Here is a 243,793-nt window from a genome sequence, read left to right on the forward strand (position 1 = left end):
TTCGATATCCGCGTTGAGAGTGATCCGCGTTTTCAAGCCGATACTCTCGTCACTTAGTTCGAAATCTGCCACGAAAATTCGATTTCGATGAAAAATGTAGCTTTTCGATGCTAAAAACGCTCCTACCGCGTATTCTGAATCGGAAATGTTCAGAAGTTGTTTCATCCAGCACAACCTCGCCCATTTAAGTAAAATTTTGGAACGAAAAATTGATTTGGTTAAGTTATGTTGCTTTTCGCCACGAAAATCGCAGTTTCGGAGAATTCTGTTTCGATATTCACGTTTTCAAGCTGAGTTACTTTGAATTCTGCCACGAAAATTCGATTTTGATCAAAAATGTGGCTTTTCGATGCTAAAAACGCTGATACCGTGTATTCTGCATCGAATACAAACAGAAATACGACATCCGACAGAATCTCGCCAAATTATGTCAAATTCAGTCTTGAAATATTGATATTGATCAAAATTGTAACTTTTCGAAACGAAAATCGGTGTTACGGTGTTTCGGACATCGAAAATGATCAGAGTGATGTTATTATTACATATGGGCACAAACTCGAATTGTTATGACAAATTCTGGAAGAAAAAACTGATTTCGAACAGTTATGTAGCTTTTCGGCACGAAAATCGCAGTTTCGGCGAATTCCGCTTCGATATCCGCGTTGAGAGTGATCCGCGTTTTCAAGCCGATACTCTCGTCACTTAGTTCGAAATCTGCCACGAAAATTCGATTTCGATGAAAAATGTAGCTTTTCGATGCTAAAAACGCTCCTACCGCGTATTCTGAATCGGAAATGTTCAGAGAGTTGTTTCATCCAGCACAACCTCGCCCATTTAAGTAAAATTTTGGAACGAAAAATTGATTTGGTTAAGTTATGTTGCTTTTCGCCACGAAAATCGCAGTTTCGGAGAATTCTGTTTCGATATTCACGTTTTCAAGCTGAGTTACTTTGAATTCTGCCACGAAAATTCGATTTTGATCAAAAATGTGGCTTTTCGATGCTAAAAACGCTGATACCGTGTATTCTGCATCGAATACAAACAGAAATACGACATCCGACAGAATCTCGCCAAATTATGTCAAATTCAGTCTTGAAATATTGATATTGATCAAAATTGTAACTTTTCGAAACGAAAATCGGTGTTACGGTGTTTCGGACATCGAAAATGATCAGAGTGATGTTATTATTACATATGGGCACAAACTCGAATTGTTATGACAAATTCTGGAAGAAAAAAACTGATTTCGAACAGTTATGTAGCTTTTCGGCACGAAAATCGCAGTTTCGGCGAATTCCGCTTCGATATCCGCGTTGAGAGTGATCCGCGTTTTCAAGCCGATACTCTCGTCACTTAGTTCGAAATCTGCCACGAAAATTCGATTTCGATGAAAAATGTAGCTTTTCGATGCTAAAAACGCTCCTACCGCGTATTCTGAATCGGAAATGTTCAGAGAGTTGTTTCATCCAGCACAACCTCGCCCATTTAAGTAAAATTTTGGAACGAAAAATTGATTTGGTTAAGTTATGTTGCTTTTCGCCACGAAAATCGCAGTTTCGGAGAATTCTGTTTCGATATTCACGTTTTCAAGCTGAGTTACTTTGAATTCTGCCACGAAAATTCGATTTTGATCAAAAATGTGGCTTTTCGATGCTAAAAACGCTGATACCGTGTATTCTGCATCGAATACAAACAGAAATACGACATCCGACAGAATCTCGCCAAATTATGTCAAATTCAGTCTTGAAATATTGATATTGATCAAAATTGTAACTTTTCGAAACGAAAATCGGTGTTACGGTGTTTCGGACATCGAAAATGATCAGAGTGATGTTATTATTACATATGGGCACAAACTCGAATTGTTATGACAAATTCTGGAAGAAAAAACTGATTTCGAACAGTTATGTAGCTTTTCGGCACGAAAATCGCAGTTTCGGCGAATTCCGCTTCGATATCCGCGTTGAGAGTGATCCGCGTTTTCAAGCCGATACTCTCGTCACTTAGTTCGAAATCTGCCACGAAAATTCGATTTCGATGAAAAATGTAGCTTTTCGATGCTAAAAACGCTCCTACCGCGTATTCTGAATCGGAAATGTTCAGAGAGTTGTTTCATCCAGCACAACCTCGCCCATTTAAGTAAAATTTTGGAACGAAAAATTGATTTGGTTAAGTTATGTTGCTTTTCGCCACGAAAATCGCAGTTTCGGAGAATTCTGTTTCGATATTCACGTTTTCAAGCTGAGTTACTTTGAATTCTGCCACGAAAATTCGATTTTGATCAAAAATGTGGCTTTTCGATGCTAAAAACGCTGATACCGTGTATTCTGCATCGAATACAAACAGAAATACGACATCCGACAGAATCTCGCCAAATTATGTCAAATTCAGTCTTGAAATATTGATATTGATCAAAATTGTAACTTTTCGAAACGAAAATCGGTGTTACGGTGTTTCGGACATCGAAAATGATCAGAGTGATGTTATTATTACATATGGGCACAAACTCGAATTGTTATGACAAATTCTGGAAGAAAAAAACTGATTTCGAACAGTTATGTAGCTTTTCGGCACGAAAATCGCAGTTTCGGCGAATTCCGCTTCGATATCCGCGTTGAGAGTGATCCGCGTTTTCAAGCCGATACTCTCGTCACTTAGTTCGAAATCTGCCACGAAAATTCGATTTCGATGAAAAATGTAGCTTTTCGATGCTAAAAACGCTCCTACCGCGTATTCTGAATCGGAAATGTTCAGAGAGTTGTTTCATCCAGCACAACCTCGCCCATTTAAGTAAAATTTTGGAACGAAAAATTGATTTGGTTAAGTTATGTTGCTTTTCGCCACGAAAATCGCAGTTTCGGAGAATTCTGTTTCGATATTCACGTTTTCAAGCTGAGTTACTTTGAATTCTGCCACGAAAATTCGATTTTGATCAAAAATGTGGCTTTTCGATGCTAAAAACGCTGATACCGTGTATTCTGCATCGAATACAAACAGAAATACGACATCCGACAGAATCTCGCCAAATTATGTCAAATTCAGTCTTGAAATATTGATATTGATCAAAATTGTAACTTTTCGAAACGAAAATCGGTGTTACGGTGTTTCGGACATCGAAAATGATCAGAGTGATGTTATTATTACATATGGGCACAAACTCGAATTGTTATGACAAATTCTGGAAGAAAAAAACTGATTTCGAACAGTTATGTAGCTTTTCGGCACGAAAATCGCAGTTTCGGCGAATTCCGCTTCGATATCCGCGTTGAGAGTGATCCGCGTTTTCAAGCCGATACTCTCGTCACTTAGTTCGAAATCTGCCACGAAAATTCGATTTCGATGAAAAATGTAGCTTTTCGATGCTAAAAACGCTCCTACCGCGTATTCTGAATCGGAAATGTTCAGAGAGTTGTTTCATCCAGCACAACCTCGCCCATTTAAGTAAAATTTTGGAACGAAAAATTGATTTGGTTAAGTTATGTTGCTTTTCGCCACGAAAATCGCAGTTTCGGAGAATTCTGTTTCGATATTCACGTTTTCAAGCTGAGTTACTTTGAATTCTGCCACGAAAATTCGATTTTGATCAAAAATGTGGCTTTTCGATGCTAAAAACGCTGATACCGTGTATTCTGCATCGAATACAAACAGAAATACGACATCCGACAGAATCTCGCCAAATTATGTCAAATTCAGTCTTGAAATATTGATATTGATCAAAATTGTAACTTTTCGAAACGAAAATCGGTGTTACGGTGTTTCGGACATCGAAAATGATCAGAGTGATGTTATTATTACATATGGGCACAAACTCGAATTGTTATGACAAATTCTGGAAGAAAAAACTGATTTCGAACAGTTATGTAGCTTTTCGGCACGAAAATCGCAGTTTCGGCGAATTCCGCTTCGATATCCGCGTTGAGAGTGATCCGCGTTTTCAAGCCGATACTCTCGTCACTTAGTTCGAAATCTGCCACGAAAATTCGATTTCGATGAAAAATGTAGCTTTTCGATGCTAAAAACGCTCCTACCGCGTATTCTGAATCGGAAATGTTCAGAGAGTTGTTTCATCCAGCACAACCTCGCCCATTTAAGTAAAATTTTGGAACGAAAAATTGATTTGGTTAAGTTATGTTGCTTTTCGCCACGAAAATCGCAGTTTCGGAGAATTCTGTTTCGATATTCACGTTTTCAAGCTGAGTTACTTTGAATTCTGCCACGAAAATTCGATTTTGATCAAAAATGTGGCTTTTCGATGCTAAAAACGCTGATACCGTGTATTCTGCATCGAATACAAACAGAAATACGACATCCGACAGAATCTCGCCAAATTATGTCAAATTCAGTCTTGAAATATTGATATTGATCAAAATTGTAACTTTTCGAAACGAAAATCGGTGTTACGGTGTTTCGGACATCGAAAATGATCAGAGTGATGTTATTATTACATATGGGCACAAACTCGAATTGTTATGACAAATTCTGGAAGAAAAAAACTGATTTCGAACAGTTATGTAGCTTTTCGGCACGAAAATCGCAGTTTCGGCGAATTCCGCTTCGATATCCGCGTTGAGAGTGATCCGCGTTTTCAAGCCGATACTCTCGTCACTTAGTTCGAAATCTGCCACGAAAATTCGATTTCGATGAAAAATGTAGCTTTTCGATGCTAAAAACGCTCCTACCGCGTATTCTGAATCGGAAATGTTCAGAGAGTTGTTTCATCCAGCACAACCTCGCCCATTTAAGTAAAATTTTGGAACGAAAAATTGATTTGGTTAAGTTATGTTGCTTTTCGCCACGAAAATCGCAGTTTCGGAGAATTCTGTTTCGATATTCACGTTTTCAAGCTGAGTTACTTTGAATTCTGCCACGAAAATTCGATTTTGATCAAAAATGTGGCTTTTCGATGCTAAAAACGCTGATACCGTGTATTCTGCATCGAATACAAACAGAAATACGACATCCGACAGAATCTCGCCAAATTATGTCAAATTCAGTCTTGAAATATTGATATTGATCAAAATTGTAACTTTTCGAAACGAAAATCGGTGTTACGGTGTTTCGGACATCGAAAATGATCAGAGTGATGTTATTATTACATATGGGCACAAACTCGAATTGTTATGACAAATTCTGGAAGAAAAAACTGATTTCGAACAGTTATGTAGCTTTTCGGCACGAAAATCGCAGTTTCGGCGAATTCCGCTTCGATATCCGCGTTGAGAGTGATCCGCGTTTTCAAGCCGATACTCTCGTCACTTAGTTCGAAATCTGCCACGAAAATTCGATTTCGATGAAAAATGTAGCTTTTCGATGCTAAAAACGCTCCTACCGCGTATTCTGAATCGGAAATGTTCAGAGAGTTGTTTCATCCAGCACAACCTCGCCCATTTAAGTAAAATTTTGGAACGAAAAATTGATTTGGTTAAGTTATGTTGCTTTTCGCCACGAAAATCGCAGTTTCGGAGAATTCTGTTTCGATATTCACGTTTTCAAGCTGAGTTACTTTGAATTCTGCCACGAAAATTCGATTTTGATCAAAAATGTGGCTTTTCGATGCTAAAAACGCTGATACCGTGTATTCTGCATCGAATACAAACAGAAATACGACATCCGACAGAATCTCGCCAAATTATGTCAAATTCAGTCTTGAAATATTGATATTGATCAAAATTGTAACTTTTCGAAACGAAAATCGGTGTTACGGTGTTTCGGACATCGAAAATGATCAGAGTGATGTTATTATTACATATGGGCACAAACTCGAATTGTTATGACAAATTCTGGAAGAAAAAACTGATTTCGAACAGTTATGTAGCTTTTCGGCACGAAAATCGCAGTTTCGGCGAATTCCGCTTCGATATCCGCGTTGAGAGTGATCCGCGTTTTCAAGCCGATACTCTCGTCACTTAGTTCGAAATCTGCCACGAAAATTCGATTTCGATGAAAATGTAGCTTTTCGATGCTAAAAACGCTCCTACCGCGTATTCTGAATCGGAAATGTTCAGAGAGTTGTTTCATCCAGCACAACCTCGCCCATTTAAGTAAAATTTTGGAACGAAAAATTGATTTGGTTAAGTTATGTTGCTTTTCGCCACGAAAATCGCAGTTTCGGAGAATTCTGTTTCGATATTCACGTTTTCAAGCTGAGTTACTTTGAATTCTGCCACGAAAATTCGATTTTGATCAAAAATGTGGCTTTTCGATGCTAAAAACGCTGATACCGTGTATTCTGCATCGAATACAAACAGAAATACGACATCCGACAGAATCTCGCCAAATTATGTCAAATTCAGTCTTGAAATATTGATATTGATCAAAATTGTAACTTTTCGAAACGAAAATCGGTGTTACGGTGTTTCGGACATCGAAAATGATCAGAGTGATGTTATTATTACATATGGGCACAAACTCGAATTGTTATGACAAATTCTGGAAGAAAAAAACTGATTTCGAACAGTTATGTAGCTTTTCGGCACGAAAATCGCAGTTTCGGCGAATTCCGCTTCGATATCCGCGTTGAGAGTGATCCGCGTTTTCAAGCCGATACTCTCGTCACTTAGTTCGAAATCTGCCACGAAAATTCGATTTCGATGAAAAATGTAGCTTTTCGATGCTAAAAACGCTCCTACCGCGTATTCTGAATCGGAAATGTTCAGAGAGTTGTTTCATCCAGCACAACCTCGCCCATTTAAGTAAAATTTTGGAACGAAAAATTGATTTGGTTAAGTTATGTTGCTTTTCGCCACGAAAATCGCAGTTTCGGAGAATTCTGTTTCGATATTCACGTTTTCAAGCTGAGTTACTTTGAATTCTGCCACGAAAATTCGATTTTGATCAAAAATGTGGCTTTTCGATGCTAAAAACGCTGATACCGTGTATTCTGCATCGAATACAAACAGAAATACGACATCCGACAGAATCTCGCCAAATTATGTCAAATTCAGTCTTGAAATATTGATATTGATCAAAATTGTAACTTTTCGAAACGAAAATCGGTGTTACGGTGTTTCGGACATCGAAAATGATCAGAGTGATGTTATTATTACATATGGGCACAAACTCGAATTGTTATGACAAATTCTGGAAGAAAAAAACTGATTTCGAACAGTTATGTAGCTTTTCGGCACGAAAATCGCAGTTTCGGCGAATTCCGCTTCGATATCCGCGTTGAGAGTGATCCGCGTTTTCAAGCCGATACTCTCGTCACTTAGTTCGAAATCTGCCACGAAAATTCGATTTCGATGAAAAATGTAGCTTTTCGATGCTAAAAACGCTCCTACCGCGTATTCTGAATCGGAAATGTTCAGAGAGTTGTTTCATCCAGCACAACCTCGCCCATTTAAGTAAAATTTTGGAACGAAAAATTGATTTGGTTAAGTTATGTTGCTTTTCGCCACGAAAATCGCAGTTTCGGAGAATTCTGTTTCGATATTCACGTTTTCAAGCTGAGTTACTTTGAATTCTGCCACGAAAATTCGATTTTGATCAAAAATGTGGCTTTTCGATGCTAAAAACGCTGATACCGTGTATTCTGCATCGAATACAAACAGAAATACGACATCCGACAGAATCTCGCCAAATTATGTCAAATTCAGTCTTGAAATATTGATATTGATCAAAATTGTAACTTTTCGAAACGAAAATCGGTGTTACGGTGTTTCGGACATCGAAAATGATCAGAGTGATGTTATTATTACATATGGGCACAAACTCGAATTGTTATGACAAATTCTGGAAGAAAAAACTGATTTCGAACAGTTATGTAGCTTTTCGGCACGAAAATCGCAGTTTCGGCGAATTCCGCTTCGATATCCGCGTTGAGAGTGATCCGCGTTTTCAAGCCGATACTCTCGTCACTTAGTTCGAAATCTGCCACGAAAATTCGATTTCGATGAAAAATGTAGCTTTTCGATGCTAAAAACGCTCCTACCGCGTATTCTGAATCGGAAATGTTCAGAGAGTTGTTTCATCCAGCACAACCTCGCCCATTTAAGTAAAATTTTGGAACGAAAAATTGATTTGGTTAAGTTATGTTGCTTTTCGCCACGAAAATCGCAGTTTCGGAGAATTCTGTTTCGATATTCACGTTTTCAAGCTGAGTTACTTTGAATTCTGCCACGAAAATTCGATTTTGATCAAAAATGTGGCTTTTCGATGCTAAAAACGCTGATACCGTGTATTCTGCATCGAATACAAACAGAAATACGACATCCGACAGAATCTCGCCAAATTATGTCAAATTCAGTCTTGAAATATTGATATTGATCAAAATTGTAACTTTTCGAAACGAAAATCGGTGTTACGGTGTTTCGGACATCGAAAATGATCAGAGTGATGTTATTATTACATATGGGCACAAACTCGAATTGTTATGACAAATTCTGGAAGAAAAACTGATTTCGAACAGTTATGTAGCTTTTCGGCACGAAAATCGCAGTTTCGGCGAATTCCGCTTCGATATCCGCGTTGAGAGTGATCCGCGTTTTCAAGCCGATACTCTCGTCACTTAGTTCGAAATCTGCCACGAAAATTCGATTTCGATGAAAAATGTAGCTTTTCGATGCTAAAAACGCTCCTACCGCGTATTCTGAATCGGAAATGTTCAGAGAGTTGTTTCATCCAGCACAACCTCGCCCATTTAAGTAAAATTTTGGAACGAAAAATTGATTTGGTTAAGTTATGTTGCTTTTCGCCACGAAAATCGCAGTTTCGGAGAATTCTGTTTCGATATTCACGTTTTCAAGCTGAGTTACTTTGAATTCTGCCACGAAAATTCGATTTTGATCAAAAATGTGGCTTTTCGATGCTAAAAACGCTGATACCGTGTATTCTGCATCGAATACAAACAGAAATACGACATCCGACAGAATCTCGCCAAATTATGTCAAATTCAGTCTTGAAATATTGATATTGATCAAAATTGTAACTTTTCGAAACGAAAATCGGTGTTACGGTGTTTCGGACATCGAAAATGATCAGAGTGATGTTATTATTACATATGGGCACAAACTCGAATTGTTATGACAAATTCTGGAAGAAAAAACTGATTTCGAACAGTTATGTAGCTTTTCGGCACGAAAATCGCAGTTTCGGCGAATTCCGCTTCGATATCCGCGTTGAGAGTGATCCGCGTTTTCAAGCCGATACTCTCGTCACTTAGTTCGAAATCTGCCACGAAAATTCGATTTCGATGAAAAATGTAGCTTTTCGATGCTAAAAACGCTCCTACCGCGTATTCTGAATCGGAAATGTTCAGAGAGTTGTTTCATCCAGCACAACCTCGCCCATTTAAGTAAAATTTTGGAACGAAAAATTGATTTGGTTAAGTTATGTTGCTTTTCGCCACGAAAATCGCAGTTTCGGAGAATTCTGTTTCGATATTCACGTTTTCAAGCTGAGTTACTTTGAATTCTGCCACGAAAATTCGATTTTGATCAAAAATGTGGCTTTTCGATGCTAAAAACGCTGATACCGTGTATTCTGCATCGAATACAAACAGAAATACGACATCCGACAGAATCTCGCCAAATTATGTCAAATTCAGTCTTGAAATATTGATATTGATCAAAATTGTAACTTTTCGAAACGAAAATCGGTGTTACGGTGTTTCGGACATCGAAAATGATCAGAGTGATGTTATTATTACATATGGGCACAAACTCGAATTGTTATGACAAATTCTGGAAGAAAAAACTGATTTCGAACAGTTATGTAGCTTTTCGGCACGAAAATCGCAGTTTCGGCGAATTCCGCTTCGATATCCGCGTTGAGAGTGATCCGCGTTTTCAAGCCGATACTCTCGTCACTTAGTTCGAAATCTGCCACGAAAATTCGATTTCGATGAAAAATGTAGCTTTTCGATGCTAAAAACGCTCCTACCGCGTATTCTGAATCGGAAATGTTCAGAGAGTTGTTTCATCCAGCACAACCTCGCCCATTTAAGTAAAATTTTGGAACGAAAAATTGATTTGGTTAAGTTATGTTGCTTTTCGCCACGAAAATCGCAGTTTCGGAGAATTCTGTTTCGATATTCACGTTTTCAAGCTGAGTTACTTTGAATTCTGCCACGAAAATTCGATTTTGATCAAAAATGTGGCTTTTCGATGCTAAAAACGCTGATACCGTGTATTCTGCATCGAATACAAACAGAAATACGACATCCGACAGAATCTCGCCAAATTATGTCAAATTCAGTCTTGAAATATTGATATTGATCAAAATTGTAACTTTTCGAAACGAAAATCGGTGTTACGGTGTTTCGGACATCGAAAATGATCAGAGTGATGTTATTATTACATATGGGCACAAACTCGAATTGTTATGACAAATTCTGGAAGAAAAAACTGATTTCGAACAGTTATGTAGCTTTTCGGCACGAAAATCGCAGTTTCGGCGAATTCCGCTTCGATATCCGCGTTGAGAGTGATCCGCGTTTTCAAGCCGATACTCTCGTCACTTAGTTCGAAATCTGCCACGAAAATTCGATTTCGATGAAAAATGTAGCTTTTCGATGCTAAAAACGCTCCTACCGCGTATTCTGAATCGGAAATGTTCAGAGAGTTGTTTCATCCAGCACAACCTCGCCCATTTAAGTAAAATTTTGGAACGAAAAATTGATTTGGTTAAGTTATGTTGCTTTTCGCCACGAAAATCGCAGTTTCGGAGAATTCTGTTTCGATATTCACGTTTTCAAGCTGAGTTACTTTGAATTCTGCCACGAAAATTCGATTTTGATCAAAAATGTGGCTTTTCGATGCTAAAAACGCTGATACCGTGTATTCTGCATCGAATACAAACAGAAATACGACATCCGACAGAATCTCGCCAAATTATGTCAAATTCAGTCTTGAAATATTGATATTGATCAAAATTGTAACTTTTCGAAACGAAAATCGGTGTTACGGTGTTTCGGACATCGAAAATGATCAGAGTGATGTTATTATTACATATGGGCACAAACTCGAATTGTTATGACAAATTCTGGAAGAAAAAAACTGATTTCGAACAGTTATGTAGCTTTTCGGCACGAAAATCGCAGTTTCGGCGAATTCCGCTTCGATATCCGCGTTGAGAGTGATCCGCGTTTTCAAGCCGATACTCTCGTCACTTAGTTCGAAATCTGCCACGAAAATTCGATTTCGATGAAAAATGTAGCTTTTCGATGCTAAAAACGCTCCTACCGCGTATTCTGAATCGGAAATGTTCAGAGAGTTGTTTCATCCAGCACAACCTCGCCCATTTAAGTAAAATTTTGGAACGAAAAATTGATTTGGTTAAGTTATGTTGCTTTTCGCCACGAAAATCGCAGTTTCGGAGAATTCTGTTTCGATATTCACGTTTTCAAGCTGAGTTACTTTGAATTCTGCCACGAAAATTCGATTTTGATCAAAAATGTGGCTTTTCGATGCTAAAAACGCTGATACCGTGTATTCTGCATCGAATACAAACAGAAATACGACATCCGACAGAATCTCGCCAAATTATGTCAAATTCAGTCTTGAAATATTGATATTGATCAAAATTGTAACTTTTCGAAACGAAAATCGGTGTTACGGTGTTTCGGACATCGAAAATGATCAGAGTGATGTTATTATTACATATGGGCACAAACTCGAATTGTTATGACAAATTCTGGAAGAAAAAACTGATTTCGAACAGTTATGTAGCTTTTCGGCACGAAAATCGCAGTTTCGGCGAATTCCGCTTCGATATCCGCGTTGAGAGTGATCCGCGTTTTCAAGCCGATACTCTCGTCACTTAGTTCGAAATCTGCCACGAAAATTCGATTTCGATGAAAAATGTAGCTTTTCGATGCTAAAAACGCTCCTACCGCGTATTCTGAATCGGAAATGTTCAGAGAGTTGTTTCATCAGCACAACCTCGCCCATTTAAGTAAAATTTTGGAACGAAAAATTGATTTGGTTAAGTTATGTTGCTTTTCGCCACGAAAATCGCAGTTTCGGAGAATTCTGTTTCGATATTCACGTTTTCAAGCTGAGTTACTTTGAATTCTGCCACGAAAATTCGATTTTGATCAAAAATGTGGCTTTTCGATGCTAAAAACGCTGATACCGTGTATTCTGCATCGAATACAAACAGAAATACGACATCCGACAGAATCTCGCCAAATTATGTCAAATTCAGTCTTGAAATATTGATATTGATCAAAATTGTAACTTTTCGAAACGAAAATCGGTGTTACGGTGTTTCGGACATCGAAAATGATCAGAGTGATGTTATTATTACATATGGGCACAAACTCGAATTGTTATGACAAATTCTGGAAGAAAAAAACTGATTTCGAACAGTTATGTAGCTTTTCGGCACGAAAATCGCAGTTTCGGCGAATTCCGCTTCGATATCCGCGTTGAGAGTGATCCGCGTTTTCAAGCCGATACTCTCGTCACTTAGTTCGAAATCTGCCACGAAAATTCGATTTCGATGAAAATGTAGCTTTTCGATGCTAAAAACGCTCCTACCGCGTATTCTGAATCGGAAATGTTCAGAGAGTTGTTTCATCCAGCACAACCTCGCCCATTTAAGTAAAATTTTGGAACGAAAAATTGATTTGGTTAAGTTATGTTGCTTTTCGCCACGAAAATCGCAGTTTCGGAGAATTCTGTTTCGATATTCACGTTTTCAAGCTGAGTTACTTTGAATTCTGCCACGAAAATTCGATTTTGATCAAAAATGTGGCTTTTCGATGCTAAAAACGCTGATACCGTGTATTCTGCATCGAATACAAACAGAAATACGACATCCGACAGAATCTCGCCAAATTATGTCAAATTCAGTCTTGAAATATTGATATTGATCAAAATTGTAACTTTTCGAAACGAAAATCGGTGTTACGGTGTTTCGGACATCGAAAATGATCAGAGTGATGTTATTATTACATATGGGCACAAACTCGAATTGTTATGACAAATTCTGGAAGAAAAAACTGATTTCGAACAGTTATGTAGCTTTTCGGCACGAAAATCGCAGTTTCGGCGAATTCCGCTTCGATATCCGCGTTGAGAGTGATCCGCGTTTTCAAGCCGATACTCTCGTCACTTAGTTCGAAATCTGCCACGAAAATTCGATTTCGATGAAAAATGTAGCTTTTCGATGCTAAAAACGCTCCTACCGCGTATTCTGAATCGGAAATGTTCAGAGAGTTGTTTCATCCAGCACAACCTCGCCCATTTAAGTAAAATTTTGGAACGAAAAATTGATTTGGTTAAGTTATGTTGCTTTTCGCCACGAAAATCGCAGTTTCGGAGAATTCTGTTTCGATATTCACGTTTTCAAGCTGAGTTACTTTGAATTCTGCCACGAAAATTCGATTTTGATCAAAAATGTGGCTTTTCGATGCTAAAAACGCTGATACCGTGTATTCTGCATCGAATACAAACAGAAATACGACATCCGACAGAATCTCGCCAAATTATGTCAAATTCAGTCTTGAAATATTGATATTGATCAAAATTGTAACTTTTCGAAACGAAAATCGGTGTTACGGTGTTTCGGACATCGAAAATGATCAGAGTGATGTTATTATTACATATGGGCACAAACTCGAATTGTTATGACAAATTCTGGAAGAAAAAACTGATTTCGAACAGTTATGTAGCTTTTCGGCACGAAAATCGCAGTTTCGGCGAATTCCGCTTCGATATCCGCGTTGAGAGTGATCCGCGTTTTCAAGCCGATACTCTCGTCACTCAGTTCGAAATCTGCCACGAAAATTCGATTTCGATGAAAAATGTAGCTTTTCGATGCTAAAAACGCTCCTACCGCGTATTCTGAATCGGAAATGTTCAGAGAGTTGTTTCATCCAGCACAACCTCGCCCATTTAAGTAAAATTTTGGAACGAAAAATTGATTTGGTTAAGTTATGTTGCTTTTCGCCACGAAAATCGCAGTTTCGGAGAATTCTGTTTCGATATTCACGTTTTCAAGCTGAGTTACTTTGAATTCTGCCACGAAAATTCGATTTTGATCAAAAATGTGGCTTTTCGATGCTAAAAACGCTGATACCGTGTATTCTGCATCGAATACAAACAGAAATACGACATCCGACAGAATCTCGCCAAATTATGTCAAATTCAGTCTTGAAATATTGATATTGATCAAAATTGTAACTTTTCGAAACGAAAATCGGTGTTACGGTGTTTCGGACATCGAAAATGATCAGAGTGATGTTATTATTACATATGGGCACAAACTCGAATTGTTATGACAAATTCTGGAAGAAAAAAACTGATTTCGAACAGTTATGTAGCTTTTCGGCACGAAAATCGCAGTTTCGGCGAATTCCGCTTCGATATCCGCGTTGAGAGTGATCCGCGTTTTCAAGCCGATACTCTCGTCACTTAGTTCGAAATCTGCCACGAAAATTCGATTTCGATGAAAATGTAGCTTTTCGATGCTAAAAACGCTCCTACCGCGTATTCTGAATCGGAAATGTTCAGAGAGTTGTTTCATCCAGCACAACCTCGCCCATTTAAGTAAAATTTTGGAACGAAAAATTGATTTGGTTAAGTTATGTTGCTTTTCGCCACGAAAATCGCAGTTTCGGAGAATTCTGTTTCGATATTCACGTTTTCAAGCTGAGTTACTTTGAATTCTGCCACGAAAATTCGATTTTGATCAAAAATGTGGCTTTTCGATGCTAAAAACGCAGATACCGTGTATTCTGCATCGAATACAAACAGAAATACGACATCCGACAGAATCTCGCCAAATTATGTCAAATTCAGTCTTGAAATATTGATATTGATCAAAATTGTAACTTTTCGAAACGAAAATCGGTGTTACGGTGTTTCGGACATCGAAAATGATCAGAGTGATGTTATTATTACATATGGGCACAAACTCGAATTGTTATGACAAATTCTGGAAGAAAAAACTGATTTCGAACAGTTATGTAGCTTTTCGGCACGAAAATCGCAGTTTCGGCGAATTCCGCTTCGATATCCGCGTTGAGAGTGATCCGCGTTTTCAAGCCGATACTCTCGTCACTTAGTTCGAAATCTGCCACGAAAATTCGATTTCGATGAAAAATGTAGCTTTTCGATGCTAAAAACGCTCCTACCGCGTATTCTGAATCGGAAATGTTCAGAGAGTTGTTTCATCCAGCACAACCTCGCCCATTTAAGTAAAATTTTGGAACGAAAAATTGATTTGGTTAAGTTATGTTGCTTTTCGCCACGAAAATCGCAGTTTCGGAGAATTCTGTTTCGATATTCACGTTTTCAAGCTGAGTTACTTTGAATTCTGCCACGAAAATTCGATTTTGATCAAAAATGTGGCTTTTCGATGCTAAAAACGCTGATACTGTGTATTCTGCATCGAATACAAACAGAAATACGACATCCGACAGAATCTCGCCAAATTATGTCAAATTCAGTCTTGAAATATTGATATTGATCAAAATTGTAACTTTTCGAAACGAAAATCGGTGTTACGGTGTTTCGGACATCGAAAATGATCAGAGTGATGTTATTATTACATATGGGCACAAACTCGAATTGTTATGACAAATTCTGGAAGAAAAAACTGATTTCGAACAGTTATGTAGCTTTTCGGCACGAAAATCGCAGTTTCGGCGAATTCCGCTTCGATATCCGCGTTGAGAGTGATCCGCGTTTTCAAGCCGATACTCTCGTCACTTAGTTCGAAATCTGCGACGAAAATTCGATTTCGATGAAAAATGTAGCTTTTCGATGCTAAAAACGCTCCTACCGCGTATTCTGAATCGGAAATGTTCAGAGAGTTGTTTCATCCAGCACAATCTCGCCCATTTAAGTAAAATTTTGGAACGAAAAATTGATTTGGTTAAGTTATGTTGCTTTTCGCCACGAAAATCGCAGTTTCGGAGAATTCTGTTTCGATATTCACGTTTTCAAGCTGAGTTACTTTGAATTCTGCCACGAAAATTCGATTTTGATCAAAAATGTGGCTTTTCGATGCTAAAAACGCTGATACCGTGTATTCTGCATCGAATACAAACAGAAATACGACATCCGACAGAATCTCGCCAAATTATGTCAAATTCAGTCTTGAAATATTGATATTGATCAAAATTGTAACTTTTCGAAACGAAAATCGGCGTTACGGTGTTTCGGACATCGAAAATGATCAATGATGAAAAATGTAGCGAAAAGCAACATAACTTAACCAAATCAATTTTTCGTTCCAAAATTTTACTTAAATGGGCGAGATTGTGCTGGATGAAACAACTCTCTGAACATTTTCGATTCGCGGAGAATACGCGGTAGGAGCGTGTTTAGCATCGAAAAGCTACATTTTTCATCGAAATCGAATTTTCGTGGCAGATTTCGAACTAAGTGACGAGAGTATCGGCTTGAAAACGCGGATCACTCTCAACGCGGATATCGAAGCGGAATTCGCCGAAACTGCGATTTTCGTGCCGAGAAGCTACATAACTGTTCGAAATCAGTTTTTTTCTTCCAGTATTTGTCATAACAATTCGAGTTTGTGCCCATATGTAATAATAACATCACTCTGATCATTTTCGATGTCCGAAACACCGTAACACCGATTTTCGTTTCGAAAAGTTACAATTTTGATCAATATCAATATTTCAAGACTGAATTTGACATAATTTGGCGAGATTCTGTCGGATGTCGTATTTCTGTTTGTATTCGATGCAGAATACACGGTATCAGCGTTTTTAGCATCGAAAAGCCACATTTTTGATCAAAGTCGAATTTTCGTGGCAGAATTCAAAGTAACTCAGCTCGAAAACGTGAATATCAAAACAGAATTCTCCGAAACTGCGATTTTCGTGGCGAAAAGCAACATAACTTAACCAAATCAATTTTTCGTTCCAAAATTTTACTTAAATGGGCGAGATTGTGCTGGATGAAACAACTCTCTGAACATTTTCGATTCGCGGAGAATACGCGGTAGGAGCGTGTTTAGCATCGAAAAGCTACATTTTTCATCGAAATCGAATTTTCGTGGCAGATTTCGAACTAAGTGACGAGAGTATCGGCTTGAAAACGCGGATCACTCTCAACGCGGATATCGAAGCGGAATTCGCCGAAACTGCGATTTTCGTGCCGAGAAGCTACATAACTGTTCGAAATCAGTTTTTTCTTCCAGAATTTGTCATAGCAATTCGAGTTTGTGCCCATATGTAATAATAACATCACTCTGATCATTTTCGATGTCCGAAACACCGTAACACCGATTTTCGTTTCGAAAAGTTACAATTTTGATCAATATCAATATTTCAAGACTGAATTTGACATAATTTGGCGAGATTCTGTCGGATGTCGTATTTCTGTTTGTATTCGATGCAGAATACACGGTATCAGCGTTTTTAGCATCGAAAAGCCACATTTTTGATCAAAGTCGAATTTTCGTGGCAGAATTCAAAGTAACTCAGCTCGAAAACGTGAATATCAAAACAGAATTCTCCGAAACTGCGATTTTCGTGGCGAAAAGCAACATAACTTAACCAAATCAATTTTTCGTTCCAAAATTTTACTTAAATGGGCGAGATTGTGCTGGATGAAACAACTCTCTGAACATTTTCGATTCGCGGAGAATACGCGGTAGGAGCGTGTTTAGCATCGAAAAGCTACATTTTTCATCGAAATCGAATTTTCGTGGCAGATTTCGAACTAAGTGACGAGAGTATCGGCTTGAAAACGCGGATCACTCTCAACGCGGATATCGAAGCGGAATTCGCCGAAACTGCGATTTTCGTGCCGAGAAGCTACATAACTGTTCGAAATCAGTTTTTTCTTCCAGAATTTGTCATAGCAATTCGAGTTTGTGCCCATATGTAATAATAACATCACTCTGATCATTTTCGATGTCCGAAACACCGTAACACCGATTTTCGTTTCGAAAAGTTACAATTTTGATCAATATCAATATTTCAAGACTGAATTTGACATAATTTGGCGAGATTCTGTCGGATGTCGTATTTCTGTTTGTATTCGATGCAGAATACACGGTATCAGCGTTTTTAGCATCGAAAAGCCACATTTTTGATCAAAGTCGAATTTTCGTGGCAGAATTCAAAGTAACTCAGCTCGAAAACGTGAATATCAAAACAGAATTCTCCGAAACTGCGATTTTCGTGGCGAAAAGCAACATAACTTAACCAAATCAATTTTTCGTTCCAAAATTTTACTTAAATGGGCGAGATTGTGCTGGATGAAACAACTCTCTGAACATTTTCGATTCGCGGAGAATACGCGGTAGGAGCGTGTTTAGCATCGAAAAGCTACATTTTTCATCGAAATCGAATTTTCGTGGCAGATTTCGAACTAAGTGACGAGAGTATCGGCTTGAAAACGCGGATCACTCTCAACGCGGATATCGAAGCGGAATTCGCCGAAACTGCGATTTTCGTGCCGAGAAGCTACATAACTGTTCGAAATCAGTTTGTTTCTTCCAGAATTTGTCATAGCAATTCGAGTTTGTGCCCATATGTAATAATAACATCACTCTGATCATTTTCGATGTCCGAAACACCGTAACACCGATTTTCGTTTCGAAAAGTTACAATTTTGATCAATATCAATATTTCAAGACTGAATTTGACATAATTTGGCGAGATTCTGTCGGATGTCGTATTTCTGTTTGTATTCGATGCAGAATACACGGTATCAGCGTTTTTAGCATCGAAAGCCACATTTTTGATCAAAGTCGAATTTTCGTGGCAGAATTCAAAGTAACTCAGCTCGAAAAAGTGAATATAAAAACAGAATTCTCCGAAACTGCGATTTTCGTGGCGAAAAGCAACATAACTTAACCAAATCAATTTTTCGTTCCAAAATTTTACTTAAATGGGCGAGATTGTGCTGGATGAAACAACTCTCTGAACATTTTCGATTCGCGGAGAATACGCGGTAGGAGCGTGTTTAGCATCGAAAAGCTACATTTTTCATCGAAATCGAATTTTCGTGGCAGATTTCGAACTAAGTGACGAGAGTATCGGCTTGAAAACGCGGATCACTCTCAACGCGGATATCGAAGCGGAATTCGCCGAAACTGCGATTTTCGTGCCGAGAAGCTACATAACTGTTCGAAATCAGTTCTTTTCTTCCAGAATTTGTCATAACAATTCGAGTTTGTGCCCATATGTAATAATAACATCACTCTGATCATTTTCGATGTCGGAAACACCGTAACACCGATTTTCGTTTCGAAAAGTTACAATTTTGATCAATATCAATATTTCAAGACTGAATTTGACATAATTTGGCGAGATTCTGTCGGATGTCGTATTTCTGTTTGTATTCGATGCAGAATACACGGTATCAGCGTTTTTAGCATCGAAAAGCCACATTTTTGATCAAAGTCGAATTTTCGTGGCAGAATTCAAAGTAACTCAGCTCGAAAACGTGAATATCAAAACAGAATTCTCCGAAACTGCGATTTTCGTAGCGAAAAGCAACATAACTTAACCAAATCAATTTTTCGTTCCAAAATTTTACTTAAATGGGCGAGATTGTGCTGGATGAAACAACTCTCTGAACATTTTCGATTCGCGGAGAATACGCGGTAGGAGCGTGTTTAGCATCGAAAAGCTACATTTTTCATCGAAATCGAATTTTCGTGGCAGATTTCGAACTAAGTGACGAGAGTATCGGCTTGAAAACGCGGATCACTCTCAACGCGGATATCGAAGCGGAATTCGCCGAAACTGCGATTTTCGTGCCGAGAAGCTACATAACTGTTCGAAATCAGTTTTTCTTCCAGAATTTGTCATAGCAATTCGAGTTTGTGCCCATATGTAATAATAACATCACTCTGATCATTTTCGATGTCCGAAACACCGTAACACCGATTTTCGTTTCGAAAAGTTACAATTTTGATCAATATCAATATTTCAAGACTGAATTTGACATAATTTGGCGAGATTCTGTCGGATGTCGTATTTCTGTTTGTATTCGATGCAGAATACACGGTATCAGCGTTTTTAGCATCGAAAAGCCACATTTTTGATCAAAGTCGAATTTTCGTGGCAGAATTCAAAGTAACTCAGCTCGAAAACGTGAATATCAAAACAGAATTCTCCGAAACTGCGATTTTCGTGGCGAAAAGCAACATAACTTAACCAAATCAATTTTTCGTTCCAAAATTTTACTTAAATGGGCGAGATTGTGCTGGATGAAACAACTCTCTGAACATTTTCGATTCGCGGAGAATACGCGGTAGGAGCGTGTTTAGCATCGAAAAGCTACATTTTCATCGAAATCGAATTTTCGTGGCAGATTTCGAACTAAGTGACGAGAGTATCGGCTTGAAAACGCGGATCACTCTCAACGCGGATATCGAAGCGGAATTCGCCGAAACTGCGATTTTCGTGCCGAGAAGCTACATAACTGTTCGAAATCAGTTTTTTCTTCCAGAATTTGTCATAACAATTCGAGTTTGTGCCCATATGTAATAATAACATCACTCTGATCATTTTCGATGTCCGAAACACCGTAACACCGATTTTCGTTTCGAAAAGTTACAATTTTGATCAATATCAATATTTCAAGACTGAATTTGACATAATTTGGCGAGATTCTGTCGGATGTCGTATTTCTGTTTGTATTCGATGCAGAATACACGGTATCAGCGTTTTTAGCATCGAAAAGCCACATTTTTGATCAAAGTCGAATTTTCGTGGCAGAATTCAAAGTAACTCAGCTCGAAAACGTGAATATCAAAACAGAATTCTCCGAAACTGCGATTTTCGTGGCGAAAAGCAACATAACTTAACCAAATCAATTTTTCGTTCCAAAATTTTACTTAAATGGGCGAGATTGTGCTGGATGAAACAACTCTCTGAACATTTTCGATTCGCGGAGAATACGCGGTAGGAGCGTGTTTAGCATCGAAAAGCTACATTTTTCATCGAAATCGAATTTTCGTGGCAGATTTCGAACTAAGTGACGAGAGTATCGGCTTGAAAACGCGGATCACTCTCAACGCGGATATCGAAGCGGAATTCGCCGAAACTGCGATTTTCGTGCCGAGAAGCTACATAACTGTTCGAAATCAGTTTTTCTTCCAGAATTTGTCATAGCAATTCGAGTTTGTGCCCATATGTAATAATAACATCACTCTGATCATTTTCGATGTCCGAAACACCGTAACACCGATTTTCGTTTCGAAAAGTTACAATTTTGATCAATATCAATATTTCAAGACTGAATTTGACATAATTTGGCGAGATTCTGTCGGATGTCGTATTTCTGTTTGTATTCGATGCAGAATACACGGTATCAGCGTTTTTAGCATCGAAAAGCCACATTTTTGATCAAAGTCGAATTTTCGTGGCAGAATTCAAAGTAACTCAGCTCGAAAACGTGAATATCAAAACAGAATTCTCCGAAACTGCGATTTTCGTGGCGAAAAGCAACATAACTTAACCAAATCAATTTTTCGTTCCAAATTTTACTTAAATGGGCGAGATTGTGCTGGATGAAACAACTCTCTGAACATTTTCGATTCGCGGAGAATACGCGGTAGGAGCGTGTTTAGCATCGAAAAGCTACATTTTCATCGAAATCGAATTTTCGTGGCAGATTTCGAACTAAGTGACGAGAGTATCGGCTTGAAAACGCGGATCACTCTCAACGCGGATATCGAAGCGGAATTCGCCGAAACTGCGATTTTCGTGCCGAGAAGCTACATAACTGTTCGAAATCAGTTTTTTCTTCCAGAATTTGTCATAACAATTCGAGTTTGTGCCCATATGTAATAATAACATCACTCTGATCATTTTCGATGTCCGAAACACCGTAACACCGATTTTCGTTTCGAAAAGTTACAATTTTGATCAATATCAATATTTCAAGACTGAATTTGACATAATTTGGCGAGATTCTGTCGGATGTCGTATTTCTGTTTGTATTCGATGCAGAATACACGGTATCAGCGTTTTTAGCATCGAAAAGCCACATTTTTGATCAAAGTCGAATTTTCGTGGCAGAATTCAAAGTAACTCAGCTCGAAAACGTGAATATCAAAACAGAATTCTCCGAAACTGCGATTTTCGTTGCGAAAAGCAACATAACTTAACCAAATCAATTTTTCGTTCCAAAATTTTACTTAAATGGGCGAGATTGTGCTGGATGAAACAACTCTCTGAACATTTTCGATTCGCGGAGAATACGCGGTAGGAGCGTGTTTAGCATCGAAAAGCTACATTTTTCATCGAAATCGAATTTTCGTGGCAGATTTCGAACTAAGTGACGAGTATCGGCGAAAACGCGGATCACTCTCAACGCGGATATCGAAGCGGAATTCGCCGAAACTGCGATTTTCGTGCCGAGAAGCTACATAACTGTTCGAAATCAGTTTTTTCTTCCAGAATTTGTCATAGCAATTCGAGTTTGTGCCCATATGTAATAATAACATCACTCTGATCATTTTCGATGTCCGAAACACCGTAACACCGATTTTCGTTTCGAAAAGTTACAATTTTGATCAATATCAATATTTCAAGACTGAATTTGACATAATTTGGCGAGATTCTGTCGGATGTCGTATTTCTGTTTGTATTCGATGCAGAATACACGGTATCAGCGTTTTTAGCATCGAAAAGCCACATTTTTGATCAAAGTCGAATTTTCGTGGCAGAATTCAAAGTAACTCAGCTCGAAAACGTGAATATCAAAACAGAATTCTCCGAAACTGCGATTTTCGTGGCGAAAAGCAACATAACTTAACCAAATCAATTTTTCGTTCCAAAATTTTACTTAAATGGGCGAGATTGTGCTGGATGAAACAACTCTCTGAACATTTTCGATTCGCGGAGAATACGCGGTAGGAGCGTGTTTAGCATCGAAAAGCTACATTTTCATCGAAATCGAATTTTCGTGGCAGATTTCGAACTAAGTGACGAGAGTATCGGCTTGAAAACGCGGATCACTCTCAACGCGGATATCGAAGCGGAATTCGCCGAAACTGCGATTTTCGTGCCGAGAAGCTACATAACTGTTCGAAATCAGTTTTTTCTTCCAGAATTTGTCATAACAATTCGAGTTTGTGCCCATATGTAATAATAACATCACTCTGATCATTTTCGATGTCCGAAACACCGTAACACCGATTTTCGTTTCGAAAAGTTACAATTTTGATCAATATCAATATTTCAAGACTGAATTTGACATAATTTGGCGAGATTCTGTCGGATGTCGTATTTCTGTTTGTATTCGATGCAGAATACACGGTATCAGCGTTTTTAGCATCGAAAAGCCACATTTTTGATCAAAGTCGAATTTTCGTGGCAGAATTCAAAGTAACTCAGCTCGAAAACGTGAATATCAAAACAGAATTCTCCGAAACTGCGATTTTCGTGGCGAAAAGCAACATAACTTAACCAAATCAATTTTTCGTTCCAAAATTTTACTTAAATGGGCGAGATTGTGCTGGATGAAACAACTCTCTGAACATTTTCGATTCGCGGAGAATACGCGGTAGGAGCGTGTTTAGCATCGAAAAGCTACATTTTTCATCGAAATCGAATTTTCGTGGCAGATTTCGAACTAAGTGACGAGAGTATCGGCTTGAAAACGCGGATCACTCTCAACGCGGATATCGAAGCGGAATTCGCCGAAACTGCGATTTTCGTGCCGAGAAGCTACATAACTGTTCGAAATCAGTTTTTCTTCCAGAATTTGTCATAGCAATTCGAGTTTGTGCCCATATGTAATAATAACATCACTCTGATCATTTTCGATGTCCGAAACACCGTAACACCGATTTTCGTTTCGAAAAGTTACAATTTTGATCAATATCAATATTTCAAGACTGAATTTGACATAATTTGGCGAGATTCTGTCGGATGTCGTATTTCTGTTTGTATTCGATGCAGAATACACGGTATCAGCGTTTTTAGCATCGAAAAGCCACATTTTTGATCAAAGTCGAATTTTCGTGGCAGAATTCAAAGTAACTCAGCTCGAAAACGTGAATATCAAAACAGAATTCTCCGAAACTGCGATTTTCGTGGCGAAAAGCAACATAACTTAACCAAATCAATTTTTCGTTCCAAAATTTTACTTAAATGGGCGAGATTGTGCTGGATGAAACAACTCTCTGAACATTTTCGATTCGCGGAGAATACGCGGTAGGAGCGTGTTTAGCATCGAAAAGCTACATTTTTCATCGAAATCGAATTTTCGTGGCAGATTTCGAACTAAGTGACGAGTATCGGCTTGAAAACGCGGATCACTCTCAACGCGGATATCGAAGCGGAATTCGCCGAAACTGCGATTTTCGTGCCGAGAAGCTACATAACTGTTCGAAATCAGTTTTTTCTTCCAGAATTTGTCATAGCAATTCGAGTTTGTGCCCATATGTAATAATAACATCACTCTGATCATTTTCGATGTCCGAAACACCGTAACACCGATTTTCGTTTCGAAAAGTTACAATTTTGATCAATATCAATATTTCAAGACTGAATTTGACATAATTTGGCGAGATTCTGTCGGATGTCGTATTTCTGTTTGTATTCGATGCAGAATACACGGTATCAGCGTTTTTAGCATCGAAAAGCCACATTTTTGATCAAAGTCGAATTTTCGTGGCAGAATTCAAAGTAACTCAGCTCGAAAACGTGAATATCAAAACAGAATTCTCCGAAACTGCGATTTTCGTGGCGAAAAGCAACATAACTTAACCAAATCAATTTTTCGTTCCAAAATTTTACTTAAATGGGCGAGATTGTGCTGGATGAAACAACTCTCTGAACATTTTCGATTCGCGGAGAATACGCGGTAGGAGCGTGTTTAGCATCGAAAAGCTACATTTTCATCGAAATCGAATTTTCGTGGCAGATTTCGAACTAAGTGACGAGTATCGGCTTGAAAACGCGGATCACTCTCAACGCGGATATCGAAGCGGAATTCGCCGAAACTGCGATTTTCGTGCCGAGAAGCTACATAACTGTTCGAAATCAGTTTTTCTTCCAGAATTTGTCATAGCAATTCGAGTTTGTGCCCATATGTAATAATAACATCACTCTGATCATTTTCGATGTCCGAAACACCGTAACACCGATTTTCGTTTCGAAAAGTTACAATTTTGATCAATATCAATATTTCAAGACTGAATTTGACATAATTTGGCGAGATTCTGTCGGATGTCGTATTTCTGTTTGTATTCGATGCAGAATACACGGTATCAGCGTTTTTAGCATCGAAAAGCCACATTTTTGATCAAAGTCGAATTTTCGTGGCAGAATTCAAAGTAACTCAGCTCGAAAACGTGAATATCAAAACAGAATTCTCCGAAACTGCGATTTTCGTGGCGAAAAGCAACATAACTTAACCAAATCAATTTTTCGTTCCAAAATTTTACTTAAATGGGCGAGATTGTGCTGGATGAAACAACTCTCTGAACATTTTCGATTCGCGGAGAATACGCGGTAGGAGCGTGTTTAGCATCGAAAAGCTACATTTTTCATCGAAATCGAATTTTCGTGGCAGATTTCGAACTAAGTGACGAGAGTATCGGCTTGAAAACGCGGATCACTCTCAACGCGGATATCGAAGCGGAATTCGCCGAAACTGCGATTTTCGTGCCGAGAAGCTACATAACTGTTCGAAATCAGTTTTTTTCTTCCAGAATTTGTCACAGCAATTCGAGTTTGTGCCCATATGTAATAATAACATCACTCTGATCATTTTCGATGTCCGAAACACCGTAACACCGATTTTCGTTTCGAAAAGTTACAATTTTGATCAATATCAATATTTCAAGACTGAATTTGACATAATTTGGCGAGATTCTGTCGGATGTCGTATTTCTGTTTGTATTCGATGCAGAATACACGGTATCAGCGTTTTTAGCATCGAAAAGCCACATTTTTGATCAAAGTCGAATTTTCGTGGCAGAATTCAAAGTAACTCAGCTCGAAAACGTGAATATCAAAACAGAATTCTCCGAAACTGCGATTTTCGTTGCGAAAAGCAACATAACTTAACCAAATCAATTTTTCGTTCCAAAATTTTACTTAAATGGGCGAGATTGTGCTGGATGAAACAACTCTCTGAACATTTTCGATTCGCGGAGAATACGCGGTAGGAGCGTGTTTAGCATCGAAAAGCTACATTTTTCATCGAAATCGAATTTTCGTGGCAGATTTCGAACTAAGTGACGAGTATCGGCTTGAAAACGCGGATCACTCTCAACGCGGATATCGAAGCGGAATTCGCCGAAACTGCGATTTTCGTGCCGAGAAGCTACATAACTGTTCGAAATCAGTTTTTTCTTCCAGAATTTGTCATAGCAATTCGAGTTTGTGCCCATATGTAATAATAACATCACTCTGATCATTTTCGATGTCCGAAACACCGTAACACCGATTTTCGTTTCGAAAAGTTACAATTTTGATCAATATCAATATTTCAAGACTGAATTTGACATAATTTGGCGAGATTCTGTCGGATGTCGTATTTCTGTTTGTATTCGATGCAGAATACACGGTATCAGCGTTTTTAGCATCGAAAAGCCACATTTTTGATCAAAGTCGAATTTTCGTGGCAGAATTCAAAGTAACTCAGCTCGAAAACGTGAATATCAAAACAGAATTCTCCGAAACTGCGATTTTCGTGGCGAAAAGCAACATAACTTAACCAAATCAATTTTTCGTTCCAAAATTTTACTTAAATGGGCGAGATTGTGCTGGATGAAACAACTCTCTGAACATTTTCGATTCGCGGAGAATACGCGGTAGGAGCGTGTTTAGCATCGAAAAGCTACATTTTTCATCGAAATCGAATTTTCGTGGCAGATTTCGAACTAAGTGACGAGAGTATCGGCTTGAAAACGCGGATCACTCTCAACGCGGATATCGAAGCGGAATTCGCCGAAACTGCGATTTTCGTGCCGAGAAGCTACATAACTGTTCGAAATCAGTTTTTCTTCCAGAATTTGTCATAGCAATTCGAGTTTGTGCCCATATGTAATAATAACATCACTCTGATCATTTTCGATGTCCGAAACACCGTAACACCGATTTTCGTTTCGAAAAGTTACAATTTTGATCAATATCAATATTTCAAGACTGAATTTGACATAATTTGGCGAGATTCTGTCGGATGTCGTATTTCTGTTTGTATTCGATGCAGAATACACGGTATCAGCGTTTTTAGCATCGAAAAGCCACATTTTTGATCAAAGTCGAATTTTCGTGGCAGAATTCAAAGTAACTCAGCTCGAAAACGTGAATATCAAAACAGAATTCTCCGAAACTGCGATTTTCGTTGCGAAAAGCAACATAACTTAACCAAATCAATTTTTCGTTCCAAAATTTTACTTAAATGGGCGAGATTGTGCTGGATGAAACAACTCTCTGAACATTTTCGATTCGCGGAGAATACGCGGTAGGAGCGTGTTTAGCATCGAAAAGCTACATTTTTCATCGAAATCGAATTTTCGTGGCAGATTTCGAACTAAGTGACGAGAGTATCGGCTTGAAAACGCGGATCACTCTCAACGCGGATATCGAAGCGGAATTCGCCGAAACTGCGATTTTCGTGCCGAGAAGCTACATAACTGTTCGAAATCAGTTTTTCGTTCCAGAATTTGTCATAACAATTCGAGTTTGTGCCCATATGTAATAATAACATCACTCTGATCATTTTCGATGTCCGAAACACCGTAACACCGATTTTCGTTTCGAAAAGTTACAATTTTGATCAATATCAATATTTCAAGACTGAATTTGACATAATTTGGCGAGATTCTGTCGGATGTCGTATTTCTGTTTGTATTCGATGCAGAATACACGGTATCAGCGTTTTTAGCATCGAAAAGCCACATTTTTGATCAAAGTCGAATTTTCGTGGCAGAATTCAAAGTAACTCAGCTCGAAAACGTGAATATCAAAACAGAATTCTCCGAAACTGCGATTTTCGTGGCGAAAAGCAACATAACTTAACCAAATCAATTTTTCGTTCCAAAATTTTACTTAAATGGGCGAGATTGTGCTGGATGAAACAACTCTCTGAACATTTTCGATTCGCGGAGAATACGCGGTAGGAGCGTGTTTAGCATCGAAAAGCTACATTTTCATCGAAATCGAATTTTCGTGGCAGATTTCGAACTAAGTGACGAGTATCGGCTTGAAAACGCGGATCACTCTCAACGCGGATATCGAAGCGGAATTCGCCGAAACTGCGATTTTCGTGCCGAGAAGCTACATAACTGTTCGAAATCAGTTTTTTCTTCCAGAATTTGTCATAGCAATTCGAGTTTGTGCCCATATGTAATAATAACATCACTCTGATCATTTTCGATGTCCGAAACACCGTAACACCGATTTTCGTTTCGAAAAGTTACAATTTTGATCAATATCAATATTTCAAGACTGAATTTGACATAATTTGGCGAGATTCTGTCGGATGTCGTATTTCTGTTTGTATTCGATGCAGAATACACGGTATCAGCGTTTTTAGCATCGAAAAGCCACATTTTTGATCAAAGTCGAATTTTCGTGGCAGAATTCAAAGTAACTCAGCTCGAAAACGTGAATATCAAAACAGAATTCTCCGAAACTGCGATTTTCGTGGCGAAAAGCAACATAACTTAACCAAATCAATTTTTCGTTCCAAAATTTTACTTAAATGGGCGAGATTGTGCTGGATGAAACAACTCTCTGAACATTTTCGATTCGCGGAGAATACGCGGTAGGAGCGTGTTTAGCATCGAAAAGCTACATTTTTCATCGAAATCGAATTTTCGTGGCAGATTTCGAACTAAGTGACGAGAGTATCGGCTTGAAAACGCGGATCACTCTCAACGCGGATATCGAAGCGGAATTCGCCGAAACTGCGATTTTCGTGCCGAGAAGCTACATAACTGTTCGAAATCAGTTTTTTCTTCCAGAATTTGTCACAACAATTCGAGTTTGTGCCCATATGTAATAATAACATCACTCTGATCATTTTCGATGTCCGAAACACCGTAACACCGATTTTCGTTTCGAAAAGTTACAATTTTGATCAATATCAATATTTCAAGACTGAATTTGACATAATTTGGCGAGATTCTGTCGGATGTCGTATTTCTGTTTGTATTCGATGCAGAATACACGGTATCAGCGTTTTTAGCATCGAAAAGCCACATTTTTGATCAAAGTCGAATTTTCGTGGCAGAATTCAAAGTAACTCAGCTCGAAAACGTGAATATCAAAACAGAATTCTCCGAAACTGCGATTTTCGTGGCGAAAAGCAACATAACTTAACCAAATCAATTTTTCGTTCCAAAATTTTACTTAAATGGGCGAGATTGTGCTGGATGAAACAACTCTCTGAACATTTTCGATTCGCGGAGAATACGCGGTAGGAGCGTGTTTAGCATCGAAAAGCTACATTTTCATCGAAATCGAATTTTCGTGGCAGATTTCGAACTAAGTGACGAGAGTATCGGCTTGAAAACGCGGATCACTCTCAACGCGGATATCGAAGCGGAATTCGCCGAAACTGCGATTTTCGTGCCGAGAAGCTACATAACTGTTCGAAATCAGTTTTTTCTTCCAGAATTTGTCATAGCAATTCGAGTTTGTGCCCATATGTAATAATAACATCACTCTGATCATTTTCGATGTCCGAAACACCGTAACACCGATTTTCGTTTCGAAAAGTTACAATTTTGATCAATATCAATATTTCAAGACTGAATTTGACATAATTTGGCGAGATTCTGTCGGATGTCGTATTTCTGTTTGTATTCGATGCAGAATACACGGTATCAGCGTTTTTAGCATCGAAAAGCCACATTTTTGATCAAAGTCGAATTTTCGTGGCAGAATTCAAAGTAACTCAGCTCGAAAACGTGAATATCAAAACAGAATTCTCCGAAACTGCGATTTTCGTGGCGAAAAGCAACATAACTTAACCAAATCAATTTTTCGTTCCAAAATTTTACTTAAATGGGCGAGATTGTGCTGGATGAAACAACTCTCTGAACATTTTCGATTCGCGGAGAATACGCGGTAGGAGCGTGTTTAGCATCGAAAAGCTACATTTTTCATCGAAATCGAATTTTCGTGGCAGATTTCGAACTAAGTGACGAGAGTATCGGCTTGAAAACGCGGATCACTCTCAACGCGGATATCGAAGCGGAATTCGCCGAAACTGCGATTTTCGTGCCGAGAAGCTACATAACTGTTCGAAATCAGTTTTTTTCTTCCAGAATTTGTCATAGCAATTCGAGTTTGTGCCCATATGTAATAATAACATCACTCTGATCATTTTCGATGTCCGAAACACCGTAACACCGATTTTCGTTTCGAAAAGTTACAATTTTGATCAATATCAATATTTCAAGACTGAATTTGACATAATTTGGCGAGATTCTGTCGGATGTCGTATTTCTGTTTGTATTCGATGCAGAATACACGGTATCAGCGTTTTTAGCATCGAAAAGCCACATTTTTGATCAAAGTCGAATTTTCGTGGCAGAATTCAAAGTAACTCAGCTCGAAAACGTGAATATCAAAACAGAATTCTCCGAAACTGCGATTTTCGTGGCGAAAAGCAACATAACTTAACCAAATCAATTTTTCGTTCCAAAATTTTACTTAAATGGGCGAGATTGTGCTGGATGAAACAACTCTCTGAACATTTTCGATTCGCGGAGAATACGCGGTAGGAGCGTGTTTAGCATCGAAAAGCTACATTTTTCATCGAAATCGAATTTTCGTGGCAGATTTCGAACTAAGTGACGAGAGTATCGGCTTGAAAACGCGGATCACTCTCAACGCGGATATCGAAGCGGAATTCGCCGAAACTGCGATTTTCGTGCCGAGAAGCTACATAACTGTTCGAAATCAGTTTTTTCTTCCAGAATTTGTCATAGCAATTCGAGTTTGTGCCCATATGTAATAATAACATCACTCTGATCATTTTCGATGTCCGAAACACCGTAACACCGATTTTCGTTTCGAAAAGTTACAATTTTGATCAATATCAATATTTCAAGACTGAATTTGACATAATTTGGCGAGATTCTGTCGGATGTCGTATTTCTGTTTGTATTCGATGCAGAATACACGGTATCAGCGTTTTTAGCATCGAAAAGCCACATTTTTGATCAAAGTCGAATTTTCGTGGCAGAATTCAAAGTAACTCAGCTCGAAAACGTGAATATCAAAACAGAATTCTCCGAAACTGCGATTTTCGTGGCGAAAAGCAACATAACTTAACCAAATCAATTTTTCGTTCCAAAATTTTACTTAAATGGGCGAGATTGTGCTGGATGAAACAACTCTCTGAACATTTTCGATTCGCGGAGAATACGCGGTAGGAGCGTGTTTAGCATCGAAAAGCTACATTTTTCATCGAAATCGAATTTTCGTGGCAGATTTCGAACTAAGTGACGAGAGTATCGGCTTGAAAACGCGGATCACTCTCAACGCGGATATCGAAGCGGAATTCGCCGAAACTGCGATTTTCGTGCCGAGAAGCTACATAACTGTTCGAAATCAGTTTTTTTCTTCCAGAATTTGTCATAGCAATTCGAGTTTGTGCCCATATGTAATAATAACATCACTCTGATCATTTTCGATGTCCGAAACACCGTAACACCGATTTTCGTTTCGAAAAGTTACAATTTTGATCAATATCAATATTTCAAGACTGAATTTGACATAATTTGGCGAGATTCTGTCGGATGTCGTATTTCTGTTTGTATTCGATGCAGAATACACGGTATCAGCGTTTTTAGCATCGAAAAGCCACATTTTTGATCAAAGTCGAATTTTCGTGGCAGAATTCAAAGTAACTCAGCTCGAAAACGTGAATATCAAAACAGAATTCTCCGAAACTGCGATTTTCGTGGCGAAAAGCAACATAACTTAACCAAATCAATTTTTCGTTCCAAAATTTTACTTAAATGGGCGAGATTGTGCTGGATGAAACAACTCTCTGAACATTTTCGATTCGCGGAGAATACGCGGTAGGAGCGTGTTTAGCATCGAAAAGCTACATTTTTCATCGAAATCGAATTTTCGTGGCAGATTTCGAACTAAGTGACGAGAGTATCGGCTTGAAAACGCGGATCACTCTCAACGCGGATATCGAAGCGGAATTCGCCGAAACTGCGATTTTCGTGCCGAGAAGCTACATAACTGTTCGAAATCAGTTTTTTCTTCCAGAATTTGTCATAGCAATTCGAGTTTGTGCCCATATGTAATAATAACATCACTCTGATCATTTTCGATGTCCGAAACACCGTAACACCGATTTTCGTTTCGAAAAGTTACAATTTTGATCAATATCAATATTTCAAGACTGAATTTGACATAATTTGGCGAGATTCTGTCGGATGTCGTATTTCTGTTTGTATTCGATGCAGAATACACGGTATCAGCGTTTTTAGCATCGAAAAGCCACATTTTTGATCAAAGTCGAATTTTCGTGGCAGAATTCAAAGTAACTCAGCTCGAAAACGTGAATATCAAAACAGAATTCTCCGAAACTGCGATTTTCGTGGCGAAAAGCAACATAACTTAACCAAATCAATTTTTCGTTCCAAAATTTTACTTAAATGGGCGAGATTGTGCTGGATGAAACAACTCTCTGAACATTTTCGATTCGCGGAGAATACGCGGTAGGAGCGTGTTTAGCATCGAAAAGCTACATTTTTCATCGAAATCGAATTTTCGTGGCAGATTTCGAACTAAGTGACGAGAGTATCGGCTTGAAAACGCGGATCACTCTCAACGCGGATATCGAAGCGGAATTCGCCGAAACTGCGATTTTCGTGCCGAGAAGCTACATAACTGTTCGAAATCAGTTTTTTCTTCCAGAATTTGTCATAGCAATTCGAGTTTGTGCCCATATGTAATAATAACATCACTCTGATCATTTTCGATGTCCGAAACACCGTAACACCGATTTTCGTTTCGAAAAGTTACAATTTTGATCAATATCAATATTTCAAGACTGAATTTGACATAATTTGGCGAGATTCTGTCGGATGTCGTATTTCTGTTTGTATTCGATGCAGAATACACGGTATCAGCGTTTTTAGCATCGAAAAGCCACATTTTTGATCAAAGTCGAATTTTCGTGGCAGAATTCAAAGTAACTCAGCTCGAAAACGTGAATATCAAAACAGAATTCTCCGAAACTGCGATTTTCGTGGCGAAAAGCAACATAACTTAACCAAATCAATTTTTCGTTCCAAAATTTTACTTAAATGGGCGAGATTGTGCTGGATGAAACAACTCTCTGAACATTTTCGATTCGCGGAGAATACGCGGTAGGAGCGTGTTTAGCATCGAAAAGCTACATTTTTCATCGAAATCGAATTTTCGTGGCAGATTTCGAACTAAGTGACGAGAGTATCGGCTTGAAAACGCGGATCACTCTCAACGCGGATATCGAAGCGGAATTCGCCGAAACTGCGATTTTCGTGCCGAGAAGCTACATAACTGTTCGAAATCAGTTTTTTTCTTCCAGAATTTGTCATAGCAATTCGAGTTTGTGCCCATATGTAATAATAACATCACTCTGATCATTTTCGATGTCCGAAACACCGTAACACCGATTTTCGTTTCGAAAAGTTACAATTTTGATCAATATCAATATTTCAAGACTGAATTTGACATAATTTGGCGAGATTCTGTCGGATGTCGTATTTCTGTTTGTATTCGATGCAGAATACACGGTATCAGCGTTTTTAGCATCGAAAAGCCACATTTTTGATCAAAGTCGAATTTTCGTGGCAGAATTCAAAGTAACTCAGCTCGAAAACGTGAATATCAAAACAGAATTCTCCGAAACTGCGATTTTCGTTGCGAAAAGCAACATAACTTAACCAAATCAATTTTTCGTTCCAAAATTTTACTTAAATGGGCGAGATTGTGCTGGATGAAACAACTCTCTGAACATTTTCGATTCGCGGAGAATACGCGGTAGGAGCGTGTTTAGCATCGAAAAGCTACATTTTTCATCGAAATCGAATTTTCGTGGCAGATTTCGAACTAAGTGACGAGAGTATCGGCTTGAAAACGCGGATCACTCTCAACGCGGATATCGAAGCGGAATTCGCCGAAACTGCGATTTTCGTGCCGAGAAGCTACATAACTGTTCGAAATCAGTTTTTTCTTCCAGAATTTGTCATAGCAATTCGAGTTTGTGCCCATATGTAATAATAACATCACTCTGATCATTTTCGATGTCCGAAACACCGTAACACCGATTTTCGTTTCGAAAAGTTACAATTTTGATCAATATCAATATTTCAAGACTGAATTTGACATAATTTGGCGAGATTCTGTCGGATGTCGTATTTCTGTTTGTATTCGATGCAGAATACACGGTATCAGCGTTTTTAGCATCGAAAAGCCACATTTTTGATCAAAGTCGAATTTTCGTGGCAGAATTCAAAGTAACTCAGCTCGAAAACGTGAATATCAAAACAGAATTCTCCGAAACTGCGATTTTCGTGGCGAAAAGCAACATAACTTAACCAAATCAATTTTTCGTTCCAAAATTTTACTTAAATGGGCGAGATTGTGCTGGATGAAACAACTCTCTGAACATTTTCGATTCGCGGAGAATACGCGGTAGGAGCGTGTTTAGCATCGAAAAGCTACATTTTTCATCGAAATCGAATTTTCGTGGCAGATTTCGAACTAAGTGACGAGAGTATCGGCTTGAAAACGCGGATCACTCTCAACGCGGATATCGAAGCGGAATTCGCCGAAACTGCGATTTTCGTGCCGAGAAGCTACATAACTGTTCGAAATCAGTTTTTCTTCCAGAATTTGTCATAGCAATTCGAGTTTGTGCCCATATGTAATAATAACATCACTCTGATCATTTTCGATGTCCGAAACACCGTAACACCGATTTTCGTTTCGAAAAGTTACAATTTTGATCAATATCAATATTTCAAGACTGAATTTGACATAATTTGGCGAGATTCTGTCGGATGTCGTATTTCTGTTTGTATTCGATGCAGAATACACGGTATCAACGTTTTTAGCATCGAAAAGCCACATTTTTGATCAAAGTCGAATTTTCGTGGCAGAATTCAAAGTAACTCAGCTCGAAAACGTGAATATCAAAACAGAATTCTCCGAAACTGCGATTTTCGTTGCGAAAAGCAACATAACTTAACCAAATCAATTTTTCGTTCCAAAATTTTACTTAAATGGGCGAGATTGTGCTGGATGAAACAACTCTCTGAACATTTTCGATTCGCGGAGAATACGCGGTAGGAGCGTGTTTAGCATCGAAAAGCTACATTTTTCATCGAAATCGAATTTTCGTGGCAGATTTCGAACTAAGTGACGAGAGTATCGGCTTGAAAACGCGGATCACTCTCAACGCGGATATCGAAGCGGAATTCGCCGAAACTGCGATTTTCGTGCCGAGAAGCTACATAACTGTTCGAAATCAGTTTTTCTTCCAGAATTTGTCATAGCAATTCGAGTTTGTGCCCATATGTAATAATAACATCACTCTGATCATTTTCGATGTCCGAAACACCGTAACACCGATTTTCGTTTCGAAAAGTTACAATTTTGATCAATATCAATATTTCAAGACTGAATTTGACATAATTTGGCGAGATTCTGTCGGATGTCGTATTTCTGTTTGTATTCGATGCAGAATACACGGTATCAGCGTTTTTAGCATCGAAAAGCCACATTTTTGATCAAAGTCGAATTTTCGTGGCAGAATTCAAAGTAACTCAGCTCGAAAACGTGAATATCAAAACAGAATTCTCCGAAACTGCGATTTTCGTTGCGAAAAGCAACATAACTTAACCAAATCAATTTTTCGTTCCAAAATTTTACTTAAATGGGCGAGATTGTGCTGGATGAAACAACTCTCTGAACATTTTCGATTCGCGGAGAATACGCGGTAGGAGCGTGTTTAGCATCGAAAAGCTACATTTTTCATCGAAATCGAATTTTCGTGGCAGATTTCGAACTAAGTGACGAGAGTATCGGCTTGAAAACGCGGATCACTCTCAACGCGGATATCGAAGCGGAATTCGCCGAAACTGCGATTTTCGTGCCGAGAAGCTACATAACTGTTCGAAATCAGTTTTTTCTTCCAGAATTTGTCATAACAATTCGAGTTTGTGCCCATATGTAATAATAACATCACTCTGATCATTTTCGATGTCCGAAACACCGTAACACCGATTTTCGTTTCGAAAAGTTACAATTTTGATCAATATCAATATTTCAAGACTGAATTTGACATAATTTGGCGAGATTCTGTCGGATGTCGTATTTCTGTTTGTATTCGATGCAGAATACACGGTATCAGCGTTTTTAGCATCGAAAAGCCACATTTTTGATCAAAGTCGAATTTTCGTGGCAGAATTCAAAGTAACTCAGCTCGAAAACGTGAATATCAAAACAGAATTCTCCGAAACTGCGATTTTCGTGGCGAAAAGCAACATAACTTAACCAAATCAATTTTTCGTTCCAAAATTTTACTTAAATGGGCGAGATTGTGCTGGATGAAACAACTCTCTGAACATTTTCGATTCGCGGAGAATACGCGGTAGGAGCGTGTTTAGCATCGAAAAGCTACATTTTTCATCGAAATCGAATTTTCGTGGCAGATTTCGAACTAAGTGACGAGAGTATCGGCTTGAAAACGCGGATCACTCTCAACGCGGATATCGAAGCGGAATTCGCCGAAACTGCGATTTTCGTGCCGAGAAGCTACATAACTGTTCGAAATCAGTTTTTTTCTTCCAGAATTTGTCATAGCAATTCGAGTTTGTGCCCATATGTAATAATAACATCACTCTGATCATTTTCGATGTCCGAAACACCGTAACACCGATTTTCGTTTCGAAAAGTTACAATTTTGATCAATATCAATATTTCAAGACTGAATTTGACATAATTTGGCGAGATTCTGTCGGATGTCGTATTTCTGTTTGTATTCGATGCAGAATACACGGTATCAGCGTTTTTAGCATCGAAAAGCCACATTTTTGATCAAAGTCGAATTTTCGTGGCAGAATTCAAAGTAACTCAGCTCGAAAACGTGAATATCAAAACAGAATTCTCCGAAACTGCGATTTTCGTGGCGAAAAGCAACATAACTTAACCAAATCAATTTTTCGTTCCAAAATTTTACTTAAATGGGCGAGATTGTGCTGGATGAAACAACTCTCTGAACATTTTCGATTCGCGGAGAATACGCGGTAGGAGCGTGTTTAGCATCGAAAAGCTACATTTTTCATCGAAATCGAATTTTCGTGGCAGATTTCGAACTAAGTGACGAGAGTATCGGCTTGAAAACGCGGATCACTCTCAACGCGGATATCGAAGCGGAATTCGCCGAAACTGCGATTTTCGTGCCGAGAAGCTACATAACTGTTCGAAATCAGTTTTTTTCTTCCAGAATTTGTCATAGCAATTCGAGTTTGTGCCCATATGTAATAATAACATCACTCTGATCATTTTCGATGTCCGAAACACCGTAACACCGATTTTCGTTTCGAAAAGTTACAATTTTGATCAATATCAATATTTCAAGACTGAATTTGACATAATTTGGCGAGATTCTGTCGGATGTCGTATTTCTGTTTGTATTCGATGCAGAATACACGGTATCAGCGTTTTTAGCATCGAAAAGCCACATTTTTGATCAAAGTCGAATTTTCGTGGCAGAATTCAAAGTAACTCAGCTCGAAAACGTGAATATCAAAACAGAATTCTCCGAAACTGCGATTTTCGTTGCGAAAAGCAACATAACTTAACCAAATCAATTTTTCGTTCCAAAATTTTACTTAAATGGGCGAGATTGTGCTGGATGAAACAACTCTCTGAACATTTTCGATTCGCGGAGAATACGCGGTAGGAGCGTGTTTAGCATCGAAAAGCTACATTTTCATCGAAATCGAATTTTCGTGGCAGATTTCGAACTAAGTGACGAGAGTATCGGCTTGAAAACGCGGATCACTCTCAACGCGGATATCGAAGCGGAATTCGCCGAAACTGCGATTTTCGTGCCGAGAAGCTACATAACTGTTCGAAATCAGTTTTTTCTTCCAGAATTTGTCATAGCAATTCGAGTTTGTGCCCATATGTAATAATAACATCACTCTGATCATTTTCGATGTCCGAAACACCGTAACACCGATTTTCGTTTCGAAAAGTTACAATTTTGATCAATATCAATATTTCAAGACTGAATTTGACATAATTTGGCGAGATTCTGTCGGATGTCGTATTTCTGTTTGTATTCGATGCAGAATACACGGTATCAGCGTTTTTAGCATCGAAAAGCCACATTTTTGATCAAAGTCGAATTTTCGTGGCAGAATTCAAAGTAACTCAGCTCGAAAACGTGAATATCAAAACAGAATTCTCCGAAACTGCGATTTTCGTGGCGAAAAGCAACATAACTTAACCAAATCAATTTTTCGTTCCAAAATTTTACTTAAATGGGCGAGATTGTGCTGGATGAAACAATTCTCTGAACATTTTCGATTCGCGGAGAATACGCGGTAGGAGCGTGTTTAGCATCGAAAAGCTACATTTTTCATCGAAATCGAATTTTCGTGGCAGATTTCGAACTAAGTGACGAGAGTATCGGCTTGAAAACGCGGATCACTCTCAACGCGGATATCGAAGCGGAATTCGCCGAAACTGCGATTTTCGTGCCGAGAAGCTACATAACTGTTCGAAATCAGTTTTTTTCTTCCAGAATTTGTCATAACAATTCGAGTTTGTGCCCATATGTAATAATAACATCACTCTGATCATTTTCGATGTCCGAAACACCGTAACACCGATTTTCGTTTCGAAAAGTTACAATTTTGATCAATATCAATATTTCAAGACTGAATTTGACATAATTTGGCGAGATTCTGTCGGATGTCGTATTTCTGTTTGTATTCGATGCAGAATACACGGTATCAGCGTTTTTAGCATCGAAAAGCCACATTTTTGATCAAAGTCGAATTTTCGTGGCAGAATTCAAAGTAACTCAGCTCGAAAACATGAATATCAAAACAGAATTCTCCGAAACTGCGATTTTCGTGGCGAAAAGCAACATAACTTAACCAAATCAATTTTTCGTTCCAAAATTTTACTTAAATGGGCGAGATTGTGCTGGATGAAACAACTCTCTGAACATTTTCGATTCGCGGAGAATACGCGGTAGGAGCGTGTTTAGCATCGAAAAGCTACATTTTTCATCGAAATCGAATTTTCGTGGCAGATTTCGAACTAAGTGACGAGAGTATCGGCTTGAAAACGCGGATCACTCTCAACGCGGATATCGAAGCGGAATTCGCCGAAACTGCGATTTTCGTGCCGAGAAGCTACATAACTGTTCGAAATCAGTTTTTTTCTTCCAGAATTTGTCATAGCAATTCGAGTTTGTGCCCATATGTAATAATAACATCACTCTGATCATTTTCGATGTCCGAAACACCGTAACACCGATTTTCGTTTCGAAAAGTTACAATTTTGATCAATATCAATATTTCAAGACTGAATTTGACATAATTTGGCGAGATTCTGTCGGATGTCGTATTTCTGTTTGTATTCGATGCAGAATACACGGTATCAGCGTTTTTAGCATCGAAAAGCCACATTTTTGATCAAAGTCGAATTTTCGTGGCAGAATTCAAAGTAACTCAGCTCGAAAACGTGAATATCAAAACAGAATTCTCCGAAACTGCGATTTTCGTTGCGAAAAGCAACATAACTTAACCAAATCAATTTTTCGTTCCAAAATTTTACTTAAATGGGCGAGATTGTGCTGGATGAAACAACTCTCTGAACATTTTCGATTCGCGGAGAATACGCGGTAGGAGCGTGTTTAGCATCGAAAAGCTACATTTTTCATCGAAATCGAATTTTCGTGGCAGATTTCGAACTAAGTGACGAGAGTATCGGCTTGAAAACGCGGATCACTCTCAACGCGGATATCGAAGCGGAATTCGCCGAAACTGCGATTTTCGTGCCGAGAAGCTACATAACTGTTCGAAATCAGTTTTTTCTTCCAGAATTTGTCATAGCAATTCGAGTTTGTGCCCATATGTAATAATAACATCACTCTGATCATTTTCGATGTCCGAAACACCGTAACACCGATTTTCGTTTCGAAAAGTTACAATTTTGATCAATATCAATATTTCAAGACTGAATTTGACATAATTTGGCGAGATTCTGTCGGATGTCGTATTTCTGTTTGTATTCGATGCAGAATACACGGTATCAGCGTTTTTAGCATCGAAAAGCCACATTTTTGATCAAAGTCGAATTTTCGTGGCAGAATTCAAAGTAACTCAGCTCGAAAACGTGAATATCAAAACAGAATTCTCCGAAACTGCGATTTTCGTGGCGAAAAGCAACATAACTTAACCAAATCAATTTTTCGTTCCAAAATTTTACTTAAATGGGCGAGGTTGTGCTGGATGAAACAATTCTCTGAACATTTTCGATTCGCGGAGAATACGCGGTAGGAGCGTGTTTAGCATCGAAAAGCTACATTTTTCATCGAAATCGAATTTTCGTGGCAGATTTCGAACTAAGTGACGAGAGTATCGGCTTGAAAACGCGGATCACTCTCAACGCGGATATCGAAGCGGAATTCGCCGAAACTGCGATTTTCGTGCCGAGAAGCTACATAACTGTTCGAAATCAGTTTTTCTTCCAGAATTTGTCATAACAATTCGAGTTTGTGCCCATATGTAATAATAACATCACTCTGATCATTTTCGATGTCCGAAACACCGTAACACCGATTTTCGTTTCGAAAAGTTACAATTTTGATCAATATCAATATTTCAAGACTGAATTTGACATAATTTGGCGAGATTCTGTCGGATGTCGTATTTCTGTTTGTATTCGATGCAGAATACACGGTATCAGCGTTTTTAGCATCGAAAAGCCACATTTTTGATCAAAGTCGAATTTTCGTGGCAGAATTCAAAGTAACTCAGCTCGAAAACGTGAATATCAAAACAGAATTCTCCGAAACTGCGATTTTCGTGGCGAAAAGCAACATAACTTAACCAAATCAATTTTTCGTTCCAAAATTTTACTTAAATGGGCGAGATTGTGCTGGATGAAACAACTCTCTGAACATTTTCGATTCGCGGAGAATACGCGGTAGGAGCGTGTTTAGCATCGAAAAGCTACATTTTTCATCGAAATCGAATTTTCGTGGCAGATTTCGAACTAAGTGACGAGAGTATCGGCTTGAAAACGCGGATCACTCTCAACGCGGATATCGAAGCGGAATTCGCCGAAACTGCGATTTTCGTGCCGAGAAGCTACATAACTGTTCGAAATCAGTTTTTTCTTCCAGAATTTGTCATAACAATTCGAGTTTGTGCCCATATGTAATAATAACATCACTCTGATCATTTTCGATGTCCGAAACACCGTAACACCGATTTTCGTTTCGAAAAGTTACAATTTTGATCAATATCAATATTTCAAGACTGAATTTGACATAATTTGGCGAGATTCTGTCGGATGTCGTATTTCTGTTTGTATTCGATGCAGAATACACGGTATCAGCGTTTTTAGCATCGAAAAGCCACATTTTTGATCAAAGTCGAATTTTCGTGGCAGAATTCAAAGTAACTCAGCTCGAAAACGTGAATATCAAAACAGAATTCTCCGAAACTGCGATTTTCGTTGCGAAAAGCAACATAACTTAACCAAATCAATTTTTCGTTCCAAAATTTTACTTAAATGGGCGAGATTGTGCTGGATGAAACAACTCTCTGAACATTTTCGATTCGCGGAGAATACGCGGTAGGAGCGTGTTTAGCATCGAAAAGCTACATTTTTCATCGAAATCGAATTTTCGTGGCAGATTTCGAACTAAGTGACGAGAGTATCGGCTTGAAAACGCGGATCACTCTCAACGCGGATATCGAAGCGGAATTCGCCGAAACTGCGATTTTCGTGCCGAGAAGCTACATAACTGTTCGAAATCAGTTTTTTTCTTCCAGAATTTGTCATAGCAATTCGAGTTTGTGCCCATATGTAATAATAACATCACTCTGATCATTTTCGATGTCCGAAACACCGTAACACCGATTTTCGTTTCGAAAAGTTACAATTTTGATCAATATCAATATTTCAAGACTGAATTTGACATAATTTGGCGAGATTCTGTCGGATGTCGTATTTCTGTTTGTATTCGATGCAGAATACACGGTATCAGCGTTTTTAGCATCGAAAAGCCACATTTTTGATCAAAGTCGAATTTTCGTGGCAGAATTCAAAGTAACTCAGCTCGAAAACGTGAATATCAAAACAGAATTCTCCGAAACTGCGATTTTCGTGGCGAAAAGCAACATAACTTAACCAAATCAATTTTTCGTTCCAAAATTTTACTTAAATGGGCGAGATTGTGCTGGATGAAACAACTCTGAACATTTTCGATTCGCGGAGAATACGCGGTAGGAGCGTGTTTAGCATCGAAAAGCTACATTTTCATCGAAATCGAATTTTCGTGGCAGATTTCGAACTAAGTGACGAGAGTATCGGCTTGAAAACGCGGATCACTCTCAACGCGGATATCGAAGCGGAATTCGCCGAAACTGCGATTTTCGTGCCGAGAAGCTACATAACTGTTCGAAATCAGTTTTTTTCTTCCAGAATTTGTCATAACAATTCGAGTTTGTGCCCATATGTAATAATAACATCACTCTGATCATTTTCGATGTCCGAAACACCGTAACACCGATTTTCGTTTCGAAAAGTTACAATTTTGATCAATATCAATATTTCAAGACTGAATTTGACATAATTTGGCGAGATTCTGTCGGATGTCGTATTTCTGTTTGTATTCGATGCAGAATACACGGTATCAGCGTTTTTAGCATCGAAAAGCCACATTTTTGATCAAAGTCGAATTTTCGTGGCAGAATTCAAAGTAACTCAGCTCGAAAACGTGAATATCAAAACAGAATTCTCCGAAACTGCGATTTTCGTGGCGAAAAGCAACATAACTTAACCAAATCAATTTTTCGTTCCAAAATTTTACTTAAATGGGCGAGATTGTGCTGGATGAAACAACTCTCTGAACATTTTCGATTCGCGGAGAATACGCGGTAGGAGCGTGTTTAGCATCGAAAAGCTACATTTTTCATCGAAATCGAATTTTCGTGGCAGATTTCGAACTAAGTGACGAGAGTATCGGCTTGAAAACGCGGATCACTCTCAACGCGGATATCGAAGCGGAATTCGCCGAAACTGCGATTTTCGTGCCGAGAAGCTACATAACTGTTCGAAATCAATTTTTTCTTCCAGAATTTGTCATAGCAATTCGAGTTTGTGCCCATATGTAATAATAACATCACTCTGATCATTTTCGATGTCCGAAACACCGTAACACCGATTTTCGTTTCGAAAAGTTACAATTTTGATCAATATCAATATTTCAAGACTGAATTTGACATAATTTGGCGAGATTCTGTCGGATGTCGTATTTCTGTTTGTATTCGATGCAGAATACACGGTATCAGCGTTTTTAGCATTGAAAAGCCACATTTTTGATCAAAGTCGAATTTTCGTGGCAGAATTCAAAGTAACTCAGCTCGAAAACGTGAATATCAAAACAGAATTCTCCGAAACTGCGATTTTCGTGGCGAAAAGCAACATAACTTAACCAAATCAATTTTTCGTTCCAAAATTTTACTTAAATGGGCGAGATTGTGCTGGATGAAACAACTCTCTGAACATTTTCGATTCGCGGAGAATACGCGGTAGGAGCGTGTTTAGCATCGAAAAGCTACATTTTTCATCGAAATCGAATTTTCGTGGCAGATTTCGAACTAAGTGACGAGAGTATCGGCTTGAAAACGCGGATCACTCTCAACGCGGATATCGAAGCGGAATTCGCCGAAACTGCGATTTTCGTGCCGAGAAGCTACATAACTGTTCGAAATCAGTTTTTTCTTCCAGAATTTGTCATAACAATTCGAGTTTGTGCCCATATGTAATAATAACATCACTCTGATCATTTTCGATGTCCGAAACACCGTAACACCGATTTTCGTTTCGAAAAGTTACAATTTTGATCAATATCAATATTTCAAGACTGAATTTGACATAATTTGGCGAGATTCTGTCGGATGTCGTATTTCTGTTTGTATTCGATGCAGAATACACGGTATCAGCGTTTTTAGCATCGAAAAGCCACATTTTTGATCAAAGTCGAATTTTCGTGGCAGAATTCAAAGTAACTCAGCTCGAAAACGTGAATATCAAAACAGAATTCTCCGAAACTGCGATTTTCGTGGCGAAAAGCAACATAACTTAACCAAATCAATTTTTCGTTCCAAAATTTTACTTAAATGGGCGAGATTGTGCTGGATGAAACAACTCTCTGAACATTTTCGATTCGCGGAGAATACGCGGTAGGAGCGTGTTTAGCATCGAAAAGCTACATTTTTCATCGAAATCGAATTTTCGTGGCAGATTTCGAACTAAGTGACGAGAGTATCGGCTTGAAAACGCGGATCACTCTCAACGCGGATATCGAAGCGGAATTCGCCGAAACTGCGATTTTCGTGCCGAGAAGCTACATAACTGTTCGAAATCAGTTTTTTCTTCCAGAATTTGTCATAGCAATTCGAGTTTGTGCCCATATGTAATAATAACATCACTCTGATCATTTTCGATGTCCGAAACACCGTAACACCGATTTTCGTTTCGAAAAGTTACAATTTTGATCAATATCAATATTTCAAGACTGAATTTGACATAATTTGGCGAGATTCTGTCGGATGTCGTATTTCTGTTTGTATTCGATGCAGAATACACGGTATCAGCGTTTTTAGCATCGAAAAGCCACATTTTTGATCAAAGTCGAATTTTCGTGGCAGAATTCAAAGTAACTCAGCTCGAAAACGTGAATATCAAAACAGAATTCTCCGAAACTGCGATTTTCGTGGCGAAAAGCAACATAACTTAACCAAATCAATTTTTCGTTCCAAAATTTTACTTAAATGGGCGAGGTTGTGCTGGATGAAACAACTCGCTGAACATTTTCGATTCGCGGAGAATACGCGGTAGGAGCGTGTTTAGCATCGAAAAGCTACATTTTTCATCGAAATCGAATTTTCGTGGCAGATTTCGAACTAAGTGACGAGAGTATCGGCTTGAAAACGCGGATCACTCTCAACGCGGATATCGAAGCGGAATTCGCCGAAACTGCGATTTTCGTGCCGAGAAGCTACATAACTGTTCGAAATCAGTTTTTTTCTTCCAGAATTTGTCATAACAATTCGAGTTTGTGCCCATATGTAATAATAACATCACTCTGATCATTTTCGATGTCCGAAACACCGTAACACCGATTTTCGTTTCGAAAAGTTACAATTTTGATCAATATCAATATTTCAAGACTGAATTTGACATAATTTGGCGAGATTCTGTCGGATGTCGTATTTCTGTTTGTATTCGATGCAGAATACACGGTATCAGCGTTTTTAGCATCGAAAAGCCACATTTTTGATCAAAGTCGAATTTTCGTGGCAGGATTCAAAGTAACTCAGCTCGAAAACGTGAATATCAAAACAGAATTCTCCGAAACTGCGATTTTCGTTGCGAAAAGCAACATAACTTAACCAAATCAATTTTTCGTTCCAAAATTTTACTTAAATGGGCGAGATTGTGCTGGATGAAACAACTCTCTGAACATTTTCGATTCGCGGAGAATACGCGGTAGGAGCGTGTTTAGCATCGAAAAGCTACATTTTTCATCGAAATCGAATTTTCGTGGCAGATTTCGAACTAAGTGACGAGAGTATCGGCTTGAAAACGCGGATCACTCTCAACGCGGATATCGAAGCGGAATTCGCCGAAACTGCGATTTTCGTGCCGAGAAGCTACATAACTGTTCGAAATCAGTTTTTTCTTCCAGAATTTGTCATAGCAATTCGAGTTTGTGCCCATATGTAATAATAACATCACTCTGATCATTTTCGATGTCCGAAACACCGTAACACCGATTTTCGTTTCGAAAAGTTACAATTTTGATCAATATCAATATTTCAAGACTGAATTTGACATAATTTGGCGAGATTCTGTCGGATGTCGTATTTCTGTTTGTATTCGATGCAGAATACACGGTATCAGCGTTTTTAGCATCGAAAAGCCACATTTTTGATCAAAGTCGAATTTTCGTGGCAGAATTCAAAGTAACTCAGCTCGAAAACGTGAATATCAAAACAGAATTCTCCGAAACTGCGATTTTCGTGGCGAAAAGCAACATAACTTAACCAAATCAATTTTTCGTTCCAAAATTTTACTTAAATGGGCGAGATTGTGCTGGATGAAACAACTCTCTGAACATTTTCGATTCGCGGAGAATACGCGGTAGGAGCGTGTTTAGCATCGAAAAGCTACATTTTTCATCGAAATCGAATTTTCGTGGCAGATTTCGAACTAAGTGACGAGTGACGAGTATCGGCTTGAAAACGCGGATCACTCTCAACGCGGATATCGAAGCGGAATTCGCCGAAACTGCGATTTTCGTGCCGAGAAGCTACATAACTGTTCGAAATCAGTTTTTTTCTTCCAGAATTTGTCACAACAATTCGAGTTTGTGCCCATATGTAATAATAACATCACTCTGATCATTTTCGATGTCCGAAACACCGTAACACCGATTTTCGTTTCGAAAAGTTACAATTTTGATCAATATCAATATTTCAAGACTGAATTTGACATAATTTGGCGAGATTCTGTCGGATGTCGTATTTCTGTTTGTATTCGATGCAGAATACACGGTATCAGCGTTTTTAGCATCGAAAAGCCACATTTTTGATCAAAGTCGAATTTTCGTGGCAGAATTCAAAGTAACTCAGCTCGAAAACGTGAATATCAAAACAGAATTCTCCGAAACTGCGATTTTCGTTGCGAAAAGCAACACATAACTTAACCAAATCAATTTTTCGTTCCAAAATTTTACTTAAATGGGCGAGATTGTGCTGGATGAAACAACTCTCTGAACATTTTCGATTCGCGGAGAATACGCGGTAGGAGCGTGTTTAGCATCGAAAAGCTACATTTTTCATCGAAATCGAATTTTCGTGGCAGATTTCGAACTAAGTGACGAGAGTATCGGCTTGAAAACGCGGATCACTCTCAACGCGGATATCGAAGCGGAATTCGCCGAAACTGCGATTTTCGTGCCGAGAAGCTACATAACTGTTCGAAATCAGTTTTTTCTTCCAGAATTTGTCATAGCAATTCGAGTTTGTGCCCATATGTAATAATAACATCACTCTGATCATTTTCGATGTCCGAAACACCGTAACACCGATTTTCGTTTCGAAAAGTTACAATTTTGATCAATATCAATATTTCAAGACTGAATTTGACATAATTTGGCGAGATTCTGTCGGATGTCGTATTTCTGTTTGTATTCGATGCAGAATACACGGTATCAGCGTTTTTAGCATCGAAAAGCCACATTTTTGATCAAAGTCGAATTTTCGTGGCAGAATTCAAAGTAACTCAGCTCGAAAACGTGAATATCAAAACAGAATTCTCCGAAACTGCGATTTTCGTGGCGAAAAGCAACATAACTTAACCAAATCAATTTTTCGTTCCAAAATTTTACTTAAATGGGCGAGATTGTGCTGGATGAAACAACTCTCTGAACATTTTCGATTCGCGGAGAATACGCGGTAGGAGCGTGTTTAGCATCGAAAAGCTACATTTTTCATCGAAATCGAATTTTCGTGGCAGATTTCGAACTAAGTGACGAGAGTATCGGCTTGAAAACGCGGATCACTCTCAACGCGGATATCGAAGCGGAATTCGCCGAAACTGCGATTTTCGTGCCGAGAAGCTACATAACTGTTCGAAATCAGTTTTTTCTTCCAGAATTTGTCATAGCAATTCGAGTTTGTGCCCATATGTAATAATAACATCACTCTGATCATTTTCGATGTCCGAAACACCGTAACACCGATTTTCGTTTCGAAAAGTTACAATTTTGATCAATATCAATATTTCAAGACTGAATTTGACATAATTTGGCGAGATTCTGTCGGATGTCGTATTTCTGTTTGTATTCGATGCAGAATACACGGTATCAGCGTTTTTAGCATCGAAAAGCCACATTTTTGATCAAAGTCGAATTTTCGTGGCAGAATTCAAAGTAACTCAGCTCGAAAACGTGAATATCAAAACAGAATTCTCCGAAACTGCGATTTTCGTGGCGAAAAGCAACATAACTTAACCAAATCAATTTTTCGTTCCAAAATTTTACTTAAATGGGCGAGATTGTGCTGGATGAAACAACTCTCTGAACATTTTCGATTCGCGGAGAATACGCGGTAGGAGCGTGTTTAGCATCGAAAAGCTACATTTTTCATCGAAATCGAATTTTCGTGGCAGATTTCGAACTAAGTGACGAGAGTATCGGCTTGAAAACGCGGATCACTCTCAACGCGGATATCGAAGCGGAATTCGCCGAAACTGCGATTTTCGTGCCGAGAAGCTACATAACTGTTCGAAATCAGTTTTTTCTTCCAGAATTTGTCATAGCAATTCGAGTTTGTGCCCATATGTAATAATAACATCACTCTGATCATTTTCGATGTCCGAAACACCGTAACACCGATTTTCGTTTCGAAAAGTTACAATTTTGATCAATATCAATATTTCAAGACTGAATTTGACATAATTTGGCGAGATTCTGTCGGATGTCGTATTTCTGTTTGTATTCGATGCAGAATACACGGTATCAGCGTTTTTAGCATCGAAAAGCCACATTTTTGATCAAAGTCGAATTTCGTGGCAGAATTCAAAGTAACTCAGCTCGAAAACGTGAATATCAAAACAGAATTCTCCGAAACTGCGATTTTCGTGGCGAAAAGCAACATAACTTAACCAAATCAATTTTTCGTTCCAAAATTTTACTTAAATGGGCGAGATTGTGCTGGATGAAACAACTCTCTGAACATTTTCGATTCGCGGAGAATACGCGGTAGGAGCGTGTTTAGCATCGAAAAGCTACATTTTTCATCGAAATCGAATTTTCGTGGCAGATTTCGAACTAAGTGACGAGAGTATCGGCTTGAAAACGCGGATCACTCTCAACGCGGATATCGAAGCGGAATTCGCCGAAACTGCGATTTTCGTGCCGAGAAGCTACATAACTGTTCGAAATCAGTTTTTTTCTTCCAGAATTTGTCATAGCAATTCGAGTTTGTGCCCATATGTAATAATAACATCACTCTGATCATTTTCGATGTCCGAAACACCGTAACACCGATTTTCGTTTCGAAAAGTTACAATTTTGATCAATATCAATATTTCAAGACTGAATTTGACATAATTTGGCGAGATTCTGTCGGATGTCGTATTTCTGTTTGTATTCGATGCAGAATACACGGTATCAGCGTTTTTAGCATCGAAAAGCCACATTTTTGATCAAAGTCGAATTTTCGTGGCAGAATTCAAAGTAACTCAGCTCGAAAACGTGAATATCAAAACAGAATTCTCCGAAACTGCGATTTTCGTGGCGAAAAGCAACATAACTTAACCAAATCAATTTTTCGTTCCAAAATTTTACTTAAGTGGGCGAGATTGTGCTGGATGAAACAACTCGCTGAACATTTTCGATTCGCGGAGAATACGCGGTAGGAGCGTGTTTAGCATCGAAAAGCTACATTTTTCATCGAAATCGAATTTTCGTGGCAGATTTCGAACTAAGTGACGAGAGTATCGGCTTGAAAACGCGGATCACTCTCAACGCGGATATCGAAGCGGAATTCGCCGAAACTGCGATTTTCGTGCCGAGAAGCTACATAACTGTTCGAAATCAGTTTTTTCTTCCAGAATTTGTCATAACAATTCGAGTTTGTGCCCATATGTAATAATAACATCACTCTGATCATTTTCGATGTCCGAAACACCGTAACACCGATTTTCGTTTCGAAAAGTTACAATTTTGATCAATATCAATATTTCAAGACTGAATTTGACATAATTTGGCGAGATTCTGTCGGATGTCGTATTTCTGTTTGTATTCGATGCAGAATACACGGTATCAGCGTTTTTAGCATCGAAAAGCCACATTTTTGATCAAAGTCGAATTTTCGTGGCAGGATTCAAAGTAACTCAGCTCGAAAACGTGAATATCAAAACAGAATTCTCCGAAACTGCGATTTTCGTTGCGAAAAGCAACATAACTTAACCAAATCAATTTTTCGTTCCAAAATTTTACTTAAATGGGCGAGATTGTGCTGGATGAAACAACTCTCTGAACATTTTCGATTCGCGGAGAATACGCGGTAGGAGCGTGTTTAGCATCGAAAAGCTACATTTTTCATCGAAATCGAATTTTCGTGGCAGATTTCGAACTAAGTGACGAGAGTATCGGCTTGAAAACGCGGATCACTCTCAACGCGGATATCGAAGCGGAATTCGCCGAAACTGCGATTTTCGTGCCGAGAAGCTACATAACTGTTCGAAATCAGTTTTTTCTTCCAGAATTTGTCATAGCAATTCGAGTTTGTGCCCATATGTAATAATAACATCACTCTGATCATTTTCGATGTCCGAAACACCGTAACACCGATTTTCGTTTCGAAAAGTTACAATTTTGATCAATATCAATATTTCAAGACTGAATTTGACATAATTTGGCGAGATTCTGTCGGATGTCGTATTTCTGTTTGTATTCGATGCAGAATACACGGTATCAGCGTTTTTAGCATCGAAAAGCCACATTTTTGATCAAAGTCGAATTTTCGTGGCAGAATTCAAAGTAACTCAGCTCGAAAACGTGAATATCATAACAGAATTCTCCGAAACTGCGATTTTCGTGGCGAAAAGCAACATAACTTAACCAAATCAATTTTTCGTTCCAAAATTTTACTTAAATGGGCGAGATTGTGCTGGATGAAACAACTCTCTGAACATTTTCGATTCGCGGAGAATACGCGGTAGGAGCGTGTTTAGCATCGAAAAGCTACATTTTTCATCGAAATCGAATTTTCGTGGCAGATTTCGAACTAAGTGACGAGAGTATCGGCTTGAAAACGCGGATCACTCTCAACGCGGATATCGAAGCGGAATTCGCCGAAACTGCGATTTTCGTGCCGAGAAGCTACATAACTGTTCGAAATCAGTTTTTTCTTCCAGAATTTGTCATAGCAATTCGAGTTTGTGCCCATATGTAATAATAACATCACTCTGATCATTTTCGATGTCCGAAACACCGTAACACCGATTTTCGTTTCGAAAAGTTACAATTTTGATCAATATCAATATTTCAAGACTGAATTTGACATAATTTGGCGAGAATCTGTCGGATGTCGTATTTCTGTTTGTATTCGATGCAGAATACACGGTATCAGCGTTTTTAGCATCGAAAAGCCACATTTTTGATCAAAGTCGAATTTTCGTGGCAGAATTCAAAGTAACTCAGCTCGAAAACGTGAATATCAAAACAGAATTCTCCGAAACTGCGATTTTCGTGGCGAAAAGCAACATAACTTAACCAAATCAATTTTTCGTTCCAAAATTTTACTTAAATGGGCGAGATTGTGCTGGATGAAACAACTCTCTGAACATTTTCGATTCGCGGAGAATACGCGGTAGGAGCGTGTTTAGCATCGAAAAGCTACATTTTTCATCGAAATCGAATTTTCGTGGCAGATTTCGAACTAAGTGACGAGAGTATCGGCTTGAAAACGCGGATCACTCTCAACGCGGATATCGAAGCGGAATTCGCCGAAACTGCGATTTTCGTGCCGAGAAGCTACATAACTGTTCGAAATCAGTTTTTTCTTCCAGAATTTGTCATAGCAATTCGAGTTTGTGCCCATATGTAATAATAACATCACTCTGATCATTTTCGATGTCCGAAACACCGTAACACCGATTTTCGTTTCGAAAAGTTACAATTTTGATCAATATCAATATTTCAAGACTGAATTTGACATAATTTGGCGAGATTCTGTCGGATGTCGTATTTCTGTTTGTATTCGATGCAGAATACACGGTATCAGCGTTTTTAGCATCGAAAAGCCACATTTTTGATCAAAGTCGAATTTTCGTGGCAGAATTCAAAATAACTCAGCTCGAAAACGTGAATATCAAAACAGAATTCTCCGAAACTGCGATTTTCGTGGCGAAAAGCAACATAACTTAACCAAATCAATTTTTCGTTCCAAAATTTTACTTAAATGGGCGAGATTGTGCTGGATGAAACAACTCTCTGAACATTTTCGATTCGCGGAGAATACGCGGTAGGAGCGTGTTTAGCATCGAAAAGCTACATTTTTCATCGAAATCGAATTTTCGTGGCAGATTTCGAACTAAGTGACGAGAGTATCGGCTTGAAAACGCGGATCACTCTCAACGCGGATATCGAAGCGGAATTCGCCGAAACTGCGATTTTCGTGCCGAGAAGCTACATAACTGTTCGAAATCAGTTTTTTCTTCCAGAATTTGTCATAACAATTCGAGTTTGTGCCCATATGTAATAATAACATCACTCTGATCATTTTCGATGTCCGAAACACCGTAACACCGATTTTCGTTTCGAAAAGTTACAATTTTGATCAATATCAATATTTCAAGACTGAATTTGACATAATTTGGCGAGATTCTGTCGGATGTCGTATTTCTGTTTGTATTCGATGCAGAATACACGGTATCAGCGTTTTTAGCATCGAAAAGCCACATTTTTGATCAAAGTCGAATTTTCGTGGCAGAATTCAAAGTAACTCAGCTCGAAAACGTGAATATCAAAACAGAATTCTCCGAAACTGCGATTTTCGTGGCGAAAAGCAACATAACTTAACCAAATCAATTTTTCGTTCCAAAATTTTACTTAAATGGGCGAGATTGTGCTGGATGAAACAACTCTCTGAACATTTTCGATTCGCGGAGAATACGCGGTAGGAGCGTGTTTAGCATCGAAAAGCTACATTTTTCATCGAAATCGAATTTTCGTGGCAGATTTCGAACTAAGTGACGAGAGTATCGGCTTGAAAACGCGGATCACTCTCAACGCGGATATCGAAGCGGAATTCGCCGAAACTGCGATTTTCGTGCCGAGAAGCTACATAACTGTTCGAAATCAGTTTTTTCTTCCAGAATTTGTCATAGCAATTCGAGTTTGTGCCCATATGTAATAATAACATCACTCTGATCATTTTCGATGTCCGAAACACCGTAACACCGATTTTCGTTTCGAAAAGTTACAATTTTGATCAATATCAATATTTCAAGACTGAATTTGACATAATTTGGCGAGATTCTGTCGGATGTCGTATTTCTGTTTGTATTCGATGCAGAATACACGGTATCAGCGTTTTTAGCATCGAAAAGCCACATTTTTGATCAAAGTCGAATTTTCGTGGCAGAATTCAAAGTAACTCAGCTCGAAAACGTGAATATCAAAACAGAATTCTCCGAAACTGCGATTTTCGTGGCGAAAAGCAACATAACTTAACCAAATCAATTTTTCGTTCCAAAATTTTACTTAAATGGGCGAGATTGTGCTGGATGAAACAACTCTCTGAACATTTTCGATTCGCGGAGAATACGCGGTAGGAGCGTGTTTAGCATCGAAAAGCTACATTTTTCATCGAAATCGAATTTTCGTGGCAGATTTCGAACTAAGTGACGAGAGTATCGGCTTGAAAACGCGGATCACTCTCAACGCGGATATCGAAGCGGAATTCGCCGAAACTGCGATTTTCGTGCCGAGAAGCTACATAACTGTTCGAAATCAGTTTTTTCTTCCAGAATTTGTCATAACAATTCGAGTTTGTGCCCATATGTAATAATAACATCACTCTGATCATTTTCGATGTCCGAAACACCGTAACACCGATTTTCGTTTCGAAAAGTTACAATTTTGATCAATATCAATATTTCAAGACTGAATTTGACATAATTTGGCGAGATTCTGTCGGATGTCGTATTTCTGTTTGTATTCGATGCAGAATACACGGTATCAGCGTTTTTAGCATCGAAAAGCCACATTTTTGATCAAAGTCGAATTTTCGTGGCAGGATTCAAAGTAACTCAGCTCGAAAACGTGAATATCAAAACAGAATTCTCCGAAACTGCGATTTTCGTTGCGAAAAGCAACATAACTTAACCAAATCAATTTTTCGTTCCAAAATTTTACTTAAATGGGCGAGATTGTGCTGGATGAAACAACTCTCTGAACATTTTCGATTCGCGGAGAATACGCGGTAGGAGCGTGTTTAGCATCGAAAAGCTACATTTTTCATCGAAATCGAATTTTCGTGGCAGATTTCGATCTAAGTGACGAGAGTATCGGCTTGAAAACGCGGATCACTCTCAACGCGGATATCGAAGCGGAATTCGCCGAAACTGCGATTTTCGTGCCGAGAAGCTACATAACTGTTCGAAATCAGTTTTTTCTTCCAGAATTTGTCATAGCAATTCGAGTTTGTGCCCATATGTAATAATAACATCACTCTGATCATTTTCGATGTCCGAAACACCGTAACACCGATTTTCGTTTCGAAAAGTTACAATTTTGATCAATATCAATATTTCAAGACTGAATTTGACATAATTTGGCGAGATTCTGTCGGATGTCGTATTTCTGTTTGTATTCGATGCAGAATACACGGTATCAGCGTTTTTAGCATCGAAAAGCCACATTTTTGATCAAAGTCGAATTTTCGTGGCAGAATTCAAAGTAACTCAGCTCGAAAACGTGAATATCAAAACAGAATTCTCCGAAACTGCGATTTTCGTTGCGAAAAGCAACATAACTTAACCAAATCAATTTTTCGTTCCAAAATTTTACTTAAATGGGCGAGATTGTGCTGGATGAAACAACTCTCTGAACATTTTCGATTCGCGGAGAATACGCGGTAGGAGCGTGTTTAGCATCGAAAAGCTACATTTTTCATCGAAATCGAATTTTCGTGGCAGATTTCGAACTAAGTGACGAGAGTATCGGCTTGAAAACGCGGATCACTCTCAACGCGGATATCGAAGCGGAATTCGCCGAAACTGCGATTTTCGTGCCGAGAAGCTACATAACTATTTGAATTCATTAATAAGCATATATATATATTGATTACATTGAGTAAATTTTATAAATATATAATATGTGTAGTAACGTTACAATATATTTGATAATTGTTATCAATAAATTATATCACTAGTTGTACGAATGCTGTTTACGTAAAAGTTGTGTTACTTTAAAAGATGTTAACGATAGTTACAGACACACACGTGCACATACACATTTACGATATATAAAGATAGAATTTTATTCGTTTTTCCATTTCAAGGCGATTTTGATTGTATAAATGAGAGGAAATTTATATTTTCTAGGATTGTTGCTATTAAAACGACGTATTTCTCTAAGAGAAGAGATATTTGTGCTATGTACGATATTTTGTGCTCCTTGTAGGTGGTAAACGTGAATTTTTACACTTTATTTTGTTTGGTTACTCTACTAGAAGCGGTTTACACATTATTGTCGTGTAAACGAGAGGAAATTTTTAAAGTCCTTAGAATTAGGGTATTATTGTAACGGATGTAAATAGATGATATGCATACGATTTTCTGAGCTCATTGCGAGTAGAAAATTTTGCATTTTACACTCAATTTTATCTTTCTACAAGCGGTTTATATACTTTGGTCATTTAAAGAATAGGAAATTTCAGATTTTTATGAATAATGCATTATTAATACGATTTTATCTCTGAACATAATAGAGATATATATTGGTTTCCTGCGCCCATTTCAAGTGGGAAGCATTGTTCTTTAAGCGTATCAAAACAATTTTAACATTAACAGGATGAACAAAAAATACATAGGATGAAAATACAACAGGTTGAATAAAATAGTAAGCATTGGTAAGAAGACTAGTTTGCGATATGAAATAATTATTTTACTTAAATAAAATTTTAGATCTCAATAATCTAATTATGGATGATGCAGATACACATGTTTCGAAATGATATTTTATTAATTAAAAGTTTAGATGGAAATACATTATATTTGGATTTGACAATTCAATTTAGAATCTACCATATCTAGAATTTTACCATAGTATCGTTGAAAATTTTGAAATTAGATGTTATCGTTTCTTATTAGAGGATAATATCTATTTAATATATTTTTATACATTTAATATATATTCATATAACATATATATTAACATATATTCAATGATAGACAATAGAGATTGGTATCGTGAAATTAGATAAAAGTTTGAAAATGATAAAAGTTTGATATGAATGAAAAGTTTGATATGATAAGTAATATGTAATTGAATAAATATGTCATAGAAAAAAATTGAAGATAAATCTATGAGTACAATAAAAATAAGTCAGATGATGTTTTGATAATAGTGGGCATTCAAAAAAAAAAAAAAAAAGGAAAAAGGTAATGCAATATAATACTAGTAATTTGAAAAATAATTTGATAGGTAAAAAGGAAAAGAGATTAAAAAATTGAAAAAATTGAATGAAACAAGTAAATATATAAACGAAATATAAATATATATATTCGTATATAAACGAGTAATATATAATAAAATTGTCATAATTCACATAAAACGCAATAATAACATAAATTATTGGATTATATAAAAAATTATATTACACACTTAGTGATATTGCTATTATTAGTTTGATTAATCGAGGTCTTATTATTTAATATATATTCATCAAAATTTTTTTATACTATCTTGTAAAGAAATTAAATTATTATGAAAGATTTGATTTCTATGAAAACTTATGTATAATAATATATTAAAATGTTATATATAGAATAATTTAGTTTCGACAAAAAAATTCTTTAAATTTGTGAAATCAACTTCCTTTTTTTCACGTTTTGTATACAAATTCTTCTGGAAATATATATTTTTCTATTTCTAATGATAGAGATAGAATTAAATATTTTATAATTTAATATTTTATTTTATCTTATGAAATTAAATTATGTAAAAAAGAAAAATAATATTGAAACTTGAAAAATTGCTTTGAAATGATGTTTCATAATAAAAAGTGGTTTCATATTATTATACTTGCAATATTTCATCAATAAAACAAAATTATCGTTGATTTTGATAACACAAATTTAATTGAATTTATGTAAAGTCTATGAAAACTTCTGTAACTAATTTCATATATAGAGTTCTTATTAACAAGTTAATAAGGAAAAAATATATAAATTTTACATAAAGTGGATTATATTTAAATTAAAAGAAGTATTTCGTTCTGACATATTATCTAAATTAATTTAAAAAAATTAAAGACTGATCTTATTTTATGTGTTTTGTGTGCGTATGTGTGTGTGTATGCATAAAAGAATACAATATATATATATATATATAAATATATTTTTTGATAATATAAATAATTTATATTTTTATGAAAAACAGTCATATATATTGTCTGATAATATTAGTATTAGTTTATTCGATAAATATATTCATGATACAATATATTTTAATTAATTAATTTACTAGAACTAAATATATATCAAAATTATGTTAAAATAATATTTTTAACATTATTAATTTATAACAATAGAATTGATATATATATATATATATATATATATGTAATACTTTAAATCGAATGCTATTATAGGAGAGCTAAAATATGTTTAGATTATTTAATTTAGTTTTCTACTACTACTAAATGTAGTACTACTAAATGTAGTTTTCTACCGTCATGTTTAATTAATTTATAATAAATATTCTGTAAATTTATATTTTATAAATAATATTCATATAATAATAATATACATACATATATTAATAATATACTTAAAAATACAATATAAAATATCTTAATGATTATAATCAATATGAAAGTTGGAAATTTGACAATGAAAAGAAATAAAAAAAGAAAATAAATGGTTTGAAATAATAAATATTTTAATAAGTGCTTAGTGAAATATTTTAGTTTTTTTAATTTTCTTTATTTGTTTAATTTGAAAGTGTGAAAGTATAGATAATTTAACTATTTTTCTGTGGAATATTTTTAGTAATTTATATTATAAAATTAACAATTATTTATATAATAGACTTTAATTTAGAACATAAGTAAATATAAATCTTACATATAGTTTCTTTCCATATCAATTTTCATAATTTTGTTATTTTGAAGAATATTCTTTTTAAAATTATATGATATAATTAGAAGAAATATAATAATATAGAAATATTTAAATTCATTTTTATGTTTGTAATTTGTATATTTAAATATATTGATAAACATTCGTAATAATAATAATCCATTTTAAATATATTTTGTTCTATAATAAGATTTAATTGTCTATATTACTAATTAAGAATTTTAAGAATGTTATTTAACTATATTACGTAGAAATTGACAATGTGTAAATATTCGATAATGAGGAATTTATAATGGTCTAATCTCGTAGTTTATATTGTAAAAATAAATATTGTAATGCAGTATTTAAAGAATCTGATAAAAAAAAAATTCATTAACCGAAGCACATGTAAACAGGCACAATTGCTCAATTTTTTTATATAAAAGATAAGTCGAAATGAAGCTCCAATTAATATCGTGTGAATTTATTTAATTGCCATTAATAAATGCAACAATTTGTAATGAAATGATACACACAATGAACAATACTTGTTTCATTGCAGAATTCAATGCAAAATCCACTGCATTATATTTTCTTGTGAAAGTGGTGAAAGACTGTAGTTTTCTTAAATGTCATGTAAGTTTCTCTAAAATCATAAAATTAAAAATTAAACTCCATATATATTATTGGAATAAGAAAATATTACATATAATAATATATAATAATATTACATATAATAATATTACATATATATTACAAATATTAATATCAGTGACTTTTAATATATCAATATTTTGTTTTCTTTTTTAAAAGAAAAAAATTCATCCAATATGCCGTTATGCATCGTACACAGATAGCCTTAAGATGTTATGAAGAAGCACGACCATTAATTTTAAGGCTATTCCATTCTATTATCTTTAAATGTAAGTAATGAAACGAAGCAAGAAATTTGGTTACTAAGTATAGGAACCTTTGGTCCTTCGTGTATCTAAGAACGTGTATCTAAAAATATAATGGCATAAAATACTAAGCTTGGACTAAACATCCATCAGTTTAAATACTCATTTTTCTCCTTCTGTTGTTAAATTTAAAAAAATTTAGACAGAATCTAACATTATTATTTTCATGTTGACTAACAGAGGGTTATGACACCGACATTGTAGTCGAATGCATGATGTCCACGATGACCATAGGAAAGAACTAGAAATCGTTACAAGATTAGCAAAGTCGGATTACCAAAATATTGTCCCAACATGCAGGAAGGAACTGGAAATCATCCTAGAATTACCGAGGCCGATTTACAGAAGACCATACGTATCATATACATTGACGTACAGAACCTATCTCAGATCAATTGGTATCTAAAGATACCGATCGATAAGAGCGCGGAGCTTCAACGGCCATCGGAAATAGAACATTAGACTGATGAATTCTTTCAATTGTTGCGTGAGGAGTTATAAAAGTTAAATATATTAAGAACACATAAATAAAGTACAAAACATTAAAATTAATAATTAATAATAAAATTAATAATTAATAATTAATAAAATAATTAATAAATGAATTAGAAAAATGTAAAATATAAATAATTAATAATCGAAATGAATTATGATTAATAATTTGAATTATGAAAAGAATAAGAAAAGAAAAAATAAGAAATAAAAATTAAATAAATCTGAAAAGAAAAATTAATTTGGAATGAAATGATTATTTAAATTAATGTTTTACAATAGCAATTTATCGCTCGCAATTAATCTCACATTGTGTCAACAACGAGACTTAATATAAATTAAGGTATAAATTAAAGGTATAAACCTTAATATTACCTATCTTAATTTATTTATTATAATTAATAGTAACGTAAATTTATAACGCGTAATAAAAATACTCTCATTTCGCACTTCAGGAAATTATATAATTAATTTATATCAAGAATTGTAATGCTTAGAAAGAGAAAGCTCAAAATATTACAAATTTTACAGAAAAATAATTAATCATACAAGGTTTAGATTGGAGTGCATATATGCTTAATTCTTGGCTTGTCATCGATTTTCATCATAATAAGTGATAAAATATTTTTAAGTTTCAAATATTTTAGAAACTTTTTAATGAAATTTTCTTTTTACGGGGACAAAATTTTAAAGAAAAGAATTGGAAACCAGGCCTCACCAGATCTCACCAGCAAAGAGGTAACTGTTTCGAGATCCACATTCAACTATAAATTAAAAAATAAATCAAAAAATAAATGTAGAATAAATGAAAGAATAAATAAATGTTAAATATAAATAAATGTTAAATACATGTTAAAGAATAAATCAAGAAACAAATTTAGAAATTAATAAATAAAAGAATAAATGAATAAATAAATGAGTGAAAATTATATATTAAGAAATATGTTATAAAATAAATGTTTAAATAAATGAATGTGCAAATGATTAAATAAACGAAGCGATAAATAAATATTAATTAAAAAATAAAATAATATACGATAATTATATAAATATACGATAATGTCAAAATAATGTCAAATAAATTTTTTTTCCTTATTCACAATGATTGAAAAATGTTTTCGATATTATAAAAATTTAAATTTAAATTTATCTTCCGATCTTCGTTTCTTTTGTTTTATTTATTATATTTTTATATTATTTTTATATTATTATATTTTTATTTGTATTATTTTATTTTCGATTTACATATTTTTTCTTTTTCTTTCATATTTCGAGTATTAAGATATCAAAAATTAAAATTAAAGTATTTAATCGTATTAATCATGTTAATCAATATATATAGAGCATATATTATAAGATAAAAATTTCATTTTAAATAGAAATTTAAAAAGAAACGAATAAAATTTAAATAAGAAATATTTCTATAATGTATAAATATATTTATAAAGTAAAGAGAATACAATAACGAAGAACGATAAATAAAAAAGAAAAATAAAAAAGTTGATTGCATTTATCTCGTATATTTGTTTTCCTTTCGTTTCCTTTTGTCTGAGTAAAAAAAAAATATAATTTCGATTTCTATAATATATATATATAGAAATCGAAATTATATTTTATATATATATATATATATATATATATATATATATATAATATATATATAGATAATATAATTAATATAATTAGATATGTAGATAGATAATATATATATGAAATTAGAATTTAAAATTTTTCAAGAAATTAAATCTGCGATTTTAAATATCATAGATTATATTTAATATGATAACTATCAAATAGGATAAATTGTTTACGAGATTTATAAACAGCTTATTTGGAGAAATTTCTTATAAAAATCTTTTTTTATTATTATTGTCACTTGCAGATGATAAAAGTTATCTAAAATATTATGTCATTTTTGAGAATTCCATATTTTTATGGAGTCAACACTTCCATATTTTTGACATATTTCAATGCAGCTCGGCTGATCCTTTTTTTTTTATCGTGAGAAAAATTTTCATTGGACACCCCAGCTCTATGTGGAGGAGAGATGATCCGGATAGTGCCGGAATTTTATCCGTCAAAACCTCTGGCACCTCCGAGGAGAACTAGGCATTCTTAGTAAATATTTATAGTGTTTCCCGAGCGTTGTCTATTTCAGTTAGGCCGCTCCGTAACTTCTCTTTCGATGCAACACAAAAACCGAAGCAATCGTGATCAGTTAGCACATATATCACATGGAAACTGAGTCTCATATAATCGAGGTCGACATATCCATTCAGGACGAGTAATCCCGATGAGTTGAAAGTAGCAGTTGCAGACTTCGCTACCCAATATTGCTCTCGCTACGCATCACCAAACTGATAACCTCTACCGGCAGGTTGCCACCATACCTTGGCATAATACTTTCCCAAGAGATGCGAAGGTAATAGTTCGACCAATATCATCATATGGTATAACTCGCAACTCCGACGGCGAAGCACTTACCGAAGATTGTCAACTCTTTGACGATTTGCTATCAGATCGACCAACATGGAATATTTAGAGGTCGTGTAAGGTTAGGTTTTACAAATAGAGAAAGGGAACACTTTTCTCAGATTCTATATATTTAAAATTATATTATATTATAAAATTGTACAATTATTTTTCTTTACCAAAGATAATAATAAATTCAAAGATTTACAATAATGATTGAAATTTCATTTCAAAAAGGAATGTTTCTAATTTGCAATTATCTCAGAAAATCATATGCATCCCTTCTATGTTCGAGGATTGATAAAAAAACGTTTGATAAAAATGTTGATAAAAAAAACGGTTCAAAAATTCCACGATCTTAAAAATAATAATGGATGTGAGCTCGATTTAAAAAAAAATGTTTCCTGATTGCAATCACCATAGAAAATCGTTCAAATATTCCATAATTTAAAAAATTACAAATTTACGTTTTCTTTCTTCTAATATAATCCGGGAAGTCATAAATAGACTAGAGATAGGATTGAAAGTCTGTTGCAAAATGTTAAATAATATTATTCCTAATTAATAATATAGAGAATTAAATCATGCTTGAAAAAATATATTTAACATAAAATATTATGATTAAGAATATTTACTAAAATTTATAATTATAAAAATTATTATGAGTTATTTACATTTTTATAATTAATTTAAAATTGTAATTATAATGTTTAATTTTAATAAATCAAATCAACAAAATTGTATTTATTGATATGAATTGAGACTCTATGTGATTTATATTTTTTTATATATTATAATTTTATTATATAAACTATTGTTATCTTTATAATATAAACTTGTAAAAATATTGATAAGAAAAATATTTAAATTATTTAAATTATCTTTAAATTATAATTATTAATTATCTTTTAAATTTTCAAATTAAATACGTAAGAAAATTAAAAATACTTCATAATGATTTGTTAAAATATTTATTTCATCGATTGATATTTGCTTTATATTTTTTTTAATGTCAAATACTTTCATATAGGTTATGATTATTGATGTCACATATTATATATTCATTGCAATGTTTTAAAATTATGCAATAAATATGCTTATATTTTATATTTTATATTATATATTTTACATATATTATTGTATATGAATATAAATTACATTATATATATGAAGAAGTTATATTAGAAAATAAATAAACGTGATGGCCGAATACAATATTATTAATTTAAATTTGTATAATAATTTAAATAATGTTAATTCTTAAAATAACATTCGATATCAAATTGTTGTAGTTTAAAAATTAAACATGTTGATAATATTATTTTAACATAATTTATTATATATACAATTTTAATAAATTAAGTAGCAAATATAATAATAAGTAAGTGTCATGAATTTGTTTACTGAATAAAAAATACCGATAGTAACAGAGGACATATATGAAAATTTTTCATAAAGATAAAAATTATTTATTTTATCAAAAATTGTATTTATCATAATTTTTCAGATATAAAAGGATACAATATATACATATATATATATATTTCTTTAGATAATTACATTTCATAATTATTCAAGATAAAACAAAATTTTAAATTATAAAATATGTAATTGTATTTCTATTATCGAAAATAGAAAGAAATATATTTCCTAAAGAAATTGTATACAAAATATGAAAAAATGAAAGTTGATTTCACGTACTCGTACGTAAAAGAAAGTTTTTGTCCAAAATTAAATTATTCTATATAATATTTTAATATATTGTTATATATAAGTTATATATAAGTTTTCATTGAAAACAAATCTTTCATAATAATTCAATTTCTTTATAAGATAGTATAAAAAAATTTTTGTAACTATTGATTGAATTACAAGATCTTGATTAATCAAACTAATGATAATAATATCAGTAATATCTTATAGTATATAATAATAGTAATATCTTAGAGTATAATATAGTTTTAGATAATCCAATAATTTATATTATTGCGTTTTATGTGAAATATGATAGTTTTAACTATTATTCATTATTTGTTTTAATCAATTTTTTTTCAGATTTTTCATCTCTTTTATTCTGAGCTATTAAATTATTCTTAAAATTGCTAGTATTAATTTTCTTTTTTTTTTTTTTTTGAAAAAAAAGCTTCTAAATATCAAAACATCATCTGACTTATTTTTATTGTGCTCATAGATTAATTTCAATTTTTTCTATAACATATTTTTACAATTACATATCATATCATTTTCGAACTTCTAATATCATCTTTTCTATCCAATTTCTATAGACTATCTTTGGTATAGATATAATATATTACAATATATTAGATAGATATTATATTATCCTCTAATAAGAAAAGATTACATTTTACATCAAAATTTTCGAAGAAAATAAGTGGAAAAATTGTAATAGAGATACAAATAAAAGAAAAATTTATACTATTACATTTCATGAGAAATATTGACTATATATTATTCATTTTTATATAACTTTTAACAGTTCCTTAAACCTGTTAGTCTATTTTTCTTCTAAACTATTAAATTACTTTACAAATTGCTTGTACTAAAACGCATATCTTTTTTAAGCAAACATTAACATTTCAAGATTCCTATTGTTTTTAAGCATAAAAAATGAAAATCAACATGATGTTTTCAATCAGCAAGCTCAAACTCGTCGAGTTACAGTGAATTTAGGCTTTAAAAATAAATTTTAATAAAAATTATAGTTTTTCTGACGAAAATTTGCTTCGCTGCTTAGAATTCGATCAGAAAATTCCTAGGATAAATTCATATTAAATCGAATTCTATCCTGAAAAAATTATCATTATTTATTATCAAAATGGTTAACATTTAGACAAAAAAATCGCTGTTAAGGCCAAATAATAATTGGAAATCGTTCAGAGTAACATTTTAAAGCATCACTTTAAAGCATCTACTCACGTTACGTCGAATTATGGAATAAAAAAACAAATTTGTTAACAATTTTATCTTTTGAACAAGAAAATTTGTTATGGACATACTCTGCTTTGAAATTTTATTCCTTGAGGATGAATGTTTTCTAGTTGAAACTTAAGTTAAGTTGAATTCCATCATAAACATTTGAATATCATCAAAATTATAGCCTCTCGACACCAGAAACGCTATTATGGCAAATTCGGCTATGAAAACTCTCAGAAACACATTATCTCATATAAACTTGCTCAGTTATGTCAAATTCTGAAAAATTAATTCTAATCAAAATTATATAGCTTAGTGATTCGAAAATCATAATTTCAGCGAATTTTGCTTTGAAATAATTGAGAGTGACGTTTTGTAGCTGATATTCTAGTTACGTTGAATTCTGCACGAAATTTCGATTTTGATAAAAATTGTAGCTCTTATACACCAAAAATGCTGTTACATCGAATATGGCATTAAAAACAGTCAGAAACAAGTTATCTAACACAAACTCGAGTTATGTCAAATTCTGCCATGAAAAATTGATTTTGATAAAAATTAGTTTTTCGACATTTTTGACGAATTCTGCATTGCAATTGTTGAAAATGTTTTTTAGCTGATAATCGAGTTATGTTGAATTTTGTCACGAAAGTTCGATTTTGACAAAAATTGTAACTTTTCGACACTCGAGACGCTGTTACAAAAATCTCCTTGCATGATGTAATCTATAACAAACGCGTCGATTTATGTCCTATTCTGCTGTGAATAATCAATTTTTATCGCAATTGAAACACTTCATAAAACATAAAAATCGCTGTTACGATGTTATTTAGGACAAACTCGACATGTTATGGTAAATTCAGCTATGAATAATCAATCAATCTTACTGCGAAATATTCGAAAATGGTCAAAGAAATATGATTTAGCATAAAAGCGTCGCGTTATGTCAAATTTTGCTATGAATTAATGGTTATTATCAATATTGTAAAAATACTTAGGAAAATCGCTATTAAATAACGTCACTCTAGTGATTTTCGATGCAGAATTCGTCATAATAGTGATTTTCTATTGAAATTGAAAAGTTATTGAAAAGTTATAATTTTAATCAAAATCAATATTTCAAGACAGAATTTGACATAATTTGGCGAGTTTTTGTTGGATATCGTATTTCTATTTATTTTCGAAGCCGAATTCGGGGTAGCAGCGTTTTTCGCATCGAAAAAGTACAATTTTGATCAAAATCGAATTTTTGTGGCAGTATTCAACGTAACTCGAGTATCAGCTTGAAAATGTCACTCTCTACGATATCAAAACAAAATTCGCTAAAACTGCGATTTTCGTGTCGAACATAACTTAACGAAATTTTTCTTTTCAGAATTTGACGCACAGAACGAATTTGTATTGGAACGTCTCTCTAAACTAATTTGATAATTAAAAATGTTAAATCTTTACTTTTACAATATTTTTTTATTTTTCTTTTATTGAAATATATTCAACAAATTTTTTCTCAGAAAACAATGCATTTAAATAATTTTAGAAAAAGAAAAATATATTTTAAGTAACGACTTAATAATATTAATTAAAAATATTGTTTTTTTTTGTTTATTTCATTTATAAATACGGCATCAATTATAAACATTAATGAAATTAATTTTTGTTTTGATTTTTTAAAAATATAAAAAAAACGTATTAAAAAAAATTTTAAATAATTATAATTTTTCATTTATCAAGCACCAATTACTGATCTCCTTTATTCAAAGCTTATTTGTGTAAATTTAAAAAAAAAAGTTGATTTAGAAATGATTTAGAAAAAAAAAAAAAAGAAAAAAAAATATTGTAAACAAATTGCCATTATTTAACAATTAATATTTCATCATTTTATCAATAGTAATTTAATTAATTTGAAAAATACCTGACTTATGTGTTTTTTTAAATCATTTATTTATGCTTTATTCAAAATCCTGTTGTATTAAATCAAAGAATGAAAACTTTATAAATTTCGATGCAAGAAATAATTCTAGTTTTAGTTGTTCATATATTCTTTAAACAAAAATAAAATATTAAATTTCATTAAAATTAAATACACTAATTTATTTTGTTCAATTGCATTTTATGATTGTATATCTAATTTTATCTTAAAAGATTTATAGATTTTTATCTTTAAAGATTTATATATAAGAATAATGATAACATATGTTATAAGATATAGTACTGGAAAAAATTGCAACAACTTTATAACAAATTTATTAAATTTTTTTTTATTTTTTAATTAATTATATTACATTATTATATTATATATCATAATATCAGAAAAATTAGATATTGATATTTGAAAATTGAAATAAAAATTACAGGTACAAAAATTAAAATTTCCAATAATAATGTTATATTACTTATCAATAAAATAGATGAAAATGTATTTTTAATTAATACAAAGTTGTTATAATTATTATCCAGTATTGTATTAAACGTGAATTTATTTATTTAAAATTTAAAAACAATTGAACCAATATTATCTATTGTGTTATGAGAGAAATCGAACTAATAATTAATTCATTTTGTACTTTCTTACTTTAACATTGAAGATTCAAATAATTATGTACAATTAAAACAAGAAATGTTTCGATGAATCTCATATTTTGAAAAATAATTTAGTACGCACATATATGCAACAAAGAATAATGATATTTACTATAGTTTCAATAGTGAATTTTAATTATTGGAAAGTGAAAGCAGGGACTAGTCTTATAAGTACGCGGATGAATCTAACGATTAAATGATTCTAATTGTTAGAATCATCGTTGAAAATTGATATAATACAGTATAGTTTGAGCATTCTGCTCTTGAGGATTTATATTGGAGGATTGAAAATAGATTATCTATAGAAAGAAAATATATTATCTTTTCACGGATAAAAATCTTTTACTACTTATAGTCGAACTCGAGACAAAGTTTCGATTTGTTTCAAGCAGCATTTAAATATTATTTTAAATATTTCAAAATTTTTTAATCGATATTTTGTATGAAATTTTAATATACATATAATAATTATATATATATTTTAATTTTAATTTAATCAAAATATTTTTGTAATATTGAATATTATTTTGAAAAATAATAAATTGCTTATTTGTTGTTAAATATAATATAGATATATTATAACTTAAAAATCATTTTAGAAAAAACGACTTTAACATTGATTGCTGACATACTAATGCGAGTATACTTGTATCTGACACATATATGTTTAAAATCTCTTATAACACTGCGTAAAAATTTCGCAAAAAAAAATTTAAAAAAATAAAATATAAAAAAAAATAAAAAAAATTTTTTTCAAATTGAAAATAAATTGAAAACATGCAAGATTCTACGAATAAAGAAAAATATCATAATAAATATAATAATCAAAAGTTGCATTATTGCAGCATATAATTAGAAATATTAAAATTATTAATTATAATTAACATATTAAATATATTTTTATTTTAAATATTTAGAAAAAAATTTCTATTTATAAATTACTATGAATGCTATGAAACTTAAATTTTTTCTTTTCAAATGGAAATCACAGTTTCTAATGTATTAATATTTTTAATGAATTGTAATTATTATTTATATTAATAATATATTATAATATATATTTATATTATATTAATAATATAAATAATAATACGATATATATTTAATAAGAAGTAATATTCTTAGTAAAAAATATTTTTTGATTAAATATAATAATACTGAAATAAAGTGAAGCATACAAATATATTAATAGATAATAAAATTAATTCATATCTTTTTTGAAAATTATATCGAATATTTTGTTGAACGCAAAGAATAAATAAAGAATGAAAAATTGATCGAGCAAATTCCCAAATGTAAATTATTTTATTTTTAAAAGTTAATCGAATTTCTTGACTCAAGTTTCGACTATTCGTAAATTATTTATATTAATAAATATAAATATAATTCTCAGCATAAACAAGACAAGTTGATGGTTCAACAACATATCAAAGTACTTTTGAATCTCATCCTTTGTCATTTGTTATAAATAAATCAATTTAAGTAAAGTATATCTCCTAATGTCTATTTTCTTATTTATCAAAATTTTAACGAAAAAGTTTCAAACTTTAATATTTATAAAAAAAATGCAAGAAAATTAAATTTTTTTCTAATTTTACAGTATAAGTTGTATATATATATATATAAAAGTTGTATATATATAAATATATATTACTATAGTATATTATTTTTATAAAAGGAAGACATAGATTTAATATATCTTCAATACTGAATTTAAATGTGCTTATACTTATACATTAAATGTTTTTCATTTTTGTTTCCTTTTTTTTTTAATTAATTAAAACTATATCTTTTAAAATTTAATGATTCTTGTCTCTTCCACTTTGTTGTTATTAATTCAAGTAGAAAAAGTTGACATTTTTTTCTACATCTCTAAACAATTTTTCAACACATGCATAGTATCTTAATATCTAACATCACACTCGCACATTTAATAACTATATTTACAAAAGATTTGGCAAATTTCATATAATTCAATCAGTCGCTATAATCTAGTGCAGTCGATCTTTTGAACACTACTAGTGAAGGCTGGATTCGAGAGACCTTTCTTCTTTCTGTAAGATTTCTTCAACATCTTACTTCTGTAAAAATTTAAGAAAATTTAAAAAATTTACAATTGATATTTCTTGGAATTATATATTAGTCATAATAATATAGTACTAATATAGATCACAATAATATATATATATATATATATTTTTATATATATATATATATATATATATATATATATATATATTTTTATAAAAGGAAGACATAGATTTATTAATATATGTTATTAATATATGTTCAATATTGAATTTAAATGTGTCTTATACATAAATTATTGTGAAACACGTTTGAAGAATCCATTTAAGAAGTCAAAATAAAAATATAAAAATTTTAGTATACAATATAATACACAAAAATGTATGCTTATTATTAAGCTCAGGTTTATTTATAAATTATAAGCAATTTGCATTAAATGAAGCAAGAGAAAATATGTGATGATCATTCTACTTTATTTGCGTTTTATTTTATTTAATGCAAATTTAGAATGCTTATAATTTAATAAGTAAATCTTAATTGATATTTTTATACATCAATTTTTATATTTGCTTTGAATCGATTCTCTATATCCATCCAAGAAATATATTAATATTCTATAATTGATCAAAAGAAATTTATTATAAAATATTTTATATAAAATTACGTATCATAAGAAGACAATAAAAGGAAAATATTTGTTTATTATTCCTTTTTAATCAATATTTGTTATTCTAATTTTATAATATTGTTGAAAATAAAATAAAAGTAGATTATAAAAAATTATATTAAAACTAATTAAAAATATTTAAACAAATGAATAATTTTAATAAATTACATTTATATCATTATATAACACATATATATTTTTATATCATTCAATATTAAAATAACAAAATATACAAATAATATAACTTACGAGGATATACAGGGAATCCACCAGAAGCTTTGTTCTTTTCCAAAATCATTACCTTCCTGAAGAGTTTCCGGAAGTTCCTGATTCAGAGTTTCCGGCAAGCCAAGGGTCAGAAATGAGTGTATAAAGGATAATAGACCAAGAGCAATGAGGGGTAAAGCAGCATCGATGTCAGCCTAAATAGAGTAAAAAGAAATATTTTCCATATTTTTATATAATTCAAAACTAATTCAAAATGGATCTTATAAAATATTTTTTTTTATACTTGTCTATATTCTTAATAATACATATTACTTCATTAAAAGAATACTAATTTTAATTATTAATTTAAAATTATAAATTTATATAATTATTAATTATAAATTTAATTACAATTAACAATTAATTTTATTAAATTAATAAGAATTACTTAATTACTTATTTTTTTTCATTAAATCAATATTAATTAGAACAATATTAATTAGAAAATTAATTGACTTTTATATTTTTTTATATAAATTACAAATATAAAACAAATTAAAAGATATTTGAATTCACTTACCAGATAAATAATGTACGGTCCTAAAATATGAGCGACATAACCGATAATATGGATCAAAGACACACCCTGGGCTCGTACTACGGTAGGCAGCATTTCAGCTGCATATTGAAAACCAATATTCGCTGCGACATTCACTCCAAGACGTGCTATGATCGCCATAGCGACCGTTGGTGGGCCTTGAACAAGTTAAGAAATATGTAAATTCCACATTCTACACATGATATATGACCGATCCATGCTTGATCCACCGGTCCAATTAAAAATGAAATGCTATCTCTTTGAATGCATATTGTTGTGTAATAACACTATTAATAGGCGGAGTTTTGATTAAATTTAAACAATTGAAGAAATGAAGAAATGAAAGAAAGAAAAAGAACTTGAATAGAAAGGTTTTTTTTATATTCAATGATCTGTTTCATATGCAATAATGATGAATGATGTAAGTTTTAAAATCTTAATATATTTTGCAACGATTATTAAAATGGATCTTATAAATAGAATTCTCGGATTATCAAAAATGACAATTATTGAAAAAATCCCGATTTTAGAATTTAATTTAAAAAATTTTTATTTTTAAATATAATATTTTTGAATATAATAATAATATGTTAAGATATTATAATTATTTATAATAAGAAAATAATTTTTTCATCAGAAAGTTTTAATTTTTTAAATATTTTAAATCGACATTGATAAATCATATTCTATTTTTCTTAATTAACTTATATTTTTTATATTTTATTGAATAATTTCACTGATAAATTATTTATAAAAAAAGAAGAAGAAAAAGAAAAAAAGGAGTGGAACTTACCAGTAGGAGTGGAAAGGGCAACAAAGGAGAAAACGCCACAGAGGAACATTGATGCGAAACCCATCCATCGTCTACCCCATCTATCGAGGAAAAGGGCAAGTAGTATGGCCGCCGGAAGTTCCGTGAGGGAAGCCAAAGAGAAGGACATGAAAACGTCAGGATCTAGAAGTTTCATGTTCCAAACGTGACCATCGAACACCCATACCATCAATAGCCTAGAAAAGAGCCAATCCTGTCATAGATAAATCACAAGTTTCGCGATCGTTTATAAATCCTTCACAAACTTTGTTTACACTTTGTCTATATTAATTATATATATTTAGATACAACATGAACGATACTTAATGATCCATATAAAATACTCATAATATCTAGTCTTATAATTTATGACTATTTTATGATAATTTATTTTAATGTTGTTTTTATAGCAATATTATGAAGAATAGATACGATGATTTAAAATAACGTAATTTTTTAATTTATATACTTAACTATAATATACTTATAATTCATCGTAATATAAATTTTAACGTCTAATTATTAATTATTAATCTTTAATTAACATTATGAGTCTTTTTTAATTCAACATACATTAATAAAATAAGTTTATTATATTTTAAATTTACTATATTTTTTTGTACATACGGTTACTTAACATTTATTTTATAATTTTATTTTCAAAAATATTATTTCCTCATTTTTTTTGCTACTTTTTGATATGATTTCAAAAAGTTTTTTTCTTGTAAAAATAAAGAATTAAATAAATAAAAATAAATAAAAAATTTAAGAATTAAAATTAATTGAAATTAAAAATAAAAATAAAAATTATTATTAATATATATTAAAAATTATATTAAAATTATTATTATTAATATATGTATAATATAATTTATATATATATTTATAATTTATAATTTCAATTAATTTTTTTCTAAAATGATATTAAAAATTAATAAATGAAAATTTATAATTCTTTAATATTTATTACTGATTTTAATATCAAAAACTTACCACTAAACTTACCAATAAACAATAAGCATGATAGTGATACGACCGAGTCGTGGCAGTTTAAAGAGATGCAGGACGGTATATTGATTATGCGATTGATCCTTCTCGTTAGACATTCTGCAACTTTTTTCAAATTCATCGAATATTTCCTGTTTCACCTCCTTGCCATTCACTTTTGCAAATTTCTTTAGCATCTCAATCGCTTTGTCAATTCTTCCACTGGTTATATACCAACTGTGAATATATATATATGAGATATGCAAATAAAACTGGTATAAAACTTGTATAAAAATAATCTTAAAAATCTAAATTTTAAAAATTATCTTTTTCGAGTGTTAAATACTTATTGATTTTCTTAAATGTCTTCTTTTTTATAGATTTGAATAGCATTACATCGGAGGTTACATCGAGGTACATCGAACTTGTTTCAGATGTGATTAATCATTCGTTTAAAATACAGTAAAAAATGTGTCTTATCGAGAAAAAGAAGTTAATCTTGAAATATTTTTTCTTTTCTTATAAAATCAAATAACCGGTCATGTGAATAATTATCGAATAGATTTATTTATGGATAATTTAAAATTTTTAAATTATTAAATTTTTTAAATTTTATTAAAATCTTCAAATTTTAGTATCTCTTTCATAAAGAAGCAGAATTTATTAAAAGAATCATGAAATATCGAAAAAAATATTAAAGATAAAAATGAAAGAAATGAAATAAAATGAAATATATTAAATTTATATACATTATTATTGCATATTTTAATAGTTTCTTAATTTAAATATTTCATAATTTTTGAGATAAAAAAAATAAATCATGAAAAATAAATCATAAAATTATTAAAATTTATTAAGAAAAAATTAAAAATATAACATTTATATATTTTCTTATTTAAAAAAACTAAGATAATAAAAAAATAATTATTTTTTCATTCTGAATTTCTAATTTTTGAAATATCTATTGAATTCTATTATTTTTTGAAAATTAAACACATTTCTAAACTAAATTCAATTTTATGTATTCATATTCGAGTAATATTCATATTCTAATATTCATGTATAATAAATATTATGATGTAATATAATTTCAAATTTATATATCTATATATAAAATTTTGATAATTTAGAATGGATATTAATTGAATTACCGTGCACTTTCAGGAACAATCCATGGTCCTATAAATGCGACCACCATGGGACACGCGGTGACCATGCTTAAAATTCTCCAATTTGAGATCCAATAGGCGATCCAAGGTAAAAGACTCGCAGCTGCCGCAAAATAAAGCCCAAAAGACATATTTGCCACAAGAGTTCGATATTTCGGGCCGACATACTCTATCACTGAAAGGACATTTACTTTGTTTGTCAAAAATATATCTACTACATATCTGAATGCAAAAAGGGATGTTATTTTTGTCAAATACTCTAGCAATATATTTTCTTTATTTGATAAAGCAATATTATTCTGTTATTTCAATAGTATCCTTGATTTTATTACTTTTTTACTTTTATGTATAAATATTCATATTTCAAATTAAAATCTTTTTTATTTTATTTTTTGATATGATTATTCTCAATTTTAATTGAAAAATCATATATTATATCGATTTTTATTTTTATTTATTTTAAATATTGTAATATATATTAATCCACACAAATAGAATATTTATATTGTTAATTTGTTAGTTTTTATGTAGTATAACATTCAATAAAATATGAGGAAATAAATATTTGTTAATAATAGTTCGATAAATTTTAACAGTTTTTCGACTTTATAACTTTTAATAGGCATTTCTTATGATTTTAATGTGTTAAATATGAAAGTTATTTCTTTTTTATAACTTATTAGTTATAGTTATATTTATTGTATAACTTATTACTTATAGTTTTTGAAAAAAAATGCAATTTTTCAATTTTGGAAATATTTTGTGCTTTTATAATAATAGTTATTTTTGACGAAAAATGATTCTATAGATCCTCTTGAATAAAATAATAATATTTATTAAATTAATAAAAAATCTAATATAGTATTTATAATAATGATCAAAGTTAAAAAAAATACAATATAATATAATACAATATAAATAATTATAATATAAATTGTAATATAATATAAATGGTATATATTTTTGTTAATATTTTTCTTATTTAAAAAATTAAGAGTAATTTAAAAAAAAATCTAATCATACTAAAATCTAATCATATGCAAATTTATTAAGAAAAACAACAAAAAAAGTTATAAAATCATTTTTAATATAGAAACATAATTATTTTAATAGATGATGACAATGATATTTAATAATAATTTTTTCTACTGTACAGCATATCGTGATAAAATCATTGAATATCATTACGTCGTATATTAAAAATAAAAATAATTTGTAATTTTTCTTGATGTTTTCCATAATAAAAAAAAACACTTGATGCATTCCATTATGCTAATAAAATGAATTTCTTCTGAGAATAAGTCTATTTAATTATTCTCTAACATTTTAATCTTTTTATATTAATTTCATTATAACTCTTTAATTACATAAAATAACGAAAAATGTTTCAAGTAAATGTTATTCAATGTAGCAGTTATCTCAATAAATAGAAATCAATATTTCATTAAAAAAAACGGAAGATCTTATATTCCTTCTATATGTTATCACAAAAAAATTTTTTGTATCATAAATAATTAATCTGAAATGAAAAAAAAATTCAATATTTACTATACTCACTAAAAAAAAGCTTGTAATTTTTTAAACAGAATATGTTATATATATAATAAACACATTTTATTTCAAAAATAGAAAAAAAATTAAAGAATAATTCTAGACGCTAAAATGAATACAAAAGTTGGTATACAGAAATATCTATTGCAATTTATTTTTTAAAATGGAGGAAATATTCTATGACAAAAAACATTACGATTTTATAATAAATAAGATTTTAGAACAAATTAGTTCGCTGTAGTAATTTAATTTTGTATTGAATGAAGAGAAACGAAGATGAAGCTATTTTATCGCTATCTTTACTTTACCTATAAAATTAAATTGCTTACAACTTAATAAGTAAGTCTCGATCGATATTTTTGCACATAAACTTTTTTATTTATTTTAATTCTTGAAATCAAATTAATTTAATTAAATTTTCTTCTTCTGAATATGTTATATATAAAATATAATGATTAATAAATTTACATTAGTATTCATTATAATTTTTCCAATGACTTACCAATAATAAAAAGTACATTGAAGCAATTATCAAATGATGATCCAACGACTAATCTTGCGAGACAAAAACTCCAGAAACTGTCGCAAAACGCAGTGCCAACAGAGGCGATGAAACCGACCGCGTTGCAAGCGACCAACGCCGGAATTCTGCCATAATGGTCTGCTATGTAACCAAATATTAAACCTCCAAGCATGCTACCCACGAAAAAGGCCGATTGTGCTGCCGAGCTAAGGAATGCATGGTCACAGACCCATTCCAACTGAAAACAAATGAGAAGATACTTTATGGTTCAAACTAGTTATGCATGAAAAATATAAAAAAGTTTTGAGAACAATGGGAGATCAAAAAAATAGAAATTTGCATTTATTTCTTGGAATGTAATTGAGAAGTTTAATTCATAGAAACTATGTTGTTTTTTTTATAATAAAAATGATATGTAATAAAATAATAAGGATAGAAAATAAAAATAACAGTTAACAGCAAGAATTGCAAAATTAAATAATTTTTTGATTAAAATAGAAGAATTTGTATATTTCTTAGATTACAGTAAAAGTACATTAAAAGTAATTAGTATATAATAATAGTATATATTATTTATACTTTAATAATATAAACATAGGAATAAAAATAGAAATAAAAATTAAAATAATAATAATAAAACTTATTATGTAATTTTTATTTTTATTAAAATTTTATTTACTTTTTAAAAAAGTTATTTGTTTTGTTTAAGGAAGATTTATAAAATTGAATAATTTCCCTATATATTATTATTATAATTTATAAATTTATTTATTATTTTACTTCAAATTATAAAATTTTTTTAAGTTATCATTATTGCAAATTATCATTATGTCTAAATATATTTTTGTCAATAATTTATTAGAGAGATAACTATATTGATATATAAATAATAAATATATTGCATTTAACTTCAATTTTTTGTTAAAAAACATTAAATATTAGTAAAACATTATGTAAACATAATATCTATGAAAACTCGATTATATTAATAAATAATTTTGAGATTGAATGATTATTCAAATCATTTCAATTTATATCTCAATAAATTTCAATTGTATTTACATTTATTCAAATTTGTGTTTAAAATATCTAGTTTAAATAATTGTCTTTTTATATTAATTTTTTTCTAATTTTTTTTATAAGTCATATATTATAGAAATTATCTCATATATTACACATTAATAATTTGAAAGATATAATAAATAAAATAAAATATGAAGTAATATAAAGATAATATAAAATTTTAAAATTGAAATTTTATATTATATACTATATATTATATATTATATATAATATATTATACTATATATTATATATTATATTTTATATACATATATCATATATATATCATACATATTACTATGCATATATTTTTTATATATTTATTTATAAAAATTTCAAATTTAAAATTTTATATTATCTTTATATTATATATTAATATATATATATTATATGTATATATTTTTATATACTATGGGATTTTAATATTATGCTTATATTATATATGAAAATTATAATTGTTTTTCAAAAACTTACCTCAACAGCAATAGATCTATATGGAATCATCGTATGATTGAACGTCCATCCATTTTGACAGGATTTGATTGGCCACGATGGATCTGCTTTTCTAATACCTTTTTCCATTATTTCAGTATAGTTCACATTATACATATTGCATCGCGAAAAGGAAGTTGCGCCTTCCTGCTTTAACTCTTCTGTTGATGCTGTAGGTATCGATATCGCAATTCTGAATGAAGAAATACAATTTCAATTGAAGAAATGAGAATTGTAATATATAATATGTTTTAAAGAATATTAGTTTTGTGTGCTAATAATTATGTTATATATTTCATTTCTTTTTTCTTTTGTACATATATATTACATAGAATTAGAAATAAAAATAAAAAAAATGAGATGAAAGAATTTAATAAAGTGATATTAAGAAAATAAACGAAAAATTAAATTTTATTATTCTATCTATTTAAACAAAATTCAAATAATAAAAATAAAAAATAAAAATAAAAATAAAAAATATTAAAAAATATTAATAAATTAAAAATATTAAAAAATATTAAAAAATAATAAAAAAATATATAAAAAAAATAGAAAAAACTAGCATTATAATAATTCTCTTAAATTTAAATTTAAGTCACATTCAAATTTATCTTTTTAAAAAAATCCCCTGTCTCCTCAAAAAAGAGAAAAAATCCAAATCTAATCACATTTAAATATATTTTTCTATAAAAAAAATAAAGACGAGATAGAATAAAATAAAAGAAAAATAAAAATAGAAAAAAGAGATAACAATTTTAAAAATAATAAATAATAATAGAAAGAAATCCGAAGATTATTCGTCTAAGAATTCCAATTGTGTTCAAATTCATTTATTAATCTTAGCATGTTCAATGTATAATCTTAATAATCTTTTTACAGGCAAATAAAGAAAAAAAAGAGGGAAGATATAAAAAAAATAATTGATTAAAATATGTGAACGCCTAGAATTTGCAAGAGATTTTCGACCAAACTAGTTTCTGGCGAGCCCTCAAATGCTACGATATCGATCTATTATTACAAGCATAATTCTGTGGGAAACACGCAGTGTGAAACATTTTCTTTGTTGATATATACCAGAAAACAAAATTTCGCGTGCGTTGAGAACGTGATTTCTTTCTAAGTTGATCGTTGTTTCCTAGCTTCTAGCCAGATAGAAATAGAATAGAATAGAAATTCCAAATTTTGAAGAGATAATTCGTAGAATGATTGAGTAATTAACTACTTTTGAATTTACGCTCGGATATTTTATCGTGATATAGATTAGATTATATTAGACTGATATCTAGACTACTATATAGACTGATTGTTTATAATAATGTAAACTAATTTGATGTTTTTTTTAAAATAATATTAAAATTTTTTTTTCGAACAGAAATGAGTCAACATCTGATTTCTTAATTTAGAAAATTCAAATTTAAAAAATTGCAAATTCTTGAAATTTTCAAAACTTTTAAATTTAAATTTTATTTTATTTTGAATAGAGATAGATTCAAAATCTAATTTTTAGATTTGTAAAATTCAAGTTTGGAACATTACAAATTCTCGAAACTTTCAAAATTTTTTAAATTTAAATTTTACTTTTTTTCGAATAAAAATGAGTTAAAATCTGATATTTAGATTTGTAAAATTCAAATTTTGGAAAATACTAAATTCTTGAAATTTTCAAAATTTATAATTTTTAAAATATAATATAATAAATCTAAAGTTTAATTCAATACAAATTCAATAGAATTATTAATAATTAATTAAAAAAAATTATATCGTAATATTCTTTTAAATTATTTATACAAATTATTCTTACAATTATATTCAATTATATATACAATTATATTATTATTCTAACAATTTCGAATCAAAATAACAAAAAGTTTCGAAGTTTAAGAATTCGAATTTTTTAAAGATTTTGAAAAATTCTAATATTCCATCTCTAATTTAAAATAAAATACATCTTTTATTTTTATTTTGGGTAAAATTTGAATTTTATCTCATTTTAAATAAAATTTGAATTTCATTTTATTTGAAATAAAATTTGAAGTCTTTAAATTTCTGTTATGATTTTTGAAACGAAACATGAAAATGATTAATCTTTGTATAAATATAAATAAATATTGATTTTTGTTATTAATCTTTGATAAATATAGTTTAAATTCGTAGTTTCATATAAATTTTGTAACTTGAATAAAAATATTATCGTAATATAATTATGATTCCATTATTGGGAAAATGATAATTTCCCTGTAACTAGAAGATTTTGTCCTCGATATATATCTATCTATTTGAAAAACAAAAGAAGCTTTTGGGAAACTTGATATAATTCATATATAATTTTATAGAATGTATATGTAAATGATAATTAATTGTAAGAATTTTCAATGATAAAATTTATATATCATCGGATATGATTCAAATAAATTATATCTAAAAGTGAAGTGTTTGTTACATAATAAAAAATTCGATAATATAAGTTGTGTTGATTTTTAAAAAAACCTATTTCATATTGAATAAAATTTTTTAATTTATAATTTTATCAATTTTTGGATGTTTTGAATTTATAAATATTTAAATTGGTAGATTTTTAAATTTTCAATTTTTTGAATCATTGAATTTACAAAACACATTTTAGAATTTAAAAAATTTTTAAATTCTCTTAATTCTTTAAATATTTATAATCAAAATTTCAAATTTTGAATTTTTAAGAAAAATTTAAAAATTTTTTTGATTTTCCGTTTTTTATACATATATATAAGCTCCGAATTTTTAATTTTTTAATTTTCAATTTTTTAAAAATATATTATCTTACATATTTTCAATATTTTGAAATATTTTTTTTATTCTCTAATTCTCTTATATTCCAAACTTTAAAATATCACTTTGAAACAATTTTACATTCTTTCACTCGAAATTATTAAACTTCATAATCCTTCGAATTTTTAAATTTTCATATATTGAAACTTTTAAATCTTCAATGCTTCAAACTCAATGTTTGAAATTATTATAATATTTTTCTACCATACCCTTTTCTTTCAAATACGTGAAAAAACTATGATCTTTCTACTGTTTCATAATTCAACGATCTAGACAATACGAACTCTGCATGAAATTTCACTTACTTTTCTTCATCCGTGAGGTTCCATCGTTCAAGTTCTGGCACGGTGCACCAATGTTCGTTTGGTAGTAACGTGATGAAGAATTGCGTGAAATAAAGAAACGCATATACAAAAGTGAAAGGTAAAAGGACAATAAAGAGGAACCATTGATAACGGCCTGCCTCGCCAACGTAAGGTAGAATATCATCGAAAGTTTCGATTTTCGGACGTTCGCCCTCTTCGGCTTTCACGCTCTCCACCATGACTGTCATTATCTTGATCTCTGCAAATAAACACCTCGATTACTTAATTTGAATTATATGCAACGAAAAAACTTAAGTGAATTATATTATTAACTTGGTGAAAAAGTTCTGTTTCTCTTAAAATAATTCACTGAAATAATTCTTTTTTCTTGACGGATTATGAGTCATATAATTATTATGATTATTAGCAATTATATATTATTGTATGCTATTTTATGATTATTTTGAATCTTCTTTTCAAATAATAAATTTTGAATTATTTTAACTAAATTGATTATTTTAATTAGATTGTTTTGATTAAAATTTTTATAATTTAAATTATAATAATAAATAAATAATAAATATAATAATTTTTATAATTTAAATTATAATAATAAATAAATAAAAATTATAATAATTATTTTATAATATAAATTATATGTATATTTTTCAAAAAATTTGAAAATTCAAGGCGAATTAAGGCGTTAATAAATTGATGAAAAATTTTGTTTTTTTTTTTCTCTTAAAATAATTATTTTGATTAATTAAATATATTGATTAAATAATCACTTATCTTGATTTATGGGTTACAAAGATACTCAAGTTTAAAATAAACCATATTATTAACTTAGTGAGAAATTCTGTTTTTTCTCTTAAAATTGTTTTTGTTGCATTAATTATTTTGATTATAATTAATATTTTATTAATTTTCAAATAGCTGATTTTGAATAATTAAAAAATAATTAAATAGTTATATTTTTAAATTAAACTTTCTTTTTTCTTGTATTTTACTTTAATATAAATTTTTTTAACATATTATTTATGTATAAATTATTTTATTGTAATTTGTGTCCAAGGATTAATTGAGAAAATTAGTTAAAATTAGATTATATTGTAATTCTATTGTAAAAATTTACTAAAAATTGGAAATTTTTATGAATAAAATCATTAATATTTACTTAATTCTTTAAGAAAAATATATTTATATTGAACTCTTCGATTATTGTACAATATAATTCATTATTATTTCTATTTTCATAATTTATTTATTAGTTCATTAATATAGAATAAATATCTAGTTCTTATTAAAGTATAATTTCAATATAAAATATCAATATAAAATTTCAATATAAAATATTTTGTAAAAAAATTTTATGAACTATAAATTTTCTATAATGTAGAATTTTTCATAATTACTATAAAAAACTATAAAAAATATTTGTTATCAAATTCTTAATAATAAATAATTTTTTTATATGTATTAATATATATTATATATAATTAATCTTCTATAATAATTTTCTTATTATTATAATATTTTCTTATTATGAAATGAGATTATACATATATATATATATATAATATATATATATATATATAAGCTTTTATTAAATAATTTTTCGTATTTATTAGTATTTTTTTTTAAGAAAGAGTTTGAAATTGAAATGAATTAAATAAATTATTGGCGAAATCGAGATGAAAAACATGAAATTTTTTTTAAAACAATTATTATAACTGATATCATTGGTTAAAGTTCCTGTATATTTTATTTTAATTTTTTTATTGTATCATTTAATATAATTGTAACAATATGTAATATTGTATTGTAATTGTAATAATTGTATTAATTGTTGAAAGCAAAATGAAAAATATAAAGTTGGAAATAGACTTTTCTTTATTTGAATTCTTTAGTTTGTTAGAGAGGTGAAAAAAGAAGTAAAAAGATCCTTGATCATTTTTGCAAGGTTATATTGCAAAATAAAGGATACTATTGAAGGTTTAGTACAGTCACTTGTACATTCTAATTGAAGTGTCCTTTAAATTGTTTCTTATTTTTCTTTTTACTAATGAAGAGAGGATATGAAGATAATTATAATTAAAAATGAATAAATTATAAATTATTAATTGATATTTATTAGAAAAAATTGTAATAATTTCCTAAAAACAAATATTTAAATAATAAAATATATTTCAAGTTTTATATATTATATTTTGCAAAATATTAATATGTATTTATTCTTCTTTAAGAGTTAATTAAAGAAATTAGTTAATAAACATAATAATAGATAATTTTAATTAATTTTTTAAAAGAAGTTCATATTATAAGAATATTATAGAATATTATTCAATTAAAATTAAAAAAAATTAAACTATTAATGATTATTATTATAATTAAATAGGTGAAATTGATATAAAAATATCATATAATATAACTTTATATTTTAGTTTAAATCTTCACTAATATCAAAATAATATTGTCGAAAAAAAATTATTGACTAAAAATTATGATTTATAAAAAAATTAATTATAATTGCAATTATACAAAATTTTTAGTTTATCTCATTAAAATTATAATATTATATATTATTATATTATTATAATATTAATTAAATAATAATAATAAAACACAAAATAAGTAATTGATATTCTTAATACATTCTTAATACATTAAAATTTGAATATTAATCATATAATTCCACGAAATAAAATATTTTTCATTATTTTAACAAATAATAAATTATAGCGTTAAAGATTTTTTACTTTTATTCGACGAAGGCTAAAATTGTAAAGGAATCTGAATCACAACCAACTACTTAAGATAACATATATATGAAAGTTACGCTTCCTGTCATAATGGAACTCCTAATTCGTACTAATTAAATACTTTTTCCTATTATCTTCATTCTCTTTTTACAAAAGAAAAATCCCATTTTACATATAATCGTTTTTTCAAATTTGAAATACAATATGATATTAAACACTTATGAAATGATTAATTTATTACAATTAAAAATTTAAATTATTATTTTTCGATATTAGATATTGTGACTTTAAAAATTATTAGTATATCCTTCGAATTTTTTTAAAATTAAACTTAAGATTTGAAATTATTTTAAAAAGTTAGAAAGATAAATTTACTATGATATATAAAGAAAATTTCGAAAATTTTTAATTCTAAAGAAAATAGTAAAGTATTATTTTTTATTTAAATTATTAATAAAAATTTAAAAATTTAAAAATACATTTTATAGATTTGCATCATTTAAATATGTGCTAAAAATTAAAAAAAAATCAAAATGTTTTTCAAAATTTTCGGTTATCTATAGATTTTTATGTATTTTATCCGTTGTTTGGTTTTTGGTTTAGTTTATATTTTAACTGATTTCAATGAAATATTTTAATATATAGAAATAATTCATAATTCATGTACAAGATAGATTTTATGGTTCGAAATAAGATAAAAATTACATGCAAAATTTCATTTACGAAAATTTTAAAAAATTTTTTAAATATAAGTTAAATTAGCAAATCTTTCATAGGAATATTATATGATTAATGAATATAATATTAATATAATATTAATATAATTTATATAATGAATATAATATTATAAATGAATCATTGATTTGAGAAGGTTATTATTCTAAATATAAAAATAAGCAAAAAAATGTAGTATAAAATTTAAAAAAAAAACGAATTTGAAAATTTATCGATATATATATATTTTTATATATAATTATATATAATCGTATATATATATATTTTTCTTATAAATTCTATGTATTAAAAACAAGAATTTAAGCAATAAAATTTTATTTATTTTCATTTATAAAATATAACATCGATATTGTATTCACTAAGTAACAAATTCATTGATAATATTTTCAACCAAAAATTGAAATTTCATCTGTATTTAAAAAATTGTCAAATTTGATTTGTTCGAAAATAAAGTCTTATAAAAAATTTTACTTTATATTTTTATTTTCTTTTCAATTATAAAATTTGCTTCACTTCATTTACAATTCAAAACATTAAGTCCAATTTTAACAAAAGTTATCATATTTTAAAAAAATGTGTTAATATTTTTTGAAATATCAATGAATATAAATATGTTTTCATTTGAGCTCAAAATTATTTTTATATAAATTAGAAAAAAATTATAAACATCTATTATTCTGAACATTATTATATTTTATAATAATATTTTGTAAAATATTATATATAAAATTTATAATGTATATTATATATTATATTATATTATACATATATATTATATTTGAATATAATATATATAATTATATTATATTATATTTGAATATATTTAATAATTTAATATAGTATAAATAATTTTTTTATTTACGAAATATTATAAATAAATAAAACTTTAAAATATATTAAAAAGAAATTTTTTGTATATCATTTAACGCTATATAATACGAAAATAATTATCGTATTTTCATTTAGAAAAAGTAAAAATTACATATATTATTTCTTAAAAATATGAAATTTAAATATTTTATTTTGTAAAATCGGCGAAAATATAAATATAAGATATTTTAAAACTGAATAAAATTTTCTTATTTGAAACTAAAAGAAATTTCATTTTTGAAAAATAAATTCAAAAAATTTTCAACTTCAAGTGAAATTGATTATTGATAATTGAAATTGATAATTGATTTCTATTAAATATAAGTAATTAAATATAATAATAAAACAATATAATAATGAAATAAAATAATAAAAATATAAAATAAAGTTTTATTGTTTAAGTTTTTGTTTTTGAGAATATTAAATACATATAATTCAAATCTGTGATCGATAATTTTTAAAATTCAATTTTTTAAAAAATAAATTCTTTTAAAATTAAATGAAAAAAATCTATTTTACATTTTTTGCTTATTTTCATACGTAAAACAATTACTTATCGATAATTTATTCGTATCTAATCAGCGAAATAATTTTGTTTGTATTTGAACATTTTTCAAATTTATTTTATTCGCAAATAGTCTTAAATGAAAAAATTTTATTTTATATTTTTAATTTATTTTTTTTATGTAGAATCACTTACACCATTAATTATAAAATATTTTGTATAATAAATTTTTTTGGTGCATCATAAAATTTTAATCATTCAATTGTGTATATCGTGAAATAAAAAAATTTGAAAATTGCTGTGTTATTTATTTAAATACAAAATATTATTTTTTATTATTTTTGTTACTAATTTTCCAGAATTTTTATTATAATTAAAATATTATCAAACTAAAATGGCTGAAAAAAAGTTTTTAATACAATTAAAAATTAAATTAAATAATTAAACAATTAAATTAAATAAAATAATAAAATAATTAAAAATAAATATATAAATTAATAAAATAATTAAAAATAATTATAATCAAAATATTAATAATTAAGTATATAAATATTTTATAAGTCAAGACCATTATTATGTGTAATTGATGTAATTCATTAATAAGAAACTTAAATAAAAAAAAAGTATTAATAGCAAGAGAATCGGAAACGATTATTTTGTGATATTATTATTTTCTATAGATTTAGAGAAATTTACATAAAATATATATTTTATGGGTAGTATCGACGCGTTTGCGTCGAAAAAGTATATGAATATTATATCATGGTATGTATGAACATTAATTTCATAAAAGAATCTTTATGGAATGAATTAAACGAAACAATTTTTGAATAAAATTTTTCATTTTTGATTTTTATTTTTTCATTTTTGAGTAAAATAATTGATTTAATTATGAGAGGAAAAAAATTTTAAAATTCAAAATTTGTATTTTTAAATTATGAATTAAGAAAATGAGAGAATTATTCATGAGATTATGATTATTATATGCAATAAAGCGTAATTGTTTTATAGAAATAATAAAATGATATAATCTTTGAGTTCATAATATTTTAAATTTTCGAAAATTGTTGAAATTTTTTAATTTAAATATTTTTGAAATATATCAAATTTTTCTTACTTCTCTTTTTTTTTCACAAATGTTAAAATTTTCAAATTTTATAAAATATTAATAATTGTAATAATTGTAATAAAATATTAATAAGTATAATAAAATAAAAATAATTTTTATAAAATTTGCAGATATAAACAGAAAAACTAAAAAAATGTGTAATATGCTTAAAATAAAAATTTAATATATTTATTATATTTATTATATTTATTATAATCATGAAAAAGAAAAAAATGTATATATAAAGTAAATGAATTTTAAACGTTTATTTAGTCATAATATATACATTATTTATCACGATATAATAATTGCTAGTATCAAAACCTACGTATACGTATGTAAATGATATGACAATGAAAATATATGTTTGCATAAAAAATACCGACTAAATACGTTTCAGTATAATAACGAGTTATTTGTAATAAATTGTTTACATTGAATAATAATTAACTAAATTAAGAATCATTTCCTTATCGTGTGCAAAGTGCAAATGTAATTTTAAATGTAACCTCATTAAACAAGAATTAATTATTTATTTTTTATCAAATATATTTCTTATTCTTAAAAAAAAGAAATATTTCCAAAAATATATATTTTTTGAAAATATAAAATAATTTATCTCCAATATAATTTTTTAATTTTTGTTGCCAAATATGAAATATTTTTATTTGAAATTCTAAAAATTCATAATAAATTTTAATTTTTTATCAAATTCTTAATTAAATGTTATATTATTTCTTATATATCATAAATATATATTCTTATATATTATATTATAATTATACATTCTTAATTATACATTGAATATTAAAATTTCTGAAACCAAATGAAAATCAGTACTTTGAATTTTCAAAATAAAATTCATTAAATCAGAAAAATATTAAAAATCAAGATCTTGAGATAAAAAATATAAACAATTACAAAATTATTAAATAATAGATGATGAAAAACTCTTTAATCTCAGGATAGTGAATTGAAAAACATAAATGCTTGAAGTGCATAAACTGCGATTAAATATATATCAGATATGTAATGATTTAACCGACCAGTAAAAATCAACGCTTACAACAATTATTATTAAAAATGATTCATTATGTATAGTTTTATTGTTATTGAACCAATTATTTCTGTTCTCTGGATCGATGTTAAAAATGAGAATATACGTGTGTCCACTATATTCTTATATAAAAGTGGAAATCTTGATTAATCATTCGAGATTAATTAATTAATTATTAATATATTATTATAATTAAAATAATAATTAAAATTATAAAAATACGATCATGACATAAATACATACGCTTTGTAAATGATTTTTCTTTACCTTCAAACTGATCATAGGGAAAGCGTGTACAATCTCTATCCATTGAAATTCACCGATGAACGCAAGATATCCGCATAAACGACGCGTGTAATAACGCGAAGTGGAACAATTGTTCAATTTCACTTCGAACTATTAAATTTTTTTTGTGATTGAAACTCTTTCTTTTTTTTTTTTTTTTGGAAGAAAAAATTAAATAAAAAAATGGGAAAGAGGATAAAAGTATTCTCTTATAATTTTTTTATGTTGCTTAATAATCTCATTATTAAAAAAGAGAGATCAAATATTTAATTTTTACAATTTTTATTAAAAATAAAAGATTTTAAGAAAATTATTTATAACAATTCTTATTCAAACATATTTTTCTGTTTTATCTTTTTGTTATTTTTTTCAATTTGGATGCAATCTCGAAATTAGATATTTTAATATCTTTATAGATATTTTTATAGATATTTATACAATATTCATTTCACATTATAAACAATGAATTATATTTTAAATATTAATAATAAAATTGTATTAAAAATTATTTGATTATATTATAAACTATAGACAGAGATTTTTGAATTTTAATGTTTAATTCTATTTGAGAATCATTTTTAACTCATGATTTTGATAATATGAATAACATTTAATATGTATAAAATCTATCAAAAATGATTTGTGTCAACCAGTTTTTCAATTGATTATTCAATAAAATTATAAAATATTCACTTAAATTATTTATTTGATGGATTTCTTGGTGTTCAGTTTAATTGGATTAACTAATTACTTAAAAAAATATAATTTTGTAATAAATATCGAATGATTATTTTATTATTTTATTATTTTACTGATCAGAGATAAAAAATATTTGAAAAATTACAAAAATTTTTAAAAGTTTTAGTTAAGCTTTAATTAAAGAAAGCGTTAAAAATTGTTTGAAAAAAATTCAGTTTATAATATGTTTTTGATTATTAAGTGTAAATAAACAAAAAAATATGAATATTTGTTATTTTATTTTTATATTTGTTATATTATATTATTATTTATATTTATATTAATTATATTTATATTATTATATTTATTATTATTTACTAATATTTTAATATACAAGATTCTAAGAATTAATTCTAAGAATTCTCAATTCAAAAGAAGTTTCTGCTAAATTGCAATAAAGTATATCGTAAATTTAACTCTACAAGATAGATTCTACAAGATAGATAGATTTTAGATTTTAAAACATTCTCTATATTATTCTTATTAATAGTAATTTTTATTAATAAAGATAAAGATATTCTTCATTTTTTTTATTTTTTTGCTACTTTGAATTATTTATATATAATGTATTTAAGTCTAGAAGATATATAATATATTAGAAATACATATTTAGAAATATATTTAGAAATATTTAGAAATATATTTTAAAAATATATTTAGAAATTCATTGTTTTATGATAAGTTTGATTTAAAATTAAATTACCAGAATTTGATTCAATTTCATCATAATTTTTTTTTAATTTTTATAATTTTTTGAAATTAATTTTTATATAATATTAAAATAAATTTAATCTTTATTTTGATTTTTATTTTTATTTGACTTCAAATATAGTTTTAGACAAATCAATATTTTCTAATTTTTACTTGTCATCAATGACTTTTACTGAAATATAGATACATATAATGCTCCTTTTTTTCTTTTTCTAGTTTGACTATTATTGATTATTGTTATTGTATTAAGTACTTAACTTTAAATATAACTTTAAATATATATAAATTAATAGTATAAATTAATAGTATAATTAAATTAATCGAAAATTATCAAAATTTTCTTTTTACTTAGTTAATTGAAAATTTTATTAATTTTATTAAATATTATTTTATTAAATAATAAATAATATTATTATGAAATTAAACGTGTTAATACTAAAATTTCATATTTTGTAATTTATATTATATTTTATACAATTTATATTACATTAGACTATTACATTAGTAATAATGAATATTTAAATATATTAAAAATAATTATATTAATTACAATATTACCGATGAAAACTTATAACTAAACATACATAATTTATTATATTGATTTGAAGAAAAACTATTAACAATTTTTTTTTAGTTAATAAAAAATGAAAGAAAATTAAATGAAATAATAAATTTGTACACATAAAAAAATTCCTTGAATTCAAATCGTTTGAATTCAAATAATTAATTTAAATATAAAATTTAATATGAATTTTTTATTATTTTTTAAATTAAATATTTTTCAAATTTCAAATTTAATATTGATATTCTTTTAATTATTTTTCAATTTGAAAGAAACAATTGTTATTAAATATAATGTAATATTAATTCTAATTCTATACTTAATAACTCAATAATGACTTTTTAAAAGAGATCTACTTTTTCTAAATTTCCTGTTAAACATATAAAATTATCAAATTTTTTAAAGGAAATGATTATTTTGAAGCGATTTTTATATCTTTTATCGTCTATAATACACAATGTTTCCAATGTAGTCTCAAAAATCAAATTGTCTTTTTAGTAAACTTTTATGAATTCATTTACTTTTTTATCTTTATCATAGATATTCCAAGTAAAATTGTTTCGACATTATTTTAAATATTTTATATTCTTTAGTTTAAATTTATTTGAATTCAAATAAGATCAAATAATTTAGACAGATATATTATGAACATAAAATTGAAATCAAATTACTTGATTAATTCAAATGAAGTTTAAATTTCAACATTTAATCTGCTAAAATAGTAAATTTTTTATTAATGCAATTTCATACTAGCATCGAGTTTTAATGAGTTTTTTTTTCATTATTTTTTTTATTGACATTGAAATTTTAATTAAATACTTATCATAGAGAATTTAAAGAAAAGAAGAGAAATAAATGGAATACAACTTCTTGTAAAGAAAGAAGCAAATTCTTTGTTTGTTTTGTTTCTTTTAACGAGTTTGTCTTTATAAACATTTTGATATTTATAATATGTGAAATTCATCCTAAATATTGTATTCTAGTCAAGGAAAAAAGTCATTCTTCTCTAACAGATATAAAAAAAATATCAATAAAAAAGGAAATTGCTTCTTCTCGTAAATGTACGAAAACTACAAGGTACGAGGAGCATCGATCACTATATAAATTATTTACCTTATTTACGATCCAACTCGAAACTTTATTTTTTCCAACTTCGTAAAACTTGGAACTTTACTCGACATATGATATCACAGATCCTCTATCCAGTTTTCTTGAAAAAAAATCTCCAAGTTGAAACACAAAAATCAAGCTTTTTCACTTTGTCTCTCTTTTCGTTCAACTTGATGGAAATCAACTTCGAACGAATTTCACGAATTTTTACTTTTTCACATTAAAATAATAAATAAAAAGAAAAAAAATTAAACAAATAACCGCGGATCGCAACAACTTCCGTGATCCAGTAAGAAACTAGGACACGTGCTCGATCTCGATCGTGATAGTGAACTTATGAGTGCACGAGATATCCGATTTTTCGGGCGCTGCGCTACATCGTCATTTAAAAAGGGGCACGCACGGACTGTTCTCCTCGTGTACAATTAGTGGGGCTTTATACCGCGTGCAGCGAAAGCCGAAGCCCCACCAACCGTATTGTGTGTGTATGGCTATTGGACGATGCCAACGAGTTCGTCGATTGTCTGAGAAGAGTACACACGAATGCATACGTCACTGGAGAACTCGTAGACGGGGAATTTTACGATTCCAACAAAGTTACTTCTGTTTCACCGTTTCATGATGTTCGACTTGTTAGATTTTCTCATGACTCGTTGCTCCTTTTTTTTCTTTTTTTTTTCTCGCCGTTGTACATATACAATTCACATGTTTGTACGACACGAAAGTGAGACATGATGCGGGTATATAATAATACTATAGATAAGTGTACTCACAAAGAATAGTATGTTTATGATTTGTCATGAGATTAATTCGTTGCATGAATATTAAATTTCATGCACGATAGACTCATTATCGGAGAAAAATAGATTTTTGAAATTTGAGATAAATAAAAATAAATAGAAGTAAATAAAATAAATGGTTTTATTTCTTTGATTAATATGAAATTTTCTAAATAAACTTTTCTTTAAAATGTATTAGCTACGTTTATAATGAAATAATATATTATATTAATTCATATAATTACTATTTTGAAATGGATATAGATAATATTTTGTCATGAGTATAATATTTCATTATAATAATACTTTAAAACATTAGTATTTTAATATTTTTATATAAAACATTATTTATTTATATTGAAGTAATATCTATATTCATTTCAAAATAGTAGTTATATGAATTATTAAAATATAAATCTGAAATATTATTTTTTTTTATATATTATTACATATGTATTATATATAGTTATTATTTTAAAGGAAAGTTTATCTGTAAAAATGCTTATTTATATACTCAAATAAAAATATTTATATCTATCTATCAATTAAAAGAATTTATTATATTTATTCTAAGAATCTCAATAATTTAACATTATTACGACATATTAAAATTATATAGTATATTATATGGTAACATATAAAAAACGTAATCTATTCAATGACTAAGAAATAGGTACAAAAAAATATATCTTCGATGCTTATTGTTTTTTTTTTGCATTAAGCGGAAAAGAGATATTTCATCAATATTGAATTCGAGTTTAAAAATATTTAATATTTTCCTATAATTTAAAAATTAAATAAAATAATATTTAAAAATTTTATTTGCTTACAGAATTATTATTTATTTATTATTCAACTTTAGCTAAAAAGAAATTTCGAAAATAATGCTTTAAAAAAATTTTAGAGCTAAGTTTTGAAAATAACTTTGTTCGATAAAATTTTTTCAAAAGTTTTTCTAAAATATTTCTAAAATTTTAGAATTTTAAAGAATTCTTTTTTTTAGAATTTTTATAAAATCCTCTTTGGAATTATTTTTATTTGAAAAAAGTAATTTATTTCTTTGTCAAGTCAAAATTTTTTATATCTTAATTTTTTATACTGTTGATTAAAAAATTTGAAAAAATTTTTTTGTAAAAAATTGCAAAATATTAATTTATTGTTTAATCTACTTAATGTAAGATAATAACTTTATTATATTATGTGTCATCATATGAATCATCTTTAATAAAAATAAGTAATTTCCTTAAGAACTATAAAAAAAAATTGAAGTAGAAAGATAGAAATCCTGCAATTGAACTCATCATGCTAAATATACAATAGATTATCGTTGAAGATCATAAACCAAGTGTTGATTGTTAAGTTGAAGTTGATTGTGAATTCAGGAATTGAGTGACTGATCGTTTTTTGAACAGTTTTAGAAGTCAAGCATAATGATTTTAGATATGAAACAATCTAAAATAATTGTTCCTTTATTAACAATAATGACAACATATATTAACAACAAGACTTTGATTTCTAATGGAATCAAATGATTGGATTATTATTAATATTAAATTGATCGATAGTAAAATAAATATTTATTAATATAATAAAGAATAATAAAAGAAATGAGAAGATCTAATTAATATTTATCAATATAATATTTATATATTTATATAAATTTGATAATCATTAAATCTTGATCTATAATTAATTTTATCAAAGTTAATTTAAAAAATTTATCTGAATTTTTAATTAAATTCGATCAATTAAATAAGTGATACATATTTCATATTATTTCATATTCGGTTAATTTTACAAAGCATGAGAAATTTATCTGTCACATGCGAATCATATTTAAGCAGTTTTAATCTATGCGGAACAATCGTTGTAATCATCCAATTGGCAATTTTATTGTTTGAAAATCATATAATTTGTTTATCTTTGGCTTATACAATTCTTTTTGTATTGCACAATTTTTTTTGTTCTTTTCATTTATTTTATTTTATTTTTTTTTACATTTCTTTCGAGTAATAGAAAATCAATGATATTCTATTTTATTATTATATTTTTTGATTTGGTAAATGTTCGCCAATATACATATTTCATAATAGTAATAAAATAAATGAAGATAAGATTCAAATTTTATCTGTTCTTATTTTTCTACATCTTATATAACGAATATAAACGGATTCCTATTCTTTTATTATATGTATATCTAGTTCATACAAAAATCATCATATCTATCTTAAGCTTATATAAGTATTAAATATAATAAGATATAATATCGCATAATATCTCTTAATAACTTATTAATAAATGTAAAAATAAATATAAATGATGAATAATTGTATAATGAATTAATAAATATATAAAATTTTTTAATTTTACTTTATAAATAGTTATAAAAATAATAATAAATTAAGTTAAATTTCTTTTTTTAAATATTTGAAAATTCATAAAAAGAAAAAATTATAATAAATAATGTAAATAAATTATTTTTTAATAATTATAAATTTTCATTTTCTTCTAATAATAAGTAAACTATTTTTTATTTAATTATTTTTAGTAAGTTATAACATTCTAAGAAAAAAAAATATAAGAATGATCCAATGATTTAAATTGCTTAATTTTCTACAATAGATAATTTTTATTTAAATTTCATTATTTTACATTATATATGTATGTTTTATTTTACTATGATTTTATTATGATTTTATTATGATAAGATTAAAAATGATTTCATTCCTAAAATTAATTGTGTCAAAAATAAATTTCATTGTATAAATTATATAAATTATATAAATAATTTCTAATTCTTTTGATTAAAAAAAAAATAATTTAATGTTTCCGATTCTTGAAACAAAGCAACCCCCCGAAGCGAACTCGTGCTCAGTAATGGAATCAACTCACAAAATTCCGGATACGGATACGAGAACTCTACTAACAAAAACATGTATACTTGAGAAACTTGATACCCTTGAAGAAAAGAGAATTACCATCGGTATACGCAAGATCGCTTTGTCCATGTTGATTATTCTTATGTAACGGAACAATGCGAAACATGTCTCGAATTTTTTGCGAATTTACAGAATTTCTTATTCAAAAAATCAAGAATTTCTTATTGAGAAAATTTAATCAAAAAAGTCAACGAAGTTTATTCAAATTGTTTCTTGATAGAATTAGCGAACAAAATATTAATTATATTTTATAAATAAAAGATTTTATGTTTATATAAATAAATTTATAAACAAAGACAAAAATTTATTGATTTAATTCTGAAATTCAAAGTTTCGTATATTTTAATAAAAAAAAAAAATTGAAGATTCCAAAGAAGAAATTTATTCTCGGTAGAAATGATAGATACAATGTTAATTCTATAATAAAAAATGAATTATTATAGAATAAAGATTTCATAATGAATTTTTAAATGAAGCTGTTTCATCGATTTCTTAAACATATTCTGATCGATATAAAAAAAAAATATTTTTGGAAGCGATTTGAATCAGAAATTATGTGATTAATACATAAGATAAAACTATAATTTTTTTATAAATTTGAAGGTTCCTTGATATTTTTAAGATTTTTTAAAATCATTTTTAAATCAAGAAATATTATCGCTGGTTTTTTAAATTTATTTTTGCAATATTTTTGAGATATTGATTATGAGATTATTGATTATGAATAAGTTTTATTTTTTATTTATTTCTTTTGTAAATTTACGCATAAAGAAATATTTCTTTCTTACTAATTGTTTTTTTGAATTGATTCTTTTAGTTTTTTCATTTAATTTTAAAGGATTAATTAAATAATATATAAATAATATATATAAATAAATACGACATTTTTATTTAGCAGCAATTTGTTTTTGTAGAATTATATAAAAATATTTTGAAAGTATGTATCGTAATTTTCACGAAAAACAATAATGTTCTTTTAATTATTTGATAGATGAAATGATTACTGACATTCAAGGTCGCAAATTCTATGTTGCAAATTTATTAATTTTGCAATACTTATTTCTTATATCGATTATTAATATATTTTCTATAATTTCTATTGGATTTTAAACTTTATTATTTTGCTTATTATATGTTTTTAAAATTTTTTTAAAATTATTTTTAAAATTAGTTTTTTAAAATTATTGGTTATATATATTATATAATATATATAATATAATATATATAATATATAATATAATATAATATAATAATATTATATGTATATATATAATATATACATAATAAATTATTTGAACAATTTTAAATATTTTATTTATATTTAAATTAATGAAGCTCGAAATATTAATAGAAATAAATAAATTTTTATGGAAATAAATAAAAAAAGAAAACGAAAAAAAAATTAACAAAATAGATAATAGAAATCATTTCGTCTTTAATAAAAAAATTTATTACTTTAAAAAAGAGATATTTTAAAGAAATAAGATGATATTTAATTTTTTTAAGGAATCATTTTTTATTTTTTTAAAGCAATATATATAATTCTGTTTTAAAAGAATAATTTGTATTTTTATACTCTGATTTTTGATGATAGTAGAAGAAATATCAAAGTTAGTTTAGAGATTAGACAATAACCGATAAAGCAAAGAATCTTCGAATTAATACAATAAATTCCAAGATTACGGAAAAATACTTAAGCAATGATTGAATGACAAAATTCAAAAATTGTAATAAATGTTATAAATGATAATGCAATACTTGCAAAGATTTGTTTGCATTTTGAACAGAAATAAATCAATACTATAATATCGTTATCATGTTCCTTTCCGTTCACGTAGAGAGACGAAAACATTTGCATTTCTTAATTCTTTCGTTGTAAATAATTGTTCCGTTTATCACGAATTATATTTATCATTTTAATAAATATAATATTTCCATATGTAGATAAGGATCATAGAAATTATTCCATTATATTCCAAGAATTGGAGTATATTAATTTCAAACAAATATCATCTTATATACCACACATATAAGATGATGACGATAATAAAATATGTATATTATATTTTTATTACTTTTAATATTTTTTATATTTTTTATTTGCCCTCTTTTTTTATTGAATATTAAAAATTTATTTATTATTCCGTAAATTTATTTTTTAAAACTATTTCTATAACTCTATTTATTTAATGCTGATTACAACTTGATACATAGTAAATTTAAAAAATTGATAGTTTCAAAATTTGAAATGAGAAACATCGAATTTGATATATTAATTTTTTAATATTTATTATTAATATTACATATTAATATTATTAATATCATTATTATTAATATTAAATTATTTATGATATCAATGATAAATTATAATTTATATATAAAATATTATTATTACATGATATATAGAAAGTTAATATATTCGTGAGATATCTTTGGAAATGATGAAATCAATTCTAAAAAAATTAATTAAAGTAAATACAAATGAATTAATTATTAATTGAAAACTTACATAAAAGTTACTTATTAAATAGAATTAATAATAAGTTATAAGTTATTTAAGTGAGTTTATAATTTAATTTAAATAAAGCGAGATGTGACAGAAAAAATTACTATACTAATTTTATCTTGCTTCATGTAATCCAAAAACTTATAACTTAATAAATAAACTTCATTCGATATTTTTGTATGTTAATTTTTAACATAGTTTTTATATTTTATATTTTAACTTCTAGAATTGATTCTCAAAAATGCTCCATGTATTATTCATTGTATTATATAATATTATATAAAATTATATATATATTATAATAATATATAAATCATATACTATTTATATTACTACTAATACTAATTGTATTATAATAATGCTTCATTAACTAATCTTTTATGTGTAATGATTGTGTAATATTGTATCAAAAATAATCATACAATTTTTATCGCAATGAAATTACAACAAAAAAATTGCTCCTTATATGTATATATAATATAGCTGATTATATTTTTTTCTGATTAAAATTTGTGAATAGATTCAATAAATACGAATAAACACTGCGGTCTCTAAAAATTATGATATCCTTTATTCCTATTTAAATATCCTATTCAAATAGAAATTTTTTCAAATAATAACAGTAATGATTCAATGATTAAATAATAAAATAATCAAACAGAATTTGTATCTTATATGTACTTATATTTATTGTTTCAAAATTTATTTATTTCAAGTTTATTTTTCTAACTTCGTTTTATGTAAAATTACTAATTATTTTTTCATAATTTAAACTTGCATACAACTCACATTTAATAGATAATATTTTTTTTATCCTTAAATATATACATATATACATACGTTATACTAACATAAAAAATTCGAAATAATTGGTTAGAAAATATTACTATAAATAAATATATGATAATACAGTTATGTATAAATGAATAAATAACAAAAATTATGTATAAATAAATAAATAACAAATAACATGTAAAGTTACAAAAGTAAATCAGCGAGATCATTTAGATAGGTAACAGTCTAATGCGCGGTAATAGCTTAAATGTCTTTTAATAAAGCATAAAATAGACTTATAATAGCACATGTCTATGAAAAAATGTAAAATAATATACATGCGTTTTATAATATTAAATAGATTTCTTTTCAAAGATGGCGATTTTCGAATGAACAAATTAATTTATGAATAAAAGAAATAAAACGGAACGAAGTATATGAAATATTCCCACAAATTAATGCAATATAAAAGAAATCAATAACATGTATTTCTATCTTATATTTTTAAATTGTATTTTATTACATTTGTTTTAATTAGATAATCAAAAGATCGTGGAAAAAATGATTCCTTATGTAAGATTCATATCTAAATTCGTTTTATTGTTTCTTATTACAGTCTAGCGACATAAAGTATTGTGCTTTTATTTCAATAGAAGAACAGTAGAAGTCTTTATTGAATATACATTCATGTTAAAAGTAGAAGATAAAAAAAATAATGAATTAAGATAAAATTAAAAATAGATGTCAGAAATAGAAATAGAAATAAGATAAAGAAACATAATCTTTTAAATGAACTTAGAAATAGAAAGAAAAATTAAAGAAAATTAAAAGAATGAAACAAAAGTCAAAAAAGTTAAATGATTAATCAATTTAATTTGGAACTACTACTTTTCTATTTTTCACAATAATTCTTAATATTTGAAATAAATTTATATATATATGAATGAATTGTTAATTATATAAATCTTTTGATTTAATTAAAAGTTTCATGAAACTATTTATTATAAGTGTAAAAGTATAAAGTATAAAAATAAATTATTATTCCAATAAATTTCAAATTCCCTGTCCTGAAATTTAATACTATCAAAAAATTCATTTTTTCTAATTCTTTAATCAGAATTTTGTTTCATATTGTCTATGATTGTAAAGCCGGAACGATTTCTATTGTCACTTCTTTTATTCAAGAAACTGATGACCTTGAAAATAATGGACGCCTAGAGGAAGCTCGTGATTCCCAGTGGATCGAAGAGCAACTTGCGAGTAGCAACCAGAATAACCAGAGAAGATTGGTCAAGTGATTACTAGAAGCAATGAAGACGAGTTTGAAACCGGTTCATGAAAGAACGAATGAAGATGAAAGAGCGACAAAAGGATGGGACTAGATATAATGCGATGGATATGAGAAAAAAACCAGGTAAAATTTCTTCCAGGTAAGACGATATCTCTTGTAAACGCGAATTCTTTTTCGTTCAATTTTTTTTAATATGATCAAATTTTTTTTTTCTTTTCGTTTTCTGTTATATTGTGTACATATTTCTATTATATTTCTATAATATTTTACTTTTAAACATGCAGAAATACAATATTCTAAATTATAATTATCATAAAAATTATAATTATTATAGAATTCTATAATTTATATTTATTATAGAACGTTATTTTAACTTAATCTTTTAATAATTTTAAAATCATTATAAATTATTATTGAATAAAAATAAATTTTTGACACTATAAATAATAACTAATAAAAACTGACACTATAAATATAACTAATATATAATATTATGTGGTAGGATACGAAAGAGAATAAATTTTATTATAGAATAAATATTATAATAAAAATTTTATTATAATAAATATTGTAATAAACAATTTATTAAAATTTTTATAGATTTTATAGATTATTGCTATGAATCATAATAATCTCTATCATCACTTTTATTATCAACTTTGAATTTTGAAGATGAAACAAGATTCAAAGTTTTAAAGATTTATTATTTATAGAAAATTAATACAAAACATTTTAGAACAAAATTCAATAATTAAAAATTAGAGAAAATAGTATCTTTGTTATTATTATTATTATAATATACTATCATTATTTTTATTTATTTCTCATTTCATTTTCGTGGAATTTTCTTAAACTTTGTATTATTATCAATGTTTCAAAGTTCATATTAATTTCAAGTTGTGTTAGAATTTTTTTTTTAGAATGATCCATCATGGTGTTTCAAATAAAAGATTAAGTCTATATGAAGTTCAATTTGAACGACCTTTTTTTAAAACACTTGCGTTCAATAAAGACAAATCTTTTCATTTAGAAATTTAATTGATGAATTTAAGTTTTAATATTTCATAAGAATAACAAATGTCAAATTATCGTTCAATGTACGTAACACTATAAATAATTTTAAATATAAAAAAAAAGAAAAATTGTTTTTTCATATCATTGACCATGTATTGTGAATTATTGCTTAATGAAAATAAAAGTTTACAACTCATTTAATATAGTGAATCATTTTAAATCACAAATATATACAGTCGAATAAAAAAGCATCGACACACCATATTAACTTAAAATATAATTATATAAATATTAATATAAATTGTAATTATAAAATACAATTTATAAAATACTTTTTTAAAATACTTTAAAACGATAATTTTTTAAAAATTATATTTAATGACTTAAGTTTTTTGAGAAATTAGAATTAGTTTAATTTACCACTAATTCTAATAACGTGTAAAAAAAAATTCTGAAAAAATTGTAATTTGTTAGAATAAAAAATAATGAAAGACATTTTTTTAACAATTTTATGAGTTTTCAATTTTTAACTAAAAATTACATTGATGCAGAAACAAGAAAACAAGTATCGAAAGATGTAAAAATTTTTACATCGAAAAATTCATTATTTTTATTCATTATTTATAACTCATAGCAATTAATTGATTTCAATGAAATTTTTAACATGTATCTAACTAACATAAATCCATAAAATGGTTTTTAAATTTTTATTAAAGACTCAGATAAAAAAATTAAGAATTATTTTTTTCTGATTCTGACAAATTGTAATTTTTCAAAATTTTTTTACACATCGTTTATTAAATTAATCCTTCAAAGTTTTCAAAAAGCTCAAATTATTAAGTACAATTTTAAAAATATTATTATATTATAAAAAGTTTATTAATAGCTGTTAATACTTTTTTGACTAATTGTTAAAAAATTATTTAAATTACACGTAAATAATGTTTAAAGTTAAATAATGTTAATTTACTTTATGAAATTTCATTTTATAACAAAATCTAATAATATATGATCAATATAAATACAATTTATAATAATTAAAACTTATAATATATATATAATACTTATATAAAACTTATAATATATAATATATAATACTATATAATAAATTATATTTAAAGTATTATATATTATATTTTTTATATATTATATAATAAAAATTAATATAAATTAAATTTTACATATAAATATTATCTGTAATTGAATTATTAATTAAATTATATTAAAAAATGTAATATGATTTAAAAATAATGACATGATTAAATGTCATCATTAAAACAATCAATATATTAAATTTGTAAAAAATTTTTGTCAACATTATTATTTTATGTTTTTATTTTATTTATGTTATTATTTTATGTTATTATTTTATTTTATTTAAAAAAGTAATTCTTAATCTAAATTTTTAAAGTAATATCTTATTTAAGTTATTTTTAAAGATAATTTTACAATATTGTAAAAAATTTATTTATGCAAATTACAAATTATTAATATAATTTAAACTGTCATTCTCATTATGGTAAGCACGTATTATATATTATTCAGAAGTTAAGAGACAGGTATCACAGATATAATATAAGAATATTAAATATAAGAAAATCATAAAATTATATTTTAAAAAATTTTTATATTTCGGAAAAATTTAATAATAAATATAATCTAGAAAAAAATTTGAGGAGTTTGAATAAAGTTAACATTTATGCTTATTATTTTTCGTTTATATATATGTGTAAATATTCATATTATATATTTGTTTTTCTATTGATATCATATAAACATTAGAAAACTCTAAATAAATTAGATTTTATGTGTAGTTTTTATCTGTGGTGTTATATACTTATTTTCTGAATAAAGTACATTTGTAACTAAATGAATTTTTAATTATAAATATTATAGAATAATTAATTATAAAATTTTTCTCATTTCATAGATATATAATATGTACATATTAATTTACAGATTATAAGTATATTAGTATACAATAATGCGAAAAAAATGTCAATTGAAGTTAACTTTTTTAGGATTAAATATTTTTTATTTACTAAATTTATATAAATTTTATATATATAATGTTATATAAATTTTATATAAATCTTAAATAAATATATTTATTTATAATGTATCTACAATATATTTATTTTTTATAATAGAAATTACATGTTTTTTAAATGAATATATAGATATAATATATTTAAATTTAAAAAAATATATATTTATTATTATATTTTTATTCTATGTTATATAAACATAAAAAGATCAAATTTAAATGTTAGTGAACAAATTTTAATTTTAATTTTTCTGAAACATGTTTAGATATATAAAATTAGAGATGTTATGGTTATTACACTTTTGCAGATATATATTTTTTCAGATTCTGATGTTTAAACATATTGATCTTTAATTTTTATTTTTTTAATTTCAAAAATTTCAATAAATGTTAAATACTACACCAAAATTATTTATTTTTTATGTTTTATTTATACAAAGTTTTTCAATTATTAAAAAATGAATCAATACAAAAGAACTTATGTCTATTTATTTATTTTAATAGTTAAATAGTTAAATAAATTTTAATTATTAAAAAACATTATTTCAAAAAACATCAATTTTTTTTATTTATAAATTTCAAATATCAAAAATTATTGATATTGTTATTATTATTATTTTTTTGGATTTAATCCGAAAAAATATACTTGTGAAACATAAAGGAAAACAAGCATAAGTGTAAATTACATTTCTATAAACAAGTTAAAAAAGATTTCCTATTAATATAAGGAAAATTTGACTTCTGAGAAATATAATGTTCAAATTGTGTTTGTGTTTTCAAATATCATTAATGAACTAATAAATCACTTATGTAAGTATATTTTTTTCGAATTAAATCCAGTAAAAAATAATATTAATAATTTTTGATATTTGAAATTTATAAATAAAAAAAATTGATATGTTCTTTGAAAATTATATTAAATTAATGTTTTTTAATTTTAATAATTAAAATTTATTTAATTATTTAATTATTAAAATAAATATATAGATATAAGTTCTTTTGTATTAATTCATTTTTTTAATAATTGAAAAACTTTGCATAAATAAAATATGAAAAATAAATAATTTTGAAATAATATTTAACATTTTCGAAATTAAAAAAATAAAAATTAAAGATCAATATGTAAAAATTATAAAATTAAGAGGGAAAGTTTTTCTTTCGATCAAAAATCATTTCAAAGAATATCAATATTTAAACATATTTAAACATAATATATTTAAATATAATATCAAAGAGAAAATAAAGAAAAAAGAGATAATACTTAAATAATAAAAAAAGAACAATATTAAAATGTTTTTGCAGAATTAAAATTAATTTTAATAAGATTTTGAATTATCGATAGGAAATTAAGTATACAATCCAGTTACTTTTTCTAGTTAAAAAATTTCAGCATCGCGTCATTCACCCTTCTCTCGTGACGCAAATTAAGTACTAATACATATTACTCATGATTTCAAGTTTCTGATTAAAAGATTAGAGAAAAAATGATGATGATCATTTATAAACATTACATAATAAGCGAATATATAAGTAGTATCAACTATATTTATGCAATGATAACTTTATTAATATATTATATATGTTACACTGAAGAAATGTAAAAATTTCTTTATAAGTTTTTTTAAGGTACTTATACATCATAAAACATCATATTATTGAAATAAATTATAATTTTGTTTAATATATATATATATCTTTATCTTATTTATATTTATATTATATATATATATATATATATCTTATTTATATTTATATTTTAATAATATCTTCATATTTTTATATATTTATATCAGATATAATTTTTAATATAATTTTATAAATACAAGAAAATACAAATTTGTTCCATTTTCTAAATATAGTAAATATTTTATTTTATACATATTTACAATCTTATGTAATATAATAAATAATAAATAATAACTTATTTCTTTATTTTTCAAATAATAACTTATTTCTTTATTTTTAAAAATATTTTTTAAGATATTTTCATCATTTATTTCTATTTTACATATTATAAATTTGGAAACATATTTTATATATTTTTGCATATAAATTTTTCACATAATGATAAGTATTCAAATATTTAAACCTAATTGTAATTTAAAATGTTTCAAAATGTTTCAAAAATTTTAATTTTATTATATAATTAAAATTAATTTTAATTAAAGTAAAGATTTTTTAAAATTTACATTCAAAATTACATTATCAAATATAATTTTTATTTTATTATATATAATTATAATAATTAATTAATCATTACGTAATTTTTATAATAAATTTATATAAAAATAGAAATATAGTGTAAATTTTTCATGCAAAATAAATTTAAAATTTTTTAAATTGTGCCACTATCAATAACCATATAGCAATTCTTAATTTTTTTTTAAATTTTTACAAAAATGAAGATTTAAAATAAAAAAAATTATTTTATGAAACTTTTACTTATTTTCATTTTATAAAATAACGATTTATCGATATATAATCGTATTTAATCAATATTAGCTAATTTTATTGGTATTTGAAAAATTTCTTATTTGATTTATTTGAAAATGAAAACTTAATTAAAAAAGTTTATTTTATATATTTATTTTTTTATCACTCTTTCCATTATTTATTAATTCATATATTCATATATTTATATATTCATTATACCATTCATTTATGAGACATTCTATACATATAATTTTATTAATAGTTATTAAAATCTAATTATATTTTAATAATTAATGATTATTAATACAATAATAATAATTATAATTTATTTTTCCATTCTTACAAATAATTTTAGAATATTCTAATAAAAATTTAATATATATATATATTATATTTTTAATATATATATAATCATTAATATATATATATATATATTAATACTTTATTACATATTTCTTTATTTCAAAAACAATAATTTTTTTATATTTTATAATATAAAATTTTATTTTTAATATTTTATTTTAATAAAAATTGCTTTTTTATAGAAGATATAAAAATAAATGCATGATTAAGTACAAGAACACTATTTCTAAATTGAAAGCTGTTTCACAATTTAAAATGGTTAAAAAAAAAGAAAATATATATGAAACAGTGTTCAACAGTTTCGTAATCTGTCATTAACGTTAGAGATAACGTTTATGCTGGTCGTTATCGAATTGTTCGGTTCTGTAACAGACCTAACTGTTATTATGAGACTCTCTGATTAGGTTATATAATATGTATCATATCTGATAACTATGCGTAATTATTTGCTTATGAAGGCATTTTTCTTTCCCAAATTTCATATTCTGTTTTATGTCTATTTTTTAATTATTAAAGAAATAATTTAATTTTATAAAAAAATAATTAAAACTTCTAAATGCTGGAAATCGCATAAAAAAGAATTCATTTTTTTATCATAAGATATTAAAATATTTTTTAACAAAATTATTACATTTAATTAAAAAATCTAATAAATCTTTGCAATAATAAATTTACCTATAATTTAATTATTAATAATTATTAATAATTAAAAGTAATATAAATTAAAAAATTACAATATGTTATTGCACATGGAATTTTATAAATATAAATAATAAAATTTAATAACTAAATATGCTATTAATTATATATTTATTGCATCTCAATTTTATTTTTGAATTAATTAAATATAAATAATTTAAACAATTTTATCTGTTGCATTATTATAAAAGAAAGAAAATTATTATTATTATTATGTATGTTTAAATATTTCAATTCAAGTATCTTTCTTGTATAAAATTCAATGAAATGCATTTCTAGTAATATTAATAAAATTTTATAAAAAAATCAAACATTAAAAAAACAATTTATAAAAATCAAATTTGATATGAAAAATTTAAATTAGCAAATATATAAAACATAAAAAATGATATCAAATATTACATACTAAATATTTACTAATAATTGAATAAAAAATTGAATTGTAATATATATATATAAAATGTAGTATAATTTAAATTCACTTATTCTTTGATAAATAATATATATTTGATATAATAATAGTAGATAATATAGATAGATAATAAGTTCAATATATTGAATCAATGTGAACTTATATGAACTTATAAGTTCAATATGAACTTATTGAATCAATTTCGTTTAATATAAGGCACAATTTTTTTCTATATTAAATTATTTTCTAAAATTACTTTTTAATTATATTATTTATTATATATATATATTAAAAATTTATTAATTTATTAAAATAATATATAATCTAATATTAAATTATTAACAATATATTTATTAAATTTCTGTTATATATTTTATTATATTATTATATTTCTATTATATTTATATGTATATATTAATAAATATATATTATGTAAATTAATATTATAAATATGAGATAATTGTATTTATTTTAATAGATCTTCAATGAAAGAATTTTTTAAATAACAAAACTTTTATTTAATTTTTTAAATATTTGAATATTTTATTATGTAAATTTTGTTATATATATACAAATATCTTTTGATTTTTTTCACTAATAGTATAATTTAATTAATATATAATACATAATTATAATTTAAAAGATATATTACATTTATTTTTATTTACATTTTGTTATAATTTTATATTTAAGAAAATATTTTTTGTTTAAATTTAACAAAAAAATTAGTATTAAAAAGTTAAAAATTTCAATTTGAAAGTAAAATAACGAACATTAAAAAGAAACATTTGTATGAAAATTTAAATAGTGAAAGACTAAATAATAGTATATCAAGATAAAAAAAAATTTATATCATTATTCTTTGACATAGAACCATTCGATATTGCTTCTATGAATGAATGAAACCGCGAAGAAGGTCACGTGACTTTGGTCTCTTGGTTTAATTTGTTTTTTTATGAATTCATCTTAAGTTCAAGTTCTTTTGACGCAAACGATTTTGAATGAATTGAAAGAAAATGTACACATAAATCTTATCTATGTCCTTCAATTTCTTTGTGATTCCTATTACATAATTTTCTTAGATAGTTTCATTCTAATAAATTTATGCTTGGTTAAGTTTTTTTAATAATTTTTTTTTATTTTGAACTAACAATTTTTATATTACATATACTGTTTATCTTTCATTTTTTCCTGTCAATTTTTGCTATTTAACAATTTTTGTTCATAATTATAGATTTCAACATATTTTAATTCTTCCACTCTTTTTCCAGAATTTTAAATTTTTAAATATTAAAAATAATAATAATTTTTGCTGTTTTAGAAATTTGTTTTATTTAATATAAAAAATTTTTATTTATTTTTTATTATTTCACATTAGTTTTGTTTATTTTTTGTGTTCTTTTGTATCATATATTCTTTTTTATATATATATTCTCATTTTTTTTATCAATATTTTTTAATAAATTCTCAAAAGACATACAGAATTTTCTTTTCAAGTAGTATTCACTTCGAGATTCTATTTATTCTAATTAGCAAAATTTTTCAACTCGAGATTTTTAACGAAGAACATATCATTGTAAAAAAAGCGTTCTTGAAGAGATATATCTTTGATATTTCAATTTTATCGTTTATAAATTATTCACCAAATCAATTTTTCTTAGATTGTTCCAATCTTATTAAAAATTATTAAGAATTTATGAAAAAAGATTCCTTAACTAATAGTTTCCTTTTAACGATGTTTCTTATATTTTCTGAGATATTGTATTTTTTTTTTTCAACTAAATTATAGTATATTCTTTTTCGATTTACTGTATGGAACTAAGAATTTTTTTTTCTAATTTGAGTTTCAATTTAGTTCTTCATAGGGAGTTTAATGGTTTGAATGAAGGCTTCTATATTATGAAAAAATGATCTCACGTGATTGTGTTTTGGTAGAAACTGCCATCCTGTTTTTACCAAATTTCCTTTAATGTCATCACCTTTTCATTATGGAAACCTTACTAAGTAACCTTTTAATCAAACTGCCAAGAGGCATCTTTTAAAGGTAAATATACTTTCGTAAAATTTTAATATTTTTGTATTTTAATATTATAATTTTCATATTAAGATATAATTTTAATATTATATCGTAATATTAATTTTTTACTTTTAATTATTTAATTTTTAATACTATCTTATATGATTTTCAGAAAAAATTTCTATACTAGAAAAAATATTGCACATTTTTAAAATTTTAATATTGAATTTATTATAATTTTTGTTATTATTTTTACGATATTTTCTTGTAATATATTTTATGAGAAAAATATCATATTTTCTTATGAAAATATAATATTTTCTAATATAATATTACAATTTTAATATTAATCTTAATATTACAATCTTAATATTTTAATATTTTCTTAATAATCTCCAATTTTTTATTTTAATATTAATATTCATTTATTTTCATTTTTATATATATATATTTTTATATAATTTCATTTTTATATATATATATTTTTATATAATTAATATATTTTTTAATATTTTATATATATATATTGTAATATTTTTTCTTATTATAACTTAATGTTTTCCTAATATATATATTATAAAGGTTTTAATATTTTTTTATTATAATGTTAATATTTAAAATATTATATTATAAAATATTATTATTAAAATTTTATTATTATTATTATTAAAATTATTATTATTACTAGAATTATATTATTATATTAAATTATACTAAAATTATATTATATATTATTATTATTTTAAAAATTTAAATAATTTAATTAGTTTTTGGAAAATAATTTTATTCTACTGTCTAGAATATGATCATGTAAATAGTTAATTCTTATGATGTTAATAAATTAGCTTCGAACAATACAATTTTTAATTTGCATGATTAATAATGTACATGTTACACGTTATATACAATATGATCTTTATCATAATTTTATTAATTGATTTCTTCATTTTAATAAAAAAAGATTTTTAATCTTTATTTCTTGAATAGAAATAAGAAATTCACTTTTTTTTATTTTTTAATTATAAATAGTCTTTTGAGAAAATCAATCTTTTGGAAAAAAATATATAATAATAATACATAAAATATAATAATAATATATAATATAATAATAATATATAAAATAATAAAATAAAATAATAAAATAAAATAATAAAATAAATATAATATAAAAAAAATAAATTATAAAATAAAATATATTTCATTAGAATAAATTTATTGTATTTTTTTTTTTTTTTGCATTCGTGCGATTATTACATTATCAATCATTGATAATGTTTTTTTAATTTTTATGTTTCGCTGAAGCTTTGATATTCAAAAAATAAAAAAATAAAAATTTTTACTTTATATAAAATTACTATTGAACAAACAGTAAAAATATTTACAAAAAATATTAAATTAAAATTTACGAACGAAAGAAATAATTAAATAAAATTCAATTAACTCTTTCAGAAAAAATTTTTATATTTTATTTTTTATTATTACAATAATTTTTCTCTTATCAATTATTGATAATAAAAATGATAAATAAATTTTTTCTGGTATTTCTATTAAAAAAGAAGATAAAATGGACAAATATTAAGTTGGAATTTTCGTTAATAATTTAAAATTTTTTTATTTAAATTTTGGATCCAAAATATATAAATTTCATCTTCTGATAATTGTGCTATTTATAATGTACTTAAAAAAACTTCGAAATTTGATTCGAAAAACAATTTTATGTTTATTATATTTTATATTTATTTTCTTAAGAGTAATCGAAAATCTAATCTAAAATTTAATTTTGAAAAAATAAATTCTGAATAATAAATTTAAAAATTTAAAAATATTATACAACTTTATACTTTATATTATTAGGAAGGATTAAGTAATATGACATTAGAATAGATAACATCAAACACATCCTGTTTAAAATAGATGCATAAAATGGAAAATAAAGAATCAGAGAATATTTAAATTTTCAAATATTATATTGCATAAAAAATTAGAATTATTCGATTACGTAAGATTATTCGATAACATAAAAATAATTTTAAATATATGTATCTCATTTGATTGAATCAAAGCATTCATACATTTGTCTATATTAAATTGCATTATTAATTTTTAACATATAATTAATTCAAAATTCAAAATTCTTTATGCAAAATAATTACATTTTTTTTAATAATTACTCAAAAAATATATTTATAGTTTATTTATAAATTTATTATAAATAAATTATTTATAAATTTATTATAAAATTTATAAATTTATTATAAATAAACTGTTATTTATAAAATTTATTTATAGTTTTTAAGGAAATAAAAAATCTAATACATTAAATCCCACAAATAAAATATCAAAACAACATAAAAGTATTCGATTTGTAATAAGCTCGTAAAATATTTATCATCTTCAATATTTCAATACAATTAACGTACACGCACAATTAACGTAATTGATACAGGATAATAAGGAATAATATTCTTGCAAGTATCCTTCATATCTATATATTTATATAGGATTTTTTCTTCAATGAAGTTTTATTTCAGCCAAGAACATGGAATCAAGGAAATTGTGAAGCTTTCAAAATAAAATTAATTAATTAAATGATTGTTAATACAGAATAAAATTTTGAAATATATCGATATGAAATGATTTGTCGATTTATATCATTGATTGGAGAGATTGAAAGATGTTCAGAATATTGTGCAGGAAAATTATTGGAGATTGAAATAGTTGAAGAAAGAGCATGATTCCTTCATTTCTTAAGCATTTCTATGTAATCAAGTATATGTACGGTTGAAATGTCAACATTTTATAACTACTTTAAATTGTTCTGAACAAATTGTTACAATCTTGAAGATGAATAGTGATTTGTATTGCATTAATCACTTATATCTAGGATACAAAAAAATTGAATAGAAAAGTTTGCATTAATCACTTATATCTAGGATACAAAAAAATTGAATAGAAAAGTTTGCATTCTTTGAAAGAAAATGATGCTTTTTACATAATTAAAATAAATTTTAAATTTAAAATTTAAATTTAATAAAATTTGATAATTGTATTTTAAAATAGAAGATTTTGATTCTTAAACAAAATTTTGAAAATTTTTGTTTTTTACAAATTGTTAAACTAATTTTTCTTTTATTATATATCAATTTTTTTGATTTTGATACATTTTTTTAAAAATTAATCTGTATTTCTCTATTTTTATATTACTTTGAATTGATTCTAAAGAACACAAAAAATTCAAAACAAACAAAAAAATTGATGGCATATTTATTAAGTTGTAAAAAATTAAAGTTTACGTTAGAAAAATAAAACAGAGATAGAGTGAAAATAGAAACAGAAAAATAGAGAAAAACAGTATGATAGAATAGAGCGATATTTCTATTTTTATTTCATCTTATCAATTTAAATTATTTATAACTAAATTATTTATAAATAAATTCTTAATTTTTAATTTTTGTTTACTAAATTTTATATTTGTTTAGATTTATTTGTCTAGAATCTTTCCAATAATGTTCCATATATCATTTTGTCTATATATCTTGAAAATTATATTGATTATAAAGAAATTATACATTATAACAAGGATATAATTATTTCTATTTTAAAATATTATATTAACGTCATATCAGTTGAATATTAAATAGCATAGATTAATATCTATTTATATTAATTTATGAATCAATTTTTAAAACATGCTATTTTAAAATTAAATTAAACATTTTATTATTATCAATCAAGTTATAGTTTCCTTATTGAATTCCAAAGATACTCGATCGTTTTCCGAACTTCTACAGCGATGCCAGAAAATTCCTTGGAGCTGTTTTCTATGATTTCTGGTGGTCGTAATTCAATTTATTCCAAACCGTTATGCGTTTTCAACTAGGTATCCTTGGAAATATCGACTTGGTTACGCTTTGCTGGCTGTCGATCGATATTATACGAAAAAAGAAAAAAGAATTCACTATTTGTAGTAACAACGATTCTATCTAGATACACTGAGAAAAAACAATCGCGCGTGAAGAAACGCATTGTAAGAGAGAGAAAGACATACCATTTTCTCTTTGTAATCGTTGGCAATCATCATAATAGACTTTGTGAGAGACTTGGATGGAAACATTTTTATTAATTCCTACTTTGAAAAGCATGAATTAAAATTTTCTTGGAATTGAAACGAATAATTTGTATCCATTTATGATTTCAAGTTTAAGTCTATGAAAAACCTTAACTAGTACTAATATATCTTGTTAAATTATTTGATTTCAATAAATAATGAATTATGATGAAATTAGAACGTTAAAAATATCTTTTTTGAATAAAATTTTGTATACATTAAAAATGAAGAATTATTATTATTCCACTAATTAAGAATTATACATTTCCTATTATTTTTATTTTTTGAGATATTTTAGAAATAAAGAATTATAAATATTTTTGATTCTGAATATCAAAATTACAAAAAATATTTAATTGGATATGAATTTTTATAATTTAACGACTCCTTTAGAGGAAGATTTTATCTTTTAATTATCGGTTTAAATAAAATAATCAAAAATATTATTATAATCAATAAAAGATTTAATCTTTTATTTGCATTTTTATAATAAATTTGGATGAATATTGAAACATTGAAATTTGACAATTTCTTTTAATCTACAAGAAGTATAAAAATTTTTTTTAACTAACTAAATAATAAAAAAAGAAGAATCTTTAATAAGGACATTGAGTTTTCTTCATGCATTTAATTTCAAAAGCTTGGCATTATTTATTTGAAGTAATTAAGGCAATTGTAAGATCTTTTTCATTAATGATATACGTAAATTGAATAATTTTCTGTCAATATATATTCATATCATATTTAATGATTCTAAAGATTTCTTTATACTTTACTATTTCTTTTTTAGCTTTAATATTATCTCTTTTTCAAATTATCTTTAAATTATAGATATTTATAGATATTTATAGATAATTATAAATATTTTCTTTAAAAAAATAAAGAGATTTTCAAATTAATTTTAAATTAGTTCAATTTGTAGAAATTGAAAACGTAAACAAAATGTAAACGTAAACAAGATGTGGCGAAGAATATCATTTTTTAAGAATTGTTAAAATTATTCAAAACCTCTATTAAAAAACTTATATTTATAACTATTAAATAATTAAGAAATTTTATCATTTCTTTTTATATATATATGATGAAAATATTGATATTTTAAAATAATGATAAATGGTTAATTTTACGTATAGAATATTTTATGATAAAAAATAATATAATTGTTTCAATCATCTAATAATTAAAGAATTCAAAAATCAAGCTACATAAATTCGAAAATGAGTTTATATGAGTAAAAACTTCTTTATTATTTAAATTTTCAGATAAATCAATTAAGCAAGCAAATTATATATTTTCATAGTTTAGTAATAACTCAATTGGTATATTAATTGAAAATTTTAATAATATATAAAGATTCTTGAATTACATAAATTATTTTTAGAAAAATAAGACTTTTATTGGTTAATTTTTGAATTCTTCAAATAAATCCAAAAAAAAGTAAGAAAATAAAAAAAAAGTTATCCATGAGTCAATATACGGCGAAGAATATTGATCTTGCCAAAGTTCCAATGGCACAATCCTGCGAAAAATAAGAATAAAATGAAGGGTTGTAAGTTCACGAATCACATGGGTGACGATAGGGTCAGGCGATCATATCTATTCTCGTTGATACTCGTGGATTTCTTCGTGCTGCACCATTCAAATGAATTCAAATGATCTCATCAATAATTCATCAGATCGGTTATCAAGGCTACAAGTCGTGATCAGGCCCCGTGCATCATGATGATTCATGATACTTAGACGATCCCGCGTAGACGTCATATAAATAATAATAATAATAATAATAATAATAATAATAATAATAATCAATCTCGATCTATCTACGCGAGCCATCATCGTCAACAGTGGGGAGTCCTGTATGATGATTAAATGCGAGATGTTACGAAGCGGAAATGCGTCTCCAATGACACGACTGGAAGGTAATGTGATTTACCTTCTTACGAGAGGAAAATATTTTATCTCGAACTCTGCTCTTCGTAGAAAAACTTTATAGATTATTTATAGGGAAAAAAATTTTTTTTTATTCTAGATTTAATTTTCAAGATTGATGAGTTTATAATCGATTGGATTTCAATAAGAACTTATCTTTTATCAGATCTTGTACTATTGTAGAAATTATTACATATTTTTTATAATATATTATACTATATTATTATACTATATTATACTATATTATACAATATATTGTATATATAGTATATATCACATACTATATTATAAATTTTAATAATTTTAATAATTTTAATAATATATTATAAATTTTAATAATTTTATAATTTTTGAGGAAAATTCTTGTTTTCTTTTTTTGACAGATTATAACAAATTGATATAAATATTTTTCCTTTTTTTAAAAAGGGCGAAAATTAAAAAATTTTTACGAAATTAATATGGATATTTTTTTCTTTTTTAAGGACGAAATTGAAAAAATTTAATCAATTGTAAAAATATAGATATAGATATAAATATATAGATATAGTATAAATTTTATTTTCTATTAAAAACTTTCAAAAAAAAATATCAAGTTATCAAGTTATTTCGAATTATTGGACTTTGAACATTAAGATTAGTGTGAAAAGTATATTAATATACTTGAAATGAAATGTATATTGATATATACAATGAAAAGTATATTAATATATTAATATTATATAAAAAGTATATATATTATATAAGAAAAATATTAAATTTTCTTTTTCTATTCAAGTTCAATAATAAAAAAATTATATAAGTTTTGAATTATTATAAAAGCAAGATTTTTAATTTTCAAATAAATTGTAGTTTTTGTTAAAAAAATTTTCCAGTATTTCTAAATAAAAAAAAAATCTTAAGTCTTCAAACTAAGATTAATAATTACAGATATAATATAGATTAATAATTCTTCATCGAATATTGATTCACTTATGTTGCTCACTTATGTTATATATATATATCACATTAATGAAAAATTTTCATGAAACAAAACAAATTACATTTATCTTGAATCGATATTTAGTTTTCTAATACTTGTGTAAAAAATCAGTATTATCTAATATTTATGCAAAAAAAAAACAAAAAGAAATAACTGCATATGGAAATGCAAACATTAAATCAATTATAAATTTTCATTTCAAAACAGATTATACCTATCGATACAATTTATCTTGGAATAATATTTGTTATGTAAAAGCTACACTAATGTTAAAAAAATATCAATGGTTACGTGGTTACAATTTATGATTACGTGAATATTATATTAATTACAAATTTTTATTTCAAAACAAATTATAGCTATCGATATAATTTATCTTAAAATGAACTTTGTTATGTAAAATAACTCTCTGTCACACTAATATACACAATATATTGTAAAGAGAATCTTATATATTATTATATTATATTTTTATGAATATATTATAGAATAATATTGATTAACAATTTTCTTAATCATTAATATCGCTTATCGCGGAATAATATTAATTCATTAATAAATATAATATCAAGATCTTCAAAAACATAGATCTTTTTCAAATCACTTTTATTATATAAATCTTATAAATATATATTATAAAATTAATTTATCAATAATTTAAGTCTTAAAGTCATTTTTATTATAATTTTATAAACATTAAATTTTAATAAATAAAGAAAATTAATTTATTAATAATATAAATCTCAAAATATTAAAAGAATTTGCATACCGTTGTATAATTTATATATTAATTAATTAGATCTAAAAATATTATTATTTTAGTATTTTCATATAATTAAAAAAGTAAATGAAAAATGTAAAATAAAGAATCTAATAAATTAAAAATATAAAATATAGAATCTGTTAAAAAATAGTTAATCAAATTAATAAAATAAAACAATATAACAAATTTATTTTTGAGTATACTTTCTTTCACTTTTTAATAAAAAGAAATAAAATAAATAAAAAGAAAATTTAATATAAGAATTATTATTTAATAAATACTTTTCTTTAATTATAGCATAGAAAAGCTTTCGTAGAAATAGCTGTGTAGAATCACTAATCATACCATCGAACAGTCATATTATTATCTTTAATTATATCAAACTATGGATAAATAAGAAACTATATATTGCACGAATAACGTCACGAATAACGATTATAAGTACCTCAACATAAATTTCTTTGGATTTCCGAAAATATCGCGAAGTGTTCTACGATCGGTTCGACAAAGGAATATTTCCTTAATGAGTGTATCGGCGATAAATGGCCCAGATTCGAGGAAATAGTAGAACGATGAGGTAAATGCGATTTCAATAGTAATAAATCGTATTTTATGTGAAGTCATCGTCAGAAAAGTCCCAGCTGAATGTTATATTTAGATATATTGATTTATATATTCATCAAATTATTAACTCTTTGCCTTATAATGACGTTTTTAAAATATATATAGATTCTTTATTTACATATATATCATAGAGATTTGAAAATTATTTGTCATAAATTTTATTATATTTTATAAAATATTGACGATGCTGAATACTTTCATCTTTACAATTTTATTTTGAATATATATATATATATATTAAAATACTGATAAATTTTTATATATTAAAAAATATACATTTATTTTAATACTTATATTTTATTTATATATTCATATTTTATTTCTTCTCAAATTGTATTCATTTAATACAAAATTTCAAAATTTGATGAATTTTTACAATCATAAATTGTAGAAAAATTTTATGTCATCTTTATAGAGTTCATATTTTTTTGATATAAAATCACAAAATTAATTGAAATTCTTGCTGATGGATTAAAAATTGTATGTTCAAAATTATACAAGAAATTTTTGTTTAAAATTATGATAGTGTAATAGAACAATACAAATAAAAATAAAATTTTCTCGAATTTTTAAGTGTAAATGAATTTTATGATTTTATATTAAAACAATAATCATTATATAATATGTTATATTAAAACAAATAATCTAAAAAAAAAAAAAATATTATTTAAATTTTGTTAAAATATAAAATTTTTTAATTCATCAATTATTTTTTATAAATATTAATTTTCACAATGTTTTGATTAGTTTGTTTTTTCTTCAATACTATGATTAATTTTTATTAATAAAATATAATTTATTATCTTATCTAAATCTAAAATTATTTTATTTAAATAACATATAATTTATTATTAATTAATTGATATTAAATTATTTTATCTAAATTATGTATAAATACTACATATGCTATTTTGAACTGTATATAAAAATAATTTATTCTAAAATATTTTCTAAAAATATTTATTCAAAAAGTACACAAAAATAAATCAAATTATTAAATTAAAATGATTGAATTTTTTTTTTTTTGAAACATTGATTACAAAACATGATGATATATTTATTTATTAATTAAAATATAATAAATAATCTGCGATTATCTTTTAGGCAGGGCTAATTGCATTCTCACTAAGAATAGTTTTCAAGATGAAAATTATTTTGTAAGAATAAAAATCCGAATACTTCAAATATTGAATAGTAAGATTTCTAATCGAAATGATACATTATAATAATAATATGTTATGTTTTTATATGTTTACAAAATGCATATAATATAAATATGCAACAGTATCATAAAACAAATATGCATTTAAGTACACATATGCATATGCACAAAAGTACATTTAAATAATTATTTAATAAAATTCCATTTTCATGTAATGTATTTTATTGAGTAATTTTACATAAAAGGTGAATGAGAATGACGTTTTGCTAATCCACCCTCGAAAGAACTTGTCACATATTTCTATGAGACACACCTCCGTTTCTTAATTATTCAGAATAATAAAAAATTGATTTGAAAATTAAAATGAAGATTGTATAGCATAATATATTGATTATCAAATTCCATTTCATTTATTCAACGATAATTATTAACTCATTGCAGATAAAGTAATTGGAATTTTTAAATAATAAATATTTTCTATTTGCATTAAGGATAATATTATTTAAATAGGTTTTTTAGGAATTTTTTTTAAATTTTAAAATAATTTGATTTATGCATCTTAGTCACTATAAAATAGGATTATGATAGAAGTAGCAAAAAATATTTTAGATAGAAATTAAATGATATCAAAGAGACACATTCGAATTAATTTATTAATTCTTTTGCGAGTAAATACATAAAAATCATAATAAGATCAATTAAAAAAATATTAATCAATATATGAATTATAAAATTATTAGTTTAATAAATATTTCAATTTGAATTTTTTAAAACTTATTGTATGAAAGGCGAGTATCATTTTATATATTTCTTGTTTCTTAATAAGCTTAAAAGAAATTTTAATTGAAATATCAATTAAACTAATAATATCAGATATATATGGTATTTTTTTATTAAATTGTATCGACATAATTCCATTTAAAAAAATGAAGTTGATCTTCATATTATCTTTTTGCACTGTTCATTCACAAAAGAATTAATAACACCATAATATGTTTTCCATAATATTATATAACTTTTATTTAAAATATTTTTTGTTGCGAATAATAATATTTAAAAAGTCAAGATGTCACAATCAAATAATAAAACATCAGCTAATAATCTAATAATCTTATAATTATATTTTCAAATTTCTTTTGAAAAAACCTTGATTGGCTCTTATTTTGATTTAACGAATATTTATTGATGAATTCAAATTCATCATCGTTTTAATTAAGACGTAAGAAGATTGTGCTCTATCATCATTAATTTAGCATATATTTATATTTGATTTTATGTTATTCTAAATTATCTGATCATATAATAATTATATCAAATTATTATATTCATAAGTTTGAATTATTATGACTTTATTAAAGAAAGGAATATTGAAATAATTGTAATTAAATTAATAATAAATGTAATTAAATTGAAAATAAATTGATTATAGCTATAATTGACTATAAAGTTTATTAAAAATTTGTTAAAAGAAACTAATTAATGATTAATTTGTTTGTTCTTAATCTTTGAGAATATGTGGAAATAAAATGGAAAACACAGTTGATTAAAATATTTAATTTTTCATTATATTTAATATTTCCTTGAATTATTATGGATTTTTTATGACTTATAAAAATAATTTATAATTTCAAGTATATTTTAATAAATTTTATTGTATATTTTACATTATATATTTTTTTTACTTATACATACATTATATTATATTTTATATAATAATTCAATAATTAATAAATTCCAACATTAAATACTTTTTTTATCTGTTTTTTTTTTATTTATATTCATTTCATAAAAGAGCTTAAGAAATTCTATTCATTTCAATAAAAGAAAAATTATAAGAAAATGATATAAGAAATTAACAAATATGTACAAATATAAAAAACATTTCATAATAGATGAAAAGTATTAATGCAAAAGTAATTTCAATACATAAAAAAAAAGAAAAAAACTTATATAAATAATTATTCAATATGAACTTGTTTTCAAGATATATATTTATTTCATAATAATTATTTATTTATAAAGAAATTTTAAATTTTTCAAATTCTTTATATTTCTTTAAAATATTAAAAATGTTTTTCTATTAAACATGTATATAAACAGTGATTTTAAAATTTTTTTTAAACCAGAATTTAACTTTTATAATATTACAATACATATAAATATAAATGCATTATTAGTCATTTCATTGTTAAAATAACTTATATTTTTATAAATATTATACAATCTTGTTTCACTATTTGTGTTTATGTAAAAATAGTTTCATTCATGATATTATATAAATATTTAGAAAACAAATTTACATTTAATCTCGTGATTCTATATATAAATAATATGAAAAAACAGAAAAAAATATTTAATTCCATTTATTTATATACAAAATAAATTATAACATGAAACATAACATCATATATTTATATATATGTAACTTTTTTCTCATTATTTATTATACATTATAAAATACTATTTATAATAAATTTAATCTGATTTATAATAAAACAGTGTCATATAAAAATTAATATGTAAATTTCACTTTAAAAAAATATTTAGAGAATTTTATTTCATAAGTTATTTTTTTTTTTTTGTAATAGATATCACAATGAAAAATGTATTTTCTCGAGGAATGATTGTTCGTGTTGACTTTAAAAGCTTTTAGTTCAATCGATTATACTCATAAGTTAGATGTAAGTTCACGATATTATTATATTCGTCGTATTAGTAAATCTATACATTTTTTTCAACGAGAATTCTTTTTTTTTCTTTTCATATTAAAACATAGAATTATATGTGCATATTTATTATGGGTAAAATGTACAAAATATTATATTAGTTTCAAAACAAGAAATTTGTCGTAGTTAAAATTCTCGAATTTTACGAGAAACTTTATTAAATTATTAATAAAATTACTCCATTCCTTTAAAATACGATTTTAATAACGATTATAAAAACATAAAAAATTCAATATAAAATCTGTTGCTTTCAATATTAATTTGTAATACTTACAACTATAAAGAATTTTATTCAGATGAAAAATTTTGCTCATAATTAGTAAAGCAATCTGCAATTCTATAAGTTTTATTTCTATTTTACATTTATACTTTTCTTTATATTTTTTTCTCATATGCATATATGTATAATAATTATAATAATTTGATTTTGTTATATATGAAGATAATTTGTGCTAGATTGATAATCAATATTAAGAAGCTGTCTCGACATTTAAATCTACAACTAATTTAAGAATTCTTTATTTTTATTATTATTTTTTTTACTATTTTTCATTCTCAAATGCATATTATTTCTATTTATTAAAATTAGATCTAATTTTATAATGTATATAATATATTTATAATATGAATTATTTGTTCATATTATTTTTTGTGATGTTATAATCTCAAAATTTTTATAGCTTTTTCCTTTCTTTTTTATTTTTTTAGAGCTTTAATGATTTTATTTTTTTAGAATAATAATCAAATAAATCATATTTACATATTTCAACATTTTTTATTTTTTTATTTTATCATTTATAAAGTTGTCGTATACACATACATGCGCACACTCACACACACATATTTAATATCCGATTTCCATGTTTCTGAAACTTTATTTTTCTAAAGTAATTAGACTAAAGATTTATTTGATAAAATATTTAAGATTTTTTTATTAAAAATTATCAAATCATATAATTATTTAGTATATAATTGTAATAGAAACTATAATTAATTTATAATTTATTAATCTCTTAATATTATTAATTAATTAATTAATTCAAGAAATATATATGCTTTTCATAAAGTTAGAAAAAACTGAATGTTTTAATATTAATGAATAGTAAATTAAATTATATATTTCTATTTAATTTTGACTATCAAATGGCACAAATAAAAAAACAAACTTTTGGAATAACTTTTCTATATAATAATTATATTCAATAAAAATCTTGTTTTCAAAGATAAATAATAATAGTTAAAAAAATTTTTTTGATTTAAAATTATATTTTTTATAATATATATTTATAATTTTTTTTTATTGTCATTTATGATTTTTCTATTGCATGTTTTCCATTGAAAATCTATTCTCTGTTAAAAAATTATTTCACTATTCTTTTTGAAAAACTCTTCTTCCTTTTTAATTACTTCGACTCGAATTTTTTTCTTTTCTTTATTTTTGGGCTACTTTCGATCGAGGTGAGAGCAATCAAAAAAAACCTGTGGCCATGGGTGGATGAAAAGATGGTTTTAGAGGATGAAGATGCGAGAAAGCAGGTGAAGAGGAAAGTGGACCGAGATTGGTCCGATGTTTATTCAGTATACAAATGTTTCGTATGTTGAAAACTATATTCAGCTATAGTTGGTTTCCTTTATGCATAATACAACAACGGCACAGTTACTTCACCTTAGACTTACCAACCTCTTTTCAATTTTTCCTGATTTTCTGATTTTAATTTTTTTAAGATCGAAACTATGTTATCGATTTCGTCTTAAAATTTCGCTTTTTTAGGATGAATATATCTTTTTTACTTTCATTGTAAAGTAAAGTGCGAAGTTATAGCAATTTTGACAAATCTTAAAGCGTTTTCATTTTTTTCGTTTTTTATTTCGTTGAAAACTAAGAAAATATTTATTTCATGCTTTTAATATTTGCTTCGAAGCTTTTTTGATATTTCAAAAATTATTGTTATGATATTAAAATAATAAAATTTATAAAAAATTTGTCATTTTAAGTAAAATTTTTTTTATAAACTTTATAAAAATCGTCATGATGCAATTTCAATAGATAGATCAATAGTTAAAATTTAAAATTTATTTTAAAAATTATTTTAAAAATTATCGAAGTACTGAAAATTCTCATGATTTTTTTTTATTATATAAATATATTATTTTATTATATATTTTATTATATAAAGAATTATGAAACATCCAATATTTTTGCTTTCCTTCCACTATCAAATATTCATTAAATTTTATCATGTAAAAAATAAATTTGTCTTGATAGTTATCGCAAAATCTAAAAAAAATATGGATATCAATTTAGAAGATGATTTATCAATTTACTATTAACTATCATTTCAAAAAATTTGTTTGGATTATCGTATTATATGTAAGAAACAAAGAAAATTTTTCTTTTTTCCCTTTTTTTCTAAAATGTATTACTTAAGAAAAATATTGATAAATAATTCGAATCCTGTATATTTATTACTTTAATTATAATAATCTAATTGCTTAAGAAAAAAACATAGAATACAAAATATCATATATTATTGTATAATTATTAAAAAAAAATTTATAGAAGAAAAAGTTACTTGATATTATTTCAGAATTTTCAGTTAAGCTATATTTTTATATTTTCTGTTCCTAAATAACCTGTAGATCTAATTATAGATAATTTCACTTATATATTCTCTTCCATTTATATTTTTTTCTTTATTTTTTTATTTTATTTTATTTATAATTTTTTTTTAAATTCTTTATAAAAAATTAAATTATATTTAAAAGTTTCAATTATAAATTCTTCTAAATAAAATAATTAAACTTAAAACTTTAATAAACTTTTCAGATTTATTGCTACTAATTTATTAACTAATAATAATAATTAACAAAGTTTTATATCAATATTAAATATCAATAAGATGAATATATAACTCATTGTGTATTGTATTTGCAAATTGTTCTATTTTTTATTGTAATGCTTTATTTGTAGCTATCTTTATAACTTTTTGTATTTCTCACGATTCGCATCTATAGATTTCGTTTTCAGAATAAACGCGTTTTCGAATCGCTTAAATAATCACAAAGAACAATGAACTTTCAGTAAATGTTTTCATGAAATCAAATTTATATTTGTCTTCATAAATTTAAATGAAAACAATTAATTAAAATTTTTGTATATATTATATAAAATAGAAACTAATTGGTAAATAAATAAGTCGAGTGTCTATCTTATTACGATATTTTGAAACATTTAAGAAACAATTTAATTAATTTAAATGATTAAAACAATCAAATTAACAATTTGATTTGAATTTGAACTTTTAATTTTATATTTGATATTTTTAATTTGATATTTAATTGGTATTTTTAATTTTTTTTTAATTTTTTAAAGTGAAGATGGTTATGTTAAAAAAAATGTTTTATTTTTATTAAAATAATTCTATTTGGAATATTATTATTTCTATATAATGTAAATGATAAAATATTATGTTATGATGAAATATAAACAATATGAAGACAAAATACAAACATAGAATATTAATATAATATTACTCAATATATAGTATAGTATAGTATAATATATAGTATAAATATATACATATAATAATACATATATATAAATAATATAATTAAATTAATAAATAGTAATATAATTTTTAGAAAAACTTTAGAAAAAATATAATTTCATAAAGCTACGCAATTTGTATTTATTTTATATTTTTCAGTATATCATATATTCTTATATATATATATTCAGTATATCTTAAAAGAAATTATCACAAATTAATTTATCGCTTATCGTCATTTATCGCTTAAAAAATTAAGATTTAATGAAAATATAATTTTAATTTTTTAATAAAGTTTGTCCACATTTTAATTTTTTCTTTTTCATTCCTTACATATCATGCTTATAGTATTCTATTCACATTTTAATCATTTATATCATTAAAATAAAATTATCAAGATCCTGATCGAAATCAAGATTCAATCTTAAATTAATTAAAAGAATTATTAGAAGTTTATTATCGAGGATGTAAGATTTCAAGGATATTTTCTTGCAGTTTCGAATGACTATATGGAACTAACGGATTCTTTCATCATCGGAAATACGGTAAAGATTTTATTACGATCGTACGATGATCCTCTAATTGCATCCGCTAGGAAGTGATCTTCGAAAAACAATTTCAAGTGTAGCAGAGGTTAGATTTATGGCGATCAGAATTCATTGTAAATATCCGATGGCATTCTTCTTTCATCCTTTTGCTCTCTATATTGCTCGCATTTTTCCCTTCAATCTCTTAATATAAAGAAAGAAAATATACTTTTCCAATGAAATACGTTAATAATCGATGCTTTATTTTTTCAAATGACTTTCGAGATATTTTATTCCTTCATTAAGTTCTATTTCTGACTTTTAGTATTGAAAAAAATTTAGAAATATTGTTACAAAACATTATCAAATTGAATTATATTTGATTATATTTTTTATTTGATTAATTTATGTATTTATTTTAACTCATTTTAATTTATGGATTTGTAAAAAAATTTTTTATAATTATTTTTTTCAAATTGATGAGTCGTTTGTACAACTAATGATAAATTATTTAAAAAAAATTAAAAAAGATTTTCTTTTAATTGAAAAATTGTAACTAAAATTCCAAATTATTATTGTTAAAACTATTATTAACAAATATATGAAATTCATTAAAATTGATTGTAATTTTTGAGATGTAAAATGCAATGATATAAATATCAATGAGCATAAAAATATTAAATCGATTTAATATAAAATGTTTAAAAAAAAAAAATAATATAACCTTTTTTATTAATATATACTATATAAAAACTAATATATACTAATATATAAATAATATATAACTAAAATATAACTAATATATAACTAAAATATATAACTAAAATAACTAAGATATATAATTAAAATAACTAATATATAAACTAATATATAACTAAAATATAATAATTAAAAATAATTAATATTATTAAAAAATATAAAATCAAAGCTTTTAACAATATTTTTATTAAAACAATAAAAAATCAAAACATTATTTGATTTTTTATTTTAATAAATATAAATTAATAATTTAAAAACTATTACATATGGATATAAAAATGTCACAAAATATTAGATAGAAAATATTTTAAAAAATAATATTTATTTTCTATTAATCTGATATTTTTTGCAATTTTTTTCTCATTATGTTTTCCTTTATAATATGCAAAAAATTTAAATTATTATTTTATTTTTTTTTTACATAATATTTTACATTTCAAAAATTAGACTATTTTTAATGAATTTCGTATGCATTTAGTTAAACATTTTTTGTCGATAATATATATAAAATTTTTTCTACATATATGTAAATATTCTTTTATAATAATAAATATATAAATATTTTTTTTATTCTAAAAAAATAAAAAGAGTCATCGTTATGGAATTTCTCGGGTTATGGTTAAATCTCCGTTTACGAAATAAGAATCTAATTTCCCAGTTTATTGCAATACCTTGAAAACAATGAAATAGGAAACGCTACAATACTGTATACCATTCAAAAAGTAAGAGTAATGTCAATTATCGAGCTAACGTCATCATTAAGACGTCAGCCAATCCATAAAGGATCAATATAAAAGCAAACTGAGCATACCTGAGATTAAGTGGCAGTTATTCTTGTATCACTATTTTCTTTTTATTTAGAATGATTTTATATTTTATAACAAAGAAATTTATCATTTGTTCAGAATGTTTTTTCAAATATAAACAAATAATTTGTGAACTAAGAACAATTTCTACATGGTTTGTAATTTATATTTAAATAGAAAATAATTCCTATAAGATTTTGTAGTATTTTATACATAACTTTTACTTTTATCTTACTTTCTTGATGATTATGGTTGATTTGATATTATTAATTTGATAGATATAAATTGAAAAAACTTAATAATTTTTATGTTTTTTTTCCTTTAAAAGCAATTTTATAATCTTAATAATAATATTTTACTTAATAATATTAAACTTTAATTTATTATTTTAATTTTTTGCAAATTTTTGAAATCATGTTTCGATTTTCAGTTTTTATTTTTAAGATAATCAATATAACAGAAATATAGAACATTTTTAGTTATTTACTATATTTATTTATTATATAACTAGTTAGAAAATTTTAATATTTAGAAATATTCAAAGAACTCTCAAATATCTTCAAATTTACTATATTAAATTCAAATAATTCATTTATAAAATAATATTGGAAAATGAATATATTTTGAATTTTTGTTAATTAACTAAAATCGTTTCCATTCTTCTGAGAACAAAGAACTTATAACGAATTGTTACATCTGTTACCATTATTATAGTTAATCACGCGAAACAAATGATCCGCCTCCCATACGTTCACTCCGCCATAATTCTTTTTCCATCGAATTGATTTCATCATCATAAAATGAACTATATTAAACATCATCGATACTAATATTCAAGATATATCACATTTAAATTCGCAAGTATATCGAACATTATTTTTCTGTTACAAAGAATTCGATTGGCAAGTAAAATAGAAAAAAAAGAGTTGTGTAATAAAGTAACCAGTATTATGACTAATCATGTTGCCAGATTCTATTAATAAATCCTGATTATAGTATGAATTCTGGTTTAATAAAATCTGCCATATCCTAAAAATATCGAAACTAAATACAAATTTGCAATAATAATATGAAAAATAGTCGATAATATTTTTTTTTCAATTATAGTATTTTTATAATTTATATTTTAATATTGTATCTGTGATCTTTGAATTATATTATATTATATTAAATATATTATAATAATTGATTTAGATATAGAAAAGTTAAACGAAAAATCTTTTCTCTTAGAAATTATATTTTTATAATTTATGAATTGTATTATGTAATTGTTAATGTGCATTTAAAATTAGTAATGCCATAATTTTACTTAAAAAATGAAACTGTCTATTCACTTTATGAATAAAATAGAAAAATAATAGAATAAATTCAGTATAAGTTAACAGTTATAAAAAATTTAAAATTAAGATACAAAAATTTATTAATCTTTTTTTTATTATTAAGATAATACGTAAATTGTAAATGTTATCTTCTGTGTTTTTCTGTTATTCAATATATTCATTTAAATATATTTTAATACCATACTATATTACACATAATTAATTATTTTCAATATACAGTATATATAGAGGAAATATTGCTATTTTAAAAAAATCCAATTTTTTAAAGCACTATTTTTTTTTATTAAATCTATTATATTATATTTTATGATTTTTAATCTATTATAATCTTTTTGTTATTATTCTTATTTTTATTTTTATTATTTTTTATTAAAAACAAAGCATTATCCTTATATTATTCTTTATTCTATACTAAATATAAAGTTTATAAAATATAAATATATATATTTTTCAATATTATAGCTCTATAAATGAGAAAAAAAAATTTTCAAATTTAAATATGATTTTGTAAATCTATATAATTCTTGTTTTGTATTGAACATATTGATATGTAAAGATTATTAAAAAAAAAATTTGACATATTTCATACTATTATATCTATAAAACATTTTTGTTTATTATAAAATAAAATATTAAATAATTAAATTAAATAATATTATATATTTCTTTTCAATAATTTTTCCAAATTGTCTCAAAGATAAAATGGAACATTTCAGATTATAAAGATTATAAAGATCTATATCATTCATGTCATGTCATTTAAGACAATCAAATATATATTGAAACTATATATTGAAAATATCACTCTGGCGCGTGACAAACTTACGACGTCGTCATCCTCGATTTCTGGCAGACAATCACTTGACGCAAATCTAATGCGTAAATTTACTTCAAAGCTTACTTTAAAATCGATCCATCGATATGTCGAACGAATTGATTTATAGCGTCCCCGACTTTCTGTGTCAAATTATTGATCAAAAATAAACTATCGATTGAAACGATGTCAATTGAAGAAAGATTGGAGAAGAATTGCACGATCGAACATTTATGACATATAATATATGTATAATTATTCCGCCATTTGTCAATGAAGCATTGGTTTCAAAACTGGTTGCGGAATAGGATTTCAAAGCGATTTCAAGTGGAAATTCGAAATACGAATAAAATTACACATATAATCAAAGGATATTATGTCGAAATATTTAACGTTTTCGAACATTTAACCTAACCTAATCTAAATGCGGAATTTGTCACTATAGTCTTCGCGAATATCAATCACAAATATGGCAATAATCCTCTCATGAGTTTTCAGATGAATGTGTTTTTGCAAATGTGTGATATAAAAAATTCGTTTTTTTTTGTATTCTCTTTTGTATTCTCTTTTTAATGCTTAATGCTTATTACTTTGCATACCATTTATTTTATTTATTGACTAGAATGAATTATGTTTCAATTTTTTTTATAAATTAAAGGTGAATGTTGAGAAAAATGAATCATTGATTTGGAATTGATTTGGAATTATATAAATGATAATTAATGAATAAAGAAAATTTATCAAAGAAATATAAGTTTTTTTTTATGAATAACATATTCGAATTATAAAATATCATTTATGAATGGAATTCTTTAATCCATTGAATTTAGAATTGAATTTTCTGATATTGGATTTGTTTTTTTTATCAAAATTATATTAAACATGTATTTTTTTTATTAAATAATAATCTTAAATTAAATTAATTTTAAATAATTTTAAACTTAAATAAGAAAAAAATTTGCCGTAGGAAAATTATATAAGATTAATTAAAATAATAACATTGGTCTCTATACAATAAGAATTGGATATATGATACTTTAAATAATTTTTTTCTAATCTTAATTAAAATCTTTCCTAACTTTTCATATTATATTAAAATTAATTTTCATAAAAAATTGTTCAAAGTTTTCTTTTCTTACATTATAATTTATTATATTACAGTTGCTATACATTATAAATATATACTATATTGCATTATAACTATTATATGTATCTTTTATTTTATGAAAAATATTTATTTTATAAAAAATTTTTTAATTAAAAATATTTTATATAAGTAAGTTTTAATTAGTTTATGTTGGAAAAAAAATTATATAATTATTTTAAATGCTCTAAATAATATTTTATTTAATTTTTAATTTTATTTACAAAATATTATAAATAACTGAAACTTGGAAAGATTATTTAAAAAAAGACAAAATTCCTTTCTTCTATTAAATATTTAATAAAATTATTTAATGCATATTAATTATATTATTTCCATTTTGAAAAAAACATAAAAATATATTACTTTTTTTCTAAATTAAATCTATGTAATTTTTTGTCAAATTAATAAAAAATAATTATGCAGAAAAAGATAATATGCATAAAAAATAAAATTATTATATGAAATGATATTTGTGTATGATTTGATTTGGTGATTTACTATATATCTCTTTTGATGAAATTGATGAATTTTTTTGATGAATTTTGATGAAAATCTGTTTAATCGCACCACGCTGAATAGTTCTCTATACTTATGCAATATAGATTTTTGAATTTAAAAAAATTAATGAATTTCATTAATATATTAGAATGTTTAAACATGCTAGAAACTAATAAAAAGAAAGTGGTATTGGGAAAAGTGCTTCGATATTTTAAAACAATAAATAATTTATCGAATATCATATTAATATACATGTATGATTTCCAATTTTCTTGTGTAATAGTTAATAATTGTAAAATTGCGATAGAAAATTTTATTCTTAATTTTAATTCTTAACAAATTTAGTTTTAATTACTTTTTATTTTTGATAAATTGTGCAATACATCTTAAATATTCAGAGAGGTTAAAAAATATGCAACTATTTTTGCATAACAATGTAATATCTTTGATACAAATGATAATATTACTAGAATTATATCTAAGTGCTTATATACATTAACTTAGAATTAAGAAATGTTGTATTATAATATAATATTTATATGTATATTTAAAAATATATAATTAATAAATATGAATTGAATTTATTAGTATCAATTTTTAGTATGTAATAATAATATAAATCATAAGAGATATAGAAAATCATAAAGAACTTAAAGAAAAAGTAAATATCATTAAAAATAAATAAAGCAAATTTGAGATCATTTTTTATTATTAAAGAAGTGAGTGTAAAAATTTATGTCCTTCAGATTAGTTTATGGTTATAAGATAACTGACAAAAAATAAATTTTCATATTCAAAATTGTTTTTCTCTTTTAAACATTTAAATTTAGAGATTCAAAATAAATAGTTGAAAATACTTATTGAACTATTTTACAATTGCAATAAATCAGTATTTACAGAAACTATTTGAAAATATCGATAATACAATTGAATATTGTAATATAAAAATAAAAATTGTAAGGATAAAAAGAATTCTATCACAGTATTAAATCGAATTAGACCATGAGAAAAGTAATTAAAATAAAATAGCTGAATCTGAATACTATAAAAATGCCTGAAATTCATTGAATTAGAACGATTCTTGATTGAAAAGCAACAAAAGTATTTTATATCATTATTAGATGTTTACGTTGATTCTATTCTTATAAACAATTAGTCAAAAAAATATAGTAAATATAGTAATTTATCAATAACTAATTAAAATTAGAGAAAAATATAAAAACATAGTTTTTATATAAATTTCATATAAATTATATATAATTTATATAATTTATATTTTTAATATTCATTTTTTCTAATATATTGTGAATTTTAATTGGATTTTAATTAAATTTTCTATATTATCGATAAAGAATAAAAATAATTCTGCATGAGGATTATACACATATGTTAAATATTTGACTCTATATTATTCTAAGTATATGCTAACATTTTATTGCTCATTTATTTATTTATTAATAATTTTATTAATAAATTATATATTCTTTTATTATATACTCTAGACAATTGAACCAATCGCTTAATTGGATCAAAAAACGTAATATTGATATATTATTTCAAATAGCAATATCAGAAATTGTAATCATAGTAACATTCAACAGTTAGTTTAGATAACACGATTTTAGATAGATTAATCAATCATTTAATCAATGATGAAAATTTGCATACAGATTCAAATCTAATTCTTCTTCATAATAGATCTTTTACTTCAAGAAATTTCTTTTGAGATTTCAAACATTTTTATTTGTTATATTATATAAAAACATTTTTGAAAAAAACAAACTTAAGATTATATATATTTTAAATAAAGATTTTAAAAAATAATTAATATTCACTTTAAGACCTTGAAATTTCCAGTATCTTTGAACAATTGAATTAAGAAAAAATTAAAATTATAAAAAATAGATAATTGTTTTCATATTTATATCATAATGATTGTTATAAATATTTGTTATAAATACTTACAAAAAGACACTATTCAATTTCGATAATTTTTTAATATGCTTAAAATCATCATACTGAATAGTATGATAAAATTTAAACTTCGCGATTATAGTTTATTAAAAAGTTAATAAAAACAATTTATATTAGGATAGATTAGATTATTATTGAAAAAGTTACTATTTACTTAACCTAAAATAATCTAATTCAAAAAAATTCAATATAAATCATAACTAGAAACTAGAAACTAAAAACTAGAAATTGAGTAAATTTTATTTAACATATTTAATTTATATTTATTCTAATCAAATCAAAATTAAATAAAAACTTATTTAATTATTAATTGATTTAATGATTTGTATTATATTTAGATTTTTTGATCTTGCCACCATAAGATAATTATTTATAATAATAAATTTGCTTAAAACTAATCTAATCTAATCTAATCTAATCTGTTTTAAAGAAATATTTTTGTGAATAACATTTTAACAATAATTCCCATGTAAAATCTTCACAATAGAATTATGATTGTATTAAGGATGGTGATCTTTTGATAACATTAAAAAAATCATCAAAATCCAAAAATAGTACGTTTTTGCAAATAATTATCAATTTTTTGTTGAAGAAATTCATCGACTTTCTCGATCTCACTTCGAGGCCTCGAAATTTCTTCGTGTCTCTGCTTGACGAGCATACTTATATGATTATTGCAAATTAACGAACCCGATGCAATTCCAGCATCCCGTGTTAATTCCCGTCATAATCAACGTGCTGTAATAAACTTAATCTTTGTTCAAGTTTTCTTTCATCATGCATCGATGAAACTTTAACCTGTTACAGGGTTAAACTGGTGCCTCGACCGCGTTATGCAACCCAGTTTTGAAGTTTAGAAGGGACGACGGTCAAACAATAGTGTAACCCGATCTACCTTATGATTGCTATTAATCTTCTCAATTTATTTGTTGTCCCGTTTCGCGTGGTCTTCCTTGCTTTTCAAAATGTATCGATTTACCTAGAAATCACGATCTTGAATGTGAAAGATACAATTTTGACTTTAATTCACTGGATTTGATTCAATATGAAGTATATTTTGTTTGAATTCGAAATAATTATCGACAAATGATAATATAAAAATTATTTTTGTGAAAAAAAGTTCTTTTGAAAATTGTATATATATATATATAGATTTGATTAGAATTTGGAATAAATAAATAAAATATTACAAAATAAATAATATAAATAAAATAAATAAATATTTTTTTAGATTTAAATAATATTAATTAAAAAATATTTTTTTTAATTATTGAGATTTTTTTAATAAGAATTACTTAATACTTTCTAATTAGAAAATCAGTTGTTTTCTATATTTAATATTGATCTAAGAATTTTTTTCTTTAAATTGATTGATCTTTGATAACCTTTCAATATAATATTGAAATATAATAATAAACAATTGTTTTATAAATTTGTTGGCATTTTTTAAATCTTACTTTTTAATCTTAGATAACTGATACTTTGTAATAAAAAGCATTCATTCATCACATTCATTATAAATAATATTTTTAATTCATCATGTCAGAAATGATAGATTATTAATCAGAGATAACAAATATAAAAAATATCATATCATAAAAATAAAATCTGTTCATGATAGTTTTTGAGAGTAAAAATAATATTTATAATTTAGAATTAAATTGATAAAACTTCCTAAAAAGATATTCCTATGTATCTGATTATATATTTCTTTTTTGCCTCGAATTTTCAAAATTAAATTACTAAATTTTTCACTGCATGTTTTAATTGAATATCATTATTAATTAAAGTTCAATGGAAAAAAATGTGTATTAATTATTTCTACAAAGCATCAAGCTAAAAATTTCTTCTAAATATTCCAATAATAAAGATTTAACGATTCTTGAACCATTTTTTTAGAAATCTTTAAAAAAAGAAATTATAAGCTTTTATAATGTACTATCAAGTGATATTCAAAATTCTTTTTAATTTTAACATGATAACATATATTTTTTTCATATATTTTTTCATATTATAATTTAATTTATTACAAATTAAATATCTCAATTGAGATTCATAGTTCATCAAAGTTGTTTCCAAAGTTGTTTATAGTTTTTATAGCCACTAAATATATATTTTGATATATTTTTATTAAATTTATTTACAAATTAAAAGAATATGTTGAAAAATATAATGTATAATGAAATATACTATATCATAAAAAATTATCATTAATTTAACAAAAATTAATAAATCTTAAAAAAATTAGAAATCATAAAGATTTTAAGCGAATTTTCTTAAAAAAATTTATCAAAGTTAAGAAAAAATGTCATCTTTTCAATATGATTATAATCGTATACAAGAAGAAATTAAAAATCCAGATTTTAGAAGAGAAATCAAACTTATTTAGATTAAGTTTAATTTTGAGAAAAATCCCATGCAAGTTGATTAAAGTATTAAACATACTCACAGGAATTCAATTGAAATCCTTCTGTTCTTAGCCGCTATCGAAGAACAATGGCCGTGTAGAGGCACTTCACTCATCACCGACTAACCTTGCACTAAAGCTCTCTGTCACCTCAGCTCTGGCAACGATAACAAAACTTGTGGACGCGTAGTAGTCCAACATTTTAGAGGCCCTGCATTTGATCAGGGTACGCGGAGAGCGTGCTACCGTGCAATTCTTCACCACTTAGTGTGGGTCATTAACAATGCCCTCGACGATCCTTTGAGATAACTGTAATTATCGTGCACGCACTTCTTATTTTTTCGTTTTGTGAATTTTGTTCACATTTTTATCTTTATTTATTTATTTCCATCTTGTAAAAGTGTAGAAATAAAATATACGTGAGATTTTTGTTTTAATATGTCGTAGACCAATTATTATTAAGATATTGGTTTAAATATAAAAAAATGTTAATATATTATAAAAATTTTCAAATTTACTCAAAAACAAAGTTTAAAAAAAAATTTTTTTTCTCATATATAGAAACATCTTTTAAGTAAATATATTCGTGATTTGGATTTGAATAGTCGATAGACGTTAAAAAAATATAAAAATATATAAAAATATTAGAGTTTATTTATTAAATATTATTAAATATTATTTTTATTTTTTATATATTTATTTGTGATATTTATGATATTCTTTAAATTATATATTTTTTATTAAATTGTTTTTATTAACTTAACAAGTAAATAATATATTTATTAGTTGAAGCGAGACGAAAATAAAGTAAGACAATAGTGTGATGAAGATGGAGGATATTTTTTTTTTATTTCTAATTTGCTCCATCAAATGCAAATTTAAATTACATGTAATTTAAGAAATAATATTTTTACATTAACTTTCATTTATTTAAATTTTTAAAATCGATTCTCTAAAAATGTTCATAATATAAAAAATATATTAATATTTTGTATTAATATCATGTATTACATATTTATATATCATATATGTATTTCAAAAATAATACAATTCAAAACAATACTTATGTTTCTGAAAAAAAAACAAAAATTATTTGTGAGTTTAAAATAATATTATCAAAATTATAGTTTTTAATTCTTCTAGTCTTTGAAATAAATCTCTTGTAGATTATGATGGATTTGATAATCTATTAATTCATACAGAATTAAATTATGCATTTTGAAATACATATATAATATATTATTAAACCTTGATATTATTTTGAAATTTATTATTAGAATTATATTAGAATTAATTATTATTAAGTATTTATATAATCTTATAATTCTTGATTTATTACTATTACGTCAAAATAGAAATTAAATTTTGATATTGATTTATTAAGAATAATTTGTATTAAATAACATAATGAAATACTTTTTTATTCCATTAAAAAAAATATGCCTGAAAGACATATAATAATAGATTATTTACAAATATATCATTTGAAATTTTTGAAAACATCAAAATAATATAAAATAATATATAATATAATATATAATATATAATATAATAATATATAATATAATATATATTATAAAATATAATAAATAATAAATAATATGTAATAAAAATAAATAAAATAAAATATAAAATAAATTAAATGAACGAATGAACAATGAAATGAACTTTCAATTTTTTTTTGTTCTTTGTTTTTGTCATGAAATTTAGAAATGAATAAACATTTGAGTCTTGCAATTTTTGAAATCAAATTAAAGATATTTATAATTCTAAGATAAGAAATTGAAGTTCTTTATAAAATCAACAATGAATAACATTGAAATTAACAAAATATATGTGTTAAATATATTGTATTAAAGCATTGTGTAATTGTGTTTATTATTATTTTAAAATAGTATTATTACACATAATTACTATTTCAGTAATAAAACAATTGTTATCAGGATGAAAGTTTTTTTGTTCGAAAAAAAAAATTTGATCGAAAAAGAGGATCAAATCGGAGAAAGTTATGCAATAAAAGAGTTCAAAAAGAAAATCGGAAATAGTTTACAAGTCGGAATAGGAAATGGAAGATGGACTAGTTTAGTTGTATATTGAAAAATAAGTTATGAGAGAAGATGGAAAATAGAATCGAAAAATTTTATGTTCGAAGTATAATATAAATAATTATTAAATAGAACTTTTTTTATAAATATTAAATATATTCATCGTACATATAAGAGAAAATATTTTTTATTTGAACTTGAAATTTATATATATTTTTCATTTATAATTCTGTAATTTGTATTTCATAATATAATAATAATAATAACAATGTTTGATAAATAATATTTGTAAATATGTTTCAATAATACGTATAATATATATAATAATATATATAATAATATGTATCAGTTCTCTTATGAGATTTAACAATATTGATATTTAATCAAATTTATTCGATTATTCATATTATAAACGATTTGATACAAGTGTAGATATTAAGTAATAAATATTTTCATATAAATAATGTATACAGATATACAATAATAAATACAGATAATAATTAATTGTTTAATTTGTATGTACCCAAAATTATATCAAATATATCATTGCAAAAGTGACATAATTCAAAATTTGCATTTATTGCGATTTGATACAGAAAAATCATTGATATTTATTATTATTAATAGACAGAATAGAAATAGAAATAGAATATTATTAATAAAAATAAATTAATATTTATTTTTATTAATAGATTTTGTAGATAAATTTTAAAACATCACTGTAAATTTTAAAACAACAAATGTGCAATTATATATATTATAAATATGTGTATTATACAAATATTTTGATATTCATAACTTAGAAAGATTATAAATTATTTAAAATATTGACGAATCATGTAGAAATATTAAGAAAATTAATATTTTAGTTTAAAAAAATTGATGTTATTGTTATGATATATGATATGAATTTTCATTGCATATTAAAAAAAATTAATTGCATATTAATACAATTATCTCAAAATTAATTTTTATAGACTCCTAATTTTATAATCTAATTTCGTTTTCAATTTTAAGAAATAAAAGAACTTTTGATTTTTTTAAACATATATTATCTTGTTTGAATATTTAAAAATTATTATTTAATTATCATTAATCATTTAATATTTATTGATATATTTTAAATAATAATAATAATAATATAAAACAATAATAAAAAAATTATACTTCTTTAAATTATATTTCCTTAATAATTTACTAAATCACATTAAACAAAATTATGACAAAATATTGAAAAATATTAAAATTGAAATCTAAGAAATTGTTTGTATTCATAAAAAGACACTATATACTTTATATTTCGAAAAATATATTATAGCTAAGACAATTACTATGGTTATACAAAATATAGTTATTTAGAAAATTATAATTCATTCAAAATAAAACATATATAGATATATTAGTTAAAAATTTTTGAATTACATTAAAGTTACATAAAGTCCAAATACTTAAAAAATAAATTAAAATTCCTTTTAAAAAATATTAATCACTAATCAATATTAATATAAGAATTAAACTTCTTTCATCAAAAACCTGACTTTAGACTTTCTGAAAATTTTATTGATATCTATAACATTAATTACAAATTAATAATAAAATTTAAAATAAAAATCAATATGAAAAGAAAAAAGAAAAATTTAAAATTTTTATTTGATAATATATTATTATTAATTATAAAATATATATAAATAAAGTTATTAAATATTGTTTATTCTGATTTTGTTTTTATTATAATTGTTTAATCTGAGTATTATAAGAAGAGAAAAATAATAGATCTGGGCAGTGATCGAATTCTTCATGAGAATGTCTTGTAATCATAAAGAGACTCTATATGCAGGCCTAGTGGCCCCGATACTGAAAGAGATCTCCATTGTGCGAAACCTACGAAGATGGAGGTAACATAATGAAACTAACTGGCTTGCTCTAACCAATTAACCAACCCAACTACAGCATAATATTTAACGTACACTCGCCTCCTTCCCCTATTCACGTGGCCGTTTACGTCATGGATATAGTATTATATATGGAAACGCGTGACGAGAGAATATCATCTAGATTCTACCATTTTTTTAAACGAACTAAATATTTTTTTCTCACGATTGGCAATTGAAATATTGAAATTCTAAAATTCTGAAATTTCTAAAATTCTTTTATCTTTGAATGACTTATTTTTCGAATTTATTTTTGATAAATTGAAATAAAATATTTCGAAGAGAAGATAATTTATTTAACAATAATTGAAATAATTGAAAATTTTCTTAAATATTTTTGAATAATGAATTTTTAGAATAATATAAATAGTAAAAGAAGTACGAAATTTAATGGACAATGATGAATAAAGATTTAATATATATAAAGATGCTACTGTTAATTTATATTTTTCATCTATTTGTACGCGTCTGATCATAGACGGGCACGCTCTACTGCGGCGGTTCTGAGCGTTAGCATTTGTGTAATGTGTTTTATTCGTTTTGCGGTTATTGACTTTATATACTGTTAATTACTAATGAAATAATTTAATTAAATTTACAAATCCATTCCCGTTTCTTGAAACAAAACATTTCTGATAACTTAGTTAAATCTTGATTTAATACATAGTAAGTAGATTTAAATACATTAGTTCCTACATGGTCTATAAAAAATTTATAAATTATGATTATATGAACAATTTCATACTTTTAAATTAAATATAAATTGCAAAAATAAAAAATACTATAGAAATTTATAAAAAAATATACATATATGTTAGTGTTTTTTTTATTAAAAAATTTAAAATAGTGTTCTTTTTATTAAAAAATATGAAAACAGAATAAAATTGTATTTGTTGAATAAATTTTTTTTAACGTTTGAATAAAATTGATATAAAATACATATTAATATTACAAAAATATGAAATAAAAAAATATTATATTGAAATTTCTAAAATTTTCTTTTATATTTCTATACCGTTAATTTTTAATTTGTTAATAAAGTTTATGAAAGATTAATAAAAGGAATAAAAGAAATGAAAAAATATCATAAATTAATGTCATTAATTATTATTGAAGTTATTATCACTTATTCTAAATGAAATGAGTAATAAAATTTATGAAATATTGGAATATTCTTTTTTAAAAAGAATAAAAATAGTTTATACTGGAAAGCTTCCAAATATATAATTCTATGATGCAACTACAAATATCTTAAATTTTTAAAATTCTAATTCTCTCTCTATATTTTTCATTAAAATCCTATCGAATTAACATTTTTTCTTTGTAAACAACCTCTGAAATGTATTAAAATTATTCTTATTATATTAGAATATATTATTTTAATGATTTCTCGCATATTTATCTTTCATATATGTATGATATACGCAAAACATTATCTAACAAAAAGACATAATCAAATTTAAAATTTAAGGATTCAAATTTCTACATATTTTATTTCACTATTACTCATTTTATTTAATCATACTACTATCATATATCCTAATTTTTAATTTAGGAAATTTTTTAATATAAAATAAGAAAAGATAATTGACATATCTATTTGATAAAATTGTATCAAATGAAAGAACCTTTTCCAAAATTATAGAATTCTTTTTTTAAACCTATATCAAATCCATACCATAATTGCAAAATCTTTCCTTACAATCAATCCTTACAGATTTACCTTCGCTTAAAATTGCCCTCTTCATAGAACACATTGCTGTCTCAAATCCTTTACATATTTAATCTTTCCTAATCTTAACCGCCTATAAAAGAAGAAAATATTCCTGTTAAAGATACTATCTAATAGTTCGTTTATTTGCATAAGAAAAGAAGATTTGTCAGAGTGAAAGGAATGAGTCGACGGACGGAGAAGAGAGGGGCATTTTCCGAGTTGTGAAACAATTTTCGTTTCGAAGAGCTTGTTCAGGGGTTAGAACGGAGAGTAATGGTGGCATAAATATTCCGAGGTTGCGCATCGTGGTCGCCGTATCAGTTGGAAAGCTGAGGGAGGCGAGCAAGTGGTGGCGAAGGAACACGAGGAAGCCCGAATTCGCGTGCGAGTTCAGTGCGAATCGTGCTCCGCACGAGTGTTCGTCCAGTCTAATCGGAAGGGTGGTGAAACTTAACCGTGGGAGGACACTGGGCGGTGAGTTTGAATCGAATCAATCTCCGTGAAATAATCCGTGATTCGTGATCAAATCGTGGAAGAATGGTGTATCTATGATGAGAAAAATTTTTTTGGAGAGATTTTGTGAATTTAGTTAGATTTTAATAGAAGAATTTATATGTATAAAATATAGGGTGGATATTATCAAATTATTTTTGTTATTGATGAAGTTGCCGAAATTTTTATTATTAATATATAGATTTTATTGTTAATATATAAATAATATGGTGAAATAATATGGTATGAAGAAGCTTTCAGGTGAATAATTTTTTTTTAAATTGATTTCAAAAGTATTCAGTTACATTAGATATTCGATGTATTTTATAGAAAATTATTATGTTGATAAAAAAAAAAGAAAAATTAAATTAAATTTGTTAAATGTTAAATCTTGATATGTATGTTTATTTTATATATTATATTGTATAATAAAAACTTGATTATTTAAAAAAAAATAGAATTTGCGATGAAGAATGATATGTTAAAATCTAAGTACGAAATATTCAGATTGAATATTTTTAAGGTTATGTATATACTATGTATTGTTGTTTCTAAAAATAAATTTTTAAAGTTACATTCAATCTCTTTTTCAAAATAAGAGAAATGTTTATTTTTAAATTCGATATTTGTTAATTGTTAAATAAGAAGTTATGGGCTTAAGAAAAATAAAAAAAAATAATATTGAATATTAATTAGATAAAAAATGTAGAAAAAAATCAAATATTATTTTTAAAGATTTTTTGATTAATCCGTCTTATATAATTAATCCACTCTATAAAATTCATTATGAAATACAAAATTCATTAAGATTTTTACTTCATAAAAAAATTTTATATACATAAATTATCTTTTTTTAATAGCATTTTTCCACTAAATCACTATAAATTTGTTTTAAATTTTATTCATACATTTTTGATAATTTGTTTTGCTTTTTTGATTTTTTCTTCTTTTTTGTTGAATTTCCATCGTTTTGGAGATTCAAATGAAATTTGTTGCATTATGTGAATGAAGGATGAAATTCAGAATAGAAAAATAAAATAAAAGGTTTTATTTTTGATTATATTTTACTTTCAAAAAGAATATATCGATCATATTTATTGTTGGTTAACAAATATAACCAGAAAAAATAAAATTTTTGAAAATTTATTTGAAATTTTGTTGTGACAAAAAAATATTAATTTACAAAAACTTTTTTTTTCTTATAATATAACTAATGATCTTGAAAATTATTAAAAAAAATATTAATTATGTATATTATTCAATATTATAAGAATTTTATTTATTTCAAAATCAATGAATTTTACTATCTTATCAATATAATATCATAATATTTAAAAATATAAAAATATATTAAAGATATTAATATAAAAATTAATATAAAATTAATATATAAAATTATATGAAATAAGAAATTAAAAATTACATTATGTATTAAATATTAAATAATTAATATTATAAAATACTCGTTGTCGTATTTTATTGAAAATATATTTAATTATCATCTAAACTTTATTATTTCTATCTTAATATTTTAGCATAATAAAACAGTGCTTGTTAAATATAATAATTTCACACAAAATGAATCGAGTCTCTCTTTCGTTCTCTCTTTGTTTTCCCACCTTCACTTTTCATGGCTTTTGCATCCGTTATTCAAAACTTGTAGATTATCTTACATCTCTATATATCAATTTTATAATATTTTCCTATTTTTATTTGTCCATTATATACATTATAAATCCCATTTTAAATCCCATAAAAACATAAAGTAAATCTGAACAATGAAACTTTTTTCTAAATTAATTACAATAAAGTTTTCTAAATTAATTATTCTTTGTATTATAATATTTTATTATATTCAAGAAATTTCTTTTCCTATATAAAATTTTTTTTATTGTTAATTGATAAAACTTTTTTTATTGTTAATCGATAAAAATTTAAATTATTAAAGTATAATTTGATATATATATATTTGAAAAATAAATTTTTATATATTTTGTCAATAAATAATATGTATGATAATAATAAATAAATAATAAATAAATAAAATATATGGTAATAATAAATTGTATAAAATAGAATTTTTTTAAAAATGAGATTTTAATTATGATTTAATTATGATTTATTTTATAAATAAAAATAAAAAAAATTTTTGTTTAAAAATTATTAAAATAAATAACAAAAATATAAAAACGAAATTTTATAAATTGATTATTTCTTACAATTATATATATTTTATTAATGAATATATTTATTTTCTTAAAATAATTATTTTTTGACTTTTCAATTATAGCTCAACTTATTAAACTTATTAAAAAAATAATTATAAGAAAAAGATTTCTTTATTTGAAAATTATTTAAATGAATCAAAAAAAAGTTCAATGTATAAATTAATGATTTTCAAAATTTTTATATATATATTTTAAGAATAAATACATCTATTAAGGAAAAAAAAATATTTTATTATTTTTGAACTTGATCATAATTTATCAATAAAAATAAAATTTTCGATCATAACTTAATTTATCAATAGGAATAAAAAAGAAATTCTTTTGTTTAAAAATTATTTAAATAAATGACAAAAAAACAAGAATGCGATATTTCGATATTTAATTATTTTCTAAAATTTTTTATTGGATAAAGATAATTGATCCTAAGATAATTTCACGAATAATTCTTTTTTTAATATTCATAATCCAGAAAACGAGAAGGAAAAAGTCGAAATAGGTCGATATATAGCTCGATATATAGGTCGATATATAGTAATAGCATATTTTTTATTCATGTATTCACTTCAAAATTACCGACCTCACCGACCTGATACGAGCAATCCGCTTTTCAGTCTCCTTCCTTTTATTTTTCGTATTTTTATTTCTCTATTTTTCTCTCTCTCACAGTTTCACGTTCGTTCCTTTTTTTGGCCTGAATTTTTTTCATACAGCTCGGACAATGATGAATTTCTGCATCATGCGAAATTAATGATCCTGGGGATAATAAAAATGATTTATAATGATTAACATTCTCATCAAAGACTTATCCAAATTTAACCTGTAAAAAAAATTTGAAATTATATATTATATATATTATATATATTTTTATATTGTAATTTCTTTATATATTCTATATAATTTATATTGTAATTTTTTATATATAATAGTTTTATATTTTAGAAAAAATAATATGAATTATAACAATATTTATATTTTTCAAATTATAATATAAATAATAAAAATATAATATAAATATTATTTTTTGGAGGGAATAATGCTTTATTAATCATGAAGATTTAATAATAAAGAATGATAAAAAATAATGTAAAATAAATCTAATATATTTTTAATTACTTAAATCTAATAGTTTTAATTAATATATTAATATAAAATTCTATAATATTAATTTTTATTAAAAGTATATATATATGATAATTTATATCTCTAAAATATCTTTTGGAATAAATAAAATGATCAAAAAATATACATTTATGTAAAATCTAAAGATACAAATATATAAGAATATTTTTGAAAAATCGATTTTAAAAGTAAAAATAAATAAAAGTAAAAATAAAAGTTAGTATACAAAATCGGAGCTCATTTATTAAGTTATAAACAATTGAAATTTATATTAGATGAAGCAATATACTAAAAGAACCAAATTATTCTATCTCTATTAATCACAGTGACAATTTTTTCCGATTTCACTTCATCTAATATAAATTTAATTTGCTTATGCCTATTTGTTTAATAAGCCTCGATTAATATTTTTGTATATCAATTTTTTGATCTCTAGAAATTTTTTATAATATTATTAATATTTTGTATAAAACATACATGTGTACATAATATATAACATATAAAACATATAGAAAAAAAATATATAATAGAATAAAATATTCAGAAATTAAAATTATAAAATTATTGGAAAATTTTGGATATTCAAATATTATACATGAAAATTAAATATACAGTAAAAATATCAAGAAAAAAGTAACATGTTAATATTCTTAATTATCAATAGTTTATAAAAGAGCTATTAATTTTCAATTTTTGTAATTTCAATAATAATTTAATTTAATAATGATTTAAACAATTGAGTAATTGTATTGAGTAATTTATTGAAAAATATAAAGAAATAAATACAGATATATAGAATTTGCAGATTTCATCTGCGATTGTAAAGGGTAGTTTTCAGAAAGATTTACAACTTGTTTTCGAAAGATGAGGAATGAAAAGAACATTGAAGAATAAGGTTGATATTTTTTGATCATACGGATGAACCTGCGAAAGGTTCTTCTAGTAATCACGAATCATGAGAAAACCATTTCGAAAAGAGAATCAAAAGAATTGAAATATAAAGATCTTTATGATTTTTCTAATACTTATAAATCAAATCATAATTCATTAGATTAAATAATATCTATTCAATTTATTATCAAAAATTACAGATAGTTTAAAATTTAATTTTTAAATTTATAAAACTTGAATTCGAAATTTTATTTTAAAACTTAAAATACTTATTTTTTTTTATTTTTTTATTTATTTATTTTTTTTTTCTAAAAAATTTTAATAATCTTTTCTTTTCTGTTTGAAATTCTTCAAATTCAGTTTAATAGATAATTATAACAAAAGTTAATAATAATAATAATATTTATCTTCTTTTAAAAGTTAAATTTTTATTTTTATTTTTTCTTATAAAAACTTTTTTAAATGATATTGTACGAATTAAAATAAGTCAATAATTTAAATACAAAGTTTTGATTTATTATTAATACTTTAGTATTAAGTAAAAATTAAATTGTTATTTAATATTACTATAACATTTCATAAATTAAATTTTCATAAATTAAAAGTTTTGAGGTTTAAACGTAATTTTTAAATTTTCAAAAAACTTTAAAAGTTTCAAATATTATATGCCAAAATTTCTTTTTAAAATTAGATAATTAGATAATAATTAGATAATAAAAATATAATTTATCTTAAAATTAAAAATATAATTTTATCATTTTTATCATTTTTATCCTTTTCTCAAGAACTGACACGTTTAAAAATCTCGTTTTTGCATTAATTTTATTGCAATCAAATACTAAAGCATTACAATATAATGCAGAAATTGGAACGCAATCCAATTTTGTATACAGTACATATTCGTGATCAATTGGTATATTGGATAATTTATTGTTGAATAAACTAATCAGTGTCTGCGATCGATGATTGACAAATCGATGATATTATAATGGATAACTAAAATAAATGTTTCACATTAAAACAAACGATCCTATTAAACATTCAAGTATAAAATATCTCATTTTATTTAGTTTGAAATCTATAAAGTGAAACTGTGGATGCCTAAATTAATTCATTTCGTAAAAAATTTTATACAGAACATTCCATGTAATTGAATTTCATAAAATAAGGATAAAAGAAAAAAATTTCATTCATCAAACAAAATTAAATTCAATTTTTAAATGGTATGATGCATATGTTTGCAAATAATAATCTGAGCTAAAGATGGAGAAGAGAAGAAAAGTTTAAAAAATTTTTAAATTATTTCGCTCTTTTTTTAATATTTTATATTGCTCTTTTTTAATTTTTAAAATATCAAATTTGTCAGAATGACAGATTTCAGTTTTCTTTTATTATTATTATTGAAAATATGTAACTATTTTTGACAAAATTAATGTCCATTTTAACTATTTTTTTTTCAAATGAAATTATATTACTTTTTTTTTAATTCTAAGAAAATCAAATTTATCAAAATGACAAATTTCAATTTATAATTATTAAAGTTAATTATAAGAGTTTTTAGGAAAATTAATATTTATTTTTATTTTTATTATAAAAAATATATTTCGCTTTTTTTAAATTTAGATATACTTGTCAATATGATAAATTTTAGATTTTTTTTTGCAACTATTAAAAATACGTTTTAGCAAAATTAATATTCATATTTATTTCTAGCATTAATTATACATATAATAATTTCTATTATTTTCTTTCAATTGTGCTTCATTTTACTATCACAAAATTTAATCTATATTTCTAAAATATATATAAAATTATAAATATATTATTAAAATATCAACTAATTAAATACCTAAAATAAAATATTTTAAAGAAAACAAAATAGTTTATTGATAAATCTTCTTGAACAATATTGCAAACTGTTAATTGTCATATTATTTTTTTAATACACAATCTATATATATAATATTAATATATATATATTATATATAATTTCTTACAAAAAAAAATTATATTTCATACAAATATTGAATCTACAATTTTATTATGGAATAATAAATTATTATGGAATATAGGCTAAAATATATATTATTTATACAATATTAAATATCATTGCAAAAAAAATAAAAAATGACCAAAAGTGAAAAAAATATTTCAAAAACTAATCTAATTTTTTCGTTCGATAATAAAGAAAAGAAAAGAAGAAAGAAAGAAAGAAAGAAAGAAAAAAAAAAGAAAAAAAAGTAGAAATATATATGATCATGAGGTGTTTCAATTTCGATCAAAGGATATTCAGAGCTATATTTTTCTTTTTTTTTTACGGAACGAAACTTTCAAGCTTCGTGTCATATGAGCAGGGAACAGGAGAAAATATTACGCTTCGTATCCTGGCTTCAAAGAAACGAGATAACATATTATACTTTTAAGGAAAAAACTCATATAATCAGTTTCCATTGGAAAATATTAACAGAAAAACAAAATAAATTCTGTTACACTTGAATGATCGAATTTTCAGAGAAAGTGATAGGTAGAGAGTTTCCTCGAGGGGTTAAAAGGTGACCGAGAGGGGAATACAGAAACACTTTAAGCTCTTGTACCTCGACCTATCTGCAAATTAACATAGCATTCAGCATTGATTTTATACACATAACATGGAATTACCTTGTATTTGTTTATTAGTTATGGATTATATGATGAATTTCTATTATTTTGAAATCATGATTATTTCATAAATATTATTTCGTCGAAATTTGGTATGTTATCAAAATGTTAAAATTGTTGAAATTATTGATATTTGTTTTATATCTACAAGTTTGTATGTATCTTTTCTTTTTTTTCTTCTAGTAGTATTATATAATACAGCAATATTCTTTTGATAGTATTATATAATATTATTTAACGAAAGAATTTTCGTTTCTAAAAATATAATGAAAAACCAAAAAGATGCAATAAATTATTTAATAAAATTTTCATTTTTTTTTCATATAGTATATATTCAAGTTTTATATATATCGTGCTATTTTTTTCTTAATTACCTCTGTCGTATTTATATTAAAATATTAATAATTTTTTACGAATTTATTTTGTTTGATAATAATAAATTTCGTAATTGGCAATTGATATATAACACTGCTGAATGGATTGAAAAGAAAAAATCAAAAAAGAAAAAAAGAATTTTTTTTTGAATCTATAAAAGTGAACAGTATAATATATTTTTATAAGTTGAGATAATTTAAAATTTGTATATATATATATATAGCAACTATAGTAAAAAAAAAAGCAAAAATTAAAAGAGATAGAGAATCATAGAGAATCCGATTTGAAGACAAAAAAAAGACAAATATAACTTATTTTATTAATTATATTTTATTAATTATAATAAAATATAATATTATAATAAAATTAAATATGCACCGTTCAAAATCTGTATAAATCAATAAACATTAAAATTCAAATAATTAAAATTTTTAGAAATTAATTAAAAGATATTAAAAGATACTAGTAGTAATAAAGATATAAAAAAATTTATTATTTATATTCACATTTATAATTTGATATTTTATGTTTTAAAATATAAAAGAATGAACATTATAATTCTAATATTGGCATTAATAATAATAGAATAAAGTTGTTTTTATTCTAAAAAAATAATTATGTGAAGAAATAATTATAATATAATATTAATATTATAATTCTATTATTAATTCTATTTTTTTGGTTTAAGATCAAGTAGTTAAAAAGACAATGTTATGTATTACGTAAATAAATAGTATAACATTATTAAAAAAATAAATTGTTTAATATATTGTTATATTTAGAAACCAAAAATATTATAATTAAAATAATAAACAATTCATTAGACACATTTAAATAAAAAAAGTTTTTAATGTAAAGAAAAATATAAATTGTTATAAATACTTTTATTGTTTCAAATTTTATAAAATTGTATAATTATGAAATAAATGGAAAAAAATTATTATAAAAAATAGAATAAATAAAAATTTAAAAATTCACAATTGTATTAAAAAATTAATTTTAAATGTTAATAGATGAATAATCATATGTCTAAAAATGACAACTATCTGATTGATTTAATGAGAGTTTAAATGATTTAATGAGAATTACCAACTTGAATAATTTAAAAACTATCAGTTAAAAGCAATTGTTTTTAAATATTGTAAGAAAATGATTATTTTGTGGTCATATTCATCTTTTTATATACAATTTTTTGTACAATTTTTTTATACAATACAATACTTTATTAATGTTGATGACTAATATTTCGAATATAATATCTAAAAAAAAAATTTATATCACGCTTCCATGAATTTGCTTAATTTTTATTTGTTATAGATTTTTTTTATTATATATATCTTAGCTATTTATTCAACATAATAAAAATAAGTAACTATATTAACATCGAATCTGCTAAGCTACTTTACCTACAGAAAACATACCTACATCGATATGACTATACAATGATTATTTTTATATTAAACAATTTTTACTTCAAAAAATTTTCTTCAATTATTAATTTTTATTTAAAATATTTTTCAAGAAGATAATTTTCATTACATCATCTTATATATGAGAATTTTGAATATATATTAAAATAAGTAAAGTTATTTAAATAATTCGATTGATTTGTTAAATAAAATTTTAATAATAAGATTTTTTACTTATTTCTAATTATATTAGACATGTTTCCAGAATAAATTCGATTTATATTGCTACATGACTTTAATGAAATACCATCGATAAAAACTCAATAAATTTCTATTTATTTTATTATTAAGCTGACTATAATTTTATCAATTTCTTTCAACTTAAAAAGATTTCCACATGATCGCCATTATATTACTTATCTGAATTATTTATTTGAAGATTACAAAGTAATTCTAGACAATTGTATTAATTAAGATAATTTGATTGACAATACCACTGTCTCATTCAGCAGTGTTATATATCAATTGCCAATTACGAAATTTATTATTACCAAATAAATTATTGAATTGCTCGTTACGAAATATTGTATCTGAATTCTGCGATACAAAATTATAATATAATTGGAAATACAAAAATATATATATATGTAATAATATATAATGATTATTATTGATATAAAATAAATATAAAAATAAATATTAAGTAATAATTGTTCATTCAAACAATAAATAATAGGATAATACAAAATGAAAAGAAATTTTTTAATTACTTTTAATTATTTTATTCTTTAATAAAATTCTATAAGTAATATCTACATTTGATTAACAAATTTTTTATAGTGTATATAAAACTACTTAGAAATTACTATTTTCATTGATTTAAAAAATATTTATTAATAATTTATAATAACATAATTTTTTTTTGTTAATAGTAAAATTACAATTTTTTTATATATTTTATACTAATCTATATAACAATTATTTATATGATATAAAATATAATAATAAAGACATTTTACATGTTTATATTATCATTTTACATATTCATATTATTCTTATCGGACATACGTCACCTCTGATGTGATAATTATATTTTTATCGTATTGAATGTATGTCACGTCAAAATTACTAAATATGTATTTATATATATGAAATTGCAAACCAATTATACAATAAATAATACAATGAAAATTGTTAAAATTTTTATGTAAAGAATGTATTTTTATATTAAACAATATATCAATACATTTTTATATAAACAATACATCAACAATATATATTAAACATCAATTATACATCAATATTCCTAAGTAAAGTTAATAGCAAGATTTAATGATAAGTTACGGAGTTAAGTCAAAGTACTGATGTTCGATAAGAGTTAAAATATCAATAAATTTATATATAATACAATATCTAATAAAAATAAACTATATTCACAGAATTAAAACTTTCTGTATTAAAGATATTTTGTATTAAAATATATAATGCTATTTAAATTGATGATAATGCTATTTAATACTTCTGTTCTGATATTTACATTTATATTTTCAATTTAACAATTATCATTTATTTTTTTATCAATTGTAAAAATGATAAATGATAATGTCTTATTCGTTAGATAAAAATAATGTTCAAATTATGATTTATTTTTTTAGAAAAAATCCAAATAGTATATGGTAATATACAAAGTTTTTCTTTTATGATTTTTTATGTTTTAATCATTTATTATATATATATTTAGTCATTTATTATATCGCGATATCAGTTTTTTCTATTGAAAAATTGTTGTCCAAATTATGGTAATCATTTTCGTATCGCATACTTTGAATTCATTCATTGAAGTTTTGAGAAATCTTTTTCTAATAATAATCTTAAAATAAAAAAATACATTTTTACAAAAGTCTGGATTATATGCCATTTTCATTTGAATATTTTCTAAAAAAAAAGCAAATTATCTTGATTTTCAATTTGGATATTATTTCCAGTGACATATTTTATAATTAATAAAAATGAAAAATGAAAAATTGAAAATATGAAATGTCAAAACTATTTCATTAAATATTTAATAATCACCAAATTTCATTGAGATACTTTTAATAATAAAAAAATTATAGGCAGATTAATTACTTTTTGATTTATCCTTGTATAAAATATGAAGAAAACAATATTTTATATTTGATGATAAAAATAAAAAAATAATTAATAAAAAATATATATTTGAATGTATGTTTAAAAAATATAAAATTAAAACTTCAAAATTCTTTTTAAAAATTGCAAGAATCTTTTATACATATAATCCGGAAGATTGATAGTTTTTTTATTATTGAGAAATAATCATATAATTTTTATTTTTTCATTCCACAGCAATTCTATAATAGTAATGATTGTTTTTTCAAGAATATTAATGACTTTTTAAAAGAAATTTTTATTTTATCAAAAAATTTATAATTATTCGAGTAATTATATATCATATATTTATTGATTATTAATAATAAGTTGTTAATAATTATAATTATAAAATTGATTTTCAATTAAAATAATTCAATTAATATTTGTTTCTGGATTAATTTCTGATATCATTTTAATTTTTGTGAAATTTAGAAAAATATTATCAATAACAACATTATCAAAAAATTTGTAGACAAAAATCAAATAGATTGATATAAAGTTTATAATTAGTATTATTTCTGATAAAAATTTTATTCTGTCGAGAAAATAACAATAAGCAAATTAAACGTTTTTTTATTGTTGATTGTTGTTAATTAAATAAATAATTAACGTAATATTTTCTTTTAGATTAATTTTTGATATTTTCTATTATGTTCTAAATTTTATTATTTTTTTTAAAATACGATAAAATTTTTTATAAAATTTGCAAAAATATATTTCTATTTTTAATTAAATTAATTAATTGATATAATATCTATATTCTGTTTTTTGTATTTATCTTAGGAAATCTAAACAATGTAAATAATCATGTAAATAATATTGTTTATCATTTTAAAAACATTAATATTCAAGATGGTCAAGAAACTATATGTTATATTTTAATTTAACGGGCCATCATATTGTAGAATAATAGATTAGAATAAAATTTTCATTTTCATTAAGTAAATTTCTGATATCAAGCATCTGATAAAAAATATCTATGAAATCTCTATCTCTAGAATACATATTGGAATCAGTTGTTCATAGAAATATATATAGATAATTATATCATTTAAGATATCTACATTTGTCAATATAAAATATATCTAATAGTTCAATTTTATATGAAAAAAAAATAAAAAATAAAAAAATAAAAATAAAATTTTTTAAGAATAAAATTCGATGTTTTATTTTCAAATAAAATAAGTTCGAAAAATTTCCAACTAAAACTAAAATCGGTTTTCGATTATATACAAATATATTAATAATTAAATATATACGTATGAAAATAAGCAAAAAAGATAGAATAAAGTTTTATGTTCCTATTTAAGTTCCTTTAAAGTTTTTCTTTAAAAAAAAATTAAGCATATATAATCAAAGAATCATGTAATCAGCAACTTTTTAAGTTTTTTTAAAAATTAATTTTTAATTGAGAAAAATTTATTTTATATTTTTTGCTTATTTTTTTGCTAATTATTGTTTTTTGCTTATTATTTTGCTAATGTAACTATCTATCGATAATTCATTCGTGTCTAATCGGAAATAACCAATTTTAGTTATATTTTTTAAACTTTTTCCTGAAAATGAAGCCATATAAGATAAAAAAATTTTGTTTTATATTTTCGATCTATTTTTCATAGAATCATTTTCAGTTTAATTATACCATTATTTCTATATACTTTCAACGTTTATTTCAACTTACTAACCTAATCTAGCATTTATCTAATTTAACTTAATTATCTAATTTAACTTAATTAAAATTTTTCTGCTTTTGAATTAGAATAAAAAAATTTTTAAGTTGTTTTATTCGAAAATGAAGTTTCAAATAAAAAAATTTTGTTTCATATTTTTGACTTATTTTTTTCATGTAGAATTATTCTATTATATCATGAGTTATAGGACAATTTATATATCTGACGAAATTTATATTTTCAATTTTTCTTATGATAAGTTTCTATCTTTCTCAAAAATAAATTACAATGTATCCATTTTTTGTAATCCATTCTCAAGATTTCATTAAAATTAAAATTAATTCTGTGATAGCTACATATCAACATTGTAATTTTGTAATTCGACTAAATTTTGTAATGTATTTTAAACAAAATTTTTTTTCCTTAATGTAATTTTCCAATCCTTAATGAAATCAATGAAATTTTCAGGAAGAAAATGAATTTTTTATTGTTTTATATTATTTTATTATTTTATTTTGAATTTTTACAATTATTAATAATAATTAATTCCAAATAAAAAATTATATTTTATTCAAAATAGAAAAGTGCATTTTTTTTATATATATAATTATTTTAATTTTCATTATTGTATATTTATTATATTGAAACATTTTTAAAATAATTTTTTTATTAATAATTATAATAATACATTAAAATGTTATGTATACAAATAATATCAAATTAAATTTCTTGTTAGGAATTTATAAAAATACTATTATTACATTTTAATAAAATTCATCAATCATAAAAAAAAATATTAAATGAAAAAAAATATTTCAAAAATTATAATTATATAATATTTGTAAAATTAGAAATTATATTCATAATGCATGACATTTTGATATAAATTAAAGATTAATATCATTCTTTACTAATACCATGTTTTTGAAGCAAAAACAATTTAATTTTAGAAATTTCTTTCAACAAAATATTTTTTTATGAACATCAAAGAATCAACGTGACATTCAATGTCTAATGAAATCTTCGTTATGAATCTTAGTTTATAATAAATTATTTATGTAATAAACAATATTAATAATTGAAACATTTGTTAAACAATTTAAGTTATTACAAATTTTATATTGTCTTCGTATCAACATTATATCAATATCATATCAGATTTATTGCAATATGATACAATGATTTGTAATTTTATTTCAAATCATTATATCCATATCAAAATAAATATAGATATAAAATATACTATGTATGTATATATTGAGCAAATATTTTCTTTTTCATATATTGAATTTTTATTTTTTTTTCATATTAAATCTTTTTCTACATTTTATTATAAATTTGAAATTAGTATTATTTATATCAATAATAATTTCACTTATTCATTTGATAAATTTTTGACGAAAGAATTTTTAAGATATTTTATTATTTATTTTATTATTTTATTTTTATAAAATATTAATGAATCCAAACTTTTGATTGGTAAAAGATATTAATTTTTGATTTTATAAAATCTGACTGTATGTAAAACATAATAGATTATATACAATAATTATTTTTTCGATGATTATTTTTTTAAAAGATTTATCTTTATATATTGGTCCAAATTAAAAAATTCACGTTCATGATTAATATTAATTAGCAAGATTCATGTGAAAAAAAGCGTTCCATTTGCCATAATCCGATCTTGGATCAGTTTAGTTATTGTCGCATTCTAATGTTTACTGGAAACTTAATCTCGATTAGTAATAGTAGAGAAATATTACAAATAGACTACGTGTTTCATATCTCGAAATTCATTATAATTAATCGGATTAATTTTGTTTCCTCTAATCTAGAAATAATTCATAATAATAGATTTTTAATGATTTGATATTTGCAAAAATTAGAAAAAATGTAAATGAATATTTTGAAATTAAATTTTTTAGAATTTTTTTTCATCTCTTAGGCCGAAATGTTTGAAAAATTATGGAATCTAATGTTTTTAGAAAAATGAAAAATAAGAAATGGGATAAGAATTTTAGATAATTTTTAGAAAATAAATTATGTATATGTATATATTATATGTATATATTATAATTTATAGATTCTATTTTCATTTTTTTCTTTTTTTAAACAGAAAAGAATATTAGATAGTGATTTAAAAATTGAAGAATACTAAAAAGAGAAAAAAAGAATTTCATATGACTTTTTAATAAATATCATAATTATCATATATATCATAATTGAAATACATATAAATATTATTGTGTCTTTCTTTTTAGATTTGTTTTCTTTCTAATTTCTTAGAAATATTATAAAATTTTATAATGAATTTATGAATTTCGGATAATCTTTAAAAAATATAATATTTGTTTATATAAATTATATTATAATTTGAATCCATTATATATAACATAGAATATTGTTATATATTGTTATATAAGGAATTTTGTTACTTTAAGAAACTTAGAATGAATCTATAATTATTATAATAATATATAATAGTAATTATTAATAATATAAATTAATTATGATTTTAAAATTTTAATTTGTAATTAAAATATGAATACTTAGAAATTTTTTAATTTTCATTAATTAACAATATAAAATATCATTTTGCAATATATGTAATTATTATTATTCATTGTTTTCTGATCTGTCCATTCATTGTTAATTAATGTTCATCATTACTATTAATATAAAATTATTTAAAGAAATCTTTTCTTCTTCTGTTGTTCTTAGAAATTATTATTATAAAGTATCATATTATTATCAAAGTTTACTATTTTACGTGATCTATCTTATATTTATAAGAAACAAGACTATTAAATAAATAGAATTTGAAATCCTATCTCTTAAATAAATGTTAATTATTCAGTTATTCAATATTATTTCCTTCGTAACAAGTTATTTGAAACTTAATCGTTTGCTTTGTGATATCAATTGTATCGTAAATTACTATTTTAACTTTGATTCTATGAATGAAAATCTAATTTATGAAAATAATCATTTTATATAAAAAATTTATATAAAGAAATCTAAAATATCACATTATAATAATTAGAAAAGAAAAAAGAAAAAGATTCAATCAACGTATGTATAAGACAGCTTCGGATCTTATGTAAAATGAATATGATATAAATATTTTTTACATATCAATACTTTTGTGTATAAGTAATTAATATTGTAATTATAATATTTTTAGAAATTATTAAGAGCAAAAAAAAAACAAAAAGATGAAATTTTTAATATCAAAAAAAAATATCAACATTTTTTTATAATTTTTCTGGTAAAAATTTAAAATTATTTTTCCAATTGTGTTTATATACATCGAGTTTCTTGCTAATTTTATTGTTAATTTGAATTTTATTATTAATATTAATATCAATTTTAATCTGATTTTTTTTAATTTCTCGAATTTTAAATAATATTCTTAATATAATTCCAAACATTTGATCAAAGATATATTTCTTCTCAAAAATTTTCTCCAATATAAAATATATATCCATTATTGCACGAATGATTTACCATTGCATCAATGTCTTTTTCTCTATACATTTCAAAAAATCATCTTTCATTTTATCCGTATTTCGACTTCCGATCATCTTTTTCTACTTTTTCATACATCATCATTTCAACTATCAATTTATAATCGTGTACTGAATTCAAAAAGCAAGCATAAAACGAATAAAACACGGAAATCGGATATAGCAATGTTAATTTTGGTTATCAATGAGCACCAGACAATGACGATTTCCGATCTGCTCACGCACGTATTGTTATCTCGATACCTTCTTCTGCATGCATGTAAATACGCAATCTCTTCGTTACCCTCAAAACTGACCGATCAGAGATCTATAGATGAGATTAAAATCCGATGATTATGGTTATGAAAACGGTTTAGGAGCATATGAATTACGAGTTTTAAATAATGCAATCAAAGATTATAGATAGATTTCTATTAAGATATTTATCTATAAAGAATATTTTTTATTTTTATTAAGAATGATTTTAAAAGAAGAATTTTATTCATTTTAGCGAAATACTTACTAATTTATCAGTACTCAATAAAGTTTTATTATCAATTTTTAATGTGAATTGAGAATAAATAAATCATTTTAAATCTGACATTATCCTATAAGTAATAATTCGATATTGAAAAATTTACTTTAATATGTTTGAAATATGTATATGACGCAACATATATGTCATGGAGATTTCTTATTCTATGACAATTGACGTGTACAATGAATTTTTCTAAGAAATATAAAAGATGAAAAAATTTTTCCATATATTCAATTTTTTTTCGAATACGTATTCTTTTTACAAATGTTGTTATCAGTATGCAAAACTATTTTGGATTTCGATACATTTTTCGACATTTTATAACCATTTTTTGTACTTATCGCAAATCAATATCTGCCATCGGGAATTTCCTTTGTTTTTCTCAAATGTCTTAATAGACAATTTAAAAAATCAAACCGTGTACAAATTGCTGCAACAACTTATTCAAAACATAAAAATTATTATATCGTACGAGAATTGAGAATCATAGCATGAATTACATGAAAATTATTTTGAGAAATTTATATTAATATTTAAGAAAACACTTTTTTCCTTCATTATATTTTTATATTTTCCAGTTTTTACTATTCATGGTTGATGATTAATTTATAATTAATATATTGAAATAATTTATTAACTTAATTAGTTAACTTAAAATATGAATTTCGAGTCAATAATTTTATTGATTGGATTTACATTATCATTATTCTTAAGTTAATGTCCATAAAACAATAAAGTAATTAACATTAAATAATAAAAATAAAAAAAATACTTTTTAAAAACAGAAAAAATAGAAATGTCCTCCAATTTTTTATTTTTTCTTTCTCTTCTTTTTTTTTCTTTTTTTTTAATTATATTATCAAAGATTTATATATTTTGAGAAATTTTATCAAGAATTTTACTGGCTGTATTTAATGATAAATCATTGATTTACGAATGGATGGGTTTATAATTTCATTATCATTCGTTTGTCATAAACAGAAATTTTCAAGTATCTTTGGAATATATTTTAATTGGAACTCGAATATTTTTTTCATTTTTTATTAATAATTTTTCTTTAATAAAAATTTGTTCCTCTTTTATATAACAATAAAAGTTTCTTTTAAAATTAAGTTTTGGATTATATTACATTATATTTGTTTTCATGCGTATCTCTAATATGCTAAATTTTCAAAATCAATATTTCAAAAATTGCTATCAAGATAAATATTTTTAGATTTACATCTAAATTATTATTATTTTAAAAGAATAATAAAACAAGCTTGCTTTTAAATATTTTTTATGAAATATTTTCTATAAAATATTTTTATGTAACGATTATGTTGGTAAAAATATTCATTATAAACAAGTAAAAAATATAACTTTTTTAGATCATCAAACAAAAAATGAAAATTACTGATAGTGAATGAAATATACACATGTCACACGACAATAATTTTTGCAAATCATTTTCGACAATAAAACAGATTAGATTAGACTCGAGTTTATAAAATGTAAATTTTTTTTAGATATTGCCAGTATCATCATTCAGTATCTTTATTCTGATAAAATATATGTTATAAAATTACAAATTTCAAATCATAAAACAATATGTGAGTGTAATTGATTTTTCAATATATTTCAATGTTTTATATTCAACATGTTGGATATTGATTAAATACGAAACGAGAAATCGATAATCGACATTTCAAATAATGACATATAATGATTGCAAAAGACGCACAACTAATCGTTTTCCACGGGAAATCAAATAAAACTTTCCGATTGAATGGTAGAAGCAATAAAACTCGCATTGGATAGTGCAATAACGACACAATCGATAACGATTGTCATAGTTAAATTAAAATCAATTCTTTTCCATTTAATCTCTTTATTTCTTAGAATTTTCTATCGAATATTTTTGATTGTAAGAAGCGATATAAAAATAAAAAATAGAAATGAAAAAAAGAAAAAGAAAAAAATGATGAAAAAATCAATTTATGTTACATTACAAAAAGTGAATAGCAATATTAACCTTTCGTTTTTTCCTTTCCACTTTTTGTTATTAATTTTTGCGGAACTTTGAATTTTTCTAACAAAGAATATGATTATTCATTAAATAAAATGCGACAATCATAATAGAGATATTAATTTTAACATTAATACATGATAATTAATTTTATGTCATAAAAAACATTTTGTCAAATACTAAATTATGTAATGTATAAAATGAGAAAAGAAGAAAAAGGAAAAGAAATTTTTTCGCGTAATATATTTTTTTTTAATATTTAAATAATAAGAAGAAAGAAAATATTAATGTTTCCATTTTATCGCTATTTATCACAATTTACACAAGTAGAAGAATGTTATCGTTTCGATTACGGACACCATTTTATTGGGTTGGAAAAATTCGCATTAAATATTTGAATAAGTATTCCTATCCAGTCATTAAAAGAAAAATTAGAAAGTATTTAAAGCAGATGAAAATTTAAAAAATGATATTAATAATTAAAATAAACTCAAAAATTGATATATAAAAATCTTGGAATTTGTGTTATATTATTTGAAGTTTAATATTAATATTATTTTTCAAGTTATATTATAATTTAATTTTGCATTACATGAAAATCAGATAGTCCTTTTTCTTGTTTTATTTAATACAAAAGAAAAAATTATTTAAGTGTTTGATAAACTTCAAGTTAATGAATTTTAACAAATATACTAACTTTTGTATTTTTTTTAATCTCTAAAATCATTCTTTAAATTTTTTATCTAGTTTATTTTTAACTATCGATTATCAAAATATTATCGATAAATTATTGATAGTTTTTAATATATTGATTATATCATTAAGATATCACATACAAATAGAATTTTTATTTTCTCTTCAAAGTTATTATTAAAGTATAAAAAAATAATATATTGCAATAAAAATAAATAAAGTTGAAATTATATTATATTATATTGTATTTCAGCAATTTGTATTTCATGTCATTAATATATAATATAAGGATATTTTGAATATATAAAAAATTCAATAAAATATCATTAATTTATAGATAATCATTATATTATATAATATATAATAAATATATAATAACATTTCTAACAATAACTTTGAATAAGAAAAAATAAAAATTTTAATTATTTTTATCTGTTACCATTTTAACAAAATATTATGAATATATCGAATTATCAATAACATATTATCAATATTATTGATATTTATCGATAACGATATCAATAATATCTTCGAATATAAATGTTTGTATCGATTGTATCTATTTTCAATAGTAAATAAATAATTCTATTATTATTCTTCAAAATTTTGAAGAATTTTGTAAATGAAATATTTTGACGTTTTAATAAAAATATGTTTGTAAAATTATTTAAAAATAAATAAAAACATTTCAAAATAATATTTTATTTGATAAATAAAATTAATTCATTTGAATTGTAATATTTATTTTAAATATTACTGCTGAAAAAATAATGATACGAATTCAATATATTTATAAATACAAATAATTTTTTATTATGTACTGTGTACTGAAAATCGTAATAAATTGATTGAATTTTCTTAAAATAATTTTTTAAGGAAAGTTTATTCTAAAATTTTTTTTTAAGTATACTTTAATTTCTTTTAATATCTCGACAATAGAAATTCTTAAATTTTAGATCAAAGAATGAATCGAATCACGTTAATCCACTGTATTATTTGTGAATTGATCAATATTTTAAGAAAAATTTAAATTATTTTTTTAGAAATTTATTTTTTTATTAGATTATTAGAATAAAATATTTTATTTTGTTGTTCAAATTTTTAAAATGAAAATATTTTAATTGCCGAAATTTTACATCCTATTTAAAATCATTTTATTTAAGCTAAATGAGATCTAAGATATTAAATATTTATTTCGCCAAAAATTATACAACACTAGTTCGAAGTGATAAATCACGATATAAGGACATACAAGAAAAGGAATCACGTAAAGAAGTGAGGTAGTATAGATAGATAGGTAAGTAGAATGAAAAATCTTTTGAAAGAGTGAAAAGCTTACAATCACTCTTGAGTTGGTTGAAATCTTTTGTTTTTAATGCTCGATTGTTCCAGGAGATAGAAATTGCGAAGTATTGAGGTCATTGTTCGATATTTTTAAAAATATACTACCTCAAAATTTACGAGACTTAACCGCGTGACTTTTATGACATATTCTCGTTGTAAATTTGTGTCAAATTTTTTAATACATTTGTAAATTTATGTACTGTGGATCATAAACAAATAAAGTGAGGAATATTCTATAACTCGAAATAAAATATAAAACAAAATTTTTATAATTGCATTGAATATTTTGTTTTCTTGAAAAATATAGTAAGGAATAAAACACTTTAAAATATTAATAACTTTTTAAATTAAAATTAATTAAAATTAAAATTAAATAATTGTTTAAAATTGAACCAAATGATTTGAATTTTTTTAAATATTAAAAGAATTAATTTATTAAATATTATATTATATTTTTAAAAATTTTTTTAAAAATTGCCATTGAAATTACGAAAAAAAATAAAAGTAATTTTTTAATTTTTAATATCTTTTAAGTTTTTTTGAATTTATAATAAAGATTTAGAACTTTTCTAAATTTAAATAAATTATATAAATGCTAACAAAGTTCGAATTAAAATTGATGCATAAAAAAAAGAAAAAACTGTAAGTATCGAAACATATATAAATTTTCAAATCTATTACCAAATTATAGAGTGAGTGTCAATTATTGAATGTTAATTATTAAGAATATCAAAAGAATTCAATAATTTATAATTTTTTCTTATTATGATATCATTAAAATTATATTTATTATTATTACATTTTTTTTAAGGTTTCCATTTTCATATCATTTTGAACAAATTGAAAAGTCATTTCAATAAAAAATTTTTTTTCGTTATTTCTAATATATTACAAATTCAATTCAAAAAAACAAACAAAAGGAATCGACTTGTTCAAATAGAAATTTTATCCAATGTTTCATTTATAATTTTTCATATGTATTCTATTTTCATTACATTATTTCAAACAAATTAAAACTTTGTTTGAAAATTCTTCAAGTAAAATATATTTAAATTAATTAAAATTTCATATTTCATTCATTAATTACTAATGTATTTTTATTTCATTTTCTTGTTATTATTTTTAAATAAAATATTAATTTATTTATATATATTATATATTTAAAATTATAAGATATTTAAATTATATATATTAAAATTCTATTTTTCAAAATTATCAAATTTTATTTATTTTATCAAATTTTAATTATTCTAATTATACAGAACTATTATAATCTTGCGTCTAGTTTATAGGTAAGGAAAAATGACAGAAAAACAACCGCTTTACAAATTGATCTACTTTAATGCTCGTGGTCGTGCCGAGCATATCCGCTACATATTTGCATATGTTGGAATTGACTATGTCGATGAAAGAATCTTCAAAGAACGCTGGCCTGAATTGAAGAAATGTAAGTACACAATATTGATTTTTTATTTTTACCAATATTAAAATATTTATAAAATTTACTTTATTACATAACTCTAAATAAGACAATTCCTTAATTACTTTTTTTGTGAAAATATATTTTTTTTCTTATAAAGAAATATTAACATTTCATTTTATAATTACTTTTAATTCTTTATATCTATTTTTGATTTTTACAATAATTTTTAAACAATTATAATATGAATTATAAGTACGAATTATAGTATTCAAATTTTGATTCGCTATTTTGTAAATAATTTCTATTATTTACATAATTTAATTAAATTAAAAATTATGAATATATATAATAATTTTTTCCTTGGAAAGATTATCATCTTATCTTATAATGTTATATAAAAATTTAAAAAATATATTCTATCACAATAATTATATGAATAGTATATAACTAATATATTTATGATATATTATATGATATATTGAAATAAAGAATAATTTAAAATGTAATAAATTAATACTAAAATTTTAATTATGGTTTAAAATGTTCCAAATTATTATATATATAATAATTTTTATATAATTTTCTTCATTCTTTTGTGTTAATTCATGCAAACGGTTAATGCTATTATGCATTAATGAAAAAATTATCAAAAAAATTTCATGAATAAAAACTTATATAACAATATATAATTTTCCTTTCATTTAAGAAAGCTAATATGTTAAATTAAATTTATATATTTCTTAGTTAATTTTTAAAAAAACAGCTACTCTTTTTTAGAACAGACAGAGAAAATACTTCAAATTTTGTAATAGTATATTATTTTTTTCAATTAAATGGTACATTGATGTCAGCTTGTATACATTTGTATCACGCGAAAAATTCTGAAGAATCATCGATACATTTTCAAATATTTATATAAGAGATTAAAAGAAACTACATAATTAAATATAGAAAAAAAGATTATATAAGTTTTACATTTCCAATTGTACTACTGAATTAATAAAAGATTTTGCTGTATCATTGCAAAGGTAAAATTATCTTTCAATTATCTTTTCAAAAGAATAATATCTAATCTATATCTAAAGAAAAATATCTAAGAAATTTTGCAAATTTCATGTATCTATCTATATCAGAAAATAAAATACTATATATCTGTATTTTAGAAGTAAACAATAAAGAAACATCTTACAAATGTAAAAAGTGAAATAAAATCTTTACGATCAAATGATACAATACAAAAGAATTATAATTAGAAATTTCCTAAATCATCCAAGTCACACGGTATTTTTAATGTTCACCAAAAAATCATAAAAAAAGAAAAAAAAAGTACAAAGATAATATTTCGCATCTCGTTACTAGGCTGCATTAATTAAAACCGAAGCGATAGTTTTTCACCCTTTCTATTCAGAAGAACACACCTTTGAAAGTCGATGTTGCGATTTCGATTGTTTCCCGATGTTTTCCACATACACAGCGTTCATACGAATCCGTTTTTATTCTTAGCAATGCCTTATGGAATGCTGCCAGTGCTGGAGATAGACGGGAAACCGATAGCGCAGAGTAACGCAGTAGCAAGATACTTGGCGAGGAAGCACAATCTAACCGGTAGAAACGAATGGGAGGCAATGATGTGCGATGTACTCGTCGATACTCTTGGAGATTTAAAGCAATGTGAGTGACAAGATGATTTTATCACATGGAAGAAGATAGTTTGTAGGATTCGTCGCGAATAATGGAGGCGGATGAGATGTGACATTAAAAAGCCACGTATATTGTTCGATTTGAAATAATAGATTTTGTTTTGAATATTTTTAAGATATTTTAGGTATTTTGAATATTGTAGGAAATGTCTCAGATTAGAAATGCAAGAGAATATATGTAAAGATTCTTTTAATGAAATGTGACGTTAAAAAGTCATATTGCTCGATGATATTAATATTTCATCAAAATTACATTAAATAATATTAATAACATTAATTACATTACTGTAAATAAAATGATTGATTTTGTTTTGAATATTTTTAAAAGTATTTTAGATATTTCAAATATTGTGATATAAAATGTCTCAAGATGGAGATATAATATATATAAAACATCTATATATTATATATATTGATTGATTGTTTTAATAAAACGTGATATTTTATGACATTATATACTTTTGCTCAATTTAAAATAATTGATTTTATTTTCAAGATTAATATTTGAATTTATATAAGATGTCTTAAGAATACAAGAATATATGTATAAATTATTAATATGTATGTGCATACATACATATTTGACATTATAGAAAATCAAAAAGACAAGATAAACATAAAAGTTAGTATAAAAATGTGAATTGATGTTTATTTATTAAATCATAGAGCATTTTAAATTTTCATTAAATGAGACAGACTTGTCTTGCTTTCATATTACCATCTCGCTCTATCTTCGTTTTCATTTAAACAAAACTAAAATATTTTAATCTTTAAAATTACAAATATATTAACATTCTATAAAAGATAATGCGAAAAAAAAGAAAGAAAGAAGAAAGAAGAATAAAAGTAAAAATTTTATTTTTAAGTAAATCGGATATAAAAACTTTCAAATAAATTTAATAAATAAACTTAATTACTTAATATCTGGTAATAAATTATCAGTCAAAAATTATCCTATAAATGTATCCTATTTAAAGAAATTGTATAATAAAATATTATAATTTTATTATTTTTCTTAAAAAATCGATATTAAAAATATATAGTCAAGAAATTAAATTTGATATTTTTGAAATTTGTTATTAAATTGTTTTATTCACTTATTTTCACATATAGAAAATTCTCTATTAATAATTTATTAATATTTCATCAGAATTACATTAAATAATATTAATTACATTATAGTAAATAAATACATTTTACGAAAAATTTTTATACTTTCGATAACGAAATCTCATATAAACTTTTTTTTTTAAATTTCCTTTTTTGACTTTTTTATAAAGTCATTTTCTGTTATTATATTAATTGTCTTAAAAAGTAAATCCTAAAAATTATTTTTATGTATCACATTATTTGATATGAATTTTAAAAATTTAGAATATATACATATAATTAAATATTTAAGCATTTTCTAAAGTTTTTCTAAAATTATATTTTCTTGATATCTACCATTATTAATAAATTCTTCAATCAACTTCATTCAATATAAATTTAAAAATAAATTCTCCATCGTGTAATTTTTATTTCATTCTTTTTTTTCTTTTTTTTAATAATTACTCCATTTTTAAAAATTTATCATTTTCATAAAGTCATTTCTAGTTAAATTTAAAGTTTAGGTAATATAATAAAGATATTCCACAAGAAATTTTATAGAAAATGTTAAAAATATTAGAAAAAATATTAGAAATATATAAAAAGAAATTTCAATTTATTATCAATTAAATGAATATATGAAAATTTTTATAGAAATTTCACAAAAAATCAGATAATTTCACTTGAAATACATAGTTGAAATATAAAAGATTTTCTTATAGAAATTAAGAAACTTATTTTAAAAAATTTATCATTGGTGAAATTAATTTCTGTATTATGTGTATCTATTTCTTCAAAGTAAATATAGATAATCTTATCTGAATTGATTTTTAATAATTATGTCAATTTTTCAAATGTTTCAAATTGATAGGAAAACATAATAAAAAGAAATATTGTATAAATATATGAAATTTTTTGATGAATTGAAAAAATTAATAAAATAGAAAAAGTTTTAGTATGAAAATGATTGAAAATACAAAATAAAAAATTACAGGTATAATGGACTTAAGCTTTTAAATTTTAAGCAAGGATTTTTAGTAACTATTAAATTCAATAATTTCTAAATTTTATAATATCAGTTTTAAAACATTTCATATTTTAAAAATTTTTATACATAAAATGATTTCATTTTTTTTAAATTTCTTTTTATTTTTTTTTCTCATCCTATTATTTTCTATTAAAATAAAAATCATATTTTGTTATGTTTTTGTGAAAAATATTATTATATGTACATTATGATGTAGACTACAGATTTTATACAGTTGAAACAAATTCAAATATTCAATTAATATATAACATATCATGTTATTCAAAATATATATTAAACTTTGTAAAGTGATAAATAATTTGCAAAGTGATAAAATTTAAGTTTATTATTTAGATTTATATTAGATTTCAAATAGATTTTGTATTTGAAAATATAATATTATATAAAAAAATAAAAAAAATTTGATCACTTTTTGATAAATTGCTATTGTTTATTTCAAAAAATTGAATTGAAAAAAAATTGAAAAAAATATCATTCATATAATATATTATTTTAATATCATATTGGATTGCTTCTATAGATAAACTATTCAGAATTTCTTTAACTTTGAATATCATATAATTAGTTTATAGCAGAAGTATTATTTAGAATATATTTATAATTATTAATATAATTATAAATAATATTAATTAATATTATTGTTTATAATTGTTTATAATAAATAATTTATTTATAATTATTCTATTATCCTACAAATAAAATTAACATTAAAAATATATATATAATATATTTATTTATATCATTTATGAAAAATATACAAAATATATAAATATATAAAATATGTTATATGAAAAATATGTATTTGCATAAAAATCCAGAATCTATTATATATTTATAACAATGTGTTAATTGAAACTATAAGAACTGTATTTTTCATTATTTTTTTTTTAAATTTATCTTTCATTTAAACAATTATCATAAGATATTATATTATATGATATTATATTTATTTGTTTTTAGAAATTAAAAGTAGCAAATTCATATCGTCATAATATTTTTTACTAAAACTTCAATTATGATAATAATTTTTAATCGATATTAATTTCATAATGACTTTCAAATTTTTTTTCGTACAAATCTTTTAAAAATCACTTAATTCATTATTATAATTTTTATATACTATTTTTATAAATATTTTTTTTTAGAATAAATTTTTAATGTTTTTTATTTTTCAAAATTGATAATATCATTATCCGTAGAAATAGCTAAAATAATGCTTGTTATTCAATCAAACAAAGGAAGATATTAGATATTATGTAATAAAATTACTAATTTATAATTACAATATACGTGATTGTATAATGCATTAACTATATAGATCACATAAATTAAATCATTCAAAACTTATGCAATTTATTTGCATAAATGTGAATAAATATGTATAATTTAGTGTTTTAATGTAATGTTTTTACACGTATAATAACATTGATAAAATTGAAAAATTATCATTTAAAAAAAAAATTCAAGAAAATAGACTATCGACTCATTGAATAACAATGTAAATTAATTTTTTTCTTTTATTTATTTATTTTTTTTTTTAATTTGAGGATCATCCATAAAAATATCGATATTATTTAATTAATTAAAATTCTTCGTTGATATTATTCATTAATATGATATTATTAATTAAATTAATAATATCATATTAATGAATAATATCAATTAATAATGATATTATTAATTAAAATTCATTCGTTGATAATAAAGATAGATATTTTTCTTTATTCCTTTCTTTATTTTGTTCCTTGATTCACTTCATCCTGTTGATGATTCACGATTTGATGCACCTAAATAGAATATATTGCAAATTTTTTGGATAACGAATGTGTTTTTGTTGGCCTGTTTTAAACTATGCCTATTAACATAACGATCATCAATTAGCGAACGTAACATGACGATACACCTACGCGATTCCTTATTTTCTTATTTCATCTTTTTTTTCTCTCTTTCTCTCTTTTATATGTCATCAAATGATTACAAGATATGTTAAGAAAATATAGGAACACTATATAGAGTTTTAGATAAATAAAATGTTAATTATTGAATGAGATATCAAATTAAGAAGCAATTATCAAAGATATAATTTTGTTTTTATTTTAATTTTGTTTAATATGTAATTAAATTTTAATTTTTTTTTTTAATATTAATAAATTTTTTTAATATTTTCATAATTTTGCTTTTTATGTCTTCTAAAATTTATTAATTATTCAAAATAATTTCTTTATTCATAATCTTTTTTTTTATTTCCTTTAATCCTAATATTTTTATTAAATAATTTAATAAATTACTTATTATAAATATAGATAATAAATTATTTAATTAAAAAAAATAAATTTTCAAATGAAACTAAAGAAATTTTGTACTTTCTATATTTCTTAATAATTGAAATTAGTAATGGTCATCTTGAAAGTTTTTCAAATTTTTTCACAGCAATGAAACATTACTTACATTTTATGAAATATTTTATGAAATCTAAAAACATATAAAAGCAAAGAAAATGGTGAAAAAAAGGAAATAGTGAAATGTATACGAAATCATTTTTCTTTTTTTATTTCGTATTTTTCCCTCTTTGTCGATATTAGAAAAGACAAATAAACGATAATATTATCTTCATATTCGTTTCAGTTATATCTCAATATCGTACTGAGGAGGATCTCTTCAAAAAAGAGGAAAAGAAGATGAAATTGCTGAAGGAAACAATACCATTTTATTTGAACAAGTTTGAACAGATTATCAGTGAAAATGGAAGTTACACCGTTGGCACGACCGTAAGTCGTTATTTAGCTAGATTTGATATTAAAATTTTTTATATTAAAATCAATGTGTGTTAAAAAAATTTCATAGGAGGTAACATATTGAAGAAAATCTGTGTCAAAACTTTAACTCACGAATATATGTATTTTTTTAAATAAATCGCTATTAAATTATAATATCTAATAATAATATTTAATAATCTTATTAATATTTTAAATAATATATTTTAATAATAATATACATTTTAAATAAATCTTAATATTTTAATATTTTATAATATTTATACAATTCATTTTAATATAAAATATATTTACTTTATAAATTTAAAAAAATACTCAAAATAAATTATTGAATTGAAACAAATTAAAATACAAATTGAAATTTTTAAAAACTTTAAAATTAAAAACATATTTATCTAAAATATATGTAAATAATATATTGTTTTTAAATTATTTTCCAGACAACATGGGCAGATTTTGTCTTCGCAGTAGCTCTTGAAAATTTCGAGAATATTTTTGGAACAATGGCTTTAGAAAATTATCCAGGTCTTCGTGCATTGAAAAAGAGAGTTCACGAAATACCTAGTATTGTTAGTTGGTTATCTAAACGACCACACACGGAATTTTAAAAATATTTGAAATTATGAGGAAAATGACGAATGATAACATGTCTATGTATATTTTGTGTATATGTTTTATCAAGTAGTATTGTGTTGGTTAACATAAAATTACAAATACCTTAAATTATTAACAAAATCGTTTATCTACACTGAAAGAACTGTAGAATTTCGTAATTTTTGTTTCTTTGTAAAAATTATTACAATAAATTATTTAAAGTAAGTTAGAAAACACAAATAATAAATGCATGTATATAATATAAAATATCTCAAGATAAATATTATATGATGTGTTATTTAATATTAAAACAAAAATTTATATATATATTTATATATATATATATATATACTTAAGTTGTAACTAAAGTACATAATTATATCATATTTCTTGTTTATTCAAACAATTTCTATTTTATTTATATGTTATTTCAAATTATATATTTTAAAATCATGGAATATATTTCTTTATAATATTATATCTATCACGATAAAATTTATTTAAAAACAAATAAATAATATAAATAATATTAAATAATAATAAATAATATTAAAAAGAAATATATAAAATAAATATTTAAAATATCATTTATATGAAAAGAAAGATAAGATGTATTTGCTCAAAAATTAAAAATAACAATTAAAAACAATATATTAAAAAAAGATATTATTTTTTATGATCGTATTTCTAGTTTATTTCTGATATTATTTCTAGTTTATATATTTATTACCTTACTACTTTTTAAATGATATATCTTACATCTACATTTTAAATATTTTTTAAATTGATTATATCGAGATATTTTTTTTTTATTTCTTCGTGATCTATTTACTAAAATTATTTGAATGCAAAAATAATATCTTTTCAAAAATAAAAATTTTAAATATTAATGAATGTAAATTATTTTAATTGTATTCGTACAACATAATTTATACATGAATAAAATGAACATATTATAGACAATGAAATAAACTATGAGAAAAAAATTTTTAAAAATAAAAAATTGATTTTTAAATGTTATCTTTATCAATATCTTTAATTAATGCAAGATTCTAAATTAAATATTTATCAATTAAACACGAATAAATATTGAATCGTTGCAAAGGTTTCGAGTGATGCAATGAAATAATAATCTCATATAAAAAGACGAGCAGTTTTATGTTATTTTCTTCACTAATTTCTAATATTTTAATAATAATTTTAACATTGCAACATAATAATTTCATTTCATTATTATATATACATATATATATTATTTGAAGAATTTTTTATATTTTTCTGTTGTTTTTTTTTATAAAATATTCAATTATAATACACATAATATATAATATTTCGTATGAGTAATTTTCCAATTTTATTTATCGACAGAAATATACTTAACTACTGTCGATAAGAGCGATCATGATAAGAAACATTTAACCAATGCCATATAAATATGATTATGATTGATAAAAATATTAACTTTTATATGATTATTTTATTATTATTATTTTAATCATCTAAATTAATATTAAAAATGAAATATTTCATTTTATATATATTAATAAAAATCAAATAACAAGTTTATATTATTTTTTTGTTTCCCGATCTTCAAATTTATATATTTTTCTATTACCATATTGTTTTTTTTTCTTTCTTTCATATTCGATAATTGCAAATTTCATATCATTTAATTATAATATTTAGAAATTATCATTTTATATTATTTCAAACTTCGCGCTTTACTATCTTATATAGTTTGTCGTTTTATTTAATGGCGCTGTTCACATTTATAAATTTTTCCTTTCTAATATTTTGCTTTTATGATATTTTATTGAATATTTTATATTTTCACCAATAATAAAAAATTTAAAGTTTTATTTAATAAAATTTATTAACGTTAAAGCATAATGTTTTCAATTTCAATTTAATCTTTCTGGATGTTTCTAAATGGAATGTCGTTGGACATTCATCGTAGCTCCACCAATAAGATGTTAGTGGTATGTAGGTGCGATAGGAGATGCTATATAGGTGTTTGAAGATTTGATTTCGTCATAATACTTAGCTTTCCGTTGACTGGCTCGGAAGAGTCCTGCTGTTATTTCGTTTTACGAATCTTATTAGAAAATGTAAGTAAATAGCAAATAATATAAATTAGGATGTTTTTTTAAAATCTTTATATTATATATTTTTACATATTTTTGTGATTCAGAATGAAAGTTTATACGACTACTAAAAATTTTTAATACATTTTTGCCGGCTAAAGGATAATTAAAAATTATTGAAAAAAATAAATGTTATTAAAGTTTAATATATAAGTATAATTATATATAGATTTTAGTATGTTTTTAAAAAATGTGTCACTGAAAATATATCATTGAAAAAACAGTTTTAAATATATTGTGATTACGAAAATTTATTTGACTAAGAATAGTACTAAATTATTATTGAGGGAGTTGAGTATTATAGATCTATATATACATACATATATATACTTAAGTTAATAGTAGAAAATTAGTCCATGAATATAACTGACATTTTGAAAATACTAGTTGCATGAATTTGTTGATTATAAATTTATGATTACAAGTTTGGTTATTGACATATATAATTATTGATAGAGTATATACCGGTAATGTATTTTTATTCATTTATTTTATTCATATTATTATTATTATTTATCGTATTAATTTATTCATAAAAATATCTATAAAATATTTTAATACAAAATTTTTTTATTCGAAAATATTTTTTTTTTATATCTGAACTATACTTGAATGAATAAGAATGAATGAAAATAAAAGAATAAATAAAAAATTAATGTATAAAATATAAAAATATTTTATTTATAAATTAAACTGATTTTTCTATATGATAAAGATATAGATCATAAATATTTGAAATTATTAGTGCTTTTACTTAATAAATTATTTTATTTTTTAAGATTAAAATTTATTACAATATAATCTATCTTTTTTATATTTGTTAATTTCTTCTATTTCTTTTTTTCTCTTTTTTTCTATAAATGATTCTTTTATTTGACTTTATATAGTTTATTTTTACAGCAAAATGTCTACCTACAAATTGACTTACTTCCCAGTTAAAGGATTGGGTGAACCAATTCGTTTTCTCTTAAGCTATGCTGGAATTTCATTTGAAGATGAGCGTTTTGATAGAGATGACTGGCCAAAGATAAAACCTAGTAAGTTTAAAATTTAAGTAAATTTGTGCTTTTTTAATCATTATTTTTTATGATTTATTAAATAATATGAAAGATATAATACAGATTTTGTTTACTTTTTTTATTACTCTATAAGATACCTTTGACAACAATGGGCATTGTTAAGGAGACAATACCCTTTGTTCATTGATAAACTGTCAATAAACTAAAATTGCTTCTCTAAAGCAAATGATAACAAGCAACTATTAGATATTTAAATATTTTATAATAATTTAATAAAACAGAAAATGAATTTTTTTAATTAATTAATAGTTTTTAATTTTATCAATAAATTTGAAAAATTAAAATAATTATTAAATAAAATATTTCACTTCATCTATTTATTTTTTAGCTACTCCTTTTGGTCAAGTTCCTGTACTTGATGTTGATGGAAAGAAAATAGCTCAATCAGTAGCTATTTCTCGTTATTTGGCAAAAAAATCTGGTTTAGCTGGAAAAGATGATTGGGAAGCTCTAGAAATTGATAGTATTGTTGATACTATTCATGATGTTCGTGCAAGTAAGTATTAAAGTATTAAATATTAAAGTAAGTATTAGTAAAAAAATATTTGTTCAATTAATTGAAATTAGTTGAAATTAAATTATAATTTAAATTTTATATACTATATATTGTATATAAATAATCATTAAATTTTTTAAATTTTAGGACTTGCTGCCTTCCACTATGAAGAAAATGAAGAAATTAAAGCTGCAAAACGCAAGATTGCTGATGAAGTAGTACCATATTATCTTGAACGTTTAGATGCTCAAGTGAAGAATAATGGTGGCTACTTTGTTGGTGGTGCTCTTTCTTGGGCTGATTTATCATTTGTTGCTTTACTTGATTATTTAAATTTCATGAATGGATCCGATCTCATCGAGAAATATGACAATCTGAAGCAGTTGAAAGAAAAAGTTCTCAATCTACCTGCTATTAAAAGTTGGCTTGATAAGCGTCCACATTCTGATTTCTAAATTTTTCATTTCTTGATTTTTCTTTATAAATATTTTAAGTTTGCGATCTAAATTCTTTAAAAAATGGATCGCTTCAATTGCTTTCATGAAAATGTTAATTCTTGTATGGAATATATGAAGATGCTTTTTTAACAGCTTAGTTTCAGTTATGAGCAACATTTTTGTCGGTTAATTAGAGCTTTTTTTTTTAGATCGCATCGTTAATAAATGGTTGATCCATTACAATAAAGAAATATATATTTGTATCTCTACAGAAATACATTATAAACTGTTTAAACCATGTGCTTTTGTATTACAAATAATATAAATAATAAAGTTATTATATATTACAAAGTTTAATATGTAATAAAGAAATTATTGAATTTTTTTTCTTAAATTCGAAATCTAAAATCCTATTTTGTTATTTTAATATAATGTGTATAAAAATGTCAAATCTAAAAAAAATATTGAGAGTTGAAAAAAAATGTACATACAATACTTTTTTTTTTTGAATATAAAGAATTTTTCTTTAAAAAAGATACAGTCAATTAAATTTGAATATTATATATTTAAATATAAATTAATTTACGTATTAATTTGCATAAAAACAAATTTTTTATCAAAACAAATTGTTATTCTTTAAATATTACTTGAAATGAGTACAGACTTAATCTCATAAAAGAATTTATTTATAACAAATAAGATAGAATCATATTTAAAATATGATTCTGATTTTGAAAAGAGAGATTTTTCTAATTTATTCTATTTATCTTAATAGAGTTAAATTTTTTTAATATTCTTGTTAAATAGAGAAATTTTCACGATCTAGATATAGATATATATATAGATGATCTTTGGTATAAAAATAAATCGAAAATGTAAAATAAAATCTTTATATTTTATATTTTCGAAAAAATTAAATCTAAAAATTCATATGCATATTTTTAAATATGATTTGTTCATAATCAATCTCATTAATCTTTGCTTTTTTTATTTATGTTTATAACATTTTATTTTTTTTTAAATTTTGTGGATCAAATATTATATATATAACAAAAATCACTATTAATATAATCTAAATTAAAAATCAATAGAATTTCTTAATTTCGTCTAAATCTTTATTAAAGAATAATAATAATAATTTTACTTTTATTTTGTTAAATTTAATTAATTAATAATTCTTTGCTTTAATATCTACTTGAAACAAAAATCAAAACAATTATCCATATAAATTTCAATGAAAAAATTATACTTGATAGTATAAAATTATAATTGATATTAAAAATATCAAATTTTAACGTTTGAATTTGAATTTTATTTTATCAAACTATGCAAGATTCGTACACATATAGAAAAGAGATGAAATTTATGAATTTAATAATTAATAATTATAAATTGACGATAATTACCAAATAATTAAAATTAGAATATCAAAATCAAATTAATTCGAAAAATTTTTATAATTCATTTTAAAAAATTATGATTTTTTTCATATATATTATTATCATAAAAATTTTATTATTTTAAAAAATATTGTATTATTTTATGCTTTCTTTTAGAGATATAGATTATTTTTTGCATTATTTATAGCACATATTTGCATTATATATATTTATATATATTTATTTTATATATATTTTGATATTTTATTTAATTGTATATTTTTAGAAGTTATTTAATTGTATATTTTTAGAAATTAAAAAAGTTAATAATTTTTTTTTATTTTTTTATATATATCTTCTCATGTATCTTAAAAAAATCTCTTATAATGATTCACAAGTGCATCGAATAATTCTTGAATTATTTAATTTTCAATACTGATTTACAAAATTGTATAATCGATATTGAGTAATTTTTGCGATATTTGTTATTGTAATATTTGCTTAGAATTGACTCATTTTAATTTATATTGATATAAAGTATAAATGTTTAAATGTATAATGCTTAATATGTATAAATAATATTAACTTCAAATATTATAGCAAAATGATAAAGTCAAAATTGGATATTTCAGGGAAATGACGGTTCAAAATTTTTTATTGGCTTACTGATTGTTGATTTAGCTTTTATCAGAATATTTTATAACTTCTTAAACAAAATTTATATAAATTTCATAAATTTTATTTATTATAATATATTTTATAATTATTATAAAATAAAATAATTTTTTAAAAATATATTTTTTTAAATTCTTACTATGTCTTAATGTAATGTAATATCATGAGTTTATCTATTCTTATATCCTATCAAATCATGACTTGCAGAATCTTATAAAATATTCATCATAAACAATCTGATATGATTAAATTAGTCAATAAAGCATTAAATTTTAATAAATTTTACTATTTATTATCCAATTATATACAAAGGAACAATAATTTTTAATTTTCCATTAAAAAAAATATTTTCGATTTATAATATAACATCAACCATTTTAACATAACATAATTTCTTTTAAAATGGTTTGCAAATTATATTTTATTTTGCCTAAATTTTATAGCAGAGGAGAAATAATATATCGAGAAATAAAATATTTATTTTTTTAAAACAATGATTTACAGACTATTAAATAATATAATTACAATAAATATTACTAGTCATATTACAGATCATTTAATATCCCAAAAAGATTTTTCAGTTCATAGAATTTTTTTAATACCCATTACGAAATAATTTATTTATTAACAAAGTCACTACAAAGGATTATTCTATTAAAGAATTCTACTAGTTGATTCTAGCATATATACTATTATGATTTGTCATATCAATATGAATGAGTTTAGTGGGGGAATAAGATACTCGATTAGTGCAAAAGTTGTAGGCAAGTTTAGATATATAAAACTTGTCGTTAGTAATATAAAAGTAGTCTGTGGAAGACCGTCTCATTTGTTACATTAATACGTTCCAACGCATATCTTCGTAAGTTCATTAAAAATCTATTATTTAAAAAAAAAATTCTTGCCAAAATTTTTAATATAATTTAATATAATTTTTTTTAATATAATTATTATTATTAATAAGAAATAAAATTAAATAAAATTAAATAAATTTTTGTGTAATTATTTTTGTAATCTTTTTGGAAATTTTTATAATTTTTTCTAATGCATTGACAATATAAGTTTATAATATAAATTCATTAGAATTTTATTAAATTTCTATTTTATTATTTTACTCTTAAAAATTTTTTTGAAATTTTAATATATTACTAAAATTTTTACTTTAATATTTTCTTAAAATCTTTATTTTATAATTTTTTTTTTTTAATTTTTTAGATTTTCATAACTCTTTTTATAATTCTAAAACTAGCGAAATAATATTTATTAATATAAAAATGTTTTAATTATTTTACTTCATAATATTTATGATAAAAAGACATTAACGTAAAAATAAAATATTAATTAATATATATATTCTTATTTGATTTTCATTCATTTTATTTAATATATTGCAACAATATTATATAACAATAGTATCAATGTAATAAGATAAATCTTTTTATCAAAATAGTTATCTATGATCTATATGATTAACGGAGTCAATGTTAGAACCTTGGTATTAATCATCTTTAATGCGAATGCTAAATGTGAAAGTCTACGTAACAACTGAATTGAAAATTACCGTTGAAGCTAACAATAAATTCCGTTTAGAACATTCTTGAATGTTGTTCTGATATTAAGCATACGAATAGTTGGTTAAACAGTTAATTTCTATTAGTAATAGGTAATTGATAATATTTGGCATTAACTTGTTTGCATAACCTTGAATGTAAGCTTTATTCGATTTTATTATTTTCTTCTCTTTTTGTAAAATTTAATTTGAATTTTCAACTTTTAAATTTTTAAATTTTCTAATTATTAAATTTTTGAATATTTGAATTTATATATTTTTGAATATTTAAATCCACAAACTTACAGATTTTTAAATTAACAAATTTTCGAATTTTTAATTTATTTCAGTTCTGAATTTTTAAAATTTTGAATTTTTTAATCTATAAATTTTTATTTTTATTTTTTTTTTTTTAAATTTTTAGCTTTATAAGTTTCAAATTATATTATTAAGTTATAAATTATGTTATTTATATTATTATATAAATTTTCAATTTATGCAATTTTTAAGCTTTTGAAACTTCAAATTTTTAAATCTATAGATTTCTTATATTTTTTAATTAAATTTTTTCAAATTTCAATATTTTTAAATATTCAAAAATTAATAATTCTATATTATTATATTCAACAATATTATTAATTTATCAAATTTTCTAAATTGATTTCCATCATAATATATCACAATTATCAATAAATGTATCAATAAATTTTATCAATGAAATTGTTTTATAAATATTTATAATTTTTTAAAATTATGTACAAATTTGAAGATTAAAAAAAAAGAAATAGCAATAAGAAATTTATAATAGAATAGAATATTAATATACAATATTTATATAATATATTTATATTTATATATATTATATTTAATTTATATTTATATACAATGTACAATATATACAATATACAATATATTTATTTAATTATAGAAAATGTCCACGTATAAATTGATTTATTTTAATATTCCTGGTCTTGCCGAACCAATCAGATTCCTTCTTCATCAAAGTGGAATTAAATTTGAAGATAAAAGGATTGATATCGAAGAATGGCCCAAGATTAAATCTGGTAATGATATTTAATTTATATAAAAAATAAATTTACAATAAATAACTTTTTTTATGATTTAATTTTTTCAGTTTTTTATAATTTTAAGTTATAATAATATAATACGATTTTATATAATAATTCATTAATTAATTTCAATTTATATAATTTCTAATAGTGTATAGGTTATATTTTATATAATATATTATATTTTATATAATATAATTAATATATTATTATATTTTATATAATAATCTATTAATTACTTATTAATTATTAATTATTATAAATTTTTTAGAAATGCCACTTGGACAAGTACCTATTTTGGAAATTGATGGTAAAGTTTATTATCAATCGAAGGCTATTTCTCGCTTGATCGCTAAGAAAAATAACTTTTACGGTTCTAATGATGAAGAAGCTTTCCTTGTTGATGCTACTATTGAGACTATAGACGATTTGAGACAACGTAAGATCTTCATTTATTTTAAAAATAAAAAAAGAAAAAAATAAAGAATTTCAGAAGAAATCTTAATAAAAAAATTATTTTTTAATCTATTAATCTATTAGTAAATCTCCAAAAAATTAAAAATAAACTATATCGATAATATGTAATGTTATATAATCATTACGATAATTTATAGCAATTACTCAATATTATTGGGAAAAGGATCATGCATTCAAGGCAAAATTGAAAACCAATGTTGATACCAAAGTTCCCTTGCTTCTCAACAAATTGGAAGAACAAGTAAAGAAGAACAAAGGATATTTTGTTAATGGAAAGGTAATTTTTTTTGTTTATATAATTTATAAATTATATATAATATTAATATATTATATATAAAATTAATCCAAGTTATAAATCTAAAAAATGAAATTAAATATGATTAATAAATAACTTTAAATTTTATATAATACTTATTATTATTAATAATATATTGTAAAATAATTGTAAATTAAATTGTTAAATGAAGTTATGTAATTAAACAGAATTTCAATAACAATATGTGAGAAACTAAATATGTGAGAAACTAAAGAAAGTGAAACAAATAGAATAATTTTCAATTTAATAAAATTACAAGTAAAGTTATACATTTGAATAAAAAAATATATATTTTTTCATACATTAAAATATATAATAATTAAATATTATATTAAATATTTAATTAATACAATTTTTTAAATGAATATTATGGCTTCCTATATTTATTTTTATGTTTGATCTTGCAAAAAAGGCACTTGTGTCATTTTTCTATTGAAATTTCATTTGTTTTCTGACATATGATTTGAGAACAAAAAAATAATTATTTTCCATTTTTAATCAAAATTCTCTTTTAAACTGTTAATTTTCTGTTATAGTTGACGTGGGCAGATCTTTTCTATGCAGCAATAGAGGAATCTTTGACTGACATGCTTGGATACGATTTGAATAAGGATCATCCTGAATTAAAGAAGTTGTCTGAGAAAGTAAAATCATTACCCAACATCAAAACATATTTGAAGAATCGACCCAAATCTATGGTCATATCTTAAACATTATGATTTTTTGCATATATTATTGCTATATAAAAAAATTATAGTTTTCCTAAAAAAATTATGGTATTCCTAAGAACTCGCCAGGATTCATTGATTGATTTATTTTTTTTATATTTGCACATGTTTTACATTAAATCGCGTTTGATACAAATTTTGCATTTTATTTTTATAAATATATAAAATTAAAGTAAATGTCTTGTTTTACATATGCTTATCATGTATTATGCGAGTATAAAAATAAATAATATTTATACATATTTAAAGAATTTTTTTTATGATTCGAATTTTTAAGATGAAAAATTTTTCTGAAAAAAGTACGGAATGTAAAGATATAAGCAATTTATTTATTTATTGACAATAACATTCAAAATTATTTTTAATAAATTTTTTCCAGTTTTATAATATATTATTTTTTTTTCAATTTTTTAAATTCTATAATGAATCATAACAATCATAACTTCAATAGATAATCATGAATAGTACTATTCATTATATATAAAAATACATAAATTATCTTTCAAAAATAAAGAATTATCATTTAAATGAAGATTACCAATATAATGATAACATTATTATTACAATTTTTTTACATTATTATCACAACTATAATCATACTTACGCTGTTGCATTTTTGAGGTATTGATTTATTTTAATAAATTCTAAACAATCTATTTGAAGAAGATGTAGCATCGTTTAAATAAAATGTTCTTCTTGAAATATTCTTAACCGTTAATTAAATAACGATTTGAAATAATTTTCCTTGAAAAAAACATTATTTTAAGCATATTTAATAATTTTGATTACAGATGCTCGCATCAATTATTTTACACATTGAGATTATGGATTTACAAATAATTTATAGAATTAGAATCACATTATTTTGAGATGATTTTCTGTGCAAATAATAAAATTTGATTGACTTTAGAATAATCTCAACTATTAAGAAGATATTTTCAATCTTTGATGATTTCTAAATAATTTTAACCAGTACAATATCGCTATCTCAATTAATTTTTAGTTAATTTTCAAATTAAATTGAAATTATTATGTATTTATAATATTATTCGAATTTTACTTGTTTTTATGTCTAGATAATTTTTATCGTTTTTAGTAATTTTCTCATTATAATTATTTAATTTTTTACACATACACGAAAAAAATATTAATAATTACAATGATTTACATAAATTATATAAAGGTTTATTTCAATTAGTAATATTGAATTTTGCTAAATATGTCTTTTTTTTTTAATGTGAACAATACCATACAAGATGTGTAAGATAAATTAGGTCTGAATATTTCACCTATTATTGATAATAAAAAATTTTAGATCAAACTTGTACGATATTGAGTGCCATATATTTTTTTCTATTACTAATAACTATCAAGATGTTCAAATGATGTTTGTTTTACGTGTCTTATCTTATATATTGGAAATCTTTATATTTTATTTAATATTATTTATATTTTCTTATTTGTAGATTCCCTGTTGTTTAATAACAATACATTATAAGATAAATAAATACATTTCTTTTTGAAAGATGAATACTTATTTTTTCTTTCGTTTGATTTGAATTTTTCGATTTTCTTTATTTTTTTATTTATTTATTTATTTATTTTTTGAATACATAAATTCTTATATCTGAGATTTTTAACTTTGTAAATTCTTAGTTTTTTCGAGATATTTGGTATAACGATTCTTAATTCTATTAAATATTTATGCTACACGTTTATTTTCATTCGATGGAGGAACATTTCATTTTGCGAATATTAAGCGATTAAATCACAGTTTAATTCACCCATATATCGCGCCAATTCCATACCACTGAATTCTGTTTTATCATAATCTTGTAAACTAGAATTGCTGATCGTATTTGCACTGTCGATACTTGGATGACTTTGAAATTTAGATGGCAGAGCTGGCGTTGTCTCCAATTTCATCAGATTATTCTTGGTCTTCTGCTGAGATGAAAATAATTCTTTCGTTTCCAATTTCAATTTTTCCGCAAGTATTCCTATTTGGAAAAAGATTATTGATTAATTATAATTTATAAAATTATTAAGTTATCATTACGGATCAAAAATTTTTCTGTGATTGAAACTTTTACCAAAAATTGATTTTTAATATGGAAAAATTTTTTGTTTTTAATGAATCCAATTATAATTATAATTATAATTATAATTATATTACAATATATTATAATATTTATTTCAATAAATTATATAATATATCAAATATATGATTTTTAAAATTATGCAAAAAAAATATTAAATAATTAGTTTTTATTATATTTATTAATTATATTAGTATTAGAAATTCATATAAATTCATATAAATATAAAAATATGTTAATTAATTGTTTACACAAATAAATAATAAAATAAATATTATGAAGTACATATTGATCTTTTCTTTCCTTTGATATATTGAAAATTTTTATATATAATGAGATAATCATTAATCAAATGATTATAATTTTATTTTTAAATTTTACAATTTTTAAATTTGTATTGCTTATAAATATTTATAACTATGTATTTAATGTTCTTTTTTAGGCAATTTACGATCTATTTCAAGGACTCATTTTTTTTTAAAAAAAATATCATTTTTAAAAAATCAAATGATCTTCTTCATTCAAAATAAATTCTTTTCTATAAATTATTAAAATAATAAGAATAACATAAACTACTATTTATACATATGTATAATTTTATACAATTTATTAATATAATTTATACATATTTATACATATATACTATATATATTCTATATATAATATTATATGTATATGTGAAAATATTTTTTTATTAAAATATTTAATAATTATTTTTTAGACTTAATTTAACAATTACTAAAATTATACAATTTTCTTAATTATTATCTTAATAATATTTTAATAATAAATAAAACAAATTAAACAATTAATTAAACAATAATTAAAATATAAATAATTTTTATTTAATTCTTAAATAAATATAATAATAAATAATAAATAAATACTTTTTTAAATATATCTTTTTAAATATTTTTGAACTTTGAAAATATTTTAGATTGAAATTAATGAAATTATAGAATTAACTAATTGTAAATATTAGACAAACTAAATTAAAACATTAAAAAGAAATTTATTAATGTGATAACATATAAGATCGTATCTGTATATAATTGAAATATTTTTAAATTTTGAATTTGGAATATTATTATTATTATTATAATTATGTAAATTAAATAATAAATAATAATAATAATAATAAATAATAAATTTCTGCTATATTTCTTTCAATAATAATTTTACTGTCAAATATGAACTTATAGATATACATTAAAATATATTTAAAAAAAAAATAAATATAAGAAGAAATAATTTAAAATTTACTAATCTTTTTGAACTTTAGAACATTTTAAATTTTTCAAATATGAAATGTTAATAAATTATATAATTTTAAAATTTTACAAAAAAAATCTATAATAGTTTACGAAAATATTTGAATATTCAATATAAATAAAAATATTAATAATATGAGTTAATATGTTAAAAATATATTGTTTAATTTCTGAAATTATTATTATAATATTATTAATATTATTAAACTACGATAAATATCGAAATTATATCTATTTTGAATTAATTGATCATTTTGAAAAAAAAAATGAATCTTTAAAGTTTTAATGTTTATCTAAAATATGAATTTATAATTAAAATTTTAAATATATATAAAATATTCAAATTTTAGCATTCTATTCTATTGTAAAAAATATTTCCAAAAATTAAATTATATTAAAAACATGAAAGTTCTTTATCTTCTCAAAAAAGATTTTTCGTTGAAAAAAATTTTTTCATATATATTTCATTGTACTCTATTCATTGTATATATGAATGTTTTTTATATGAAAGTTAGAATTCGAATTAAGTGAATTTTATATAAAATAATATTTGATTATTTTTGCATGTATATTTTCATACACTTATTTTAGTTTTTCAATTCTGTTTCTATAATCCTTTTAATTATAAATTTAATTATAAATATTTTCTTTAATAATGGAATTTCATGAGATAAAATTTTTATATTTAAATTGAATACATAGATAATATGAAAAATTAAATAAACATTAAAATTCATTCTGATAATTATTTACATAAAAATCATTCTCCAATTTTAATAACTTTTTAATATATTAAAATCATCACTGAAAAATTGTTGTTGTTTATTATAAAGTTATTAACAAAAATGTTTTTTCGAAACAATTTAAATTAAATCAAATTAATTTTAATTATTTATTAAAAATAATTGATGACAACCAGATTAAGAAAATTATTCCAAATTCAATGAAAAAATTAAACATTCATATAGTATGCATTAAATCAGCTTAAATGAATTTTTATTTAATTTTAATTTGAAATAAAATTAAATTTAGAATTAATGGATATCAAGATTTAAAATTTTTTAATTGAATTAAGTAAAAATTTAATTTTTGATTTCATTGGATTTGGATTAATGAATAATGACTTAACCTAATTTTATTTGAATTATTTTTACTAATAAATAAGAAAGAAAATTTTCATAACAATATTGAGATTGACAATTAATAGCGATTAGCAATTAATTTATAAAATACCTTTTGTAAATATATACTTTTAATTCCATCCATAAAATTAACAAATTTAAAAAATGAAATAAAAATTCATTCACTTGCCAAGTGTGAGAGTCCTTGGAGATTTCTGAATATTTAACAAACAGTCGTTCACGTAAGTGGCAGTCATATTGTTGTTACCCTCGTTAACATTTGTCATCAAGATAAATTGACTGGAATTTGATCCTCTCATCACGCTTCTTTCGTATTCTCGATTAATGATTTTGTTCATCGTCGAATCAGGCAAGTTTCGCTCATTGTCCTTCTTCGGTTCGGTTAATCCATTATACTCAGTCATGTTCGATATTCGCACGATGCTTGTCAACTTTTGATTATCATCACTGACAGATATTGACGGTGAATTCTGATGATCATCTGTTTGTTTAAATGTGGATTTCGGGTAACGTGATAGGCTACTATAGGTAGGCCGTCGTGGCTCTAACTTTTGAGACGACCATTTTCCACAGCAATTCGGTAGCATCAACTGAAAGTTAACTTTAGTTTATTTACACTCTGTCGGATTTGAGTTTTTTTATTTTTTGTTTTAAAATTAAAATATTATTTGAAAGTTTCTTCAGATATTTTCTAATTTATTCTGAAGAATACTTTTAAATTGTGTATTATCCATTCGAGAATTACTTTCACTTTCAAATAAGCGATAGAATTATTTAAGTATATATAATCTTTAAAAGCTATAAGAAAGTCTCAAATGAAAACATAAGATAAATGGAAACTTAATTTAATAAAAATTTATTTTAAAATATTGCTGAAATTTTTAAATATATTAAATTTATATTGATTTTAAAATTAATATTTCTAAATTTTATTTAATTGCAATTATGCATGTATCATCTTGTTATTGTAATATTTTTGTATTAAATTTAAACCATTATTAATAATTATAAGTACATCATTATAAGAAAAATGTAAATAATATAATAAATTAATAATTAATTTTAATTTTAATATAAAAAAATTATAAATTTAATCTTGATTTCTATACATTTCTATAAAAAAAGAATATATAAAAAATTAAAATTTATTAGACATTATTGTTAAAAGATTAATTAGCTAATAGGAAGATTTAAATTTTAAACCTTCGATAAAAAATTTTCAATAATAAATTCAAATAAATTTTTCAATATTCAATTATATATCATGGAAATAAAAATTTAATTTTGATTAGAAATTTATATGTGATATATATAATGATAAATTTATTATTCGTTATTCTTAGAAAGAAATTCATGATCAAAACAGAAATCCTTAATATTGAAATCTTCGATTAGAAATTCTCAAATGATAACTTACCTTGAAAGCCTCTCTAAATTTGTTGGACATAATGTTGTACAATAGTGGATTCACTGTCGTGGAAAGGTAATAAAACACTCCCGACATATATGTGAGGATGGTATAGACTATTACTAACGCATCTTCCGGTTTATCCTTACTGTTTTGTGCGTAGACAGCTAATAGTCTTTGGGCATGGAATGGTGCCCAACAGATAAAAAACGCCACCACCACTGCAACTGAAACACGATCAAATCATTTTGATTTAATAATGCAATTTTTAATACATTTCATACATTTTAATGATTTATCAGAATGTATCATTATTGGATTTTTAGAAAAAAATTTAAAAACATTAATTTATTCTATAAATCTAAAAATTAGATTAAATAAAAAATCAAGTTAATCATACAGATAATTTTTTCGAAAATTTATTAAAATGAATATTTTTACTATTAATATTTGTATTAATTTTAAATTTTAAACAAAAAAATTAACAGAAAATTTAACGTAATTATAACTAACAAAAATGTTTTCAAATTTTTACGTATATCGAATAAATTTGTAAATGAATAAATTAAATATTATAAATGTAAAAGAAATAGAAAATATAAGTTATAACTTATTTTTTAAAGATTTTTATATTAAAAGTATTAATTCTTGAGTATTTCTAAATATTTCTAAGTATTTCTGAGATTTATTAAAACTTAGATTTAAAATTAGATTTAAAACTTATTATTAGTCATTAAAATAGAGATCAGTAAAAATTTTGGAAATAATTACAATTAGTAAATTGTAAATTCATTTTAAGAAATAATTAGAATTGTCTATAATAATTGAAAAAAAAATTAAAATCATGATTTTTTTCGTAATTTGTGTTAATAATTGCATATATAGTATTTAAATACTAAATATATAGTATATAATATATAGTAATAATAATATAAAATATAGCATAATATAGTACAATATAATATATAGTATTTAAATATTAAATTTTACAATGAATGAAACTAGAATGAAACTATCTTCTAAGGATTTGTTTTATCAAATTTTTAAATCTTTGAAAGTACATATGAATTTATGTATTTCGATGGATTTATAAAACAATAAATTAATGAATTTGCAAAAGTGAGATTGATAAATTACATGGTAACAAAAAAAATTTTTATTAAATTTTTTCAAACTGTGTTGTAACCATTTACTTTCATTTTTGATCTTTCGATGTTTGATGATTATTTTACTACGATAAAAGAATAAACTCTTATATTTTTTTTAATTAAAATCAACATATTTCTTTTTATAAAGAAAAGAGAAAAAAATTTCATTATTAATTATAATAATTGAATTATTAACAATAATTTAAAAATTATAAAATATAAAAAATAATATAAAATAATGTATAAATAAAGTTAAAAAAAGAAATAATTAAAATAATTAATTACTTTAAAATTTTATTATTCTATTAGAAAGTTTAGAAGATTCTTATGGATTTCTAATTTTTATTTTACATTCTGAATATCAAATAAATTTATATCAATAAAAAATTATGTTAAAATAATTATGTATATATTATATATATACATGAAACAATTATATATATATATATATATATATATATATATATATATATATATATATATATATATATTATTAATATAATCTTTCGGAATTGGAAAAAAAAAATATTCACAAATGATTGAAATGTTCGTTTTTGAAACAAGATATTGAAATATGAGTAACTGAATCAAAATATAAATTTATGTTTCATATTTGAAAATTTGAGCCTTCATTGCCATTAAGATGTGAATTTATTGTTTAAAGAGATATTGATAAAATTTTTTATTAAAGATTTTCTTATTAATTGAAATGTGAATTTACATGTATTGTAAAAGATATTTATATATTTTCATATAGTATGGAAATATTATAAAAATGATTAATGTTGACATTAATATTTAAAAATTATTTATATTTCTAAAATTTCTCTACTATTTAAAATTTCAATTGATAAATTAATTAATTAAATATTTGAACTATTAATGTTGACATTAATTATATATAATTAATTATATATTAATTACATATATGTCATTAATAATATTATATATTAATATATCAACATATTTACAAAAATATGTCATATACATTTTATATTTTTTTTATAAATTTCACTTAAATTGTAAATATAATAATAATATTGAATGCATTTCAATATAATAACACAATAATAATTATAATAATTACATTAATATTAACATTAAATATTATTAATAATAATAATGCAGTAATTAATAATTACATTAATAATATTAAATATAATTTTCATATATTTGCAAGAATTATTTAATCAAAATTAGTGAAATTTATGTATAATATAATATTTATAATTATAATTATAATATAAATTTAATTAAATTATAAATTTACATAATTTAAATTAAATTAAATTTATGAATTTAAATGTTAAATTTAATTTTGAATTTAATTATGTGCAATTATTTAAAAATAAATTATTTATTCTATAATTTATTCTATAAATAATTAAAATAAATAATTAAAAAAATTATTGTTAATTTTTTTATTTTTCATTTTAATTTCTTCATTTTAATATAATAATTTAATAATAATAATATAATTATGTAAATTTTAAAAGAAATATACATCAAGAAAATGGAACACTCTATATGGTAAAATTTTTTATTTTAATTATTTCTTTATTTTTTTTTTATGCAAAGCGTCTCTTGATCTCTTTTCTAATGATAAATTACTAGCTTTGAATTTCATGAATAACCAATATTGTTGTTCCAATATTTGCATAATTTTCTTCAAATTTTAAATTTATGTTTTCAATATCTTTTACAACATATGTTTTCTAAATTTGCATTAGTCTTAAAATATTATATGAATATTCATTATTTATCAATTAATAATAAACTCTAAATATATGTATAATACAAGAAAATTCATTTTTTTCAATGTAATTAATAATAATAATCATCGACTAAAATTTAATAGATAATATTGATATAAATTCAAAGTGAAGAAACAATATATCATTTACAGTAAATTATATTATACTTTTAGAGAGAATTTATTGAGATAAAGACAGTATAATTTATGATAGACTGTTTTGAATCAATGATTTGTGAAATAGTAATTTTGATATAAAAGAAATTTTATCTAAACAAAAATTATAAACTTAAAATATAGTATGAACTGATAGTCAAAATAATAGTGTATATGTATATATATTACATTTATTTGCAAATTCTTATTACAGTGCTTTAAATTATTTATTAATATAAATTAATCATTAAAAAATTATTTATAATATATGATAAGATAATGTATTTATTCCATAAATTTAGAAAATTAATATCAAACATTATCTTTACTATAATACAGATTTTTTTCAAATAATATTATATTTTGATAAGTAATGTCATTGAAATTATATTTTTTATTTGGTTAATTAAAGAAATTTCAGATAAAATGAATATTTGGGAAAATAATAAATTAAAGAACTAATTATTTGAGAAAATAATATATATTTCTTAATAGAAAACTTGTTTCTGAAATAGAATATATATTGAACAGCAAATAATGACTATAACAGAGTTATTAAAAAATACTAATATAAATATTTTTTATTTCTGTCAAAATATCAATTATTTTCATTAAAATCAAATAATAAATAATAAAAAATTTATTTCGAAAAATGTTAAATAAATCATTTAATTGTAAATAAATTTTTTATTACTATTATACATTATTTATTTTTTAGAAAAATGCTTTATGAAATATTTTTTTTTATTTCAAAAGTAAATTAATTTTTAAATGATTTTAAAAAATAATTTTAAAATAATATGATTTGGAAATTCCTTAAAATATCTGCTATGATCATTTATTCATGGAATAGGAAAACGATTTCTAAATAAATCTATAGATGTAAAGTAAAAAAAAAAATTTAAAAACAAGTGCTTAGAAAGTTTATTGGAAAATTGAAATATGAAGAATGGATTACATTAGAACAATCAAAATATTTCTCAAGTATTATTTCCAAATATTCCATGAACTGAAATCATTGCTGAAAATATTACACTTTCTGATTATTCTTTTATTATGGTATCATAATTGATTGAATTTATAAAGCATTGTAGTATAAAATTGAAATGTAATCATTAAAGATGTACTAAATACGTAAAAAAAATTTTTAGATCGGTTTTAGATTTAGATTATTAGAAAAATAATACAATTCATAATATTTTAATTATAATAAAATTATTAAAACGTGTTATAATGGAATATCATATGTTGAAGAATCAATTTTATATTATAAAAAATCATAATATTTTTAGTTATGATAATTTAGAGTTTTTAATTTACAAATTATCTAAAATTTAAAAAAATGGAAATTTAAAAAACAAATTATTTGAAAATTTAATTAATTTTTTTTAAAACATGTTAGAATGAATTATTTGTATAAATTCTAAAATTTAATAAAAGTTTTATGGCAATTTTTATTGAATTTTAGAATTTAGTAAAAGAATTCACTAAAAATGTGATGGTCAAACTATTGTCAAATGAAAAAGACATCAAAACTCGTTCAAGAAATAAACAGAATTTTAATTATGATAACTCAAAAATTGTTTGTCTTCAAATATTCTTTATTATTATTTTTCTATTATTATTATTTTAATATTATTTATTTTAAAAAAATTTGCATATTTATGCCGAAGCAATTTATTTATTTCAAAATGACTTATAAAATTAATAAATTTGATCAATTATATTCAATATTTGATAAAAATAATAGTGTCATTCGATGCTTGTTTTATGTTGATGACTTGATAATAAATCTTCTGTTCTTGAATATTTTATATTCAATATCAAACATGGAAATATAATATTGGAATATAATGGAATATAATATTTTATAACCGTAATTTCCAAGTTATGGTTAACCATTCTTCGCGAATTCCATTTTGATTGATTTTGTAAATCGTTTTTATCGCTAAAATAGAGATAATATAATATAATGGTTTTCAATTAGTAATATGAATTTGATGATACAAAGATAAAATATTAATGCAATCAACTAAAAATCTAATTTTAACATTCTAGTATAATAAGAAAATTGTTTTTAAAAAATTAATAAAGAAATTAATATTATTGTTTTTTTTATCTAAATAATACAGAAAATTAATCTTTTAATGCACAATAATTAATAATATAGGTATCTATATTTTTAAATTTACAAATACATGTAAATATCAATTTTAAATTAAATTTTATTTCCTTTGTTAATTATCGTGAATAGATGTATAATTTGGATAATAGAATATTTGATTAGTAGAACGTTGAATAGTAAAACTTAGAATAGTAAAATTCTAAAGTTCAGATATTATTGTATTTGAATAATAAAAATTTTACTGTATATTTTTCAAAGTGCTTTGATTTTTTAATTTTAATTTTGATAATTATATATTTATAAAATAATTGAAAAAACTTGAAAAGTATTTAATTATTAAAAATAAAAGATCAGTATAAATACGATAATCTATGATATAAATTATATAAATACTATAAAACTTAATGTAATTATATAAATATTATATAAATATTAATCTTCAAATAATTATATCGTATAAATATATAGATTATTTGACAGAAATTATAATTTATATAACTACATTTTTCAATTTCTCAGAAATAGAGATTATGCTAATTTATTTAGAGATATGCTAACTTCTTAGAATACTTCGGATTCGCATGTGCAAATACATAAAAAACGTTTTATTTCTAAAATGAGATTCCAATCGATTTCATTGACATCTCGAAAATTTTTTCACAATCTTCGAGACAATCGTTTTTTGATGCGATTTTTCCAATCGCTGAAAAAAAAAACTTTTTTGCATGAAAAAAACTGTTTATTCATCATTTTTTGATTATTCAAGAATAAAATAAGTTAATATTATAAAAAATGATGAAAAACTGTATATAATTGACAATCTAATAATATAAAATATTTATGATTTTATCTGATATAATTTACAATGAACATTTTTCTTTATTTTGAAAATATTAATTTGAATTTATAAATTCTTTTTGATATATATTTTTCTTAATATCATATAGATATGTAAATGTTTATGCATTTATGAAAAATATAAGTGTACAAAAATGATATAAGAAAAATAAAAAAAACACAAAATATTAAAAAGTATAATATATAGTAAAATATTATAAAATAATATTCAACAATACAGTTAGTTAGTTATGATATTTAAAAAAAAAACTTTTTATCAAACTATTTCTTGAGTTATATTTATAAAAATTTGATTTTACATTACAAACATTCACAATTTATTTATAATTTTCATAATTTAAATTCATGATTATTTAGAACAAACATAATAAAAATCAGAAAAATTTTTTTATATTTAATCTTTAAATTCTCAACATATGGATTATAAAGGGATTGTGATTATTTTGAACAATTTATGTAAATATTAGAAAATAATAGAAGCAATAATGAATTTTATCTTTGACTGAATTTTCAATTATTGTGCTAATTAAAAATAAACAAAAAAAATTGTTCGTTATCGATAGTTCTTAATCAAATCAATTTTTACCATTATAAAAAAATATTATTTATAATTAATCATATATAAAAATAATTTATAAAAAAATTATTTAAAATTTTTTAAGATTATTATCAAAATTTTTAGCAAAATTATAACATATATCGTTTGAAAGAAATTCCAAAATCATTTAAAATAATTTTTTAAATAAAATAATTGTTATAATAACTTTTTTATATTTTATAAGTTATACGGTATAATATATAGAGTCTTATAAATTAAGAAATAAAAATTATTTTATTTCTTAATTTATAAGACTCTATATATTATATTATTTTATTTATTATTATTATTATTATTATTATTATTTATAAATGAAGTAATAGTTTCAATCTTTTGTCACTATAATTAAATTATTGATACAAATGATTTACGAAATAATTAAACCAAAAAAAAAATAAATAAATAAATTTCGAATCAAAGACGGAAGATCTTCATTATAGATCTTCATATAGATCTTCATCTATATCCTTAAATGGACATATCATGCAATCCAATATATTACTTGACATATTATTGTTCGTCTATTTTCAGGAACGATTTATCGTTGCTATTTGAACTTTAGCTACTATATCTCTATAATATATAATATATAGTGAAAAACAGAAAAAATTCATCATATGTGATACACATACTTTTTTTTTGTGTTCTTTTTTTCTAAGTTGTCTAATTAATTTTGTTGTTTTATGAAAAGATTTTTAATGTAAGTTTTTAAAAAATTTTTCCAGTATATCAAATAAATAAAGAATTGCGGGAGAATACAAAGGAGGCTAATATTTAAAGTGTCACAAATTTTTCAAAGTTATCTACGCGAGCTATAATAATATTGTATGAAATGTATGAACTAAACGTGAATTTTTGTTGAGCTTAGAAAAAATTCAAAGAAATATACAAAATGTCTCTGAAATAATTTTATAAATAGTTAGATAGTGATTTTATATGAAAAAATAAGTTAAAAATATTGAATAAAATTAATTTGACAATTTTTCAAATAGAAGTAAATATAAATAAATTATGGAAAAATAAAAGTTATTTAAATAAATAATCATAAATGATTATTTTATAGATGAAAATAATGTAGAAATATAGAATAAAATTTTATTGTTCATATTTTCCTTGTTTTTAAGAAACGAAATTAAATATTTCAAATTCAATTTTCTCGAAAATTAATTTTTAAATAGAAAAAATTTCTGTTTTTTACTTATGTTAAAATTATGTACATAATTCATTAGTATTTAATCAAGAATACTAATTTTATTTATAGTTGAAAATTTTTTAAATTTTTTAAGTAATTTAATAATAACAATTTAATTTTGAAATTGAAAAAAAAATTTTTCTTGTAACATCATTTTTTTTAATGTTTTGAAATATATTAAAATTTTTCAAAAAAGCATGTATTTTTTCCATTCTATTTTGGTAAATTCTAAATGAAAATAAAAAATATTTGAATATTAGTTTTAAATGAATTTTATATCACAATATTTTGCAATTAGATGATTTTATTTTTAAGTTTATTTACAAATTAAAAAATTAAAATCAAAAATAAAAAGTCTCTAGTTGAAAGTCTAGTTTTAATGGAAAAAAAATTAAAAGTTTTGATAAAAAAATATTAAAATTTAATAATTTTTTTAAGTTTTGAAGAGATATTGAATATTGAAAATCTAAATCTAAGATTTTTTAAATTTTAAAGAAAATTATTGAATTAGAATTTAGCACTATTTAATAATTTTTTAAATAAATTTTAATAAGAAGTTTAAAATATTAAATGTTAAAATTAAAATTAAAAATTTTTTTATTTTAAAAGTTTATTTTAAAGTTACTAAATTTAAATATGTAAATCACGAAGTTGTAACACAAAAGTCTCTTTGTTTTGAAGATTTTCAAGATTATATGTACTCTGTTAGATAGGTATGTGATGTAGAGAGAGATTAGAGAAGGGATGAAAGAAACTTTGTTAGAGGCAAAGGTCGAGTGGATGAAAATATTTAGTCACGGCGCATTGAAGTTTACAATAGATTAATTATTATGATAAGCTCATATTCAACACAAGAATGGATTTTCATAGACATTTATTAATAATTATTGGTCTAAAGAATTTTTTTTTCATTAATGAAAATATCAAGTAAAATAAATTATAATCTCTCCTAAAAGCCAATTTGTTCAAACATTTAAAAAAAATTTTGAATTGTATTTTTGATTTAAAATCTAGATCAAATAAAATTAAAAATTTAAAAATTATTTTTCACTTCTAAATATTTATCTACCTATAACTATTTCTATCATTTTAAAATATTGCCATTTATGAAATTTAAGTTTTAATGCATTCAATAAACATCACATTTTTGAAATAAGAATCATTCAAAATTTAAAACTTTGAACAAATAATTTTTCCAAGTTTAATATTCATTGTATATCTTGAAATATCTTTGTTTAACACTAATCAAACATAGAAACAACATAGGAAAATGAATCGATTATTCCAGTTGCAAATTCAAAACGAATACATCTTTCTTCCGATGAGAACTTTTCAAGAAAGCATGTCCAATGTTGTTTACTTTTAAGATAAATATTTGACAGACAATGATTTATATAGTCGTTGTGAATGGCACATAGTTGAATTTCGATTGTTTTCTGCGTCGTTTGGACACAATTCATGGCATTCTACCAATCCATATTGCGTTCTTAAAAATCGCATTCTTTATGAACTTCATCTTGTATGATAATTTTTGAGAATAAAAAAAAAATGTAGTCATGTAGCAATTTTTGACTTCTCGACTTGCGTTGTTTTTTATTTTTATCATTTTTATTAATAATTATCAGTTTTTTTCTTTTAAATTTATATCTATAATGATTTATGAAAATATTTTATTTGTATTTTAAAAAGAAATTCACTTAATCTAAAAAATCTGATTTTAAAATTTGTATGTATGTAAAATATAAGTTATATATGGAATTTTTTTTCTTATAACCGAAAATTTCTTTGACAAAGTGAAAGTGAATGATTATATATGGATAAAATAAACAAAAGATATAAAATAAAATTTTTTTATTTAAAACTTTGCCTTAGAGTAAATAAAATATGAAAATTTTTTTAATATAAATGAAATAAGTTATACAAATAAGTTATCAATATAATTATTCTATAACATAAAAATAAACAAAAAATATAAATTAATTATTAATAATATTTTAATTAATAATTAAAATATTTTATTCCTTGTTTTTGAAAAAATCGAAATAAAATATAATATGAAAAGTCGTATAATTTCAAATTTAATTTTTTTGAAAACTAATTTTTAAGTAAAAAAAATTTATTATATATTTTTTTATATGTTTAATTTCATATATAGAATTGCTTTTAATTGATAATTCATTCATATTATATTATACATTGGTAAATTAGCCAATTTCGATTTTATTTAAAAATTCTTTAAACTTGTCTTGAAAAATTCGATATTTTCGATTTATTTTTTTTTAAAATTATTTTTTTAAAACTTGGAATGATTTTATTGTCATCCATAAAATGATAATGCTTTAAAATCAAAAACTTTTTTTTTAATTCAATTTTTAGATTTAAACATCTAGAAAATAAAATAAAAAATAAAACATTTTTTATATATATTATTTGTTAATGTATATAAGATTAATATTTATTAAAATTTATATTAAAGGATTACAGTAAAATTAATTATAGTAAATGAATGTAGTAAATAAAAATGAACTACATTAGATCTTTTAAAATTTATTTTTCATAAAAGCTCTCTTATTTATCTATCTCTTAATGCTCTACATACAATATTGTGGTATCTTTTTCTTGCATTTTAATTATTTTATTGTAAAGAACGATTAAGGTATATGTCTGTAACAGAAATAAGCAAATAGAATAATAAAATTTTTTTTAATTCAAATTGGTTCAGTAGTTTCTTAATTGAAATATAATTTCAAGAACATGTAAGAAAAAAAATTTTTTTTAGGAATTTATTTTTTTTTTGTTTCATTTTAGAAAAAATAAAAAAAATATTTTATTTTTCTATTTATTTGATTTTCTATTTATTTAATTTTGTTTAATTATTTTATTATTTACTTAAAAATATTATATATATTCTATTATAAAATAAAACTGAATTATGTTACAACACGTTGGATTGGATATGGAAAAATAGTTATTAAACTATTTCGATTATTTAACATAATAACTATGAATTTTTTGGTATAAAAGAAAGAGTTGAAAAAGAATTGAAAATTTATTTAATATTAATTTTAATTGCTAATGAAGAAAATAATTAAGAGGCATCATAGTTGCAATACATCAGATCAATGTTTAACTGCAATTAAAGTGATCAATGTCATACTTACAACCTACCCATTTGCATAATGATTGAAAGATGCAAGAGACCAACATTTTGAGCAATATCCTAATTAAATAAATAATATTATGAAAAAATAAATATAAATACATGAAGAAATGAAAACTTTTTTCTTTTTTTCTGTTTTTTCTTTCTTTTTTTTAAACTGGAGTAAATTTCTGAAAGTTTTTTTTTCACAATTTATCAATTTTCTATATGCTTCCAAATTTTATAATATATACGTTTTTATAATACGTTTGAAATTTATTTATTATATTTATTAATATTATTTATCGCGATATTTACATTATTCATTATTTCATAACTAATCAAAATTTTTACAATATAATCACAATATTACAATATAATGGCATAATACACTTGGACACAAATGTTTTTATCACATTGTTTTTGTTGATATTTCCAATTCATTTTCTTGATATGCATTAGTTATCTAGGTTTCGCTTAACATTATTTTGATGCAGCATGAGACAAATTAATCGTATTAATAGAATTGATTCTATTAATTTTAATTTCTACATTTACATATCTTTATTACGATAGAATATTAGTGTGAAAAATTTCAATTATACGATTATTAAAGAAATAGAAAAAAAAAATTGAAATTACATCTATATCGATTTTTCTAATTTTAATTTGAAATTAATTCTATAAATATCAATAGTAATTTCCTTTAAATAGAATTCTTAAATTATTAATTAAATTCATTTAATTACAAAATTTGATATTTTTTTTAATATAAAAAAATTCTAAACGATAACAATTAAAATATCATAATAAATTTAAAAAATCACAAAAATCTATCATTGAAAAACTACAAAAATTCTTTTATTGAATTTTAATTGAGATAAAAATTAATCGAAAGTAAACAATTTTGAAGAAAATCGCGATAAAATACGATAAGATATCTAAATGCTTCATCGTTCCATAGTTGTTACTGAATAGAGAAATGGTCAATATTACTTCATGAGCGTCAAGGGATCTCTATTTCGCAATATCTCTATTTCGACAATAAAAATAAAATTTCAGCTTTTCATTCAAATAACGCAAAAAATCTACCCCTCAGCATGATTTCACATATGATGGTTGAAATTTTTTTATTTGTGATTAGCTGTTCAATGAAAAATACATTTATCTCAGATGAAGATAAATAACCTCCCAATACATTCGTAAATTTGAAAATCCGACTTATCAGAAATTCCTTTATCTTCCGAATTGTGTTTTAATGATCCCAGGTCATATTATTCATTGTGACAATTTGATCATTTCTATCGATGAAATAAAATTTATTTAATAAAATATATTATTAATTCTTTATCTTTTGATTTTTTCTGATAGCTAATTAATTATCAACTATTGCAAAAAATTGTAATATCATAAATAATTTGTATTGAATGATTTTATATTATTGTCTTAATTAGAAAAATTGAAAAGCTAAATATTCAAATTATTGTTATTTTAAGAGTGAAATTATTATTATTTTAAAAATTATTGTTACTTTATAAATTAAAATTGAATATTAAAATTATTTTATTTAATTATTGGAATTAAAATTTTTATTACAATGTTGGATATTAATGAAAAAAATTTTTTTGAAGCTTTTAATTTAATTAATTGATTAATACTTATGATTAAAAGAAAACAAAACTAATGATTGATTTAAATCAATCTAATTTACGAAAATTAATTATTGATTAGAAATATATTATCATAAATGTGACTCGATATTATAAGACAAAAAGTTAAAGAATAATTATATTAATAATTATATTAAGATATTATCAATTTATTATTAGAGATTATTTATTTTTTATTTACAATTTATTTCTTAACGTTAAGATTCATTTATCATTTAAAAATTATTTTCTCATCTCAATTATATTTAAAATTATATTTCCAGAATCGAATGATTTTTTTTTTATAATTTTTCATATTTCGAACAATTCAAAATCTCTTCATAATTTATTATATTGGATTTAGTATAGATTTGCTTTTTCTTATTTCAAATTAACATATTCATTGTCGATAGTTCTTTAGTATTATAATTCTAAATTTATTATATTGATGTTATTTAGTTAGGAAAGTTGCTTAAAGATGGAAAAATAGTGTAAGTATCAGATAAAAAATCTTTAATTTTGAACAATTATAAAAAATATAATTTGTGCAATTTTTACGCTTGTTAATATTTACTTTTTCTTTTTTAAAAAAAAATGCATGATTCATATTTTCGAATCTCTCAATTGCTATAATTACAATTTTTAAACGATATTTTATTTATGACTAGATTGTTTAATATTTATGTAAATCTACACACATATTTTCTGAATATATTTTCATATTCTATAAAATTTTTAAAGATTTAATTTTTCATTTTTATATTTTTTAATTTAAATTTTTTATGATTGTTATAATGATAGGTTGCTTCTTGTTTAATGTTATCTTTATAAAAGTTAAATTAATTTTATATATTAGCATTTGAGATATTACCATTTACATAGTTCTTATTATACTATAAAAATTTAAATTTTTATAACAAAATATTTAAATTTAATATTGATTTATAATTTTTATTGATGAAAAATTTATTTTATATTTATATAAATAATAAATTATCGATAATTTAATTGATTTTTCAATATTTTGATATATTTCATTGATATTTCTTATCATATTTTTTTTATATATTCCACCAAAATATATTCATTAAATTTTAATTTATAAAAATATGAAATATTTTTTTATTAATATAAAACAACAATGATATTAATATTTCATTAATTTATTAGAGTTAAACAAATATTTCTTGATATATGATAAAGAAATAGATATATTTATTTTAGAAATAGATATTTTAATTATTTTCGAAAAAATTTTTTTTCACAATTAACATTTTTCTAAATTTTATTCAAGTATCAAATTATAACTTGATAAAATTAGTGAAATAATGGAATAATTCTTTAAAAGAAGATTTAACTTCAAATGCTATTAACTATAAGAATTTAAAAGATGTTAAATTTGTCAAAGATTTTTTCATGTTCTCAGAAAAAATCAGTTCTTGACCATTAAAATCAAATAATCTTATATTCTCTTTCTATGTTAATAATTAAATGGATAAATTCTTAATTATTTATTAAACAATGATGCAAAAATTTTGGATAAAATTTTCATTTTGAATTATTAAAAATCTAATTAGTTTTTTAATATTTATAATAAAATATTATTATATGTTTCTAATTTTAATAATATATATAATATTTTTGAATACAAAAAGGAATATGAGATAAATCTCAAAATTACTTTAAACATATATAAATATAATTGTTCAAATATAATTACATTTTTTATAGAAATATTATTTAATTTACAATTTTATCTTTAATTTTTTTTTCAAAATATATTTATATTTTCGAATTCTTTTGTAATAATTTATTTCCATTTGTTAAAGTCTAAATTATTCTTTTATATTTTTCTTTATAGAAGATAGATTGTTTTTAATAAAAAAAATCTATTACATTTCTAAAATAAAATCTTCATTGACAATCTTTAAACTTACTATTTTATAATAATTTTGAAGTCTTATTGAAAAAGCAATAGAGACAAAAACATTTTAAAAATTTTTCAATTATACAGAAAATTTACATATTGTTAGAGATTTCTATCAATTTTCTCTCAATTTTGTGCCAATTTCGCATTAATTTTGCAAGATAATAAAAGTAATATACTATCTCGAGATTTACAATTGCGTAAATTTATATATATAAAATTTTACAATATGATTTATCTCCTGATCAATTTTCTTACGCAAATTATTTGAAAAAGAACTATTTCGTATTTCGCGAATACAGTAATCAATATAATACTATTAATGCTATATTATAACATAATATAGAAATTTTATGGTAACTTCAATAGAACTATCTTTAGAAGAAATTTATTAAATCTATTTTAAATTAAATTATATATTAATAAATAAATATAAATAAATTAAAAAATTTTTATCATTTTTTACGAACTCGAATTCGAATTTTTCTTAAAAAAATTTGAAATTTTATTTAATTATGCTATTATATGTAATATTCTATAATTACATAATATTTTTGTATTAAATTTTAATTACTAGTAAGTTTTTGAAAAAAATGTAAGCAATGTTAATATTTAATTTTAATAAACGAAAACGATTATACATTTAATCTTAATTTCATATTTTACATTGTTCATTGCAATAAGTTGATTAGTTTAGTATAAAAAATTTTTAAATTCAACAAGATATCATTCAAATTTTTTCTTTTCATATTGTTCAATTTTCAATATTCAAGTACATAAGATATTAATCTACTCGTGGGATATTTTTAAAAAATTAATTATTTTCTAAAGATTAAAATAAATACAAAAGTTAATATAAAAAATGTTAAAAAGATTAAAAGATTAAAATTTATTTATTAGTTACAAATAATTTAAGTTCTTGTTATGTAAAATGAAATATTATATTCTCAATTACGCTATTGCATTGTCTCACTCTGTCTCCATTTTATTTCTAACACAAAATAAAATTGTTTATAATTAAATAAATAAACATCACAATAAATAAACTTTATAATCGACCATTTAAAAGTATTCCTATTATTAATAATAATAACAACATATTAATAACGATTTAACATGATATATAAAAACTCAAAAAGAATTTAAAAGGAAATCAATTATAAGAATATTAAAAAAAAATAAGATAATTCTGAAGGAATTTTTTATACATTATAGGAATTCTAATAGGAATTTAAATTTAGTATTTTGTAGAAACTTTAAACTATTTCTGTAAGATCATAAAAAGAATTTCAAGAGGATTCTAGTAGAATATTTAAAGAAAAATAAAGGAGTTAAAAACTTTAGAAAATTTATTATGCTTGAAAATATAATACATTACACAATCAAGATGGTATCGTATTTAAACGAAAATGTTTTTATAAAATGTATTAGGAAGCGAATAACAATGAATCGAATGATGACACAGAAATAAAACAAAACATATTCGCGTTCATAACTATTTGTTTTATTGATTGCATTGCATTATATCTAGTAAATTCATGAGTATAAATAAAGTGATTTTCGTTTAGCACAAATATACAAAAGAAATAATAAAAATAATAAAATAATTGATGAAATGATCGAAGAATAGATACAGTTTCTAACTTAGAGAATAAGAAGTTTGAGTATAGGAAATTGATAGAATTGATAGAAGAGGATTAAGGAGTAGATAATGAATTGAAACGAAGAGAGAATCAAGATAATATTTAATGGTTTATTTGCGTTGTCTTTGAATGCAGTTTCTCGTAAATCACGTTGGAAAATGTTGGAGAGATTTTTTGAGAGAAGCATTGTAGTTATTGATTAGGAAATTTTAAATGGCAAACTATTGGTCTTTCATTCGTGGTTTAAATTTATGAATTGTAATAAAGAATTATGTTTGAATACAAAGATTTTAAATAGAAGCATTGATTCTGATAAGAGAATAAATTTGGAGAATTAAATAAGATTAAAGTAGAATCAAATAGAAAGAATAAAGTAAGTTTAAGTCTCCAGTTTATGTGATTCAATTATATTTTTAGATTACTATATTTAAACTTTATTTAAATCAAATTTTTCATTTTTTTTTAAATGTATAGGTATATCTTAAAATAATGATTCCTAAATGCATATTGTTAAAAGAAAAATTAAAAAATTTCAATATCATTAAGATAATGTATCCTTTATAACTTTATAATATTAGCAATATTAAAAAAAAAGTGCTCTCTCTTATTCAATTATATTTTTTGGATACAAAGTCAGAAATTTAGATAAAAATTTCAATTTTTTCATTTTGCCTAATTGAATTATATTCTTCTATATTTTTCTAATATAAAATCAAAAATTCTTGCCCCAGAATTTATAGAAAATTTTTTCATTTTTTATCATATGTTAATTATATTTTTCTAATTCAAAATCTAAATTTTTATTCAAATTTATGTTTTTAGAGAAAAATATAATTTGATAGAAAATGGCACGAATAATTGTGAGATAAGAATTTTTATATAAATTTTAAATTTTACAATTTTTTTGAAATTGATATTTATTTATTTTGTACTTACTTTTCAATTCTGCTATTTTATCAGAAATTAATCATATTTTTGATAATTTTTTTGACAAAATTTTAAGAAACTGAAACATAAATAGGATGTCTCATTTTATTATAATTTTATCATTTAGAATATCTTATTTGTTTATTATAATATTGTTAAATATGTAAAAAAATGTTAACAAAAGCGAACAGAAATTAAATAATTTTAAAAGATGCTATATTTAATATTATTAATTTTTTCAAAAACAAATTTTAAAAGTTTTTGAACTTTTTTTTTCAAATAGATTATTTTTTAATGCATGAATCATGCATGATTCTAATAGTCTAATAAGTTTTCATAGAAAATATTTAGAAAAAAGTATTTATATGTATCCATTTATACATTAAAAAATACATGATTCTATTTTTAAAAAAAATGAAATTGATCTTTACATAATTTCTTCACGTTCATCTAAAAAAAAATTATATTATATTTTTCTTAAAACCATTCAATTTTATTTGAAATATTTTTTTTATATTTTCAAAACAAATAAAATATTTTAAGTGGTAAAATTATTAATATATATAATTTTAGAATATAATGAATCAAATCTTTTTTTCTTAATAATTATGTCTAAAATATTTCAAAATTAATTAAAATTAATTTGAATTAATTATAAAAAAGTGTATATAAGTATTTTGATTGATTTTTATACAAATATTTTATAAATTATTTAGATTATGATTCTTCTGAATTCAGAATTATATACAGTTCAATAACATTAAAAATAGATAAAAAATTAAATAAAAAAGTTTTATATAATAAATTACATAAATTATTATTGAAAATCCTTATTTATTATATATAAATGAATATTTTATTATGATATTGTTAAAAGAATATATATAATATAATAATTATAAAATTGTGAATATAATAAAAGGATCAAAATAATTATTGTTCAAAAATATTTAAATTTTATGATAAAATTATGTATATTTTTATAATAATAAATAGAGGTTTTTAAAATTTTTTATAATCAATCAATTTTTATAATTTGAACAAATAGAATTATAGAAAATGGGATCCATATATTATGAAAAACTCTATATATTTTGAAATAGATATTTTATGATTGTAAATAGACACAAGTTTTCCATTAGATTCCATTAAATTCCTAATCGATTTAAACATTTAACACAAAATCTAATTCTATTAAATATCTTATTACATATAAGCTATTGTTTTAGAAAAAAATTTTCTCACATTAAGCAAAAAAAAGATAAACTTCTTTTATTAAATTTTATTAAATTTTTTAAAAAATTTTAACAATAAATTAACTTATTTCTGATAGATATTGAAAACAAAGTCATAAATTTATAAGAAATTTGATTAATATAATTTCAAATGATTAAATAATATATAATAGCTTTTGAAAATATTCAAACTCTTCTCTATATACAAATAAAAATGTTTACAATAAAACTATACATAGTTAGTTATATGTACTTCATAGTTTTCATGTATTTTATATTTATATTTGAAAATTTAATTAATAAATTGAATTAAAAATAATGATTATTCTATTATATATAAAATTCTATTATATATAAAATACTGTTTTATATTATAATTGTTTTACATATGATTTATTGTATTATACGTTCTAATTTTCATTAAAATCAAATTTTTTATGATAAATGAATTTCTTTATATGATTTTATTTTTTTAATATGAAAATTTTTGTGATTATCTATACATTAAACTGTATATTAGATATTCAAATTACTAAACTTATTTATTACTTATTCATTAGATATGAATGCGATTTCTTTAAAATATTTATAGAAGAATATTTATTCTAAAATGTTGAAATATATATAAATAAATAATAAAAAAAAGTTAAAATAAAATGTTCAATATTTAATATTTTGAAAATTTCAATATTTTTATCATTATTCAAATAATGAAAAATATAATACGATAATTTGTAAACAAATAGAAAAAATTTTTTTAGAAATAGGAAAAATATACAGAATTCTTCTGAATAGAAAATGATTCTATATGAAAGAAATAAGTCAAAAAAATCAAATAAAATCTTTTATTAATATTTTGAAGTTTTATTTTCGAGTAAAATTTATTTCGAGTAAATATTATTTCGAGTAAAAGTTTGAAAAATTTTTAAATATAAATTGGTTATTTCTCCATTAGATCTGAATAAATATCAATAGATTATTTTATAAATTATGAAAACAAACAGAAAATGCAGAATAACATTTTTTTATTTTTGAGAAAATAGAATATGTATAAATAAGAAATGTAATCGGCAAATTTTTAAATTCAATTTTTTTGAAAACTAATTTTTAAATAATATAATTTTAATTATATCTCTCATCGATTTTGATAATTTTAAAATATGTTATTAAAGTCATTCCGAATAACTTTTTTTTTATATACGTTCCCACAATTCGACATTAGCTTATAAATTGTATATTCACGAAAATACTTGCAGATTTATGATACATATATGTTCTATTTTATTTATATATTTAAACTTGTCAAAATCAGAATTTTTCAATTAAGTGAATTTTCTTGTAAGTTAATTTTGGAATACTACGTGCATCTAGAAGAAAAATTTAAAATATAATGCTATTGTAATTAATATTACAATTTGATCAATCAAACTTCTAATAATTAATTATTCTAAAATAAAATTATTTAAAATTTTATATCAATTCAATATTAAAATTTATATTTATCGTTTTTTTCAAAACAATTTCTGTATAAAAACTACTAATATTTAATAATTATACAAAATAAATTTGCATATTTTAAATCATCAACGTCGCTTATTGATGAAAATAACAAATAATAAAAAATCGTAAAAAATTACGTTTTCATCAAAGATCTTTCTGTAGTCTATGAAAAAAAACTGAATCGAAGGAAGCTGAATTCAAAAAAAGAAAAAAATTTTATTATATTAATATAATAGAAAATTTTCATTTGAAAATATATCAACTTTTATTTTAAAATATAATAAAGGCGAAAATTGCGAATATTTTAATATCTAATTTAAATAGTAATTGCGCAATTTGATGTGCGTTAATTATATAATTTATGTTATTATTTTATATATAATTTTATTAATATTTAAAAATTTATAAATAAAACTCATGACAATAAAAAGAAAAGAAATAGTTTAAAAGAAATAGAATTGGTTTATGTTTGAATTGAGTTTGGTATAAGAGATCTTGAACAAAACATTTAAAGGAATTATGATGAGACTATTAAGAAAGTCATGAATGAAAAAAGTGCAGTTACATTAAGAAAGAAATATGGTATGGGCAAATAAATGATTGATTTTAGAAGAAAATCTATTAGAAAAATTATCCATGTAAAGAAAAAAGATTTAAAAAGTAAAAATATAATATATTTTATAAAACAAATTATTTGAAAGATTAATTATATTATTATTACTTATATTATATATATATAATTCAAAAAAATGTAAAACATCCATTAATTGAAAATTCTTAAGATAATTTTAAGCAATATTTTTCTTTATAAAAATTTTTGTTATGGCAAGTTATTAACAAAAAATACTGGTCAATTATATACCTAGTCGATCTGCGATAGTAATGTTACTGATCGAAAACATCTAAACAACATATGTGGTAAGAAGTATATTGAATACAATATATATATTTTTATTGATAAAAAATTATATTAATTATATTAATTTATATTAATTTATATTAATTTACATTAATTTATATTAATTTAATTAATTAAATAATTTAATTATATTATGAACAATAAATAAATAATGATATTCAATACTTTTTTTGATATACTGCTTGGATTTGTTTGGATGTTCAATTTGGCAGCGCCGTTATGGTTTGATGTATGTTATGCGCTCCATTATTGATTAGTGTCTTTCATTAACAAAATCATAATAAACATTTTTACAAAATGTTGTTTGAAATTATTTAAAAAATCTCTCTAATTTAGATAATGGATATTTCTATGTTTTTAAGCCAGTTTATATATTTTGATAATAAATATTATAGATTGTAGATTTTTATGTAATTAAAACAAATTCAAATATTCAACGATTATATAAAAAAATATAATTTAAAATATGTGTGTGTGCGCACATGCGTGCATGTGTGTGTAAAACTATATAACATTTGCAAAATGTTAACGATTTATTAGATTTAACATAAAATTATAATATTAGATATAAAAATTTTCTCATAAATTTTTGAAAAAATTGCTATCTTTTATCTGTAAAAATTGAGTTAAAAAATCGTTCTATTAAAATTATTTAATAGAGTAAATTCAAATGAAATAGCCATTTTTTTAAAATGATCAATATAATAATTAATAGATTTAATTAATATCTAAAAAAAATTTATTCGCAATTGTAAAAAAAAAAAAAACAATTCTGTATAAATTCATTTCATTTTAAATTAATTTAAGCTTAATCTAAATGCTATTTCAGATTACACTTTCTTAAATGAAGAAGTATGATCAGGATACGTACAATAAAATAACAAATAACGTTGCAGATCCTAATGAAATTATAAAACCAGAATCTAATATAGAAATTTTTACAATTTTTACAAAGGATACTTTATTCAATCAGACTAATTCTATTTTCAGTATTGACTTATAAAAAGTAATTTTACAAAAGATATTCAAAATTTTTTTTATATTATATGTAAACTATGTGGAAATATTTTATACAAAAAAGAAAATAATTTTTTCTTTTATTAGATTTGTAACATATATTTTTTAATATTCTAAAAATATCACAAATATCTTAAAATATAGCCTTATGTATATAATTCAACTATATATTTTTTTTATGATTATTTTTTCTTTTGTTCTTTAATATTATATTTATAATATATTTGCAATTATCAATATATATATATAATATATCTTTTTTTTTTACTTACATATCAATTAAATTTTTATGATGTACTAATTATTTTAAAAAATATATATCATTTCATCCGGACTTATCCATATTGTATACTATTATATATTTTTATAGTCATTTATTGTATCCATATTAAAAAATCAGAGATTGGTTCACTTATTTGTTTTTTCAATAACCGTATGATAATATTTTAACACATAAATGTAATCTTCGAACATTATATTAATACATTATTCTGAAAAAATCATTATTTAAATAAATATAAATCATAATTTAAAAAATATGTAAAAAATTTATGGGAATATATAATTTTTTATATTACATATAACTTTGATTTTTTAACTTTAAAAATAAATAAAAACAATAATTAATGTATTTTTTATGCAATATATATTATCAAAAAAAATGAAAATTTTATAACTTTTACGAGATCGAATTATTTCATTCACAAAGTTATTTCCCAAAATTACTTTATTGTTTCAGTATCATATTGGATTATTTCAATATTCTATATTCGAGTATTTCATATTCTACAAATAAATTATTCAGAATTTTCTCAATTTTCAATATCATATCATAACCAGAAGTTTTATTTAGAATATATTTGAATTTATTTGGAATATTCATCATTATACAAATAAAATTAATATCAGAAAAAATATATAAAATATTCATTTATATCGTTTATGAAAAATATATCAAAAATGTGTTATATAATGTATAAAAATAATATATAAAGTTTATAAATTAAAGTTAATTAAATTATTAATAAATATATTCCTCAATCTATTATAATAAATTATTATAAATTCTAATAAAAAAACTATGCTTTTTAATTTACCAAAAGATTAACAATTTAAAAAAAAATTATAATTTTCTTTAATACTAAATATTCCATTTGATTAATTAAATTAATAAAAATTTAAGAAATTTTAACGAATTCGATTATATTAAATATTAATATAATTTTTCATATGTATGAAAAATATATTTGTATAGTTTTATTCATTTTTCAATAATATCTACCGATACGAGGTATGAGGATTATGTCGTTCCACGTTGTTCCATAAAGTAACCGAAATCACAAGGTCATACGATTTTATGAGATTTTATGAGATCTCTCAGGCTTTGATGAAAATGTGCACGCATGACCGAAAAAGTCTCGAAAAATCATTGTCTGGAACGTGGATCGAATTTATGATCATCGCTGTTGATTGAATCGTTGGGTTTGTTGGCTAGGTTTTGTTTTTTTAGGAATGAAAATTTCGAAACAATGATCATAACAAAAAAAAATAATAACAAACAAGAATTAATAAGTATCTAACGAGAATTCAATAGAAACATGGAATATTCATTAAGAATATTTTTTGAAAAATTTATGAGAATTTGATAGAAATTTGGGAATAAATTTCGTCAAAATGTTATAAAAATTCTAGAAAAATTTGCTAAAACTGAGCAAAATTCCGAAAAATTTTTTAAAAATTATAAGTGAATTCTACAAAAATTTATTATTAATAAAATTATAAGAATTCTGAGAGAATTTTGAGGAATTTAATGAAAATTACAGCAGAAATAAGAATTTTAAAAGAATTATACAAATTTTACAAATAAATTTTAGAAAAAATTATAAATAAATTTTATAGCAACGTTAAAAGAATCTTACAAGAATTTTAGAAAATCTATATATATTATAATTTGAAGAATATTATAAATTTTTTATTAGAAAATTTAATAGTATATAGTCTAATTACAAGATAAGAACTTTATTAAAAAAGATAAAATTTTTATCTTCTTAAATATAATTTCAAGATTAGAAATTTATTCTTATATTTCCAAAATAATATTTATAAATTATAATAAATACTAAAACGGCTTGTTATTTTCCTGTAACATCCCTTCAATTATATTCATTCGAATGAGAAATTACATTTATGTGATTTGTTCACGGATAATTCAGTGAAAAAAAAACAGCAATATTTGTAGAAAACAAATAAGATGAAAATATAAATACTCTTCGTTTAAAAAATGGTTCTTTTCAAAATACATTAAGCTTGTATCTATTTTTATCAATATGCTTTGTGTCTAAAATCTTAATTTCATAAAGTATCGATTTATTATATTTTTTAAAAAACATTAAAAATACTTAATTTATTCATATACAGAATATTTATAAAAAAATTTTAAGAAATTGAAAAATATTAATTGAAATAATAAAATGATAACACACAAGTAATAAATACATTGTGTGTTACTATATCTGCATTGATATAAAAGATTTTTTTTTTAATACTTTTTATTTCTAAAATTATATTAATTATATTCTTTAAGCTCTTCGTTAAGAAGTTGACTAAAAAAATACTATAATGCATTGCCAATTACTTAAAATAAAATTGTTTATAATTGAATAATTGAATAAAATAACATTTTAAATAATAAATTAACTGTATTATATATATTTTTTATATTAATATATCAACTCTAATCAACATTCTTGCATATCAATTTTTGTGTTTTTTTCATTATCAAAAATTGATTTTCCAATTAATATATCACATTTAATATTTTTTATATATATAATTTGTATTATTATAAATGTATTATATATATAAATTCAATTATTCTATATCTGTTCTATATCTATTATTTATTCTTTTTAAAGCAATTTAACGTTTTATTTTATTATTTAAATCTCTATTCAAATAATAATAATGGCAACGATTCGAAGCACAATAGAAAACATCCGAAGACGATAAATTTTGCGTGTCATTCGAAATTATCTCGTCGCCCGTAAAAGAATTTATTATTAAAGAAACTATTTTTAAGGACTGTATCAAGTATAAGGATGGAACTCCTCGACACTGAATAAATTGAATCTTTGCTCTGGAAAAAACGAACTATTTCTCAACTATAAACATGAATATCGGGAATAATTAATGTCTCTTTTTAATTTTTCTTATGTTAATTTTTTATTTTATATGAAATCTGACACTTATGAATTAATTATATATATATTATATCAAATAATTTTAATTATGATATTTTAAATTATGAGTTTTAATATTACACGTTGACAAAATTATAAACAGAATTAATAATTGATTTAGATGATATTTTTAGAATATATATTATTATCATGCAATAAAAGTTATTAATTTTAAATTATTATTTCGTTTTAGATTTAAATTTCAAGTATCGTCAATTCAAATTGAGAAAGTTTTTACTAAATATTTATATAGTACTTTATTTACATTTTATACAGTGATTATTAGTCTAAAAAAAATTAAAAATTATATAAATAATTTTTAAACATTAAATATAATATTAATAATATTAATAATTTTTCATAAATACATAAATATCTAATCTTTAATCTAATAATTAATTATGGTAATTATAAATATTAAATATAATATATTTTATTAATTATAGTAGAAATTTCATTTAAATATATCATTTTAATATAATAATTGTATATTTCCTTTTCTTAAGGAAAAAAGATCCGATTATAGAAACTATATTAGAATACTAATAATTATAACGTTATTAGATGCTATAGCTTAATATGTTATTAACAAATAATTAATTTTTTTTAATATTTAAAAATAAACACAAATACTTTGATTATTCTTTTTAAATTAAAATTAACGAAACAATATTTTTAATGTTTATTTATATACAAATCTTTCAAAACATATTATCACAATATACTGTTCACAAAAAGTTCACAAAAGTTTTCAAAAACATGCTCATAAATTTCAGTAAAGGATTTAGACAAATCCTATCTATTTATTTATTTCACATAACATGTTCAAATATGTATATATATATATATATATATATATATACTATAAATTCATATACTTGTATTTTTAAATTATTATTATTATTAAGATTATTTGTTATATATTTTACATTATAAGATATGTATATTATCCTCGTCATATTTTTTATACCAAATTTTTAAAAATACAGAAATTTACAAACATAAGAAAAATTTGAAATAATCTTTGAGAAAAAGTTGATCTACATATCTATGTATATAAAATATTTATTTATATAAGATTTATCTAAGATTTAAGATATAAACTATATAAAAATGAAAAAAATATTTATTATTTTTATAAATTTCCTTCTCATCATTATTTTTGTTTTAATTATTTTCATTTTATTATTTATTTTTGTTTTATTATTTCTTTCTATAAATACTTATATTCTATAAGTATTTTTTCTTGTGGATCCATTTAATTCGTAAAACTGTACTTTAGAAATATTTCTCAATTTTGAATATTTTATTATATTTTTTTCCCTCTTAAGATTTAATTTTATTATCAAAATGAGAAATCAATCAAAGATACTAAAAAATAACTTTTTTTCATTTTTTAAAAAAAGTTATTATTATTATATAAAATTTCATCTATATACATGTACATTTGATAATATGTGCATGCGATTATATATGTTTTGTTAATATAAACACATGATGATAGACAATTAATAATAATAAAAGACATTATTTTTATAATTGTTCCTTTCAAAATTTTATTTCAATTTTGAATACCACTTATTTTATGTTTAAAAAAATTTTTTTTGAATATTTTACTTTTTACTTTTTTCACTTATATTTTACTTTTTTCAACTATCTAAAAAATAAGATCATATTAATGTAAAAAAGAATACAATAAGCAAAATTATATAGAAAGGAAATTTAAAAAGATCGATTGCAAAATTTTTTAATATGGTTTATTGTTAAATAAAAGCAAGCTTTATTAAATACTTTATTTGTTTATGAATCAAATATTAGTAATAGAAAAAAATATTTACCATAAATAAAGAACTGTCTTTCAAATTATTTAAAATATGCGGATTAACTATTATTCGAATGAGAGAATTAGCATATCTATAGTATGTTATATGTTTAAAAAAAAGGAAATTAGTTTGAATTAAAATTTAAAAAAAAAATTTTTTTTTTAAAAAATATTACACTGATAATAGCATAATTTATATTGACAAAATAAATTTATATTGATAAAATAAATCAATATTATATTATATTATAATTTAACTATATGATAATTAAAAATACTTAAAAAAATAATAATTAATAAAATAACATTTAATATTTTCTTTTATTATATTATTCCCTTCAATACAATTAATTTATGAAAAGAATAAAATATATTTTTTTATAAAATAAGGAAAAATAAATAAAAGAAGATTAATAGTAGCATGTAAACTTATAACTAAATAGTTTTCAATGTTATCAATTAGAAATAGAATGGTCTTTTTTTTATGTTTTTTTCGAAACAGAAATGTTTTTTTCATATTTCTTCACGTTTCTTTTGCATATTTTTTGCATATATTTATTAAGAGCTTAAGCTACTTTTAATTATTTCTTTATTAAATATTATTATTCAGAATGTAAAATAAATATAAAATAATCTTCGAGCGACTAAAGTTATAATTATAGCTATATGAGTTTTGATAAATACTAGTAACAATGACGATTTTTACAGATGATTTTTTTTTCAATTCGAAATAGATTTCAGTTGAGATATTTCAAGTCTGTCATAATTTATTTTGTCACAGACGCAAATGGAATTCTATATATAGAATAATAGCAATATTTTTTTTTCTTAATGACAGAAAATATTGCTTTTTCGATTTTCCAGATTGATTTCTTATTTTTACTAACATAAAGTCTGAAATAATTGGAAAAAATAAAATAATTAAAATTGAAAAAAAAAGAAATTTATGACGAAATTTATGTCACGATATTATAATTATATCATATTTATTTAAAATATTCAAAATATTTTTATTCTGATATTTAAATAACAAATATACATTATCAATATACTAATAATAGAAATATATGTATAATAATAGATATTCCAATAAATATTAATAAAATACATAATAAATATCCATACTCAAAATAAAAATTTCAAATAAAATGTTATTTTTATTTTAGATTTATTCATTTATTTTCAATAAATAATAAAAATTTGCCACAATATTATAACTATATATAAATCTGAGGACATATATTCTGACACATATATGCACATATAATGGTTATTATGAATAACCATTATAAAATGTTAATAAAATGATAATTTAATCAAATTTATTAATAATAAAAGAAAAAATGAATTATTAGAACTTTAAATTTAAATTAAAGAATGAATAAAATGTGAATCGGAGATAGTTTAGTCTTTTTCAAATTTGCTTATTAACTTTTATGAAAGCTTTGATATAGAATGATTTAAAAATAAAATTATATATAAAAAAATAAATGTATTCAAAATATATTCTATTAGATAAATGAATTATAAAACAAAATTGAAAATAATAAAAATTATAATAAAAATAAAATAATAATAATAAAACAAGAACAATATTTTAACTTTAACATTAAGAAATTATATAATAAATTAATGTTATGAATGACAAATTTGATTAATTTCAATACAAAATTTTTTTAAAATGTTCGGAAGTAGAATATAAATAGATAAATATAGATAATTGTTAATATATATATATATATATATATATATATATATATATATTACAACAATTATAAAAATAATTCAATTTTAAAAAATTTTAATAAAATTTCAAAAATATATTTGAATAATTTTGATATTTGATTTCTGAATTTTTATTTCTTTATTAGATCTAGAAAAAAACACGCATATCGAATTCGATTTTGATACAATGTATAATTTTTGTAAACTTAATTTAACTTTTAAACAACTTAAAATTTTTTTATGAATTTAAAATAAATAAAGAAACAAAGAAAATAAATAAATAAAATAAGAATAATAAAAAATAAAACAAAATAAATAAATGAACTAATTTCTAATTTCGTGAAGCTTGAGTTTTTTATTTGTCTCAATTAATATTTTACGGATTTCATAAATATATATTTCGCAAATTCATATCAAAAAGTGCAATTTCACAATTCAAGAGATTCAGAGTGAATTGTTTGAAATTGTATTTAAACTATATTGCTTTGAGTTTGATCATAATTTGTTAATTAATGGAATCATAATGTATACGTATGTGATTCTTCTTTTATCCAATTCTATCTTCTATCTATTAATGATTTCTCATAATTAATTTTCGTTATACTGTGTTACAGTTTAATAGAAAAAAAAATATTTATTTTTTTTTTTGCGTCAATTGAGAAAAAATAAATTTTCAATAAAAAGATTCTAAATTATACATTTTAATGGATAAATTTTAATCAGTTTGTAATTAATTATTTTTATGAATTCAAGAAAAAATGTTCAGAATATTCAATTCTTGACAATATAGATTATAAAGAAATTTGCTTGATGATATCGAAATAAGATGATATAATTAAATGATATGCGCATCAATATTGAATCATATTGATTTTTAGAAAAGAATATGTTACAGATATTTTCAATTAATTAATTAATGAATGAATTAATTAATTAATTAATGAAAAAATATATTGCTAATAAAAAAAGAATAATCATTATATATCATCATATAAATAGTCATTATATTAAATTAGCAGACTTCTAAATTATATCGCATTCCATAGCAGAGAAGAAGTATAATAATAAATTTTGTTCTGAATGTAATAATATGCAAACAATAAAATCTATCTATAAAGCAATAAATAGTAATTTAAATAGTACACTTTAAAGAATTTATATTTTTATTTTTAAAAATTTATATTTTTTGAACATTTTTTAATTTCAATTTTTTTTATTTCTGCAAGAAATTGTGAAAATATTATAATATAAATGGATATATACTCATTGGATTAAATTAAATTATAAATCTACTTGCAATCTGCAGTAAATAATCAATATATTTATCAATATATTAATTCAATATTTCAATATTTATCAATATATTTATCAATATATATAATCAATAATCAATATAGATAATTCTAATACAAAGATTTAAATTGGCTCTATACTCTATATTTTTATAATATATTTTTATTCACTTGGTTTTTAAAATGAATGGAATGTATATTATTAAGATGCTAATAACAGAAATTATAGATCTACATATTAAAATATTAATATGCTATAAAATATTATTTTCATTTTAAATTATTCACATATTTTTTCAAAAATTTTTTTGCTCTCATTCTTGAACTGAAGTATAAATTATACAAATATTATATAATAATAAAAATTATAGATTTTCATATGCATAAAATATCATTCCAAAATTATTTGCTTATGTTTAGCTATATAGAAAATTGTACGATGTTATAATAACACCATATCTATAATATACTATCTATAACACCATATCTATAATATCACCATTTATAATATTTTTATAATATTTCTACTCACCCAACATTCGAATGACATTTCTTTGCGCAGCGCTTTTTCCTCTTCCACTGTCCCAGTGATTCGTACCACCTGATAAATGATTCCTATTCACAGTAGCTGTCAACATTCTCGATCGTCTCAGTTTAATCGCGATCAATATATAAAGAACGATGATGATCGTCATAGGTAGAGCGAAAAATAACATAGTGGATATCTCGAATGCATGTTCGATCAATGTCCATTTCATCGAGCATCGAGCTGTATCTAGGATTACCGATCCATTTTTATTTTCGTAAACGACTCCGAATTGAATCGCCTGTGGCACGGCCAGGCATAGTGCCAATAGCCAAATTATTATAACAAACTTCACTGCACGAGACAGCTTTGACATAGTGTGCGAGATAAAAGGATGACAGATGGCGACATATCTGAAAAAGATAACACATATAGTTAGTATATTTTTTCGTCAAAATTTTTTTTTTATTTGTAGCAGATTCTGAAAAACTCGACTATGATCGAAACGCATTAACGAACTGGAAAATTGAGATTAATGTGAGATTTCGTGTGCTGTGAATATATTTATGTGTTTTGACATATTCGTTACAATTTGTCATGGTGATTTTCGTATAAGATCAACCAGAAAATATAATAGTTATAACAAAAATAAAAAGAGTTGTAATAATTACTATATTCTGGGTTTTTATATTTTACAAATAACAATTACATTTTTTGATTGATATTTTTTTCTTTGGTGCTAATAATCATTATAGATGAAATAAATTTATATTGATTGCTTATTATTAATATCGTTCTGATCGGATAAAATATAAATTAAAAAATCGAAAGATTAGTTGATTGAATGTAATCGAAATAGTTTTTTTATCAATTATTGATAATCCAAATAAAATTAATGGATATCGATATACAAAAAATTGTTTAGTTATAATCATTATTATAAAAATATTCATAAATCAATATCATATGGCTTATAATAAATTTAATAGTAATAAATTTTTGTTATATTTCATCAATATTATTCTCCATTTAAATGACTTACAAGTTTCTGTTAATGAATATTTTCTTAGAATATGTTTTGGGATTTATCAAATGTACAATCACAATTTTTAAATAATTGTCATTTATGATATAAATATTTTTTATATATTATAAAATTTATATATTTTTATGAAAATAATTAAGGAAAAGTAGATAGAAATTTAAAATATTTTTACATATTAAGTATAATTTTATATTTATATAATATATATATATATATATATATATATATATATATATTTATATAATATTTTTATAAAACAAAATAACATATATATATATATATATATATACATATCATAGAAAATAAAGAATACAAACTCTATTGGAATATAACTACACATATAACTAAAACAACCAACAAATTAATAATCAAGTATAATCAATCGAGCATAATATTCACATATAAAAAATGTAAAATATCTAATCAACATCTCAATATCAAAATTATTACAATACAAATGATAAAACAATATAAATCTGTGAAAAAATAAGAAAATATATATCATTAGTGTAAAAACACAAAAAAATATGGAAACAGTAAAAAGTGTATATTATTTTATCTTATATTATTTCATCATATATCCAACAGGAAATATATTTAAGATAATATATATATATATATATATAAATAAATATATATATTCAAATATATCAAATATATTTAAGATATCAATATATTTAAGAAACTTATTTATCTCAAATGTCTATCCTACATACATATAGAAATATAATAAGATATTTAAAACGTACAATATAACACAAATATTTTTTAATATAATCGAGGAATGAAATAAGACTTGAGGATATCAATCACGATTTCATTAATATAATACTTCTTAAAAAATGAAAGAGACAAATAATATAATAATATTAATATTAATAATAATAATAATAATTACTATTATTTACTATGTATTACTAATAATAATAAATTATTGTATGATAAATGATAGAGGAAAACGTTTTAAGAAATTTGAACAAACAGATATTATGATTGAGACAATAAGACTGTGATATAAAAAGATAAAATTAAATAATATTATCTGTAATTTATTATTATTATTTTTATTATTAAAATTCTAAGAAATACAATGTAAAATTTCTTTACTTATTTTCATTTTCTTTATTGTGAATTAAAGACTGTTCAAAATAAGTCGAGAGAGTTCTTAAATATTCGCAGATTTTCATTTAGATTTAAGAGATAAAATATTATTGTAAGTATAATGTTTGTAAAGAAAATTTAGAATATCGCTTTATAACAATGTTTTCTTTACAAAATCTTAAAATCTACATTATGCTTAAAAAGACAACAAAATAAATTAAGAATTTTTCAGAAATGATAATTTTTAAAAAATGAAAAATATTCTTATAATTTTTACAATATTTTTATAATATTTTTAAAAATCTCGAAAAAAAGCTAGTCTTCAAAAAAATTTCTATTCTTATTTATTTTTATTTCTATTCTTATTATATTTCAATTCTTATTTACTATTCTTATATTATTTCATTTTATAATAAAATTTCTAGTACTTAAAGTATTTTAATATGAAAAGAAATAATATTATAAAATATATTTTTATAAAAATATATCACGACTATATATTTCTATAAAAGTTATTCTTTACAAAACAATCTTTTCATCTAGAAACAATTTATTTTAATAAAAACTTTAATTAGTAAAATTAAAATATTTAATTATAATTAAAGAAATAATATTATATATTTATATTTATTCACATTAATATTTAAATAGAACACAATCTTTGTATTTATAATTTTGTACATACAGAAATTATTTAATTAAATATCGTATTACTTCTTTTATAAAATTAAAACTAAAAATTTTATAAAATTTAAACTAAAAATTTATTATACTTTAAAAATATATATATATATTATTTTTGCTACTATAATTAACATTTAAATATACAATAAATTGCTACTATAATTATAATTGTTATTATAATTGTTGTTATATAATTTTTTAATTGTATCATAATAATAATTTATTTATATTTTGGAATTTAAAAATTTATCCTAAGTAAAATTTATTATCACTAAGAAATCTTTTATGAATTTTTAATGGCCAATACTTTCAAAAAACTTTCATAAGATAAAAACACGAACTTCGATTTTTGTATCGATACAAAGCAATATAGAGATAATACTGTAGTTATAGTTAATATTAATTAAAAAAATTAAAAATTAATTTTAAAAAATTAATAATTAATCATAAAAAAACATTGTATTTTATAAAAAAATTCATAAATTTGATAATAATTGAAAAATTTATCAATTGTCTAAAATCAATTGACTAACTAAAAAAATCATTGATGATAGTAATACATTCAGAAGAAAGATGATAAATATTTTCAGATTGAAAAAATATTTATTATAAATCTCAAGTTTACAATAATTTATATCATGTTCAATTATTCGTCACGAGAATTACATAGAGAAACAAAGATCTAAATATTTTCCCTGGAAAAAGAAAAAAGAAAAAAAAAACTTGAAGCTTTTTTTTCGGAAATAAGAAAAAACTTGAAAGATTCAGAATTAATTTGCGATAAGCGGAAAGGATTACTTCTGACAGTTCTAGAAATTTCCGTGTAACGAGATGACATATAATCTTAAGCTTGATGCTTAGTAAACGCTTTAGTCTTAGTTATTGTAGTTATCAAAAGATTAAAAGCAGACTTAGAATTACATGGTAAAACATTGAGAGATCGATTTACATTTAATAATATTTACTGAAAATTTTGAGAAGAGAAATTTTATTTTCTCTTTTCTTTTTAACAAGAATAATTTTAAAAAGGAAAAATAAAAGCATTAATTCTAAATTATTTTTTTCTTATTTTTTTCATTAATACTGTAATCATTAATATTTTTTTACTCTGCACTATTCTACTATTTTTAAATGAAAAATAATTCATTTATAAAATAATATTTTTTTTATATTAATATTTATATATTTTATAATAATTTTTTTTAAATATTAAATAGTAAGTTTTCTTATTGATTTCACATATAAATAATACAAAAAAGTAATATATTTAATAATATAATCGCTGTCATTTTTATTTTCGCTGTAATTTTCTTTCATTATTCAATTAGCTTAATTTAAATTAATTTAAGATTAAATTAATTAAAAAAACTTATACTATAATTATGGAAATTGAACAGTTTAAAATATAAATAAATTTTTCTCTAATAATTTCAAAAATATTTTTGTGCATACACTAAAATAATATAAAATATAAATTAAATTATAAATATTGTAAATTTAAATTATTAAACAAATATAAATAATAAATTATATTTATTATATTTATATAAATAATAAATTAAATATAATAATAAATATAAATATAAATAAAAAATATTATTATTTATTGAAATTTTTATTTCTTTTTATTTTAATTAATTTTTATTTTAATTAAAAATTAATTATTCTTGAAAAAATTCTGAAATGTAATTAAAAGAAATTGTGAAAATAACTTAAGATTTAATTACATAAGATTACATAAGATTACAAAATGGTGGAATTATAAGATCATATTCTTTTCATATCTTATATATCTTAAGCATAAAAACTTTTTATATCTTTTTATAAAGCTAAAATTAGAAAAATACCGTATTGCATAAAATGTAATTAAGTGATTAAAATAACTAAAGCTTTAAAAATTCTTCCATTCATCAAATCAAATATTCGATTTCGACGTTTCGAAGTGAACGAACTCTTAAACAAAACTAGCTCAATCAATCACCCGTTTCGAAGATGACGGTAAACGGTAAACGGAAAAATATCTACAATCAGTTCAAATATCTTTTTAACCCTTTAAACTATATCCAGTTTTTCAATAGCCATCATTCAATGTCAATATTATCTACAATTTTTTTCTTTTTTCGTTTTTTTTAGAAACAAAAAAATCAACACAAAAAAAAATTTCAATTTATCTCGAATCTATTTAAAAATATTGTTTTTTTTGGAATAATATTTGAAAAATTATTATTTGAAAAATAATATTTTAAATTCAAATTTAGGATATTATTTAATCTGATTATTGGAATTGAAAGATTTGAAACATGACATTTTTTTATATTTAATAATAACGAAGCATTTTCATTAATAAGTTAAATACTATTGAAATATAATTTAGATTTATTTTTATATTTTTATCTATCAAAATATTTCTTATAAAAATATTATTTTGTTTTGTTGCTATTTTTATTTATGAATTTGTAATTAAATGTTTTGGTAAATATCATGTACTGTACATTGATATACATATATTTCAAATATTATTATTAAAAATATTTTTATATCATTTTATATATATATATATATATAAAATATAAAATATATTATATAGATATTATATATATATATATATATATATATATATATATATATATATAATATATAATATAAATATATATATATAAATATAATATATATAATATATTATATATATATATAAACATTTAATTACAAATTTATAAATAAAAAATTATAAATAAAAAAGCGACAAAACAAAATGATATCTTTACAAGAAACATTTTAATAGATAAAAGTATAAAATAAATCTAAATTATGAATAACTTTTTTTTAATTATATATAGTTATTTTCCGAAATAATTTTTTAAATATATATGTATAGTCTGTATATATATGTAGTATAGTGTATAATATAGTATAGTACTATTCAACAAAATAAAATAATATAAATATTTACAAGTTATTGACTGTTAATTTAATGTTCCTTGTTGATTGTCAGAAATAAATTATCATTATTAATATGATTCCTAAATATAATTAGTTTCTAAAATACTCTTTAAAAATTAACAATGTTTTTTTTTAAAATTAAAATTTTTTAAAATTAACAACTTTAACAACTTTAAAACAAAAGCATTTGAATTTTTTTAAGATGATTGAAAGATTAGTTTACTAGATAGTATATAAAAAAGTTTAAAGAAACAAAATTATCAAAATGCATGACACATTTTCTTATACACTATTGCAATTTTTTATATATTATTTAATTTTTCTAACATTTTGAAAAAAATTTAAATTAAAATTTAATTCAATTTTAAAAATTAAAATTATATTATATTGTATATGTAATATTGCCGTAGTTTTAGCTATATAAAGCATAATAAAGAATAATAAGCTTAAAACACTAAGTGAAAGTACTTATCAAAACATGCATCGTAATCATCTTATGGACATCTGAAATCTGTGAATAGGATTATATGTACGCATACTACATAAGTACTCGTGCATCGATCACGTGTACTTCTTATCTATTCATCTCATTAGATAGATTATAATCAATTGAATGTTAAAAAAAACATATAAAAAAATCTAATTAAGATCATGTCGAAAAAAAATTTATAAAAATATATATAAATCTATACATTTATTATAATATATATAATATATATTTATTATAATATAAATGTATAAATATCTATATAATTATTATATTATAAGCAATTTAATTGTATATTTTCTATTAGATATGTATATATTTATTAAATTCTCCATAAATTATACATAGAAATTATACATAGAATCTGAAAATAAATTAATATATTCGTTATTATATATCATATACTATGATACTTTATAATTTTATTAATTTATTTATTTATTTTTAATTATATATATATATGGAATTTTTTTATGTTCTTATATAATATAAAGAAAGATGAAATATGTTTATTTTTTAAAAAATGATAAAGTTACTAACAATGTATTTTTTATCTTTTTTCATATTATGTAAACTTATAATCAAAGTATAAATGAGTCTACATTTTTTCCTGAAAATCTTGAACTTTAATTACATATTACAATAAAATAGCTAATTCTAAAATTTAAATTTAAAACATTTCTCCAAACAGATTTCACTTTTTAGTTGATTAATTCATGTTAAACATAAAAATTCATTTTACTATATTCTTCTTGTTAAAAATATTCTATCTAAAATATTCTATTGAATGTTTCAAAATATCTTTTTCGAGAGAATTTTCCAGAAATATTTCAGAGATCTAAAATTTTATTATCTTTCTTGTACCATTTTTTTTAAATAAATAAGTTAATTTTTTTAGATCTTTACATAACTTTTAAAAGTTATTTAAGAGTTTTTAACTTATTTAAAAGATAAAAAATATTAAATAAAATATCAATAAAATATTGTAATATATCTTTGAAAATAAAAGAAGTATAATAAATAAGATATTTTAAATAAAAAAAAATAATATATTTAAAAAATTTAGAGAATCAATTTATTTTTTCAAATAAGTTCAACTTTGAATCTAACTTTAAATCTAACAGATGTATTTTAAAACTACATATAAAATTCAAAAAATCTATTTATTTTTTTAAATAAGATGATTCTAAATTTAAATCTAAAAGATTCATCAAAATTTAACAAAAAATCAAGAATTGATTTATTTTATCATATAAATAAACTAAAACTTTATTTTATCGCTTTTTATCGATTCGAACTAAATTTAAAATTAAAGAATTTATTTTAATTCTTTCAACACGACATTATATTTTTTTATACAAGTGACTAATTTTATTTTTGATTATTGTGGTGTGAATTGGAATTAAAAAATATTGTATAAATTTTTTTTTCTTTTTTTGTCACAATTGAAATAATATATATTCCAGTAATGTTTTTCATTTTTATTTCAAAAAATGTTATGATGTTATGATATTATGATAAATTTTTTATTTTAATTAAATAATTGATTAATTTATATTTTATGAAAATATAATGAACATGAATGAAAATTATATTATAATAAATATAAAATAAATATAAAAAAGATATAAATATAGAAAATATTATACATTGTTTTATTTATAAATAATATAATGTGATAAAACAACATTATAACAATTTTTGTTCATGACAATATTGCGTTGATTTAATGTAAATAGCTTATGAATAGTATCTCTAATAATGTATTTATATATAATGTACTATATGTACTATAATAATGTACTATAATGTCACTAATAATGTATTTATTATTTTATCTTACCGGTATATATGCCAGTTATTATGCTATTATATTATAATATAATTTAATAAAAATCATAAATAGAAGTATTTACGGAATTTGTGATAAAAATTAAATTTGAAAATAATTTTCAAAAATATATGAAATATAAATATACTCAATAATGTTAATCGTGGGGATATAAATATATCTACTCCTATTGAAAGAGTTAAAATTGGACTTAAAAAAATTCAAAAAATTAATTTATTTTGTTAAATAGATCCAACTCTCGAAAACTTTTTACGCACCTCTCGACAGTGAAAGCGGTAATAGTAAGGACGGTGGCATTAGCGGACGTCTCAGCAGCGAAGCTTTGAATAATGCAAAACGCTTCGCCGAACACATACGGGAAATGTGACCAGATGTAGTATATCTCCGGCGGCAGACCAGATATCAGCAGCAGTAAATCAGATACGGCCAGGCTGAACAGATAGTAGTTGGTTGCTGTGTGCATCGATTTGTTACGCGCGATCACTACGCATGTGGAAACGTTACCGACCAAACCGGTGACAAAGATCACCGCATAAATCACAGTGATCGGCAGAACGATATATAATGGATCTCTTCTGATGGATGAATCTTCTTGTTGAAGAAATTCGATTATTGGATTTGTGTAATTATCCAAAATATAATCATTAGGTATCAGTTGTTCCTTGTGATTTTCGCTCATGTCCATCGTGATATCGATCATTGATTCCTTCATAGACTCGTTTCTTAAAATTATTCTTTCGAATAATTTCCTGAAGTTTTGACGAATTAAATAATTACAATTGGTTTATAAACCATTGATTAGCGAATTAATTTTAATAAATCTCAAATTATCATTTTTATATATATTCACTATTAATTTAATGGCTTGATTCAACATTTTGAAAAAAGAAGAGGAATCTTTGATATCCCTTGACGATGATTAAGTAAATTTCAGCCAATTTGAACACTAATTAATGATCGATCATGTATTCGTGCATTTATCATCGATACTATGCCATCGAATCATTGAATTGTAGTTTTCTTCTCTTGATCTTCATTAAGTTGGTTTTATTAAATTCTTGTAAAAAAAAATAGAAGAGATATGGATTGTTAGTTTGTTAGAATTGAGAGATTCATTCAATCTGAATGTTTATGGGTATTGATGAATCGATCTGAGATTTTAAAAATCATTCGGTTATTCACTTCAAACATGGTCGACCACTATATTTTCAGTAACAAAGCGACAAATAGAAGATATTGTTTGTCTTGAAGAATATAATAGAACATATTAATAGAAAATCATTAACACTGAAGATTGAATTTATTATGGTTCTCTAGGTCTGTAAACTGGCCAAGCCACGTGTTGAAGTGAGATCATCTTCTTAAGATATTTCCGAGCGATGGGCTTCATCAAACAAATTTTAGAATTGAATTCTCAATTAAATAATGAAATAAATTCAAGTATTTTGAATTTCTTAATTTTTTAAAAATAATTTTTCCATGAATATTATTTTAATTTTTTAAACAAATTTTTATATTTTTTTATTGTATTTATTACAAAATAAATATTGTAAATATTTATTTTTTTCTGAGATTTTTAATCCAAATAATATATTAATATATTAATATAATATATTAATATAATATATTAATATACTGATATATATAAATAATATATATATAATATACTAATATATTAATATATTTTTAATATTTTATAAATACAAATCTAAATAGATAGATTTATTTTCATTATAAGAATTCGATTAATTCTATATTCGCACCAATTTAGAATTATTTTAGATTCTCATGTACAACCATATCAGAATTGAATTGTATCGGTGTATAATTGAGTCAAACCAGATATTGTTTGTGAATCGATTCTTTAATAGTGAAAATTCTTTGAAATATTAACTGAAATTTTACAATTACAATTTTTATGTTACTTTATTTTTGTATATCATTAATATCTTTGATGTAATTGACGTGTGATATTATAATGTGAAACGATTTAATATTATTTAATTATAGAATTAAATATATGAATTGTAAACATAGCAGAAATATTTACAAATATTTATTTTTATATGTAAATTTTGCGTTTTTTTTTTTTCTTATCCTGATAATCAATTCATTATTAACTGCAGAATTAATTACTCGATCGTTTAATTATATAGACTATCTTATTTATTAATTATAAATTAATTAATTAATTAAATTTATTAATTATAAATTATTTTTTACTTCTTTTCAAATTAACTAAATCATTTTTCTTTATGATTGGAAACTTTAACTCTTTATTTATGGAAACAAAATGAATATATTTAAATAAATAAATGAGAAGCTTGAAATATTGAAAATTCTTTCAATAATTTAAAAAATTTTTTAACTTTTAAGAAAAAATTATGAAATATTAAAAAATGTTAAATATTGTAAAATAACAATAAAAAAATAAAAATTAAGTATTAAAAAAACATTAAGTAAAAATTATGAAAAATATGAAACATTGAAAAAATTTCAAAAAATAAGAAATAATATGAAAAATCAAAAATCAAAAAATAATTACTGTAAAATAGATGAAACAAATTAATTTATATTAAAAATTATGAAAAGAAAATTGTAGAATATCGAATCAATATCGTTAGAATATATGTATATATTTCACAATATTTTTCTCAAAATTTTCATTGTTACAGTTTTGTTTTGTTGTAATAAAAAATTAATATCAAGATAGTTTTAATCAATTTCCAGATAACCTCATAGAGTAGTAAATATTTTAATTTTTTTATGATAATCTGCTAATATAATTTTGATATCAATTTGCCTCATATCATTATATCATATCAATTTGCAATAATCATTAAATTTCTCAATTTATCATGAATGATTTGTCATTGCAATGATTCTACATTATATTTTTGATTGATATGTATATGATCATAAAAATTTATTTATTAAGTTTTCAATTATTGAAGTATTTCAAAATAATATATTCTTTTTCTCTTGTTTTTTTTCCAGACAATAATGAATTTGTTATTTTTTTCTATTACTTAGAAAAATTCTTTTTTCTTTTATTTATATTTTTTGTTTGTTTTAAATTATAAATAATTGAAGAACTTTTAATTATTTCTAATCGAATTACTTTTTCTTTTAATAGTTATAATGGATTATTTATTTAATTAATTCTTTTTCGTTTTTCTTATAATTTAAACGTATTTAATTAAATGTGAGACATTTTAAATTCATATTTTTATAATTTCTTTTTATATAAATCTAAGACATTATATTTTGAATAATCATTTCATTTTTCATACACAGATTTTCTAAATTATTGAAAAATAATATTATATCTTAAAGATATTTTAAGTTTGAAATAATTTCTTCTTTTAATTTATTAATAAATTTATTTAATTAATTTATTAATTGGAATCAATAGAATATTTTTTTAAATATATAGAATAATTTAAAATATTTTTTAAAATATTATATTATATTATATTAATTCTTCTTTTAATTCAAGTATTCTATATTCTGTTTCTCTTATACATTATAACATATTATTATATATATATATTTTAATATATTATAACATATATCATTGGAAATTATTTTCTAAGATGATCCATCAATGTGATATTTTGGAGTTTTTCTTTCAATTTTTTCAATTTATTAAATACTGTATATTATTTATTCAGATTTCCTTCAAGATGGAAATCAATTATTTTTTTCTTTCTTCAATTATTCTTCTTCAATTACTCAATTATATTTAATAATTAATAAATTTATATTTAAAGTTTACATTTTAGTTACATTAATTTTCATATAAAAAATTAATATTTTAAAATTCTTTAAATTTTCATTTAAAACTTTAATTTATTATTAACTTATTATTAATTTATTATTATTATTAATAATACATCACTTCAACATTTTTTCTTTTATTATTTTCTTTTATTTCTTTTTATTTTAATAAATGAAGAGAAGTAAAAAATTTTTATTTTTTTTCATTATTAAATTATTAAAATTTTTTTTAAATTATATATTTCCTGGAATCTATTTTAAATTTATATTTTAATATTAATTTCAGTTCTTTAATTAGTTATAAAAAATATTTATTTAATTTTATCATATTAGTGTTTGTTTCTTTTTTTAAAATTCTTCATTTTTTTTTTCACAAAAGAAGATAAAAGATTCTATTTGTTATAAATTTTTTAATCTTTTTTGTTGTAAACCAATATAATTTATCTTAAAAAAATCTACAAACTTCAAATTAATCGCTTTTTATTTTCTTGTCAAGTTTCTTCAATGAAAATAAACTTTTTTCTAGTATCAAATTATTCAGGTCGTTAAATATACATCGAATTTACATTTCAAATCACAGCGATCGAACTTTTTTCGCCATAATTTTAATCCTTATCGATTAACAAATTATTCAAAATTAAATCAAATTTTAAATTCAATTATCTACAATAATTAATCATATTTTATAATTATATCTCTTTCCACGATATCACTTATTATCATGATTAATTTATCTCTTTCAATTATGAAAAAAATTTAAAGATCGATCTTTGTTCTTACACTATTTTTTTTTTCAGATTTTAATCCAAATAAATTGTGTGATATATTTCCATCATACATTTTATCAAATTTTAATGTTTTTTTTATGTTTGATGGCATACTTGATGCATACTGCGAAAAATCAATATTTTTATATAATACATTCATGGAACATCTTTCAAAAATTTAATCTTTCTTTTTTTCACAAATTATTATTAATTATTGTCAATTTGTATTCGCTTTCTATATATTTTTATATCTTTTACATCAGAAAACTTTGCCTGTAATGTTTTTCACTCACATGATTCCATCGAGAACGCGATTAGCGCGCGGTTCGCTCATGACTGAACAATTAGTTTGTGCAGTTAGAAACGACTTCTCTAATCGTCTCTGGAAGAGCGAATTGATTCATCCATTCAATATATTATTTCGAGCGCGAAATGAATCTCCATACGAATGATACACGAGCATTTGATTGTTTTGCAAATGTGAGTCTCGTGAGTAGAAACGTTGTCGTGATATTTCTGTTTTAGAAATAGATTGCTGATATTTCGAAACGAAAGCTCTTATCAGTCTCTTAACAGTAATTAACATTTAACATTTGAACATCATTTATCGTTAATAGAATATTATTCTTCTTAATAATTGTCAGCGTAATTTCTAGATACTTTGAGAAATTAAATAATTCGAGTTTTGATTCAAAGGAAATATGAAAATAATTTGAGATTATTATAAATTAAATTATAAAAGAATTAAAACAGTTGATTGGTACTTTCTTTAGATATTTGATTAATTTATTAATATCAATTAATTAAAATGTTAATAATGTTATTATATTAATTATCAATATAATCAATCAGCAATTGAATATTAATAGAATTCAATTCAATTTAATAATTGCTTAATTAAAATATCGATTAAAATTAAAATATTAAAATATCGAAATTTAAAATAAATTATTTATCAGTATTAATTATCAATATTAATTAAATATTAATAAGTATTAATTAATGATATAAAATAATATTCATAATCAATTACATTAGTTGAAATGAATATTAATGAATATTTAATTAATTGAATATTGTAGATAATAGATTCTTGATTCTAATTAAATTTGAATAATATAAAAGTTAATGATTGATTTTTCTTTAATATTTTTATAGAAATAGTTTTGAGTTAGTTAAACAAATTTTTGTTTAGAATATATATATAATATTAGATGACTGCTATATATATATTTTAATATTCATCTCACAATTTAAAAAAATTTTTTTTGTTTTTAATAATTGTTTTTAATAAATTTTCTTTGTTTTAATATTTATATTTTTTTTGTTTTATACAATTTTATTTATTGAAGTTATTTGTTAATTAATCGCTTAAAATATTCGCTTTAAAATATCTTCTTTTTTTTTTTTACAATTTCAATATTATAATCAACTTCCTTCTTTACAAGATTTTTTTACAAAATTAAAAAATTCAATTGAACATAAGAGAAAATTAGTATAGTTAATTGTCAAGATTTATAAAAAAATATTTTTAAAAAATCTATCAATAATTTATAATATTTTCCAATATTTATGAAATAAATTGATATTTTATTTTTTATATAGATAAAATGTCTCACTTTTCATCATTTTAATGTATTTTTTTTTGTTTTTGTTTTATATATACATATATATAAATATAGAAATATTATATAGATATAGAAACTAGAAACAGAAATTATTCGCATTTCATATTTTTCATAATTTTATATATTTAATTATTTTATGTTATTTATTACACAATAGCAATTTTTTTACAAAAATATTAAAAGTTGTTTTACAATATCAATATTATTGAAAATATTCTTTATTCAGTACAAATATCAAGACAAAAGTAGAATTTATTTTACCAATATAAAATAGGGAATTAGAAAATCTATTTAAAAAGAAATTAAATTTTTTCCTTTATTTTTTACTTATTTATAAATATAGTAATTTAAATAAAATATATTTTAACATAAATAGAATCTTTTATTATTATTTTTTTTTCAATTTGAAAAAAACTTTATATTAAAAATAAAGATATTTCATATACTAGAAGTTGAATAAAATATTTTTCATTTATTAAAATTATTTATTAAAATTTTAAAAAATTTTAAAATATATTGAAAAAATCTGTTATGAAAATTTCATTAGTAAAAACAATTTGGATTCAACCATTCTTTACTTGTTAGTAAGAAACGTTGTTTTAAGTTGAAAAATTGTTTTTCGTTCAAACTAGTAATGACACTTTAATAATTTTAAGAGAATTCTATTCATACATTTTTCAAAAAGAAGAAGAAAAAACAGAAACCGTTCTCAAGATATTTTATTAAACATTCATTCATGAGATACTATTAATTTTATATTAAATTTTCTAATTATTTATTGAATATTAACAACGAACATAATCATAAACACATTAAGAAGACATTGTTCACAAAATTTTTAATACATTGTGTTCATTTAAAATTTAGAAGTAAAATAATTTTATATATACATATAATTTTTCAATTTAAATATAATATTAAATTAATATTTTTAAAGAAAAAGAAAAAATTGTCATATTTTCATTTTTGTTTATATTTGATATCTACTATTTTTAGAAAAATTTTCATTCACAAAAATTTTTTATCAATGAAATATCAAATTCATTTATCATTATATTATAAATTCAATAAAAAAATTCTTTGAACGTAGTTAGTTTTTATCTTAAAATTTGAATACAAAATATAATTCCAATTTATGAGAAAATTTGAAGAAAAAAAAAATGAATAATTGATAAATTTAAGATTAATATCTTCTTTATAGAAAATATGAAAATTTTATGTTTATTAAATATATTGTAATCTGTATTTTATTTTTCAAAATACAAAAATAATAAAAAATAATGAAATTTTATCAATATCTTTGTCACAATAATTTTGTAATAAAAAAATTTTATAAAACTTAATTTAAATGATTCATCATGTTTCCTATTTTATTTTTGAATAGATATAATAGAATATTAAGTAAAAAAAAAAAAAAAAAAAAAATAGAAGAAAAAGAAATAGATTTTCATTAATATTTACAATTTTGATCGTTGTATTCATATAATACAAGAAATTCATAAGATATCAAAATAACTTTAAAAAATGAAAAATAAAAATTATGAATAAAACTCTTATTCGATCTATATACACGATTTTCAATAACAATAACTCACATAAAACACGAAAATTTCAAAGATCACTAAAATTTATCACACTTTAGTTATTCACTAAAAAACTGTCACGAAACGATTTCTTCGATTCGTCGAAAAATTTTTGTTCTTTTTCCAAACATTCGTGTGTTATTAATTAACTTTGTTAGGTGAGAAGTCGAGAAGGAAGAATATTGCGAAATGTTTCGAAAGATAAAGTTCATCCGATGATTTTCACCAATGTTGACATGTCCCGACTATTTTCGACCGATGCTCACGAGAATCGAACGCGTTGTGAGCGGGAGGTTTGGTGTCGAGAGTTTGAAAGAAGCATCGCGTCATTAAGCAGTCCTCACAACAAAACGTGCACCACTTTCGCACCTGCGTCTTTCGCCTTTGGCTGGCTCGATATCTCCTAAAACATCGTGTTTTACGGCGAAAGAATATACATTAGGAAATTGATCAGTCGAAAATAAAATATATATATAAATAGAATTGTATGTAAACAAAATATTTATTTTATTAAATAATTTCTATTTTTAATTTCCCAATTCTAACTTCTCAGATAATATATTATTTAAATATATTATAATATTATTATTATAATGTTATAATAAAAATAAAAATTAAAAAGATTTTTTTTAATAATTATTCAAATAAAATTTTTATTTTATTTGCATTTGATTTAATAGTTTTTTTTTATAATAATAATTTTGTTTAAATAACAACATAATAGAATATTAGAATAGAATTTGCTGCATTATTAATTATTTATTTCTTTAAATAAAAATTAAATAATTATTTGATTTACAATATATTTAATTTTTTTTATTTATATATTTATATAAATAATTTTTATATTTATATAAATAAAATTTAATAAATATTTATTTGAAATAAAATTAGATATATTAATGATAAAAATTTAGATTAAGTTAAATAATTTTATTTGAATAATAATGATTTAAAAACAAATGATATATTATATCATATGATATAAATGAAATAAAAATTTAAATTTTTATTGTAATATAAATTTCTTTAAATGAGAATTGAATAGTTATTTGAATAAAATTTGTATCGATATCTATTTTATTATTTTATAAATTCATCTTATTCAAATAATAATACTATTATTTGGAATCTTAATAAAATATATTATTGAAGTAAAATTTATGTAAAATTCGCGAGATATGAATAATTAATATTTGAATAATTTATATTTAAGAAATAATAATAATAAAATAATAATAAAATAATAATTTTTATTTAAGAAATAATAAGATATTTGAAAAATAAATTACTTTAACATGGATTTTTTTTTATATTTATTGTCATATACTTAAATATATTTGATTATACCAGAAAAATATGGAAATATTTTTTTATGATACGTATTATTTTTACTCTAAAGACATAGGCTTCTGATAATATTTGACATCGATAATGTCAACTTCTACCATTCTATCTTCTACCATAATATTTATACATATAATACATTTATCAATAAAACTTGGTAAATTTATTCTTGTACTTTTTCAGATCTATATATTTTCATATTTATAAAATATTGTTATAATAATAAATAATTCATGTTTGTAATATTTATTATTTTCAGTAAAAATATTCTAAATTTATTTAATTAGAATAAAAAAAAATAGAATGATTGGACAAAAGGAAATACAAAAGATATTTAAAAAATTGTTTATGAATACGAATGTGAATTTTTTTTCAAATAAATATTTATTTAGGAGTTCGTGTCGAAAGAATTTTATAAATTGCTTTATTATAAAAACAACAAATAGAATGGAATTTGTAAATATAATTATATAACTTTAGAATTAGATTAAAATTATATTATAACTCTATTAAAAAGGGCTTAATAAATATTTTCATTTTAAAATTATCTTTAATCTTTAAAAGTTTATTAAATTAATGAAATTAATAAATTTTAATTAAGTTATAAAATTAATTAAATTAATTAGATTATCTTTTATATATTCTTAATTATGGATTTAATTAATTAAATTAATTGGAGTATCTTATTCTTAATTATGGATAAAATATATATTTCATTAATTGTATAATTCCAATAAATATAACGATTTCAAAATAAGATATATATATATATATAAATATTTGCCTTTATTTTAAAATTCTCGAATTTTGAGTTATATTTTATTTTTTTATAAAACTATTTATTTGTAATATTATTTATAATATACTCTCAATATTTATTTTATAATAATTCTCTAAATTTCAGTTTTTTCATTTATCTCTTTAAAATAAATTTAGATATAACTAGATCTTAAATTTCTCTAAACATTCATAAACAAAAATAATTTAAAAATTAAAATTCAAACAACATCTGTAATTCAACAAATTACAAATTTCATGGAAGAACTGAAAAATTTATATTTGAAATAAGTGAAGAGGTTGAAATAAGAAAAATTGCATTTTATCTGCACGAAATATATATTTGTCCATCATGGGCTCATTTCTTCTCAACCTCATACTTCGCGAATGAAAACAATAATCCATGAAACATTTTTCTCACATACAAGACTTTCTAATGACAAGTAATTGATCTTATTAATTATTTTCGCTAGACAAACTACTTTATTTCTGTTATTTTATCTTGAATTTTCATTTTGGATTTTCAAAAAAAAGACCTGTAACTTGTTGCATTTAATATATAGCAGAGTTATTGCATAAATGAAGTAAATGGCAGTTGAAAATCATAATGATAGCCAATATTTTAAAAATTTCATTTCAATTGTGATTATGATCTGGAAGAATTAATGAGATGATTTTGCAATTTTTCGAATTAAATATATTATTGATCTTGACATAAAATATATGATCCTTCCAATGGAGATATCGTAATGGAGATTTTTATTATATGTAAATATCTATACTTATTATACGTACATAATATATTTATATATATTACATAAATCAATTAAAAAATTAATTATATCTTTTATATAATTTTTTTCTAAAGAAATATATATTTATTATTAAATGTTTAATTAAATGTTACATAAATGTAACATTATGATTATGGAATAAATATTAACTTAATTGCATTAAATCATATATTATATATGATAGATTATATAGAATATTAAATAAAAAATAATTAAATGTATCCAAGTAATATAATATGTTTAAATATGCTATATAAAATTCTTATTTTCAACATTTCTTTAACATTTAAGCATAAATAATATTTGAAAATATTCTTTCATTTAATTTTTAAATTATAGATTAATGCTTATAGATTCATTATTTACATTTAAATTCGATCGGAACGAAAAAAAAATATTTATTTTTCATTCAATAAAAATAATTTTCTACTTCTAATTTTTTATTCTTCATACTGAAAATAGATTCAGTCTTTTATACAAAATTATTTTATACAAAGTTAAAATATTGGAATATTTTTAAAAGTTAATTCTAGAAATCAAAACAAAGACAAAAAGTTCATAAACAAATGTCAGTTTAGTTTATTAAATGATAAACAATTTAAATTTGCATTAAAGCGAAACAAAAAGAGATGATAAAGTAACGAAGATAGAGAGATCTCACGTCTCACTTTATTAAATAGTTTTTTTTATAATTTTTTATAATTTAATAAATAAACATTTTTATACATTAAGTTTTACCTATCTTATATTTAATTTACCTATTATGATCAATTTTACAATATAATTTATCCCATGAATATAATATTCTATATTTATTGTAACTTTAGTATAGCATAGTAATGTTATTGAAATTTATTTATTTATTTATTTTAAATAATATTATTTAAAATTATTTTTGTATATTTATATAAAATATTTACGAAAATATTTATTATATTTCTGAAATTTTGAAATATTTTTTAAAATGTTATACCATTCGAAAAAAAAATTTTATTTCAAAAATAAATGTAATTTTATTTCAAAAATTTGTTTTAACTGATCTATTAAAATCTTCAATAATATTATATTTTTACTATAATAAATATACATCTAATACATATAATAATATACATCTAATAAAAAATAATATTTATTTTTTAATATTAAAATTAATATTGAAATAATAAATCAACATGAAATTTCTAAGCATTTTATTTCAATAAAGATAATAATTATAGTGAATAAACTATTATTATATGGAAAACTAATAAGTAAATGTATATAAGATTTTAATTTACGACTAGTATCGTCCAGAATATGTGAAACTTATTGGAAATGTAAGAGGGATTCAAAAGTTTAAAAGAATTATAAAAGAGGTTTTGAAAAGTCTATGAATAAAAGGCCATCTCTCAAGAATTGCATCTTTTTATCATATATTTTCAAATATTATAATATTAAGTTAATAATATTAATAATAAGAATTTTTTTAAAGTTCAGTACATAATATTTATCATTTCTTTTATTGGAAATATAAGAAAGGATCGAGTACTCGAGATTAAGAGTTATGCGAAAGAGGAATAGTTGTTTTTGGTAAACGTGTTCTAAGAATGCTGCATGAGCGCCTGAATGAAGTGAAAAAAATCATAAAATAAAAAAAGAGAAGAGCATGTGAGTGTATAGGTCGTAATATTACATAGAAAAATGTATGAAGAGTTGGTCAGAACAAGATGAGAACGAATATTAAATTGTATCGTCCTATTTATTATACACATATATAATAAAAAAACTATATATTTTTTATTTATTTATTTATTTATTTATATGAATTTATATGAATTTATATATTTATTTTGTGAAATTTTCTTATGGAAATTCTATTTTCTTATTATTATTTCTTAAAATATAAATATAATATAGATCAGTATTATTTGAATGAAGATAAAAAGATTGAATTTCATTTTTTCATAATATATTTTTTTTTCTCATTATTGTATTCTATATTATGAAATTTTATAATTATACTAACATCTGTATGAAATTATAGTAAATAAATAAATAATATGATAATAAAATGACGATGTGAACAAAAACATTCATCGATTTATATATTTTTGTTAAAGTTAAAAAAAAGTATTTTAATATTATTAATTTACACTTTAAAATGAAATGTCATTAAAAATAATAATTTCATATTTTCATAAAAAATTGTATATTAGATAAAATGAAATTGAAATTGAAGGGAATTTTTCTTTTCATGGTTTAATTAATAAGAACGAAACTTGAGATGTGATTTGACTTCTGAGAATATATCGAGATCAATAACATCAAAGATGACTTTTCTTTAAACGTACAATACTATTCATTGAATTCTTGATCGATCATTGTCGAGCTCGAAATAAAACAAATAAAAAAAAAATTTTTTTCTTATAATTTCCTCAATCTTTTGGTAAACAAGTGCATATCTCATTCTCTGAAGTCATTCAATCTAATGAATAAGCAACTTTAAGGTCAATGATCTGCATGACGCATACGCCATATTTATTTTATCGCACAACATACATTTAACATGCAATATTAAAATTATAGTTATAATAACACTATTCGAACACTAATGCATATTTAACTTTAACAATTTTTGTAAATTATAGAAAAAAATGAATTCCATTTTTTATCTTGAAAATTTTTTTCTTTTAGTAAAATATTTATTGTGCTTTACAAATATGAATAATTTATTTCATTAATTTACAATAAACTGATACAATAGAATAATATCAAAAACTACGTTTATAAAAAATATGGATACTTTGAAAAATTTATAGTAAAATAATTATAGAGTTACTAGAAATAGTAATTTTTTATAAAAATTAACTGATTTGATTATATAATTTGATTATATGTTTTAAACAATCTGAAATATTAAAATTATTTTTTATTAATAATATACTTTATATTTTATTTCTACTTTAAATAAATTTATCATTTTTCTTTAATATTATTGTTTTATTGTTCATTCGATACACCAATTACAGAGAATATTTATGTTACTGCATATGATTCATTAATATAATTTGGTAATTCAAATTTGCAAAATTTGAAAAGTTGAATTTTTTGTAAAATAATATTTTTGTAAAATATATAAATATAATATATATATTTTTATATTATACGTAATATAATATAATAAATATAAATAAATATAATAAATATAAATATATTATAATAAATCATTCATTCTATATACATGTATTATATACTAAAGATTTTATAGTAATCAAATAAATAAATACAAAATCGAAATATTCTATCCATATGATATTTTATTAGATTTCAATACTGAATTTATATATTTAATATAATTTTGATTTTAAAAATAAAATTTATAAAAACAAAAATGTACAAATATTATAATTGATTAAAACTTAATTAATCAATAAATGTAATGAATTTTTATTTAATATATCAAACATAACATAGATTTCTCGCAATCCAAAATTCCAAATGAAAAAAACCAAAATTCCAATGAAAAAAACATTAATTTAAAAAGTTATAGTAAATATAAATAAGCATATGAAATCATGTACATGTATCTTGATAATTTTAATTTTTTATTTGAATAATTTTCATCCTGACAATAATTTATCAAATTTGACTTTACTTTCTGTTGTACTTTTGTACTACAAACAAATAACATAGATACTTTGGAAAATTCCAGAGAATCCATGAAAAGAGCAATATTACTACCTTTAATTCTTGAAACATATTAAATCTTTGAGCAATTTTTCGAACAAAAGAAGAGGGGTAATTTAGATTAAAAATATGAAAACCCAATGAACCAAAAATAATATTCCAGAATATACCTTAATCACATTGAATAATATAGAAGAAATTTATTTAATTTAAAAATGAATTCATTAGACAATTTATGTAAGTACATAGACTTTATATATCTCTTCGAATAAGTTTTTCTCATAAAAAAAAAAGTAGAAAGAAATCTAGAAAGATATAAGAATAACTATAAAACTTCCAATAATATGGATCAATTGAGATTTTTTGATTAAAATAGAAAAACTTGGTTTTGTTTCAATTACCATTATAAATTTATTTTTAAAATATGATTTTTTCATATTTTTTTTTTTTGAGAATTCTTTTGTATATTCTTTATAAAAAGAAAAAGTACAATTGAATGAAAATAGATTTTTCAATGCTTTTGCTTTCTTATAATTTCGAAAAGATTGATCGGAAAATAATTATTATAAAAAATTGTTGATAATAGAAAATAGTAAAAATTTCGAAATTTAAATAAAGTGATATTTACTTCGAGTTTTCAAGCTTTAATAAAAAAAAGGAAAACATTCAAAATATATAGATAGATAATATTTTTTCCAGATTTCAATTTCAATGTTTTGGTAGAAAAAGCTTAGAAACTAAATATAGTAGTATATATTCGATATATTTACTATATATATATATATATAGTAAATAAACAACAATAATGAATAACGAATAACAAGAATCTTTGGATTACATTGGAATAAGTTTTTTAAAAATTTTCTTAAGAAAAAATAACAAATTATTAATTTTATATTAATTATTTAAGCATTATCATGAGGATTAAGTAATATTGGATCTTTCAATGCCAATTATAATTAATTTGTTATAAATGCTCTATATTTCTCTATATAAAATAAATAAAAATTTAATTTATATAAAAACATATTTACACAAACAAAATATTTAATAAATTTATTAAAAAATTATAGAATTAAAAAAACTATTAACTTTGGTACAAAACAATTGATTACTTAATATATGAACATCGTATTATAATCATCGTATTCAAATTGATTTATGTTCAATTTGAATATTTCTTTAGAAGAATATAATTCACATTATCGGTTCATTCTTGCTTCGCTCACGTTTCATTCTCGGTTCATACACTATCGATTCAATAATTTTGTTTTCTATTTCTTTAAAAATCATTATTTTCCATTATCATATTATCAAGTGGATAATTCTTTCTTTCTATATAGTAGTAGTATTTTTAAATGAAGAATTGATTCTGATTGTTATCGTATTAAATGAAGAAAATAAAGAAAATAAAAAATGCAAAAGAAAAAACAATGAAAAAAAAATTTTTCGTTCTAGTTTAATAAATAGAAAAATCGAGAATATTTTATATTATATTCCATTTAATGAATGATAAAGACAAATTTATTAAATATTTTTGAATGATCTCGAAATATAATATTTTTTTTCAATTTCGATATTATCAAAAAATGAAAAGAGATACGATAATTCAATAATTCAGATTTCACAAACTTTCGCAATTTAAAATAAAAAAAGAAACTTTCTTTTCAATATTAAAATATTGAGTTTATCAATACTATTTATATAATATAATTCATCAAAATTAATGGATATTTATTATTAATATATTTTTTTATAATTTCATTACATATTTGTTTATAAATATTCTTCGATATGTCTGAAAATTATGTTCTGATTTTAAACGATTAGGCTGATTAGGCGAATAAACAGAAGATATATTTATATGCATGTGAATTATTGAATCGCTTTAAAGAATTTATACTTTATATTGATTAGTATATTGATTATATAAATACAACAGATAATATTTGAAAAAGAAAGAAATATTAATAATTTGCTTTAATTATATAGCAATATGTTTTCTAAAATCCTATTTTTTTAATTTTTTCTAGAATTAATTCTTTTTTAAATTTACAAAATTCTAGTACTTCTTTTAGCTATTTTATTTCATTGTTGTTTTTATATTTAAAAATTCAATGGATTGATTGGTAAATCGAAAAATACGTTCATTGTCGGATAATTCTAAACAAATTCAATTTAGTTCAAAAATATTATTTTTAACAATCATTATTAGAATTGAATCGATCCAAGATTATATTATAATCTTGTGAATATGTATGATTTAAACAATTAAATAATATTTATAGATATTTGTGAATGTTATTTGATTAAAGAGATCAGAGTATCGACTAGTTTCGATGTGAATCAAGCTTAAAAGTTCGTTGACCAACATTGATAAACATATTAACTTTATTTTAAAAATATAAGATATAAGAACAATGAAATTTGCATCTAAAAAACAAAAAAAAGAAATCTAAATATTTTATTCAAAAAGAAAATCCTGAAATCTTCTTACAACAATACAATTATTGATTTATATGAATATTATTTTTGTTTTATTCTCAAAAATTTCTCAATTATTATCAAAAGTTTATTTAATTTTTCAATTATTATATATATATATATATATATATATATATATATATATATATATACATATATATATATATATATATATATTATCATCTATAACACATACAGAAATTTTTATTATTTTCTGATTGGTTATAATTATTGAATATAAATTTTATGTAATTGGCAATATTTGTTCGAAAATATGACAAAATGAAATCATCTTATTCTGTGTATTGGTATTATTATTTATATAAACATTCAACTTTTTGGAAATGATTCAAATGGAAAATATGTATGTTTTGCAAATTTTAATCTTTTATAAATGTGTAAAAGTGATACTTGAAAATTACTTAAGATCATATATTTATTTTGTAAAAATTATATAATGGCATTTCAATGTCATTAAAAAAACATGATAAAAAGATTATGAATTGTTTCATAATACACTTTCTATTATACTTTATAAAAAGTACTTATTACTTTATAAAAAGATTATTAAAAATCAAGTCAAGTTAGAAGTCTTATTAAAAATCATTTTAAATTAATTAAAATAATCTAGGGTTATCCTAAAGTCATGAAAAATCATTTTTAAGTTATTTAAAGATTGTAGGAAAAGATTGTTAGAAGAGTAATGAAGACGTGATAATTTCTAAAATATTTTATGATTAAAATAGATAAAAAAATATTTATCTATTATCTCTAAAAAGAAGTTTTCAATCAAATGTAATAATGTAAAATTTTTTAAAATTATTATAACTTACATATAAAATCTTATAGTATAAATATAAAAAATATGAAAATATTAAATTGATATAAAGTAAATAAATAAAAAAATAAAATCGGTAGAAATATTAAAAATAATTATTCGTTGTTATAAATTTATAAAAAACAATAAATATTATTAATTTAAATTTTAATTTATTATTATTTATTTTATTAATTAATTTTAACTACATATATAGAAGAATATATATACAATAAATATATATACAAATGAAATATCTATTTTATATTTTAATATAAAAATAGTAAAAAAATCTTTCAAAATAATAATGACTAAAAAGTTAAACGAAAAAAGGAATTTGAGGAATTATATGGAGTATATTGCATAAACATAAATATGAATCTTAAAAACTTTTGATTAATATAAAATAATGTTTTAATTTTTTAAAATAACATTAAAATAACAAATAAATTATAAAATTATATTAAGTCATTTATGAAAAGATTTTGATGTACAAGATATGTAATAGATAGCATAAATATTTTAAATCCATATCAATTAAAACAATTAATTTAATTTGTTTTGCAATATTTACATATATAAATTGATTTTTTGGATTTGCATTAACAATTAATTAATATAATTAATATAATTAATATAATAATCACTGTATCAATAATTCATTTTTAAATATTCTAAAAATTTTAATTATATTTTAATCAATCTCATATTTTTACCAATTTGTTTATATGTTTACCAAATTACCAATACATTATTTATTTATATCATATCAAATCAAATTTGATTATATCATATCATATCATAATATATCATAATACATCATAATTAAAAATACAAATATTATTTTGTATACTAAAACGATTATTATACTATAATTTATCTTTTCTGTTTCTTTTAAATCACAAAATAAACTTAAATAAATTTCATTTTGATAAGCATACAAAAATTTTTATTACAGCCGAAATGTGAAACATCTATTAAACGAAACAGAAATAATTATCAACAACAATTGCTATATTTCAGTTGTTATAATATTAGTTTTATCATTATTAAATTATCAATACTATGTACAAATTAATATTTTATATTTCTCTATTTTATATTTGCATCATTTTTTTTATATGTATATTTACATATTTATATATTTGTATTATATATCTAATTATATATATCCATCTTTCTTTTATTGTTTTCTTTTTCTTTGATAATAAATATTCATAAAACGCTAAAAGTTTAAATATAAAGTATAAAATAAGAAAATAAAACGTAAAAAAAAAAAAAAAAATAAAGAAATGTCTCTCATTAAATCATTCACAAAATCATAAATATTGAATAATGAATATATCTTAAAAAGTTTAAAATAACTCGATACAATATTTTTATAAATGGCGCGATACAAGATTATTATTAATAGGATCTAAATAATTAATTTGTGAAACTAAACTAAA

General features: G+C 22.8%; 4 protein-coding genes and 2 long non-coding RNA genes across 13 annotated transcripts; 4 read left to right on the top strand and 2 right to left on the bottom strand.

Moving 5' to 3' along the window:
• Positions 1-64,080: 64,080 nt before the first annotated feature.
• LOC107995432 (carcinine transporter) lies at positions 64,081-134,688 on the bottom strand. 2 transcript variants are annotated; one of them, XM_017052952.3, is made up of 10 exons: positions 134,558-134,688; positions 80,688-80,946; positions 77,560-77,770; positions 76,003-76,261; positions 73,932-74,124; positions 72,799-73,017; positions 71,776-71,990; positions 70,965-71,140; positions 70,427-70,599; positions 64,081-69,563 (listed from the first exon to the last, which is right to left on the bottom strand). In XM_017052952.3, the coding sequence occupies exons 2-10, from the start codon at positions 80,933-80,935 to the stop codon at positions 69,467-69,469; spliced, it is 1,791 nt and encodes a 596-aa protein (XP_016908441.1). In that variant the 5' UTR covers positions 80,936-80,946; positions 134,558-134,688; the 3' UTR covers positions 64,081-69,466. The 2 variants fall into 2 exon arrangements, with proteins under 2 accessions (XP_016908441.1, XP_061929479.1); XM_062073495.1 differs by lacking the exon at positions 134,558-134,688 and adding an exon at positions 91,134-91,548.
• LOC107995433 (glutathione S-transferase-like) lies at positions 99,365-170,336 on the top strand. Of its 4 annotated transcripts, none has more exons than XM_062073501.1 (5): positions 99,365-99,558; positions 162,591-162,752; positions 164,232-164,399; positions 169,191-169,333; positions 169,780-170,336. In XM_062073501.1, exons 2-5 carry the CDS (start codon positions 162,608-162,610, stop codon positions 169,945-169,947), a joined length of 624 nt encoding a protein of 207 aa, XP_061929485.1. In that variant the 5' UTR covers positions 99,365-99,558; positions 162,591-162,607; the 3' UTR covers positions 169,948-170,336. The 4 variants fall into 4 exon arrangements, with proteins under 4 accessions (XP_061929485.1, XP_061929484.1, XP_016908442.1 ...); XM_062073500.1 differs by having other exon boundaries at positions 99,392-99,542; XM_017052953.3 differs by lacking the exon at positions 99,365-99,558 and adding an exon at positions 140,308-140,679.
• Positions 126,144-129,038, top strand: LOC133665942 (uncharacterized). Its single transcript, XR_009829414.1, has 2 exons — positions 126,144-126,489; positions 128,392-129,038. It is a non-coding gene; the product is annotated as an uncharacterized LOC133665942 (long non-coding RNA).
• Positions 170,337-171,881: 1,545 nt separating the features above from the next.
• Positions 171,882-180,525, top strand: LOC107995430 (uncharacterized). The gene is made up of 9 exons (XM_062073482.1): positions 171,882-172,041; positions 172,978-173,114; positions 173,485-173,652; positions 173,800-174,104; positions 176,985-177,005; positions 178,621-178,756; positions 179,034-179,201; positions 179,377-179,516; positions 180,092-180,525. Exons 2-9 carry the CDS (start codon positions 172,982-172,984, stop codon positions 180,263-180,265), a joined length of 1,245 nt encoding a protein of 414 aa, XP_061929466.1. The 5' UTR covers positions 171,882-172,041; positions 172,978-172,981; the 3' UTR covers positions 180,266-180,525.
• On the bottom strand, positions 180,195-232,772 carry LOC107995431 (pyrokinin-1 receptor). Of its 4 annotated transcripts, none has more exons than XM_062073499.1 (6): positions 232,473-232,772; positions 224,960-225,451; positions 216,600-217,006; positions 186,213-186,430; positions 184,961-185,385; positions 180,195-182,283 (listed from the first exon to the last, which is right to left on the bottom strand). In XM_062073499.1, coding segments are annotated over exons 1-6 (1,614 nt in total). In that variant the 5' UTR covers positions 232,475-232,772; the 3' UTR covers positions 180,195-182,213. The 4 variants fall into 4 exon arrangements, with proteins under 4 accessions (XP_061929483.1, XP_061929480.1, XP_061929481.1 ...); XM_062073496.1 differs by having other exon boundaries at positions 184,965-185,385; positions 232,473-232,767; XM_062073497.1 differs by having other exon boundaries at positions 184,965-185,385; positions 224,960-225,759; positions 232,473-232,767.
• On the top strand, positions 225,211-226,262 carry LOC133665949 (uncharacterized). Its single transcript, XR_009829422.1, has 2 exons — positions 225,211-225,350; positions 226,020-226,262. It is a non-coding gene; the product is annotated as an uncharacterized LOC133665949 (long non-coding RNA).
• Positions 232,773-243,793: the final 11,021 nt, after the last annotated feature.

This window comes from Apis cerana, linkage group LG4 (genome assembly GCF_029169275.1).
Source record: "Apis cerana isolate GH-2021 linkage group LG4, AcerK_1.0, whole genome shotgun sequence".
Taxonomy (NCBI): domain Eukaryota; kingdom Metazoa; phylum Arthropoda; class Insecta; order Hymenoptera; family Apidae; genus Apis; species Apis cerana.

Coding starts and splice junctions, on each gene's coding strand:
- LOC107995430 (XM_062073482.1), top strand. CDS start 172,982: ATGTCTACCTACAAATTGACTTACTTCCCAGTTAAAGGATTGGGTGAA. Junction 173,115..173,484: donor CTGGCCAAAGATAAAACCTA/GTAAGTTTAAAA, acceptor TTTATTTTTTAG/CTACTCCTTTTGGTCAAGTT. Junction 178,757..179,033: donor ATGGCCCAAGATTAAATCTG/GTAATGATATTT, acceptor TAAATTTTTTAG/AAATGCCACTTGGACAAGTA.
- LOC107995431 (XM_062073496.1), bottom strand. Junction 185,386..186,212: donor AATTTAGAGAGGCTTTCAAG/GTAAGTTATCAT, acceptor GTTAACTTTCAG/TTGATGCTACCGAATTGCTG. Junction 182,284..184,964: donor TCCAAGGACTCTCACACTTG/GCAAGTGAATGA, acceptor TTTTCCAAATAG/GAATACTTGCGGAAAAATTG.
- LOC107995432 (XM_017052952.3), bottom strand. CDS start 80,935: ATGACAGTCATGGTGGAGAGCGTGAAAGCCGAAGAGGGCGAACGTCCG. Junction 73,018..73,931: donor ATTGTTCCTGAAAGTGCACG/GTAATTCAATTA, acceptor ATATATTCACAG/TTGGTATATAACCAGTGGAA. Junction 71,991..72,798: donor ATCATGCTTATTGTTTATTG/GTAAGTTTAGTG, acceptor GCTCTTTTCTAG/GCTATTGATGGTATGGGTGT.
- LOC107995433 (XM_062073501.1), top strand. CDS start 162,608: ATGACAGAAAAACAACCGCTTTACAAATTGATCTACTTTAATGCTCGT. Junction 164,400..169,190: donor TCTTGGAGATTTAAAGCAAT/GTGAGTGACAAG, acceptor TATTCGTTTCAG/TTATATCTCAATATCGTACT. Junction 169,334..169,779: donor GTTACACCGTTGGCACGACC/GTAAGTCGTTAT, acceptor ATTATTTTCCAG/ACAACATGGGCAGATTTTGT.